The following is a 266,961-nucleotide window of genomic DNA, read 5'->3' as shown; positions in this document are numbered from 1 at the left end:
GCCATAGCTGAACTAGCCAACGATGCAACAATAACAATAAAACCAGCCGACAAAGGCGGGGCAATTGTTATACAAAACTCAGAAGACTATGAGATGGAATGCCTGAGATTACTGGCAGACCAAAGAAATTATGAGGTACTGAGGGCAGACCCAACAGAACGCCTAAGGATCGAGATAGCTGGGATGGTGGAAGAGTGTCTGGTCAACGACTGGCTAACTAGAAAGGAGGCAGATTTCCTGGAAAACAAACACCCTAGGGCCCCGTATTTTTATACTATCCCTAAAATCCACAAAAGGTTGGAAAAACCACCTGGGAGACCAATCGTCTCAGGCATAGGATCAATACTTGAGCCTCTGTCCAAGTTTGCGGACGCTTTCTTGAGACCATTGGTACAGAAGACAGAAACATACCTACAGGACACTAAATCAGTACTGTGCCTTCTAAAAGACCTACCTTTTGACCCCTCCACACAGATACTAATAGGTCTTGACGTAGAGAGCCTGTATACAAGCTTGCCTCACAGAGAGACCCTACAGATCCTAGAGGACATCCTATTCGAAAACCAATGGGATTACAAAACACCCAGGCATGTAGTGCTAGAATGTTGCCGCCTTGCCCTAACCGAGAACTTCTTTCTCTTCCAGGAAACTATATACAAACAGACCCATGGAACTAGCATGGGAAGCACATTCGCGCCGAGCGTGGCAGGACTGTATGTGCACTGGCTAGAGACAAAAAAGATCCTAAATACAGACAACCCCCATGCCACCAAAATCCAGATGTGGAGACGTTACATCGATGACGTCATCCTCATCTGGAATGGAAATGAGCAGGAGGCAGATGTGTTCCTAAACTGGCTGAATCTCCAGGACCCTTTCCTGAAGTTCACCTCCACAATGAGCCGTGAACATCTAGTCTTCCTAGACCTAAACATTAGGGCAGAAAAAGGGACACTAATAACTACGACACATTTTAAGCCAACGTCTAGGAATTGCCTACTTAGCTTTGAGAGCTTCCACCCACGCCAACTCCGTGAAAACCTGCCATTTGGGCAGTTTCTGAGACTAAGAAGGAACTGTTCAGAGAAATGTGACTATGAAATGCAGGCCAAGGAACTTTGCGACAAACTATATCAGAGACAGTACCCGAAAAAGATTGTTCAGAAAGCTAAGAAAAGGGCATCCAATAACCACAGGGATGCATTGTTGGAGTCCAAACCTAAGGAACCACCATCAAATCCATCCGAAAAAAGGCCCATCTGCATCACTACGTATACAGTAGCTTCACAGCAGGTGACAAAGATCGTGAAAAAACATTGGAGAACTCTGAATAGCGGGGGTCTTAACATCACCCAACCAATGTTCAGTCATCGGAAAGGGAAAAACCTGAAGGACTTGATGGTACATACACGCCCTAGATCTATGGAAGGCCCAGTCCGACGTCTGCACCCCTTACCAGCTGGACACCATCCATGTTCAAACTGCAGCGTGTGCCACCTGACTGAAACCACCAAACAGGTGATTTGTAATACAGGCCTTAAATGGGAGTTAAGACAGTTTTCAAACTGCAATACATCAGGAGTTGTCTACATGATCACATGTGTGTTCAATTTGCATTATATTGGAATGACAACCAGAAAGGTTAACACCAGAATGGTTGAACATCGCAGTAACTTTAGGTGCAAACACTCGAACACCAAAATGACAACACACTTTTTGGAAAAAGCACACACACCCAACGATATGCGCTGGGTAGTGCTGGAAACCCAACCAGCCCATGCTGACATGGAAAAGAAACTATTGGAAAAGGAGCAACGTTGGGTGTTCAGACTTCGCTCCCATATCGTGGGATTGAATGACGACATTCCCTGGGGACAGTTTACATGAAAGTACACATTTAAACATTATAAAATCAGACCCATTACGTGTGAAATTCACGAAATCTCATGAATATAGTTCCTAACATCTTTTGGCAATAACTGTACAATACGTGACGAAATATTATCCTGTGTGGCTGAATGTATCACTGGAAGTTTAAGATCCCTTGTTAAAATACTGTATTTTACCAGCTAAAAACTACCATGGGATACTGGTGACACCCCATACTCATCGGATGGGTAGCATTAGTGAGTCAGTTCCATCGGTACAATTTTGAACTAATTTCCACTTTTTCAAACACGGCGGGTAAAAACCCTGATAATATGGCAAGTACTCTGTATATCACCCTAAATTTATCTAGAGGTGTCGCAATGCAATAATAGTCACATTAGACACTTGATAAAGGCTATGAGCGAAGATCGACACTCCTAAGATGGCCGCCATGTAGGCGGGGCACGGGTAGAGAAGCACACGCTCTAGCGTGCGCAAAGGGCGTTTCCCACGCCAGCGCTGGGATACCGCGAATGGCATCAGCATTTAAACAACACGGAACCTCCAGTCCGATAACATCCGGACCGGAGGGAGAAAGAGTAGGTGCCTGAATACAGGAGGTAACCAGAGCACAAGTAAGTGGTATAGGGCGCGAAGGAATGCCGATTTTGAAACGGAGCAAATGCTTAGCAAACGAGCAGTACTGGGTGACTTAACAACTCCATTTCTTTCTCATCAGAGTTGCGAGGATACCGATACCCCTCCGACTCCATGGGGCCCAGTTAGGTCTCATAAAAAAGTATGTATGAGTGTGTATGACTGATGAATGTATGGGTGTGACACTGCGAAAGGTGTTTTGTTAAAAACCACGTTCGAAAATGCACGAAATCCATCACGTTTTTGTGCATGAAAACAAGCACGGCCAATGAGTCCGCGTCCGAATTCACAGAGTACATCACTTCTGTAAAAAACTGTGTGTGATAACTAATGGGGCCAACCACCCCTTGAATTTTAAAGTTGTTTTCTATCTTTCAGGAACCACGTGTTTTTGGAACAAAATACGTAGGTATAAATGCATGCACTTAACAGAGTTTGCTGCAGTTTAAACCCTTTTTTGTAAATATCTCAGTGACAGAGTAAGGAGTGGCGAACACAGGGCTGGTCCCTGTGTAGTCCCGAAGAAGTGCTTGGGGTATGCACGAAACATGTCGACTTAGGAGTTGATAGGTACATCTGGACACATTAAGTTTAGGACAGCCTATCTCCCTACCCCGTTTTTAATACTACCACCTAGAGGCCAGAATAAAGTTTATTAGTAACCTACTGGGCAGGTATTTTTTAACTCATCACATAGTCCACTCCCCACAAATACACATGCACCACACATAGTCCATTAAGTGCTCCTACGTAATTCCGCAAGTCGTAGCACGCCCCAGCCCGTAGAGGACTGGGATGGCCCCAATGATGAAGCATGTCACCGTGGGGCAACCCCGGTGAGTGAGGGGACACCTAAAAAAGGAAAATTTTTTCCTTTGTTATACACTAGACACTATCCCAACAGCCAACCCCATTGAGCAGTGGCTGTCCTTTCCTCTAGCAAGGCTCTCAGGTATCTGGAAACAGAAACCTTTTTTTTTTTACTTTAATGACTGGAGGGCGAGCCGAGCTAGTAACCCTCTAACTCCCCTAGTTTTTTCCTCAAACCTTCTAGATGCCTTCGGGAAAAGACCTTAGAGTCTTTTGGAAAATCATTGCTACCAGTAGCAGCTGTGGTATCACCACAGTAGAAGTATTTGTTTCAGTAGACTTATGGATTGAACATTTTAAAGCCTTAAAAAGTGTCAGGGATATTGCTGGTCTATGCCCCTACTCCCACAAGGAGGATAGGACAGCTCGTTTTTCGGCCGCTCCATGCCAACTCCATGCCTTTTTGCACTAACTAAAGATTACACAATAATATGTCACAAATTGTCTGTGTGCATTTCTGCATAACTGTATTTTTAGGTGTCAGCTAGATAAATCCAGACCAACTAGCTTTGCATGATTTTTGTCATCTTTCTCAGAAAAATAGCCACTTATTATATGCATCTCAAAAGTTATAGTAATCCATAACTCACATTCTTTCAATAAAATCATCTGTAAATCAAAAGAAAACGACTACCAGGTATTCAACAGTCAGGTGCTCGTATTCCACCAAGGTCAGAAGAGGTTCTTCATAAAGGTGGGCGTAGTAGTCTGCAAATATGTTCTAAGTCGCCTTAGGGTCATTCACTTTGTCTCATTAGGGTGTTTAAATAACTGGCACTAGTCGGAGATCCGTGTCCCTATTTGCTAGCCAGTATAACATCTTGCTCGCTTTATCCCCCATGTCGTATATTTTGTATTGGGTTCCCGTGTAGGAGAGAGTGTGGGAATCTACAAGCCCTACCAAGTACCACGCATCAGATGTTAGACTAACATTTAAATGCTGTGTCCGCATCACAGCATTAAAATGCTTTAGTCACGCATGGTAGAGCCCCAGGGACATAGTAGAGCCCCAGGGACCAACCTTAACAAAACAATCAACAAGGCCACCTCACCCCTGTTCGCAGTCCCGGGGGGGGGCTGCATGACAATGCTTAATTTGAGCCAATGGTTTCCAGTGCTGGCAACAGCACATAATTGTCAACTGCTGCGCTAAGATAAAAATAAATAAAAGTACAATAACAGCAAAATTAAAACCAGGGTTAGTAAAATAACAAAAAAGTGATAAAGGAAGTACACATTTGTTTTAGTTATTACACATATTTCAGTAGGGCTGCAATCATATCAGGTATGAAGCCATCAGATACTCCGGGGCAGCCACCATTTGCTAAATGTCCACCCTATGCTGCCCAATTACTGCCGTTAGCATCCATGCTTCAATCATACTCATAGACTTCTGCTAGGAGGGCTCGAAGGATTTTGCTCTATAAAAATGTTGAAAAAATTGAGTCAAATTTCACACAAATTGTCTCAAAAGTCAATGGCGCGCCAAGCCAATATAACCTGGAGTTGGCCCCATTTTTTCAAAATGTGCTGTGGTTTTACCCCTGTATATCAGTGGCTAGACACTATATGAACAGGGTGTGCCCCTTATGCCAAGAATTACATACAGTATGCCAGTGACAGGATTGTCATTTTCACTCACACACTCTCTCTCTCTAACACACAATCACAATACAGTTAACGGCTACATATAAGCACAGACCAGAAAAGATAATGACAAGATTTTGAAATGTTTACTTACAAAGACCCCCTATTTCAGCATTTCCTGTTCCATGAAACGGTTTTGTTCCTACTTGTTTTCAGTTAATTTAGCACATTGTATCCAGTGTCGTCACAAATGTCTCCACTGAAGTGAAGCTTCTGTGCACCCTGGGATTAAAAGGTGGTTTGCTCTGTCACTGAACAAGTTGTAACAGTTGCTGCTATCCATCTGTTTACACTCTCAGTGATCTAAGCCACAGTCTGCTCTTCTTTTTTTTATTTCAAAACTTTTCATTGGTTGTTTCCAGTTACATAAACATACAATAAGAACATAAGAGTCACTGATAGATACAATCGGAGTGGAGGGTGATTACAATAACATAAATGAAAAAATAACTGCGTGGGCGATGACAAGCAAAGGGGAACAGAGTGAAATAAGTAATGAGATAAACAGGGGAAAAAAAGAAAATAAACAGCATAATCTCAATCATATACATCACAAATGAAGTATCAACACAAGGACAGTGAACCACAGGCATTACAGTCGGCAGAGGTGCTGGACTAGCTGGATTGGTGTGAAGGGAGCAGTTATGAATGTGTCAGGTCAGGCCCAGTAAAAAGAGTGTGAGATCGTAGTATTGAACTGGAGCCGGGGGAGCATGTGGGAAGTTCAAGGACGTTTGTGTACGCTAAAGTAATTGTCAAGAGATACCCACATTTGTCTATGAGGAGGGCGCCACAGAGTGTTTTGGAGAGAGATGTTATCAGTACCCCTCAGGTTGGTGACCCAATGTACCCAACATTTGAAAGAGGCTTTACGAGTGTCTTTCCAATTATTTAGAACAATCTTTACAGTGGCAGTGAGGAGAAGGTCAACTAGGGCCCTATTGTTATCTGTGAGAGAATCAGCTCTTATAAAGCTGAGTACCAAGGTGGATAGCTCTCTGGCGGGGGAGAAAGAGAAAACGTTGGTGAGGTAGGCAAAGATTTTGTCCCAGAAGGGTGAAACACATACACATTGTAGTAATATGTGTTCTAGGTACCCATCTTTGTCGTTACAGTTCCAGCAAATTGCATTGTCTCTAATATTATGTGAGAAGAGACGCGCTGGTGTCCAGAAAGCTTTATGGAGAAGCCAAAATTTCATCTGGGAAAGTGTAGGGCTTATTTTGTGTCTCGTGGTCAATTCCCAAGTTTTGGACCAATCCAAATCTGAAATTGGTAAAGAGGAGTGGGATTCCCAGAACTGTATAAAATCTTTATTGAGCTTGGACTGTTGTGGCTGTAGAAGTTTGTAAAGCCTGGAAACCTGGTGACTCAGCTTGTTGAGATTAGCTAGATAGCTCGGAGGAGAGGGAGGCTTTGTGGATAATTTTGCTTTGGAGATCGCTGCCTTAATGCTCAAAAAGTTGTAAAACGCCATCAAGTCTAAGTCATATTTGAATTGGAGTTCCTTAAAGGAGAGGGGGTAAGAATCTCCGAACAGTTGATGCGGGAAAAATATACCCTTATGGATCCATAGCTCATTGTGTAGTGGCTTTCCTTTGTAGAGTATTGTATGATTGCACCATATTGATTCCCAGTCTGAACATCTTATACTACCATCCAAGAGTTTATCAATTTTCAACAGGGGGAGTCTCGTATTTTTGAAGATGGATTTTGAGCAAGTGGCGGTACTAGCATTAGCAGTTAAGATGGTCGCTGGGGCAAGATTTGTAACAAGGGCTTTCTCTACGGCTAGCCACACAGGAGTGTAGTCAACAGGGGGTGATAGCCAGTAACAGCCTTGTTTGGCAAGGAAGGCTGTCTGATACAGTTTAAAATCCGCTAGGTTGACCCCTCCCAGGGATTTTTTATACTAATCCTTGCCTTTTTCCCTTTCCATAGGCACTTAGAGAGTAGAGTGTCTAGTTTGTGGAGGAAGTCCTGGGACAAGGTAAGAGGGAGCATTGTAATGAGGTCATTCACTAGGGGGGAGATCATCATTTTGATGGTCTCGATCCTTCCCCACCAAGATATGAAGCGGGGAGACCAGCCATCTAATTGTGATTTAATTTTATCTAGCATGATGGATTTGTTGTGATGAAGAGTCTCGAGAAGGGTGCTGCCAAATTCAATACCCAGGTACTTAATAAAGCCGGTCTGCCATGAGAGACCAGAGCTTCCAAGCAGGTCTCTGGTGCCATGTATATTTAAAGGCTTGACCTCTGATTTGTCCCTATTCCATTTATAACCAGAGTGTGTAGAGTATCTCTCTATAATAGTCATGAGAGCCCCGATGGAGGTCTTTGGATTCTTCGTAGCCACTAGGATATCGTCTGCATATGCTGCTAATTTCACCTGTGTGTCCCCGAAGTTCACCCCGCAATGTCCTCATTTCGTTTTATATCTGATAAGAGTGGTTCGAGGGCCAGGAGAAACAGAGCTGGCGAGAGGGGGCAGCCCTGCCTGGTGCCTTGTTCTAATCGAAATGGGTCCGATAGGGTGCCATTTATGGCGATCCGAGCGGATGGAGAGGAGTAAAGGGCCATTACCATATCAATGTAAGACTTCCCCAGGTTAAAAGCTCTCATACAATGTTCTAAGAAAGACCAAGATACTCTATTGAATGTTTTTTCTGCGTCCAGGGTGATGGCCACAGAGGGGGTGGGTGTTGTTTTGTCTTTCTCTAGGATGTGGCACAATAGTCTTGTGTTATCGTTGGACATGCGGTATTTAAGAAAGCCCACTTGAGACTTACTGATTAATTTAGGGAGGACGGCATTGAATCTGCTGGCTAGGATCTTCGGATAGATTTTGCAATCCAGGTATATGAGCGAAATAGGTCGATAGTTTTTTGTTAAAAGGGGGTCTTTACCCTCCTTTGGGATAACGATTATAGTGACTTTGCCCGTTGTCGCAGAGACACTGCCTGAGGTAGAAATCGAGTTAAATAATTTTAATAACATGGGGGTGAGAGATTTATCAAACGCTTTGTAGAAGCCCGCCGAAAACCCGTCTGGGCCATGGGCTTTGTTGCTTTTGAGGGATTTAATAGAGGTAAAAATGTCCTTGTCTGTGATGGGGGATCCTAGTGTAGAGCTGGCTTTGTCAGAGAGCTTAGGGAGGTTCAGAGTGTCCAGATAATTAGCACATGCGTCCAGCTCGAATGACATCTTGTTCTTGTAGAGGTCCTCATAGAAGGCCTGGAAGGAGGCTAGAATTTTTTCTTGTTTGGTGTGGATATTATTAGCGGAGTCTTTAATCGATGATATGGTGAGTAGTTTTTGTCTGTGTTTGAGATAGGATGCAAGCAATTTCCCTGCTCTAATTCCCTCACATAGTTTCATGTCTTTGAATTTATTGATCCACACGCTGGCGCGTCTGCTCACAATAGTGTTATATTCGTATTTCTTTTTGATAAGTTGGTCGAGAACCAGTTTGCTATCTAGGTTAGCTTAGTGGGCGATTTCTAGGGCCTTGATATATTTTTCGAGTATGTTGAGATCCGTGTTTAGTTTTTTATTAGTCTGCGCTCTAATGCCAATAATCACTCCCCTTATTGTGTCTTTCAGAGCGTCCCAAACGATGGAGGCGTTCATGTCTGGGGAATCATTTAGTGCAATATGGTCCCTGATAGCGTTCTCTATTTGCCGTTTGTTCTCGGGATACAAATGTATTTCCTCATTGAAGCGCCAGCATTTTGGGGGTAGAATAGAGTGAGAGCCCGCGAGTTTAGTACTAATACAGGAATGGTCAGAGACTAGTTTAGGTGCTATGTCCGTTTCTTCTATGAGGTGGGTGAAGGGGCTAGATATTAGAATATAATCAATACTGGAATATGAATTGTGTGGAGCAGAATAGAATGTATAGTCCCTCCCATCAGGGTGTTGGAGGTGCCAGGAATCTCTTAGGTTAAATTTGGAGCACATGCGTTTTAGTGACTCGTGAGAGCGAGATGGTTGGTATGTGCATTTGGACTGTCTGTCTATTAGGGGGTCTATCGGGAGATTGAAGTTGCCGCCTACAATTAAGAGTTCGTCTTTTGGGATGTTCTCTATAGATGATGAGACAGATTCCCAGAAGTCTGTGTCATCAGAGTTAGGACCATATATATTTACCACGTGGATATGGTCTTCGTCTCTCATCAGGCGGATGATTAATAGCCTTCCATCTGTGTCATGAGTGTGTGAGGTAATGGAAAGGTTTGATTTCTTTGAGACTAGTGTGATCACTCCTCTTTTCTTGTGAACGGCCGAGGAGCATAGTGTGTGGGAGATCCAGTTGAGATTTATAAAACTTATATCCTCCTCTGAGAGCTTAGTCTCTTGAAGTAGGATGACGTCCCCTTTTGATTTTGATAAGTAATCAAAGGCCTTCTGTTGTTTCACTGGATGGTTAAGTCCCTTGACGTTCAGGGAGACTACAGTGAGATTTTCTAATAGGGATTTGGGTTTAGCCATCTAGAGAGTGTTGGTCGCTGGGAGAGTGGTTGACAACTTGGTGTTTGTAGTCGGAAGAATGCTGATCTGGAGTGCCGCCCTCTGCGTAACAATCGCAGCAAGGTATGAGACTAGCTAATTGTGTACTTTGTGGATTTTCCTTCTTACAAGGACACCTGCGGTGTCTAAATTGGGGACTGTAAGCAATGCACGTCTTGTGAGATACTACCGAAGAGGTATTCACAGCAAAATAAAAGGAACAGTAAAAAAAACAAAGGGAAACAACCAGTACATTATTGAACCCCAACCCCCATTCCCCCCTCCTCCCCTTCTCCCCCTTCATCCCTCCCCTCCCTCCCAGCCCACACCCTCCCTCCCGAAAGATTCTAACTTAGGACCTGCGACGGCTGTATCGTCTAAAGGCAGCACAGAGAAATTGGATGGAACATGGATGCTTCAGGAGAATCAAGGTTTAAGAACTACACCTCATTTTGGGCGTGAATGTTAATAATAAGCATAGGTGATCACAAGGTCATAGACAGACATACCTTTAGAATGAAATTGGGTGGGCTCGAACATGGCAAATGGTGCAGATATAGTGGAATTACACAACTATGAGAATTACAGGGCCTAAAGCAATGACTTAAAACTGACCCTAGAAACTCTAGAGAATTGTTATGAATTGCCCTGGAAGGGACTGATAGTGGCGCAAAGCTGACTTAATAATAGGCAACAGTTGTTAATTAAATTAATTAAATAGTTGTAAACAATTGTTAGTCTCTGTAGGCATTTTGTCAACAATAGCTAGCAGGAACTATTATAGGAAGTAGCCTAGGTAGGCAATTGGCTAAAGGAAGACAAGATATATGCTGTTGAAATAAAATCAGCAATACCGGTAAGCAATATTCAACAAAACCAGTGGTGAACAATGACCAGGTAATTCAGGCGATGGAAGAGTCCTGAATCTCCGTTTTCCTCTTGTTGGAAGAACAGCTTGACAGGTCCATGCTCTGTGTCGGGGAATATTCCAGGTGCAAGGTCTTGAGGATTTGAGAAGAGATTTGGTCTGCCATTTTCGATGATTTTAAACTTTGATGGACCTGCAAAGGAACATTGGATATTTTTCGCTTTCAGTTTATCCCTCAGAAGGAGGAATCCTTTCCTTACCAACAGTTTCTTTAGAGTAGTCTTGGGTGAATATTATACGGTGACCTTCCCAGGAGAAGTGATGATTTTTCCTGGCGAACTGCAGAATGGTCGAGGGCTATTCATCCCTTGGACATTGAGCGTTGGTATTCTGTGCGCTCTGTCAAGCTCTAAGCCATGTTGGAATGTAATCCCCGTTATCATTGGTATCCAGGCTTCGAGGAATGCCACCCATGATCCTGCATCCTTCTCTGAGTTCTCCGGAACTCCAAAGATAAGTATGTTACCTCTCCTGTTACGATCTTCCAATTCGGCGTTTTGTCTTCTGAGGTCGTCTGTGGCGCTCTGGAAATGCTTTATTATATTTGAGGATTGAGAGGTCCCGTCCTCCACATCACTTAGGCGTTGTTCCGCTTCATTGATACTGTTATTCATAATGCTCATGTCTGCCCTGTTTGCCGTAAGCTCAAGCTGCATGGTATCAGTGTTGCTTTTTGTTGATTTAGCTAAGTCATGGACTTCTGCAAGTTTTTTAGGATCATGTCCATAGTGGCTGTTAGGTCCGACCTGGCATTGATTGGGGATTCTGAAGGTGATGGTTACGGGCGCACCTTCTTATTGTTGTTCCAGCTTTCTCTATCCGCCATTGTCTGGCCGGGTTGAGGTGTTTGCAGAAGTGAGTTGATGTGCTTGTTGCCGTTGGTGAGGGAACTCGACGAAGTTCGCTCTATCGCTCTCGCTCTCACCCGTCATGCCACACTCTCAAGTTGTCAGCACAGGGTGTCTTGAATTATGCTCTGCTTCAGGAGTTGTGTCAGTCGTAATATTCAGAACGCAGGAAGTGAGAAGTGGAATAGATCGGAACTGATCAGTGGTCCACAGGCAGTCCACAGATGGGTGACACCGGGTATCAGGAGACAGTAGAGATAGCGAAACAGCAATCATCAAGAGCGGAGTATCGAGGAGGATTATTGGCAGCCGATCACAAACAGGCAGGTTTCAGGCAAGATCAACACAGAGGGTTTTGTGTCGCTCTGCTATGATGTCATGGGGTATTGGGTACCTCCCACGCATTCCTGTTGGGGCATTAGTGTAAAGCGAGAGGTCTGCGAGAGTATGATGCCGTTGTGGTGGACATGGGTCTTGTGACCTACAAAATTGTGGATTCACCATCAGAACAGACTACATAACTTGATATACAGCCGTTATTGTGGAAAGGAAGTCAGGCTGTAGGTGGAAGGGTGCATCACGGGCCAGAGCGCGCCATCATTTTGTGACTGAGACAAGAGAAGTCCACACTCCCTCTGGACCTAGGACTATTGTTTGTGTGGAAACAGGTAGGATATGATTGCTGCAGCATCTGCTTATGCTCGTCCGCTATTTGGAATCAGGCAATGTGGAGCAGGAGCGTAGGTACATATCTCCTGTGACTGTTGATGATTGGAGACCCCATTTTCTTAGCACTGGGTTCGAGAAAAGAAACGCTGTTGGTCAGGCTGTCACGGGGACAACATTGCTGGGACTATGCACCGGGCTGGGAAAGTCGCATCCCGCGGCACGCTGCCATTTTAAGATCGCTGGGTGCGATAACAAACACAGCGTTCCCTGGTCAGTTTAGAGCCCCCACCATCATTAGCTCTGGGGTCGAGAAAAGAAGTGTCGTTGGGCGGCTGTCAAGGGGACGACAGCGCTAGAGATGCGCACAAGGCTGGGAAAGACTCGTCCAGCATCACGCCCCCATTTTGAGATTGCTGGATGCGATATCAAGCACAGCTGTCCCTGGTCGGTTAAGATATGTGTAAAACACTACAGTAATGTTCTTTTGAGCGCAGGTTGTGATGCAAGCTGTAGAATAAGCATTGCGATGTCGCGCTGCTAATGCTTCTAATGCTGCTAAAGGGCATCCGCCATATTGAGGTCAGGCAATGCAGAACGAGGACGCAGATTACATGTCTCTTGTGTTTGTTGTTAGTTAGGGCACCCACCTTCTGTGGCGCGGAGGTGGAGAAAAGAAGCACTGCTTTTCAGATTGATGCTGGGTCAGCGTTTCCGGGAATAAGCGCCGGTCTGGGATAGACTCGTCTAGCGTCATGCCGCCATTTTAAGGCTACATCCCCCGAGACCGTTGGCCGCTGAGTGTCACAACGAATACAGCTTCCTCCGGGCGGTTAGGCTGAAATTTGTGGTGTCATGTTGAGCTACCTGGCAAGACGAGGGGAAGCCCGGTTTTCCGACTACAAATGCTGAGCTCAATCTCCTGGAAACAGCCTTAATCGCTCCTCTGTCTGCCGAGCGACACGTTCAGGCAGCCATTACCGCTGCCATCCAAGCCACGCCCCCCCAGTCTGCTCCTCTTTTAAAAGGAGAAGTACACAATGAAATAATTATTTTCCTTGTGCATTTTGGTCACTATTGTAGTGGTGGCTGATGAAGCATGAAAAGGTGAGGTGTAAATCCCTTCCTTCGATTGGGGCAGGTGAGCGTGCCTGGACTACTCATGGAAGGTTCGGGGGGGTTCTTTCACCCCTTCAGGAGATTTTCAAAACTATCTGGGCAAAAGAGTACATTTTACATTACAATTTTCACAGGTGTTTGGTAAAATGGCAGAGCTTCCTGAAGGGACAATTTTATGGTATGCCAAGCAGCCTTACCTTCACAAGGGTTCACAAAGCACACCCTACCCTAGAATATGTTTACAATATGGTTATAAAACATTGAAAGCTTAAATGTAACGCCCCTAAAAGTTGGTTAGATCTATATGAATTACAGACAGTACAGAAAATGTGGTTATGCAAGGCCAATTTTCCCATCTATTCTCAAAATACAAGTAGCACCTGTCTTCATTTTATTCTTCCATTCCCTTCTTTCAAGTAGATATTCACTTACATGTTATGGCTGAGAGCTAGGTGGAAAGGGCAGGATTTCAATTCACAAAATAGGCCAGAATGTAAAGGATAGTATAATTCTTACAGGTTTACACAGATGCGCTATTGCTCAGCTACAAAGGGATCACAAGTATATTTGGCTCCCTAACATAATTGCGTTAGTTTCACTATGCACTCACATACACTAGGCTCCGATTTTGCCTTTCATGTCCATTCATCATCAAATATCAGGTCTGGCCATCATATGGTGAATATAATCACCATCATTATGCAAGGGCTAGCTAGAACTGTGTCCGAATGGCATCAGTAATTCAAAGATGGGCCATGTCCAAGCCAGGAACAGCCTGAATTTTGTTTGGAGTGACTACAGTTTGACAGTGATGGACTGGTGTTAGGAAAGAATAAGATTGTTCCCAGAAATGCCCCCAAATGTCACTGCTGGGTCACTATGTCAGTGTTAGACACTGTCCCAAAGAAAGCACAAAGACACCCCTAAATGAGAAATGTGCCCAAATTTGAAGCAAGCCAAGCGGCGGTGGCCTTACACTAATGACTGCTATTGGCAGGAAGACTGGGCTGTCCTTTGTTCGCTGACTAGTGAAAATGTGTTTCTGGTGAAAGTGACCATACAGCGGTGCTTGAGCTGGCCAGAGACAGCTGTGGGCAGGTCCAGGTCACCTTCATAAACTGGAGCCAAGGGCCAAGTGACCTCATTCACTGCTGACCAACAGCTGCCTTCTGCCCACTGCTCCCTTGGTGCTCAACCCTGCCAGGCGACACTCCTGGGTAATTATTATGTTAGGGTTAGCCAGCATGTCCCAAGAAATGCCCACCGTGTGTCTATTATCACCCATCGTTATGTGAGGGAAAAATGCTCCTAATATAACACTAATTGGACATTATTTTTTTCAAGCCTCCAGCATGTCTCAAAGCATTTACAGAATAAGCCATTAATGGTGAAATACTGTGTTAGGTCTAACTAGCACGCACCCCACAATTCCCGTAATATGTCGGGTTCCCCAGGGTGATCCAAGTCACCGGTGATCAAACCCATATACACAAACACACATCATACAGTCACACCATACATCCACACGCAAACTTTCACTTGGGACTGGGTAGAATAATGCAAATCATTTAGGTAAAATTACAAAGTCAACGACCTGGGACCTACTACAGGGCTTGCTATTGCTCCTCTCAACGGTAAACTGTTATCGCAGAAAAGTTAAAATATTGACATTCGAACCTGTGAGCTGCACATAGTTTTTTCACACAAGCACTAATTTGTTAATCTAGATTATGCTAGCCCAGCCCAATGATTTAGAGGATTGCTTCCTGTTTTCTTTTCCTTTGGCTGCACACTCTCCAACTGTCACATGCTAAATTATCACCCACATATAATATTATTTATCAAACAGCTCTGCAAGAGTTAACCCTTTAATGCAGAATGAGTCCCTAATCCCAAAAATAGAGATGGAACATTTGGCCCTTGGATGAATATGTTAAAACAGGTAAATATAAATGAAAGACAATCTCCAGTCAAAAGTTATGTAAACTCATTTAAACTCTTGTCCTGCAAAGCATCCACATTATGAAGGGGTGTAAAGGCTTATGATTTTGAAAGGCCTAGGTGAACTGAAACCACTCGCTTATTTTCTTAACATTGAGAGCGTGGCCATCAACCGCTTAAAAGCAGCCACACAGCCTCATTTATGAGGCTGTGCGTCACTTTTACGCTGCCGGTGCGTCACTTTTTGTGACGCACCAGCAGCGTAAAAAATGTGCCTTGTTGCACCATATTTACAAAGAGACGCATCTAGGTAGATGCGTCACTTTGTAAACCCCTGCGCTACATTATACCTGTGCCAGGTATAATGTATGCAGGGGGCGTTCTGACGCAAGGAAGGGTCATATAAATATTGCAGTGAAATATTGATTTCACTGCGTCACTTCTAGGACGCAAATGCTTCAATTTCTCACGCCTGCCTCACAGCAGGCGTAAGACTGACGCAGGCCCTTTCACATGGGGCTTGCCCCATGTGGAAGGACACATTGCTGGAGTTGCGTCACTTTTGTGACACACTCCAGCAATGTGTCACTTTTGCGCAATACAGATACGTCAGAAATACTGATGTATCTGTAACTCCTTGCGCAATGATGCGTCATACTGTAAATATGACGCATCGTTGGTGTCGCAAGGAGGGTGCAATGAAAAGTGACGCATCGCTGTTTTCACGCAGCGATGCGTTACCTTTCATAAATGAGGCCCGATGTTTCTACTGTTCCCTGGTCACAGATGTCATCTTTGACCAGCGGGCACAGTAGAAACTATACATTTGCTGACAGTGGTTGTGATGCGTTTTAAAGCGCGCTGTATGTGGGCCTCTAAGACGTTGAAGAATGAAAAGGAGGCAGGGAGAGAGCGTTGATGCCTTCAGGCGGCTCATGAAGCATAAACAGGCGGGGTCAGCAACTCCATTTAGAGATGCTGTTGGCAGGGTGACCAACTGGCATGGGTGCAAATTCAGGACAGTAAGTGTAAAAATTCAGGAGCGAGGGTCAAAATTCAGGACAAAACTTCTGTACAAATGGTAAGTTTCACAGATACACATAAGAGGAAGTTGCGCGATAGTATAAAAGTAAGTAAATACGTACAAGTATAAGTACTTATTTTGACTTAAGTACAAGTCAAAATAAGTTTTATATTAGGTTGAGTCGATCATGCACTTCACGTTTTTTTCGGTATGCGTGCAGCTTTGAGCAACTGTACAGATTTTTTTATGTTATTTCATATGATAACAACCTATTTATATGGTTACTGCATTGGGTTGTCTAGTCTGATATTTTGTTTAGAACTCATGGTCCTGAGCAGGGGTGTTTGGTGAGAGAAGTGGTCAGGAAGACCTGCTCGGATAGACTTTGTTACTAGCATCTCATATCTGAGTGCTATTGTGGGATGTAAAGCGGCAAGTATAGGTGAACTAAAGGGAAGATTGCTGTGATGAACCCACTATAGGGAACGCATTATGGGTGTTTTAGCAAGTGGATCTTAAAATATGGAATCTGACTTTGCTTATGGGGGCTTTGCAGAGAGTTGCACAAGCTGACGGAAGTCACAAAGGTGCTTTTCCCTGCAGCTTTCTTAAAGAATGCATTGTTGATACACTTTAACATAGTTTATTTTTGACGCGTTGCCTATTGCTATAAACACAATATACATCTCAAGCACAGCTTGTGGCACTATGAGTCTCTCCCTAAAACCTTACACCTCAAACAAGACATGCAAACATTTACAATTACTTGTGTAACATTCAAGTAGCTGTTGGGTGTCACTCAAAACGTCAGATGCATGATGTATAGATCCCACACATAAGCACGCAGCAAATACAGAATAGTAACATATAGGCAAGGGAGTAGCCCAAAAAATTTAATACCTCCCACTTTGAACTAAAGCTCTTATGGCACCAAGAAAGCAAAGTAAATCATCACAACCCTCCCCTGAGGATCTAGCCATTCATCCTTCCATCAAACCCTTATTTCCACCATTTCAAATGTACATTCTGTCATCTATTAATTCTTTCATCCATCATTCAGTCTTTCACCATTTATTCTGTCCTTCCATCTGTGTGGCCATCCATATCCAAACCATTTGCATACCTATCTATCATTTATCCTTCTATCCATCATTTTACTCATCCATCCATCCACTCTTTCACCCATTCCATCCTTTCACTCATCCATCCACTCTTCCACCCATCCATCTAGTCACTCATCCATCCAACCATTTACCCTTTCATCCAAGCCATCCTTTCACTCATCCGTCCACTCTTCCACCCATCCATCCATTCACTCATCCATCCAACCATTTACCCTTTCACCCATCCAGCCATCCTTTCACTTACTCATCCATTCACCCAGTCACTCTTCCATCCACCCATTCACCCTCTCACTCATCCTTTCTTCCAGCTTTTCACTCTCCTTTCACACATGTATGCATTATTTTACTCATCCATCTTTACATTCTTCTTTTCACTCATCCATGCACCCATTCGCCTATCCATTCTGTCAATCATTCATCCATGCTTTCACTCATCCATACATCCATCTATACTCCCTTTCCCTCTCCTTTCCCGTTTCACTTAGCCACCCATCCTTCCTTCCACCCTTTACCCATCCACCCACCCATCCAGTTACAGAAAGAAGAGGACCATCAAGAACTTCACCTTCCCCAGAGTTCCTAAAGCAAGGGGTGGGTGGCGTGGTGTGGGGTGATGCAGGGTTCACTATGACCCTGCACATAGGCAATCTGAAAACTTGGAAGTCATGCATGATACACAGGTCCAGGACGTGAGGTGACTGTGACATGGTGTTGTTTCCAGGGCTTTAAGTGGGATGAAAAAACTGTGGGTCTCTCCAAGGGCCGTGTCTGATGTAATTAAAGGCATGGCTTAAAACACCTCTGCTAAAAATATGTGCTAAGCATAATGTGCTTGCATATTTTGCTGTTTCTATCATTGCATTCAGTAACATTTGACCTACAACAAGCCATGACTATTGGCTTTGTCAATGGCTGTTAGTTGCATAAAAAAAGCAGCAACTATGGCTTCGTTTTATATAATAATAAACATATTTCAGCTCTGAAATGATGAGACTGTGTAAGAACTATAACCTCTTCTTTTTAACTTTGTACCTTTGTTTTGTATGTTTCTTTCATCTAACCCTAACCGAATGTCCTGCCCTAGACCGCAGCAGGAGGAGGCCCAGCACGTGCTGCAACACTCCAAACTGGCCCATTGTCATTCTGTATGTGGCAATCAGACTGCATACAGAATAACAATGGGCGGGGTGGAGCTGCTCTTGTGCTCTGAGGATGAGTGTGAGGCGGCCCCATCAGGGAGCTGAGGTCTCCCTGCCAGGCCCAAAATTACAGGCAAAAGGCATCCGTAAAAGGGATCCTCATGGGCAAGAAATGTGATGTCCAAATTACGATGGTCCATGAAATTTACGGGCGGTTGGTCACCCTAGTTGTCGGACAAGGCTTTCGGGCGGAGAAGTTACTATTAGAAAAACAATAGTAGTGAATGGCAACTTACTACTTTGAGCCACAAAAGCCACTGCCAACCACTGACCAGGCTCCAGTCCTCTGTTCACCAATACCCAGCAGGCTGCATGTTCAGCACGCTGCTAGAAACGGCGCATGCTTCTATGCCTGTCCAACATCAGCACAGCGTCACAATCCCAAAAAGCTCTTCTGCTCTGATTGCAAAGTTCCCTTTGGTGGAAGGCTTTCACCATCACAGAAGCATCCAGCTCAGTATTCAGCACAGGCGTTGAGTTTTCGTGGAAAAAAACCATTGAAAACAGACTAACGTATAGCGTGAAGAGACGATCTTATATTTTAGAAAGTGTAAAAAGGGTAAAGTGACACCCCATTCATGATGTGGGTTAGCACACAGGGCTTAAATGTACAGCTCCAAACCAGACTTTATTTTTTCGTCTCCACTCACCATTATGGTGCCACTTCTGTTTTTGCGAAGCAAATGCTGAAAAGACGTATTCCCTACGTAATGACTTTACCCAGTCAGATACTCCATATGTAGCTGATGCACAGGATTTGCCTGTTAGGGTATTGGCATGGTCCACATGTAGGATGGAGGAGGCAAAGAAACAAATATGCCTCGGAGCCACACTTACTGAGTCAAAGGTTAAAGATCGGGATCATAGACTGAATGTGCTGGACTCATTGAGGCGGAAGAAAGGCTTGGAAAAGCACTGCATCCAGTATAGCTCCAGTGAAGGGGAGTCATTTCGAAGAAGTCAGGTGCAACTTCGGCACATTAGTGGAAAATCTTAAGATGTCAACCAGTCAGCCATTATTTGCAGGTGGTTTACGACTGTTTGAGGCAAGCCTGCCTTTAGCAACCAGTTGTCGAGGTATGGGAAGACTGGTATTTTCAACCTCTGCAGCTGAGCTGCGGCTACCACCATCACCTTTGTGAACACCCAAGGTGAATTAGTAAGGCCAAAATGGGGTACTGAAAACTCTCGACCTACCTGACACAACAGATAACGCATGGGGGATTGCAGGAAAGAATGTGGAGTTAGACATCCTGCAAGTCCAACACCACCTCCCAGTCTCCTGGACCTAGGGCAGACAGAACTTGGGCCAGTGGGATCATTTTGAACAGGTGCTTCTGAAGCAAGACGTTCTGAGGGTGAAGATTTAGGATGGGACGACCTTTATCGACACCAGAAAGTAACAGCCAGTCCCAATCACTGATCCCTGTACCATCTCCATGGTCTTATGGCCAGTAAAGCCTGAACTTCCACTTAAAGTATGGACATGGAGTAAGCATTTTCCACAATCTAGAAAACCCTTTGGTTGGATGTGATGCTCCCTCCTCCACCTGGGGAGGTGAAAGGTGATAGACCTCCCACCTGGCAATCATCTGCTGCTGAGGAGGGCGTAAAGCAGTTGTGCAGCACCTGCGGGAGGAAGGGCTGAGGTTTGGACAGTTCATTGATCCTGAGGCCAGGACGCCAAAGACCGGATTCCCCGCCTCTCCGTAAAAAGGTCTTAGAGGCCTGTTGTTGTTGAGGCACATTCTTGTGTTGCCTCCTCTGTTGATATCCCCTCCCAAAGCCTCGAAAAGGATGAAATTGTTGTGGGACTGTCGAATTGTAAATGTCAATAAATAGTATTTACAAAAAAAATAACGTGTGTCCTGCCACCATCTCCCATCTCCCTTACTATCTCACAGCCACATTGTTAACAAAATTTTGACACCAATATGGACGGCAATGCAAGGATATAAAATTAACAGTGGAAGGATGCCACTCTTTTTTATTGCTTTATTGTCTCTGCTCTTTAAATAATTGTAAAGCACTCGGATTCCCGGAAGGGTTATGTTCGCGCTACATAAAACTCTCACACAACAACTGCCACACAGGTGGAGTGGGTCATTGCTTATTGTCTTTAAAATTCTCAATGGTTGAATACACCTTGGATACAAAAAGATGGGTACCGTCCAAAGGCAATCCATCAGTGAATGCTGGACGTCACTGGAGGTTATCGTGGAACAAATCCAAGCGTGGCACCTAAACACCACGCTGGTGCTGACTGCTCAACCCAGGCTGTCAGTTGTTTCCATGCCCGATCGAATGGATAACTTTGCCGCATCTTCTCCACCTTGAATAAGGAACTGGAGGTTTGGCCATACACATTCTGGGACTGTAGGCAATATATCTGGCACCATGTCCCATGAAGTGTGAGTGTATCTCCCCAGGAGCAGCTGCTTTTGACAGACCTGAGGGCCAGGCTGGCAGAAAAGAACATCCTTTTGAAGACTTTCTGACAGGGTGGATGAAAATGCACTGGGTTTCGGCAGCCGGTGGAGACTGTATCATCAGACATTCTGGAAGGCAGGGCCCCCAAAGCTGCCTGTTGACTAGAGGGTCAGAGTTTAGGTTTGCACAGGTGCTCAACAGCTTGTCGTGTGGGCCTTGTTGAATGGAAATAGAAGCTCCTGGTTAGTTTGTCTGAAATGAAGCACTGCTATCAAAACATTCGTGTTTACATCACTGAGTGGGTAGTGTGAGACAGACTCTTCTGTGGTTTATTTTGGAGAAGGTGAGTGGAGGCCTGTGTCAGTGGAGGTATCCAGGCCACAGGCCTCCCTCTGGGTTCACATTGGAGTCCGAAATGACAATCAGCTCCCCTTCCGGCATCGGTGGTGTCGGTGCCAGGATCAACATCAGGGCAATTGGTACCATCGTGGTGGATCTGCCGGTGGTGGACCGACTGGGAGCCACCTAGGCTACTTGGAGCTCTAAGGAGCGCCAGCGAGGTTCACTTGGGTACCAACGATTGGGTCCATAGCCTCTTTAAATTTTCAAAGCTGTTGAAGTGTGACCTCTTGGCCTGGACAGTCGGGTCAGAGAGGCATAAGGGTTGGAATCAGTTCCAGGGTCAGGGACCGCGTTTGCAGCCTTGCAGTACCTGGAGCATCGTACGACTTCAAATGATGGGAGTAGAGGGTCGTGGGAGAGCCATGTTTGGACTTCTTGTGTTTTTGTACTTACCTGACGACCTTGATCTTAAGGATGACTGTTCGATAGATCTGCCCTAGGAGCCGAGAAGTGTCTGTGAACTCGACCGGGACTGGGACTTCTTTGACTTTCATCAATGCTCTGTGACATACAGCTTGGATTCACAGTTGGGGATGGCTTTGGGGTTCATCTTGGCAAATCTGTTACATGACGCCAAATTGTGTTTGGAAGTCAGACACCAGAGAAAGACCTTGTGTGCTTATGGAAGATGTCAGTAACAAGGAAAACTCTGTCAAGTTCGACAGCCTCGAGGAAGCGAGCTAAAGAACCACGTCGGCAGGCGCAGAGAGAAAGGAAATGACAGCGCATGGATGTGGCACACCTATAGAGGCCAATGTTACATCGGCGGCAGGACGGACCAAACGTGGAGCTGCACGATGCTACGTTCCCTCTAAGGCGCGCGCGCGCGCACCGCTCCTGACCTCACCGCGCACCTTCTCTACATCAGTCTGTTCCACACCACTCGCTTCTGCCCATGTTGAGCAGCAGCCATGCTGCCCTACAATATGACTAAAAGACATTGGCAAAATCAAAATCAATAGCTCTTGCAAAGACTAGACCTATTGACTTTGCCAGTCCGTGTTTCTGATCACCTTTCACTCTTCCTTCCTCCCATTCTTTATTTTTTCTTCCCATCTACCTATCTTTTGTCTCTTAAACTTGCTTTTTCTTTTTACCTTTCTCATACACACACTCTTTTTCTCGCACTTTTTGTTTTCATCTTTTCATTATATCTCTTTCTCTGTTTTACTTGCTGAGCATGTCAACTCACCTCCCAAACCCCTCTGTCATTGTATTCCGTGACAGTATTATTAGGTCTTGCATGCTAACAATGTGTGCGCCGTCGCTTCATGGAATGTTGTTTACTACATATGGGTAGGAACCTATCCGCTGCTTACCATTCGTTTACATCACTGTCACTCTTCTTGGCTACCTCCTAATATCCACACAAGCAAGTGGGGCAGAGGGCAGGAGGGCACCAAAAGCAAGTGGGACAGAGGGCAGGAGGGCACCAAAAGCGAGTGGGGCAGAGGGCAGAAAGGCACCAAAAGCGAGTGGGGCAGAGGGCAGGAGGGCACCAAAAGCGAGTGGGGCAGAGGGCAGGAGGGCACCAAAAGCGAGTGGGACAGAGGGCAGGAGGGCACCAAAAGCGAGTGGGGCAGAGGGCAGGAGGGCACCAAAAACGAGTGGCATTTGGCGCCGCAGACACGCGAGGTTCGGTTCCTGGCGCACATAGCCATGGTTGCAGCGCACAGAGACCCTCCACTGCCGCACACAGAGGAAAATAATTAGAGGGAACATTGGATGCCACCTACCGTTGCGAAAAGAAGTTGCTATGAAAATCTTCTGGATCCATTCTAGTGTCTGGTGAAATTCTCAAGGTGAGGAATCTTTGGTTAGAAGTCTCTATCAGAATTTTTTTTTCTCCATTATTAGTTTCATACTTGGTTTTGTGGAGGATAAGTATCTTGATGGCCAGATCTGCTGACGTTGGAAGTGCGCAACCAGGTTTGAGTCCCGACATTGACTCAACAATCAGTGATTCTGGGAAAACCACATAACCTTCCTGTGCCTTAAAAACAATAAATAAAAATAAAGCTGTGCATTGAAAGAAACTTCAACAACAGAGGACTGGGGAACTGAAGACTTCTACTGCAGAATCAAGCACGCCAACAAAGAGGTATTAAATAACCAGATCATATGAGAATGGCTCCTTAAGAGCAGAGGCTATGGAAAACAATCCTTTTATATGATTCCCTAGGTGAAAAAATTAATTTCCGTGGTTAGACCAAAATCAGATCTGTAACCTCTGCTTGCCAAGGAACCATGATGAAGGCACCTGTTAGTCATGCAATGCCTTTCATTGCAAATAGACTATTTTGCACTGAAGGGACAGAAGGTGGGTGCACTTTGCTGTCAAGCAAGGCCAAGACTCTATAGAGTCTCTTACCTCACTAGAGATATTCTCATTTCACCTTTTAGAGGGAGAGGTGCAAACACTCCTCTGCAATGAGGCGATAGAGCGAATGCCCCATCAAGGGCTAGGGCGTCTACTCTCTTTACTTCCTAATTTTCGAGAAGGACACCTCCCACAGACCAATCCTGGGCCTCAAAGCCTCTTAATTAATAAATCTTGTTGGAACATTTCTACATGACAGCCCTGCAGGAGGTAATTCCTCTGCTCTAACAAGGTGAACATGATGGCATTAGACCTCCAGGACACCTATTTTAAATACTTTCTTTCAGGATTACAACTGCTTCCACAGTGTTCACAAAGTGCCGATCTGTGGTAGCCGCTCACCTCAGAACGGGTGGCATCCATGCCTACCCCCATCTCGACGATTGACTGACTCAGAGCATAGCAGCAGGCAGGCAGCAGGTGCCAGGGGGTCTCTACCCTGTCCCCTTATACTTGTTATCCTCCTAAACGCAGGACAAGGGAACACAGTCCCCGATTCCTGTAATGGCAGCTGCAACATGTTCCTTCAGGTTGTGGCCATCCAATCAGATCCCTCGGGACTGACTGAAATGAGTAGCAGGAAAAATGGGCTCCAGACCACTTAGATTATTCTATTTTTTAAATGTATGGACACACAGGAATCCCACCAAATACCTGCAGAACCAACCGTCCAGATATACCTATTCTGTTTTAACTGCCACGAGCACTTCTTTAAAAACAAGTTTCTCAAAAACGGCTGAACAGATTTACATCAGATAACAACAATCTTACTTTGAGTAAAGTTCTAACGTTTTGCCAAATGTGAAACAATTCCATCAACCTGTTTTTTCTGTATCACTTCTCAAAATTTCCAATGGGAATTGACATAGGAAAACAACAACAATTTTGGCCCCCCTTTTTCTCAGCCTCTGCTTGACCGACCACGCCAAAGATTTCCAGAAAGGAACAGAGCTTTGTATTTGGTGTGCGAACTAGGATTTGCAATGCTTTTATGCAAGTTATAGATTGTGGAGCTAACCATACCTAACACATGTTAGTGTTGTAACCATAACTTCCCTTTCACTGAATTTCAGAAGCTTTGTTTACAATAAATGTTTACAATAAAGGTTAAGGTGTTATGCCCAATCTGAACCATCACTCCACTTTAGCTGTAGCTTTTATTCAGTTTTCTTGTTTTCTTTGATGATATGCAACATTCAACATCTATGAAAATATACCTTACCCTGCAACCTACTGCAGGTGGCCAACCCATGGTCTGTCAAGTCCAGTAGGAGATGGCCGTAGCCTTGTCCAAAGGCCAGCACCCTTCTTACCGAAGACAGCCAAATCCCTTTGCACATGCTTTGGCTGGCTCATTTATGATTGTTTCCATCATTTCAACATTTTTTTTTGCAGGGAGTGCAGAAGCGTATGCGGAGAGGGACTGGTTTTCACAGTCTCTTGGACCCGTGCTGGGTCCCCTTTCAGGTTAGCGGTTCCAAGAAGGAGTCAAACATGTCCAAGAGCCCTTCCTGGCTATTGTGGAGCTTGGATTCACATTGTGGTCAACAAACCTATGGCAACATTTATTTTTTTTCCTTTATTGAAGTAGGTGGGTCACTTTGGGACTCCCACCTAAGCCAGTAGTCAGAGAATGCTATCTCTGCAAACATAGGATTTTTTTTCCAGGACTGGGGAACTGTTTTACGCATCCTGTAAGGGTTGTAATCATTTTAGATCCTTTTTTGGTTAATTTCTAAGTACTTAACTATAACATTTCTTTAACTTTTGTTTTTTTCAGTGCAGTTCTTGGATTTTTAGATCATATTCAGTCAACACCCCAACTGTGCATGGCCTTCAGCCATTTGCAGTGGGGGGTTGGCCCAGGGTCCTCCCACTGGAGGCCAAATCACAAAAGCCTGCCCTCCTTGATTAGCGTATTGCCCCTGCCCCTACATCCTGCACTGCATTCTCCGTATGCATGCCCCTACCACCTCCATGGTCAGCTTGCTACCTCTGACCATGCTGGCCTGCTCTGAATAGTTAGTTTGCAGCCCATGCACCCCTCTCCCCTGCCATTCATTCTGCGTACCTCTGCCTCTTCCACCTTGCCACAAGGTCAGTTTGCTGCCCCTGTGAGTCTGCTCTCAGAGGTCAACTTCCTGCTACTGCCACATTCCTACTTGCTCTACATTCTGTGTGTGCCCTGTCCCTCTTGCTTTCTGTAGGACATTAAGCTGCCCCTTACAGTTTGGCTTCAATGGTCAGCTTACTGCCCTTGTCATTTCTCTTCTTCCCTAAGTGGTCAGTTTACGGTCAGTTTACTGACCTGTCCTCTTTCGTCAGCTTGCTGACCCTATCCCAAATCCCCCCGCCTGCCCTTCTCCATCTGTATGCCTCTGCCCACTCCCTCCTGATCTCCGTGATCAGTTTCCTGCCCCTGCTGATGGCAGCCTGCTCTCCATGGTCAGTTTGCTGCCCGTGCCCCTACCCCCTCCGTTTTCCATTTGCGTGCTCTTGCAACCCCCCTCCCTTCACCCCTCTGTGGTCAGCTTGCTAACCCTCCCTTCTCACCTGCCCTCTGTTCCCCATGTGCATGCCCCTGCCCTCCCTCCTGCCCTCCGTGGTTGCTTCTGCTGCCCCGGCAGGCTGGCCCTCCATGGTCAGCTGCCCCGCTTGCCTTCCCTCTGTTCACCATCTACTTGTCCTTACCCCCTTTCACCCTCTTGCCATTTGTGGCCAGCTAGCTGCCCCTGCTCATTTCAGAGCAATCAAAAGGAGATGATGGACGGAACGCTGAAACGTTTCAGACACTCAACCCCAGATCTGCGTTGAATCCATCATTATTCTTTAGCTCACTTTGCCACCTTAGTTCAGACCCAGCTATAGGCAAATCAGTCTTGATCCTGTGCCTCATGGGAATAGTCAAGCCCGAAATGCCAAGCCAGGTCTTCCCTGAACCCGAAACAAGCATCCTGGGACCGGTTTCTCGGTGACGCTTTTCATCAGCCAGACTAGCTTGAATTCAGTGGCAAAGTGAGCAGGGACCCACGTCTGGACCTACCCTGCCAACCTAGGGCAAACAAAGCAAACAAAAGGAGATGATGGACGGAGCGCTGAAACTTTTCAGACACTCACCCCCAGTCATAGATCTGGGTTGAATCCATCATCATTCTTTAGCTCACCTCAGTTCAGACCTAGCTATATGCAAATCAGTCTTGACCCTGTGCCTCATGGAAACAGTTATGGGACCCTTGCTCACTTTGCCACTGGACTCAAGCTAGCCTGGCTGATGAAGGCTGTTAGCTCGAAACCGGTCCCAGGATGCTTGTTTCCGGTTCAGGGAAGACATGGCTTGGCAGTTCGAGCTGTACTGTTCCCATGAGGCACAGGGTAAAGACTGATTTGCATATAGCTGGGTCTGAACTGAGGTGGCGAAGTGAGCTAAAGAACGATGATGGATTCAACCCAGATCTGTGACTGGGGGTGAGTGTCTGAAAAGTTTCAGCGCTCCGTCCATCATCTCTTTGTGTTCGCCCTGCTCATGTCAGCCTGCTGCCTTGGTCATTGTTGCTGCTACATAGCCCCTTTTACCTGTCATCCATTCTCCAATTGCATGCTCTTGCTCCCTCTCTCCTGCATTATGTGGTTAATTGTGCTGCTGCTGCATAGCCTGCCCTCCGTGGTCACCTTGCTGACCCTACCCCACCCCCTGTACTTAGTTTAGTAATATCTGTATGCCCTCTATCACTTGCTCTCCTTGGTCAGCTTGCTCCTCCCACCCCCCTCTCCCCCCAACCAGGCTGGTGGCATTGCCCTGTAGTCACACATTCATCAAAGTTCCAATGCTGATGTTGGAGGGTAATGGCACGGTTAGATTCGGCATCAGACCCCTGCCTACCCTGGGTTAGGAGAACCTAGTCTGACGATGGGAGATAATGCCATCAGACAAAACGGCAAGTTATTTTTTCGTTATTTTTCTAATGACACTGACATATCAATTTAGCGGAAAAAAGACATTATCCATTGAGTGGAGATAACAGAGATTTGTGAGTCCTGAAAAAGCCTGGTGACCCACCAGGGCGTTTCATTTCGGGCAAAATATGGTAACTCAGAGATGGTAGATTGATAAGTGCCCAGAGATCATTTTTATTTTGATGCATCATTTTTAATTCTGTCAAAGAGAGCCCACAAATCAAAGCGAACAGATTTGGGATCCCTTTAGGCAGTTTTATCTACTTTTGTAGTGTATCGATCCCTAAGCATTCATTTAGAACTCAATATCTCTTTGAGCTCCACCACTATATGTATGAAAGTGAAATTAGATGTTGACAGCGTGACCTATCATGAAGCATGCCACAAAAGTTGGTGATTTCATTGCACATATTAAGGAATATGCTACTTACCAGTATGCATCTGTTCTTGGCATGTAGGGCTGCTGACATTCATATCTGTGCATAGATCGCCGCCTAGTGTTGGGTCCGGATGATTGCACATTGTTGTCCTGGAAGAGTCTTCGAAGTATCATGAGATAGGTGGCTCCTCCCCTGGACTACAGTGCGCATGGGCATCCTCTCCATCCTCAGATTGTTTTTCGCCATTGTGGCAGAGATGGAGTGTAGTACAGTAAGTGATGACCATGCCTGAGAATAATTCTGAGTGCTACAGCTGCGACAGGCACCTGGGAGGAGGGCGGGCGATATGAATGTCAGCAGCCCTACATGCCAAGAACAGATGCATACTGGTAAGTAGCATATTCCGTTCGAGGCATGTGGGCTGCTGAATTCATATCTGTGCATAGAATAATAGCAGTTACTTCCTTAGCGGTGGTTGCCCGTGCCAGCTGCAGCAGTCTGAAAAAGGGTTTTGAGAACAGCCTGTCCTACAGCAGCTTGCTGTTTGGAGTGTACATCTACGCAGTAGTGTTTGGTAAATGTATATATGGTGGTCCATGTGGCTGCTCTACATATATCCTCTAGGGGAATGTTACCTAGGAAAGCCATGGATGCCCCTAACTTGCGTGTGGAATGCGCTCTTGGGGGAACTGTTAATGTGCGTTTAGCTTTTTGATAACAGATTTGTATGCACTTAACAATCCATCTGGCTATACCTGATTTGGAAATGGGGTTGCCTTTGTGTTGTGGAGAGAAGGCAACAAACAGTTGTTTCGTCTTTTTAAAATCTTTTGTCCTGTCGATGTAATACAGGAGAGCCCTTTTAACATCTAAGGTGTGCAGTGCTCGCTCTGCCACAGAATCTGGATTGGGGAAGAAAACTGGCAGTTCTATAGTTTGATTAATGTGGAACTGCGACACCACTTTAGGCATGAATTTAGGGTTGGTACGTAGCACTACCCTATTAGCATGAATCTGTATGAAAGGCTCTTGAATAGTTAGGGCTTGAAGCTCACTAACTCTTCTTAGTGATGTGATGGCTACCAGAAAAGCCACTTTCCATGTAAGAAACTGTATTTCACAAGAGTGAAGAGGTTCAAAGGGCGGTCCCATTAGTCTGGTGAGAACTACATTTAGATTCCAGACGGGTGAAGGAGAGTGCCTGGGAGGGATCACTCTTTTGAGTCCTTCCATAAAGGCTTTAATGGCAGGTACCCTGAAAAGTGAAAGATGCTGCCTGTTCTGAAGATATGCTGCAATGGCGGCCAGGTGTATCCTGATGGAACTATATGCCAGATTGCATCTGTATAGATGCAACAAATAACATGTGATGTTCTGCGTGGCCGCATCCAGCGGATTAATGTCAATATTGGAACAGTAAATGACAAACCGTTTCCATTTGGCCGCATAGCATGCCCTAGTGGTAGGGCGCCTTGCCTCCTTGATGATGTTCATACAGTCAGGGGGTAGGTTGAGGTAGCCAAACTCTATGACCTCAGGAGCCATATCGCAAGGCTCAACTGTTGTGGATCTGGGTGCTGAATGTCTCCATGGCTCTGCGTGAGGAGGCTGGGCGTGAGGCGCAGCCTTTCGTGGGGCACCACTGAAAGTTCTAGGAACGTGGTGTACCAGGCCTGCCGTGCCCACGTTGGAGCAACCAGGATGAGTGTCATGGAGTGTTGTCGCAGTTTGCGTGCCACTAGCGGTATGAGTGGTGCTGGAGGAAAAGCGTACGCAAATCTGCCTGACCAGTTCATCCATATTGCATTGCCCTGAGACTGCGGGTGTGGGAACCTGGCGGCGAAGGTTTGGCATTTTGCGTTTTCCTGTGTGGCGAATAGGTTGATTTCTGGATGACCCCACTGCTGGAAATATGGTTGGAGCACCGAGGGGTGTATTTCCCACTCACGCATCTGATGGTTGTGCCTGCTGAGCAGGTCCGCCATCTGGTTGTCCTTGCCTGGGAGATGTTCCGCCATGAGGAACATGTTTCTCTGAATGGCCCACTTCCACATGCTCTGGGCTAGATGAGACAATTGTGGAGAGTGTGTCCCTCCCTGCTTCTGGATGTAATACATGGCAGTCATGTTGTCCGTCCGGATCAGCACGACTTTGTTGCACAAGTGTAACCTGAATGCCTTCATTGCTATAAAGATTGCCATCATTTCCAGCAGGTTGATGTGCATCTTCTGCTGCTGTGTCGTCCATAGTTCCTGCACTGTATAATGGAGGACATGCGCTCCCCAGCCCTGGAGAGACGCGTTCGTCGTCAGCACTACTTGTGGTACAGGCTCTTTGAACGGACGTCCCCTGCAAAGGTTTTGTGTGTTCCACCAATGTAGAGAGTTGTAAGCACGACCGGTCACCAACACTAGGTCTTTTAGATGTCCACAAGCCTGGTTCCACTGTTGTGCTAAGCACTCCTGGAGGGGACGCATGTGCAGCCTTGCGTGTGGGACTATGAAGATGCAGGAGGCCATCATACCTATCAATTGCATGAACACCTGCGCCGGGAGCAAGTGTTGGGGTCTGAATTTCTGGATTAGCAATTGCATGCGGCTGACCCTGGCTGGGTTTGGCTGCGCTGTTGCTGGGATAGTGTTTATTGTTGCCCCTAGGTACTGTTGTACATGTGCGGGCTGAAGGTGTGATTTTGGGTAATTTAGTGAAAATCCTAGACTGTGTAGGAGGTGAATTGTGCGGGACATGTGGCTGGCACATTGCTGGGCTGACTTTGCTTGAACAAGCCAGTCGTCCAGGTAAGAATAGACATGGATGTGTTGTCTCCGAAGGTGCGCAGCCACTGTCGCCAAGCACTTGGTAAACACCCTGGGGGCTGTAGTGACCCCGAAAGGCAGGACCTTGAACTGGTAATGCTGGTTGTTGACAGTGAACCTGAGATACTTCCTGTGACCTGGGTGAATGGGAATGTGAAAATATGCATCCTTCAGGTCTAGTGTTGCCAGGAAGTCTCCCTGCCTGAGCAATGGTAGAACTTGCTGTAAAGTTAACATATGAAAATGTTCTGATAAGATGTACTGGTTCAGGAGTCTGAGGTCTAGAATGGGCCGCAGGGATCCGTCCTTTTTTGGGATCAAGAAGTACAGTGAGTACACCCCTGTACCTTGCTGTTCGAAAGGCACGAGTTCTATGGCTCCTTTTTGCAGCATGCTGACTACTTCTTGCTGCAATAAGTGCATGTGCTCTGCGGACATAGGACGGTGCCTTGGGGGTATGTTGGGAGGAGTGGAGGTTAGTTCTAGACAATAGCCGTATTGGATACGTTGTCTCACCCACCTGTCCGTGGTAATGCCTTCCCAGACTGGCAGGAACTGCTGGAGTCTTCCCCCGACCGGTGATATATGGTCGGGGGGCAGTTACAAGGCGTCACTGTTTATTGGTGGCGGAGGATCTGGCATTGTTATTTCCGCATCCTCTGGCTTTGGTGCTGTTCCCACGATATCCACCCCTGTTATTCTTGTTGTAGGTGGTCTGTGTGCTCCCCTTGTTGTATTGGGCTTGCTGCAATGCCTGACCTCTAGAAGCTCCTCTGTTACCGGAGCGACGAAAGGAACTGCCCCTGAACTGCTGTGACTGCAGAGCCCCCATGGATTTTGCTGTCTCAGTGTCTTTTTTGATTTTTTCAAGGGTCGTGTCTACATCAGGACCAAAAAGAAAGTCAGGGTTAACTGGCTGATTGAGGAAAGTTGTTTGGATCTCTGGTTTGAAACCAGAGATGCGGAGCCAGGCAAGACGTCTTAGCATTACACTAGTGTTGATGGCTCTAGCTGCTGTGTCTGCTGCATCTAGTGCACACTTGATGGATGCATTTGAAATTAACTTTCCTTTCTGTATTAGCATTTCTGCTCCCTCTTTATAAGCGTCAGGAAGGTGTTGCATCAGCTGTACTAACGTGTCGTAGCGAGCCCTATCATATCTGGCTAATAGGGCCTGTGTATTTGAGATCCTCCAAATATTAGCCGCTTGAGCTGCTATCCGTTTGCCAGAAGCTTCCAAGATTTTGGATTCTTTGTCCGGAGGAGGAGCATCACCACTTGTTTGAGAGTTTGCTCTCTTGCGAGCATTAGCCACTACTAGGGAGTCCAATGGGAGCTGGCCCTTGATGTACGTAGGGTCCAGAAGGCGCAGGCCTATACTTTCTTTTAATCCGTGGGTTTACAACCCTGGCCCTTGTGGTCTCCTTGAAAATGTCAGTAGCATGTTTGAGGACACCCTTTAGCATAGGCAATGTCTTTACAAATCTTTCTGAGGTGGAGAAAGTATCGAACAGAAAGTCCTCTTCCACTGGCATTTCAACGTCATGGTTAATGGCCGCCCTTTCAATTAGAGCGTTAAACGCAGCCGTGTCTTCAGTAGGCGAGGTCTTGACATTATAAGACTGAGTATCAGGCGTAGTGTGTGGATCATCAGGGTCAGTCCAGTGTTGAGGTTCCCCTTGATCTGCGTCAGCATGATAAATAAATCCCATATGACTGTAATCATCTCCCACATCCTCATCGCTGCGTGTGGGAGAATCGACATCGTGTTGTGGATATGACTCAACACGTTCAAAGAGAACAGGTGAGGCGGCTGAATCCTTCTTCCTTTTGAGAGGATGTTCTGGAGCGATTTTCCGTTTGTGAATGGGGAGTCTTCCAGAATCCGAGTCGATGAAGAGCTTCGACTGATTGTCATACGAGGGTGCCTGGACCATTACCTCATCCGTAATGGGCTGAGACTTGGAAGGCCCTGATACCTTCTTGGAGGTTTCGGCGCTCCTTTGTGGCTCGAACACTTTGGGTCGAGCGATCGGGGGCAGCCCATATTTAATTGGTGGAGGAATCACCGGAGACGAACCGACCTTCTTCAAGATCGACGTCATTTTGGATCCAGACGCGTTTCGGCTACTGCCTTTGTCACTGACAAAGGCAGTAGCCGAAACGCGTCTGGTGCTCAGAGGGTCAGTAATAAAAACCGATTGATCCTCCTCCCGCGAGTGCTTGTTTTCTTTGGGAAATACGGAGAAAAAGGAGCTGCAATACGAGCGAGGTTCGCCCCTCGCAACAAAGCACCCATGCTTGAGTGCGCGACCTGGCGAAAAGAGGGAATATATATATATATATATATATATATATATATATATATATATATATATATATATATATATATATATATATATATATATATGTGTGGCAGTCACCACTGTGTATTGTATTGTATTGTAATTGCATTTAAACAGAGCTTACTACCCCTGACAAGGCGTCAAATCGCTTTTTCGGTGAGTCGCACGCCACTCCGGGACCCATAAAGAATTAGTGTTGAATTAGTATAGTGAAATAGGAAAGTAATTAAAGTGGTAGATAAGTTAGTCAGTTATTTGGATTCAGAAGGATAGCGGAAGGATAGAAGAGGAAAAGAGGTTTGCATTTATATAGCTCTTGTTACTCATTATGGTGTGTGAAAAGAGGTTTGTATTTATATAGCGCTTGTTACTCATTATGGTGTGGTGAAGCGCTTTTTTGGGTGGTGGGGGGGAGGCAGTAGCACGCTACTCCAGACCCCCATAAAGGATTAGAGGTGAATTAGTATGGTGACATATGAAAGTAATTAGAGTGGTGGATATTAGTCAGTTATTTGCAGTGAGAAGAATAGCGGAGGAGAAAGGTTTGCATTCATATAGCGCTTGTTACCCCTCAAGGGGTGTTGAAGCGCTTTTCTGGCAAGTAGCATGCTACTCCGGAACCTATAAACGGATTAGTGTTGAAAATTAGTATAGTGAAATATGAAGTCATTTGAGTGGTGGATATGTTATTCAGTTATTTGGATAGAGAAGGGTAGCGGCAGGATAGAGGAGGGAAAGAGGTTTATATTTATATAGCGCTTGCTACCCCTGATGGGGGTTTAAAGTGCTTTTTTTTGGTGAGTAGCACGCTACTATGGAACCCATAAGGATCAATGTTGAATTAGTATAGTGAAATATCAAAGAAATGGGAGTGGTGTGTAGTTATAGTTCTGACCAAGTTACCATAGGAAATGCATTTTTTGTTTTGTTGAGAACTTTGGCATCTTTTGACGAATCTTCATGAAACCTTACAAAAAGCAAAGTCCATCCACCTCAGCACATTCCTGAAACGTTTCGGTATGATCTGTTAAGCAGGGCCTGAGAAAAAGGGGGTTTCCAAAACTAAATTTACCCATGCAATTTCCATAGGGAATTTTAGACACGCTACACCTAAAATGGCTGAACAGAATTCCACCAAATTTGGCAGAAAGCGTGCTGTTTGTGATTTGGTGTAAATCTGTTCAGTAGTTTGTTAGACATTAAGGCTCAAAATGTATACATACTTGGACAGTTAGGCTGAAATTAAAACATTCAAGCTTCCTGACTGGCTGGGGTTTTTTTTTTTCCAGAACAAGCACTCAGATTGGCCCGCAACATGAAAATAAATGTTGCAGCAGCCATTACAGGACTCGGGGACTTGATCCCCTGTCCTGAAAAGGTTTTGGAAAAAGGACATCAGGGGGAGGGCAGGGATACCAAAATTAAAAAAGGAAAAAAGAAATTGGTGGGGGGAGTGTGGGGGGGGGGGGGGGGGTGGGGGGGGGGGAATGGTGCCACAATCTGTTTGTGGGGAGTTGGCTGCCTGGTGGAAGATGGGTATGCAGGGCGAGGCCTTCGTGCACAAGGGCTTTGGCGGGCTACTGGGGGTGGGAATGGTAATAAGACCTTACTTTACATTAAAGAAACCCTAGAAATTCACTGAAAAAAACAACAGTTAAAATGATGTTATAGATAGTTGAAAATGTCAGTTAAAACGTAAGATTTTAAACTCAAGTTCACCGGTATAATTCACTGAGCTAACTAGAACTTGTGCCTCCACTACGCTCTGCCTATAACCTCACAGACTGCATGATTCAAGACATTTTCAATGACATCATTGATGACATCACTGATAACACCGCAACTTACATCATTGATTACAACACTGGGCATGATGTTGGTTAAAATCCTGTTCAGCTTAGTAAACTGTATCTGGTGAATTTCAGTGATTTTTTAAGTATAAAATGTTACGTTTTAACTGACATTTTTACCTAACTATATTGTTTACTGAAACAACACAAATATATGTTGTATAGCATATAAGATCAGGGATATTGTATATCATTTTTAGAAAAAAATCTAACCACTGAATTGAGCATGCGCCTACTCAACTCAAAATAACAAATATTGCTGAGATATACAGTACTATCCCTTTCCTTAACTTTCAATTGTGATTTGATTTACAGAGACACTAATGCAAACGCTGACTGGGTTCCCCAGATGTATTTTATGGGCACACATAAGAATTTCAAAGTTTAAAACAAAGTAACTACTGACTGGGACAGGAATCGAGAGACTCATTCCACATTAGGGAAAATCTCTGCCTCAAAAGGAGAACGCCCTCTTTCAAGCGTGATTACTACTTCAAAAATCTACAAAAATCAGATATTTGGCTGAATACACTTTTAACCACACTAAAATGTTAATATCAATCAATTTTATATATCACAAGATATTTTTCACTTACTCAAGGAAACACATTTTATTTAAAACTGTAATATTTGGTTGTGCCTTTTTCAAATTATATGTTAAAATCTCAACCAAATTAAAGAAAAAAAATGGAAATATTCATGCTGACTGCCACCTTGTGAACAGAACTGCATTAAAGAAATGTTTGTTTAAAAGTTAAATTTAAATAAGCTATTTTACATAGCAAGGGACAGTTTGTCTCCAGCTGTGTGGGCCTCATTGTCGGCCCTTGGCTAGAATCTATCTCTTACTAATAAAAGGTTTCCTCATCAGCACAATACATTTGAAGAAAAATGTGAGAATGATCAAAGCACAAGCGTGATAAAACTGCAATGCGTACTAGGTTGAAGTATTCTTTAAACAGTCTCCTAAGCAAAGGAGAGAGTGCTGCATTACAGATGCACCATGTCTTAGCCTGAGGCACTGCCAGGTGACTAGAATCCTTCAAATGACCTCTTGACCGTCTCCTCTGGTATTTATTCCATGACCTTGTTGAGAAGATAGCCATGTTGGTCTTCATTGATAGTTGTTCAGAGCTCACATGCATGGTGATCAATTTTGTTTTGGGGGGTTTACAAGGCAATGAAGCAGTCATTCTTTTAAAGCTCTTCTTGTGTTTTGTCGGTCCTCTTCATACCGCATATTCAGTGAATTTCAAAGAACAGATTTGAAATTAATGATGGTCTGTGATATCCCCCCCACCCAAGCTTCATTGTGCATTTCCTTCTAATGTTACTTACATATCAGGAGCCATTACATATTCTTAAATATCTTTATTTTATACAGCTTCGAGAATTTCCACTGCAGGATCATCCTCTCAATGTTCCCTGTTGCGAATGTATCGTCCTGAGGGTGCTCCTATCTCATTCATCCAAGCATGCTGAAGCTTTGAGAATTTGCACAGCAGGATCATCCTCTAAATGTTCCATGTTGGTAATTTATCTCCTGAAGGTGCTCCAAGCTCATTCCTCATTGGCCTCCGGGCCACCTCACTTCTTCTTTCCAGGCTTTGCAGCCTTGTCGAGACCTTGAATGAATTTTCGAGGTATGTGGTATTCATCTGCAAGAAAACCACCAAGAAACATTCTCTGTCAGCCATTTTATTTTTATTTGACTCTTTTCAAAATGCTATGTATAACGAATGAACATGCTGGGGAAACTATTAAATCCACCATCATATACTTGTGAAACTAAGATTAATCACAAATGCCATTCACTCCCTCAACCAATGAGAATTCAACATTGAATAATCTCTTTGACAGCATGCGAGTGTAGCTTTGTCAAAAAGTCAAGATGTGTAACAGTTGGTGGGAGTGACTCATCTGATTCCAGATTTTTACTTTTAATCTCAGTAGTCTGGCAAACCTTTGGCATATGCAATGGGATACTTCCAGATCTATGGCTTGGTAATATGCTAGGACAAACTGGAGGATGAATAACTAACAAATAAATGATCAATCAATAAAATACAAAAAGTGGTTATTATAATGTACAGATTTAGCACAGATATACAAGAAAATAATTATAATCGCATTCTATTTCCTTTTAATTGTCATACATATCTGGATTCCTAATGGCAAGCCAAACAAAAAACACACTGTGAATTTTAACCAATCCAGTTTCAACTATTGGAGATAGATACTGTTACTTCCCTGTAACCAACTGTTTGCACTTTCTTATGTTGCAGATTACATGCTGTGCACTATCCACCCATCTAGCACTGGACTGCTTGTCTGGGTCAAGGGTATATAATGCCTACTAATGCAAACAATCAACGACCTTGCTTTACATTCAAAAGGGAGGTGGGTTGTACATGGGATTCTAAAACTAAACAAGCTGCAAATAGTTAATTACAGGTAAGAAACAATTTCCATTTGCAGCATGTGATTTTGAGATCACATGCTGTTCCCAGACTATATAGTAGTACCTAAACTCTGTTAAGGCAGGGTGGACAGAAAGCAAAACAATGTTTAAAAAGTGGTTTAGCCAGCTCAGCCTCATACTTTGCCTGAATGTCAATGGAGTAAAGTATTGTGAATGTATGTGTTGTTGACCATTTGGCTACCTTGCAGATATGCATAAGCAAGATAGCCATGGTTGTGCAATCAGAGTAAGCTTGCGGAATGTCTGTGGGCACAGGGATAGCAAATCTGAAAGCATCACACAATCAAGCAAGGTATATCTACTTTAAAAACTGTCTGCCCAGTTGTGTCGGCTGAAAAGAAACAAACAGTTTGTGCAAAAGATAAGTTCAAACAAGTACATGGCTGCTAGTATGACACCTTGTGAATGCAGGGCTCGCTCAGTTGTGGTTTAGGGAGATGGAAAGAATATTGTAAGTTCAATGCTTTCATTAAGGTGAAAAGGCGATTCTAAAGAAATCATGGATGTGTGCAGTAAGACTAACTAGTGTTTGTGGATCTGAATGAAAGTTTCTTCAATGGTTAGCGCCTGGAGTTCACTCACTCTGTGTCAGGCACTGACTGCTATCAAAAACCCAACTTTCACACAATAATGCCTATTGTGGACATGATTCCAGTTGTTCAAAAAGGGAACCCAAAAGTCTTGTACAGAAATTGAAATCTCCAGTAGACACCTTGGGTGATATTGGTGGAATTACTCTTTTTAAACTCTTCCATAAAGACTTATGGGTATTTTGCCAAGCGGGTGGATTATTTGTTTCATAAATATATGGCTACAGTTCATAAATCAGCTCAGCTAGAACAATTCAGGACCCTCCGATCCAATATGGGATACCGCGTGCTATCCTTCTTTAGAATAAGAAAGAACATAAACATCCTAAACCTCTGATGTAATGCCACTTTGTCTATCACTCACTTGCTTTAGAGTTAACAAATCTCTTTCAGAAATAATAACAAGTCATCTGTTAATTTTGTGCCTTTGTGGAGCTGTCAGTGCGGGTATGTGTGAACCTGATGGGGTAGCTATGCTGTACCACTGACAATACACATTTGCCTGTTGTTAATGTGATTCCCTCCTGAGGGTAATCCTCTCCCCCCCCCCCCCCCCCCAACAGGTGTCTTGTGAAGGGGAAATGCAGAGACTGTCACTATTTGGAAGCAGTAGAAGCTACTTGTGAATATAAGCTTTTGCAGTAACCTTGGGTTCCACAAAACTCTTATTTCTGAAAGGACTGTTTCTGTGTGGTTTGTTGTTGCTGTCCTTGTTGCTGAAAGGACCGCGTACCTCAGTAAGTCTGTCTACAGGTGCAGTTCTTCAACATGTTTACAAGTGGCATTGGAATGAATGAGGTTGCAGAACAATGACCATAGACTAGTCATTATCAGTCCTCCTTAATCATTTGAATAGCCACATCATTACACCGGTCAAATAAATGAGATATATTGAAAGGTAAATCTAAAAGGTATTGCTGTACGTTTGGGCAGAAAAATAAAACAAAACAGTACGATGTTGCAGCTTAAAAAGGTTATGAGGTTACCCTAGGTGCTTTGCCTGCACCTAGGGTAACCTAGCAAACATGCAGATTTTTGAAAACTAGACACCTGGTGGGGGAATCCGGGGTGGGGTGACTTGCGTGGCTCTCACTAAGTAATTTTGCCTAGAAGCCATTGCAAACATCAAACTTTGGTAAAAACACACATTTTCCTTACATTTCTGTGATGGAAAGTTCTGGAATCTGCAGGAAGCCACATATTTCCTCCAACTCGGAGTTCCCACTTGTCCCCTAATAAGAACGGTACCCCACTTGTGTGGGAGGGCCACTAGACATGACACGAAAGGGATTTAAAGCGCTACATTGAGAGAGAATTAATCTGGGTAGCTGCAGTATTTGGGGCCATTCTGTGGTGTCACCCATGCAAACCTACGAACCACAGACATTTTTGAAAAGCTAGACAAGCAGGGGATTCCAGGGTGTGTGCCTTGCGTGGATACATTAAGGTTTACTTACCCACAATGCCCTACAATCCTCAAACTATGCCTGAAATCACACACATTTCTTACATTTCTGTGATGGAAACTTCCAAAATCTGAGGGAATCCACAAAAATCCTACCACCTAGCGTTACCGCACTTGTGGTGATATAAATGCTACGACACTCGTGTGGCTGGGACTAGTGCCCGCTACAGTAACTGGATCAAACCGAGGTCAATGGAAGCCCGTTGAGAAAAAATTTATAAATAGTTTGACACCAGAATGACAAAAATCCAACCAGTAAAAGCAAAGTTATGAATTTTTAAGGTTTTTAGTGAAAAGAAGTGCCTAAAAGATCTAAGCGCCAATCAGGTACACATAGTATAATTGAAGTCGAAAGTTATGGCCGACCACGATGGAATGCAGTTTGGATACACAGGGTGGATTGGGCCCTGTCTCCGCTTACCTTCGGACTTCAGACAAATAGGGTAGAAGAAGGTCCAAGAAGGTAAAGTTTAGTAGGGCAGGGCAATGCAGCCGGCATTATCTGAGGAAGAAGCATTGCCATCGGGGAGCCACTGGGCAAAGTTGAGTTGAAGATCCCTTCGTTCGGACATAGGCTTTTTTTGGGGAAATCCAAAATCTCAAGCGGGATGAGGTTGCAGGCTGTAGCTGCAGAAAAGAGCGTAACAGAAGCTACCGCAAGTCAGGCCAATCTGCAATTCCATTTGAGTGGATCAGTGAGCAGGTAGGTCCTGATCTCCTGCCGGTTCTCAGAGCTCTGCTCCTATGCTGTTTAGTTTGATTACTATATGGTACAAGTGTACGTGTACAGGCCACTGGTCATTAAGAGTTCCCTAGCTATATTAATGGCTTCACTGAAATGTATGGTGTTTGGTATCAAACACCTTACCTTAATAAATCTGTGCTGTTGCCAGTACAATATTTATTATGACATGCACATAGAGGGTACCATAGCGGTGCCCACTGAAAAACCCATCACTGTATAGTGTGCTGGCTGACAGGTATTGACCAGCCTGCCAGCACAGATGAGTTTCTTACCCTGCAGGTAAGAGTCCATGCTCACCGAGGCCAGAAACAATGTCTGCTCCAGAGGAAGGTGTTTATACCTCCTCAGCAGGATTGATAGTGATTTAGCATATCAATGTCAGGGGCTTTAAAGCCCCTGTCAGATTTGATATGCTACTTTGGCTTCGCCCAACCCTGGGAAATTTCACCCTCTGCCCTGAGGCCCATCTGGCACCAGAACAGGTGGGAATTTAGCTATGCTAGTAGGCATGTTGCACCACCCGGCTAGTCACACCCCTAAGGTGGGCTACCTGATGTGCTCCATGAAAGAAGGGTTGCATCATTTTGTTTTTGGTGGAATTAGGAACTGTAGGACAGGGTTATGACCACTCCCACAGGAAGTGGTCATATAGGGAGTGTAGTGACTCCAAGGGTAAATAGCCCAATGGCTACTACGCTTCACTCCCCTTATCGCCCTGAAATTCAGTATATAGGTGGCCCCCTGACACTTGGAATGCAGATTCACATAAATAAAGAACAAGAAGGACAAAAAGGAATAAAGAAGATGGACATAGAAGAGCCGAAGAACGCAAGAACTGAAGACATGCTGTGGACTTGGCGCCAAACCCCGACTGCTTGCTCCTGTCTCGACAATTGCAAAGACTCAACTCTTCCTGCAGTTCTGTATCCTCCAAAAGCCTTGGAGGGCTGACAGCAGTTTGCAAACCAGCCAGCATCACCCTTTAAGTAGAGGAACCACTTGTTTGCAGCCTGCAGGCCCCAACTGTAACGTCTGTTTCACCAATCTGCTGACCACTGGGTCCACCGAAGCAGCAGCTGCCCAGGAGGACGTCACTGTCATCCAAGAGGTCAGATCCATCTCCCCAACAAGTTTATATACCCCAGGAGCCACCATGCACCAAAACCCAGGGTACTGAACCCCTTGTAGCAGCCATGGCTTGAGTAGTGTCCAGTCCAGACACCAACACAGCGAAGACCAACCTACGGACGTGGGACTCGACCATCACCGAGGCCAGCACCAAGAATCCTGTCCTGTTTTGTCGCCATTGCCAGATCGACCTACCAAGTGAGAACCTCCAACGCAAGCGACCGGCCAGACAAAACATCTCTGCAACTGAGCCCAAAGGCCCAAGTACGAGCCTACTGACGGTGTTGCTCCAGAGACCCTCAAGAACAGAGGCCCCTTTGGGTTCCAATAGAACTATCCTCAAGTCCCCAGTTGCAGCATTGTTTTGTTACAGGTTTTCTCCATAGACTTCCGCAGTAGTATAAGAGGCTACCCTTATGAACAGCACCTCTGCACCCAGACACACCAGGGCATGCAAACCGAAACTGCTGGTTGTGCTACGGTCCTGGGTTCCCACATACCTTAAGTCCAGAAGAACAACCCTGTAACTGAATTGCAAGTACCCCTATGCAGTGTATGTTTCTCCCGTAAGATACCATTACTGCGTTCGAGGCTCATGCCGCAAATCTGACAGCTGTATTTTCTGTGTTCCTGAAAATCGCTAACGCGAAAAGTACTTACCTAATCTTGTAGTCTTTGTGTCTAAATGAATTTTTTAAAAATATTTTTTTGAATACATTTTCTTTTTCTAAATTGGTGTCTGATTTCCTTATTGGGTGTGTGCCTCATTTATTGACTCTGTGTGAGCAACAAATGCCTAATACTCCCCTCTGATAAGCGTAAGGCTGTTCGACCACACTACCACAAATAGAGCACCTTGAGATTACTAGAGAAAGCCCCTGTACACTAAGCAGGGATACCTGGACTCTGCACAGTGCATCTCATTTTGGTACACTATAGAAAGACAGCTTCCTACACTCAAGTTTTGGCTTTTGGCTGTTTGGCCCACTCTCAAGGTTCCAGGATCGGGTGGGAACCACTTGGAGGGTCGGACTCAATTTAGTTATGGTCCAGGTTTAAGGTGTGTGTTAAAGGTTGTGGAGTCACTCTGGTAGCACTGGGATCAAGCAGCAGGGCAGTCCTCCGAGGGTACAAGGCATACGCAAAGCAGCACAGCAGTTCTCTGGTGGCAGCAGGACAGTCCTCCGAAGTAAAGAGCAGACTTCAAACAGCAAGGCAGTCCTCTGAACTACAGTGCAGTCCTTCTGAGGGTCCTTCAAAGGTCCAGGAGTGAACTGTAGTGGATCTGAGGGTCCTATTATTAGGACTCGGCTAGCGTAAGACTGTGCACATGCGCAGTCACGCTGGCCAGACTTAATGACATAGAGTGAGTTTCACTAACGAGGTTAAGCCCTGCCCCTCTTTTCCATTGGTTGGCTTCACCGTTCATGCTAAACGGTGGCCAACCATTGGAGAAGAGGTCCCAGTGACGTTCTTCTTTCTCTTCAAGCCCTTTCCTTTTCAGACTGGGTTCCTTGACTTACGTGTGTGGTAAAAGATTTCTTATCTTCTTTATGGGTCCAGATGGCCCCATAAAGAAGATAAGGAACCTTTCATGCCAGCAGGAAGTCAGGCGCTTGTCGGGCGCTTGTTTTTTGGGCCGTTACTGCCACCTTATAGGATGTCCATTGTAGGGTAGTTTGTTGTCATATCACTGTGCTGAAGTGACAGCCACGGTGGGAGGGTCGGAGGTCTGGCTTGTGTTTTCTGAAGCTGGAGGAGGGACACAGTGAATATCAACGTGGCGGCGTTTATAATTGCTTAAACAAACACTTTCGTTAAAACATAATACCCGGGTTAAGCTGTAAGGTTGCTGTGGGGGGCTTCATTCAGCCCAGAACCTGTGAAAACGTTCGCATTTGCATGTGAAAATAAGCACTACAGAAATGCAAATGGCTGTAGCATGCCTTTATCGCCATTCTCAGAGGCCGCGCTGGGGACCCGTTCTATATGGAAGGCATCATGAGATGGGCCGAAGGCGCGCCTAAGGCAAGCATGTATGCGCCCGTCCACGCCCGGTCGTCGCCAGGAGCCAGGACCTGAACGTTTTAGGCCAGAGCCAGGTACTTGCCCTAAAGCTGTATACACCTACTCTAGCCAGGAACTCTTTGAGATTGGACAAAGCAGCTTACATAAATGCTTCCACCCTGTACCCCTTCGACACTAGAGGTACCCTTTGCATGCAGGTCCTGCAGATTTCAGAGCTTGCAACTGACACAGCACCCCACCTATGATATGTTATCTGATAACAGTTAGAAACAGTACAGCTTTCATACGATGAGAGATCCCTCTCCTCAGAATCATTTGGAAGACCAAGACTGGAATTGCCTTCTTAGTAAAGTGGGATCACTGCCTAAACACGGGACCTTTTGCCCATCAAACTCCTCGATATAGGATCCCTGACTGAAACTTGGCTAAAACCCAGCCCACCCCCTGCTATAGCACTGGCACATCCAGAGGGATATTGTATCCTAAGGCTAGATAGATTATCTAGAGTAGGGGGGTATAGCGATAATTTACAAAGAATCTATTAAAGTAACAATATTGGAGCAATTAAGTATGACAGAATTGAAGTACTAGTTTTTAGAACTGACCTGCACCCACAATACAGCTGGAAAGGTGCATTGGTCTACAGGCCTCCTGGTCCTCTTTCGAGACTTCTCACTCCAACCAATGGAATTAATTTCCCGCATGTCATTTCTACCCAAAAAAACCTTTCTTTTGGGTGATTTTAATGTCCATGGTGAAGTCACCTCAAATCAGGATCCCTCGTCGCTCCTAACAGATTTATTAACGCAAGATTTCCATAAGATCAACAATGGCCCCACTCATTTAATGGGACACATGTTAGATCTTATTTTTACCAACTCTTCCAATATGCTTTGCGGAGCCACCTGCCCTCTCACACGATCATTCGCTTATAGAGTTCCAAAACAGGGGCCCCAGGTTGCACAGCGCTTTTTCTTCTACTCGTTTGAGTTGGCGCAGACAGTGGCATAAAATCACTCCTGACCAGTTTCAGTATTTAATTCCTACATCTTGGAACCTTGACGCAGAGAATATAGAGGACAGTCTAGCCTGCTACAACTCTACTATAAAAACTGTCATTGATTTTGTGGCCCCATTAAAGCAACGCACCTGCTCAGCTAGGCATATTCAGACAGCATGTTTTTCTCCTAACCTTAACATGGAAAAGATTCTTTAAAAAAAATTGGAGCCGCGTTGGCGCCTATCCCATAACGTACTAGATAAAGCAAATTACAAAACTGCTGTGACCAAATATCATAAAAATATTTTTTTAAATGCCTGGATAGCCCATATTTCACTGTAATTAGAGCAGGCTGGGAATGCCCCCAAATCCCTTTATCAGATTCTTAAAACCTTCACCCATCCAAAGGCATGCAACAATGAGTAAGCTTCCTCCCAAGATTTATGCCACAAAATAGCCACTCACTTCACAAAGACAATCGCTTTAATCTATGATAAAATCACCTCTGATGGAAGTTCTCTGCAAGCACCCATAGCTGACCATCTTCCCGTCCTGCACAATGTGCAGAAGTTAGAAAACGTCCTCTTGCTCATGCCCGGTGAAGAGGAGTCTTTACTCAACACTGTAAAATCAGGTTCTCCTCTGGATATCATCCTGGCCAAGACCACCAAGCTGCTGTCCAAACAGCTTGCTTCCCCAATCTGCTCAATTCTTAATCTATCTCAGAGCAAAGGTCAACTCCATACTGAGTGGAAGGCGGCACAAGTACGTAAGAACTTTAAGGCCCCTATGGATAGTCTTTCCAACTATCACCCTATTTCACTGTTACCTCTCCTGAGCAAGATTTTAGAAAAACACATCAATAAACATTAGTCTGACCTTGTTGATGCCTCCAGCTGTCTTGACCTATCCCAGTCAGGTTTTAGACCTAGGTATAGTACAGAGACAGCACTGATTGCTGTCACTGACATCATCAGGCAGTCCTTTGATAATGGACAAGCAGTACTTCTTGTGCTGCTTGATCTGTCGGTAGCCTTTGACACTGTCTCACACCAAATTCTGCTCAGGAGACTCAGCGATATTGGGATACAAGGTACAGCTTTACAATGGATGTTGAGTTTCCTTTTGCATAGAACTCAGACTATTAACCTAGTCCCCTTCCGCTCTAAGACCGTGAAACTGACAAAGGGAGTCCCCCAGGGATCCTGCCTAATGCCCACTTTATTCAACATCTATGTGGCCCCTTTGGCAGGATTACTCAGGCACCTAGGCTTTATGTCTATCTCATACGCTCATTAAACTCCGCTTCTACTCCCTTTTGACAAAAATAATCCCAATGCCCAGTCCATCTTCTCAGAGGGCATGAAGGCCATTGCTAGCTGGATGAGGCATAATTTCCTCCAGCTCAATGCGGGAAAAAACAAAATTATGTTATTTTTTTATTTTATTTTAGTGTTTTATAGAGCGCGAACTTGACCCGTGGGGGTATCAGAGTGCTTTACATGGTATACAAGGTCTACAAACCAACATCACATGCAGAGAAATACTAACACATCTTACTCTTACTCCTACATATAAATGATTACAATCATAGTTAGAAACAGTAAAAACAGCGGCCCTCATATTCTTTGCGGAATAATTAGTGATCAGGGGAGGAGGCAATAGTCTTGGCTTCTTTCGGGAGTGATAGGCTTAGATTCGTCAGGCAAAATGTGGTGGGTGAGGGCAGGGATTAGACAAGGAATTTACAAATGAGGAAGGTTTTTGCCTCCTTCTTGAAGCGTTCGAGAGAAGGGATTTTTCTGATGTTGGGTGGGAAAAAGTTCAAAATTCTTGGTGCGTCCCCAGTGAACGCCATATTGTAGGTTCTTCTTTTCTGAAACAAAAAGGCAGGTTGGAGTAAGAGGTTTATGGCGGACCGGGAATTTCTGCTTCCTCCAGATACCGCTAGTTTCTGTCCCAGATAGGCAGGGAGTTTGTGTATAGGGCCTTGTGTGCTATGCATGCCAGTTTCAACTGAATTCTGGCTTCTAGCGGGACCCAATTCAACGCTTTCATGTGTGGAGAGATGTGGTTGAATTTTCTGGTGCCAGTGAGAGTTCTGGTGGCCGTGTTGAGGCAGGCTTTTAGAGGTGCTAAAGAGATCTTAGGTAGACCGGTAAGGGTGGAACACCCATATTCCAATCTAGAGATGACTAGAGCTTGAGCTGCCATTTTTAGGTCAGGAGCATCGATGAAAGGTTTCAGCTTCCATAGATAACTCAGGCGGAATCTGGCTGCTTTGGCCATCGAGTTGATGTGGTCTCGCATATTCAGGTTATAGTCAAGGATTATTCCCAGGTATTTGGCAGGGTCCACAATGGTTGGCGGGCAGTGTAGGGCGGTGATGGCCTTGATCCACTTCTGAATCTCCGGGTCGGCTTTTGAAGGGGAGATTAGAAGAAATTCAGTTGTCTTTGCATTGAGTTTGAGTTGGTTAGCGGCTAGACATTGGACAGTCAGTTTCAGGGTCTCATTCAGAGAGAGGATCTCCTCGAGCGAAGAGATATTGATGTATATTTGGGTATCATCCGTGTACATATGGTAAGAGATGTTGGCGGTGCGAAGAACTTCAGTAAGTGGCTCTAAGTAAACATTAAAGAGGGTGGGGGATAGAGTTGAGCCTCGGGGGACTCCAACCGTGACCGGGGTGAGAGCTGATAGGTTGCCGTTGATGAGGAATCTCTGAGAACGGTTATGGAGGAAGGACCTAAACCATTCTAGGACCACACCATCCAGGCCCATTCTGAGTTTAAGGCATTCGATTAGTTTGTCATGGTTGACCGTATCGAAGGCGGAGGATAGATCTAAGAGGATTAGAAGGCAGGTTTTGCCTTGGTCTAGGGCTTGGAGGGCATCGTCAACAATGTGGAGCATAGTGGTTTCAGTGCTGTGTCCTGGTCTGAATCCAGATTGGAAGTCATCGAGTAGGTGGAAGTTGTTGATGTGGTGGCTTAGTTGCTGTTGTACACATTTTTTCAATACTTTGGCTAATAGCGGGACATTGGAGATAGGTCTGAAATTGCCAGGAGAGGCTGGGTTCCGTGAAGGTTTATTAGGATAGGGAGGACTTGACCGGCTTTCAAGGGGTCCGGGATCGAACCCTGCTGGAGGGAGGCATTTATTAAAGCAGTCCAGTAAGAAACGATGGATTGGGAGGCAGCAGCGAGGCAGTTGGAAGGTAGCGGGACATTGAAATGGTTGTTAGGGTTTAAGGAGGAGAGGATTTTGGAGATGGAGTCTTCGTCATAGTATTCGAAGTCAGTCCAGCGGGCTTGGTTTTTAGTAGAGGCCATGGGGAGTGGTGTGGAAGAGGGGGACAGGTCCGAGAAGGGATTAAGAGTAAGTTGCAGCATTTAGTTCAATTCCTAATGTGATTTTTTCTGCGAAGAAAGAGGAGAATTCTTCTGACAATATTAGGGATTTGGGGGATTCTTTCTGTGTTTTGGCCAGTTTATTAGATTGGTGTTTGGCCAGGTCAAATAGCTTACGAGGTCTATTCTTGGCGTTCTCCAATTCCGATCGGAAATATACTTTTTTTGAGTTGAGGATGTGTTTGTTGTAGGAGTTTCTCGTCTGGCGGAGCAGTTTTAGATGTGTAGCAGAAGGGTGTTGCCTCCAGTTTCTTTCGGATTGCCGTAGAGCTCGCCTTTCTGTGTTGAGGGGACCAGTGAACCAGGGGTTTTGGTCTTTGATTTGAGTTCTTTTTAGTTTTAGAGGGGAAAGGTCGTCCAGGATGTTTGCTATAGATGACGAGTAATGATCATTGAGGTCGCTGACCGTGGTCAAATACAAAGGGGGGAGGAGGTCAGATTTGCAGCGAGCCTCCAGTTTTGTAAGGTCGAGGTTCTTAGTGTTTCTGGTCCAGCGTTTAGGAATCACCGGTTGCGGTGTCTTTGATTTGTGTGTCCCAGGTAAGATGAAGGATATGGAGTGGTGGTCGGAACAGTCGCAAGGGTCTATGGAGATGAGCTTGACTGAGGATTCCTTGGAGATGATCCAGTCAAGGATGGCCCCTTTTGAGTGGGAAGGTAGAGAGGAGGCTTGAGTCAGGGCTTGGTCGGTTAAGAGGTTTTTAATGGAGTTGACGTAGGTATCTTTAGTGTCATTCCAGTGCAGGATGAAATCACCTAGGAAGATCTCTTTGGCATTGGAGGAGATCTTAGTTGTGATGATTTCAAGGAGGTGATCAGTGAAAGAGTGGTTGGAGCCTGGAGGGTGGTAAAAAATGTGCAAGTTACAGAGATGCTGCAAATGGAGAGTGTGAGGTATTCGCAGGAGTCATTGGTATCCGCCAAGAGTTCCGTGACAAGAAGGGAGGAACGGTAGATGCAGGCAATGCCTCCTTTTTTCCTGTTGGAGTGTGTGTCAAGTCTGGTGATATTGTAATTGGGAGGGACTAATAAGTCCAGGCAAGGGGAGGAGTAGTCATTGAGCCACGATTCTGTAAGAATAGCTAGGTCTAAATTTTTGTTAAGGATGAGGTCAGCAATATCGGCTGCATGCTTGATTGCTGATCGGCAATTGATTAAGAGACCAGATAGGGAGGGTTCTGGGGGATTGTCGGGGGTCTGGACGGTCAGGACTACAGGTGCTAGGTTGCTTTTCATCACACTTCTGTGGTGGAGGGTAGGAGGCCTGTTGGGGTTGATGGTGACCGTACTGATGGGGTGTCCGGGGTTCGTGCCTAGTGGGCACGGGATGGCTTGAACAGGGTTGTGGTCTTGGAGGATGTCTAGGATTTCGTTTTCCGTGAGGTCTAGAGGGTTAGACGAGGTGGTAGTAGTGATGTAGGAGAGTACAAGAGCTCGGGATTCCTCCTCAGAGAGGTGGCAGTGTTGTTTGCGCGGGCCAAGATGTCTCAGGGGTAGCGGGAGTGGCTGTTTGGGTGGTTCAAGGAATGGAGGGGGGGGGGGGGGGGAGTAAGAGGTGACATGAGGTTGGCAAGAGAGAGCTCGGCAAAGTGAAGGAGGATCATAAGGTCCCGAATGGATCTATGAATGCTCTGAGTGAGCTTAGTCGCTCTGGAGTGCAGAATTTCTAGATCACTATAAGCAGGGGGTGCAAGAGGACAAGGAGGCAGAGGTTCGGGCAAAGGTTCGAGAGCAGTCCCAGGGGAAAGTAAGGGCGGGGGGGAAGGTAGGTTGGATTGAATAGACTCCAGGGTTTTTAGTGGCGTAACTAGCTTGCGATTTTGGTGGCTGACTGGTGTGGGGGGAGGTCAGAGGTCTGGAAGCGGCTCTGTGAGCCGGTGGGCGAGTTATAGCGGTTAGGGCGAACATTGTTGGGAGCCAAAGGAGGAATAGTTTGAGTTAAGTCCGGGGTCAGTGTGGGCGTATCAGTCTACCTGTTGGTGTGGGGCGCTGGGAGGGAGAGGATCAAGGGTAAAGGGGGGGTACGTATTCGGGGTCGGTAGGCATGCTGGGGGGATAGGAGGAACTGGAGTAGGAGCCCTTCGGGGGGTAACCGGGTGGTTGGGCATCATAGGTTTGTCGGACGGTGGGTCATTGTCGATAGGAGGAGCTGCAGTGGGCGCCCGTAGGGTGGGGGTAAGTGGGTGGCTGGGCATAGTAGGCTGGTTGGCCGATGGGTCAATGGTGCAGGTGTTAGTTATCCTATTAGTGTCTTGGACATGGTTTCTGAGGAGGATGAAAAGATCAGCAAATTTATTCAGATTATTGGTTGAGGCCTGGATCAGAACAATGTCATTTTTGGAGAGGGTGATGGTGAGGTCTGCTCGTAGGGTAGAGGAGGGAGCGATTGAGAGCTTGGTGCCGTAAGGAATGTTACTGGTTAAGCAAACGTTAAGGAGGTGCATCAAAGAATTGCGCCAGGCGGCGGTTCTTCTAGAATAGAAAATTAGGTCATTTATGAAGGTGCCACTGTCCGCGTTGAAGCGCAGGTCGGATATCAGTGTTTCATGGTGTCTTTTTAGGGTGGCGTGTTTGAAGGACTTATCAGCGGTTTTGGAGAGTTGGGGGGGGGGGTAGACAAGAGTGTAGAAGTTTTCCTCAGCCCATGTCAGGTCAGGATGTGGCATGATCGTTAGGGAAAGGCGCTGGTGTGAGAAGTAGGGTAAAGCCTGGTCTTTAAGGGAGGTCTTCTGGTGAGCGTGGATGAGTCCTGAGAAGCCTTAGTGCAGTAGGGATCTGATGAAGAAGTGATCTACACTTTTAGAGGTAGGTGAGACTTCAGGGAAACAAAAAAAAAAGTTTGAGGTAGCGCCATCTTAAGGTCAGGCACCATAAGGAGAAGTTAGGTTTACTGGAATCATCTCCAACTTAGAGTCAGGCAATGCTCGGCATGTAGTGTGCAGTTAAAAGTGAACAGGAATATCTCACAGGCTAGCACACATTTGATCGCAGAAAAGCATTTGGTTCATATTTTATATGTGGCGCTTGTCTTTCTGCACCATTGAAGGTATGGGTATCAGGAGCGTTGGGAAATTTGAAGTGCACTTTGTAGCACCTTCAGAGTTTGGCCCGGGACCATGCAGCGGGTGGAGGTGTCTCTAGACGACCACGACGTACCTTGCACGCAACATGCAGCACCCAAGGTGAGTCCTCTTCTGCACTCAGCGGCAACAAAGGCAGCCGTAGCAGCAGGCAAGCAGGTGCCAGGTCGGGTCGTGGCAGGGCAGGGCTGCGCTCCGTGGGAGAGGCAATGCTCAGCGCCCCCACCGCAGCGGCAATGGAACGCTAAATAATTCGGCGTCAGATAGATCGAGGAAGGAAGGAGGCGGCAGAATCATGCGGCAGTGGTAAAACACAGAGGATCGCCAGCACCGGCGCTAACAGCCGCAGGTGGGCTCTGGACCCGGAGCGAGGACAATCCCGAGATGCTCACGGGTCAGCCTCAGGCAGGCGGGCGAGCAATCCCATTGGAAAAATGTAAAAGGAGGACCCCTCACAGGTTTGTTGAGGACCAGGGGGAATGAGTAGGAAAAAACAAAAGCGTACAATTTTATTGTACATTTTTTACCATATTATGTTTTGTCATGAGCCTCAATAGCTAAAAATGTCAGTAGTGCTAAAACCTCATACGTATGCTCTATGTTATGTGCACTGATTCAATTTAAAGAAGTTTATGTTGTTGCCAGTACTACCCACCGACTTTTTGTAACTTTGCCTCTCCCGCTGCAAGACAGCCTGTCTGTGACACACACCACTATTTACACTACACATGTAGGATAGCCTTAGAGTATCCACCTAAGTAGGACGCTTTTGTTTTTTCCTGGGCGAGCAATCCCAACATGTGACCGTCGGAACTATGTCTGACCAAACCAACGGACCGTTGCCAATACGATGCCATACAATTCCTCTGACCAAGACAAGGGTACTGCGAGCACAAAGCTTCAGCCTGTCGGGGCGTCAGTCAGGTGGACGGGCCGCATCAATTATCAGGCGGGAATCAGACCCGGACCGAGGGCCATCCACAGCTGCACCAGTCAGGTCACAGGGTCTGGAAAGCTTGGCTGTGGTGAGGGCACCCTGCAAATGGCGTCACCACCCCTGGACAACTGCCCGGGTCCAAGGACACTGCAGGTGACGATCGCGGTCGGAGGGTCATCCCCCCGTCAGCAGCAGTGCAGCCGCAAATTAAGAGGCCACTCAAAGCTGGTTCCACTGCGCCGGCGGTGCCCTGAGCAACGACGGAGGGTCCCTTGCGGCAAAGGAGCAGAGGAGGAGCACGGCTCACAGGTAGGACGAAAAAAAATCCAACAGTTCATGCCGAAATTGAGGGAGCAGTGTTTCTGGTGGGGCGATGAGCCATCTGGTGGTGGGAAAGCCGGATTTCGAGCGACGGTTTAACTGGGATTAATACCAGATTGGTTATCCCCAAGCCAGCGGAGCTGGGCTCCGCACCAGCCCCTAAGACCGTGGTCAAAATCCTAGGCGTCCGCCTGGACCAGAAACTAATTCTGATGGTACATGCTTCAACCACCGTCAGCATTTGGTTTCTTGTGCTAAGCCTCCTCCGAAGGGTATTTCCTTTTCTTCCTCTTACCACTCAGAAAAGCCTTATCCAGGCTCTAGTGCTAAGTCAATAGGATTACTGCAATGCCCTTCTGATTTCAGCTAATGAAGCGTCATTGAACAGACTACAAGTGGTCCAAAATACTGAAGCTCGACTAGTCTCCAAAGCTCCTCCTCTTACTGCTTCTCTTCCTCTTCTGCAGCAAATGCATTGGCTCCCACTGCGTAAAAGGATCAGATTCAAGATCTGTTGCATTGTGCATAAGTCTTTGAACCTCAAAGGTCCCAATTATCTGGCAGAAATTCAATAAATATCTGCCACTTAGGGCGTTACACTCAGGGACCACATCTTTACTCGTGCTTCCAAGTTGTAAAATATCTCGGTGGGGTGGTAAAGCTTTTTTCTACCTGGCCCCTATTTATTGGAACCAATTACCTTTTCATCTGCGGGAGTGTTCTGACCACCTGCGGTTCCGCAAGCTTCTTAAGACTGCATTGTTTATCTCTGTTCCTCTTCTCTGGCCGACGAAAGCACTTCTGCAGTGCGGAGTACCCCTTGGGGGGTGATTCAGGTGCTTTATAAACCAATAAATATCAAATAAGGCAACCCAATGTTATCCTATAGAAGAGAGGCCTCATAATAGTAAACATGTAAAACTTAAAAGTACATGTACAATTTTTTAAACACAATGCACCCTGCCCCATGGGCCATATATGGCCTCATGAAGGGGTGACTTATATGTATTAAAAGCGGGGAGGCTAGGTCTAGCATGAGGCTCATTTTACCAGGTCAAATTGGCAGTTTATAACTGAACACAGGCTGCCATGGCATACCCAAGACATGTTTTAAAGGACTACTTAAGTGGGCAGCAGATTAAGGGCAGGAGGTGCACTAGTAGTATTTAATTTACAAGCCCTGGGTACAAGTTGCATCACTTTACTACAGACTTATAAGAAAATTAAATGTGCCAATTGGGTGTAAGCCAATTATACCATGCTTAGAGGTGCACACGCACTTTAGCACTCATTTGCAGGGTTAAAAAGCACAGAGTCCTATGGTCAACATAAAGAATTTCAGCAAACAGGAAGTGAGAACGCAAAATGTTTGGGGGAAAGGTGCCCTAAGGGCTATCAGATCTAACATTCAACATTAAAAATGTATTTTCAAGAAGGTTTCAGCGTTAACATGTGCTTCTTGGGCCCAACTGTATAGCACCAGAAAAGTCTTTCTTTAGCATATTGCTTCATCTCATTCACACTTACAAACTCTAGTTTTGTCTTGACTGGATTACTGTTCCTTGCTATCTAATGGGCTAAGGGGATTTAAAACAAACTCACCACAATCTACACTTCACTCCTCTGAGCACATTTTTTAATCTCCCTTGGATGGCTAATGTTCTTAATAGTTTGCCTGCTTACATTTGGGTTCCTATATTGTATCACTTTTACTTTTATTTCATAGCATTCTTTTCAAATGTTATTCTCAGGCTCTTTTATACCCATGATAATAGTTGATATTCATCAGCCATGAAGTCTATTATGTTCTACTTCAATAAAACATTTAATTGCTTCAAACACTACATGTGTTATATTATGCTACATATACTTTTTCCTTGATATTTAAGATCTGGTAGAAAGGAAAGTTTCCTACTGGAGATGGGACATCACCGGAAGTCTGCAACTATCTGAAGAAACTGCTGGTCTGCCTAAGCACCTAGAACCATGTCCACCTACTTAGGTAGAGAAGGAGCGTGCTTTGCCCTGCAGGAGGAGAGACAGTCTACGAGCAGAAGCCCAGCTTGTTCATAGGGTGTGGGGCAACAAAAAGTACCTGACTGCTGAAAGGAAGCAAAGCGGCCCATAACCTAAAGTCTGCAGGATCCCCTGGTCTCTACTTCAGGCTCCCACCGTGAGCAGTATAAAAAGTATTCACTAAGTTGTAACAGAGTGGTCTGGTGCTCATGCAATCAGCCTTTAGTGCTGTTGGTGCACCTGGAGGTGCCCGCTCAAAAGGAGCTGTTATGTCGGTCTCAAAAACTGCAATTGCCAAAGACGAGCGGTCACATGTATTGGACCAAAGGTCGCGACTACTGCCAAGTGAGTTGCTCAGCGCCCCGTGGTCTGAAGGGGGCTAGGCAGCTGTATGTGGTCTCCAGACCCTGTACTCAAGCTCTAGAGTGTGGAAACATTGATGGCACCATCCTGCACCCGTAATTCACCAAGGTCGCTTATCAGGCCAAATAGTTCTGTTGCTCCACAAACTGAGAGACGACACCTGAAAGTGAGTAAAGGGAAACTGTTGCTGCTAATGCTAACCTTTAACAGCATGGATTTCTTGGGCCAGAAGACAATTAAGTTGACACAGGCCAAACTTTCAGGTAACTACTACAGATCTGGATCTGTGCCCAGCCTATGCCACTACCGATATCTTTGATCAAGTCACACAAGAGGGAAGAGGAGAGGAAGCAGGCACCAGAAGGATGTCTGCATATCATTAGGTACTGTAGGGGGTCTGAAACCCCATTGCTGAACCACGTTTGCCATGTGTAATATTTAGTAATACTGTGTGATAAGTAGACTAGCAGAGGGCTGGACAATACTAATTGTGCCTGTTGGTTCTCTGTTGAGGTCTGAACTCTTGTACCTCAACACTGCCTTCCTAAGAAGGCTATGACAGCCAGCACTCACTACCCTTACAGTCAAGTGTGAAGAGGACTGTGCTTGGCATGGTGTGGATGGACAGCAGGAGACCAGTGGCAAATGGCCTCAACCATCTGGGTTGGGCCCAGTGGCCCCAGAATGGTGTCTGACATACTTAAACAGACAAGGCTGCTAAGGGCCACCATCAAAGCAGTTAGGGGAGCCACATAATCTTTAACAGTAGCCAAAGCTAGACCTTGCTGGGATAGTCGGTGCAAAATGCAGAACACCAGAAATGCATGACTGAAATGGGTCATGACCTTCTGACTTGCACCACTGAACAAATGACCCACAAGAAAAGATTGTTTCAACAATTTGCATTAATGGATTTTGTGGTGGATTTCCTGGTAACCAAGATGACATCCTCAAATTCAACCATAAGCAAAAGGTCTCTAGCTGCCATCACTCATCCTGTGTGCTCTTGCGGAGTTTGAGGCTTGGTACCTAATACTCCAACTGTGAGAACAGGTCCATCTGGTGGAGGAGAGGAAAAATGAGCTGAATGTCAAGTGTCAATAAATCTGTGTATCAAATTCTTCCTCCTCACCCAGTCTGGGGCAATCAGAATCAGCTGTATTTGATCTTACTGGACCTTCTACAGTATTTACAGACGTGAAATCTGTGGAAAAGCATATAGTAGGACCAGTGACTATCAGAAACAGAAGCCTCCTACCAGGGAAACATTGAGAGGGAAGCTATGGGCCGTAGCAAAGAGAACCACACATAGACACTCCAGTATGGCTAAAATCCTATCTGTCACTTTGGGATGAAGTTTTCATTTGTGCTTCCTCTTTGTGGTTTAAGATGAAGCATTTGATTTCACGTTGAGGAAGCCTGCAAAGTGTGCCACCACTGGGGAAATTCCCCATACCCGAGACAATTGTCACACACAAATTGCTTTCCCATACAGGATCCGGGATGGCAAACTACCAGTATGATGGTCTGGAGGGAAGAATATGTAGTCTGGTACCTAGGTTTGCAGAATAGCTGGATTACCCAGCATACGAGGTGATAGTCTTCCAATCGGTGAACAAATGAGACACGTTCCACCATTCTCCTCCAAACAGAGGATGGCGGCTTACAGAGGAGATGGGAAACAGACTTTTGAGAGCCAGTAGAAGATGGCAGGGACTAGATGTGCTGCTATTTTTAGCGATAGTGTCACATGGATCCAGCCCTGCACCAAAAAGGCGATATACGAGTTGGAGAATATGGTTCGGCTGGAAAGTTTGCCACTACTGGTACTGTGGTGCCCTGGCGTAGCTTTAAAATGGTCTGTATGGCTGGTGGAACTGCTTCACTGAGGAGGCTTCTCACTTTTGAAGCTCTACTCTTTTACGTTTGAAGACTTCCAGGGAGGATTTGGCCTTTTCACTGAAATGCTGATCCCTATCAAATGGCATGTTCATGAGTGTGACTTGCACAACTTCATTGATGTCAGTGGAACGCACACATGTACAATGGCGTATGGCAGGTGTTTTTTATTTATTTATTTTTATTTATTTGAAGAGTTATATACAGCGCTGGCTAGACCCGGAGTTCTCAGAGCGATTTACATGAGAACAGTTGAACAAAGTTACATCAGTTACCATAGCATAAAATAAAACAGATACGAGTTACTTGGAGCGGTGGGTGGGGGGATTGGGACATGGCTGTAGGAAAAAAACTGAAAAAAGTCAGACAGGGCTGGAAGCGGAAGGCAGCCACAAGATCACGGAGGGAGGAGGCGGGGGAGGGAAAGGAAAAACACAGCGGAGAGAGGAGGAAAAACTATGTCCAATGTCCGGCTGGGTAGGTGACGGCCAAGGGGGTGAAACCAAAGCCAATCTCCTCTATAGCTGCCTAAACAGCTCCAGCGGGCATCAGCCATGTTGCTCGTGCTCCGTGGACAGTACAACATATATGATTTCCGCCCAGGGGGCATTGTCATAGTTCGATCAGCCGCACCAGTCCCGTTGTTACTGGGAAGCGCCGCCCGCCTCAATCTCCATCTCTCTGGCACTGATCTCTCCTCAGCTGGTCATCAGTTGATCGCGATTTACCAGTAGCTACCAGACACCTTCAGAGTAGCTTGCAACCTTGAGTTTATTTTTAAATAAGTACAGTGTCACATTTTCCATTTAAAGTTAAGTTAAGGCTGTGTTTATTTTACATTATTTTCATCAGGCTGCAGATAGCAGAGTCCGATAATGAGCAGTGCTTGGACAGATTTATGACCCAGGCTGGGGCACAGAGGTGAACAACTGAAACACTGAGGTATTTAAACTTTTAAATAAAAGTTCTTGTCATCTCAATATTGGAGCTGTGAGTAAAATTATGTTTCTGAATGCTTTTAAATAAGATAAAAACAAAATGCAAAATTATCTTAATGACCAAGTTAACTCTTTTTTTTAATGTACTCACATTTCAAAGTGTTGCATTTACAAACAATAGGCCTCTTGCTCCCAGTAGGCCCTGATTTCTAAGTATAACTGAAATATTCAGCCATTTTTTTTAAATGAGAGACATTCAAAGTGCAAAAAACGTTCCATATTATGAACATTTTTGAATAACATTTTCTGCACTTTGAATGTCTCCCATAAAAAAAAAAAATGATTGTATGTTTGTGTTATACATGTAAAACACACAAGATGATGGACGGAATGTTGCACAATGGCAAAACATTCACCCCCAGTCGCAGATCTGGGTTTAATCCATCGTTATTTTGCTCACCAAGCCACCCCAGTTCAGACATGGCCATATGTAAATCAGTCTTGACCCTGTGCCTCATGGGAACAGTCCAGCCCGAACTGCCAAGCCATGTCTTCCCTGGACCGCAATCAAGCAAGGAAAAAAGGCAAATTAATTCCCAGTCGGACTGGAGATTCATGTACTTAGGGTCGGATGTCTTTTGAATGAGCATTTTTATAAGCAACTAGCAGCCCGTCCCGACCTTGTCCGGGAGCAACAGGCTTTCCCGACCCCCGCCCGCCCCAAAATTGTCCAGCAGCCCGGGCCCCCACCCGGCCCTTCCCCCGCCTGCCCTGACCCCCGCCTGCCCCGACATGGGTCCCCTCACCTCAGCCACCGCTCCTCCCGCCTGTCCACTGCTCGCACCGCCGCTGGCCTGTCCGCTGCTCCTCATGTCACCGCTCCTCCCCCGCGCCATGTCCGCCGCTCCCTTACCTCACCTGCCGCTCCTCCAGCCTGTCCGCTGCTCGCACCGCCGCTGGCCTTTCCGCTGCTCCTCACGTCACCGCTCCTCCCCGCGCCATGTCCGCCGCTCCTTGTCGCGCTCCTGGACGCCGCGCGGCCGGCGCTACTTCGGGGGGACTACTTTTTTCTTTACTGTAAATTTTTTAAATAACGTTTTTTTATTTTATTTATATAGCCTATAACCATCTACACACCCCGACGATTCCAACGATGTATCGGGTGTGTGGATTGGCGCTGTGGTTCCCGAGTTTACCCGCCTCAAAGGCTGAAAGTTCTTCCTTTATTATATTAGTATAGATTTGTACAGCACTGTATATATTTCACTCACTTCCAGCACTTTTATCACTTAATCACCCTTGCGCCGTTTTTCAAAATGCGCTAAGATTGCTTGTGACAGCCTTACTTTGTCATTTCTACACCACAAAAAATTTTAAAAACAAAAAAGGGATTAAGCTTCCAATACATAATGTTTTTGATGTATTCATAATTGGTGTGTTCTTCGCTTCTTAATTGAATTCTTCATTGAATAAGTGTTGGCGTAATTGAATTTCTCTCGCTAATGTTCATTATATATTAAGTGTTAAAGCCATTTTGAACCCGACAGAACCAACATTACATCACATAACATGGAAATCAGTGCACACATTCACTGGGCACTATTGTTTACAGCCAGATATTGACGGTGTAGTTACCTTTGTACAAGAGACGCTTAGGAATCTTTTCAAGTCCTTGTCTATACGACAGATTTCTAAAACGCGCTTTTCTTCTTATTGCCAAACAGTTGCATTTAATACTGTTAACTAGCTACTCTTTTCATGTGTTTGTGACAATTAATGGAGAATCTATGATACAGAAGAAAAGGTTACGTACCAGTAGTCCTGGTTGTGCATCACGTGAATATTCATGGAAGTCATGAAAGACCCACCGCCTCCCTGGCAGGTTATGTTTGGACAGTTGTTCTTATTCATATGCTCTCATTTGTAAAAAAAAAACAACCGGCCCTAGGAGGCAATAGCCCGGTCAATGCACTGTGGGGTCCTTAAGGGACACGCCTCGTTGTTTTTCTTGGTCCAAACGTAAGCCTATGAGGCTTCATTTTCTACCTTCAAGTACACAGTATTTAAAGGGTTTTTTGCATGACAGATGCCGCAATCCATGTTATTATGGACACACTATAGCAATATGATAGACTTAAATTGTCTATGTTTTTACATGAACCAATGGATAATTAAATTCTACAAAGTAATCTTGATGAAAGAACAAATATACAAAAAAGTTTTTCCGGGGTCCACGCAGGCAGCGGAGCAATATTCAAGCATTTATGACTTAATGAAGAGCCTATGATGCAGAACGATTTTTAAATGCCACCGGATATTCTTTAAAAGAATACTGCTGTGTACGCCTCTGGAGAGAAAACCGAGGCTTCCAATAAAACATCAAGATGGGAGGCAAAAACCAAGCAGTGTGTATGCAAATCTCAATTTCGACTTACCTAGCAGCATCTTGCCCAAGTGATGGACTTGGTTGCCTTGGATCTGCACCTGAACTCTGTCCTTTGACCCAGGAAGTGCATGGACAGTAGCACTTGCTTGCACCCTTTGTTGAAGTAGATTGGCCAAAGCGTGAGGGTCCAGACCGTAGAGCTCGAGGTTCTTAATCATGGTCACCTGCAGAAAAGAGGATACCTGAATCAGGTGAAGAATGCTTGGGATGTGTGCCGAAGTAAGCAAGGAGGAGGGCTGAGGAAATTAGGCTTCTGACTCCCTTATCTGCTGTTCAGATGACAGCCAGTAAAAGTTAGGAGGCTTCTTTGCTTAAACGTTGGAAAACAAATGTTGTTTTTTAAAAGATTGGTTCCTGAATTGTCTGACATGAACTGCTAGCAAAATAGCTCAATTAATTAAATGCTACGTGCTTAGATTTGTGTAAATCTTGCTGATCACAGCTGCAGACATCCCAGCAGAGCTCACTGGGCCTCTCGTGACTAGCAGACTAAGGGACATGCTAAAGTCAGTTATAATCTCTTGATAAATAATCAGTAACAATTAATGCCAAGCACTACAAATATCTATAATAAGGAGCAGGTCTGGTGTCTTCAGGTTTGCACAGCGCCTTTCCTGGTTCTCTTACCCCAAAAGTAGGTGCTCAGTATATTATATGCTGGCAGGTAACAAGAACGATGAGATCAAATAACATGATCAGTGTCACACTATTGAAAGAGGAAAGTGAGGATTAGAACTCCGGTGGTATGGTTTCATGGGTTGATATCTATCAACTACTCGCTCATAACTAGGGGTGACAATGCCTGAACACTAAGCTTTATTAACACCCCAGGCTCCATTGCTGTTAAACCCCCCCCCGCCCCCAAAAAGAAGAAAGTTGAGCCTTGATGCAAAACTCAACTAGCATAGCAGAGAGGCCAGAAATTTGATAAAATAAGATTTTTGCCCCCTCGAAAACGGGTGCTGTGACTAGGTTGAATCACACGCTGCTGTAAAACATGGGGCACAAATATGCTCCAGTGGTAGTCATGGTCCTGACGTCCAAGAATAGCAGAAGGCAAGGGTACACACGTGGACACAAACATCATTTACCTTTTTGTTTGAGGACCTTTGTGCGACTGTGATTTCGATGGGATCGAGGTTCCCTTTGCGTACGATGGGGGCCTGCCCAGGGAATGTCACTTGGTGGGACGCCTGCATCCTTTCAAGACACCTGCAGCAAGGAGGTAAGACTGTTACACACTCTTTGTCGAAGTCATAACATGCAATCCTTTTGTTTAAAGGCAATACTGTTAAAATGTATTAGCTTTTTTAAGGGTTATTTTATTGTATTACTTTAATTCCATTGGGCTTCTACTATTGTGTCTATACTGCCAACGAGTGATAAGATCAGAAGCTGCTTTCAATGTAGTTACATTCAGAGCTTTGCAATAAATGGACTGCGCACGGTGAGGACAAACAAGTTGTCTCAGTCATTCCCCTTTAAACAAGCATTGGCATAGCCAATAGGTCTCGCCTTTGGGACCTTATAAGTGTTTAGTTAGTGGCGATTAAGTGCTTTGGGATGGGTGAAGCGTGCAGGTGAAAGGGGAAGAATAGTGTGCAAATTGAGAGCTTAACAGGAAAAGGGTGGGGATGAGATATGTGGAGAGGTGTGGTTCAGCGGCCAGGGCAACTGACTTCAGAGCACAGGATTCACGGTTAGATCCCCGGCCCTGGTGTCAGCTCAGCTCAGCACCATGTGACTCTGGGCAATAGCTCACTTAGGGGCATATTATCAAGGGGGTTTATTTCAAGAAAGCGGAGATAAAATTATCTCCCTATTACCTAGCTGTCGCTAACACCAGTTAGCGACAGCTAGTAGGAGATAGCGACCATCTTGGGCCCCACTTTGCATGTCAGTGATATTTATCACTAATGACATGCAAAGTGGGCGTACTAAGATGTTAGCAACTGGAAACAGTCTCTAACATCGCTGTCTCCTATTAACAACTTTTGGAGATATCGTGCTAAGCGCGGATATCTCCAAAAGCTAACACCTGCCCTGAGCAGTTCTTAGCCATGTTATCCAATGGGAGGTGGATAACATGGCTAAGAGCATTAGCTCGGTAATGCATGAATATCGCTGACTTTTCAGCGATATTCATGCATTGCGGCCGATTTTTATCGCATTTGCGATAAACCTTGGTAATACCAAGGTTTATCTGCGATAAAAATCGCCACAGCTCAGCGGTAAATTTTTGTCTCTAACCAAGCAATAGCGATAATTATCGCTATTGCTTGGTAATATGCCCCTTAATTTCCACAACGGCCCCCAGCGCCTTGAGACCCGTATGGGTGAGTAGTGTGCGCTTTACAAATATGGATTTATATGGCTTAAGGGCTACAGCTGCCGCTTTTGGAACCGGGTTGGAGTTCAGATGTTGGTTTAACACCCTGTGATACTGGGCAAGTCACTTAATCTCCCCTTGCCTAAAGCAAAGTTAACGTGCCCTTGTATACATAAATGGCCCTTGCACCAACTGAATCTGGATACAGTGCCCTTGCAAAGACCTAGGTTACTGGAAGTCAAAGTCTTTTCAGTGCAGTGTTTGTGAATGATAAATCCATTTTCGAGGCGCCATGTTCTGTGCTCAGTTTACGTGGACTAGAGACAGGGATCTAATGTTCTATTCTAGTGTTATGCATTTTAAAGTTTAGTTATCTCAGTAGGATGCATATAGGTGAGAAAGTAAAACTATACATATGTTTTACCTTTCCTCTTTTAGAAGTTACTTTTATATATTGTGCGTTTTCTTATTCTTCTGTTTGTGCACTCTTCTAAGACAATATTTGTTCAACTATTTTATTTTTAATTATCTGGAGCTAGAGTCTATTAACAATTTACTTTTGGGTACGGGATCTGGAAGTGAACAAACTGCTTGCACTTAGGTGCTGCGACCACTGCACAGAATATATATATTACAGAGGAGCGTGCCATTGCACTTTGCCAAAATGTCAGCCCTGCTGGGCCTTAGCCTTGGTTCTTAGGAGTACCTCAGGGGTGGGTAACTTTGAACCCTGTCCTGAATTGGTGCACAAACTTCAGGGATTGGCAACTGTAAGCATGGCATGGACCGGCCCACTCTGCACACTGCATGGGCCTGGTGCCCTGGAAGTACTAAGGGCGCTGTGCTCGGACAACGCCGATCGGAGTATCGGAAACGATATGGAATTAGCAGCAGCTTGATAGCCAATTCCATTCTTGTACCCTAAACTATAAATATGTGATTTAAAAAAAGTCTAATATAGGTTTTTGGCTGTCCTCTCAACACACAGCAGCCTCTTTGTACATCTCTGTAACCCAGTCTGGCATAAGTCACACATTCAGTCCGACTCCTATTTGCACCGTCATTACCCTTATTTATGACTTTTCTTATCTTCAAGCAGCATGAACAAATAAATAAGGCCCCGAGTGCATGCTACCAGCATGGGGAACAGGAACACCTCCAGGAGACCGGCCAACAGCAGGCCCTGTGTGGCTGACCTAAGCCAAAATGGCCGAAAGGCAGTGTGGGGGTCACAGAAAGGACCCGCAGGCAGGAGGGCCTCACAAGGCCTGGACCACAGCGCCTCGATGCGCTAGACTAGCGAGGCTTCCTTTGTAGATTCACTGTTATTGCCCGAACCTCAAAGATGTTGCTGCAAGTTGATCTGGTAGTGTTCCGGGCCAAGTCATGAGCTCTAGGAGTAAACCAAGACTATTCCTGGAATTCAGTAGCTAGCCAGGAGTTCTACAGGAGTACGTCTTACTTACACATCTGCTGTACAGGTGAAAGAAATATACCACGTCTCGCCAAGCTGTAGCAGAGCATGCATGTTTTAGTCTGTACAACAAAGCATTGGCATTTTGAATGATGGCACTGGCTCCAAGGGGTGGGGGGCTCACTGGAGCTATGAGGTACTGACCCTCACCAGGACAACAATATCTTTTTAGGAACCACTTCCTTCAGAGTGTCAAGTGGGCTGTCTGTCCCTTAAACAACCTTATACAATGAGCAGCGCATTATTACTCAAGGTAAAGGTCTCCACCTCAGCAAAGTGCACTAAGGGCCTTTAAAAGGCAAAGGCCCTCTCCAGTGATTAAGGCCCAGAGAGCCCCAACCCGAGGTAAACAAGGACATGTCCGACCAGGCCCGAGGGGCAGAAGCTGGAAACACCATCTGCGAGGCTAGGAGGCACTCTTACTGATAGTGTATTGTAATGGAATTTTTATAGCGCCTTGCTATCTCCTGTGACGTCAAAAGCGCTTAAAAAGAATGACCCTTACTGATATGGAAAAGCCACCTTGGAAATGATGCATCCCTTCCCCTGAATGAGTCGCCTTTTGAGGCATATCAGTTTAAAGCGAAAAAACAAACTGCAAAGTAAAGACAATCGCGACAAATGGGAAAAGGTACAAAACACAAGGAAGGCATTACGTCTGTTGCAAAAAACAGCTAACAACTTACGTAAGCCACAGGGACACTCAAACACTGACGCAGCACGACGAATAGTTACAGCTGGCTGAACAGCGGTTCGTATCCTAGAGAATAGCTAATGAGGCCTATGAATGCTCAACATGGGCAAACAGGGAACAAACGGAGTGATTAAGCAAAGCCTTCACACAGAGAGACACTGGACACCCGAGGAAGGCAAGCACAGTAACCACAGCAACATGGGTCTTTTAGAAAATAAAACAAGCTCATCCCTAGAGGAAATAAGATTTTTCCTCAAGGCAGAGGCAAAGTCCACTCATTTATATTTTAAATAATTGGTAACAATAGGCTAAGCTATGAAGACAGCCCTAACAATGTCTCTGGCTCTGTAGTAGCACGGTGAAGTGTGTCACATGTTCGGGCATTAGAGTGATTCTGCCTCAACCTATTGGTTTGTTGGAGGAACTTGGCAGTTATTATCTATAGTTTCTCTTTAGGCTTGTCCCCAATCCATATATTATGCTGGAAATAATATTGCCCCCTCCGCCAATCGATCTCACCCCTTAACACCAAGATCGAACATGTGCACTCGTTTAACCACTATAATTTTGATAAATGTCCCAACTCACGTTATTGAGAGATAAACAACAAGGGAAGCAATCATAGCAAAAACAGGAAAGGGTGAAATATGGAAACAAGTTACTTTGCATCAGAAGAATCAGCGGGGAGGCAGCATGTAGAGAGTGAATGAGAGAGAAAGGCAGCAAGATGGACAGAGTGGCAGAGAGAGAACGAGAATGAAAGCTAAAGAAAGAGGAGGATGTGACGAGGAAAAGGGGGAGAAATATTGAGAGACAGTCAGAGAAAGAGGGGAATAGAGACAAATAGCAGTTAAAAGAGAGGAAAGAAGAGACTGAAAAGTGAGTTAGGAGAAAAACATACAATGCTTCGCGAGTATTAAGCGCTACAAGGCACAGCTGAACCTCTGGTTGCAATTATTTGACACATTTCTTAACCTAATAGTCCTCTATGCTAGAGACATGCAGGGATTTGTCATCATACAAAATTATACGAAGTGGACACTAGCCCAATCCAAAATATGGATTTTACCCACTTTCTGTAAGAAAGTAATGGCACACCATTCAAATGCCTCCACCAGCCAAAAATACTTGACAGGCAGACACCAGTGATAACATCGACTAATGTCTCATGATAAAAAGCAGACAACCATACGAAAAGTGCACCCTGATTAAGAAAAAAAAGTACTCCGGCACCAAACAAACGCTGAAAGCATCGCATAAAAACTGACCACAAAATAGTGTCCGCACCACAAGAAAAGCAAACAAGGAAGCCAGATGGCAAATACAGACAAGCGCAGAAGTTGTACTTTGGTTTGAGATCTTTACAGCCAAAGCAGGAGTACCGAGATTGAAAGCAAAGAGAGAGTGAGTGGGGGGGGGGGGGGGGGGGCAAAGGGACGGCTAAAGGCCCTCCTATGCAGACCTAAAAAAGGGGAGATGGCTGAGTGTGAGATGCAAGAGTGGACCAGGAGTTAAATGACTAAGTCCTAAGACTCTTTTATCCCCCAGGATGCAGATTACTCAGCAACATAATAAACAAAACAATGAGAGAGGTACAGGGCAGCCAGTGTCTTTAGTACACAGCCTCTTAAGAGCTCTTGTATAACTTGCACTTCACCTTCTCATGAAGCATCAGAAGAGCAGTGCTTGAAGAATTGTGTGGGCGGCTCATGTAGATGCCTATATATCTCTCCAACAGGAACATGATCGCACGTTGCCATTCACGTTGCTTTGATGGAACCATCTCACACATTTGAAGGATGGGATGTTTCACAGAGGATTGAGATAATCCACCTAAAAAGTTTGGTCTTGGACATGGGCTTGCTTGCATCTTCTTTATCACATTAGGTGATGAAAAACGTAAAACCTAAAAGTAAAGTACCTATTCTGTACTACCTACTCAATGAACTGCATGAGCCCTGAGGAAGTTGTTGTGACTTCTTGGTTTCCTTTGAAGCCTCCGTGGCTGGATTGGGTTTTCCCTCTGAATCACTTCCCCTTGAACTCAGGAAAAGGCACGAGCAAGAAACGTGGGGTGTATGTTGGCCCATACCTTACATGACTGAAAAGCCTTTACTGTCAGGAATGAGAACTGGGGTCCAGCTGTTAATATCTGCATGTAACTCATTATTGTGGCTGCAATTGCATCAGTTGTGTCTGCTGCAGATCTCCAGCCACTGGAAGATTAAAAAGGAAAAGGTTCTTCACATTAAAGACAAAGTCCATGACCTTACCTTGGGCTTTCTGCTTTGTGTCAGAAGACTTCAACCAGGCCTGAGGTGCTTGGACACTCCGATGTTTATAGCCCCAAGGGCGATATCTGGGAGTGCCATACACATCAGCAGCCATTACTTAGCACCCTCTTTGCCATGACGGACCATGTTACATTCCTGGATATCTCTGAGAAACAGGCAGGGGAAGCAATTAAATTGGGGCCAAAGTTGTAGACCGAATATCACCATCACCACAGTAGCATAACCCCGTCTAAAGCTAGACAGCAGTGTACTGGTATTTCTCCTTTCTGTAGTTCTCCATTTTAGGGTTTCCTGGTAATAAGTGAAGGTGAAGCTTTACCCTTAGACAGGCAGCCATCCTCACCACGAGAGACTGATCCAGAGGGCTTAAAGAGAAAGGTTGTATCTTCCGCAGTTGTATACTTGTCGTCAAGACAATGAAAACACAAGTTTGGATTGTGGCTTCAAACCTCTGTGCCCGTTGAAGACCTGTGGCTCAGTAGAAAGTGGAGGCTACAACAAAAACACCGAGGTGGAACAAGGGTACAGAGGCCCCCATTCTCCAGCAGACAAGATGGTGGCCAGCAGCTCAAGAGCTAGAAGGACAAAGTCTTCAATTCCTTATCTTACTGTTACTGACATCTAAACTTGGTTTCTCATGCGGAGGCGGCTCGAAGCTGCATCAGTCACTGAATCCCTAAGATTCGAGAAATATTCTGCAGCAGAGGGTTCAGCGTTAGGGTCAGTAATGAGATTGGGGATTAGGAACTGTAATTGCCTGCAGAGCAGGAACCACGTTTACTGATGTTGGGACCTGGACCAGTGCTGGAATGATCAGTGCAGAGCTGAAGCATGGTGAACAGGAGCAGTCCCTGGCCTAAAGCTTCGCGTTCTAGACGACAATATGGACTACTGCAAGCTGAAGAAGTCACTTTTCTAGAGTGCCCGAGTGTGCCTCATTCTTAGGATGACCATAAAAATCAAAACAACTGGAAGGTACTGCATAGGGGTAAACTTCCCAGACTGGAGACGTGTACCAAAGGGCCACTGTTGAGTGTCTGCCACGAGGTCCGGGGTAGAGAGGGGTCCATCAGCACGAGCGTCACCCCAGAATCTACTCAGAAAGCGAGAGGGCGTTGTCCCTGTAAGCAGGTGAGAGACAGGGGTCACAGACCAGCAGAACCGATCCATTAATGTCTGCCCTTCGCCTGCTCTGTTCTCTACAGCCTCAGCCTCTAAGAGGTAAGGGACCAGACCGCTGAAAGTTGTATTGATTAAAATATGCCCTCCCGGTGGGTGCTAGTATTTGGCTGGTAAGGATGACATCCACGTGGCAGAGAGAGAAACCTTGCAAATGGCGCCTCACTTTGTCATTAAGTGAAGGGGTTTAATATCACAACCAGTTCTCGAGTCTCAATATTTACTCCTTGTCAGTTCCTCTTTAACCTAAAATTCCTTATGTATTGTGGTACGACGTGCTTCCTCTATTTTTCATACACAGACTATTCTTCAGAGGGGTCCTCTAGTAAACAGAGAGGTATGTGTAGCATAGTTATTCCATGAGCGAGACGTGCAGAAAGTGCCGCTCAGCAGATGTTAACTCCTGGAGGTACTCTGAACTTGGCTTTAGGTTCAGCTGTTGCAGCAGCTCGCGACAAGGAAGACAAAAAGGGGAGAGCACGAAGAAAATCCAAGGGAAATTGGGGGCAGGCGTCTCACATTACAAGAAGGTGGTTCCGGTCCACACTAACTGGTCAAATAAAAGGGAACGGTCACTTCAATGCTTCAAATGGGTAAGTACTCACAGGTAGGGAGTACATGCACTTCTTAGCAGGGGCTCAATACTTTTATTGGGAGAGTACCGGAACTTCTCCGTAGCACACTGGTACTCTGGGACAGTAAGTATCTACACGTAATTGAATTTCAACCACTGGTCACATCTATGCACTGGAAGACGACCGGTCATTCGTGATCATGCGTGCTCAATACTGCTAAGGGAAGCTCTGAATGTAACTAAATGGAGAAGCATTTTGCAGTCTTGCCACTAGATGGCAGTGTATCCAAAGGTTTGAAAGAGAAGCTATACGACATAAAAAGCATTGACAAAGCCAATAGGTCTCGCCTTTGGGACACATTGACTTTGCCAATGTTTTTTTAGCGATGCTGTGCACCACTGATAAAAAAGAATATAAAAATAGCCTATGAAAGCCACCAGTGTCATTTTGTAGACACACACACTACACATTTGCATACCTGCAAAAAGACGCAATAAAGAAAACCATGCTCTCCCAAGGGGGAAGTGTGAACCTCTACTTCCTTGGAGAGAGTAATTTTGACCATCAAAAGATTGGTTCAATTTCTCAATAAGACAGTCTTATTTCAGTTTCTTTAACCCCTTCGCTGCGGCACAAATTCAGACGCGGGGGTGAGTGTGGCGCTTCCGTGCTCGTGACGGAACCGCGTCGTCATAAAACACAGGTCGCGTGTGCTCATGACGGCGTGGTTCCTTCATGACCACACCAACTCATCAATTCGCCCGCACAGGCTGGCAATGAGTGCCGCGTGGGCGCAGCGGCCGCAGCATGACGGGGCCACGCTGTCATGAGCACACGCCGCCAGTGTCTCATGGCGGCGTGGTTCCGCCACGAGCAGAGGAGGTTAACAATAGGAAAATATAATTGATATTTTGTACTTAAGTCAATCCGAGTACCTCAAAAGTATGCGCTGAATCAGTCGGTCACTTGATGGCAGAAGGCTCAAAGTGCTGTGTAGCCCTTCTTCATAATTTAAGTTTGTGTGGTGTGAAGCAACACATTTTTTCTGTTACATTTGTTTTACACTTCGTTTACATTGTCGTCTGCCCTAACTTGGTGAGAATGTACATAATGAATAGTGGTTCTGGAGCAATCCTGAGAGAGTCATGATGTATTTTTCTAATTATTTGATACACTGAAGCAGCCTACTTTTTCTGCTACATTTGTTTTACACTCCGCTCACATTGCCGTCGGCTACAATATAATATGAATAGACGTGCTAACGTTTTCACACCCATTCCTTAGAAATATCATGGCATGAATACTTCAGGGGGCGGAATGAAATAGTGCTTTTTATTAGATAGCATTTAGAATATTGGAATCATGTCCATCGAGCACACAATTTACAGTGATTGGCTTAGTTATGTCATAAAGGGTTACGGCGATACGATTAACATATTTGCAATGGTAAATCTCTCGTGTGGAGTATCAGAAACTGATTATTTCTTTACTTTTCAACGGCGAACACATTAGTGTGCGATAGTATTGTCGAGAATAACACGGGGTGTGTACTGGTAGGAATTATAACTCAGGGCTAAGAACAAAATGTATCTTCTATCCTCTTCAAGTTTAACAAACTCGTTAATCATTGTTTACTTTCCTTTTGTGTTAACATAAGCGGAAGCCAGCACTGTTTTGACCAAGTTTGAGCTCTGAGTGGCTCGTGGGATAGTGTTTCCGCTATACGGACGGATGTGCGTGCTCGCTGGCGGACCTGAGATGAAACTACACTTTGCTTAATTCGAGCACCGTGATTGGCTTAGAAATACACTGTGAATAAGGTTTGATATTCCTTATTAGTTGGCAGTCATATAGTGGGTATTATTCATGTTCCCTTGCACTTGATTGGAGGATGAGATGTACAGACCATTATGGACACCGTTGTTCGTGAAATTTGGCGGGAGTGAACAGAATCTCTGATTGGTCCTTGAGGTCTATTTAAAGAAAGATTGTGCTCCAGAACAATTCACGGCCCATCACTGAGCTGACCATGTAATACAACCTTAACTGTGACAAAGCGTCACACATCAATAAGACAACCTAAACAGCGACTAAAAAAATTCCACTGTCAGAAGGAATTTGACAGAAGAAAACAAGACGCAGACGCAGAACAATGCACAGTGGATGTACACGTACCCAGTGTCGCCGGCCTGGATCTCGTTCGAATTATCGTCACTTTTTGCCTAGGTAAGAGCGGGGGACTTGTTGAATGGTGAAGTTCTTTTATAGTTTTTAGCATTTGTATTAAATGATGGGTTATTTTGATTTTCAGATGGAGGCAAATGGTTGCTCTTCAACTGTTCGAGATTTATATTGGATGCTTTACTTTGGAGGTAAGCCTTGCAGTCTTCACTGAATGCTGGACTGGGGGCGATGATTTTGTAACTTATAAATATTTGGATATATGATTGGTGACTCATTTTTTTTAGATTTAAATGTGAATATCACACAAGTCACTTTATCCAGGCCTGAATAGATTAAGAAGTTGTTATTGTGAGGTGAGACTTGAGGCATTTGGTTACTATTATTTGCAGTTCCTATGTGTGATTGTTAAGTTTGGGTCACTTCGTATATTTGATCAATTATAATTTTGATGGAGTCAATATCATTATACTCTGATGTAACGACAATTCGAGTTCTGATATACAATGAGGCATGTGTGAGCTGAAATAGATGCAATGTGCTTGGGGTTTATACGTTGTTTTTGCGCTCTTGTTTAGGCTTTAGAAATTAAACTGCCAGAAGACTTATCAATTGAATTTTGTTGCGAATTATGGTGAGAATTTGATCTGCTGAATCTAAGTACTGATTAGAGGTCACCGCACCATTGATTGATTACAGTTATTGCGAGGTAGGCTACTGCAATGTTTTATTTATTCTTCTTGCTGACTGTAAGCTCTGTTATAGAATGAACCTTTTACCTTTTGACAAGGATATTTAGATGATTGTATTTCTTGTACCAAACTGATTAATGTTATTATTAGAATGGTGTATAGGCAGGTATAATGCTATTCTGGTGCTAGTTGTTAGATGTTACAGTTACGTTCTTATATTGTATGTTTATTTTTGTAAAAGAATGGTGCAATACCTAATATATATTTTTAATTTCTTTAAAAATGAATTTACAGCCCCGATGATGTCCATTCCGGACGAAACGCGTTGGCTGTTTTAAGTTATCTACACAACATTGATTTGGATGAGATTGGATTATTGAATCCATATTGAATTGGGCTATTTGTGTTGTTGGATTACATCTTCTTTTGCTGATATTGGATGAACTTTGCAAAAATAAAATTTTGGAAGACAGCATTTTGAACTGAAGACTTTTTTACTAATACGACGCTCCTTCCTTCAAATCTTTATTTTCAAATTGAATTAAGTTCAAAATATCAATGATTTTTTTCTATTGTTAAAGAATTAAATAAAGCTGTTTTACTGAGAATTGGAACCAATCTCTTGATGGTTAAAATTACTCTTCCCCCAGAAAGTAGAGGTTCACACTTCCCCTTTGAGGGACCACTGTTTTTCTTTATTACTTAATCACCCAGGTCTCAGGGTTACTGGGTTTCCGCCTTTTTTTTTTAATAAATGGTGCAGGCCCCCTATTTCCTTTCCTTTTTATTTACCAATCCACATTGGATCAGTAAATAAGTAGAAAAAAAGTGCAAAAAACAGGTGAGTGAAGCAACACAAAGGCATGGGTGGGAGATAACTATACTATAATACACTTGTATGCCGGTTTTCCCCCTCGCTGCCTGGATTGATCAAATGAAAATGTCCCCCTAACAAAGGGTTTTGCGTCGACGTGGCAGAGTCTCTCTTTTGGCTAAAATGGCGGGGGCTATAAACTAGAGTAATAAATCGCCCCACTGCCCACAGATGACCATGAGGCTGCATACCAACTCGGTCAGGGGTCACCTGCACTGAGATAAGGCTCTCTCCTCCTCACCAAGCAGCAACATGGATGCAGCAACATAGAAGCTGGACCAATTGGACCTGCCCATTAATAGAAAGGGAAACTGGACTTGCTAACCCAACAACAACAGACAAAGGACTTATACTCCTGCCTCCCTATTTTCTCTTTTTTGGCAGCCATCTTAGACTAGTCCACCACTTCGGTGGCCATCTTAGACTAGTCAGTCATCCTCATTAACTCACACCTATAACTATCCTTTATTTCTCTCCTCTATTCTCTCCATGCCTCCCGCCTTATAACCGCGGCCATCCTCCCACACATTCCACCCCCCCCCTCTTCTACCTCTTCTACCTACACCTCTTCCATCATGGAACGCATGGGCAAGCAGACATACAAGATTAACTATCCATCCGAGCTCACCAAAAAAACAGCCAAACGCTTCAAACACAACTTCCTGAAGGCGCACCCCGAAACCCCGTTTGTGGACACCTACTTCTCGCTAATTAATGGGGCCACGAGCACCGATATCATCTTCTACACCCTACGTAGAGCACAGTGGAGGAAAGTGCTCCTCGCCACCCTCACCATCTCCACCTCTAGAAAATCCGCTCATGGCCTAACACTCTTTATTACACCATCCCAACTTTTCCCGGGCAGAGCAACCATCTCCATCTATAACAATGGGATCATCCTATTCCAATCCACAGATAGGAACCTTGACCTACTCGACAATCTGTTCCCCACCTTCTTAAACCATATCTCCAACAGGCGGTCCGCCACGCCTAACACCACGGGCTACACAACACCCTCTAACTCCAAGCGTCAGTCCTTCTTGCCTAAACTATCACAGCAGAGGAGCATCTCACACCTCTCCCCTCCCCCCAGCGCGGTAATCAGTCACCCACCCGATCATACCTCCCAAAACCCCCAATGCACTGGCGAAGATCACCCCCCTTCGCACATTCCCCATGCCCCCACCCTCCTTACCCCCCACCTCACGACTCCTGCGAGCGTCGCAGAACCCACTGTAATCAGTCACCCATTCGATCTCACTTCCCCACACCCCTCATGCACTGGCGAATATCACTCCCCTTCACACATCCCCTATACCCCCACCCTCCTTACCCCCCACCCCACACGAGTCTCGCAGAACGCACCTCCACCGCCCTGAGCATATCTCCCACGCCCGCGACATGACCAACTCTCACCCTTTCCCCCCCCCCCCACTCTCACTCCTCACTACCCCAACTCTACGGCCAGACTCACGGAACACACCACCTCCCTCAACCTAACCCCCTATCCTCTATCCCCCCATTCTTAGCCCCCACCATGTCACTCCCTCCTTCTCCAGCCTACACTCATCCCTCAACTCTCCTGCGCCGCCTTCCACCATCACCCACGCTACCGACCTCCCCCTGTCCTCATCCACGCCCCTTGCTCACAAACTCTCTCATCCATCGAATGCCACCCCACCTACTACGGCCGAAGAGCCCTGCACCATCGCGTGCACATCCCGCCCCAATCGATCCAGTGCTCATCCCATTGCCCTACTCAATCACTCACCCACTGCTCTCACTCCCAATACCATCCCCAATCCAACTCTGGACATGATCATATCCACCCTCCTACAAGTCAAAGAAGATCTTCACATCATCAAAGAACTTCTTTCCGCACACCCCAGACACCCCCTACCCACCACTTCCGCGCCCAACAAGTACACCACTCGCCCCTCAAACCATTTCACTCATCACTCCCCGCGCTGGCCCTCTATCCCCGATCGCAAGGCCACCGACCGCCCCCGTCGCACCCTAAACCACCTCTCTGACAGAGACTTATACACTCTACTCCGATCATATGGCCCAGGTCCCACAAAACTCCCACCCACCACACACCTTCCCATACCCACGATTCTCACAAATCCCCTCAGGCCCCCCACACTGAGCAATAGAAGCTCCGTCCCCAGTAATCTCAGAAAAGTCCCCCTCTCCCTAGAACACTCACCCACTCTCCTCACCCCCAGACTAAAGTGTATCCTGCTCAACTGCAGATCGGCCCGAGACACTCCTCCGGCATCGCGGATCTCATCTTATCAATGGACCTCGATCTAGCCATTCTGACTGAAACGTGGCTAACTGAAGCCTTCACACCTATAATGGACATACTAGTCCCCCCCAACTATCACATTATTAGACTCGACAGAAATGGCAAGACAGGCGGGGGAATCGCATGCATCTATAGGAGCAACCTCATTGTCTCTAAAGGTCCCTCCCCCTCCCTCACCTCCTGCGAACTCATCTACCTCGATATTTCTAGCGAGGGCAAACCGGTATGCTCCCTTCATGTCATCTACCAACCACCCGGGGACAACCTCACCTTCTCCCAACAACTCATGGACACGATAACCACCAACGCCGGTCGACAGATCACTCAAATCTACTTGGGAGACTTCAACCTCCACTGGAACGACCAGAAAGACGCTGTGGTGAATAGCCTTAAGACTTTCCTCAACGCGCTTGACCTCACCCAAATCTGCAACCGTCCAACACATGAAAAAGGCTCTATCCTTGACCTTATCATCGCCAAAGAAGACTCTACCCAGCTGGAGGCAATCAAACCCTGTGACTGGTCAGACCACCATATCATCACCTTCTTCATCAACGAAAAGGTCAAACTTAACCCGGCTCAACCTGCCAAAACCAAGATCTGGAAGAGGGACATGAAGAATCTTAATCCAAACTCCTTGCCTGCCCACACAGGCAGTCTCCTTCTTCCCCCGACGGGCGTCTCTGATGTATATTCTCTGACCGACCTCTACCTAGACACTATGACTGCAATAATCAATGAAGCCGCACCCCTGCAAATGAAGAGAGTCGCCACCAAGAACTCGAACCATGGTATGATGGTAGACTCAATGAAGACAGACGTGCTATGCGCTATGCGGAGATCTGACCCCTCTGCACTGCACCTTAGAACGCTCAAGAGTAAGAGAAACGCCTACTTCAGAAAAATCAAACGCACAAAATCAGTCTTCTTTAGCCAACAGCTGGATCAAGCAAAAAACCGACCAAGAAAGCTGTTCGAGTTAGTCAAAACCCAAACCAAGACGCAACCTCTACAACCTAACAGCTCAACAAAGGATATTCCAAGTTGCGAAGACTTTTCTGCTTTCTTCAAGCAAAAGACCGACAATATAAGAAGTGATCTCCTCAAGGATGTAAGTCGATACTCCTGCTCCATATGCATAACTAACACTCAACCTAAAAACAACGCTTCATGGTCGTCCTTCGACACCTATACTGAAGAATCAATTCACAAGCTGCTTGGCACCTTGAAGCCCGCCAATCACCTCACAGACCCCCTACTTGCCAATGCTGTTAAAGCCCTCACCCCCCTGCTCCTCCAACTCTGGACTAAAATCATCAACTGTTCCCTTCAACAAGGACTCATCCCAGACTCCCTCAAGATAGGGCAAGTCACGCCTATACTCAAGAAACCCACAGCTGACCCGGTCGACCTAAACAATTACCGACCTATCACAAATATCCTCACTCTGGCCAAATTGCTAGAAAAATGCGTACAACTCCAACTGACAAAACGCATTGATCAGTTTGACCTCCTCAACCCTCACCAATCAGGATTCAGAGCAAAACATAGCACGGAAACGGCTATGACACACATAATTGACGACGCCCTCCAAATCCTTGATCACAACGAGTCCTGCCTCCTCATCCTTCTTGATCTCTCCTCAGCATTTGATACGGTCAAACACGAGAATCTACTGGAGCTGTTAAATACCAGAATGGGCATATCCGGGACTGTTCTCAAATGGTTCACGTCCTTTCTGCACAACCGGTCTCAGAAGTTCAAGATCAACAACGCATTGTCCTCACCTGTGCCCGTAACACTAGGCGTCCCTCAAGGTTCCTCCCTATCCCCCACATTGTTCAACCTCGTCATGGAACCACTCACTACCTTGCTTCAAGCATCAAATGTACACTTCCATATGTACGCCGATGACACTCAACTACCTCAAGCTACAATCCCCTGAAGACATCAAACTTTTGAATGCCACACTAAGAAACACCCAAGCATGGCTGGCCGATAATCACCTCAAACTAAATGCTCTGAAAACTGAGTTCCTTCTGATCTGACCTCCTGCGAAAAAGGCCATCACCCAAACCTGGCTCAATCATCTAACCGGACTCAATGTCCAGCCCACCATCATGGACTCTGCGAAATCCCTTGGCATCACACTTTACTCCAATCTCGACATGCAGCAGCATATTAGCAAAGCAACTAAGGGAGCCAACTTCCCAATCAACACGCTGAGAAAACTCAAACCCTTCCTACCACCCAAGGACTTCCAAACTGTTGTACAAGCCCTAGTCATTCCTCGCATAGACTACGGAATTGTGGCTCTCAGCGGGCTCCCCCTAACAACAACGGCACCCATAAGAGCCTCCCTGAACGCGGCCGCGAGACTCATCACTGGTTCAAGAAAACACTCGCATATATCCCCTGACTTAAAAGCCCTGAACTGGCTGCCTTTTGAAGCCAGAGTTCAGCTGAAAATTGCCTGTATGACACACTCGGCCGTACACCACAAGTCACCCAACTACCTCACTCACAAGCTGACTATATCAGGAGGCTCAAGATCCAACAGAAGCACAAAAAATCTCCTCCTGAAACCTCGTAGATTCCGGAAGGAAAAAACATACAAACGCTCCTTCTCAGGAATGGCACCCAGGATCTGGGATGCACTCCCGCCAGAAACTAGGCTTATCCCCTCCACTGTACTCTTCAAGAAAGAGGTAAAAGCCATCCTTATGGCTAAGTTCACCTGAACCCCATTGCTACTGGAACAATGACATTACACGGCTCCTATATTATCGGCTACCTGAATTTTTATCTATGTTAGTCTCTTTTTTGATTGCTACTGGATCAAAATCATTGCACGGATGCTATATTATTGGTTTCCAGATTGTTTATTATGGTTTACACTATGATTTGAGTGCTCTACTAACTTGCAATTGACTTATTACTGACTACTATACTGTTTTCAACAGTGTGTTTACCCACCCTCTGGGGTGCTATAATATTATTCGATTCGACATTGCACGGCTTCTATATTATTGTTTCCTGATTGTTATTAGTGTGCATACAATTGTGCGATTGCTACCCTACTTTACAACTCACTCACTACCGAATATTATATTGTTTTCAAGAGTTTGTCAACCCTACCTCCTGTTTCTGTAAAGTGCTCTGATATCTGCAAAGATCTTGTCCGCGCTATATAAAACTTTCAAAATAAAATAAATAAAATAAATAAGCAACATAGAGGCATGGGTGGGGGAACAAAGCGGAGGACACAAGTGGGGGAAGCAACATGGAGGGCACAGGTGGAGGTCAGAGACAGGCAAATGGTTAAGAGAGAGCAACACGGAATGCGGGGGGAGAGAAGTACACTAGGAGACAGTAGAAACACATGCACTCAGCCTCCAGCTCGCCCAAGCAAAAAACCGCCCAAGGAAACTGTTTGAGTTAATCAGAACACAATCCAAAGAACAACCCCAGACAATCAGCACCATGAGCATCACACCTTCCTGTGAAGACTTCTCTGCTTTCTTTAACCAAAAAAACGACAACATAAGAAGCGATCTCCTCAATGACGCAATCCTTTACTCCAACCCCCAACTCACAGCAGCGCCTGAACCAAAGAACAACGCTACATGGTCATCCTTTGGCACCTACTCCGAAGAAGAAATTGGCAGATTGCTCAGCACCCTGAAACCATCCAATCACCTCACTGACCCCCTTCCTGCAAACGCGGTAAAAGACTTTACCCCTTTGCTCCTCCCACTCTGGACTAAAATTATCAATAGCTCTCTTCAACAAGGATCCATCCCTGATGCCCTCAAAGTCGGACAAGTCACACCTCTACTAAAAAAAACAACAGCAGACCCCACTGATCTAAACAACTACCGCGCTATTACAAATATTCCCACCCTCGCTAAACTGTTGGAAAAATGCGTTCAACTACAACTGACTAAACACATAGACAAGTTTGATCTCCTCAATGCTCATCAGTCAGGCTTCCGTTCAGGGCACAGTACCGAAACAGCCATGACTCACATTGTGGACGACGCCCTCCAAATCCTAGACCAAAATGATACCTGCCTCCTTATCCTTCTGGATCTCTCCTCAGCATTCGACACAGTTAAACATGAGAACTTACTCGAACTGCTAAACACAAGAATGGGCATATCAGGGACTGTTCTCAAGTGGTTCACCTCCTTTCTACACAACCGCTCACAAAGATTCAAAAGCAACAACCTGATGTCCTCTCCGGTACCTGTATCGCTAGGCGTCCCCCAAGGATCCTCCCTCTCCCCAACACTGTTCAACCTAGTTATGGAACCTCTCAATACTTTGCTACAGACATCCAATGTTCACTTTCACATGTATGCCGACGACACCCAACTCTATCTCAAAATACAATCCCCCAAGGACATCATGCTTCTGAACACCACGATCAGAAACACCCAATCCTGGCTTGCAGAGAATCACCTCAAACTCAATGCACTGAAGACTGAGTTCCTCCTAATCTCACCTCCCGCAAAAATCTCTACGGCTCAAACAAGGCTTAAGCACTTAACAGCTTTAAATGTACAACCTACCGTCGTAGACTCAGCAAAATCCTTAGGCATAACACTTGACGCCAATCTCAACATGCAGCAGCACATCAGCAAGGCAACCAAAGGAGCAAACTTCCAAATCAATACCTTGAGAAAACTTAAAGCCTTCCTTCCAGCCAAAGACTTCCAAACTGCAGTACAATCTATAGTCATCCCGCACATAGAATACGGAAGCACCGCCCTCTGCGGGCTCCCCCTAACTACAACGGCACCCCTAAGAGCGTCCCTTAACGCTGCAGCGAGACTCATCACTGGCTCAAAAAAACTCGCATATTTCCCCTGACTTTAAATCCCTGAACTGGCTACCTTTTGAAGCCAGAATACATCTGAAAATCGCCTGCATGACTCACAAGGCTGTACACATGAACTCACCCGCCTACCTCACTCAAAAGCTGACAATCTCGGGTGGCTCTAGAACTACTAGAAGCACAAACAATCTTTTGCTGAAACCTCGAAGATTCAGGAAGGAAAAAACCTATAAACGGTCCTTTTCAGGAATGGCACCCAGGATCTGGAACTCACTCCCTCCGGAAACGAGGCTCATCTCCTCCAACAAACTGTTTAAGAAAGAAGTAAAAGCGATCCTCATGGCTAAATACACATGATCTATTATCCTGTAGCTCTCATGAATCCGCTCCGTAATACCTGCCTGACCCCTGGGTCTACCTGTACTACTTGTATCATGCCTTATTTGATTGTATATGTTCCCTCTTTGTATTTTGATGTATTGTTAATGCACCTGTCTGACTTTGCACACTGTACCTACACCACCTCAACCATCCCTATTTTTGTACTACTGATGCACCTCAACCATCCCTACTTTTGTACTACTGATGCACCTCTGTGACTATACATCCTGCACGCATTTACCTCAACTTTGCCCACCTTGATGTTTTCTCCAAAAACACTTGTAGCACACTTAAACAAGTAAATGTTTATTTTTGTACTTTTATATTATTGGCGCAACTGTTTGACTATGCACCCTGTACTACCTCACCTATTACCTACCTCCTGTTTTTTGACCTACCTATGTAACTATGCACCTTGTACCTAACTACCTCAACTATTACATTCTATTACTCCATACCCCCCGAGCCCTTGTAAAGCGCTCTGATATCTGCAAAGATCTTGTTCGCGCTATATAAAACTTTCTAAATAAATAAATAAAAATAAGTAGTGAGCTTAAGACAAAGGAAAATGTGGTTCCCTAAATAAAAGAAGTGGAAGGACACAAGTAAATTGTCAGCGCTCCAGAGAGGGACAGACACAGGATGAACAAGGCAAGTCATCGAATAAGAAGCAAACAAATGAGAGTGACAGTGAAGCTAACAAATAGTAATCAATGAGCAGGCTGTGTACTGCAAGCCTATGTACTTGGTACACCCACAATATGTCTTTTGCAAGCGTTAGGCTTGACCTCAAAAGGTAATATATTTTTCGTTTTCTTATGAAATCAGAATTGTTTTTTTATCCGCATGACGTGCATGACAAAATAACCGAGTGGATTAACATATCCACTGCAGAGATCAGGCAGTAATATTTAGGCTCAAATCCCAGCAGGCCTAATTCAATCTTCCACTGGTTTTCGACTGGCACTAATTTGTGTCAGATACCAACATGAAGTGAAATATAGCTGTAGGAACCTGCATTCCACCATATTAGGTACAGATATCATTTTAACACTCTTATTTTTAAGTGCTCCCACTGTTGGGAGATATGGGAACTGAGCAGTGTTAAATTGATTTTATCAGAATCACACATGAAGGTGAAGAGGAGTAGAAGGGTTTAGAACTCAAAACACAAATGTACATTTACCAAGTAAGATATTCGCTTTGACAATAATCTAAAATAAAAAAAATGAAAAAACTCAAATCTACCGCTCAACAGGAAACAGCCTTAACAAATAGGTAAATACATCACATGCCTTTGCCTCGCATTTTTTAGCACACATTTTTACCACAAATATGCATTTACAACGCATGCCAATACCACGTATTTAAGGTAAATTGGAAGGGTGGGGGTCTACCCCCACAAATACATTGTTTTTACATTGTGGTATTGGCATGCGATGTAAATGCATAATTGCGGTAAAAACGTGTGCTAAGAAATGCGAGTCAAATGCATGCAATGTATTTACCAGCGTTGTACCGTCGTGCAACCCGGCTCAACAACCTGCAACTTATTCACAAGGTCACATCACCTTCCAAAACCAGAGTTGGCTTACCTGGTAATAAGGTCATCCCATTTCAGCTTTGCCACTTCCTGGTACTCTGAGCGCTCCAGCAGGCAGTCGCAGAGGATGGGGTCCACTCTCACCAGGCTAGGAGGACAGATAATTAAGGTCAGAAAAATTAGTTCAGTAGTCTAAAGGAAGATACATACCAACAACTGCAACCGTATCGGTACTCATGACATGCAATTATATCTCTCCCAGCCTCTCAAAGCACCAGGCCATCAGTAAGAACTCTAGTGTCACTTGGACCAGTCCATATCTAAAGTGTCTAATCAAAAACTTTCAGTATCCAGATTTGGTTCATTGAGGTACTTTCTTTCTCATAAATGATGGGGCCACCTATGGCATAACAAAGTTTTGCAAAAAATAAACCCACTTCGAGTAGAGTGCCTTGAGAATCACAACTTCAACATCAGACGGTGATAACATGTGGAATCTCCTTACTAGAATGTGCAGTTCCACGAAAAGACTAACACAATTCTACAGGTAGTGTGTAGAATTCTACTGGAGGAAATGAAGAGAGGCAGTGATGTAAACAGTGCTGAATTCAATAACAAACAGGGCAGAATTCTCAACAATCAAACCATATTACTTAGGTATATGGAGATTATTTGTTAAGAGCAGTGCTTCCAAATCAAACCTTTCCTAGTGCACCGTCCCCTCTATACTCTTATGCTTTTCAAAAGGACTGTGGTTTCCAATGGCACTACTGGGTCAGTTCTCCCATACACTTTCTAACACTGAGTGAATATAAAAGGGTGCTCAACAGGACACTAGGTGAGTGGGCCTCTAGGAGATCAAGATTCAGTGGCAGTGTGTGGGTGCCCTTAGGATGTTCCTATAACAGTGTAATAAAGGCAAATTGTGGCATGGCCAATTTAAATCAGGCTAATTCCGACATCAGTCAATAATCTTCAATAAATCAATTGTTGTAAGCTTCTGGGGTTTATAATGTGGCCGTGAATGTGTTCCAAATTGTGTGTGTGACAGTTATGGAATGTATTTGTGATTGGGGAGGAAATCCAGTATTTTACAGTCACTCATGAGACAGCAAGGGGTCAATTTATACGTATGTGAAAGTTATGTTTATGTATTAAACAGGTTTTTCTTTTTAAAATTTTACTTTTAAACAAATAGGAAAAAATACATTTCCAATACTCTTATCCATGATTCTCCCTCATTCATAACAGGTTAGAAATAAAATGCCCCAGCAAGAACCCAAAAAACGATTCTAAAAGAACATTTTCACTATAAGAAGTGTAGCGCACTTGTGCACAAGCATACGTCAACATGTGTAAACTGTGCCCATAAATTGGTTAGTCACCTACCAGTATACTAAATGCCCACATGTCTCACCACAAAGGTAATTGTTCCTTACTTTCGCGTCTAACTGATTGGGAAAAATGACTAAAGAGTTTAAAAGGCTTAGAGAGGGGTAAGCATATGCTTGAAGAAAATGAGCAGGGTCGAACATTCTATCCAAAAGCTGCCTTTCTTTTCTTGAAAGTGACTCAGGTGAGCTATGCCTCTGGATTTGCTCACACTGATGCCCTCTGATAAGTTTGTGCCTTTGGAAGGCACCCAAAGCCACCTTCTGTGGTGTAATGAGCAGTAAACACAGACGAGCCTGAACTCCTATATGTATGCGGAATTTGAAAGGCAAGAGACTGTACAGATCGTGACAATGGCTTAGGTTGCTTTATTACCTTGAGTAAGACAATCTTAAAAGTAGATGCTCACAGTCCAAAGGGTTTCATCCTTTCCAGGTAAAACTTCAGAGTGCTCAAGAAATTTAGACTGGAAAATATGATGTGGTCTGGAGGACTGGGAGGAAAAGGTCTCTGGTCAAATTAAATTTTGCATAAAAGAAGGCAAGTAATGCTCTTCATCAGAAAAGCCTGAAGCTTGCCCATGAACCAGGTTTTCCAAGTTAGGATGAAATTAACACAAATGAAGTACGGAACAGTAAGCCCAAAATGGGATTTAAGAAGGAAAAAGAGAGACTGATGAAATGATGCACACTTCAGTGTATAAGGAAATGTTTCAGAAGAAATATTAAAATATGCTTTCATAGCCGATCAGTGATGTGCTCAGAAATCAAACTAAATCCCAGTTGAGGCCAAAATAGAAATACTGGTCAAATTATCCAAAGAACTTGCTCAAAGCTCAGAGACAACACTCTTGCAGATTTGGAATTGTATTTATTTATTTTGAAAGTTTTATATAGCGCGAACAAGATCTTTGCAGATATCAGAGCGCTTTACAAGGGCTCGGGGGGTATGGAGTAATAGCATAGTTGAGGTATTTAGGTACAAGGTGCATAGTTACATAGGTAGGTAAAAAACAGGAGGTAGATAATAGGTGAGGTAGTACAGGGTGCATAGTCAAACAGTTGCGCCAGTATTATAAAAGTACAAAAATAAGCATATACTTGTTTAAGCGTGCTATAAGTGTTTTTGGAGATAACATCAAGGTGGGCATAGTTGAGGTAGATGCGTGCAGGATGTATAGTCACACAGGTGCATCAGTAGTACAAAAGTAGGGATGGTTGAGGTGCATCAGTAGTACAAAAATGGGGATGGTTGAGGTGGTGTAGGTACAGTGTGCAAAGTCAGACAGGTGCATTAACAATACATCAAAATACAAAGAGGGAACATATACAATCAAATAAGTCATGATACAAGTAGTACAGGTAGACCAAGCGGTCAGGAAGGTATTACGGAGCAGATTCATGAGAGCTACAGGATAATAGATCATGTGTAAATCGATTCCCTCCTAGCCACTTGTACAATAGCAATGTTGTCTTCTGCTAAGCTAGTGCTTCAGCTAGCTGCACAGCAAAAACTGGAGGGTGAAAAATCAGCATGACTTGATGAATTTAAACATCCGGAATCTGGGCAAGCAACCAAAAGCTGCCCTTTGGAAGGAGAAGCACTTTTTCGAACCGTAAAATGTGAGGCCAGAATATCAGAATTCGCCAAAAGCTACATGATTTTTAACTTGATTTGAGTCAACAAACCAGCATCTCTTATGGATTTTTAATTCGAGATGAGTCAACAAACCAGCATCTCCTATAGTTTTTTAATTCGAGATGAGTCAACAAACCAGCATCTCCTGTGGATTTTTCACACCACAGATGGAATGCAAACGCCAGACAATGAGTGTTGACTTTTGTCTTGAATATATCCCTGCAAACAGCATCAGCTCTCGAAGACGAACATTGGAAGGCCTTGATTGATCTCCCACTAACGTGGAGCTGCAGTTTTCTGAAGAAGTCTGCTTTCACACCTCTTTCCTGTAAGGAAGAACGTAACCAGCAGAATGTTCAGCTCCAGGGCCAGTCCTAAATATGACCAGCTTTTACCAGCGCCACTGGAATTATGTGGCAGGGAACCACCAAATTATGCTGCAGGGTTGACTAAATTATGTGTCAAGAAAACGGAAATTATGCGGCACATTTTCTGATAGTATTACTTCAGTATTTTTGTGACTTTTATACATAGTGATTCTGTCTGGGCAAAGATTTCACATCATAAGTACCAGGTTAAGGAACAAATACAGAAATAAACAAAGATGATCAGTTAACCTTTGAAATGGGCCTTCCACTGTGCATGAACACATATCCCCAAATGTTTATAAACGTTTGATCCATTTGAGCTAGAAAACATTTTTTCGTTTGAATCTTCAAATTATGCAGCATATGATGGATTATATGGCAAATTCCAAATTATGCACAAAAAAAAGCTATGAACACAAAATTAAGTTCTTCGAGTGGCACTAGCAAAGATGCATGCAGCACAGGACTAAACCCAACACCCTGCTACCCACTGCTTGCATAATGAAACTACTGCACTGATATGATCTAGGGGGATTTGAAAGAAATATTTTCGGGGAGGGTCTTCAGGCCCAAAAGTGGTGCAGAGCTTCAAGGGTTTCATGTGCAGATCTGGGTGTGGGAGCTTCAAGAAGGGATGCGACTGATGACTTCCATATTAAGCTCATCAGACAGAATGCGAGGGTCTGGGATCAGAATGACAGTAGGAATCCGGGCATAAAATGGAACCTCCACCAGCAGGTCAGAATCTGGGCTCTACCAATGAAGACATTCAAATACAGAGCCTGGAACTGCACACTTTCTGCCCTGTATGTAGACTGAGTGTAGCTATCCGCAAAATGATGCTGCATAGTCCTGATGTGAAGACAAGCCAGTGGGAGGACGTGACTGTAGGATGTAATTTGATCTATCCGTCTCTGAAAGGAGATGCAGATGAACCTCAAGAAGACAGAGGTGGATTGGCATTACAGAACGAACCACTGCGAACACCTTCGGCTGGAGTTCACGGCAACATGCAGTTATCGATAATGATAATGTTGATCGCAAGGTCTACATTTCAGAAAACTGACAACACTTTATCTTGATGGAAAAATATAAACACGCCTTTTGGAGATCCAGAAATGACATTCACTCCGCACCCTGCGTTAGCTTCAACATCTGAGCCAGACTAATCGTGTGAAGACGCTTGTTCATGTCATAACAATCTAATATGATCCTGATCCCGTCTGGCATCTAATGAACAAAGTATCTGCAGTAAGGCTTTAATCCCTTTTCATTTTAGAATTTTTGAATAGAACATCTGCAGTATTGGCTGGAACCATGTATGAACAGTAGGTAGGTTTAAAGTAAGCTTTCCTTCATAATACTGAGACCCCCACTTGCATAATGCTGTCAACCTTCCACCGACTAGAAATGCATGCTACAAGAGGACCACAGCAGCTTTCTGCACCCCATACAGGAAGTCAGAATGATGTCTAGGAGAAATGTCTAACTGTGCCAGGGCAAGAAAGAGCAGAGAGAGCTTGTTTTGAAAAATACACTCAATGGGGACACAAGTTAGACCCACCTTTCACACACTGAAAGCTAAAACCACTTACTTTCTATTAACTTCATCGACAAGCTCATTGTTCTTGGCATAGCTGATGACAATGCTTCGGACGTCACTGGCTAAGAGATAGTCTCCTTTCCTTAAAGAAACAAGAACAATAGGTTTGCTAACAGCTCAGTTAAGCACTGCTCAACCTGAACGAAAGGTGATTTCAAAGCAACTTATGACAGGCTGTTGTATCTGAAAATCTGGTGCACTGTGGAGGGTATAAGACAAAAAGGGAGGGGTTTGGGGCGGGCGAAGGGGAGGGGGAGCTCTGCCAGCATGAGAATGAGAGTGCACTACTTCCTTTAGCCACAGGGCAAACGGCCTATGACAAAAGTTCCACATTTCACCCGAGACCTGCCCACCTCTACTTGATAGCAGACATTGACGCACTTATTGTGGATACTGCTAGCGTCAGGCAGTGATGTATGTGTGTTGCTTAGAAGAGTACTACATATGTTTTCCCTCCTCCAAAAATTAGGTATTCAACAAAAGCACAACTCTTGGGCAACAAAAGACTGTATTTTATCCCTGGGTATACAGCTCTGTTAACCATCTTGAAATTGCTCTTTGCATCTGAATCTTTAATCTATCCAGCCTGAAATATGTCCTTGGATGTGAAGCTCGAGTGTTGGACTCGTACTTAAATCCAGATGATGGTGCACATGTAGCATACATAGTTCTAAATACAAACTATTACAAGTTGACCTAAAGACAAGGCCTTCCTCCAGGGTGCTTCTATGCAACACTGAACCTTGCGTGTATTTGTCCCCGCTACCGAAAATGATCATTTTTGACCGACATGAGCCGTTTAGATTCCCAGATAGAGAGCTTTCCATGCAGTACCTGTGTCCAGACTCCTTGAAGAGTGGTGCCAACCTTGCTGATATGCCATACAGAGGTATAATTTCTGGAGGCTGAAATGTGGGGTCCCCGCTGCCTTCTTTGCTTTCCGAAGTTTCAATGGCCGCAGACTCCATATCTGGCACCACAAATGATCTGATACTTAAACAAGACATGAGGTTGACAGGTTAAAATGTTAATTTTGCATGTTGAAGTAATTTCTGGCATTTACGCTAAGACTGACGAGGTTCCTTGCAATGGCCACATGCCTTCTACTATCAAACATGTGCAAGGTGATTGAGTACAGAAAAAGCAGTACAAATATTAAAGTTGATGGAGTTGAACCTCAATGCTATCTGGAATAATGATTGTGATGGACACAAGTCTCTGCATTATGCAAAAGAGGCAAGAGGGAATTGAGGGAACCTTACCTTCGTGTGGTCCCAGTGATGGGAGGTGAGGGAGCATTTTACCATGCAGTCCTAAAGAAGTAGGTACTGGAGCCCTGGCTCCTTGTTATCCCCTAGTTGAAAAGAATTGTAGCCTAGCTCCATCCTCTCCCAAAAATGGGAATGGATGGTGCAGAGATGGGTGGCGATGGACCTCAGTTCCAAAACTATCCTAAGGCCAGTGTGATGACGCACAGGCCCACGACATTTCAAAGTTGAAAGTAAAGGTACTCTGATAAGCAACGTATGTCTTATGATAACTTACTCATAATGCTTCCAGTCGATGTCCACAATGCTCTCTACTCCTTTGGTCAGTTCCTTCACCTGCAGGACCTTTCTCTGTTGCATACAATGCAGGAACTTTGAGAGCTGCAGAAACCATGGCAAGGCAACACATTAGCACTTCATTTTGATCAAAGGTAGGGAGATTATAGAGGAGCATCAAACTGAACCAAAACCATTGCTGTAGTTCTTCCCACAACGCACACAATAAAATAATATAATTTAACAATAGCTTGTTTTCCTTGGCCTGAATACTGCAGTCTGGCTACTTGTAAGCACTGTAAATAACAAGTATCAATATATTTAAAGGTACACAAACTGTCAGCCTCATAAAAAGTGCGAGCTAAGGACATGCATAGAGTACTAGCATGTCACAACTGTCCACCTCAATTGTGGTGACCTACTGGACCTATGCGAGCACAGAAACATATATCTGCAACAATATAGCGAGTAACCTCCATCACAAGATACACAGCAGGGCCTTCCATTGGAAAGATATCTGAGCAATGCAATGAGACATCTGGACAAAGAAATGCGAAGACATCTCAGCAGCACAATGTCAAGATATTTGGTCAATGCAATGGCAAACGTAAAATATATTGACAACCCAATGACATGATGTCTGGACTAAGAAAATATAATGACATTTGAGCACAATAACGACGAGATATCAGGACAACGCAATAGTGAGATATCAGGACAACGCAACGGTGAGATATCAGGACAACGCAATGGTGAGATATCAGCACAACATTCTGGGGAAATACCTGCACAAGACAATGGTGAGAAATGTGCACAGTGCAGGGGCCAGATGTCTCAGCATTTCAACAATCAGATATTTGCAGTACACACCATTTAGCCCCAGGCAGAGGTTTAAAAATGTCTCACCTTCTTGTAGCTCGACTTCTTAATATCCACCTGCTGTCCTTGTGGGCTACCACAAACAAAAAAAGAAAATCATGAGTTAGCAAAACCAAAGCGATATGCAGCAGATGGTGATATTTACCAATGGACTTAAATGATAAAAAAAAAATAAACATTTAGTTGATATCACGTGGTAAATCTAGTCAAAATACCTGACTATACAACTACTGTGAATATTAACACATGCTTGGCTACTTTGAACAAAATCAGTTGTTTAAACACCTCAGCTTCTTCCTTATGGGGCACTTTGTGGTGAGGTGGGTGGTAAAGAGAGGCAAAAAGTAACATGTCAACAACTATGACAATAAATAGCCTAATTCAATGCACATGCTAATCAAAGACAGCTCTGTACTGACTGCATCTAATTGATGTGGAAGCACAAGAAGTAATACAAGAAAAAAAAGTTGATAGAAAGGGATCAGACATGAAGTTCTAAGTCTCGAAACACCATAATAAAGATGGTTTGCCGGGTCTTGCTCTACACGTAAATGTGGAGCTGTTGTGCATGTACAATAGAAGTCTTGTTGCGGCTAAGCTGCCTACTTTAGAACCTGGACAATTCAGCAAGTGACCAAATATCGTGTGATTCTGGGGGAAACACTTAAATATTCATGTACCTAAAAAATGTGAATTGTTATAAAACTGCATAATGAAAAGGTTTGGTACTGCATTTGATGGTCGCAATATTGAATTGTCTTACGCCTAGTTATGTACAGTGCACCCTTGCTCCCCAGCTAGGTTTACTAAATACAAATTTAATACTCTAAAAATAGAGGAGGGGTGATCCAGTCCTTTTCAAATACTGTTACTGCCTCTTGGGGGATCCTCCGCATAACGTCGAAGAACAAACCACAGTATTGCTATGCTGCCTCGAACCAGAAAGTTATACAGCAGTCTAATACAGTCAAAGTCAGAGCACTTTATAAAACTCAATTGAGTGAATTGTCTCTTGCCCCAGCTGCTGCTATCAGCCGAAGCTAGGATACAAACGTATAGATCTTAGCACGCTCTCTTTTGATTGGGTCAATTGCTCAAGGTTCACAGAACAGGTAGAGTTACGATGGACGAGTCCATGTTATGCCAAAAAACTGGCCGTGCGTTCTGTTCCGATTAACCACTTCAGGGCTACAAGCAAAACCATAATGCAAACATAAGTGTTTTATCATTTCAAAAAAGGTCAAATAAAAACAATATGTACAATTAAAATCCAAAAGCTGTATAGCTGTGTCTTGAATCTCGCTTGTAACCTTGTTCCCATCTGTCTGATCTATATGGCCATGAGTGTATCCACTCCCTATTTCGTATAGATCATGTCACAATTGTTTAGCCTCCAGTTTTTCAAACACATCAACTTATTTTTCAATAATTTCACATATCTTCAATATAATCAAGAAAGACATCATCGTTATCAGGATTTTATTCAGATTTTAGACATACTTCAACATGATTTCAATTCCATAAATATAATTAGTATAGAGAATCCTTTAGTACAGAATTCCAAACTCCATGTGTACACCTGAAGAGCACGGGAAATAGGATTCATCTCAATGAACTTTAGAACCAACAGCAGGTGAATTAGACTCCATGAAAGGGTTATATTTATCAGGAATTTGTCAGCGCAACAATGCGAAGAGACTGATGCGATCCACATTAATAACACAGGGACGTGTTTATATAAAAGTATCAATAAGATGCCTTTTTGGTGCGGCAGTTCCATACCTCAAGAGAGCGGATAATACTCGGTGTTAGCACATTTGGACTATGTATGATTGAAGTCATGAATCTTCCAGACGTGGGTCAGTATTTGACATTCTGGGCTAGCATCAATAGGCATTACAATATTCAGTAATAAACAATGACCCACTTTCTTTACCAGAAACCGTTGAGGAGTGGAATGCATGCCCACTTTTAACCAGGTATAAACAGTCAATGCTAGATCAGAGATTTACATCGGCCCCTCTGTTTAGGAAGGTCGAAGAGGGATCTGCAATTTCAAGATTGTGAGATATGTCATTCATAACAGTTGGAATATGACGAAGAGTGAACGAAGTTACAAGATGACCCAATAGAAGGATTATGTTACAAGCATCTGTTCTTGGCATGTTGTGCTGTAGACGAACATGCTTTGCAGAAGTCTGCCATCTAGTGTTGGGCTTGGATGATTACAAGTTGTTTTTGTTCCAAGAAGTTTTCTCCGAGTCTCAAGGCTGTGTGTGACTTCTCCTCTTGGTAATACTGCGCATGGTCATCAACGTCATCCTCAGATTGTTTTGCCGTTTATATCTGAGAATGTAAGAATGCTATATATATGTAAGAAATGAGATGGCCATGCATTAGATAGGAATATACAACGTATAAACCGCAACCTACACAAGATTTGTTATTGGGAAGGAGGGTTGGCGCATGTGAATTTACAGCAACATGATAAGAACAGATGCTTCCAGGGTAAGTAACATAATCCGTTCGAGGCATGTGTGCTGTAGATACACATGCTTTTCACAGACTGTAAAGCAGTCACTCTCTCAAGGTAGTGGTAACTTGTGGGGGTTGTAGTAGTTTGAAAAAGAGTTTTAAGTACCGCTTGCCCAACAAATGCTTGTTGGCGTGCAAATACGTCCACACAATAATGCTTTGTGAAAGTATATGGAGTAGACCATGTTGCTGCTTTACCAATCTCAGCAAAAGGTATGTTCCCTAAGAATACTATGGAGGCCCCAATTTTTCTGGTACAGTGAGCTTTTGGGGAACAAACAGAAGTCGTTTAGCGTTTATATAGCATGTTTGGATGCATTTAACTATCCATCTTGAAATGTTTGATTTTGGAATTTGCTTTCCCATAAAAGGAGGAGCAAAGGCATCAACATTTTGTTTTGTTTTTCTAAAGGCTTTAATCCTGTCAATGTAGTACATTAATGACTTTTAACATCTAATATGTGTAGTGCCCTTTCCGCAACTGTGTCTGGTTGCGGGAAAAAACAAGTAAATCAATGGACTGATAAATATGAAAATTAGAAACCACTTTTGGTAGGAATTTTGGGTTAGTTCTGAGCACACTCTACACAATTTAGTTGAAAGAAAGGCTCTTCAAGAGTTAGCGCCTACATTTCACTGACTCTTCTAAGGGAATTAATAACAATTAAAAAAGCAAGTTGCCATGCAAGGTACTGTAATTGAAAAGAGTGTAATGGTTCAGGACCCATTAATCGTTTTAGGACAATGTTTCCATTTCATGCTGGTGCAGGTGGAATTCTAGGAGGAAATACCTTTTTAAGCCCCTCCATAAAAGCTTTGACAACTGGAATTCTAAATAGTGACATGTGGTGTCTGTTTTGCAAATATGCTGCAATAGCTGCAAGATGTAATCTTTTAGAAGTGAATTCTAACCCTGCAAATTCGTGATTGAGAAACTATTATTCCCCCCTCCCGCTCCTGCTGCACCCTCTATAGCACTTTTTAGGTTTCGCCTATTATCATTCGCTTGCGAATGTAATAGGCGAAAATTCAAGGGCTCGATCGACTCGTCAAACCACTGCGGTTTTCTCACAGTGCATGTGAGTCACGTGACCACAAAAGCGGGTCACGTGACCACACAAGCACGCGCATCTCCCTAATCCGCCTGCCACCGCTTGCATTCCCGCCCCCCCCACCAGGCTCTCCCGCCCCCATCCGGCTTCCCTCCGGCCATTTGCCAGCATACACTCTCCAAGCGCATCGCGCACGGCCATCTGTTCCCCAGCTCCAGCACCTCCCCTCTCCCTCCCGGCACACAGCCTTACTTGAAGGGGCTTCGGTTACTCCCCTGCTTCGTACCATCCCCTCTGTCTCCAAATTCACCTCTTTCACCGACTCCTTTCTCTCCTCCTCTCTCCACCCGCCCCCCTTCCCCCATCCCACCCCTTCAAACCACCTCACCCTCCTCTAATTCCATTACCCGACTGGCCTCCCCCCTCCACCTCCCCCTTGCCTTCTCTCTCTTTGTTCTCTAATCACTCTCCCTTAACCACTCCCTTCTTTCATCCATCCTTCTTGCCTCTCGCCCCCTCCCCCCGCCAGCCTCCTTCCGCCGCCCTCCCCCCTCCTCGGGGACGCCTTGCTCTTGGAATCACAGTTTCAAATACACTTCCGTGAATTTTTGCTCCGAACCCGGTGGTGGAAAAACATAATCCAGGGTGGAGTCTGCATGCTGATACATACACCTAGTTTCAAATACGTAATAATAAATCATTCCCAAAACCAAAACTTACAACTTTTATAGCGAACAACTTGCAATATTTTAAAAATAACACTCGATGGGAGGACAGTGCACAGCACGTTGTGTAGTAACAGCGCGTGCTGTAAGCATACGGCACCATAAACCCTTTACCTCTCTGGTCCTCGTTACTGCTATGACCAATGAGACCAGCAGTAACAAAGACCGCGCCAGGGGTGCCAAAAGGACAAGCTGGGGAGCAGCCGCCATCGCTCATCCACAACCCTCAAGCATGCACAGCGTGTATGCGACTCGAGACAATCACGGTTCTGCTGTCTGTACTTTTTTTTATCAGGTTCCCACCTGCTTTGTCAATAAAACCAATGCCTTTGATTGATATCATAAATTATAGCAGCTGCAGTTCCCCTGCATTGACGACTCATGAAAACGGGCACCAGCAGTAATGTTACTTTGCAGCTGCAATTTCGATGTTATTTTTGAATGATTAATGTTCAGCCATTGCGGGTTGACTTCCCGCATTCTGCTGCCTATCGTCAGCGTCTACGTTGTCAGCGAGTCCTTTCTTGCACACAGAAAGAAACAATATACTTAAGTCATGCGACTTAAACGTGCATTTCTTTTTTTTTTTAACTAACACTATGTGCTAAAAATCAGACTGAAATTTGAACACAGGGGTTTACTCTATTTTGAAAAAACGTTCAATAGCAACAAATAAAACAAGCACTGGCGTTGCCAATAGGTTTCTTATTTGGAAAGTTGGAGCTATTGGTTTTGTAAATGATATTTTATAGTTATAAATTGTTATTGACAATGCCAATAACGATATATAAATATAAAATGTCATTTACCAAACCAATAGCTCCAACTTTCCAAATGCGAAACCTATTGGCAACGCCAGTGCTTGTTGTTTTTGTTTTCCCTCGTCGTCAGTTCCTCCTCATCATTGCCTGCTCTTGTGCCCTGCACTGCTTGCACTCACCCCCTTACCCCTCCCTCCATTGTCTGCCCCGTGAATACTCTGAAATCTCTGGAATCTCAGCAGAACTTGAAAACACACAGTAAGCATTAAGGTTAATTTTGAAAAGTTAGCTTTCACTTAATGTTTCTGACGCCTGAGGACATACACGGCAAAAGCAGACAAGAGAACTAATTGTGTTCATGTTAGTTACTGCCATGAATCATTCACGGGCCATCGCCTGACACACAGCTAGCTGTATGAATGGGAGCATTATCATGTGTCAGAAGTGTATGTTTGTTCATTATCTAAGCGAGCCATATCAGCTCTCTGGCCAGCATCTGATAGCTGTTTGTGGCACAGAGAGCATGGCATCAAAAAAACGTAACTCTTAATCCTATTTTAATATTTTTTATGCAGTTTAATATAGAGCAAACTTGACCTGAAGGTGAAGGTACTGGAGTGCTTCAGAGCGCTTTACATGAGCACCAGTCGTATTACACAGAGGCGCTTCAGAGCACTTTACAAGTGCACCAGTCACATTACACAGTGACAAGTCAGTCAGTCAGTCAGTCAAATATCTTTATTCGGTTTATGAGCAAACCATAAAAGCAAGAAAAACAGTATATATAAACAGTTGTAAGTACCTAATCCATTCAACACAATCACGACTCATAAATATTTATAAAATCAATCAATCAATAAAACCAGTAAAAACAATTTCATTTTAGACACAATGTTAAAAAGCAAATGTACATGATATAGTGTTTAAGTTAATTTTCTCAAGATTCTTACAGCTGCTGATAAAAAATTAGCAATGTTAAAAGTTTCCCAGACATCAGTCAACATTTGCAAATGGAGAAGGCCTGGTCTCACTTGCACAAAGCCCTTATTCCTTAGAATTGGGAGAATAAAACGTTTCCTAATGACAATAAGGTGTTCACAGAAAAAGAGGAAGTGTATAGTGTCTTGTTGCGAAAATTATCGCAAGTACAAGGGCCAAGGTCGTCTGGCCTCTTCCAACCTTTCAGTTCGCCAAGAAGAAAATGTAATTGGTTAAATCTGAATCTAGTCAATAAGAAACGATGGTTATTGTTTGTGACATAGCCTAGATACGGTTCCATGGATAGTGTTGTTTTACTTAGCTGGTGGGCCCTGACTGTCCCCTTTACCAGCTCTCTCTGTTCCCTATCCATAATGGCTACGCGCAAGTACATTTCCTTAGACCATTTTATATCTCCCTTCACTAAGGTTTCTGGGGAGTGATATAATTCTGGTCGACCCAGTTTACCATAAAGCTTCTGAATGTATTTGAGCCAGGGTATACTCAGTCCGCGGTCGAGTGACATACAGTCTTTCAGAATGGTGTGGTTAAGCACTAAGTCAGGATTTAACCAGGTGGCTATCCATTTCAAAAGAGGTGCCACAGCAATAGCATCTTCAACCAAGCCAATTCCAAGCTCCTGATGGACAATGTAATTAGCTGTTGTCTTAGGGACAGACAAAAGGTTCTTTAAAAACCTTTCTTCAACCGTCTGTATGTTCTTAGTATTTTTTATGCCCCACAGCTCGGCCCCTTACATAGCTAGTGAAATACACTTGGCTCTGTATATTTGGATAAGGGCCTTCATTGGTCTGGCACCTAACTTTCTGGCAAAACCCAGTACAGCCAGGGTAGCCCTTATCAATACGATTTTTTTCGCTGTGATTTGGGTTACCCAGGATCCTTGATCGTCAAATAGTACACCCAGATAAGGGAATGAGGTCACCCTGGTTAATATATGTCCCTCGCAATAAAAAGTTTTGACCTTTGGGGATTTCTGTCCGATAGCCATTATGTGCGATTTTGCAAAATTTACACTCAAATCTAATTATTTCATAAAGACAGAGAAATAATCTAACATTAACTGAAGTCCCACTGCCGTCCTTGCTAGGAGGGCAGCATCATCTGCATATAAAAGTGCGGGAATCAAGCGTTTCCCTGCACGAGGAATATCTTTACAGGAGGCAATTAGGGCCATATCTAGGTTATTAATATATAATGTAAAAAGCAGGGGCGCCAGTCACATTACACAGTGACAAGTAATTTTGTGTAGGCACAGATCGATTAGTGATTTGTCCAGAATCACAGGATGTTGAGCTGACGCCGAGACTCAAACCCGGTTCACCAGTTACAACGTAGGCAGCTCTGGTCAGAATGCCATGTCCTCTCTCCATTAACACTGTGTCCCTAACCAACATAACCAACCATGGGAAGGGGAGCAGCAGGTGATGGGGTGCAGGATTCATTTTTTTGCTAAGTGTCCAATAAATCACTAATTTTTGAGTTTATTACAATGAATCCTTTATAATCCGCACGCAAGCAACGATAACAGAGGATGTAACACTGAGGCCCTTTAATTGACTTTGGAACCTCTGACTGAGGTTTGCATGGCTGTTCTGAGCCTGCATGCAAAGAGAAATATGCTAATCTTCACAAGATGCTTATTGATGAATTTTGCATGGTTTTTAACAGTTGATATACTAAGCTTGTGTGACTAAGTTTAGTCTACTGGAATGAATTGTGAGGCCAATAAGAATGAGTGCCTACTTGTTTAAAAATTAAGTAAAACAATATGTTTAATTTGCATCCCCTGACGTCAAAATGTACTTCTCTAGCTACTAGAATTGTCTCCAATATTAAAATTACGTAACTTACACCTCAGCCTGGCACCCTTTCCCACAATTTAACAAGGTGCTCCGAATAGTCACTATCAGGTTGATTGGATCAACCTTTATTATATCGTTTTTGAAGCATATAATACTGTGTGTCATATATATATATATATATATATATATATATATATATATATATATATATATATATATATATATATATATATATATATATATATATATATGGAGCAAAATTCTGTTTCCAGCTTTGACCACAGAAGAGATGGACCACCACACGATTCAGCAGAGTGTCACAGCGAATTTTTATTATCCATTTTCAAATAGCAGCTCAGGTAGGCATGACGCGTTTCGGGAATATATATATATCCACAGCAGCGGTTACTTCCAAATGGCAAGTATGAGAGCACACACGGAAATTCAGATCAAAGTGCTTTTAATAAGAGATCTCTCAAATAAACATAATCTCATGCTCCTACATATGATCAGGTTCTGTTTAGAAAATACAATGTTTATATTTTCAGGGCAACTGTACAGGCAACAACGTGGACCACGATAGGTACGTGCTTCGCCCCAGTTACGCAAATCTTTTTGTGGGCTGGTGGGAGAAGCATGTGGCCTGGGGAGAAAAACATGAACACTGGATTGACAAAATGGCGTTGTGGGCTAGGTACATATATGATCTTTTTATTGGGTGGTGGGGTAGCCATTCCTCGGCTGAGGAATACATCACTTCTCTCAATACCAATAATCTGAATCTGTCATTTACAAGGCACATTAGCGACACCAAAGTAAGTTATCTGGACTTGGAAGTCTATGGACTGCTCACCAGGTTATACAGAAAACCGACAGCAGGCAATTCAGTCCTGTATGCAGGAAGTTACCATCCTAAAAGTCTGGTTAAAAACATTCCTTATGGAGAACTATTGCGCCTTAAGTGCGAGTGTACAATTCAGCCAGACTGCTTTGAGGCAAAGACCCCCTTCAAAAATCGATACAAGAAGGTCCAGTAAGGATGACTACCCACTTCAATGAAAAGTCTGGGGATATAGTCCAGATCTTCAAAAAGAACTGGCATATCCTCCAAACAGATAATGTTTTAAAACACAGTATCCCCACACAACCCCAGATAATCTACAGACTATGTCAATCACTGAGTGACCATTTGATCCACAGTCACTATGATGCCGCCCCTCCTAAAACAGACAAAATTACAGGCTTCTATCCGTGTATGCGCTGCAAGGCATGTAAATATAGCCATAAAGTTACCAACTATAAAAGCAGACAAAAGGACCCTAAACCTACTATGAGCATTAAACAACTTTTGAACTGCAATTCAGAATATAGAGTGTACTGCCTAGAGTGCCCTTGCCCTAAATGCTACACAGGAAGCACAAAACATCCAACGAAAAAATTAATTCTTGAACACGTTCAAGCTATCACTAAGAAGGATGTAACTTATCCGGTAGCTCGCCACTTTGAAATTTTCCATCAAAGTAATCGAGACCTCCTCAAATTCTACTGCTTAGATCAAGCTAAAATAAATGAGAGGGGGTGATAGAACTAAGAAATTGCATATACTATAATTGAGGTACATAATAGATCTTCAAACATAGGCCCCACTGGGACTAAACAACAATGAAGAAATGTGGCTACGTCTCGAATAGTAGAGGTTATTTGTGTGCCTTATGTGCTTTGGACCATCCTCTTATATTTTATTTTATGGACAACTTCTAATTTGGAAGAAAGACAAATCTTCACAACTCAGTCTCTAACATTAGATATTATCATGGGCTATGACTTGTCATCTGTAGGTCTTTTGAGTTTGGGACTGTATTGAAAGAAATAAAAACCTCCTTCCTGTTTTTCCGTGACACGATCGCCCATTCATGGCATAATAATGAAAGGACACGGGAGACCCGATGCTGAAATATACATTTCTAATAGGCAAATATCTTGAATAAGGAATATAATAGTATATAATGATGAATTTTCCGTATGGATTAATACCATTTCATGTATTTGTGCCTGAATAATGTTCCATGAATTGCCTTCAGTAATATCTGACTTTGTCAACCAATTTTGGTTTAAATCACATAAGTGTTTGGTTTATATTTTGCACTTGTTTATGTTCAAAAACCACGTTATAAGCTTGCCGCCATGGAATTTGGTAATCAATTGTGACTAAAAGACCATCTTCTCTTTTTATGATCCACACATTAATTAATTAATTAATTGTTGTGTCTTGTAAAGCGCACTGCTACCCGGAGGCCTCGTAGCGCTATAGACCGCTGGGGAACCCGTCCTGGCTTTCCCTGTGAGATAGTCCCTCCTGGGGGTCTCCAAGGTGAAACCAGGCATCCCCGGCGTTTGTGTGGGGCCGTTGTGGAGATGAGGCAAGCTAATGCCCAGAGTTGCCGAGTGTGATCCCTGGTCGGAGTAGGCACCGATGCGAGAATTATCAGTCCGATGATCCTGGTCCAAGACCCTGCCGCGTCGGGAATCGAACCCTGGTCCCGGGCCGTTCTCTGCACTCGGGTCTGCCGCCTCTAACCAGTGAGCCACACCTCTCCATGACACATTGTTTGATTAAAATGCCTCAGTGAAGCAACAGAAACTGATGTAGAGGAGGGCGTAAAGCCGAAACGTGTCTGTCAGTGCAGGGGGCCTGCACATTAAAAGCACTATGATCTGAATTTCCGTGTGTGCTCTCATACTTGGCGTTTGGAAGTAACAGCCGTTGTGGCTTCAGATATAGCGGCTTCAGACACAGCAGCTTTTTCTAATTTGATGTAAATCCGTTCAGTAGTTTTGGAGTTATTAAAGAAAAAAGATGTATGTATATCAAGGGACGTGGATACACGTGCCAACAGTAATGCCAAGATTGGCAGGCTGCAACCTGAGAGGAAAATTGCACCCGCCATTTTGTATATTGGGGTATGGTCCCGAGAGTAGGGGGGGCATGGAGGAAATAAAACTTAGAAGTGATAGAATGGGTTAGGGTAGTGGTACCCTGACCCCATGGGAGTGAGTGATGGAGGGGTCAGAAATTGGCGCAAAAAGTTTTTTTAACATGTGCGAGGGTTTGCGGATCCAGACCGCAATTAAATAACAAAATACACCCACTCACAGACCCACTTACACTCTCACACCCCACACTACCACTCACACACCCATACAGTCATTGATACATCAACTCAGAGACCCAGAGAACCACTCACCCACCCACTATCACACACACTCATTCACTCACCTATCACACACTCACAAACTCTTACGCCCCTACACAACTACTCACATGCCACTCAAAGACCCAGAAAAAACACACACCCATTCAGCCAATCACACACCCACTCAAAGACGCACAAAAGCACTGAAACAACCACTCACACAGCCATACAGTGACTGATACCGCCACTCCGGAGAGCCTGTGAACCACTCACACACCCACAAAGCCACTCGTGCACCCACTAATAAATCTGCCTGCCCATCACACACATACACTCTCTTACACCCCCACACACCCATTCACACAACTATAAAGACACTGGAACACCCACGCAACCACTCACACACCCACAAACCCATTCACATACCCACTCATAGTCCCACACAGACATTCACACAGCCACTCACAGACCCACAAAGCAACTCAAACACCCATTCACAAACCCAAATAGCCACTCACAGTCTCTCACACGCCCACACAACTACTGGCAAACCTACTAGCACACACACATTCACACTTACACACTCACAAAACCACTCACACACAGACAGCACTCACCCACCTATTCACAGACCCACACCACTTACACACCCACCCACAAACCCACTCACACAGCCACTCACAGACCAACACAACCACTCACAGATAAACACAGCCACTTACTGACTCACACACCCAAATAGCCACTCACACACCCATTCACAGACCCACACAGCACTTACACACCCTCCCACACACACATTCACTCAGGGGATCACGGTTCGATCCCCGGCACAGGCGGCAGTTAGCTCAGCACCATGTGACTCTGGGCAATAGCTTGCTTAATCTTCCCGACGGCCCCAGCGCCTAGAGACCCTAATGGGTGATTGTGCGCTTTACAAATGTGGATTATTATTATTATTACATACACAAAGACTCACAAAACCATTCACACCCACGCAGACCCACACAGACACTCACAGACCCACACACACTAACACACTCACGCACCCATACAACCACTCAGAGACCAACAGACACTTACCCACCCACTCAAACATCCATATAGCCACTCATACACCCACTCCCACACCCATATATCCACTCAGAGACCCACAAAACCACTTTTAGTCCCACAAAGCCACTCACACACATGCCCCCCTCCCCACAAAATATGCTGGGCCCCGGGTGATAGGTAACCCCGGGCAGAGCAGGCATAGTGCCACTACGCGGAGTTCCAAGGAGTTTGGAAAAAAACTCTGTGGAACTCCGCTCCGCTCTCCTCCTGCACCCCCCCCTAATAAAAATTATTAAAACACAAATTAAACAAGAAAAAAGGCACTTACCTGTACTGTGGCATATCCGGGCAGCTCTCCTCTTCCTCGCTGTGGTCTCTCTCCCGCAAACCCCACGTCCAATATACATCTTGTGAGAACTGCGCTTACGTCTGCCATTGGTGTTGTGGTCACCGGGATGACGTTGTGGTGACTACTTAGACACATCCCCTGCGCACTGACGTCAGTTCTGACACGACTTTCCACACCAGAAGGGCAGAGCCATGCAAGACACTGACCACCGGTGCACCACAACTATGGCCCTGTAAGGGGTTTCCTATCCCTAGAAATCAGTTCGCAGAGCGGGGAGGATGGGTGGCGCAGTAAGGAATCTACAAAACACGTCTTTTAGAGATACATTGTTACCAAAGGTAAGTAACTTGTTCATCTGAGAGAGACTGTTAGTTGTAGAATCCATACCTTAGAATAGACACCCCAGCAATATCATCCCGCGAAGAGGGTCTGCAAACCAAGTTCACATGAGAAAGACCTGGAGGACCGGACCGGCAAAATTGCTGTCCCTCCGGTCTTGACTGTCCAGGCAATAGTGTCTGGTAAACGTCTGCAGAGATATCCACGTTGCCGCCTGGCAGATATCAAGGAGTGGGAGGCCAAGTGCCAATGCAGTGGTTGCTCCTGTAACTCTAGTGGAGTGAGCACGCAACCCAACAGGAGGATCTCAATGCAAAGGACAACCCATCAAGAGATAGTACGCTTTTGAACAGCCTGTCCTATCTTGGCACTAACATAGCCAACAAAGAGTTGATCATCCACCTGGAAGTCTTTGGTGCAGTCAAGGTAGAATGACGATGCACGTTTAGGGTCGAGACGGTGGAGTCTATCCTCCTCCTTGGAAGAGTGCGGAGGTGGGAAAAAGGTGGGCAAGGTGATGGATTGTCCTACATGAAATGGTGTAACCACTTTAGGAAGGAACAAAGTAAATGTAAATGTATAGGCATTTATATAGCGCACTACTTACCCGGAGGGTTCCAAGGCGCTTCGACCACTGCGAAACCCTTCCTGGCTTCCCTGAGAGATGGCCCCTTAATGGGTATCTCCAGGGTGATACCAGGCATCCCCGGCGGTCTGGTGGGGCCGTTAGTGAAGATGAGGCAAGCTAATGTCCAGAGTTGCCGAGTGTGATCGCTGATCAGAGTGGGCACCGAGGCGAGAGAATTGTAGAGTCCGCTGACCCTGGTCCAGAAACCTGCCGCGCCGGGAATCGAACCCTGGTCCCGGGCCGTCCTCTGCTCTCGGGTCTGCCGCCTCTAACCAGTGAGCCACACTACTTCACTACAAAGGCCTCGTTCTAAGCACCACTTTGTCCAAATGCATAGAGAAGGGGGCTTTGAAGACAGAGCCTGAAGCTCACTCACCCTGCGAGCAGAGGTGATGGCAACAAGGAAGGCAGTCTTGAGAGTGAGGAGCATGAGAGGATAGTTTTGAAGAGGCTCGAAGGGAGCGCAAATAAGAAATGTGAGAACAAGATTCAAGTCCCACTGGGGCATTATGAAGGGAGATGAAGGAAATATGAATGAATGAATGAATGAAAAGAAATTTGTAACTCGCAACTTAGCCCGAAGGCATCAAGGCGCCAGACAAAGCAAAATTTAAAATCGCAGGTCTCTGAGTTGCCGGGTCCATGGCTTAGGAATAAACCTCTCGGAAAAGCCAAGTTTGTAGATCCTTGCGGAAAAGTACCAAAGAAGGTTGTGCAGCTAGATCGGGCGGAAGGGAGTTCCAGAGCTTGGGTGCCAGAGTGGAGAAGGCCTTCCCCCCCAAGAAGGGAACTAATTCCCTCTGACCCAGAGCCATGAATGGCGCCATGGGCCAGGCAGAGAAGCTTAAACGATATCCTTGCCTGAATGGGCAGCCAAATAGATGAGTAATTCCCTTAAAGAATCGGTTAACAATAGGGCACTTGAACAAGGATGGCTGATCCGACAGCTGAAGAAAAGCAGAGATAGCCGCAAGATAACCTTTGAGAGTGCCTAGAGCAAACCCCGGCTGACCCAAAGAAAGTATATATAAAAGAACCTCTGAGAGAGGGGTAGAAGGGGATCCACAGGCTTTGCTGTGCACCATGCCACAAACTTGTTCCATCTACAGGAGTATACCAATTTAGTGGAGGGACGCCTGGCTGCAAAGATGACATCACAGACTTCGGGCGGAATGTCGAATGCTGTCAACTGTCGTCGCTCAATCTGCACGCAAGGAGGTGGAGACTGGACAGGTTGGGGTGAAGTATCGTCCCCTGCTGCTGCGACAAAAGATCCTCCCGAAGGGGAAGTCTGATCGGTGAATCGATGGCCATGCTCAGATGCTTGGGGTACCAGACTCTTCGTGCCCAGGCCGGAGCCACAAGGATAACCTAGGCCCAATTGTGCTTTATCTTCTTGAGCATTCAGGACAGCAGTGGTAAAGGCATACAGAAGGCCACAGTCTCACTCGCAACAAAAAGCATCACCGAGCGAGTGCCACCTTGGAAACTCCAATGTGCAATACTGCTGACATTGCGCATTCTCTTCAGTGGCAAACAGATCTAACCAAGGCTCTCCCCACCGCTGAGAGAGACCTTTCACCTCCTCCAAATGAAGACGCTATTCGTGATAGACCAAGCACTGACGGCTAAGTTTATCCGCCCTGGCATTCAGAGAACCCGTCGTGTTGAACCACCAGGGTTATGCCCTGAGGTTCTCCTGACAAAGGGTCCACAACCCCAGCCCGCCCTGGTTGTTGCAGTACCACATGGCGGTGGTGTTGGTTGTGAACACCTGCACCACTTTCCCTTTGAGAGAGTGAAGGAATGCCTTCAGTGCCAGTCGGATCGCCCAGAGCTCCAGCAGGTTGATATGAAGCCTGGACTCCGCCGGAGATCAGACGCATCTGATCCCTGCCTCTCCCAGATGGCCGCCCCATCCCAGGAACGATGCTTTTTTCACCACAGTTAGATCTGGTTAGAGAAGGGAGAGGGATCTACCGCTGATCCAATCTTGGTTTGTTAGCTACCACTGCCGTTGGTGTGCAGTTCCCTCTAGGAGCTGAACGTAGTCAGAAAGATTCCCCTGATGCTGCGTCCACTGGAATTTCAGGTCCCACTGCAGAGCCTGCATATGCCACGTGGCATGATCCACCAACAAGATTCAGGAGGCCATGAGGCCCAGCAGCCTCAGAGCCATTCTCACCGAAATCAGGGATAGAGGCTGAAACATCAGTATCATAGCCCGAATATCCTGTACTCGCTGTTCGGGAGGATAGGCCCGAACCTGCACTGTGTCCAGAATGGCTCAGATGAAAGGAGGCATCTGAGAGGAAGTGAGGTGTGATTTCGGCACGTTTATAGTGAACCCTAGTGACTGCAAGAGGTCCGCCATAGTCTGGAGGTGGGAGACAACAGCCTGGGGCCAACCGGCCTTCAACAGCCAATCGTCGAGATAGGGGAAGACTGAAACTCCTGATCTGGTAAGGCCAAAGTGGAGCACTGAGAACGGAAAGTGCTTGTGGCCCACCGTAAACCATAGATAGCGTCTGAGGGCTGGCAAGTCAGGAATATGGAGATAAACATCCTTCAAATACAACAGCACCATCCAGTCTCCGAGTTTGAGGGCAGACAGGACTTGAGCTAACATGAGCATTTTGAACTTCTCCTTCCGGAGGAAGAGGTTGAGGCCCTTAGGTTTAGAATAGAACGCCTGCCTTTGTTGTTCCTGGGCACCTGAAAGTAGCAGGAATAGCAACCACAACCTACTTCTGTTGCAGGGACACTCTCTTTAGATCCCTTGGCCAAAAGAGAGGAGACTTCCTGGCGGAGAAGTGCCAATAATCTTCGGATATGCGATCGTAAGACAGTGGCAGGGAGGGAGGGGTAGTAGCCCCTTCGGACGATTTGCAGAACCCACCTGTCCGACATGATGGATTAGCAGTGGAGGAGGTGATGGTGAATCCTGCCTCCAACTGGCTAAAGATGGGCCTAGAACGTCAGACTAGAGAGGTTTGGAGGCAGTGGGGGGGGAACATATCAGAGAACTTTTTGTTCTCTGATATGCCGTCTCTCGACCGCTTTTAACAAATTGTACAGCCAGATAACTTGCTCTGGATGTGTATCACCTTGACTCTTTCTTCGAAAATTGTCAGAAACTATCATCCTGACATTTGAACAACAATGTGCGGGATCAAGAGCTGTGAAAAGAGCTGGTCTGCAAGATCGTATAATTGCTTGGTAAAAACCTGTTGCAGCTTCTTTCTTTGTTCCAACAGCATTGCTGGACAAACGTAAACAACATCAACTATGGTCTATTCCCCGTTGCCAAAAAGGCTACAAATAGCTGATTCAGTCATTCTTAACCAAGGGGGCATCAAGTCCGAAGATGGATGGACTCCTAGCTGTAGTCGCATAAACTTCAGCTTTGATTTGTACCCATAATCCTGATCAAAGTATGGCTGTGGTTTCACCAGTTTGAAGGTATTAATAACTTGCAGGCACGGACCCTCTTTGTTAGATTGGATTTAACTTCAAATAAAGAGAGAAGTTTAGTCACAGCCTTAAGTGGTTTTTCAAAAATGCTAGGGGATGATGACTGGGATTGCTGTAATGTTGTGCATGTGCATCGATCGGGTTTGAACTGTGATATTGTGCATCTTGCTCCACAACCCTTAATAAAGTTGGTTACATAAAAAACAAGCATTTGCAATGCAATAGGTCTGGCATTTTCGAAACTTTGACCTATTGTTATTGTAAATGACAATGCCTTTAGTTATTGCAGGTTTTTAAACACATAAATAGGAGACACTGTCATTTACAATGCCTATAGCTCAAAATCCTACAAATGCGAGACCTATCGCATGGCAAATGTTCGATTTAATGTGAACATTAAATGTAGTAAATAGATACTTTATTTGATTTTTTAAAAATCATAAAAGGGTGGACTAACCACCATGCAAGCGACATTTACATCATAAAAACAACGCAAAATCAACTTTAAATCAAGTTGAAAACTGATATCGTAAAATGTGCAAAATTAGCAAGGAAAGGTCTAAAAGGAAAAAGAATAAAAGGAATAGTGTGAGTTCGATCTGGATGCACGTTAATTTTGACTCACAATAAGAAGGAGAAAAGTAAAAGGTATGGGAGAATAATGGAAGTTCAAACAGGGTGCACGTTTTTTTTAACTCGTGATACAAAAAAGACGACCGTTTAGGGAGGTGGGTGGGAGAGAGAAGAAGAGTCCGTGGCCGGCCGGAGCCTGGCCTATTGTCCAGAGACCTCTTTGGTTGCTGCCCTTTTTTCCAGCTCTATGGCGGCAAGATTAAAAAATGTTATGGTTTTACATGAGAGTTCTATCAAAGATCCATGTAGGCATCTTATCACCGCCACCCTGCAAGTTCTCACCTGGGCTTCTCTTAGGAGTGGTAGAAGGAGCGTTTTTCTAAGGTTCTGAAGTGCCGGGCATATGCATGTAAGGTGCAGTAAACACTCTGCACAGTTGCCGCAGAGGCGACAGTCGGGAGTTGCCCACAACCGTAGCCATTTGGGAGTGAGATCTTTAGACAAGAAGCAGCCCAGCCATTAAATGTAGTAACCAGTAAAAACTACAGACTTGTGGGTTGATCTTGCACATATAAGTGAAGGACTTACTATCACGGTTACAATTAGGCATTATTCAGTACATTTAAATTTACTAATGTTGTAAAAAAACATTAACTGCAAAAAAGAGAAAGCAGGACACATGCTTGCTTTATAGAAGATACCTTTAATTACCAGCTCAGTGCTAGGCATTGAAGAGTAGTGTGGGTTTGCCTTTGGGATAAGGATCCTCGGCAGCACCTCCGCAAGATTCCCTTGATCAGCAACACTGTGAAGAATATCCACGTCCTCCTCGCCGCACCCAATGTGCAGGTCATTCCTTTCCGAGGCCATCCAGCGGTTGCTATCTGTATCCTGATGACTCTGGGAGTCGCATAACCATCTGTTCACCACTAGTGGCTTCTACACCAATACATCCACTGCAGCCCAGATGCCTATGGTGAGCACCAAGAGAATCACCATTGTTTTCTTCACAACTCTAGTCCAGCCGCGTCAACTGTATTGTCATTCAGATACAGGCGTGCAGCTGGTCAAAAATGTATTTTATAGCCAATTACAGAAGGAGACATCTTAGAACCAGTCTATGTTTCTGGCCTCTGTGTTGTTTAAACACACCGTACTAACACTGAGCAGATGAGGTGAAAGCATATGGTCCTTGACACACCAAGAAATTGCTTAGTCTCCTCTCTTACTGTTGGACATATTGTAATTTCATAACAGCCTTCTCAATTGAAATCGACTATTGTTTAATATGAATGGATGCAAAAGAGGGACCAGTGCTGAAAGTTTGGCCTGGTACATCTTCGAATGTTGAAGCCATCTTGGACGGAGTGAAATGCGGGTATCTGCTTGAATAGACGTAAAACAATGTGGGTAGGGGGAGATGTTGAAAAAACGGTGTGGGGTCGCCATTGGCTGCTTCTTCAGGGGAGAATAAAGTGCGCGGCCACTATAATAAAAGCGTGCCATGCTTGCAAAATAGATAAGTAAATAATACATTTTAAAAGGAGCAAGTTCAGACAGCGCCGGAAAGTAAGTAAATAAATAAGCGCAATCGCTATAGTTGAAGCGGACCGCGCTGTAAAGTAAAGCACTTTAATAATATAAAATCGGGCTGGTGCTGGGATGTCATGGGTGGAATATGGGAAGAGCATTAAAGAAGGGATGTCATGGGTGGAATAGGGAAAGAGCATTAAAGATAGTGCTCACCAACTTATAAAGCCGACTGTGTAACACCACCAGTAAAAGGTCCAGTTGTTATGAGAAGTAACAAATGCAGACAAGGCAGTACCAAGGATGGAGACTAAGAAGTCTATTTACGAATCAGAAGAATGAATTCACGAAGGACGAGTGGGCGGGGCTTCCAGTTCATACCTTAATACAGCATGCCTCGCATAGGGAGCAGCTCATGCGCGTCGCATCTAGGGTCAACCTTAAAAGAAATGCTGGGGAATGTGTGAAAACTTCACAAACTGGTGAATTGCTGACTGAACAGTGTCCTTGAACACAGCTCTAAATACAAACGTATAGTTCTGTTTATTGATTTCCTGCCAATTACTAAATGACAGTGTGTTTTCCACTGAAGATTTAAATCTGTAGCACATCTTGAGGAAAGTGAATTTTAGAGCACAGGATTATTTTAGCAGGCCAAACTCAAGGCGAGCTCTGTTGAGTAAACTCCCTTCGCAAGATTTGAAGAGATGGCAGCTACACCAATCGGGTAGTTGCTCATGTGCAGACCGAAGTCGGAGACCCTCGTATGCCACAGGAGGGCTGCCATGAATTGAGCAGTGAACTGAACCATATGCATAACTGCGCCAATTGGGCCAGACCCCGTGCATAGTGGGAGTAGCAATCCAGTGTGCAAGACTGGGCCGCCATGAGAAGACTGCCGTGCGGTAAGGGTCATAGCCGTTGTGGGGTAGTAGACCGCGACCTCGTATGCCAGGAGGGGCCACCGCCAAGGACTTCATTGTGCCATTTGGGCTGGAATCCATGTACTGTGGGGATACAGTGACTCTGAGGGAGTCACCGGGACCACAAAGTCATGTGGCCTGGTTGGAGTTGTCACAGAGAGGAGTAAGACCGATGTGGGCCATGCTCACCTGCCCGAGACGAAGGGCTTTAACCAGGAGGTAAGTATCAACCCTTTTCCCATTGCTGGAGGAACGAGAAATTTAACCTGTGCAGAGGAGCTGCTGAGAACCTCCAGTCGCAGCGTAGGCATAACCATGGGAGAACACTCTCAGACCGCTGAGTGCAACCCACTTGGGCTGTGTGCAGCAAACTTACCTGAATCAGCTGCTGCAGCTCCAGTGCCCATGGAAGAGGCTCATTCATGGAACTCCGGTCGCTACCGATCTTGCGAGGTGCAGGTAAGGTTGATTTCAGGCCAGTCGGCAGGCGATCTTGCTGCTAATTTGCGCTGCAACGCTGGAACAAGGCTGACTGTAAAAATAGAGTCTCAGTGTACTCTTGATACTGAGACCATTAGTGCAGCCTACCCTAGAAGTTGGGGGGATAACCACCATCACTAAAGCAATCAGGAAGTGGTACAGTCGCCCACCGAAGAAACACTAGAGCCCTGACCTCAGGGGAATTGTGAGTTGTTTGTGAATGTCATATTTTTCCAGTTTTGATAGAAAAGAAAATGCTTCTCTTTTTTAATAACAGAGAGTATTTTGCTGGACAATGATTTATTGCTGCTGCTGCTGCATGCATTTAGATTTTTGAGCCTGTAATCATTTTCCTGTATCCACACCTCCCTCCCCAAGAGGGAGACGTAGACTGATTGGACCAAGCTAACCCTCAGTATCAAGTGCTGAAGGAGTACTTGGCCCAGTTGCTCAGAATACATAGTAGGTTGAGCCCTGGAACATCAGAAGTTAAACACCTCAACCCCCATGGTTGGGCCCGGTAATCCCTGCTTGTCCTGTGGCCCTCTGAAGGGGTTCTGACAATATTCTCCACATTTATAATTTGCTGGGAGATGGCTGAAGCAGAACTACCTCCATGCAAAGGCCACACCAAATATGTGTTACTGTAGAGACTTTCAGTGGCTTGGAGGTGTTCATATACCACACCGGATGTAGACGAAGAAGCCACCTACCAAAACAAGTTGTTACTGATGTCAGCACTGGGGCAACATGGAAACATAGTCAAAGCATTGTTTTCAAACTCTGCACACCATAAGTAAGGTTGCAAGCTCCTCCCTCTTTCCCCACCATCTCTCCTCAGATGCCAGTAATATAAATGAGAATCAGCATGTGGGCATGGTTAGGGCAATAGCAGTAATCATTGCTACAATCACTGACCTTGGCGAAACCAACCTTCTGATCTGCAATGGAGGAACTGAGAGGGAAAAGCACTAGACTTGATTCAACTCCTGATTCAAGATGCTTGATAGTCTTCCCCTCCAGTAACTGCACGTCATTGGCACACATCATTTACAGCTCCAAGTTAGCACATTAATGACTTCCAATATTTACTTCACACACACAGTTTCTAGTTTGAAAACTGTACTGTTCCCTATTCCTATTGTATCCCCTTGCCAGCTTTCAGTTTAAAAGCACGGGACAGTTATTTGCAGGCACACAGTTTTCACTTCCCAGTCTGCACAACACATTCCATGTTCACAGGTATCAAACTACTGACCATATTCAGGCTTCACACATCTACCAGTTTCCATTGTGTACAGGCCAACAGGTCTACACACTCTTGCCAATCTCCAGATTGCAGAACCTTGGAAGGGTAAGGTTGCACATTCTTGCAAACTTAGCAACCCTTTCCAGTATGCACACATCCTTGCCAGGTCCCACAGCCTTTGGAATTAAAGAATAAAAAGTTTGAATGTCTCTGTGCAACCTTGCCATGTCCTATTTTGCACATCCCTGCCAGTTTACACACCCTTGATGTTTTCCATATCCTTGCTAGTTTGTACACTACCTATAGCTCGAATTTATGGATGTTGGTATATGTTTCCTTTTCCATAAAATTATGCATGAATTGACTATGTATCTTGTAAAACTGAAGATTAAAGTAATCCTTGTGTGTTACTCATCCTGATTCAAAGGGTTGTTTTCCTTCTCTGAAGTACTGAAGTACTAGTGGCTTTAGCAGATATATTAAACTTGACAAATGGATCGGAAATCTGCTTGTCTGAATTCAGACAAAGCCCACCCTACCACCACCACCTACCAGCAGGCAAACAGGTGATTCCGTAGAAAGGTGCTGGTGAGTAATGGGAGATCATCCTTTTTCACTTTGCATTTCAGAGCGTGGAAAAAGCATTGGTGAAGCAATTCATCCATTTGTTCTGTGTGAGTGAAACATCAAGGGAAAACATCACTTTATTTCAGTTGTTTAGATCATCAAGAGACATTTATCTACTTTTAATTTTTTTAAAGAAAATCAGAGCTGTATTTTACATAACAGGATCCTCATACACATAAGACACAAATCTCCTATAAGCAGTAAACGTCAGGTCGCAAAAGTTCTTAACCGGTCACTAGTTTGTCATTATTGGTATCTTTCCTAAATTCACATGTGTAACAATTATTTCCCATTGCCCTTCTGTAAATCCTTAGAAGACTTAACACACTAGCATAAAGGTATACATTTAGGCTATCAATATCACTGCTTGGTCCTTCTGGTCAATACAGTGGATAGGCTTAGTTATACCACAAGTGTGCTGCTCAATAAACTAACCCTCTGAAAAGAAAGGAGGCTCTAATGAGCATCCATGAAAGATACTAATGTTGGATCATGGTATCATGGTAGGCACGAGTAAGTAACTTCTACTCTGCATTGGATTTTTGACAGAAGAAAACGCTTCTGAATTAGACTAGCAAGCAATACACCAAAACATGGTAGAAGGGTGGGAGGGTCACCTTAGGTTCACATTACTGAAAAAAGATTAAGCAGCACCTGTGCAATTTTGCTTAAAAAACTAAAAACTTTCAAAGCTCTCATAGGTCCCATGTAGGCTACACAACCAACCCACAGTTCATCAACCACCATCAATAATTATAATGACCTCTTCCTCAACTCCCCATAAGCATTTTAAGGAACTGACAAAGGTATGAAGTAATATAAAAATATGCTACATTACAATAAAAACAGTTACTTCAACAACTCTATGTAAAAGATATAAGCATTCTTTTTGTGGTTCAGTTAACAATTTGCAGAATACCTTTCCAAGGATAAGTGTTAGGTTTTTCTGGAACTTGCAGAAAGGAAGTTGTTTTCTAACCAAATAATTAGTGCATCGGCAGATGGAGGAACTCTTGGCCAATAGGTTCGCACATGATCTCTCAGTGAAGCATTCAGCGTGACCCTATCCCTAGCTCAATACTGAAACAAAGATTCTGAGTTTTCCCTTCTATGGTAGCATCACTTGTTGGGTTGCTATCAGGCAAGCAACAAAAACGAAAGTTAAAACCAACAATGCAGATCTACAATGCAGCTATCATCAGCACTCTCACTAGCCCTACTACGAAAAATCATCTGAGAACACGTCCAGCAATATCAGTCAATGTGCAAATTCCAACAACAGCGATCCTCAAAGGCAGGGGAAGGAAACAGTCTTTGGTTACCTCAAGTGTCAATCCACACCCAAATGCAAATCCCAAACAATGGCTTAGAAGCACAACCATTCGCACTGCCCTCTCCAACAAACTGGAAAAGTAACAGTAGCAAACAATGGGGGCGTGGCTGACTGCCGATGGAGTTAGCAGCGTTGCTCGGACCTCTGCTTGGCTGATCCTCATCCTGTGCCATCCCACACCCGATTTGAGGACCCCAGTGAACCCCCCAGGGATAAGCCATCACTAATGCACCTGCTGGAACCGCCATCAGCCATTCCTGAGGCCACAAATTACGTGCAGATCGAAAACTGCGTACCTGAGCCAAGAGGCAAAATGGCGGCACTGAGACAGCAGAGGCCTGGCGAGAGAGTACATACTAGCTACTGCTGAACTGGGCTGACCCAGTAGAGGGAAGCTGGAGCGGAAGGCTCCTCCTCCCTGTGACCACTGACCGGAGTGCCGCGTGCTGGGCCGCTGTGGAGAGCCGAGACGTCACGGGGAAGAGCCCCATCATCGGAGAGATGGGTGTGCTGATCGGGTAACACTGAGGTAAGGAGTAGCGGAGGTGGTGCCCCGATCCTGAATTGAGACCTTCAGGAGACCCAGCGCCTACTGCCAGTGGAGGAAGCAGGGAGAGTGCGAGCCCTGGCCCCATCACGAGGCAGGGCTCTGCCTCTCGGGACGCTAGGAGCCAGAGATGGTGAGACCAGTCGTCTGGTAGTGGCGCAATCCAGCAGAGGGGTTGGGGAGCTTTCACCCTGAAGCTAATAGACGGTGAGTGGGGTTGTGGCTAGGACAGTTCGGCCTGTGTGTCAGCGGGAATCCTGGGGGCAGCGGACCCAGAACAAGAGAAGGGTGCCCCAGCAGCAGCGAGGTAGGTGGGTGTGAGCAGCATGCATGACCAGTGATACTGGCGCATAGAGGGCCCAGCCGGCTAGACACACAGAACTCCAAGGCTCCCCCGGCACAGATTGGAGAGCCAATTACAGAAGGGCTGTTGAGCAGTGGCTGAGCCAGGGTGCCCTCATGAGTGGTGTAACCAACCACGGATCCATTGCCAACCAGCTACTGGGAATACCTTTAAACGGGGAATGCGATCACCCTGCATGATTGTGGCCAGGGAGAAAAGAGTGACTGGAAGTTAGGGATGGCTGAAGAGCCGAACCTGCCGGACCCTCCTTGTGAAGTGACAGTGTTGAGGTGGCATGACATGATACTGGACCAGGGGGGCACTGGTTAGAACCAGCACTGCGGGGGCTCCTGCTGTGGGGGCCAGACTTAAAAACTCCGCCCATTGCCGCTAAGCGAGTATTGAGGCACAGCACGGAGATCTACTGCATGCTCTCAGTGGCCCTGAAGGGAGGGCTTACATGGGTGGCGGATCCACTGGGCAAATCTTCCCGCAGACGAGACCCAGACCTAAGAAAACTACAGGGGCGGCAACCGAGAATGAAGGAGCACCTCCCTCTCTGACACCAAGGAACAGCCCCTCATTATCCGGTATTTTACAGGCTATTACCGCATCCAGAACAGTGCTTGAAATGATGATCGACAGCCTGAATTCCTACTTGGGCCTCCTCCGTGATGGCCATAAGCGCTTGGTGGAGCGGGTCAACGCTATGGAACATGCACTGGCTGAAATATCGCCTACACATGCTACAATAGTGGAGCCCATGTCCACTAGGGAATCCAAAATCCATATCCTTGAACTCAGGGCAGAAGATGCTGAAAACCGCTTGTGCCATAACAACATACAAATGGTAGGACTGCCAGAGAAAGTGGAAGGATCCAGTGTGATCACATACCTGGAGCAGTGAATATGAACTGAAGTAGCACAAGATGGACTCTCTACGGTCTTTGCCCTTGAAAGGACACATGGGGTCCAGTGCACCCACCCATGAGGGGAGCCCCGCCGAGGCCGTTGGTGACACATCACCTACCCTAGAAAGACCGAGCTCCCATCTTAGCCAGGCTTGCCACAAAGGGGAACTCCGTGTGGACAACACCATTGTCCGGATATTTCCGGACTTCTACCTGGAGGTGCAGCGACTAAGGGCCTCATTCCAGGAGGCCAAAGGGCTGCGCCAACTCAGTCTCCCATATGAAATGATCTTCCCGGCTAGACTGTGGGTTGTAGCGCAAGATGGTGTTAAATTGTTACAGATGCCTCAGGATCTTTGGGACTGGCTGGAACAGTGCCCATAACCTTGGAGGGCAAGGTGGGTAGAGCGATCCACTCCCCCGCTTCTCCTTAGAGTTTTGGAAGACACTGCCGCTGTCAGTGGCGGGCCGAATGGCTCTTCTAAAAATGGTGGTGCTACCATACCTACTATACTTCTTTGGCACACTCGCATTATGGATCCCTCGAGCGATGTTCCGAGATCTGGACTCCCTGATCCCATTTACTTGGGGAAAGGGTCACAGGCAAGTGCTACTGATAAGTAGCACGGTCCAACGTTCCACGGCAACTGTGCTACTAGCGGTCCCAGACATCGAGGTGTATTATGTTGCGGCACAACTCAACTGTCCGAGGAGCCCAGACAATACCCCTAGCCCAATCACACTAGAGCTGTCTGACCTCGCAAAGGCACTGTTGCAAATAAGATGACCGACCGTTGTGGACACTGGAGAGCTTACAGTCATAACTTGAAGCTGGCTAGATAAGTGCAAAAAACATGCAGTAAGATCTTGTACTCCCCAGATCTGCGTCTCGCTATGTTGTAACCCCTGCCACACCATGGCTGCTGGGCGGGACTCGATGTTTGGACGGCAGCAGGGGTGACCACAGTGGGAGATTTATTTTGAGACTCTGAATTACTCCTGTTCGAAGATGTTTGTGCAGAATGAGACTGCCGGAGCTCTAACATCGTGGTGCGCGTGCTGGTAACTTTTTTTAAAACTCACTGCTGGCTTTTTAAATATATTTTAGCAAATCTTGCTCACCTTTTATTGTTTGTGGTCTCAGGCAGTAGCTACCCACCTATGCTCCCTGGTCAGTCACGGCAAGTGCCGATTGTACGGAGGGGGTGGAGGGCGCAGTCAGCACGCCCTCACTTCCGGCTGGGAGAATATTCCGGGGGTGAGCAGATTAGTTGTTGAAGCGCTGAGACTACAATAACCACTGTAAGGACGGACACGGGGTCTATTGACTGAGACTGCCGGAGCTCTAACATCGTGGTGCACGTGCTGGTAACTTTTTTTTAAAACTCACTGCTGACTTTTTAAATATATTTTAGCAAATCTTCCTCACCTTTTATTGTTTGTGGTCCGAGGCAGTAGCTACCCGCCTATGCTCTCTGGTCCGTCACGGCAAGTGCCGATTGTACGGAGGGGGCGGAGGGCGCGGTCAGCACGCCCTCCCTTCCAGCTGGGAGAATATTCCGGCGGTGAGCGGGCTAGTTGTTGAAATCCTGAGACCATTTAAAATCATGACGATACGGACGCGCAGCAGTTGGGCACAGCGGGCGCGCCAAAGGCAAGCCCGTCTGCGCCCGTCCGCGCATGGCCCGGCCTTAGGGCCATAACCTCTGCGCAAAATGGGAACAAATCTAACAGGAGGGTTTACAGCAGCATAGATTTGAAGGAACTACGGGCCAGGCCGGATTGTGAGATACTCAATCCATTGGAAGAAACCAAACACTGCCCCAGCTGCTCGCTGTCCCTTAATTACACGCTTTGCGGAAAAGTAGTGCGTCAATACCAGCAGCCTGGAGTGCGTTTAAGTAAACAGATAAAGGCAGCTCTGGTGAATGTAAGGTCCCTAGTAAAACATAATACTGAAGTAGCCATCCTGATTGATACATATGACCTAGATCTGTTGTTCAGAACGGAGACTTGGGCAGATAAAACCTCAGATATCGATCAGGCTTTAGCAGTCCCGGAGGGATACTCTATCCTTCGGGCAGATAGAAATGGGAAGCATGGGGAGGGCTTGCAATCATCAGTAAAGATGCATTTCAGGTGCAGGGCTGGAGGCCTGCAGGCCCGGAGCTCCCCTGAGTGTGAGACTCTACCTTTTAAAATCGGCATCACTAATAACTATACCTTTGATGGCCTTCTGTTGTACAGGCCTCCTAAAGCCAGTACCCCCTGTCACAACTGTTGGGCCCGGCTCTTGAGTCCAGTCTCTCTGGGGCAGACTACACTATCTTGGGTGATTTCAATATCCACCTTGAAAAAGTCTCAGACAAAAACACGATACTCATTTCAGAGACTATGGATAGCTGCGGCATGATCCAATTAGTCCAACAAGGAATTAGCTGGTCACACCTTGGATGGGATCTTCTCCTGTAATCCTAACATCAAAATAGGCGATGTTATTTCGGTCCCCTGGTCTGACCACAAAGTTGTCAATTTCGCCCTAACTAGTGACCATGCAAAAACGGCCAGGGTCCAGCAGGGGGCAAGTCTCCTACCAGGAATGGGATAAAATTGATATAGCCAAACTGCATGCACAACTTGGAGCCACTGTATCAGGTTTAGACCAGGACAGTCATCTATAGACACGGATCAAGTATATAACTGGATCAAATCAGGGTTCTTTCAGTCGCACCTATTAGAAAGAAAAACCACAAGTGGAAAAACACTTCAGCCTTGGTTCTCAGAGAAATTAAGATTGCAAAAACAGACATGTAGGCGGGCCGAAAGGAGATGGCGGGTTAACTATGAGGATAAGGAGGAAGAAGTTTACTGCAAATCACTAGCCACCTATAAAAAACTGATAGCTGAAGAAAAATCGGCCTTTTTCGTAAAGAAAATCAAGGAGGCCAAAAACTCTATCAAGGAACTCTTTGCCACTGTTAAAAAACTCACAGAGCCAGCTGCCAAACAGATAGAAGGCAGTTTAGAACTGTGTAACAAATTGGGGCTTTTTGTCACAGACAAAGTGAGACTAATCTACGAATCCTTCTCGACTCCATACTGCGACTCACATGCAATAGTAAATTCTCAGCCTAACCCCGGAAAGCTCTTAGAGTAAAGTTCACCAGAATTCCAGTTCTCAGCCCCGTCAGCAGAACAGATTTATCGTCTCATTATGTCAACCAAGTCAGGGGGTCCCATGGACCCTTATCCCCCTAAGGTCTTGCACAAGTTCCCTGAGATGCTTATCAATCAACTACAGCTGCTCTTTGCCAAAATAATACAGGCCAATTGTTTCCCGAAGGCTTGGAAAGCGGCCTCTTTCTTACCTCTCCTTAAAAAGCCTAACCTTGACCCTTCAAACTCAGCTAACTATAGGCCAATCTCGAGAATCCCATTCCCGGTGAAAATTTTGTAAAAACACCTGAACTCTCAACTTGCTTGGTTCGTTAGGGACTCCCATGTGCTAGATATATCACAATACGGGTTCCGGGAGGAACATGGGACTGAAACCGCACTGATTATGGCAGCGGAGGAAATTAGGAGTATACTGGATGCAGGTGGGAAGGCTGCCCTCGTATTGCTAGACCTTTCGGCAGCCTTCGACACTGTCAACCATGATATACTCCTAACCCGTCTGGAGGAAATAGGCCTGCATGCATACTGGCTTCTTTTCTGGGAGAAAGATACTTCACGGTCCAGCTGGGGGAATTCTCATCGTTGGGGGCTGAACCTCACATCTGGTCATGCAATGGGTGGCCCGACAGTCTTGGCAGATGTCCGACACCTGTGGACAACGTAAGGAACCTGGGGTTCATGTTTGACTCCAAACTTACTTTTAAGGCTCAAATCAATAAACTCGCCTCCTCTGTATGGTACACGCTGAAGCTGATTAGGAAACTGTTGCCATATATCCCTTCTGACACCTGCAAAACCCACTTAACTATGCTGGCACTATCCAAAATGGATTATGGGAATGCCCTGTATGCAGGGCTTCAAAAACAGTTATTACTAAAACTTCAGCGCCTCCAGAACGCAGCAGCCAGGCTGGTATTGGTTATTCCTAGGTTCGAACCAGTGGCCCTTAAAATGAGAAGTCTCCACTGGCTACCCGTGGAAAAAAGAATCCAATTCAAGTCAGCCTGCCTGGCATACAAAGCCTTGCATGGATCAGGCCCTCACTTTCTCAAAACTAATCTACTACATTACAACCCGCCTAGGACTCTTAGGTCCAGAAGTACCAGGCTTCTCAAGACTCCCAGATTTAAACAACTAAGTAGGGGGGGGGGGAGATGGGAGAGGTTTCCTACTGAACACAGCTAAAACCTGGAACAAGTTACCTGTGGAAATAAAAAAACAGCCCATCATTGTTGTCTTTTCGAAAGAACATGAAGAGCTGGCTTTTCTCAGCATAGCCCTGTTTCCTGTGTTCGCATGGCTCTTCCCACTTCTGCAGGCATAGTAATTTTTTGCACCAAGACGCCTTCGGGCATTCGTGCGCTCTACAAATCCAATAATCAAATCAAATCAAATTGAATGCCATTTTCTGCTAGACAGGGCCCTTACCTTGGCATTCAGGAAACAATGGGGCACCAAATCTTCGGAACCGCTGGCTCTGAGCTGCTACCGGGGTGTGGCCCTATCGGTGGGTACAGTTAAGATGGTCTCTTGCCTATATAAAGCGATATGCAGCGATCTATAATGCCCAATGCAGTGCCTGCGAGTGCAAGGGGAGGAAGATCTGGGACTCCAATTCATGCAATGGATTGGGACAGCATAGTTAGAAAGAATGCCAAAAGTCTTGAGAAATGTATGCTTTAAATGAATTAACTACTATATCCTAAATAGATCGTACCTTACACCCCTGTGAGAATTAGAAGTTACTTCCAAGTGGAGGAGGCAGCTGCACTCAATGTGGGGAAAGAGATGCCCATATCTTGCATATGTTCTGTGAGTGCCCCACCCTAAGCACCTACAGGGAGCAGATTGAATTGAATTTGAATTTATAGAGCGCCTCTGTCACTCCCAAGGGAGCATCCTGGAGCTAAGAGGTATAAAAAGTCAGAGGAAGTACTTGTGAGTAAAACAGAGTCTAAGAATCTGGGACAGTGAAGTGACCTTTCAGGGTTCTTCAGTTGAGAGAATGACAGATAGGGTCAGAGGCCATAAAAAGCCATGTCTTCAGCTGTTTCCGGAAAAGGGGTTTTGCGTCAGGTTGTCTCAGCTCCATGGTCAATTGAGGAGGTTTGAGGAGATTTGCGGCTGAAGATCTCAGAGGCTGAGAGGACGTGTAAAGGGTAAATCTGGCCATAAGATACTTAGGACCCACTGCTTTGTAGGCTCTAAAAGTAAGCATGATGATTTGAAATGGGACTCTTGTGAATTGGCAGCTAATAGAGGGCTTTCAAGGCTACTGTGGCAGAAGAACGACGTGATTGTTTTAGTACTAACCTAGTGGCTGCATGGTGGACAACTTGCAGTTTATGAAGTTTGTTTAGAGGTTCCTGCATGTAGACTATTGCAATAGTCTACTCTTGATGTAATCAATGTGACAGCTACTGTTTTTCTAGCAGAAAGAGGAAGGTAATCAAAATGTAGTTTTATTGATTTAATTACAATGAAGCACATTCCTGCAACTGCCACTACTTGAGGGTGGAAAGATAATGAAGAGTCAAATTTCACACCCACATTTTTCGCTACCTCAGTCTACAATGTTGGGCGGGGGTGGACGGATTGGGCCACCATGTCGTAGGATCAAATGTGTTCTGTTCGCCTAAAAGCATGCTATCCATTTTGTCGGTGTTGCACTTCAGGTGGTTACTTTGCATTCACAGAATAACCTCTGTTAGACATCTTTAGAAATTCATTTCAGACCTAATTGACGTTTTATCCAGAGAAAGGATACGCTGTGTATCGTCAGCATATTATGTAGTTTAAATGCCAAAAGAGGAGATCAATGTGATAAGGGCAATCATATATATGTCAAACAACACAGGGCTAAGCGATGAGCCCTGTGGAACTCCTGAGGTAAGTGTTTTTTCAGGAGAAAGATATGGTTCTAATACTACTATTTGTCAACGGTCAGTAAGAAAAGATTCCAGCGCTGCTAGCGACCAATGAGAGATGCCACATTTTATGATCCGCTGTAGAAGTATCTCATGGGAAATGGTATCAAATGCGTGGACAGGTCTAGAAGAATAAGCACAGCATTCTTCCCAACATCCAGGACTAACTTTAGCGTGTCTGCCACCTCAAGCAGGGGTGACTCTGTTGAGTATTTGGGACAGAAGCCGAACTGCCACGGGTGCAGGATATTGGACTCCTCCAGGAATGACATTAGATGGACTTTTACCATTTCTTCCATAATTTTACCCAAGGCAGAAAGAACTGAGATGGGTTGGAGAGATTTGATGAATCTGCTCGTTTTTTTCTGAAGAGGTTTAATAATAGCAAGTGTTCAGTCTGTAGGGACTTTCGCAGTGGACAATGAGGTGTTCATTGATCAATGGATTTACAATATCTATCATTGAATGAAGAATGTGAGGTAAGCAGGGATCAAAAGAAGAGCCTGATTTACAGGATAAGACAGCTTTTCGGGACTCTGCTAGGCTAAAACTCTGAAATGCTTGTGAGAGGCTCCTGTCGGGTAGGATTGTTCTTCTAGATCGGCGTTAGCCAATGAAGGGGAGCTAAATTCACATTGTATCTTGAGAATTATCTTCAAAAGATGTGGAAATTAGATTACAAAGGGTCTGTGAGGGTGGAATTTCTTCAACCATGGCTTTTGGATGGAGGATTAAGCAATAGCGAAAATAGCTTTTTGATGATGATGTGCTTTATTTAACTGCTGTATAAAGTATTCCTTTTATGCTAGCTTAATCTGGCCATGATAACTTTTTTGAACTTTTTCTATTGTGTTAAGTCATCAGCCTTGTATGCTCTCCTCCACTTACTCTCCAATTGTTTGTAGTGAAGATGATAGTCACCAAGGGACTGTGTATACCATGAGGCTGAGGGCTGGGTGTTCGGTTTCCTCTTTACAACTCTTTCTGGTGCTCGCTTATTACTGACCTGGACATTCCAGGTCTAGAATGCTTAGGGCATCCTGCATTACCTGTGCTGACAAGGTGGGATTCAAAGCTGATGCAAGCTAGCTAGCTTCGGATTAAGCGATAATGTTGCCCATTTACGGGCTTTAATAGATGTTGGGATCGATGGGATAAGAAACTGCTTGTGTAGTTGCTAATGTACACTAAAAGGGATCAACATATGATCGGACCAGGACTGTTGGATAAGGGGTTCCTCTATGAAATTTGGCAGGTTGGAACAGATTCCATCTAGGGTAAGGCCTCCAGAGTGAGTAGGAAGGATCACCAACTGATGGAGCCCAAGAGTATTTAATGTGTCTGTTAAGTTGAAAACATGAGGGTTGTTTTTACGTCCCAAATGGAGATTAAAATCTCCAAGTATAGGGAAGCTGGCACACTGTAGGACGAGAAGGCCTACAGTTTCCCCTAGGGAGGCTAAAAAGCTGTTTGACCGAGGGGCGGTAAATGAGCCCTCCTACTATTGATAGAGGGGGGCCAAGTTTGACACTGAATCCAAGGCTTCACATCCATAGTCGACACCATCATTGGCAAGGAGATTCCATTCACCACGGGTCATTGCCTATCGAGATGGCTTCCCCACACAGCCAAAACAAAAGTTACTGGAAAATTCTAGGATCTCACATATGCCCTGGTCAAACGAAAAATAGGTAGAAATTGGAAGTCACCTGGAGGGCCTAGATTAACTACATGAAGGAGGAAAATGGAGAAGTGATCGGGATGCGAAGGGAGGATACTCCTAAGGGAGGCTCGAAGCGGCATGGTGGATTAGACACAGCCAGGGCCTGGCAAGCGCTGACAGACAAACTGAATGCACTGGACTCAGAGACACCCCAGCAGCTTCGCCTGCAAGACCACAATCTCTAGAACAAGGGTGAGCCAAACAGGATTCTGGCTGCAACTCTGACAGCCACTCTCTGCTCACTCCCCCTGTCACCTATACCTCAGGCCACATATAAATTAGCATGCAGCTGCTTCTAGAGTACACGGATATACCGCACACACTGACAATTCTGAAATGTGACACCAATTCAAGGGGAGAGGGTGGGGGAGGGGTGATGGGAGCGTTTGCTATGATGAGGGGTTGTGGGAATGGTATCAGAGCCATCAATGGCTCAATTTACTGTACTGAATGTACCACTGTGATGCGTTGTATATGTACAAAACCCCATTAAAATCGGTAATAAAAAAGTAACATTGGTAAAACATAACAGAAGCAACCTATTTTGCAGGGGCAATGAATGTTGAAAGCTGCAGTAGCGTCCTGATGAGGGCCCTGCCAGCTTATTATTTTTAATTAATTATCATCAACAGAATACAATCGAGGCAGTCCCTCCCCCTCCTATGAGGGGTGAGGCGGAACATAGAACGACGGTAGGTGATTGCTGACTGGCATGGAGCGGCAAGAAGGATGCTCACGTCCTCAGAACCTGTTTTTATGGGAAGAAGGTGGTGTACAGCGGGTTGACAAAGAGCTTGAAGCTTACTTACACAATGCGCCAATGTTATGGTGCAGAGGAACACCGTCATGAGAGCGAGAAGCCGCAAGGGACATGGGTGAAGCAACTAAAAGGGAGCACGGCTCAAAGGGAGTATATATCAAATATGTGAGGACCAAGTTAACGTCCCACTGTGACATGATGCATGGAAAGGGAGGAAACAGATGTTGTAGGCCTTTCAAAAAATGTATCTCAACAGGAAACAAATAATGAGGGCTGATCCGACAACCGCAAACAGACTGAAAGATTCCCTTTAACTGTGCCCAGAGCAAAGCCTTGCTGGGTGAGGGACTAAACAAACATCAGATAACTTTGCCTGGAGAGGGTCTATTTGTTGTGTGATGCATCAAGCCACAAATGTATCCGTACGACAAAAGCATGCAGTTTTTGTCGAGGGACGCCCGGATGCCAAGATGACATCAACCACCTCCGGAAAAAGGTCAGAGGTGTTCAGCTATTGCTGCTCAACTCCAAGTATAAGGGTGGAAATTGGGAAGGCCTGGGTGCAAAACCCTGCCCCACTGATAAGACAGCAGATCTTAATGAAGGGGTAGCCTGATCGAAGGACAGATGCTCCTGCCCTGGACCTCTGGATATCATCATCTCTGTGCTCAATTTTGGGGCATTAGAATGACTTGGGGTGATCAGTCCTGGTCTTCTTCAGAAATCGGGGTAGAAGAGGTATAAGCGGAAAGGCACACAGGAATCCTGAGGTCCACTCTAGGTGGAACACTTCTGCGAGTGAGAGACGCCTCAGAAAATCCAATGCGCAGAACTGTTGACATTACCCTTCTCTGGGGTGGTGAATAGATCAAGCCAAGGTTCTCCCCATTTGTGAAAAATAAATTGCACTACCTCCGAGTGAAACTGCTAACCAAGATCCGCTTGGTGGTGACTGCTTTATTCGTCCACCCCAAGACTCAAGGAACCTGCCAGGTGGTTCGCCATCAGTAAAATGCTTTGATAGTCTAGCCATTCCCAGAGGCCTAGGGCCTCCTAACACAGGGTCTGTGACCCCACCTTGTATATTTCAAAACGTCTGTGGTGGTGATTATAGGAAGCTGGCTATTTTTATATATTGGACCAATAAGAGGTACAATGTGTAAAGAGTCCAGGATATTACAAGTCAAGCTAGCCGGGCTGATGAGAGGTGTTACCTCGAAACCGGTCCGGTCCTCGGATGCTTGATTCCGTTCTGGGAAGGACATGGCTTTTGTAGTTCGGACTGGACTGTTCCCATGGGGCACAGGGTCAGAGCTGATTTGCATATCGCCATTGTCTAACCCAGGGTGGTGTGGAGTGCAAAAAAACGATGGATTAGGACCCAGATCTTTTGACTGGGTTGAATGTGTGACATTGATCCTCATTCGGTCCATCACCTGTTGTTTTTGCAAACTCGCTATAAGTGTACTGGGGATGCCCAGACGTGGGTCCCAGGCACTCCACACCACTGGAGTCAAGCTAGCCGGGCTGATGAGAGGTGTTACCTCGAAACCGGTCCGGTCCTCGGATGCTTGATTCCGTTCTGGGAAGGACATGGCTTTTGTAGTTCGGACTGGACTGTTCCCATGGGGCACAGGGTCAGAGCTGATTTGCATATCGCCATTGTCTAACCCAGGGTGGTGTGGAGTGCAAAAAAACGATGGATTAGGACCCAGATCTTTTGACTGGGTTGAATGTGTGACATTGATCCTCATTCGGTCCATCACCTGTTGTTTTTGCAAACTCGCTATAAGTGTACTGGGGATGCCCAGACGTGGGTCCCAGGCACTCCACACCACTGGAGTCAAGCTAGCCGGGCTGATGAGAGGTGTTACCTCGAAACCGGTCCGGTCCTCGGATGCTTGATTCCGTTCTGGGAAGGACATGGCTTTTGTAGTTCGGACTGGACTGTTCCCATGGGGCACAGGGTCAGAGCTGATTTGCATATCGCCATTGTCTAACCCAGGGTGGTGTGGAGTGCAAAAAAACGATGGATTAGGACCCAGATCTTTTGACTGGGTTGAATGTGTGACATTGATCCTCATTCGGTCCATCACCTGTTGTTTTTGCAAACTCGCTATAAGTGTACTGGGGATGCCCAGACGTGGGTCCCAGGCACTCCACACCACTGGAGTCAAGCTAGCCGGGCTGATGAGAGGTGTTACCTCGAAACCGGTCCGGTCCTCGGATGCTTGATTCCGTTCTGGGAAGGACATGGCTTTTGTAGTTCGGACTGGACTGTTCCCATGGGGCACAGGGTCAGAGCTGATTTGCATATCGCCATTGTCTAACCCAGGGTGGTGTGGAGTGCAAAAAACGATGGATTAGGACCCAGATCTTTTGACTGGGTTGAATGTGTGACATTGATCCTCATTCGGTCCATCACCTGTTGTTTTTGCAAACAGGATATTACAGAGGCACAAATGAGACCCCAAATGCTCTCTTTTGTGGAAGTGTGGGCGAGCAGTTAGGTGTATCAGAGGGTAGTGCTAAGCATTTATTGCATACACAAAGGCAGAAAATGAGACAAACTCAGTAAAGAAATCCAACACCTATTTATAAAAAAGAACACATACTTTTATATGAATTTAGATGCCAAGATCATTGGAATCAGATAAGTACTTTTCGAGTTATGAATTTTTACAGTTTTCAATATTTGACACTGCAATTTTTGGGAGCGACAATGTTATCCTATGGGGGAAAACATGTAATGTACTGCATTTGGGCACTGAACAGCGACTTAACGGACTGTTCTTCATGACTTAAGGTGAGTATGGGGCAAGGTCCAACGCCACACCAACAGGTCACCTCGGGAGGATCTCGGAAGTCAGGGTGCAGAGGTGTGTCACGGCGTTGGGTTTCCCATTCACTTTAATGCAGAACAGTCTAGTTGCAAAGAGGCTTTAAGCATGGACTGGGGGACCAGTCTGGGGGATCCCACAGAGGGGGCTCAACCCTTGAGATGCTTGGGCACGTGGGGACACCATTGGTCCACTTCTCCTCAGGCTGTGGAGCTCCAGTGCAGAGGTAACTTTTGGCATCGGATATGGTGCTGGAGTCTCTCATGGTTGGATGCGACCTGCAGAAAGAGGCTACAGGCGGCAACTTGAAGCCCAGTCTGAGCAAGCTCAAGGATGGGCTTAGCTCTTGTGGGTCTGGGGACACCATTGGCACCATCACCTCCCTTAGACTCGGGTTCTGGAGTGTGGGTGCATAGGTGCTTTGAGCTGTCATGTGGTGGCTGCCGCAGACTCACTCTTTGTCATTGGTTCTGCTGCAAAGGGGTACATAGGACAGCGGGCTACTCTCGATGTGGGTCTCACGGTCCCTGAAGTCCCTCAACTCGCAGGTTGGTTTTCCTCAGTGTTGATGTCCAGACTGAACACAGCATGCCTTGACTGCAGCAAGGGGTCTGGTACCCCAGGGATTGGTGCCGTGCGGCTCTGGCCGGTCCTGGCGTCCCCACACTTGCAAGGCGGATGGACATGACCTGCAGGAGCACTGCTACCTTTTCCTGGGCAGCTGCTGTGTTAGTAGTCCCCATAGGCGGCAGATTGGTGTACCGGGTCTTGCTTCTTTTTTTTGCTTAGAAAAGGTACCCCCCCAGCTGCAGGGGGGTAGCTTTTCTACCCCAAGGGAGTTTATTTGGTAATTGGCGAAGCACTGGCAGCCCACTGGGTTTCCTGAGGTCCACACAGCAGTAGGACAAGTCAGTTGCTCCATGAAGGAAGGGTGCAGCTAACTGGCAGGGTTGGCAGTCGTGCTCCACAGTTCTCGGCCAGCAGTCTTTTTTATCCACTTCTTCTTTTGGGCCGTAGGAATCTGAAGTCCTGGCATCAGGTGGTCCCCCAAATACTCAATTTAGGGGTGTTGAGGGGAGTGAAGGGTAGTTGTCAATGGGCTGCTTACCCCTGGGGTCACAACACTCCCTAGATCAGAGTGCTTCAATCTGTGGCGGGAGCCCCCGGTCGGGCGGGTCACCATCTCAGGCGGGGCACGCACTCCACTCTAAATTCTTACCTTTGTTCGTCTTCCACTGCCCCGCGTCGCAAGTCTTCACCCATTTCAAATGGGGATTTTTTTATTGGAGAGCTCCGGTAACAGAGGGTTGGAGGGGAAATCGATGGGGCACGACGTGCCCATGCTCTTGTCATGTTAAGAGCTAATGAGTTAACCGTCCCAGAAGGGGGTCAATACAGAGGTGAAATGCTTCAGCTGCAGTGCGAGGCAGGAAGTCTCCTCTGCTAAAACCAAAAGCAAACGAACAGACAGTCCTGTACTTTCGTGTTCGATTTCATAGCAGAGGAGACTCCTTACCTCCCACTGCAGCTGAAATGACTGTCTGTTCCTTGCTTTCAGTCTTAGCAGAGGAGTCATCCTGCCTCCCACTGCAACTGAAGCATTTCAGCTCTATGAATTTAACCCCATCCTGGGAGGGTTAGCTCTTCCCAGAAAGGAGACAAAGTTTCTTTTAAAATTACACAGGCAGGCGCGGAAAGACCACAGGGCTAAAAGGGGTTCAAGTTGCCAAAAGAAAAATGCCAGTCAGCCATGTGTTGTGAAAACAGCCTGCAAATTGCTTGTCTCGATACTAAATATGGTTATAAATAAAGAAGACATCCTGTGATTCTGGGCAAATCACGTAATCTCCCCGTGCCTAACAAATAATGAATGTGTACTCAAGTAATGCAACTGGGGCTATGTAAAGGACTCTGATAACCGATGCGGGTCAAGTTTGCGCTATATAAAACTCTGTAAAATAAAATAAATAAAAATAAGTATGTATTCATTTGTAATGTGACTTTTCTGTCTTTGTTCCCCTTTATTATTAGGCATGGATCATTCAGGCAGCCCTAGAACACAATTAATAGAGCTTTCTATTTATATTTGCTGTTCAAAGTATTACAGACAAGCGCTGACAATACAGCTTTAGGTGATGGTGTATTTTTGTACCGGCTGGGACATCAAAATAATGAGCTGGCAACCCTAATCATACAACTGGAAGTTTATTGCAAGATCAGCACATTTATTTTCTCCACCCTGATCCCTGGTTATTGCCATAATAGCAATAGTTTAACATATCTGAAACCCTACGCTGTCGTCAATAACATGCTGAGTTACTTCAAGTGTCTGGGAATGCACCTTGCATTCAGACAACTCGCTCCTCATTCTTGCCCTTCACTTTAACGCTCACACAGCAATCACAATGCCCTCACACTGAATCTGATGCAGTCACACCATTCACCCGCTTACCCTGCACTCACAGTGATCAATCTGCACTCACAATGCACTTGCTCTGTTCACCCTGTACCTCACCCTGCAGTCACATGAGCACACTTCTCAACCTGCACTCATGTGACACTTCACTCACCTGTCCCCCTCACTGCTCAATCTGCAATTTCACTCAAATAAGCCCATCACTAACCATACATTCATTAGTCCCACTCTGCACTTACATCCACATCCAAATTCATATTGTCACCTCACTCACCCTGCAGTCACTTCTCTTACCCTACTCTCACAATGTCGATTGGCTCACCGTGCACTCACATGGACACTCCTGCCACCCACACAACATAAAGGTTTAATAGATCCAAGAACTGAATGCGAGTAAACAATGAGTAGTGCTATAAAAAAGTTAAATGTTTGGCAGAAAGGTGCTATAGAGAGATGAGGTGCCTTGTTGGTGAGTGCTACTGAGAAAATTTATGGAGAAGGTGGAAATGGGGTGGGGTTGCCAAAAAAGACTGTTGCACTGTGTGCGACAAGTGCTAGTGCCAGCCCTGGCTGGGATTGTTAGCCCCCACACAGTTCGGGTCTAGTTGCGCCCATGTAAACAAGTATGGGCATGTCGAGCCCCATCAAGGTTTCGTCCTAAATTACAAAAGGACACATTATCATGCACTGCAATCCAGCCTTTCAGGGGCACCCTTGATAGGGACAGCACTGTTTTTGCCCTGATGGCCTGGAATAATTCCTAAACAGATTCTTTTAAATACCGTTTTGTTTAATTTCTTTTTAATGTGATTGATGTGAGAGAGTCTATTACTATTTGCAGAGAAATGTGTTTATTTCATGCAACAATCATAAAAAAGTTTATTTTAGATCAAAACCAGTCCTCGCATATGAGAAATCGGAGGGTATCACAGATATTATTAGCTGTATAATTAATGGGCTGCTGCTTTGTTACAACAATGAAAACACACATCACAATCTCTGAATATTAGATGTAAACACTTTTAGAATTTCGACCATAGTGCCTGTGCACTGTTAGGAGCCTGGCTAAAGAGGGTATGGCAGAGCTGAAAGTGAATCATTTAAACTCAAAGCTGTTCTGAACAGGGGCTCCCAAATAGTTTTGGCCCAGGGCACCCAAATTCCTTAACATGTCCCTGCCACCACAAAGTCTGTCAAACAACATTGCTCTGAAGTAAAATAAGCAACATAATTAATTTATTATCAGTTCTATTTTTGTTTTAAACATAAGCCTGACGCCTTCTTAACCCACACTGTTTCAGGCAAGCAACTTATTGTACCACTAAGAAATTCTCAATTAGGTGTTCGTTCAGCACTTTCTCTGTGGACTTTCAACTTTGTCTTCGGATCCATAACTGGTTGGTGGGTAATTTCCCATTATAATGCTGCCTAGAACACGTTTGTTAATAATTTCTAGAGAGGAATTGTTTCTTATGTACCAGCTCTGAGCTAGCGAGTGGATGGAAAATCAGACAACACTGTCTCCCTTACAGTCACTGTTTTGGCTGAAGATATCTGCAGAATATTCAGCTTTGAGAGAAACTGCTATCAAAACTCTCTTGCCTTTCAGCTCGTCCTATTTATGTGAGATTGGGTTCTCAGCAATTACGGTATTAAAGACTAAGTACCGTCCAAGACTGGATGTGGAGCACAACCTGAGCATGGGAGTAGCAAAAACCCATCCACAGATTGACCCTTTCTCATAGTCGATTTGCCAAATGAATGGATTGAAGATCGTTCAGCACACTAGAAATGGGGGAAAGTGGTAACAGCACTTTTTATGCAGTTTGAAATGGACACAGAAAAATGGACATGACGGTTTAAAATGTGACACAATGCCATGATGCCCCTGATGATGGAAAATGTTCACGAAATGCATTGGGTTGGTGAAAATAAAACATGGCATGTGGAACCCATTGTTCACTCCTGCGCTTTTTTGAATGTTGAACAGAGATTGAGTAAAATGAATCGAAAAACCAGACAAGAATAATGGATGAAACGGCAAAAAAGGAAAAAAGGAGTAAAGCATATACATAAATTTGATTTATTTGATTCAAATGATGTTTGGCTGTGCAGCTTGATGGGACCAAGGTTGGTTCCTTTCGTGGACTTGTAATGTTGCAGCGCAATGAGACGAGGCGCGGAGCAGGTTTTGCACGCCGCTAAACAAATGAAAGGAGGAACTTAATGTTTACTATTGAATAAGAAGAAAGGTGTGCATCTCATTTCATTACCTCATAAGCAACTTATTGTACCACTAAGAAATTCTCAATTAGGTGTTCGTTCAGCACTTTCTCTGTGGACTTTTAACTTTGTCTTCAGATCCATAACGGGTTGGTGGGTAATTATCCCATTATAATGCTGCCTAGAACGTTTGTTAATAATTTCTAGAGAGGAATTGTTTCTCATGTACCAGCTCTGAGCTAGCAAGTGCACGGAAAATCAGACAACACTGTCTCCCTTACAGTCACTGCTTTGGCTGAAAATATCTGCAGAATATTCAGCTTTGAGAGAAACTGCTATCAAAACTCTCTTGCCTTTCAGCTCGTCCTATTTATGTGAGATTGGGTTCTCAGCAATTGCGGTATTAAAGACTAAGTACCGTTCAAGACTGGATGTGGAGCACAACCTGAGGATGGGAGTAGCAAAAATCCATCCACAGATTGACCGATTCAATGGCCAAAAACAGGCACACCGTCACATTTATGTTGCTGGTGTTATTATCAATCTATGTCATGTGTAAAACAAAGCATCCCAGTAAAAACAATTTGTGCACATTTTATCTTGGAAAATTCTGTTTTGAGCTGTGTAATAAGCCTCTGTCATTTCATCACACCCACTCACAAACCTGCAGTTTACTAAACACTTTCATTGTGTTGAATATTATTTCCCAGCAATGGCCCGGGATATGCGCTTAGCGGTTGATTATGTAGTGTACCAGATTCAGGACATTTCAGTCAGGTGGTGGGGGGCCCAACATCTAAAACAATTCAGCTGGTGGGGCTCAAACAACAAACGTTTGAAGACATCTGCCCTAGATGACCACTTCCTTTGGGGAGTGGGCATCACCCTATCCTAGAGTTCCTACTTCCACCACACACAAGTTGGTGAAATTTCTAAATTTGTGTTCATGTCAGGCTTGGTCACCCTAGAGGTGTGTCCAGCCTGGCAGTGCAATACACCTCCTGTATAGCTAGTTTTGCTGCATGTCCTAGGGACAGATTGGCCCAGGACAGGGGGTGGCATCTTCCCTGTCTGAAGACGCCTTGGTCGCATATCAAAGGCAGCAGAGGTCTTTTAAGTCTCCAGCCTTGATATGCTGATTTACCAGCCTTGCTGGGGAAGGAGCTGATAACACCTCTCCCAAGAGCAGGTATTGTTTCTGTCCTCTAAGAGCAGGGCTCTCACCTCCTAGGTGGTCAGAAATGTGTCTGTGGTGGCGGGCTTGACTGGACCAGTAAGCCAGCACACTACAGGGCAGGTAGGTTTTAGAGGGTACCTCTGAGGTACACTGTGGGTGCATGTATTAATAAATCCACCACTGAAATCAGTGTGGTTTTATTAATACGAGATGTTTAATACCAAACACCATAGGTTTCAGTGAAGCCATTGTGTAGCTGGGGAACTCGTTTGACCAGTGCCCAGTACATACCTTAAGATGGCTTCCTTGCTCATTTGCAATATCTAGTTATAGAACTAGATGTCACAGGGGCATATTTGCTCATAGCAGATATGTCTTCACATAAAATATAATGGACCCTGCCTACTACAATCGAAGTGTAGTCCTCCAGAGAGGATATAAGAGATTGTTCCTAGGACCTGCGAGCATACCGCGCTGCAGCCCTACTATTTATATGCCTTCATCTCGTTTCCAGGACATTTGTATCCTTATGCTTACCAATCAGCTATTTCAATTCTGGTGAAGAGCTTTTCTCAGCCATAAACCCTTACTGAAAACGGCGGATTTGGTCCCCCGTTTTTCCTACACGTGCTCCCCCCAGTCCTGATGAAGACCCCACTTCAAGGACCACTATTTATCCTAAACTAAGGGGTCGAAACGTCGACTACATTCTAAATACAAACTCTAGCGACACCACATAAGATAAACTCTGGGTCCTGCTGAGTTATGTATTGTAATGGGAACATTCTTATCATGTATGGAAACGTATACAACAAATTATGCTGATGTATATATGTCACCGCTACCTTTCCTTGTCCCCTACCCACACTTAAACACCTTATCCCCATCTCCCTTTCTTCCTATGTCACCAAGAGCACTGTATATAACAAAAAATATTTGCACTCTTGTCCTATTGAGCAAATGTAAGGCTCATATCTGTAGATGCTTTGAATTGAACTGCATCAGATACTCTTGAATAATACAAAGACACGAAAGTGGATCTAATGACCACATTTCAATTTGTGTTGTGTTTTTGTGCTATTGTAAATGTATGAATAGTTGCTCAAACTGCTGCAACCACATTGTTTGATACGGGGGGCAAAGGCATGCTGTTGGGATGCCTTAAATATATTAGATGTAGTTACTTTGGCATGACACACTGTAATGTGCCATGTCATGTTTTTACTCATGGTTTGCAGCATGTCACGCAGCCTGCAATGGCAGTCTGTGTGGAATTTGTGTGTGGTCCCTCAGGGTGGCATAACATATGTTGGAGCCCTTTAGGACCCTGGTTAGCACTCATGCCCTAGGTACCTGGGGTAACATTTATTAGGGCCTTACAAGAGTGTTAAAATCATTAGCCAATTGTAGCATAATTAGACAACTCCTTGTTTTGGAGAAGCAACACTGGCACTGAGGTCTGGTTAGCAGGCATTAGTGCACTGCCAGAGTCAAAAAACAGCTTGACGTAGCTAAAAAGGGGGCAAAAAGTGGAGGGATACCTGTAACAAAAGTGGAGTTTCCTACAGTGGTGTTATTGCTAAGCACATGTACCAACCTCCCCTTGATAGAACGAATGAAGGTTTTCAACACTAAGTGAAGCATAGGGCTGGAAGATTAGGATCGGAGGCTGAATGTCAGGGACTCTCCCTTCCAGGGGGAAAGGCATGAAACTAAACCATGCCCAGAATGGAGGAGTCAGGTGTGACTGTGCCAGGAGGTTCGCCATAGTCTTGAGGTGGTTGACGCCTGCCTGGGTTGAGCTACCTTCTACAGCCAGTCATAGAGGTAGGTGAAGACTAGAACCCCTGATCTCCGAAGTTGTGCTGCTACCACCACGACTTTCCTGAACACCCACGGAGTGTTGGTGAGACCAAAGGAGAGCCCCAGAAACTGAAAATGCTCATGTCCCAGAAACTGAAAATGCTCATGTCAAGAGCACTTGGTAGGGCCAATAGGTCTGCAGGAAGGGAATATGGAAATAGGTGTTCTGCAGATCCAATGCCACCATCCAGTATCTAGGGCCAAGGACAGACAAGACCTGGGCCAGGGTGAGCATTCTGAATGTGTCCTTCTGGAAGAAGGTGTTGAGAGGGCACAGTTTAAAATAGATCGAATGCCTCTGTCCTTCTTTGGAACCAGAAAGGAGCAGGAAGAAATACCACAACCCACTTCTGATGCAGGCTCCTTTGACCAAAGGTCTTGCACTTTCTGCTGTAGGACGGATAGATGTCTTGATCCTGCTCCCCCTAGGAACCGCCCAGCCCGAACTGCCAAGCCAGGTCCTTCCTGGACCAGAAACCAGCTTAATGAGACCAGTTTCATGGTATCACCCTTCCTCAGCCAGGCTAGCTTGAATTTGGTGGCATAGCGAGCATGGGACCCACGTCTGGGCATTCCCTTCCCACTTAGGGCGACAAATGCAAAAAGAGCAAATGATGGAGGGAATGCTGAACAAATCTAACATTCACCCCCAATACCAGATCTACGTTAAATCCATCTTTTTTTTGCTTGCCATGGCCTTCTAGTTTGGATCTAGCCATATGCAAATCAGTCTTGACCCTGCTCCTCATGTGAAGAGGCCAGCCTGAACTGCCAAGCAAGATCCTCCTTGGACCAGAATCAAGCACTCTGGGACCGGTTTCGGGGTACCACCCTTCATCAGTCAGGCTAGTTTGAGTCTGGTGGCACAGAGAGCACAGGATCCACGTCTGGCATACCATGCCCACTTAGGGAGACAAATGCAAAAAGAACACATGATGGCATGGCAAGCAAAAAACAATGGATTTAGCGGATTTGAATTGTTTATGCAATCCATCCTTAGTAACAGGCCCCTGAATTGTGGGCCATGTGCCACAAAAACATCTTAGTCTTTCATATGGCCTTTATCACCTGAGCATAGTAAATTATAGCCCTCTGACACTTAACGTGTGGGGCATTCAAGCAAAGTAATTCAAAGAAGGAAAGTAGTTCGATATATTGGTTTATGTACCAACTCAATAAAACATCTGGAATACATTTTGGGTTAGTTCACATTGCAATATAACCTTATGAATATGGAAGTGTGGCTCCACAACAGTAGTTGCTTGCACTTCACTTATTCTGGTTAGTGATGCAACAGCTACTGAAGTACGAGTTACTTACCTTCGGTAACGATGTATCTGGTAGAGACGATTCTAGCCGCAGATTCCTTAACGTAGAATTATCCCCAGGCATGAGACTGGATCCGGAGAAATTTTTGCCCAGCATCAATGCGCGCAAGGGGGACGGCTTCACGCGACTTCGTTCTGACGTTGTCCGCGTACATGACGTCAGCGAGGTCACATAAGTCCCACCCCGGCGCAGACCCCCTAGCACTGAAAAAGGGAAGGGGGTGGGGGGTTGAAGGTAGCCCCAAACTAGAGCAACCAGAGCATAAGGGCACCGAAGCACCTATAAACCTATCCTGCCGTGACCAAAAGGGAGGAATCGGACAAATAACAGGACAACATTCTGCCAAAAAAAAGGGCGAAAGAATGCACTCACCGAAGACATACCCACCCAAAGGGAGGCGAGCGCAGAAGACCAAGCCAAAGGTCCTCGCAGAACGGAGAGGAAGAGTGGGTCGTGAAGGAATCTGCGGCAGGAATCTGCGGCTAGAATCTTCTCTACCAGATACATCGTTACAGAAGGTAAGTAACTCGTACATCTGATAAAGACTACTAGCCGCAGATTCCTTAACGTAGAATAGGTACCCTAGCCATACCCAAGGGAAAGGAGGGTCTGCGAGAGGACCCCACCAGCCTGGACAGAATAGAGAGTTCCACAGGGGACGAGGCCAACAGACATGGAAAGAACCCTGTCTCACAGGTAAGGGGAACCCCTGCATCCAGAAGACCCCCTACCCTAGAGGGAATGCGGGAAGACAAGAAGGAGGCAGCCTGCCATCAAGCAGTAGGAGAAACAAGGGCAAGGCTAAAGGAGGCCAGAGCGCCCCACACCCATTCAAGGTATCAAGAATCTCCACCAGGAGGCCCAAGGCCCCGGAAATGAAGGGGAGCACCTCGGAAGAAGAGCAACCTAGAGACTCCAAGGAAAAGAGTTAGAGTGAAGGCAATCAACAAAACAGAACGGCGCCTTTGGCAATAAGGCAGGTGTAGCAGACGGGTAGCCAGAGGTCGCCCAGGGGAAACCGCTCAACACCCCGCAGGGACAGACAGCGCCCGAGGAGGCACAAGAAACTCAGAAAGCGCCAGAACTACCGCCACCACAGGAGGAGAGGGAGGACTGAAGACAGGGCCCATAGGAAGATAGGCGGCACGACCCAAGCAACGGACAAGGCAAGGACGACCGTACCGCCAAAGTGCCATAAGGCATAGAGATACAAAAGAATAGCAGGACGGCACCACCGGCACAGCCCGCTGTGGACAATACGCCGAATGGAGCACCCAGGATGAGCCAGATGCCAGCCGAAGACAGTGGCCAGGAAGAGTAAGAAGGCCCCGGACCCACCCCAAGGGAGAAGTCCGCACACATGGCCCAAACAACAAAGGAAGGGGAAGCAGGCAGAGCTATGACACAAGACCACAGACAACAGGCCAGACCAGGCCAGCAATGCAATGACCCCGGAGGAGGACAGCCACGGGCGCAGCTTGAGCCATTCCAAAACCCTCAGCAAGAGGAACGCACCTGCAACATACCGTGATGCCACGGATAGCAGAGGCCCGAAGGCGACCGCACCTCCACATGACAGAGCTATATAATAGCTAGCAGAACCCCACATACGGCATGTTACGTCCCAAGACCATGGGAACCCTCTTAGGAAAAAACTTCCTGCAGCAGAGGAAAAAGCAGAAAAGACCTGCAGAGAACCCACAGACAGACTGCCAATCAGCCAATAAGAACAACAGAAGGCCTAAGCTCGTGGCCAACACTGCTCAGTAAAGTAAAAACAAACAAATCACAATCCAAAAAAGGGCCGGCCAGCAGCCAACAGCACCATAGTCCTAACCAAGGGACTTGAATGCACAGTAACACGCAGGAGATGTAATAGACTCCAAGACTCTTTGTCATTAGGCTTCCTCTAGTTTTGATCCTCTTTAGAGGCTGAGCAGATCGCTGATACTTCCTCAGGGGCATAGCTATAAGTGGTGCAGTGGCCCAGGGAGTAGAAAGGGCCCATCTAGCCTTGTATCAGTCCCAGTTAGTTTACTGCCTCCTCAAAACATGTTTGAGAGCACCTGTTTGGGACACACATTGTGTTACTCCTGAGTGGGGTAAGTTGCTGAAATCCAATGTCCTGAAACAGGTCCAGACCTGACATACTTGCTTACATGGTCAAGGGTAATCTATGTGCAAGTCACCAGTTGCCTGTGCGAATCGTTCCTGAATCTGGTCCCAGGCCAATACTCAAGGACTAGCTATGCAACTCACGCCCCATGACCAGTGAATGAGAAGCCAAGTGGCTGGCTACAGCTAACAATTTCTTTCTGGTGTGTGTGCCTCCTAGCGGTCCCTGATAATTAGGAGATATCTCTGAAGCAGGTCACCCGTTGCACTCTTTGTGATCCTGTGCAATATGTGAAGCCCTTGGATTTAATTTGTTTGTGCAGAACTATACTGCTATTAAAAACGAATGCTTCCAGAAAACCTATGTTGAATAGCCATTTAATTTTACTAACGAGAAACACATTTCCAGCAACTCTTTCATCTGTTTCTCACAAAAAACTATTTTATATGATTTTAAATAAAGCATGCATTGCAAACTGTATTAAAAGGTAGGCAGTTACGCTATGTGAGACATGTCAATTTGACCAGGATCGCAAATTTAAGTGAAATGGGTATGTAGGGATTCAAAAGCAAGGCTCAGTTTCTAAACTTGATTATTAAAAGTCATGATGATGAAAAAACTGCCTGGATTGTAGATTCTAGAGGAATATGGCTGCTATCTTAGCATCCTATTAGAGACTTTAAAAAAACTGATTTTGCCAGTGGTCTGTTCATAGGCACTCTCTGCCACCAAGGATCACTCTGTGCTCCTTTGCATTCCTGCAGCATAACGCTGACTCAGTGGCTATCTAAGAAGACGTGAACCTGAATGCTTCACAGAGAGTGTGGACCAGTGCGTGTGTGAGGCTATGCAAAGCTTAAAATAGGCCTCATTCATCTCATAGTCAGTAGTTGCTATTTTTGCTTTTTTTGTACGCTTTGTTGTGGTAAAAGTGAGATCATATTGAGTGAATCCTACGGGATTGAGAATGCTAATTTTCATAAAAAATTATATTAACAACAGAACAGTTAGTTTGCACAATAAAGACATTACATTTTAAAAGTAGAACTGAGAGTTGACTCCTGAGGCGGAAAGCCGGGAGTAAGGCAGCTTCTTTTAAAAATTTTGTGTCACAGATTACTTGTATTTTAAGAAATTCTTGTCACAGATTGATTGTGTTTTAATTTCACTCACCTGACAGAACAGTCGTGCACGCAGCGGAGCCAGCGCTGACGCTACACGCATTCTCCCCCTCGCCACGAGCGGAGGCCACGCCCCTTTCAGGCCACGCCCCCAGACACCCGCGTATAAAAGGCGCCGTGTCAGGGCACCTAGCAAAAACTGAGAGTTGACCCCTGAGGCGGAATGCCGGGAGTAAGGCAGCTTCTTTTAAAAATTTTGTGTCACAGATTACTTGTATTTTTAGAAATTATTGTCACAGATTGATTGTGTTTTAATTTCACTCACCTGACGGAACAGTCGTGCACGCAGCGGAGCCAGCGCCGACGCTACACGCATTCTCCCCCTCGCGCCCTCCCGCCACGAGCGGAGGCCACGCCCCTTTCAGGCCACGCCCCCAGACACCCGCGTATAAAAGGCGCCGTGTCAGTGCACCTAGCAAAAACTGAGAGTTGACTCCTGAGGCGGAAAGCCGGGAGTAAGGCAGCTTCTTTTAAAAATTTTGTGTCACAGATTACTTGTATTTTAAGAAATTATTGTCACAGATTGATTGTGTTTTAATTTCACTCACCTGACAGAACAGTCGTGCACGCAGCGGAGCCAGCGCTGACGCTACACGCATTCTCCCCCTCGCGCCCTCCCGCCACGAGCGGAGGCCACGCCCCTTTCAGGCCACGCCCCCAGACACCCGCGTATAAAAGGCGCCGTGTCAGGGCACCTAGCAAAAACTGAGAGTTGACTCCTGAGGCGGAAAGCCGGGAGTAAGGCAGCTTCTTTTAAAAATTTTGTGTCACAGATTACTTGTATTTTAAGAAATTATTGTCACAGATTGATTGTGTTTTAATTTCACTCACCTGACAGAACAGTCGTGCATGCAGCGGAGCCAGCGCTGACGCTACACGCATCTCCCCCTCGCGCCCTCCCGCCACGAGCGGAGGCCACGCCCCTTTCAGGCCACGCCCCCAGACACCCGCGTATAAAAGGCGCCATGTCAGGGCACCTAGCAAAAACTGAGAGTTGACTCCTGAGGCGGAAAGCCGGGAGTAAGGCAGCTTCTTTTAAAAATTTTGTGTCACAGTTTACTTGTATTTTAAGAAATTATTGTCACAGATTGATTGTGTTTTAATTTCACTCACCTGACAGAACAGTCGTGCACGCAGCGGAGCCAGCGCTGACGCTACACGCATTCTCCCCCTCGCGCCCTCCCGCCACGAGCGGAGGCCACGCCTCTTTCAGACCACGCCCCCTCGTTCCACAACCCCTGAGCAACATAAATTATGTGTAATCCTCGGTCGCGCAGCGGGCGCGACGTTTGCGCGCCGAAGGCGCGCCTAAGGCAAGCCCGTCTGCGCCCGTCCGCGACCGACCGGGACTAGGGGCTATACCCCCTACAAGCTCCAACTCATCCATGTCTATACCCATCTGTTATACACGCAGCAAACTACTAGCCCTCAACAAAGCTACTACGGGTGTTAGACCTCACCTATGTATACAAACTGGCCCCGGCCTATCCTATGGACCTATCACCTGTCTCGCCTGTCGCTGGTCAAGTATGGGCCAATCTCCAACTGACCACCACACAATCTCCGCTAAAAATCAGCTGGAATTGAAATGCCTATACCTTAATGCCAGATCCCTACCTAAACATGCCCTGGATATCTGGGACATGTTGACATCCAGGACCCCTGACCTGGTTTTTATCACCGAAACCTGGCTATCTGACACTAGCGCTCCAGATCTCGCTAATGCTCTTCCCCCTGAATACAAAAAAATTACACAAAATAGACAAGGCAAAAAAAAAGGAGGTGGAGTCGCTGTGATCTTCAGAGATCACCTAACATGCCTCGCGGAAACGACAACTGTTTACCCCGAACATGAGATATTACCATTCAAAATCCTCCTCGAGGGCCTCATCATACTAGCCGGTGCAGTTGTCTACAACCCCCCAGGACAACAAGCCAGCGTAGGCGCCAAACTACTGAACCAACTGCTACCATTCTGCTTGAAACATAAAAGCTACATGGTCGTCGGCGACTTCAACGTCCATTACGAAAAAACAGACGCCCCCGGATCTTCCCAGTTGTAATATGACATGGAAATTCTACAACTCAAACAGTGGGTTGAGGGCCCCACGCACTCAGCAGGGCATACCCTGGATCTTCTTTTCACTAATTTTGAATCAACCACCATAAAGGAAATCCTCTCCCTGTCCTGGTCCGACCACTCCATGTTATCCTTCTCATTTAAACTCCTTGGTAAACCCTTGAAGCCCAGATCCACCCCCCTTATCACCAACAGAGCTTGGAGACTAATCAATGACGCTAATTTTCAAAACCACTTTCTTGAGACAGACGTCACTTTGCTGGACGACTCTTCCATCTGCAGCAATGTCACTCTTTTAGACAACGGAATCCGCCAAACGCTAGACAAACTAGCCCCTAGGCGGGAATCAAGGAAAAAAACAACCACTACGGAAAAATGGTATACCCCTCTCCTCAAGAGCCTCAAAAAGGAATGCCAAAAAAACGAACATCGATGGAGACAAACAAAAGACCCGGAAACTAGAGCAAACTATGTCACCAAACGAAAACAGTATATCCTAGCCATCCGAGATGCAAAAACAGCATACTTCACTCAACGAATTCAGGAAAACCACAATTCCGCTAAAGAATTGTTCAAAATAGTGAAGGATCTCAGTAACCCATCCAGCACCTCACAAACCCTCACCCTCTCAACCGAGGCCTGTGAACGCATCAGCACCTTCTTTGCTGATAAAATCAACAAAATTTACTCTACCTTCGCCCCCTCAAACACCCCTACCCTGCCCGACAATTCGGACAAGCATTCTCCAACACCAGACAAATGCAATGACCAACCAGACGCAGGCAACCCACCGCGTCTAACTAGTTTTCAACCATTCTCTGAAAACGAGGTAATAGCGGTATTGAAGACAATTAAATCCGGCTCTCCCGCGGACCCTTGTCCCCACTTTGTGTTTTCCAAAATTGCACCAACGCTCTGCCCTTTTATCACCAAACTTTTTAATCAATCACTCACCACCGCGTCCTTTCCGGAAGCCTGGAAACACGCATCCGTGACCCCCCTTCTGAAGAAAGCTGGATCCGATATCTCCAATCCGGAGAACTACAGGCCAATTTCTCAGCTCCCTTACCTCTCCAAAGCCTTGGAGAAACTGGTCAACACACAATTGTCCCGGTATCTGGAAAACAACTCACTCCTGGACCCCTCCCAGACCGGCTTCAGGGCCAACAATAGCACCGAGGCAACGTTGCTGGCAGTGTCGGACAGTGTCAGATGCATCACAGATCAAGGGGGATCTGTGGCTCTGATACTGCTTGACCTGTCAGCAGCGTTTGACACGGTATCACACGATTGCCTACTAAACACTCTCCTGAGTAAAGGAGTGCAATCTACAGCTTTAAACTGGATTAGATCATTCCTTAGCAATCGTACCCAGGCCGTGCACATGGGCCAGTTCTACTCAAAACCCTATCCCATCGGCTGTGGGGTCCCACAGGGGGCCTCGCTGAGCCCCACTCTCTTCAATGTCTATGTTTCATCTCTGGCTGACATTGGAAGAAAGTGGGGCATCGGCATATGTTCCTATGCCGACGACACACAGCTGATGGTGACAATGGATGAAGGGTCGGAGACAACAAAGAAAAAGCTACACAGCTGTCTCTCTGAAATGGCCCATTGGATGCGCAACCACTGCTTAAAACTAAACGCCGGTAAATCGGAAATACTACTGTTTGGAGGAGCTAAACTTACATGGGACGCCACATGGTGGCCACCCTCACTGGGGTCAGCCCCCACCCCAAAACAGTACGCCAGAAATCTAGGCATCATCATGGACGACGCCCTGTCCATGAAGGACCACATACGATCTCTCTGGGGCAAAGGCTTCGCAATACTCAAACTCCTGGCAAAAATCTTCCCCTGGATACCCCTGGACTGTCGACGTACAGTCACTCAAGCACTACTGGTCAGCCGCCTAGACTATGGCAACGCCCTATTCGAAGGGATGAACGAACAACTGTTCTCCCGCCTACAGGTCCTACAAAATCAGGCAGCTAAACTGGTCTGTAATAAAGGCAAGCGAGACTCAGCATCCGATTGCCTCATGAAACTTCACTGGCTTCCGATGCGCCAGAGGGCTACTTTCAAAATACTCTGCCACGCGCATAGAGCTCTTCATAAAACTGGCCCCACGATCCTCCAAGGGAAAAGGGAATTCTACGTCCCCAACAGGAACCTAAGATCGAATCACTCAGCTCTTGCCAAATCCAAGCGCATCCACAAGGCAAGGACAGGCGGACGCGCCTTCTCATACCTGGCAGCCAAAAGGTGGAATGAGTTACCAGTAGACCTCAGACTCACCATAAACTACCTTCAGTTCCGCCAAAAACTAAAAACTCACCTTTTCCCCAAAAACTAATCCCCCAGCACAGTCCTCAGCAGTCTCCTTTGTTTTACAGCGCCGTGATATCCCATGGGATGAGTGTCGCGCTTTATAAATACCAGAAATAAATAAAAACCCTGGATAGAAACTTGTAAATGATAATGTGTGTTATGTGGTATTTGATACCTTCACAGCACTTCCCTTGTATTTGGCATTGTCAGCGTACCCATTTCTACCCTAATCTAGAGTCATAGTCCACAACAGCAGAGCTAGTGTCTTGAACTTAAGCCACTAAGGCAAACATTCAGCCTTACATTTGACACTGTTAGGTGCCTTCTACAACCAGGAGAATCAGAAGAAAAAATGACAGTGATTTAAAGAAGTTGCACATGCAGTTTAGCAGGGTTGCTCTTTCTGGCCTGTACCTTTGATTTAACAAAGCTTGCTCTGCCTGATCTGCCTTCTATATGCCATTCAAAGAGACTATGTAGTTTAGGGAAGCTTCCTTAATTGTTCTGCATCAGTGGTTTAGGTATATTTGTCAACTCTGTCCTCAACTTGGTACAGGGAAGCATGCTTTACTAATCCTGGACCTATGGTTTAGGGACGATTGCTATACCGCCCATGTATCTAAGGCTTGCTTAAGGAATCTTCCTCTACATCAAATCTATGGCTATGGCATGCTTGTTCTGCACCTATGCTTAGGGAAGCATATTTTACCTGTGCTGCACCAAAATGTTTAGGGTCTCCGGTTTCAGGGCGCTGGTTCTGCTTACCCTGCATCCGCAGCTCAGGGAAGCTTGTTGGTCTGCCTTGCATGAAGGGAAGAGTGCACCTCATATTCCGCACTAGCTATTGAGGCCATTACACTCTGTCTATTCTGTGGATAAGAGAAAGCCTGTGGTCCCTCACTCAAGCACTGCTCTATGACAGCTGACAGACAGTACAGTATGTATTAGCATGGCTAGTTGGTAGCATGCCATAAGGGGCTGTAATCTGTCTGTCAACATATTTACTATTACTGTAATGGATGCGCATGCTTCGTGTCTCGTGCTCACTGTGCCACAGGATTCATGCAGAATCTCGCGGATGAAGCCCAAGTAAACCAAACCCAGTCTGGAGCTACCTGTGTTCCCATTTAGCAGAGACCTGCTTTGGGAGTTAGTGATGGACTATTTGTATTGCAGCAGGGTTAAAGACCATTAACATATAGATGGTTTTTGTCTGGGGTGGCACAGTGGGTGAAACACGCGGTACCATCCAATTGCCTGCAGCTGGAACATTTGCTAACATTTCACTCATCACCTTTGTTTTTTTACTCAGTGCAACAACATAAGTGTGATGGGTAAGCACATTCTTGGGTGTAGTCCATGCCGAGCGTCCTTAGCTTACTTTGCTACAGGACTCAAGCTATACTACACTGAAGGGGCTCAAATAGGCCAAAACCCATATGAGGTTGCTTATGTTCCTGTTCAGATGGGACATGGGCTGGCAGGTAAGGCTGGACTTTTCCTACTAGAGCAAGACCAAAAGCGCTGATAGATAGCCTATATGACACCAGCCCCCTTCGCTACACACCTCCAGTACATGTGAAAACATGTGCATCAAATTTGATTCCATTTTCTTGTCTGCTATAGAAATGATATCAATATGTTCACTGGCACAGTAGAAGAATGGACATAATTTCTCCTGGCATAACATAACACATAATCAATCATTTCTGGTGTTGTATATATTTGTCTGCTGTAAACCAGTGGTTCTTTAAGGCACTGAATTTGAGGTGCTCCTAAATATATTTCTAGCTATAGAGGAATAAAAGTTGCTAGAAGAATATCTTACATTTTTGATCTACCTCCAGAACTGTGTCTACGATCTTTGGCATTTTAGCCAATGTATCTGGGATAACTTAAAAAACTTTAAAAAGCTTTAAAGCACATTTTTCTCAAAGATGTACTTGGTGAATGAAGTCTCTTTGGGAAAAGTTGGCTCTATTATATAGTTTGCTTACATGTCATTTCCTGTTGCACGATAAATATAGGGCATAATATATACTTTAGACATTCTAATATTAATGGATCAGAGGAAAGATTTTTAAATATGCAGCCAAAAATTTAGACCATGGGCTAACTCTCCCGCATGTTACTTCTACAATAAGGTATGCTGTCCAGACTGGACACCAACTAGTTTCCTGAACATATCATTCTTCACAGGTGGACAGACTCTTGTATTAACACAAATTAGGACATTTCAGAATGACCTGGTGAGGCACTGACCAAAGAGTAAAATACAGGCCTTTGCACACATAGGGTAGTACCTTGTGGCGTCCGGTGGTCCTCTGTTTCTAATGTTCCTTCTGTGTCTTCTCCATCAACCTCCACATCCTCAGAAAATGCAGTGTTAACCATATCATTATATTGTGATGGTGCTGAAGCAGTCTCCTCCTCTCCAAGATTTAGGTTTTCAAGGCTGGGACCAAGGCAGGAGTCTGGGGACATGTTGCTGGCATGATCCTCTTGGCCATCGTCCTCACTGCCATCTCCCTCCTCAGGATTTCCCTCTAAGGGTGCGATGGTGGGAGGAGAAGACTTGTCCCCAAACATCCTTAGAAGAGAAACCCAAATCCTATTAGAATGTAACATGCAGCAGATTTCATAACATTGATAAACTACCACTAATATAGCCCACTGAGTTTCTGGTCCTGCTACAGGAAAAAGAGAGTAACTTACTGGTCAAAGGTCCAAATAACACCAGGATTTGCTGAGACTTCCATTCTTTTGATAGAAATGAGTGCCACAACATTGGGTATTAACAACGCCTGTTATTTACATGGCTACGTAACTGTATTTGTTTCTTATAATACTTTTAATGGGCTAAACATCAGTTGGTAATATTTTAGCTGTTACACAGGAAAATGATTTTTGTTTGTTCACCTATTTCACTTTAAGTTTGCTACATCTTTGTTCTAAAAGCTAAACAAGAAACTATAGAAAAATAATGCATACAGAAAAACAATCAGCCCAGTAGCAATTCTATACTGGCTAGTAGGGTATCAAATAACAATTGATATTATCAACCATTCACCACACATGCACTTAATCGATAATAGCCACTTGTGCTTACCAGCCACAAAACCTCTACTACTCACTGACATACTCACCATGCTGCCTGCACGCTTCAACAAAACAAGACCAGACTTCTGTTGGCGAAGAAAATGTTTGGAAAGTCATTACCCAGACTACCAAAAAGTACTTCAAACACACAAAAGGTGATGGGAAGAATGTTTACAATAAATCTAACCACTGACAATCACTCAGGGTAGCATTCCAATCCATCGTTCTTTAGACTAATATGGGATCACAGTTTGGAAGCAGCCATATGCAAATCAATCTTGATCCTGATCCAATAGAAACCGTTCAGCCCAAACTCCCTAAACAAGAACACAAGTAACCCAAGACATGCTTCACCCTGATTGGGGCTCTATAGTCAGGTTAGCTTGGTTCTAGTTGTGCAGTGAACAAGGGACCCATATCTGGGCACACTCTTGTCCACTTAGGTTGTTACATTAAATACAGGTGATGGCAGGAATCCTTGCCATAAGTCTAACTGCTGGCAATCACCCAGGGTAACATTCCAATCCATCGAGAGGACTGGCTTGGACGTTCGGCATGGACTATTCCAATTGGAACATGGTCAGCACTGATTTGTATATAACTGGGTCTAACCTGAGGTGGCATGGTGGCAAAAAGACTAGGTATTAGAAATGCTATCCTAAGTGGTTTTGTGTGTTCACCCAAAAATGTTGCAATGCCATAGTAATGGGAGAATATGCGCTATTCCTGCGCTACTTGGTAATAGCAATAATTGTACCAGCAAGTTTAAACTTAACACTAACCCCTAAATCGGAACATTATTTAAATTTCTACACTGTCTCTGGCTTTAACCTGATATGTAAAAAGAAAGTTGGAATGTGAAATGAATGCAGCTACTTCTCACTAAAAAGTGCATAATGCTGAAAGGTCATCTATATCCACATCTGAATGAAACACTGACAGTTGAACCAGCTTTCAACCTCCCTTGGTAAAAGATCTTTGTTCACACTAATCACATTAAAGTCAAAATACTATTTAACATTAACATCTTACAACTGCTTAATGTTACAATAGCTTTCTGACGGTTTGCACTAAAAATCTACAGTACGTACAGGAACAAAACAAAAATGCCCCCTTTTTCCCCAGCACGCACTCAAATAGGTGCCTTGGAGGGAAACTTTTCCTATTTTTAACTCCACTCCTAGAATATCTGGGAAACGTTCCTCATCTCATGTGTCCCATTGCTCATTAAGTTACTTTTCAATGAGATATTCTTGGTAGGTTGCTAAAAAGTACCAGACCCTGTGTCTGTTGCAGCACTGGGACTCCCCATAAAGTACACAGAAGGTTGTAGACTCTGCCACTTAGGTAGTGGGAGAATCCCATGAATCCCCCTCAGAAAACAAAGTCGCTTCTACAGATACTTTCTTAGGTCATTAAAAACAAACACTGAAAAGGTCTTAAAAACTAAAAAATATGTGCCACTTTAATACTTCATTAAGTATTAAATTTTATTTTATGAGGAGTTCTTGTCTCAGCAACAAAGTAGTGAACACTTTCAGAAAAATGCTAATGGAGGCACATTTTAGTTTACATAAACATATTATGGACTGTACTATGCATAGGGAGTGACATTTGTATTAGTTGGTTGTAAGGGTATAATCTTAAAGGACAATAAATCATGGCACCTGCTAGACGTGTCCAGGTGGCAGGTTATTATAGTTTTAGCTCCAATCTAACCTCACAGATTGATGAGTGAGACACATTGCCTCCAGCATCTTTACATAAAAACAGAAAATGCCATAAAACAAAGCCCAACGTAAAACACTTGGATGGGAGTGTGTTTATACGTATATTAGCATGAAATAGAATATCTTGCTGATGTCAGGCATTAATATATAGTTATAGTCTCAATAATATTAATCGTAAATGATCCCTTATCAAAATTTTGTTTTGCTTAATATGATTCAATTGAGATTTAAGCTGTACAAGATCTGGATGATCATTGCAGCAGATCCTTAACCCACTAGCTTTCAGATTAGTACACAAAGAACACAGCATGAGTTGAATGGCCACTAAGTGCCTGGATTTTAATAGCCATGAAAGGTGACAGATCAAGTTTGGTTGAGGCTTAAATCGTCCATGGCAGTGCAAGTTATTGATACTGTTCTTCAATAGATTAAAGACACATTACCTTGTCAGTTCACATGCCCAAATCTCATCAAACCAATGCACAGTCTACCCATTTGCCTCTCACTCATCTCATCAAAAGGTCTCTCCATATTCCCCAAACTCTTCATATTATTGCTTTGCATGTGTCCAAGGCTCATCATACTGTCAGGCCATGAACCTTGAGCTACCCATATTAGGCCCAGGAGCCTCATGCTTTTTCAACTGCCACTCTATTTGATCATGGCTTCTGACACTGCTAGGCCATGTATCCCACCAAACCTCTACACACCCTCATCTAGCCAAATGACATGCACACTTCATCTGCCACCTGCTCCAGGCTGATCACACAATCTGTTGCTTTATTATACACTTGTTCACATTGTTCGACCATGTATTGCATCGCATCACGTCCACGTGCCATTACACTTGCACTGTATGGCCACGTAACCCAAGCTCCCCACCGTCTGTAAAGTCAATCCAAATTCTTAACAATCCTCGAATGGAGAAATACTCACATAAACAGTCTATAGCCCACACTGCTCACACACACTATCCACATGACCAAAGCTCCTTACACTCTGTCCATGTGTCCTAACACTCTCGCACTGCTCAGAGACACTACGCTATTCACACCTGTAGTCAGCATACACTAAAATGTAAGAGCGCCGTCAGAGAACATTAGCATAGGGAATGATGTGATGGCTCCAACCCACTCTAACCCAGAGAGTAGCAGAGGCTATCCTGCTCTTACCTGCCAAGGTGAAGTCAACATACCATCTGAACTTCCATACAGTACAATCACCTTAGCTACTGATGTAAATCTGAAAAGAGTAGGAGTCGCAATAGTTGGAAACATGCACCGGTGCAGTAAGTACTTACCACAGCTGATCAGAGTAGGTGTGTAGAATAGTCACACCTTTTCCTCTCATGCCTGCACCCAGCATCTCCGCCGTAGACATCGTCGCAAAACCAACAGCTACTGGAGCCCTGTGGGATAAAATTAACCGCATGTCAGGAAAACAATGTGTATTCCCACAAGTCAGCTAGTAAGTGAACTGGAGGCAGTCAGCTTAAATGGGTCACTGTAACAAGAACAGGTTGTTAGCTGCGAAATACACTAACCTCTATGAAAAAGCCTTAAAATTCTAAATTAGAGAGAGTAAAACATTTTATTTAAAATTCTGCTGCGACACACAATGTAAATACTTTATCCAAGCAAGATATCAAATAGAAAAAGTATTACCTAAAATGGGTTTCCTATTTGTTAAACTATGTTTTAAATAACAAGAAAAGTGATCAATACTATGATTATGCCTTAAGTAGGTAAATGCAAGACAGAGCACTCATTAACAGACGTAGGCACACTATCTCAATCGACAACTGCAGACATTTGCAACATTGGTGGCTGATATGAGCCTCCCTATAGGACAATTCCTTTTGCATCGGCAACTGCTTGAAGACTGTCGCAGAATGTGGCACTTGATTGATTCAGAATCCCCCCACACACCCGATAATTCACGTACTGTTACAGATGGGCCCGGGACGACACCTGATCACCTGGATATACAAAGCGATATGGGCCCTTAACTCACCCACCCTTGTGCTCCTCCAGGAGAAATGGGAAACTGAACTCCAAAGACCTCTCCATGACAAAGAATGGGCTTGTGCCCTTGAGTTCCCTAACAAAGTGTCCCGCAACTACCGCTTCAAAAGCATACAATTGCATATTCAACACCGCGCATACCTTACCCCCGAGAAGCTTCAGCAAGATTACCCAGATGGGTCCTTTACATGCCCCAGATGCCCAGAACCCAGCACCTCTTTTACACACATGTTTTGGGACTGCCCAGCACTCCGCATCTATTGGGCCACAATCCATGACACCCTCCTTGCAGTCAGGGGGTTTCGGGACATATACACATGGGAGACCTGCGCACTGGGCACTAGCAAATGCCCCAAGAATATGAAAGTTGAGATACGCTTCGAGACCATGGCGCTCCTTCTGGCCAAGCGGTGCATAGCAATGCATTGGAAGGCGCCGGGGGGTCCTCCGCTAGCGACATGGGTGGGGGCAATCAAAAAGTGGTGCGCAGCGGAGGAAGAGGTACTTCGATCAGAAGAGGTCATGGGAACCCGCAAGCCTTCCTATATCTATGCCATGGGCTATGCTACTCCACTCCTTCATGCAGGAAACATCAGATGCACAGGAGCCCCAGGCTACCCGCACCCCAGTAGCACAGGCGTGCCCCGCGGCAACTCAAGATAGTCCTCAGATGGAATAGACGCTCGATGAGCCAAGGCTAAAGGCGAGAATGGACAATACGCGTGTTACCCTTCACGCGGCATTCCAGGGCCCCCCCCACCCTGCGCATGCACAACCTGAGACCTAGACAAAATGTAGTAATTAGACGGCCCCCACCAAGTGGCGTAATATGAGACACAGTGTATTCCAGTTAGGATTCTCCAGTTTGTTCCAGTTTACATCATTAGCTGGCACATACCACTGACTTTAGCGTAGGGCTGACAATGAGAGCGAAGCCCAACTCCCAGTACAGCTCAAAGATTACCTTGCATGGACACAAAACTTGCCTCACCGATCTATCCCCTTCATCATTGCCAATTCCAGAACTAATAAGGGGGGCAAAAAATTCGATGTAACTCTATTCCATGACAAGATGCAAAATGGATGAAAAATATATTCTAATCGATATTGATGCTATTGTACTGTACTTGTTCAAAAATGGCAATAAAAATGATTTTTAATAAAAAGTGGGTAAAAGCAAATCTGTTTTGCTGTCCACATTTTTCAAAGCTTCGCTTTCTGTATTTATTTAGGAAAGCAGAAAAGCAGATAGGGAATCGATTTCCCACCTATGCAAGGTTCAATAAGTGCTCGTTAGTGTTGTTGTAACTATTTGAATAGGGCATGTTAATTAGCAAAATAATCGTTTAGTTTAACACGATTACTAGCAAATTAATTGGCTTAACAGGATTACGAGAAAAATAGCTGTATGATTTTGAATGATTACTGGAAACATAACTAAGAGGAATTACTAGTGCCAAAATACCAGCCTGAAGGGACACCATTGCTGGTATGGCAATTATGTATTGAGCAACAAATGGTTACTTGATTTTGGGAACAATTAGAGCTCCAGGAGCCCTTGCATCCCCGATTCTTTTGTCTCATGTGGAACTTCATAATTTAGATGAACACCAATGGTTGATACAGACGCTTAGAAGTGGATGCTGGGGAGGCATGGGGGGACTGCAATGTAGTTTGTTTTCTGTTGTGTGAAATGAAGAGGGGATTTAGTACAGTGGTGATGGCCCAGGAATTCAAATCTGGAATCTAAGGAGTACAACAGTAGATTCAGACTAGCATAGAAATCTAATTTTATACATACGTTTGACACACAACCACAACATGCCCTACAACTCTTACACCAATTTTGCAGCACTACTGCTCACTTGTGCTTTTTTCTACATCAGCAGTGCTAAGCGGTTCCTTACGCTAAATGTCATTTTTGTAAAAAAAAAAATCTTTCTAGTCCTAAATCAGCAATCCTGTATCCATTGTGAATAACTATTTTGGACCATCCTTCCATTTATAGTGTGGCCCCTCATATAGAGCTATTCTACTGCCAATAAATAGAGCCATCCATGCAGTAAGAAATTTCAGGAAGAATTTGAACCTTTCCATAATATCCCCTATATCTCTAATTCAGCGACGGTGAATGTTTAGATTCTTGAGCTTCTCCTTCTAAACCTTGAGGTTTAAGTATGCACCACTTTGATTGTTTGTGTCTGACTTTTCCAACCACCCCAGAGGTTTCAATTTCTGGAGATATGACCACAAAAACAGGACGTAGTACTCCTAAAACACTTTTCAGAACCAGACTAAATGCTCCAGATGTGGTCCGATGTTTTAGTCTTTAGAACAAATGTCCATGCTCCATATGAGACATCCAGAATTGGACGCTATATTCCATGTATGATTTCAAATATTGGACACAATATTGCATCATCCAGAACTGGAGACAATACAGAGGTGGACTCCTTAATGTGATAACACTTCCAGTTTAGCCTTCAAAACTAGATAGAATGCACCCGAGGTCCTCACCAGAACTGGACAACACACTTAGGTTGTGACCTCCTTAAATGGATTCAATTCTCCAAACAAGACCTCACTACTGATGTGTGTGACAAAGATAAACACAAATCAAACGGACCTTTCTGCAGCAGAGTTTGTTAACCAAGAGAAATAAAAGTGCACAGAGAAAAGAACAGTGCTCAATGTCTGTACCTGTTTCCGACCAAGGTAACAGCACAAAGATGTTCCGGCAGTACCTGAGGGAGACCGGATGGTGGTACCACGACCCCTGGCAACATCAAATCTGCAATGCAAAGAAAAAAATAATAGAAAAACCAACAACTGGCAAGGGTTTCAGAAAACATTTCTAAGCAGGCTTGTCAGAAACAACTGGACTGGAATCTTTTGATTAGCCAGAATGATGCAAAGTCTGCCCCAAAGAGAAAGTGATCAAAAGTGAGGAATCTACTCAAAAAGGAGCAACCCATGTACTGATGGAGCAAGTCATATTTAGATTAAGCAATTGAAATAAGATATTCCTAAAGTGGGGGTGACTTGGAGAAGGGGAACAACACATCAGAGAGAGGGAGTCAGCAGCAGTGACAAAAAGCTTTTAGCGGTGTAAGGGAGACACAAGTAGTGAGAGGGAGCCACTAGCAGTAAATGAGAGGGAAGCTCCAGCGTGAGGCAGCCACCTGCAGTTAAGGGCACCCACTACAAGTACTGAACCACCACCAGAAAGAGGGAGCTAAATAAAAAAAAGAGCCACTACCACAAAGGAGTGACAAGAGGACCACAGGGTGAGGGAGCAGACACTTGGAGAGAGTAAGACCAACTCTCCTGGGAGAAACAGAGTGCGACTAACTCAGAGTAAGAAGGACTTTCCCAGAAAATAGATACAACCCATATACAAATTTCACCACAGTGAGAATAACACAGATAGAGAAAGACAGTGGTGCCCACATGAGGAGGGGCAACCTATGGAACAGGAAGGTGCTCAAAGTCAGAAGCCAACGTATTGTAAGAGTGGACCACGAAAAAACACAAGACCTTTGAAGAAACTGCATCTCTCACTCTCACTGAGAGCACATGTGAACCATGATTCTGCTCCCCATTCCATACAATTTCACCACCCACTCACTTTACTACTCACTTGGAGGTTCCAAGGGCCACCATGGAGGATACCAGCCCACTCTCAAACTCTCTGACTAAACTTACACCAAAGCGGGGTAGCAGATTCCTTTACTCAACCCCAAACCCCTGCACCAAGGCAAGCAAAAAGAAGCAGTGCTCAGAGATTTGGAAATGAACCATAGAGACAGGGTGCAGCCAATAAGGAAAGGAAGCATCCAACAGACAGACAGCATAATAAAACAGAGAGGGAGACATAGAGAGAATAAAGATACAGTGAGTGAATGACCTACAGAGTGACAGGCTGCCTCTTAAAGAGAGGAAGAGAGACACTCTCAGATCGAGCAAGGGCAAACTCTGACGAAAGAGTAAAAAGCCACACCAGGAGGGACTGACCCTAAAACAGCAAGATCGAACTTCAGAGAAAGGGATCCATCCCACGGACAGGGCTATGAGCCCCCCGGAGGGAAAACAACCTGCAGATAGAGGGAGCTACTGCCAGAGCAAGAGAGGTATAACCTTCAATATGAGGGCACAAGGAGGTGGTAAATTCAAAAAGAAGAAGCAACCCCAAGAGTAAGGCATTGGGCTCATAAGTACAATGTTTCTCATTAACTTAGGGGATTGCACTGGTGTCATGTTAAGCAGATAGGGGATTCTGTTATGTTATCTTATGTTATTTTATGCAGAGTTGTAGAGCACCCTATCACCCAAGAGGGGTATCTTGGCGCTGAGGAGGTGAGAGTCTTGCCACACCTACAGCCTAGTGCGACCACTCGAAAGGTCAGGTCTTCAGCTTCTTGTAGAATTCAAGAGGTGAGGAAGAGGCAGGTCATTCCACGCTATTGGGGCAAAGTAGGAGAAGGTTCGACTGCCAGGTCTGGTTTTCTATATGCAGGGGATGTGTGCAAGTAGGAGTCCATATGAATGGTACATACGGTTTTTGAAAGCAGATGCGCTTGTTGAGGAATGCTGGAACCTTGAAAGTGCTTTGAAAGTGTGGGTGAGGAGTTTGAATTGTGCCTGTTTGTGAATGGAAAGCCAGTGGAGTTCCTTCAAGTGTGGTGTGATTTTAAGGCGGCATGGGAGGCCAAGAGTGATTCCGCCTGCCGAGTTCTGAATAGTCTGCAGCATTCTGGTGATTTTTTTTGCTGATCCCGTCATAGAGGGTGTTCTTGTAGATCAGCTAGCTTGTGACAGGGCATGAATGGCCATTTTCTTGGTCGGACTAAAGCCATTTGAAAATCTTTCTCAGCTTCTTCAGAGTACTGAAGCATGAAGCGGTGATTGACTCAGGTGGTCATGTCAAGTTTGCTGTTGATGGTGATCCCGAAGTTCTTGCCATGGGTGCTGGGGGTGGGTGTTTGGTCCTAGCGCTGTTGGCCACCAGGTGGATCCCATGGTAATGTGTTCTTACCAAAAATCGCGATTTTGGTCTGGTCGGTATTTAGCTGTAGACAGTAGGTCTTCATCCAGTGGGCGATTTCAGTCGTGCAGGCATTGAATTTGATTCAGGTACTGGGCATCTTGTCCATGAGGGAGAGAATGAGTTGCAAGTTGTGGGCACAGGAGAGGACACTGATGTCGTGAGAGCAGATGTTGATGACTAGAGGGATCATGTACCCATTTGAAGAAGGCCGGTCTCACGGCGAATTCTAGCGGAATTCTGCAAATGATGTCAAAGGTATACTGTGCCAGGTTGACTGACTAGATGCTTCCACTCAGCAAGGAGCAGATCCATCTAAGTGAATGCCCTTGGATTTCAATGTTGTGTGGTTGCTGAATGAAGATGGGGTGAAAGACTGTGTCTAATGCTACAAAGAGGTCTAGGAGAATGAGGGGCACAGTGTCTCCTGTCCAGAATCATGCAGATATCATCCACTGTAGTGATGAGGACAGTTTCCGTGCTGTGATTGGGACACTGTGCACAGCACTCCAAATTGTATATGGTTCAGGTACACTGAAAATGGAAAGGGCATTCCATACCATTTCCTGTTAATCTTTTTCAAAATCTCTGCTAGTCATCGATGGAGTGGGGGCAGGTGCTTCAGAGTGCTTGCCCCATCCAAGTGAAACATTCTACTATTGGACTTCTCTGAGAAACAGAGAGTAAAAGGGGGGTAGCGAGAAAGAGAACTCTGCTGCGAGCAGGCCAACTTCACTGACAGATGGAGTAACATTCAGAAGGATCTCAGTGAAATTTGGACAATGACTACCCCAGAAAGGAAATAACTTATACAGAGACAAACCAAAATAAAGAGCCCCTTAGAGAGATGGTGATGACCAATAAGCAATGGAGGCAAATAGTGGGAAAGAAGTTACCATTACTGAAGGCCAACCCCAGCGAAAGTTAAAGAACCCCTGAGAGGGGAAGCAACAAGAAACATTAGTTTAGTAGAGAGGGAGAATATAGGTTCCAAAAGTGCAAACCACTACCACGTATGATTGTCACTCAATCACAAGACCAATTACACTTGCAACGCATTCTTGTCCAGACTATTACATTTTCCATTACAACGCAAACAACCATACATTAAAGTTCATATTTATTTCTATAGTTATATGTCTGCACAAATAAAATTAAAAAGGCCACTCACTGGTAACAGTGCATCTCATGCATCTGTTTATTTCAGCACCGTATTAGCCGATCTCAAGTAATGTGATCCATTTCCCCCAAAAACTAAATATTTCTAGTTTATGAACAATGACAACACATATACATTGTGACTACTCCTGAATTACTACATTCAATCACAAATACATAATAATTATGTGAATTGTATGTCATGTTCAATATATGTTAGCAGACAATGGGAACACTACTAAGCCTATTTTTATTGCACTACAAATATCATTTTCATCCTACTGGACTCTTGATATTCATTTCTATTATATCATTTAAACCCAGAAAAGCGATGAATGAAAATAAATAAAAGCAGTAGAAAGCATGAGCACTCTAAGAGCAGAGAGGGAAAAGATATTATAATTGTCCCTTACAATGTATCTATATGGCACCCTCGGGATCTGACAACTATACTTATTCAAGCCCAATGGGTAAAAATAAGAAAATATAATTAAGGTTTGTTATAATGACGGATGCAGGTGTACATACATATACTCCTACTGGTAATGAAGACTGTTTATACAGTGAGGACATAAAATATGGGGTCCTAATACACTGGAAGCCCTGAAAAGATTGGTAACATTCTACCACAGGGGGCATTGTCATGCTTGGGATAATGCTATGAAATCATGAAGATATATAACAAAGGCGTTCATATAATTCTCATATGTGCAAATAAACAAACAAATAAAATCCAGATTACATCTCCAAATCCACGAGATGTTTGTAATTCAAATAGTTCAACACCTCCTTATCTACATTGAGCCCTGTGGGATAAATGGTGTTAAATTTCAAGAAATATCTCAACTTCGGTTGTAGCACTCTCTCCCTGTCTCCTCCCCTCTTCAGCAGTACCAGCCAATCAACAGGAAAGTAACATGTTTGCTCAGCTTCACTAATGTGTACCTTATCAAAATACCTAGGTATGGGATAAGCATTGTCAACATACTTTGTTGCTCTGAGGTGCTTGATTAACTTTTTCTGACAGGGAAAATTATGCTGCCAACATACATCAGAAAACAAGAACATTTGGGAGCATGTAGACAGTAGGCAGAATCAAATGATGAACGTTTCTTGATGACCCATGATTTGCCGTTGACCAAACTGAGACTCTGGGTGTTTTTGCTAAAATGACAGGTTTTACACCTTCCACATTTGGACAGCCAGGTAAGAACAGCTTGTCTTTCATAATAGCTATGGACGAGTAAGATTTTAAATTACTACATTAAAAAGCGTAGAACTTCACTGAAAAAAACTAAGAGTAAAGTGAAACTATACGTAGGTTTACTAAATAAAAACAAGGACATTCGCCGGTTATATGCAACTGACATACGTATAACTTGCACCACTATGATGCACTGCTTATGACTGCACATATTACATCACTGATGAGGTCTGAAATCTACGCCAATGCAAGTTAATCTTAGGTCAGTGAATTTCAGTGGTTTTCTGGTTCTAAAAAGTAATTTCTTTATCATTAGAAGACCTATGTATAACTGTACTTCAACTTTTATTTGCAAAGAAGATATATATATATATATATATATATATATACATATAAGACCTTTTTAAACATAGGTCATGTGAATATATACCGGTGTGGGTGGTATATGATAGTCTGTTGGCATTATTAAAGAAATCAGCAATATTTTGCTTTGTGAGGAAATGGATCACGTTACTAGAGAAACGCTCATGAAATACAACTCTGCTGAAATAAAACAGATATATATCAAGGACACGGGACATTTTCTATCTAAAATCAATGATATTGTTTGGGACAGTGAGTCAATTTTGATAGCGCTAGATATAGATTCCCTTTATACTAGCATAGCACATCAGGATGGAATGAATGCTGTCAAATACTTTCTGAGTAAACGTGATATTGCCTTTAGTCAACATAGCAACATGCTTCTAAAAATGTTGGATCTTTGTTTAAACAACAATTATTTCCTATATAATAAGGAAGTTTACCAACAGTTAAGAGGAGTGGCCATGGGGGCATGTTTTTCCCCCACCTACGCATGTCTTCATGTGGGGTGGTGGGAGGAGCATGTCCTCATGGGGTCACTCGCAACCAAGTTTCCCAACAGAATAGCCCACTTCTGGCGATTTATAGATGATATCTGTATGGTGTGGAGGGGGTCTGTGGAATCAGCCACTGAGTTTGTGAGAGTTATCAATGATTATCTTCTTAATCTTAAATTCACGTCACAGATCAGTAAAGTAATGATCCAGTTCTTGGACGTTGAGATCTATGTCCAGAATGGGAAACTCCAGACTAGACTTCATAGAAAGCCCATAGCGGGCAATTCTATATTGCACGCCGGAAGTGCGCACCCTGGTCACCTCGTGAAAAGCATCCCCTATGGGGAATTCCTGCATATCCGTAAGATATGCAGTTCGGAGGCTGACTTGGAGAAATGTCAAACTGAGGCATTTAAGAGATTCATTGCTAGAGGCTATCAAACCACTGCTCTCAGAGAGGCTTTGAAGAAAGCAAATGAGCTGAACCGAGATGAATATTTAAACTCCACTACAGCCATCAGGACAAGACGAGAATCTCCTTCTGAGGTTCCTGAGAAAATAAATATGATCACTACTTACAACAGTGAGGAGAGGAAATTGAGAGGCATTTTGAAAAAACACTGGCCCCTGTTAAAAACAGATATTAGTGTAGCCCCCTTACTTCCGGAGGAACCCACAATAACTTTCAGAAGGGCACCCTCTATGCGGGATGCCCTGGTTAGATCTAGCCCAGAGGTTGTTCCTAAAAAGGAGGGGTTATTTGAGAAGTCAGGTTTTTTCAAGTGCATCTCGTGTAGAGCTTGTAAATTTGGTGTTTCCACCAAGGAGTACAAGTCTGCATTTGATCCATCTCCTATTGCGATAAAGGGGCATTACACTTGCCGGTCAGACTTTGTGGTTTATGTGCTCCAATGTACTTGTGGGCTCAAGTACGTTGGTAGCACTAAGCTACAAGCCTTTAATCGCATACTCCAGCACCGCAGAGCTATTGTCAACTCCGATGAAAAATATCCGGTCGCTCGGCATTTTGGCTTGGTCCATCAGAGAAATGTAAACCATTTAAGCTATTTCATTGTTGACGGAGTCCCTAAAAGTATCAGAGGGGGCAATAGAGAAAAATGTCTCAGACAGTTAGAGAGCAAGTACATCCTGCTTTTAGATAAGAGGATCCCTAATGGATTAAATACGGGGGAGGACCTTCATTGTTTTTTATAACATCTAGTCAAATTATCTGGCCATAATACTGCATGGGCCAGCCTTCCAGCTGTAAGATGTATATAGCCTCCCAGAATCAAGCCATTAGCCTGGTTTGACTCTTGAAAAATATTCCAGAATTCATGAGTTTCAATCCAATTGGTTGTATTTCCTTGTATCTATCCTGTGTGTTATAATTATAGTACACTTTGATTGTCTGTGATTCATTTCCCCCATTATGAGATCACCTGTAGTGTCATGTAGATTGATATACAAATCTATTATTATAAGAGGGTGTGACTGATCTGCTCTGGACTAATACATCCAGTTGATATGCAGTATCCCTGTGGGGTTATTGTTAAGGCACTATGTCCTAATATGGGTTTCCCCTATTATACTCAAATGTGTAACATAAATTTGGGATACTTGTTTTCCTTCCAGTATAGTCACGTTGTCTAGATAGGGTTCCTGGGTAGTCTTCAATATGAGTCCATAAACATGTAAACCTCCTAATATGGTGCAACATGGATGGGCCTGAGTTTTCCCTCATAATTTCCCGATTCACCCTTTTTGTTTTTGTAATATTTCGGCCAGCCACATATGAGGCATCAGGGGTCAGGGATCTGACTCTTAATTTGGCTGAATTTGCACCTTGGCACTTTATGTAATTTTTGCACTAGGGTTTTTGCACTTTTGGGATTATAGCTATTAACACTAGCACTTTAGCGGGCAACTTTAATGGTAAAAACTATTTATTGCACTATCATCCTGTGAACCGGGGATTCTAATATCGAATCTATATTGTATATATAATGTATTTAAACGGATATGAGTTCAACAGATCTGCATTTTGTAAATATTGTACAAAAAGGTATATAAAACATTGAGAAATTGTATATAATTCAGGCAATGTATTACATGTACACTTAGACTATTTTCTAATTGTATATACTGACTTTTTAACCGTTGTAAATATGGATCTGTTTTTCACTGTGGATGAACTTTATTTCAGTGTTTTTTCAGTTTCCATTATTGTGTATGCCCTGCTTTTGTGTTAATTGGTCACCCTTTATAAGCATTTTCATTGGTTTTGTTCGGCATGTGATCAAGGTCACCGTGTAGTGACCGAAACGCGTCATGCTGGCGATTGCGTGTGAATAAACCACTTTGATTTCACTCTTTGCGCTCTGGAGTGGTCTATACCTGTGGGTTTCGTTGATGCGGATTGGATTTCTGTCCATGTGCTGATGCAGCGGAGCAGGATTTGAATCGTATATATATATATATATCCAACAAAGTTTGCCCTGAAGCATGAAGACGCTACTCCACAAAAGAAAGTTCATCAGAACTATTTATTTTTCAAACCGGCTTGCACATCCAGATTATTTCAATCCCTTTCAGTCCCTTACGCGTTTCAGAGCTCCTGCTCTTTCATCAGAGGGGGGAAGCCACAGTCTCCGGTCTCTGCATGCTGCACTTGTACTCACTTGCATATTCCTTAATTGGCCCACCTGGGAGCCTCATGAGTGTGCCTCCTGGGTTTTGTAGTTCGTGCTGCAGAGCCTCTCCCATCGACTGCCTGCTGGCTATTATGAATGTTTTGAGCCCTCCAGTGGGCCTCCGAGTGTGAGCCCAGTTCGTGCTTTTAATTCCTTTGTACTGCTGATAGGAGTTCTAGTAGTTAGAAGCCTGCAGACCTTTGGTTCTTAGGCGGTGCATCTTCCACGGCCAGGCTGCCGTGTAAAAATCCAACAAAGTTTGCCCTGAAGCATGAAGACGCTACTCCACAAAAGAAAGTTCATCAGAGCTATTTATTTTTCAAACCGGCTTGCACATCCAGATTATTTCAATCCCTTTCAGTCCCTTACGCGTTTCAGAGCTCCTGCTCTTTCATCCGAGGGGGGAAGCCACAGTCTCCGGTCTCTGCATGCTGCACTTGTACTCACTTGCATATTCCTTAATTGGCCCACCTGGGAGCCTCATGAGTGTGCCTCCTGGGTTTTGTAGTTCGTGCTGCAGAGCCTCTCCCATCGACTGCCTGCTGGCTATTATGAATGTTTTGAGCCCTCCAGTGGGCCTCCGAGTGTGAGCCCAGTTCGTGCTTTTAATTCCTTTGTACTGCTGATAGGAGTTCTAGTAGTTAGAAGCCTGCAGACCTTTGGTTCTTAGGCGGTGCATCTTCCACGGCCAGGCTGCCGTGTAAAAATCCAACAAAGTTTGCCCTGAAGCATGAAGACGCTACTCCACAAAAGAAAGTTCATCAGAACTATTTATTTTTCAAACCGGCTTGCACATCCAGATTATTTCAATCCCTTTCAGTCCCTTACACGTTTCAGAGCTCCTGCTCTTTCATCAGAGGGGGGAAGCCACAGTCTCCGATCTCTGCATGCTGCACTTGTACTCACTTGGACATTCCTTAATTGGCCCACCTGGGAGCCTCATGAGTGCGCCTCCTGGGTTTTGTAGTTCGTGCTGCAGAGCCTCTCCCATCGACTGCCTGCTGGCTATTATGAATGTTTTGAGCCCTCCAGTGGGCCTCCGAGTGTGAGCCCAGTTCGTGCTTTTAATTCCTTTGTGCTGCTGATAGGAATTCTAGTAGTTAGAAGCCTGCAGACCTTTGTTTCTTAGGCGATGCATCTTCCACGGCCAGGCTGCCGTGTAAAAATCCAACAAAGTTTGCCCTGAAGCATGAAGACGCTACTCCACAAAAGAAAGTTCATCAGAGCTATTTATTTTTCAAACCGGCTTGCACATCCAGATTATTTCAATCCCTTTCAGTCCCTTACGCGTTTCAGAGCTCCTGCTCTTTCATCAGAGGGAGGAAGCCACAGTCTCCGGTCTCTGCATGCTGCACTTGTACTCACTTGCATATTCCTTAATTGGCCCACCTGGGAGCCTCATGAGTGTGCCTCCTGGGTTTTGTAGTTCGTGCTGCAGAGCCTCTCCCATAGACTGCCTGCTGGCTATTATGAATGTTTTGAGCCCTCCAGTGGGCCTCCGAGTGTGAGCCCAGTTCGTGCTTTTAATTCCTTTGTGCTGCTGATAGGAATTCTAGTAGTTAGAAGCCTGCAGACCTTTGGTTCTTAGGCGGTGCATCTTCCACGGCCAGGCTGCCGTGTAAAAATCCAACAAAGTTTGCCCTGAAGCATGAAGACGCTACTCCACAAAAGAAAGTTCATCAGAACTATTTATTTTTCAAACCGGCTTGCACATCCAGATTATTTCAATCCCTTTCAGTCCCTTACGCGTTTCAGAGCTCCCGCTCTTTCATCAGAGGGGGGAAGCCACAGTCTCCGGTCTCTGCATGCTGCACTTGTACTCTCTTGCATATTCCTTAATTGGCCCACCTGGGAGCCTCATGAGTGTGCCTCCTGGGTTTTGTCTTCATGCTTCAGGGCAAACTTTGTTGGATATATATATATATATATATATATATATATATATATATATGAGAAAAGCAGTCCCTGTTCCGTCAGTAATCGGCGGAATACAGCAGGTTTAGACCTCCAATGGCCCCACAGAATGCAACGAAAATCGGGCTGAAAAACCAATCAACTCTCAAGTGAGTTGCAGAGTGGCGATTTATTCACTAAGAGATGACGCGTTTCACTCCACTAGGGAGCTTGTTCACATATCGCGCTCAGAGCCATTACAGACATATATATGGTAAAAATAAAGGTGGGACAATACAAAAAAGTGTACACACCCTCTTTACATTTTAAAGTAGAAATGGTGAAAAGACTGAATATATTGCAAGTGCAAGAAAATAGAGAAAGACAGACTGCTATTCACAAAATGAAAAATTAATACATTTGTGCAAAATAATAAATATAAACACTAGATGTGTAATTCATTAAACAATGATGTAGTTAAATACATTGGATTTTTCATTTATAAGGTAAACCGAATCCCGAAATTTCCTGTCAACACAATACCGGCATAGTGCCTGTTTAAATAGAAAAAATCAGAAGGTATTTACCAAAATTCATTGAAAAACAGCAGAGCTATTATTGCAACAAAGTGTATTTCATATTAAAGCAATGATTACATTATAAGGTATAAACTGGAATAAACTGTCTCTCTAATCAAAATAATCTAACATGAAGATGTGGTGAAAATAAACAAATTAAAAAAGTATAATGAAAAAACAGTATTGTGATATATTAAACCAAAAAAATGATAGAATCTTGATTCAAAGAAAGCACATAGCGGGAAACTATGATAAATTAGAAGACAATCTTGAAGACAGCTAACATAAGCTACTATAGCAATAGTGTAATAGAATAATCTGTTACCAAATACATAATATTTCTATTTACAAAAAATATACAAATAGGATAGTCACCAGCCGGCGACTGATCCAAAGTAAGCACACCCTAGAGGCCAACAATAGTGTAGAAACTAGATGGTAATAATGAAAAGGGGGGAGGGGGGAGCGCCTTAAGGGTGTGAAAAGACAGGAGCAAAGCTAACACAGAAGCCTATTTATAAAAAGTTACTCAGATTTTCCCTCAGATAAAGGCCATTTGGGCCTTAGTATCTAAGGATAGTATAAAATGTGATTCTTTCTGTCTGAGTAGCTTAATCCGGTCACCCCCCCCGAATAGGCTGGGGTACCGAACATAAAACAGTGTACTCAAAGTCTTTGAGTTTTTTTGTCATGTACTGCACGGAAATGCCTAGCTACAGGATAATTACTGTCGCTGTTGATGATAGCACGAATGTGCTGAAGAATACGTTGGTGTACTGGGAGCTTGGTGCTCCCGATGTATTCAAGATTGCAAGAGCATCTTAGTTTGTACACAACGAATTCAGACCTGCAGGTGAGGTATTCACGGATGGCTATAGGTGTTGTACTAAAAGCAGTAACATAGTGTGTACTGTTTTTGGCGAATGTGCAGGCACGACATGAGGTGCACTTGAAGAAGCCTGTTTTGTGTATGAGACTCTTTTTAAGTGGACCCTCTGGCATAGGCCTGTCTAATGCATCACGCATAGAGGGCGCCCTCCTGAATGTTATAGTTGGTGTTTTAGAAAGTAATGGCCCAAGAATGACATCAGTCAAAATTATGGGCCATTCAGTACAGATAATACGTCTAATCTTGCGTTCCTGTGTACTGAAATTAGTTATCAATCTCACATTGCATTCAGATGCAAGAACATTAGGGGCCTTAGGTGCAAGAAGCGTATCACGTCCAATTAAACATGCTTTCTGAAGAGCTTGTTCTAGAATTCTAGCAGAATAGCCTCTATTAAGAAAACGTTTTATGGACTCCCTGAGACAGACATCAAGTGACTCTTTGTCGCTACAAATCCTGCAGATGCGAATAAACTCCCCATAGGGGATGCTTCTGATAGTATGAGCAGGATGGGCGCTCTGAGCATGCAAGATCGCATTGCCTGCTGTAGGCTTGCGATGAAGACAGGTTTCAATTTTGTTATTTTGAATGAACACTCGAACATCAAGAAACTCTGCTGTATCGGTTGTGATGGTAGATGTAAATTTAAGATTCAATTCATTTGTATTTATATCCATCACAAATGCATTAGCTTCCACCACAGTACCTTTCCAAATTATGCAAACATCGTCAATAAAACGCCAGTAGTTGACAATATTGGGTAACCATTGTTGGTGCGTGGTCTTGAGCTCGTGTTCCTCCCACCAGCCCACATGCAGACATGAGTAACTGGGGGAGAAACACGAGCCCATCGCCACACCACGCAACTGCTGGTATATCTGGCCCTGAAAATGGAAAACGTTAGTGGTGAGACAGATTTTTATCATTTCGAGTAACATTCTGTTGTGCTCACGAAAACAAATGTCTCTACTGCTCAGATATTGTTCACAGGCATTGATTCCTTGCTGATGGTGGATTGAGGTATAGAGTGACTCGATATCCATAACCAGGAACAGGTAATTATCACACCAATCAACATTTTTAAGTTTATTTAAAAAGTCTGTGGTGTCCTTCAGATATGATGGGAGACTAGACATGTGAGGTTGCAGAAAGTAATCCACGTATTTGGAGAGGTTTTCGTTCATGCTGCCGATAGCGGCAATGATGGGGCGACCTGGAGTGGGTGTCAATTGTTTATGTACTTTAGGGAGGAAATAAAGTACTGGCGTGACTGGATGTTCGTTGTTCAAGAAATTACATTCATCTTTTGTTAATAGTCCCAATCTTTTCCAAGCCTGAATTTTTTTGCGAGTTGTTGCATGGCTCTGTGTCATCGCAAATTGGGTTGACATGAGGTAACATGAAGAGTCAAGTAGATGCCTCTCAGCCTCGATAATGTAATCTTTAGTTTGCCACAACACTGTATTTCCCCCTTTATCCGCATTTTTAATTATGACATCCTTGTTCTTCTGTAGTTTACTCACAAGTTTGTGGTATTGGTGGTCATTATAATTTTCTTGTCTCCTCTGGTTAGCAGTAAGTCTGTTCAGTATTTTTAATTCTGTAACCACCCTATCGCTGAATACATCAACTGCATTGCGTGGCATGATTGGTAAAAAAGTAGATCTAGGGCGGAAAGGTGTAACAACAGAGCAATGAACATCAGTACTTTGGCTCACAGTGGGAGTTGTCTGAGAGTCATTTTCATAAGCTAAGTCTAACAAATTCTGTAGATCCGCAGTGTCATGTACCTGAAGCGATGATCTTGGTATTACAGAGGTATCCGCAAGTGGGGTTTTATTTCGTTTAGATTCTAATTTGAAATATTTAATTAATTTGATTTTGCGGATGAACTTGTAGACATCAATGCGTGTCTGATTGTATGAGAATCTGTTAGGCGGACAATAAGCTAACCCAAAGGAAAGTAACTGTTGTTCTGATTTTGTCAAAGTGATGTTAGTCAAGTTAGTATATATATATATATCCCGTGAACAATGAATAGGTGGCGCCTCACAAATCAGTGGGGCACAAAGATGATTTCACTCAGCGAACTCATTTCAATCAAGATGTATTCCAGGCAAATGTATGGAATAAATCTTTTAGAAATGAGTAAGCTGAGTGCACTCATTTTTGTGTCCCACTGATTTGTAAGGCATATATATATATATATCCAACAACAAACAGCCCCAAGGAGAGCGCACTTTGTATAGTGGGTGCTGGTGCCGAGAAGAGGCTTATCCTCGCATTAATTCGCAAATGATCACCACTGACCACCACCTGGTGGTGGTCAATGGTGATCAATTGCATGGAATAAATCCTTAAATATCAACCCTGTTGGAGTGCGGTGTTTTCCTTTTCACGAAGGAGCCTATATGAATATATATATATATATATATAATATATATATATATATATATATATCCTCCAATTTGGCTCCGTTTTACAATCCTCTGGCGCTCTCCTCACCGGTGCTAATACTCCAAAGCAGAGCCCTGCTTTAATTTATTCGAACAAATCCCTTTCCCGCGGGAAGGGGAATGAGTCAGCACTCACAGGTTTCAAGTTTCCCAAATTTATTTATTCCGTTGTCAATCTCTCCAAACAGTAACATATATATATATACACACACACACACACACACATCTGGTGTGTTTTAGCCACAGTGTGTTTTGTTTTGTATTGCTGAAACACATCGGATGGATTTGTTGGGGTTCACTACCCCAGCGGGGCTTACCGTGACAAAGGGCTTGGGTTAAGCAGCTCTATTGTGATGGTGATATTATACACGCACACACATACATGCATGCACATATACACAAATGTTAAATTAACCCATACTACCCCTATACACTAGACATTCCTGAAGCCTAAAATGTTTACACCACTCAACGATACCCTTCCCTGAACTCTGAAACCCCCTTATTACCACGTAGAACTATACCTGAACCCTAAAGAAATCCTTACTACCACTCATCACAATCCGTCCCTGAAACCTCAAAACTCCTTATGTCTGGTCCTTGAACTCTAAAAACTCCTTACTACTCCTCAACTATACTCTTCCTTGAACCTTAAAAACCCTTTACTACACTTTAGCACGACCTTTCCCTGAACCCTAAATACCCCCACTACCCGTGAACACTTACCTGAACTCAAAAATGTCCTCACTACCCCTAAACACTACCCATCCCTAAACTCTGAAAATTCCTTACTGAACCTTAGCACAACCCATCCCTAAGCCCTAAAAACTCCTTACTACCCCTAAACACCACAAATTCCTGTACTCTAAAATCTCTTTATTATCCCACAACACTACCCTGAATCCTAACCCCCCTGTACTCACTGACGACTACCTATCCTTGAGTACTAAAGACTCCTTACTACCCCTTAACACTACCTGTCCATGAACCCTAAAATCTCATTAATATAAACCCTATATATAAGGTATTGTACATGTAACACACTGTAACTCACCACATGGCAGATGTAGATACAATGAAAAAAATGCTCTACCGTTGTCATTCATAGTAATGGATGAGTGTCAAAGGAGGATTATCAAGTAAGAGCCACCCCCATCTATGAGAAGCAATCACTGAACAAAGGGAGCAAGATGGACAGAAGTAAAGACCACGACAGAGAGAGGCCTATCCATAGCCGAGGTGATTGTGGCTAGTCACAAAGAAAGATTACCTGCCCCTCCTATGAGCTTCTGCAGAACTGGAGGCCATGTAATAAAGGCTGGCAACAGGTCTGGATACGACCAAAGAGTGTACACTGCAGAGAGAATGACAATTAAAATAAGTGTGTACATTGCACAACATCAATAAGCTCAGTCAAAGTCTAGGTAAATGTTTTTACAGATTTCATGTACTAATCTAAGCTATGCCAGTTCAGTCAGAATAGCCAATGACCCCATGAACACAATAAGGCATTGGAGAAGAAAGTCCTACGATTAGTGCCCATGAATATGTCCAAGAGCTAGCAGTCACAAACGTGCACCAAACTCTACCCCAGCACTACTAGGGGCTCATAGGCGCCAGCTTTCCTACACACCTCATTATTCGCTCTAGTCCACACCACTCTGACTGGGTTGGGGTTAAACTCAATTACCAGATATGAAGGATCCATTTGGCATGTGCATGCTCAAAAGGATCTATCAGCATGAGAATTCATGTGCTCTGATAGGTTAAAGTCTATCCAAGAGTAAATATTGTCACTGGGTTGATGGCACGGAAAAGCCTGCTGTTAGTTTAATGTATCCATATGACTGTCAATTTTTTTTATAGGAGCAAATACTTTATGAGAAAAACAAAATTTGGAAAGCTCAGGAAGGCCACCGTCGAAAGAATTGTAGGTACTTCATATCACACGTTAATTCAGCACATTTCACTGTGATCTTTTTTGAGCCTTTTCAGGGAGAATCAGGCTTATTATCTGACTTTTCAATTAATTAAAGGGGCATTTTCAGTGCCACGAGAGGTTAAGCTAAAAAGGGGCACTCGTTGGAGTAAACCATATTTTGTCTGTCTAGAATATCTTCCTCTGTGGATAATATTTGGCTCCATTGCGCATGGATTCAATTGGTGCCAACAAAGGCTATACATTCCAGCATATGTTACATTATTAAATAAAGGCTAGATACGAGTACAAAGTGTGGTCCTATGCAATAGCACCCTGTGGTAACCCTAGCCTCTAGTTAGAGGCTTTACATAAGTTCATATGCATTACACTGGAGATACCTGTTGGGTAGAGGTGACCGTCCACTTCAAAAAAGACTGGGTTCCGTTGGCGGACATAGATTGTGACTGCTTCCCCCTTGTGTGCATACACCTTCACTACATTCAGCTCCTCTTTATTTGACACAAGCTCGGAAACCGCCTCAGGGTCCAGCCTTGGGAAGGCTGCAGCGACATCTGCCCTCAGCTTTCTCCTGCATGAACAAAGCACATGGCGTTACCAGATGGAGAGCGGTGCTAGGTGTAGTTTGCAGAAAAACTAATTATAGTTACATATGAAGGTCAGCTGCCCAATCCAATTTACCCTTTTCATTGAAATACAGCTGCACGTCTCCTGGCAATGAGCACTAGTATTTGACACTCGCTTGCAGCTATGCTTAAGAAGTACCTACTAAATTAAGACTGACGCATCAAATGCTCAACCACGTTGCAGTAACCACATGTACTAATGGAATCAAATATTTAATGAAACACATAATATCTAGAGTTACATATGACAGGTCAAGACTGATCTATATATGCCTATTGTCGGTTTAGAGAGGCATAGTGGGAAAACAAGGTTGGTTTGGAATGTGGCTGGACCGATCGCAGGTGGCCTAGATTAATTCGACCATTCCTTCAATCATTTTGTTGTTTGCTGGTGCTTATGTCACCATCGCAGAAGGCTGAGTGGGAAGGTCAATGAACATGCAGCAAGACTCAACATATAGCATGCAGAACGTAAACCTTACGACACAAGATGCAAGACTCAACACATCTTTCACTTTAGAAAAATAGAAACCATAGCAGGTGCATAAAACTGCCAGGGAAATTAAAACATGACAAAAAATAAAGCTGTGACAAACTGGCCTCTTATTCCACAAACAATCCCTACAGTTAAGCAAGCTTCAGCGACGGTAAACTTTACTCTTCTTTGTTCGCTAACCCAAAGAGACAAAGCAAGTATCCATGAAAATGCTTTTATTGAGTGCAGATAACAAACCACCATTTATTTATTTATTTATGGGTTTCTATAGCGCTGGAATCGACTCCGACCGGAGTATCTCTGCGCTGTGATACCAGATAGAGTCCAACACTATGCAGATGAGAGAAAGGGTTTAGATTTTATCGGTGAATAGCAGAGTCTTGAGTTGCTTCCTGAATTTTAAATGATCTGTGCAGAGCCTAAGGGTCAGGGGCAGTTTATTCCACAGTGTAGGCCCCGCAACGGATAGGGCTTTCCCTCCATGTCTAGTCTTTTTTACACGGGGTACAGTCAGCAGAAAATTCTCACTGGATCTCAGCGATCTGGAGGGAGTATAGAGGGTAAATTTCTGCTCCAGATATGTAGGGCCATTTCCATTCAGGCATTTGTGAATGATACAACATATCTTGAACTTGGCTCTTTGTCTAATGCTCAACCAGTGTAGTTTCTGCAGCAGAGGTTTTGATGCTGTTCTAGGGGGAGCATTTAGAACAAGGCGTGCTGCCGTGTTCTGGACCACCTGAAGCCTGTCTAGAACTCCTTCATTGGCAGAAAGAAGTAGCCCGTTACAATAGTCAATACGACTCAAAATAAGGGCTTGCACCAATGTTCTTCTGGAGGAGTCCGGTAGCAGTGGAAAAATTCTACGCATCATGCTTATGATGTGGAAGCATGCGCCACACAACAACAAACAACAACAAAGATGTATTACTTAAAACTCTAACAATGCTCATGGCAACTGTTTAATCTGATTAAAAACAAATATAAATACATATATACATACACATATATATACACACATATATACACACACACATATATATATATATATACATATATATATATATACACACACACACACACACACACTCACTCACTCACACACACACATATATATATCTTTTGTATATCGAGCTTTAGTATTTCCGCTTTCTGGTATAATTTCATTAACTTTAATTGTTACCTCATCCAATGTGTGGCTAGTCTGTCTATCATGTCTAGCCACTTACCTGTGTGTCATATTACATGTGACTGTCTAGGGCCTGCTCGTAAGTCACTCTGTTGTGAAAAGAATGTTAAAAAAATGGAAAAAAATGAAAATAAACGTAAAGTAACTTAACTGGCTATGTAAGAGGCTACTTGCACGTAGCGTGTTATGTGATCAAGGCCGCAGGTTGGCGGTCGAAACTCGTTATGTACTTGTGATATAAATCTACATCAATTGGAGTCTGTGCAGTTTATCTTCTTCGGTATCACTTGGGATTATATATATATATATATATATATATATATATATATATATATAAAGAAAAGCCATAAAATTTCAAAGAGATAGAAAGGACTATGTGACTGGTAGAATATACACTTTTGCAAGAAAATATGACCAAGTACGACGTCAACCGTTACCAAAAGTCATGGCCAACACGGGAGCGCCAGGAGAGCAAAGTGAACCAGATCTGAGTACTGATTACGAATCGGAAAATGAGATGAACAACTCTCTAGGTGCAACTGGACCAGTACCAACACCAGCACAGGAGTTGGCTTTTTTACGGTTACAGCGCCTCACCACCTTGAGACCGAGGATACCGTACCAACAATGGAACAAATCAACCTCAAAACAGGATTCTCAACAAAAACAAAAAGCCGCCGCCGAAAAGACAGACGGTGGGGAAAAAGAAAAAGAAACGGCAAAATCAACAGCAACAACGAAAAAACAATACAGAAAGAAAAGTCGACGCTAATGACAGACAACACAAAGAGTACTGACAACACAGTGATTAACCTTTCCAACATGGAATTATCACAAGAAGAATTGGAGATTTTATCTTTAGGTCTAACTTTCTGCGCATATACGAACTTTGACTATGCCCAAACAACAATTGATTTCTTCCAATACATGCGGAAATTGAAACTTCAAAAATATTTTGTGAATACAACTAGCCAAACTGATGCAACACAACTAAGTGTCCAAGACAGCCAAGGCCTCAGTGTGGCCAACATGAATGCATTGAGAGATATGATTGACATAGAGCATGACAACATTAATGATTTGGTATCATCTGGTACAGCGGCAGAAATGGCAGACATAGATATCTACAAAACTGAAAAAACTAATTTTAAACCAAAGTCAGTATTCATGCCAGTCATGCCAAAAGATGGTCTTGATTTATTCACAGATTGTGTGATAAAGGATTTGAAAGATCTGTCCCTACAGACCTCGGGTGAGTTTTTCAGAAAGTATCAGAACAGGAACGTATTATATGAAAAACTAATGGAAAAAATCAAAGCTAGATCGGATATTGTAATCAGGTGGTCAGATAAAGGGGGAAACATTGTACTATGGCCGTTGGAAATGTATAACAACGAAGCAATGTCGCAATTACAAGACCAGGAATGCTATACCAGGATAACCCCCTCGCATATTGTGGGAATACAAGAAAAATACACGAATGAATTATACAAATGGAAGAGCACAGGACTTCTCAGCAAAGATGAGTTTGAATACTTGAAAACTGACTACCCAGTATGCCCACAATTATATCTTATTCCTAAGATACACAAGAACGAAAAAATGCCCCCTGGAAGACCAATAATTGCTGCCATAGGCAGCCTTTTTGAAAAAACTAGCATATTTATCGACCATTTCCTGCAACCATTTGTCAAGAAACTCCCGGCATATATAAAAGACACTAGTGATTTTCTACGTAAAATATATGATGTGAAATGGGAAGATGATTTTGTATTCATGACTCTTGATGTAAAGTCATTATACACTAGCATTAGACACCATGATGGGATACGAGCGGTAAATCACTTTCTAGGACAGAGACCGATCACACTGTACAATCACACGAGAATGTTGTTAGAGATGACAGAGTGGTGTCTAACTAATAATAACTTCATCTTCAATAGACTCCACTATAGACAAATACAAGGATCAGCTATGGGTACCTGTTTCTCCCCCAGCTATGCGAACTTACACATGGGCTGGTGGGAGGAACAGGTACTAACAGTCAAATACCAAACCACATTGACCAAAAATGTAGTCATGTACAAGCGTTACATTGACGACATTTTTTTACTATGGAAAGGCCCCAGAGAAGAAGCAGAATCGTTTGCATTAGAACTAAACGATAATGCGCTTAATTTAAAATTTACCTGCACCACTAACACCACCTCGATACAATTCCTGGATGTAGAACTCTACATTGAACAGGGTAAAATCCAGACACGAACATACCGTAAGCCCACTGCTGGAAACTCAGTGCTTCATGCACAAAGCTTCCATCCGCAAAACCTCAAGGAATCGATCCCCTATGCGGAGTTCCTACGTATGACGAGAAATTGTAGCACTAGAACTGGGCTCGATGAGGCGAAAGAAAGCCTGTTCGCCAGACTGAAACAGAGAGGGTACAGCCAAAAACCTGCAGCAAAGCAGACTTAAAATGCAGCAAAACCAATAGGAAGGATCTCCTGTTCGCTCAGAAACAAGAGCAAACAGGGCAAACACTAAAAAGGGAACCCCCTAGACTCATAACAGGATTCAATGCCTATCACAACCAGGTTAGAAAAATATTGACCAAACATTGGCCACTAGTGAGGAAAGACCCTATTATTGGAGAACTTTGTGGGAGCAGGCCAGCCATAGCATTCAGGAAAGCAAAATCCATGAGGAATCATTTAGTCTGTAATGCACCCTCAATTAAAAAGTCTGGAGATTGGCTTTCCAAATTTAAGGGGTTCAGCAAATGTACCAAATGTAAAGCGTGTAGACACGGTATTAATACTACCAAAGTAGAGGTGCCCTTTAGACAGAAACCGTATAAGATCCGAGACAAATACAACTGCAAAACGGATTACGCAGTATATGTACTAACCTGTATTTGTGGGAAACGGTATGTGGGAAGCACCATTCACCCTGTCCATGTGAGAGTCCTCCAGCACCTTCGCGCAGTCACCAATGATGACCCAGCCTATCCAGTGGCCAGGCACATCAATACGGCCCATGCAGGTGACATAGGAGTACTTTCATACTTTGTCATTGACAATGTCCCCAAAAACATCAGAGGGGGGAATCGTCTACAGAGTTTGAGGAGATTGGAATCCAGGTATATTATTCTACTCAATTCCAAAATACCTAATGGCCTCAACTCTGATGAGGCTCTAAGTGTACACCTGTAGACATCACATCAGGGCCCAGAGGGAATATGTCATGTCCTACCTCTTACGCATTAGAATTCTCTCTCCCTTCCTGTAAAACATCTTTTGTTCAATTTTAATTGTAGTATCACTGTATATAGGAGCACAATCACTACCCCCAGAGCAGTTTCAGCTTGAGTGGCAGGTTTTTTCAGCTATGAGCAACTGTTACACACACACAAAGAAAATGTTTAGGAATATAAATCATAATGTTTATGTAAGCCATTTGTAATTTTGCGTGTTCGATTACTGTGATTAAGGATGTCATCTGTGATAACATTTACAATACTGTATGATGTTATATACACGCATGTACTGTGGGATAAGCAATGCAGAGCGTAGCAACAAAAAATACGCAAAGAACGCCTGTCCACTTGGAGACGACAAGGGTAGCGAAAAGGCGATATGGTGTTGATAATAATGTATATTGGTATAGAAATCGTACGATGAATTTCGATTATCAGACCTAGGCGCATGACATAGCGCTAACATATGTGTACACCACTAATGGAGTCATAAGGAAATAACAGAATGTTTCCCCAGGTTCCCCCAGCAGTCACGTTAACAACTATGCCCAAACCGATACTAGGCGATCAGGCAGTAATGCCGCCTGTGTGCATTTATCACAGTTTACCTCCCTGACACAGCGCGAAGCAGACAGACTACGAATTAACGCAGCGAGCGCTCACTAGCATTTTAGTAGTGTTGCCCACACACCGCCACCGAAAGCACCCTGTCCATACAACAGTGCAAAACAAACTTACCGATAATATGTCAGACGCGCACGCACCGGCATCTAGGGGTTTGTGAAGATAGGAACGCGCGGTAGGCTGACATCAGCACGGGGGCAACACGCGGAGCGGAAGGGAGGAAAATCACTGGGTTGAGGTTGCCGGAAGGTTTCTATAGAAACATGAAAACGTGAAAGGGAGGGTGACGTAACCCAGGAATGTGAAAGTAAAAGTATCTTTTCTATGTCAATCTGAACAATACGTCACCTGATGTAACCATGGGGACCATCCTTAAAAATGTAAAACAAGCTTAAATGTCCCACGAAACAAAAGTGAAACACGCATGAAGTAATGCAATGACAGAGGGGTATAAATGCAACCACAGTCTGTAAAGATGTTGTGAACAAGGCGGGTGCTTACCGCCGAAACGCGTCAAGCAGCCTAATGAGTGAATAAAACTTATTTGGGATCATCAATTTCACGGAGTCAGTGCCTTACTTGCATGCTGAAGTTTGGAGTGATATATATATATATATATATATATCCAATTCCCAAATCACTCCTATCGAGACTACAGACCCGTGTAGGGTGCTCCACTCATGAGCACCAACTGGGAACGATGTCACCTATTCATCTGGGCACAAAAAAGCAACGAAAACCGGCGCAGTTTGAAACATGCAACATGATGGAAAATATGTGTTTAGCAAAGTCAAGTAACCGCTGCAATTATCGGGGTTACTATCGAACCCAAAAAGTACATGAACCTCAATTCCTGATAAGACACGCCCTGTTGGGCGGTACTTTCAACCTTTTAAAACGATATGCTAGGCAGCTGTTCTTTTCCTTGCAGCCAGCCATTGAAAAAGGAAGATTGCCTCCAGAAATGCGTTTGGCAGTTGGCAGAAGAGATTTTGCTGTGGCAAGTGTGCTGTGTCTCACTGCTGCACAGTGAATAAATAAGGTGAAATCTTGACGTCGTGTGTGGCGCTTCAATTGTAGGAGCAACCTTGTTTGGAGATATATATATATATATATATATATCAAAGCTCCTTGGGGAAAGTCCAACGGCGGGAAGCACTCACAAACAGACGAGCTTCTCCCCATCAGCTTTATTAGGTAAATAAATGGATTGTGTGATTCCCGAAGGCTATGTGTATGAATAACGAACTGTCCATCTGAGAAACGATAATGCCAAACCCAGGGAACCACAAATCCCATCAAGCACCTTATTGACTGTTAAGCCCATGAGGAAGTGATTAAACGAAACGCGTTGGCGAAAAGTCAAATGCTGTTAATTATCTCTGCATTTGATATATATAGATATATATATATATATATATATATATCTCCAATTCCCAAGTCACTCCTATCGAGACTACAGACCCGTGGAGGGTGGTGCACGCACCGGGTGAGCACCCGGTCAACCAAATCCTAAACCTGTTTTCACTTTGCGATAACAATGCACCCTCAGGTTCCAATGAAGTAAGTAAATCAGGAAGTTTATTGTGCTTCCAAACAACGCATTTTGGCAATAAAGCCTTGTTCACACAATGGAAGGAAAAAACCAAGTCACCATTAAGTACACATACACCTCAACGTAATACATTGCCATAGACAAAGGACTTTGCACAATAGGGCCTCTCCCAGACTCAGGATAATTGGTGACCATTTTGGAACTGGTTTCCATGTATTCATACATTACTACCTCATGTGTTGCCCGCCTCATGGTAAAGTTAGCACACTCCTGTAAATAACATTAATGCGTAAATGTGGTTATATTACAAAAAAGTGACATATTCATGAATAACTAGACACATATTAGCCAATGCATTCGGGTCGGTAAAAGTAGTAGTGACATCAGTACCGGCTGCCTCATGGATTGCATGTATGGCTTACATTTGTACTGTTGTCCTGTGATGTAATGTCTGTGCCTAGTCTACGCAAGTGCACTGAGTTTATCTATGTGATGTAATAGGTGATGTGACGTGTAAAATCATACAGTGAATAGAAAAGTGATACATGATCTTAATACCTCCAAGTTCAAGTCCAAGAGTGGAATATCCTATGCAAATACAGAGAAGTATTCCTAAAGGACAAATTTTACATTTACCGTCAATATTTCATGATTTCAAGTCTTTAGTAACAAATACATCTTGTTTTTAAACTAGGTAGTACATGTTGATATGAGCCTAGTTTTTGAGGCTGTTCCTGTGATCTATTAAATCTCGCAGGTACTATATTTGTGGTGTGGAATGATCTGATGTCAGACTAATAATCGTGGAAGAGATAGTTAGCATTGATGTGATCTTGAAGATGAAAATAGACTACTTTTTCAATGTTATTAGCAACGAATGGCAGGTGAATGATGGGCTGGTAGTGGGCAAGGTCATCAGGGTCAAGTGTAGGTTTCTTTAGGAATGGGAGGATCTGGCCTCTCTAGAAAGCTTGCATAAGGAAAGAAGCCTTTCCATAACCAAAACCTCAGAAACGTGCACTGCCTAAAGAACAGCCACCACAGCACACCACCAACTGATCAACTCCACAAAGAAGAAATCCGTCCAAGACAGAATCCTCACCAACGCTCATTAACTCTAAAGAACTCTTCTCTATCATCAAGGAATTTGCCAAACCCTGCAGCTTAACAACAGACGTCCCAGTCTCCCAAGATCTCAGCAAAAGACTCAGCACCTTTTTTCACCTCAAGATTAAGATGATCTATGACAACTTCAATAACAAAGACTTCCGCACCGCTTCAGCTCCCCTGCCCCCAGTGACCCCACACAACCGATCCTGCTCACTTGGACCCCACTCACGACAGAAGACACCTTTAAAACCATGAAGAGCATCCACTCCAGAGTACTCTCAGACCCTGCCCACCGAACATCTTCCACAGAGCTGCCACGGCCATTGCTCCCGAACTACGCCAGATGATCAACTGCTCCCCGGAAACCGCCACATTCCCAGACGACTGGGAACACACCGAAGTCAACCCCCTCCTGAAGAAACCTTCCGCAGACATGACGGACCTCAAAAACGTCAAGCCCATCTCCCTGCTTCCATTCGCAGCCAAGGTCATCAATATGGCCATCAACACCTAGCTAGCAAACGTCATCGAATCTAACAACCTCCTGAACATCTCCCAATCTGAATTCCGCAGCAACCACAGCACCGGGACCGCCCTACTCGCTGCCAACGACATCCGCTCCCTCCTCGAACAGGGTCAAACGACAGCTCTCATCCTCAGGGCTCGACAAATCTAAAAAATCTTACTTGACCTGCAGGTCGAGTGAGTACACTTTTCTACTCGACCTAACAGCAATGCACTCGACCCACAAACTGATCGCATATGATTTTTTTTCAAAACATTTGCAGCGCCAACAACCAAAAAAAACGTTGTCCAACCAAATTAACAGCAAATTTTAATAATTTAGCACCCAGTTACCTTCCTATGTGTGTATCAAAGTGCTGTGGTGAACGTTTCTGCCAACATACATGGCAAAAAAAACCCATAAACTTTAACATGTCATCTGCTACTCATAAGTTGCTTTGTGCAAGCTCACTGCTCTCAGTTAAGTCACGGTTATAGAAATTTCCCAGCCCTCACAACAAAACTCACTCAGACTGCCCTCAGAATTTACTTGCACAAATAATACTGCATTTGCTCCTCAGGTGCACTTGTGCCATTTTAACAGTTTGCTCTCTCATATGGGACGACTTTCATTTTGGCACTGGACTAAGGACAAACCAGTTGTTCCTAATTCCAAAGACAGGATCAAGGTGGACTTACATCACAGCAATGCACCAACAAGACTAACAAAAGAAAAGGAAGCAAGGACCAAGGTCAACTTACCCACCACAAACACATGGGATCACCAGCGGGCCAGCTGCAACACTGCTAAGCGAGGCAGGCACGAACATAACAGTTAAAAAGTCTCCGGTCAGGCACAGCGTCACATAATGGAAAATCCTGCTCCCTAATAACCAGCACGCAGCAAAAATGAAAGCTACCAGATCTCTCTGATCTGGACACAACCTTAATCATTCCCAAAACGTACTCCTGGCATTCAGAAACAGGCACTGACAAACCAATATACTCTAGTTTTAATGTGACGTTGATAGAGGAATAAGCAGCGCAGGGAAGGCAGGCGCTGAAAAACCATTTAAACAGGCATGCGAGAAGAGCTAATAAGGCCAACATTAAGTGTGTGCGTGGTACACTGTGCATGATCAGCTCTGCAAGACCACGCACAAGCTGATGCCTAATCACAGTAAAATTCTACGCAAATGAGGACAGCCTAATACTTTACACTGCATTTTAACACATCAAAAAGAGAATTTAAAAAACGTATTATGGGTACAAATTAAAAGAGCAATAACAGCGAATCCTGGAGCGAACGGATATCATGCCTGTGTCACCCAACCCAGCACCGTCGAAAACACCATAGCCAACTATACGTGCAGGCACTTTCTTAGTCAAAGTGTGGAAGGAGGCAGTGTTCATCTGTCAAGAAGCTATGACGCCACAAAACTAATCAAAGAGCTTTGCATTTTTGAAGATCACAGGATATTGTAAGTTATAAATTATGTCATATTTCAGAAGCTTAAAGAAAATAAAACGTCGAAAATAGCATGCAAATTGCTGCACTCTAGATGAAGTTCACATGGAACCCTTAAGGTTGTAGGCTGGCAGTGGACATGAAGAAAGAGAAGCCAAGATAAACACAATCGGACTAGGCAACAGGCACAGAAAGCACTGTTATGCACTTTCCTAGAGGAGGCCTCTAGGTGGAGGAACGGACCTCACAATAAACCGACAATCTGTGCCGTGTTGAATAATACCTGGATGGGTAGAACAGCATTAGTACTCGAGAGTAAGGTGTTGACTGAGCCCTGAACTTGAGTTATGTGAGAGGCTAGCAGCAATAAATGAACATAATAACCCACTGAGAGCAACCGGCATCTGGGTTGTCCAATATTATACTGAAACAATAAGGCAGGTCCGAGTATAAAGTTACAGAAACTAAACAAGGCAAGGGAAAATACAGTGAAGTGGGACAGTCAGCTATTCAGATATCCAGGTTTAAAAATGTTAGCATTTATTTGATGTGCGTACTATTAAATAATTTCTCATTTTGCAGTGTCGGGTCAGTTCTGTGCGGCTTGTGTGACTCAGGGCAACAAGACAGTCCTCATAACAAGTATCGCTGACGCCCACCTCCGATACACTGGAACTAGGTGTGCAGTAAGGCTACCTTCACCATAGGCATTCACTTTCAGGGATAGTATGATGACACCGAGCAGTCATGATTTAAGATAAGGCCTGCAACAAAACAATATATAAAAACCGACTCACCTCCAAATCGCCCTGCACTCTGTCCCGACTCCCGAGTCCACCGAAGAGCGCGCGCGTGGTGGCGTGCTGCGTCACGGCTGCACTTTAAGCAGCACAGCGCGCGGGGCAGGCCAGGGTCGTCATTGGTAGCGCTTTCGCACGCTACAAGATTGACGGCCCTGGGACCCAGAGAACCAATAGGCAGCGCACCACACCTCCACCACTAAGTTAGGTGGAGCCTGCATGCTGCCCCCTAGAGCCTTCACCGCGCACCGCGTGCACTGGATACTTGAATGCCGTCGTTGCTGCAATTGTAATGCTGCCCCCTAGAGCCTTCACCTGCTACTGCAGTGCCAGATAAGCACTTGCCAGGCCGGTCAAGTAGACCTTGAAACTGACTCGCCCTTCAGGAAATTCACTCGCATTTGCGAGCGGGCGAGTACATTTGTCGACCCCTGATCCTCCTGGACCTCTTGGGTGCCTTCGACACAGTCTCCCACCCCACATTAGCCACCAGACTCCAGGGTGCCAGCATTCGCGGAAAGGCCCTCGACTGGATAGGCTAATTTCTCACCGGCCGAACTCAGCGAGTCAGGCTCCCGCCCTACCCCTCGAAACCAACAGAAACCAACCGGGGAGTGCCCCAGGGATACTCCCTCAGCCCCACCCTCTTCAACATATACATGGCCCCCCTCGTCAGAAACCACAGGCTCAACATCATCTCCTATGCCAACGACACCCAGATTATCCTCTCCCTCATTAACGAACCCAACATCACCAGACACAACTTCCAAGAAGGGATGAAAGCAGTTGCCACTTGGATGAAGAGGAGCTGCCTGAAACTCCACTTTGAGGAAACAGAAGTCCTCATCCTTGGCTCTACCCCCTCCGCATGGGACGACTCATGGTGGCCCCTTGCCCTCAGAAAGACAGACAACGCACAAAACCTTGCATCATACTAGACTCATTGCTCACAATGAACCGTCAGATCAACGCTGTATCCTAGGCCTGCTTCAACACCCTCTGCAAACTACGAAAAACGTTCAGATGGATTCCATCCGAATCCAGAAAAACTGTCACACACGCTCTCATCAGTAGAAGACTGGACTACGGCAATGCTCTCTACGCCGAAATCAACAAGAAACTACTTTGCAAACTTAGACCGTCCAGAATACTGCAGCCAGACTAATCCTAGACACCCCCTGTCGCTGCCACAGCACCCAACACCTCTGCGATCTCCACTAGCTCCCTATCAAAAGTAGAATAAGCTTCAAACTCCTCACTCACGCATGCAAGGCCCTCCACAATGAAGCAACATACCTGAACAACTGCCTTTCCTTCCACGCAGCCAAAAGACACCTCCGATCAGCTGACCCCTCACTGGCCACCGTTCCACGCATCTACAAGACCAGAACGGTAGGAAAGTACTTCTACTACCCCGCAGCCAAGGCCTGGAATGACCTCCCCCTCCAGCCCAACAATGCTCCAGTTCACAAAGGACCTCAAGACCTGGCTCTGGATGATCCCAGCACTCAACGGAGCCACCCACCAGTGCCTTGAGACCTTCGCGGGCGAGTAGTTGCACTTTACCAACCCTGATTGATTGACTGATGCCTTGCGTTAATGAGGGCCCCATTTGCAGTGGGAACTAGGGGTAGGAGAACGTCCCCAGAGAAAGCTTTGAAGGACAATTGTAAGGCATCCTCGTTATAAGTAGTGGCTTTGAGGGAATTGAGTATGTTTGTGAGGTCTGGTAAACATAGTGTTTTGCGAGCTAATCATTACGGAATTCTACAGGAAGGGTTATGGGTAACATATGAAGCAGGCTTCATGTCAGGAATGTGCTGTTGGCTGTTCTGTATTTTTTCACTAAAGAAGAGGTTGATGGCATTACACTTTTCTGGTGAGTGAGAAATAGGTGAGTTTGGCAGGGGGCTGATGCTGTGATTGATTGTTTTCAACAGCATTCTGATGCTTTTGGTGGCTTCTTTAATGGTGTTGGTATAGTAATTTGCTTTCGCTGATGTAACAACCTGTCTCAGTGTTGCATGGAGTGACTTCACTATCAAGTGGTCCTCTGGAGTCTGTTTTTCCTGAGGAGCATGTTAGCAAAGGGTTGCTGATTTGTTCTTCCAGAGTTCGATAAATAGAAGGGATCGGGGTGGGAATGTAGCTGCTGTTGTCCTGTTGTGTGAAGGAAGCTTCTATGAATGGTCTACCCTGTTGCCTGTCCCTGATTACTGCATCAGGGAGTCGGATAACTGCCAGGTGCAAAGATTTCACACTCCATTATGTTCTTGTTTTGGAACTCTCTTCTTGGAGCCAGTACCATTGCTACTTGCTGTTAGAGTTATCACATTGGCAATAAGGCTATGTCGGCGTAACATCCAGAAAACGGCTTTTGGAAGAGAACCAACCCAAACCAGTTCTGAGGCCTTGTATAGTGGATCCACATCCCATGTCGGGAAAATAAGTGTAAAACGTATCATGCAAACCACCCCACTTTGTTTCAGTTCCATGTTCTTCACAAACAAGGAAGGGTATGCTCCACCAAGTGCTCAGAGGACTGTTGTATGTCTATGGCGTGTGTCTGCATGACAGCTGGTTTTCCAGACGTGCGAGGAAATCACCTCAAGTACTCAAGGTGATGGAGAGGCAGAGGGTCTAAAGTATGTAGAAGCCTCCGTTCCTGCTGAGAAAGGTAACAAGAATTCCTGGCCATGCAGGGGAATACTGTCCAGGAGCAGAAGCCGAGAGTGTTGCCAGCATGTGGAACACCCAAAGATAGCTGCATTTAACAATGAGTGAATCCGGTCCTGACCCAAGTGTGTGGGGTCTTCTCCGTCTCCCAGCACAGTTCCTGTTCTGAACTGCATAAGAAGTTGTGTATCAATCCGTCATCTTCTGGCATTCCTGCCACCAGCCCCGCCTGGTGTTGCTTTTGTCACCCAAAAAGCTGCTTTATTGGCCTGAAGGCTGTAACTGCAGAGACCCAATCCACTTGTATTTTCCTGGAAGTCACAACTGCTGAAGAGGAGCACCCACCTGCACCGGTCCCAGTGACTGCACGTACAGAAGATGAGTTCCCACATGCATCGGCCGTAGGGTCTGCATCTGCTGAATATGAACACCCGCTCACATTGGTCTGGAGTTTGCAACTTCTGATAAGCCAGCGAAGTTCATTGTTCAAACCCAGTGGTCTAGAGAGACACCTGACAGCTCTCCACACTCCCCCATTGCTGGTGCTAAAGCCTGAAGGTGCACTGTTGTTGATGGCACCGGCCCCCACAGCTAAGTCACCACGCTGTTTGACCAGGTAATTTAGGGCTGGTCCATACGATCTGAGAGACTGGGCCTAATATTAAAAGTATGTGTTTGCAGGTACAACACTAATCTTTGCCAATACAAATGATTTAGGCCTAAAAGACTATTGAACTGACCTGCAAAATAACAGTTTGTGGTAACTAATGGTGATCTGCATCCGTGCCTAGTCTACACCTTTGTTGTACCCTTGCTTGCGGGCTACCTTTGGAGTGTGTAAAATTTTATTTTGCTGTAAGAATAAAGGACTTTACTTTAACAAAAAGATAGTCTCTGAGCTGTACAATATATTATTGTATCTGTTGTTTGATTAATGAGTTCTGTGTTCTTGTTCTATCTCCACACTACCTCCCTCAGAAGTCTTTGACTTCTTGCCCTCGGCACCTTGAGAGTCAAGTGCGGAAAGAATGTATTTGGCCCAATGTGCAGCGCCACTGTAGGAAGGGCCCCAGGATGCCAAAGACAAGCATCATCAACCCACCCTCTTGGGTGTGGCCAAGTATGCCCTGGGGCTCCCCAAACAATATCTACCAGAAAAAATAATGTAATGAATGAAGTACTTTTGAGATTTTTTTTAACCTTTATTTTTGGGGTTTGAATGAAATGCAATCAAATGAGCTACTGTTAAACAGGGTTTCACAGCTAACAACATTTCATGATAATTCATTATCATCACCTTCGTCAGAGGCATAAGTTATTCAAGTACGAGAGTTCCCCCAGCCGAGCTCGCAGTAGGATGGGCAGCATAGTTGTGGCAACCAGATTTTTTCAAACTTCAATATCTTATCATAGATTACAGCAGTCAGGCGTTCTGTGGCGTAAATGTGCCACACTTTTGTCCGCCATAGTGTAAGACTCGAAGAGTGGCGGTTCTTCCAAGTAAGGGCTGTTAACCTTGTCAGGAGATGGGATGTGAGCAGTCTTCTCCAAGGAGTAGTGTATGGGCAGATAGTACTCCCCTGCCTCACCCAAAAGGAGTACCGATTGGTCAAGTGGCAGGGCCGCTGAGCATATATGATGAATTTGCTTTAGCACAGCTACCCAAAACTGCTTTACCTGCACACACTGCCACCACATGTGTATCTACCATAGGTCCCACACCTCCTCAAACAGAAATCAGACATTCCAGATGTAGCATGGAGGCGCACTGGGGTGATGTACCATCCGGTAAGGATTTTATATGAATGAGCTTCATGCTGCAGGCAAATAGAATCCCTGGCTACTCTCAACCAGAGCCACTGCCACATGACATCTGTCAAAGTGGTGCCTAAGTCATGTTTCCATTTCTACTGGTAGGGGTGCCTGTGTGGCTGCGATAGAGTACACAGGGCTGAACAGAGTCAGGTCCTACCGTTCTTCGCATATCCCTGGGTGAAGAGGTGTTCTAAGGGGGGAGTATTGGGTCTGCTGACATTGTCCTTTGCTATTGGTGCGTCCTCCCAGTACAGGAGTGGGCTAAGGTAGGACTCATCTGCCCCAGTTAATTGAAAAGGTTGTCTGCATGCGGCCTTGTCTATAGTGGTCTCATGCCTATAAAGATCCCGTAGCCGTAGAGGAGCTCCCCTTCTCCAACCCTCAAAGCTTGAATCCATTTTGCTTTTGATATGTTTTGACATATCCTTGATGAATTACAGTCCAAGCACCCTACAGGAGATGGAATGATGCACAAAATGGCCAATAGCATGTTAGTGAGAGAGAAATAACTCTCCTCTCACCATAGCCAAATCACACTCCATGTATATGTAAGTATGTGGAATAGGTTTGCAGACAACTGTATCAGCTGTCCACAGGTGACAAATGGCACCCTTAAATTGTATATAGTGTACTTGGTACTCTGCCTCGTTACATATTCAGGTTGGTCTCTCTTGGAGCAATTTTTATCTTCATCATTATTTTTGACCCAGGTAACCGCCCCCTAGGGACACACAACCACCCGAAGGCTAAAATGGTCAATTTTGCTGTATTGGTTTTTTATTTATATAGCGCTTACTACGGAGGCATAAAAGCGCTTTTTTGGTGAGTAGCACACTACTCCGGAACCCATAAAGGATTAGTGGTGAATTAGTATAGTGAAATATGAAAGTTACTTGAATGGTGGATATGTTAGTCAGTTATTTGGATTGAGAAGGATAGTGGAAGTATAGAAAAGGGGAAATGGTTTGCATTTATATAGCACTTGCTACCCCTGATGGGTTGTTGAAGTGCTTTTTCAGCGAGTAGCATGCTACTCTGGAACCCATACAGTGTTAGTGGGGAATTAATACAGTAAAATGTGAAAGTAATTTGAGTGGTGGCTATGTTAGGGTTATGTTACGCAAGGGTCGAAGGCCATGGCTCCAAAATGGTGGAAGAGAGTCCAGAATACAGTATAGGCACTCCGTCCATCACCACCCCCTTTTGTACCACTACAGTATAGGCAGGGCCACCTCCAATTTATTTGCTAGCATTGTCTGTGGCTAAAACGCAGGTCTTTACATTGACTGCAACCATATTTTTGCTTGTTCCTGCAAACCGCTCCACCTACACCGCATTCTGGACTCTTCGCCATTTTGGAGCCACGTCCTTCACGGTTTGACCACAATCAGTATATACAGGTTCTTGACCCTAACAGGGATCGGTCTCAAGCATTACTTATCTTGCCCTGAAGAGGATCCTAGAACTGCATTAAAGGGATCGAAACGTTGTACACTTCTCGTACTCTGACACAAACGTATACCACTTATTATGCTGTGCCTGAGTATTCTAATGTAATTTATGTTGGTCTAACTGATGTATTGTTTGGCCACTCTTCATCAATTTCCTGAGTTATTTTTCTTTTAAATGTTGTATATGACCCCACTTGTATGTTGTTCTTTTAATTCCTTACATTAAATGATTATGTCCAGCTACATATAGATATCATTGTATCTCTATATAAAATGTCTTCTACCAATCACTTCTTTGATAGGGACCATTGTTTTTGTTTTTTTTCAAATCATTTTTATTGAATTATAGGAAACACAAATACAAAGGAGATATACATAATATAATAATAAAGGAAGATAAGGAAAGAATCATAAAGAAATGAATAATAAACTAAAGAAAATAACAATAGATCCAAATCAATCAGTACATACATATTAAGGTGCTCAAGTGCCTACCAAGTGCAGCCAAAGTCCACACGTAGATCACGGAATGTAAAAACAGCAGTGAACATATATTTACACCACGGGGAACCACATAAGTAAACAGTGTGATGTCATACACAAGCTTAGCCAATATTGACAACTTAATCAATAATAGGAATTGAGATACATTCAGATATTACCACGGCAGGCGGAATTCACAGGGGGTCAAATGAGAATGATGAAGCGTCCAGAGATTTACAGAGTTTCCGGTGAGTCTTACACCATGGAGAAGTGTGGAGTGCAGGATTGGCCGCTCCTCTGAGAAAGGACAGCCATTCCTGCCACACTCTAAAGGATACATCTTTGGTACTTTTCCATTTGCATAATACAACTTTACAGGCTAAAGTGAGCATAAGGTCCATCAAGTATTGGTCGTTTACATTTTCTAGTGTCGGGTCTAGGACGCCTAATATAATACATGAGAATTCCCTGGGAGGATTGTTGCTGAAAATGTGACCTATACATTTGTAAACTTTATCCCAGTATAGTTGTAAAGTAGGGCAGTAAAGAGCATATGGGAGAGGTTTCCTACTGCAGAGTTACAGTTCCAGCATGTCGGGCTTTCGCTTAGTTTTTTTTTAAAAATCCGGAGTCCAGTACGACCTATTTAGTAGCATATATTTAGTCTGTGATAATATTGGGGATATTTTATTCGAAAAAGATGTGCTGTATATTTTGTCCCAGTCATGTGGGATGTTAGCGGAGTTGGGTTCAGATTCTCATTTGACCTCGCATTTTTTATGCATCTTACAGGGGTTGGGTAATAGGAGTTTATATATTCTAGAGACGGTGTGTCCCGATTTCAATATTAGTGATATCTGAGATACTAATGTTGGTTCATAGGGTTTAATAGAACGAGCTGAGAGGAGAGATTTCAATTTTAGGAAGTCATAAAAATCCATTGAGGTTAAATTGTGTCAGTCCTGAAGGGTAGAGAAAGGTAACGGGAGGGCCCCTGTAAAGATGTCTTTTACTAGGTTTATTCCTTTTTGAGACCAGTGTTCCCAGTGGAGCATTCCACCATCAATCCTCAAAGAGGGGTTTCGCCATAGAGAGGTCACGTTTTTTTTTTTAAACTCTTTATTCGTGACTGCATCAAATATCACATTTTACAGTTATACATATTACCATCCAAACAGTCTTTTCTCGTTTTCCCCCTTTAACTTTCGGCTAATTGACATGTAACCTTTCACAATTTTACATTAAGTCCAAGTTGACTAACGTTTAGTACATCAATAATCGTGTTGCATTTGCATTACATTGTCGCCTCGTAACTAATCCCTGTCCCACCCAACTCCCTCCCCACCATTCTCGTCTCCTGGCTTCTCCATTGATTAGGCACTGTGTTCCTCAGCATAGTGACCCTATTTTGTCCAGAAAGCTGTATTCGCGCGGTGCTGGCTAACCTGTACTTTTGGCGGACATATCCCTACTCTGTATTTCCCTTGCTCTCCACCCTGTAGGTCTGGTTATGGAGTACTCGCCTGTGAGAGCTCTAGGTCCACGTCCTCTATCTCCACCAACATCCGCTCCCATTCCTGCGCTATTGGGTGTTTCCGGAGCCCCTTCTCCTCTTCTCTACGCAGGATTACACTCTCCGCCCTGCCCCATTTCAGCAAATCAGATCGCCATACCTCTACGCTCGGGGGCCTGGCTGATTTCCACCTCATAGTTATGACTCTAATTGCCAACAAGAGTGCCAGATCTAAGAACTTCAGCTGGGCTTTTTGGGTCTTAGGTCTTTTCCTGTGCCCTATCAGACAAGGCGGTACAAAAGGGGGGTGGTGATGGACGTAGCATCTGAATCAATCAAACACTCACACCCAGTCAAAAGATCTGGGTTTAATCCATCACCGTTCTTTAGCCTACTCTGCCACCCCAGTTCAGACATGGCTATATGCAAATCAGTCTGACCCTGTGCCTCATGGGAACAGTCCAGCCCGAACTGCCAAGCCATGTCTTCCCTGGAAGGGAAACAAGCTTCCGAGGACTGGTTTCTGGCATTCCAGCGGTCTTCAGCCCGGCTTGCTTGAATCCAGTGGCAAAGTGAGCAAGGGACTCACGTCTGAGCATACCCTGCCACACTTATGGCGGCCAAAAGCTGTACAGACAAGGCAGCGCCCCCTCCGGTATCTGTAGAGTTGTGATAGTGTTTAGTGTATGACGGACTGTCCCCCAATAGCTGCGTATTCGTAGACATGTCCACAGCATGTGAAGGAGATCGGCCTCATCCCCTTGACATCGGGGACAACTATGGGAGGAGGCAGGCAACATCCTATGGAGCCTTTGGGGGGTGAGATATGCTCTATGCAGCACCATAGCCTGTATGAATTTGAATTTGACATTTCTGGACACCCTCCTGTGGTGTGCTAGGACAATCTCCAGGCCCCATCTGCCATAGCCTCTCCTGTGTCTAGAGTCCAGGTGTCCCTGAGTGTGGTAAGAGGTAGAGCAGTGTTTTCCCTATTGCCCGTGTAGAGCCATCGCACTAAGTGTCCCCACAGACCCCATATAATGAAGGAGATGTACTAGTTCATGTTGTTCTGGTTTGCTGCGCTGTGGGGCCCATGTGCGTCGCACATAGTATGTCACTGTAGCATGTAGGAAGTACAATCGCAGTGGGGCTCCTGTTGACTGCGCGAAGGAGGCGTGATCCACTAGTGTGTCATCCCCAAACAGGTCGCCCACTCTGTCCATTCCCACCTTTGTCCAAGGTTGTAACCTGCGTTGCGTCAGACGTCCCTGCGGTGTTGGGAGCCCTAACAGGGGGATGTTATCTGCATAAGGTGTGGTCCCCGCCGTGTACGCCAACGCCTTTCGCCAGCACAGTAGAGCAGTATGTAGAAGGGGGTGGCATTCTCGAGGGAACTTGGCTCCGGGCAACAGAAGGGACTGCAGCTCTCCACGTGCTAACCGGTCCTGTGTGATTTCAATTTCGTGTAGGTTCTTACCCGCCACCCACCGTGATAACCATTGCAACTGGCTTGCGTAGTAGTAACCCCTTAGGTCCGGTACACCAAGGCCCCCCTGTCTGGTGCTCAGTTGTAGTTTTTTGAGGCTTATTCGTCGTCGCCCAGGGCCCCATATGAGAGTAATCAGGGTCGTGTTTAGTGTAGCAAATATGTGGTGTGGGAGGAGAACCGGCAGGTTTACGAAATAATATAGTATACGGGGGAGCATGACCATCTTCGAAACTGCTATCCTACCCATGACAGATAATGGCAAGGACGTCCAAAAGTTCACGCTACTCCGGAGGCTATTAATGGCCTTCGCACATTACCTTCAATCTGGTCTTCCGGTCTTCTATAAACATTAATGCCCAGGTATTTAAATGTAGTCGGCGCTATTTGAATCTGGTAATCTCCAAATTGTATGTGGGAGGGTCGTTGCCCTTCGCGGAAATAGAAGCCTAGGGATTTCGTCGGGTTAATGGCCAGGCCAGATACGGTCTCAAAACGGTCGAAGATGGTTGCTAGGCTTGAGTGGTTCCCGTCCAAATCTCGAATATACACTAAGATATCATCGGCGTAGATTGATATCAGATTATGCGTTCCCCCAATGGAAATGCCTACCTCGCCCGCTCGGGTCCGGAGTGCAATCGCCAGAGGCTCGAGTGTCAGTACAAACAGCAGGGGCGATAACAGGCAGCCTTGCCGGGTGCCTCTAAAGATATCATAGCTATCTGAGATGTACCTGCCTGTGCGTGCTCTAGCTGTCGGGTTCGTATACAGTAGACAAAACCATTTGATTAGGGAGTCGGGGAAGCCGGAACGCTGTATGACCTCGAACATAAACTCCCATGTCAGGGAGTCGAATGCCTGCCGGAGGTCCAAGGCGATACAACCGGCCTGAGGAAGGTCCATTGGCGTGGCTGACATGAGGGTGTGGAGCTTCCTCGTGTTCTGGGAAGTGCTCCTCCCTGGGAGGAAGCCGCATTGGTCCGGGTGTATTAGGGTAGGGAGATGGGCCTGTATTTGCATGGCGATAGCTTTGCTAAGTATTTTATACTCTGTGGGGAGCATTGAGAGGGGTCTGTAGTTAGTCAAGTCAAGGGTATCCCTACCAGGTTTTGGTATGGATATAACTGAGGCTTGCATTGTCGTGGCAGGCAGGTGACCGACCTCGTAAGCTGTCTTATAAATATTCTCTAAAATGGGTACTAGCGTTGCGGAATAAGTCTGGTAAAATTCTACAGGCAATCCGTCCATGCCGGGAGTTTTACTTCGATTAAGGGAGTGAATGGCTATTTTGATTTCCTGCTGTGTAATGGGTCCGTCCATGTCGGTCTGTTCGTCCCGGGTCAGGGTTGGGAACGGTAGGTCTCTTAGAAATTCTAACATTTCGTCTCCACCACCCTCAGGGGGAGGGGCATATAGCCTCTCCAAATGGGCTCTAAATGCAGAATTAATATCCGACTGTGTGGACATCTCCCTTCCCGCTCCATCTCTAATTTTCGTAATCCCTGGGACTTCGGGCTGTCTCTTACCAGGCGAGCAGGCAGGGCCCCAGACCTGTCTGCTTCTGCCTGTTGGCGTCTCAAATAATCCTTGTGATCAATGACTCTTAGTGTTTCCAGGAGTTTTGCATGCTCTATGTTGCATAACTGTAAATCCCCCTTACGCCCAGAGTCTACTCCCGCCGCCGTCTCTAAATTCCTCAGGCGGTCTTCAACCTCACAGAGTTTCCTGTGAATTTCCTGTCTGGCTCCCACCAGCTGGCCGATAGCATCCCCCCTTATCACAGCCTTCATGGCGTCCCACACTAGCAGGTTCGAGGACGCAGAGTCCCAGTTCTCCCGGAAGTGGTTATCTAGTGTATCCGATAGGTGTTTGCGGAATGGGCCATCCTCTAACAGTAATGGGTTAAGTCTCCAGGTGGGTACCGGTGACGGCACCCTCCCCCAATGTAGATCAAGTGTCAGTGGTCTGTGGTCCGAAAAGGTTTTAGCTAGGTAGTCTGAGGACACACATTTGGACAGCAGAGAGTTGGTACACAAGAATCTGTCTAGGCGAGTATGTAGGTCATGCACTGGGGAATGGTAAGAGTATTCCTTGTGTGTTGGATGCAGGGTGCGCCATATGTCTGTCAGTCCCCATTACTGGAGCCAGGTTCTAAAGGAGTCGGCCATCTTGTCACCTGTCATCTGGAGGGGGGGATGCGATCTATCCAGATCAACATCCAGAATCAAGCTCCAATCCCCACCCAAAATCCAGGGGATATCCATCCAGTCAGCTAAAGCCCGGCCTACGTTTGCAAGGAATCTATCTTGCTCGAAGTTAAGGGGGAAAGATGCTGCCCAGGACCAGCAGTGTACCGTCCAGTGTGCCCTTCACCAATATATATCGTCCTTGGTTGTTTACCTTCCTCTCAATTTCCACAATGGGAGTACCGTGTCTCACCCATATGGTAGCCCCCCTGGAAAAGGCCGAGTACGTTGTAGAAAATATAGTCCCCCTCCATTTCTTTCGTAACGTGTGTGCCTCGGACAGTGTTAAGTGGGATTCCTGTAGGAACACTATTTGAGCCTGTTGGCGAAGTAAAAAAGCATGTATTCTATGTCGTTTTTGTATTGCTCCAAGCCCCCGTACATTCCAGGTAGCCAGCCTATATTTTCCCTTCGCATCAGCCATACTTGGATGCAGGTGCCACAATAGACAGTGCCTCGTGCTTTAATGCTTGTATTGTCATAGAGAGGTCACGTTAGACTTATTAACTTTTAGTTTATATAGGTGATCTAACCGCAGGAGGGCTCTCTTAGTATTAAGGAGGACGTATTGTGAGTGAGGTAGGCGGGAGAGGTCCATGATGAGGAGGACAGATAAGGGCACATTATCGATGAGCGACTTTTCGACATCAAGACAGACTGGAGTATAGTCCGGATGTACAGTCAACCAGTTAGCTCCTTGCTTGCAGAGAAACGCGGTTTGATAGTTCCTAAAGTTTGGGAGACCCAGACTACCTTTTTCTTTAGATAATTTGAGCTCATGCATTGATATTCTGGGCTTCGTACCCTGCCAGAGGAACGTGTTGAAGAGCTTATAGATTCTGGTCAGGAAATCATCGGAGAAAGTCATTGGCAACATTCTAGCTAAATAATTAATAAAAGCAGTCACCATCATTTTCAATGACTCGGCCCTACCCCACCATGAAAGATATTTAGGGGACCACCCCTCCAGTAATGTGGATATTTTTTTATAAAGTGAGGTTTTATTAGTGTGAAGGGTAGTGATCAGGTCTTTGTCGAAGTCTAGGCCCAGATATTTCAAACATTTAGGTTGCCATGAGAGATCGGAGTTTCCCATAATCTCTTTGCCACCGTGGTTGTTTAGGAGTTTTACTTCAGTCTTATTTTTATTTAGCTTGTATCCGGACACTATGGAGAAGCTTTCTATTGAGTACATGAGAGCAGGGATAGCCTTTTCAGCTTTTTCAAAGACCACTAAAACGCTGTGAGCGTATGCGGTAATTTTGACTGCTGTGATCTGGTCATTGTTCCTAATGTGAAATAAGAAGGGTTCAATGGCAAGTAAAAATAGCGAGGGGGAAAGGGGGCAGCCCTGTCTTGTTCCCTGTTCTAATTTGAAGGAGGGCGAGATCTAGCCTCCTGCTCGTACTCTAGCTGAGGGACTGAAATAGAGAGACATTACCATACGCGTAAGATTTTCCCCCAGATTGAATTTATTCAGTGTTGCCTCTAGGTACGTCCAGTCAACTTTGTCGAGTGCCTTTTCGGCATCCAGCGTGATAGCCACTGTAGGTGAGCTGGTGAGTTTAGCCTTCTCCAATACGTGGGCCAAGATCCTAGTATTATCACTCGAAAACCTATTCTTTAAAAAACCAACTTGAGGGGGTGAATAAGTTTAGGCAAGAATTTTTGGAGACGGTTGGCAAGAATCATTGCGTAAAGCTTACAGTCTAAGTTGATGAGGGGTATCGGTCTGTAATTTTTGGGAAGTGCCGGGTCCTTCCCTACTTTTGGTAACACTGCTATGATGGCTTCAGCAAGTGTTCCAGTGACTTTGCCTGCATAACTGAATTCGTGGAACAGGTGTAAGAGTGGAGGAACTAGAAGACAGGGAAAACACTTATAAAATTTGGCACTAAACCCATCGGGTCCTGGGGCACCCACATTTGAGCGATTTATTCGATTTCTCAATTTCTGAGGCGGTAATTGGGCTATTAAGTTCTAACTGTTCTGGTTCTGTAAGCGCTGGGAGTTCACATTCATTTAGATAATCTTGGACTTTAGTGTTGTCTAGGTCTTTGTTTTTAGTATATAAAGTACTATAGAATTCTTTGAAAGTGTCAGCAATTTTCTCTGGGTCAGAGTGAATTGAGCCTTTATGGTCTGTTATGTTATTTATTGTGTTCTTCTGCACTTTAAACTTTAAGGAACGCATCTAGACTTTTACCCGCCATATTCAATTCACAGAACCTAGATTTCCTTTGCCTGTTAATCTATATCCCAGCTCTGCAGCTGAGTATCTTATTATATTCATATTTCTTAATCACCAATTCATTCATGATTGTCGCATCTCTAGATGCTATGTGTTTGCTCTCTAGAATAGAAATCTCTCTCTCTAAGTCGTTAAGGGTCTTGCTGTGATCCCTATTCATGACTAATCTGATTTTAATAATCTCACCCCTAATAGTACTCTTCAGAGTCTCCCATCGAGGGAGATCCAACGTGTCATCTCTTTTATTGATCAGAAGGTAGTTCTGTATTGCGTTTTCAATGGTTTTCCTGTGATGCTCTTTTTCTAAGACTTCGTCATTAAGTCTCCAGAGGGACTGTTGTTTGGTCGGTTTTATGCTCGATATAGATAGGGAGATACACGAGTGATCTGATACGACTCTGTGTTCTATTGACGTCTCCACAATTCTGGCAGTGGCATTACTGGTGATAAACAGGTAATCGATGCGTGAGTAGAAGTTGTGTGGCGATGAGTAAAATGTATATTCCCTGCCTGTGGGGTTTTGTAATCTCCAGGAATACAGTAGGTTGAAACGGGAACTGAGGTTAATAAAGGCTTTGTGGGAGTTGTTACTACGAAAAGCACACCGAAAGTCCCTGTCTAAAGCTGGGTCCAAGGGCAGATTAAAATCTCCCGCTGGAATATCCAGAGCCGAGTCTGGAATAGTTTCGATCTGTTTAGATAGGTCATTCCAGATGTCTAAGTCGTCTATGTTAGGTGTGTAAACATTGGTAATGAAAATTCTGTGTTGTCTTTAATCAATTTAGTCATGACCTATCTCCCTTTAGTGTCGGCTGTGTTTGCTCCTATTTCAATGTTTCATTTTTTTTTCGCTATTAGTCAGGACACCGTTTTTCTTACCTATCGCTTCAGAACCAACAACTTCATTGTAGAACATATTTTAAGTGTGTTAAATTGCTTGGCATCAATCTTTGTCTCTTTTAACAAGACAATGTCCCCTTCTTGTTTCTGGAGGTAGTCAAGAATATTTCTCCATTTAACCGGATGGTTAAGACTTTTAACGTTAAGCGAAAGTATTTTGAGGTTATTAAGCATGGAAATCCCTGAAGGGGCCTTGGGGGTCGTTTGCGACATCATAAGTAGAGAGGTGTGGCTCACTGGTTAGAGGCGGCAGACCCGGAGGCTGAGAACGGCCCGGGACCAGGGTTCGATTCCCGACGCGGCAGGGTCGCGGACCAGGGTCAGCGGACTGATAATTCTCGCCTCGGTGCCCACTTTGGGCAGTGATCACACTCGGTAACTCTGGGCATTAAGCTTGCCTCATCTCTACAACGGCCCCCCACAGACGCCGGGGATGCCTGGCTTCACCTTGGAGATACCCAGCAAGGGACCATCTCACAGGGAAGGCCAGGACGGGTTCCCCAGCGGTCATTCGCGCCAGGATACTCCGGTAGTAATTGAGCGCGCTACAAAACACCTTACATTTACATTTACATTTATAAGTATATTGTCACTATGATCCGTATGAACCTAATACCACTACTGTTTTTGTAGCCTCAAAACCTTTGCCCCTTGTGTGTTGACAGTGTGTGCGAGGTATATGGACAAAAGGAGATACAAATCAGTGGGGTTCCAACCTTACAATTAAGGGGGTCATTAACTGAGGCTCCACAACAATCTTCGAACCAAATAAGGCATACGAGGTGCATCTGATTTATATTGGCAGTTGTCTCGCACCAGGGGTATACGGATTTAGCATTGTAAGGCAATAAAAATAAGCAGAAGAACTTCTCATCATTCTTGCAGCATGCCATATAACCTGAAAATGACATATACGAAATAATCCCACACATTTGCACCAGACAAGTAAAATATGTATCACAGTGGGTCACATTGCGAAATGATTGCGTGCTGGTGCATCCTTCCGATTTATCATACAAAGCTACAATTAAAAATTGGGAACTGGCACTTGAGCATAAAAAACAATAACATACAGAAAAAAGCAAGCAAAATACACTAAAAGTAAAGAAAAATCTAAAAATTAGTGTCAAACCCACTTCCCTACCCACCCTCCCCAGTCCCTTCCACCCCACCCTGAAAGTACCTAGTAGTCATGGAGACAAGGGGAAAATAGCTCCCCTCCCATGGCAGTTAACAAAGTCATGCTAGACATATGAGACCATTTCCTCTTCCAAGAACAGCGAACACTAACTACATAACAGCAGCTAAATTAAGTGCATGACAGGGATTGAGTTGTTCCAGGAGCGGTACAGGAGGCCCTTATTGTGTAATTACTATCACGCTGACTTCTAAGGCTATCACCTTTGAGTACTAATATGAACAATAACAGGGTTCAAGGCAAGTGAACGTTACTAAGGTTTTAGCTTAAAACCAGGAAGTTAGAAATTAACTAGAGACTAGAAATGAACTAGAGACTAGCTAATATCGGGCCGTTAGTCACTAAAGAGTCACTAAAGAGTAGAAAGTCAGTAGTCACTATTGGCCCTTTAGCAATTTGAACAAGTGTACTGAGAGCTAGATAAAACACTGAATACAAATAAGCTGAATCAGAACATTTGCGGATAAAGATCCTAGTCGAACCTCTACAAAGTTGCTTCATGCAATTGTGATACTGGTGCAACTGAACAGTATTGTGAACACATTACAAAGCAGTAGACCATCAAACATGTAGTGAATTAATTTAGAGATACTCAGGTGCCTGCATTGGAGGATCCCAGCATTGTCGTGTCCATTGAGAGTTATACTGGGCCATCGAGAAATCTTTTCAGTTGTAGGGGGTCCATAAAAACTTGGGGAACCCCTTGGATGACCACACGGAATCTCGCTGGGCCTGCAAAACTGAACTGATAGTTCAAGGAGTGTAGCCTGGGTCGAAGAGCAAGAAAACCTTTTCTAATGTCCACCGTCTCTTTACTGTAGTCTTGGGAGAGAAAGATTTTCTTGGTTTTCCATAGAATATGATTGTGCTTACGCATGAAGGATTTGTTCAACATGTTGGTAGCGGAGAGGCTTGCTTACAATTAGTCTTGGGCCTTATTGGTTTGGTGTAACTCTAGATGGGACCCTGTGGGCCAGATCAAATTCAAGTGGATTGTTGAAGGACTGGTTAGTTGCTTGTGTGAACCAGGATTCCAGGAAGGAGATGCATGAACCAGAGGGATCCTTTGATCCCTACGGTATTCCGAAAATACCCAAGTTCCCTCTTCGATTTCTATCTTCAAGCTCAGACAATCTCCTTGTCAGAGAGTCCGTCGTGGTTGACAGGTTTTTGGGGTATTTGCCGACTTTTGTCTCTGTGTCTTCCAGATGGCTTATTCTGTTCTCTGTTTCAGATAGCCTGGCATTGGTATCTCTGATGTCCTGTCTGATCGCAGAAATTTCTTCTTTCGATGATTTTGCCAAATCGTGGACCTCTGCTAGTTTGTTCAGTATTGTGTCCATTGTTACGTTAATGTCCCTTTAACCTTTAGTGGGTGAGTCAGGGTTCGGTGGATCGGCCTTAAGTCTTTTGAGGTTTTTGGCTTCTTTTTCACCCATGCTGTACAGGCTGTAGGCAACAAGCTGTGTTTGCAAGCAGTAGGTCTTAGGAAGAATCTGTTTGTCGCTGGGGCCTGAAGATAGTGGCGTACAGGGAAGATATTGTGCAGCTAGACCTTAGCTAGACCTTAGCACTAGTTTGCTGACAGAGTGATGGTAAGCGGTGGATCCGGAAGGTAGTGGCGTTGGGGCCTGAGGGTAGTGACCATTGTTCCTGTAAAATACTCTGTACCCAAGGTCCCTTACCAAAAATTGAGTTCCCTTGTTCTTGTAAAACATATATTGAGTTTTATAGCACTGAACCACCTACTCCTGTCAGAGAATGCTATGCAATGTACTGTGCATCTGACGCAGACGCCAGATAATTAATATTAAAAGAATTGGTTAAAAAAAAGTATATTACAGTGTTATGACTTGTTTATGTAAAAAAGGCAATATATTGTGCTGTTACTAGTGGTATATTGCGGGTAAGTAATAGCAACATTTTGAAAAATGAAATTAAAGAGGGAAATAATAGAATTAATAGCTGTCACATCAATATTATGTGTTTAGAGGAGTTCTGACAACTTTTGGGCCCGGTGCCACTGCACCTGCTGCACCATTCAAATCATGACCTTGTTGGCTGCATGGTAAATGCACTTGTAACTGACTATTTAGTAGTAAAATATAGCAATACTAGGTGTTTAGTAAGGTGCCTAGGGTTGTTGGTCCTGGTGCCACTGCACCTGCTGCACCACTCAAATCATGAACCTATTGCCTACTAGTTAACTGCACTTCTGACTGTCTTGTTCAATAGTACCATTTACCAATAAGCTGATTTTAGTTGGGTCCTTAGAGCTTTTGGACCCAGTGCCACTGCACCTGCTGCAAGGTAACTGCAATTGTGACTGCCTGTTTTCTAGTCAAATATAGCAATATTAGGTGTTAACAGGAGTTCTGATAACTTTTGGGCCTGGTGCTACTGCCCCTGCTGCACCATTCACATCATGACGCCCGTTGTCAGCAAGGTAACTGCCCTTGTGGCGGCCTGTTTAGTATTAAAATATAGCATAGCTCTTGTATATACACTTTATTTTTAATGTGCAATGTTTATTACAACATTTAGAATTTGATCATAAGGTACTGAGGTATGAATAGGAAATGTCACAAACGGTCTAAGACGGAGGCATCTACTTTACACAACGAAGTTTTAAAAAGCAAGCATTTGAGCGTACTGTTAGAAGCGGTCTGCATTTTCTGTGGGAAGAGAACTTATCTATCCACTGAATGGGGCTTAAACAATGCAACCAGCTTTAGTAGAAGCATTGTAAATATGTGCAGCCAGAAGAAGTTAATAAAAAAAAAAGTTCCACACAAAAGCAAATAAACACAGTAATTAGTAGATGGGAACTGGTAGGAGACCCTTTTTAAGATATATTAAATACAAGAGATTTCAGAAGCATAGTGCAAGCGCTGTGCAGGTGAAACCTAAAAAGGCCACTCCAACATGCATTTACACCATCATTAGCAGGTACTGGTAAAGCTGGAATGTGCCCTATGTTTGTCATGGACAGCTTGTAGAAAGCAACCTGCTATCTCACCAGACTCTAAACACAAAGGCAACACTAAAGAAATGAAGTGAAAATATATACTGCCACTGAAGAGAACTATGTTGTGTGCAGATACAAAGGCAACAATAAAGTAATAAAGTGAAGATATACACTGCCACTGTAGAGAACTACATTGTGTTTAGATGTGTTCCTTAAGAAAGAGCAAATTGGGGTCACTTATAGTTACGTTTTTCAGTGGCTGTCATGGGCTGAGCCCCTGCCCCATGTTGTATGCTGTAGTGGATGGAAGCAAGATGTGAATGACACACCAGCATAATGATACTACTGGATAAAAACACATGGCTTAAAGCCCCTTTAAATAACTATACTATATATATATATATATATATTTTTTTTTTTTTAAACAAAATTAAAAAGATCTTGGCTAACGCCAGACCTTACAAATACTATGACAAAACACCATTTTCCATTCCACAGGCAGAAAAGAAGACAGGCCTCCATGAGTAGACAGACAACTGCACAACAGCTCCCGGAAAACAAAAGTACTTTAAACTTCTCAAATACGCCCAACATATTGGAAACTGATGCAATTTCAAAAATCAGATATACACATTTTGATAGTAAGCATACGTCACCGAATATCTTTGACATCAACTATCAGAACGTGAATTTTCTGGTGCACAGAGCTCCAATATTTCTGACAAGACGTGTAGACTAGGAAATCACTAAATCAATCCCTAGAGCGAACTCCGGAACTCACCGGTCTGAGCCTTTAATGGCGGTGTTGGATTTAACCCTAAAGGCTTTGGCGAACATATCGTGTCTGTCCTGGGTTTGTTTGTGTGACTGAGATGGCGAGAAATGTCGGAAAGAGACACAAATTGATCAATGGCTCTTGGTCTTGCTCCACTGCATGGCCGCTGCCATCTTAGATTCTCATGCCGGAAAACAAGCCATCGTCCTGTAAAAAAAAAGACCGAAACAACCCTATTCCTACATAAAGATGTAAACGGGTAGAACAGCACAGACATCTTAAAATTCGACAATTTAAACTCCTATTTCTGAAAAGGAACCTACCCTATGTATGATGAAACCAAAATTAATTACGAACAATTCTCCTCTTTTAACGTCGAGCTTGACAGTGCACATGTCGCCAAACCTTATGTATTCAACAGAAGACATATTCCAGAAGTACTGCTAAAAGCTGGAGCGCTAGCTCTAGACCACGTTGGTTGAAATAGGGGACTGGACCGTGAAGCCGACGCCAGGATGCGTGTCTGCCTGATTAAGTGCTGAATGGATATCATCAACACGGTTATTAACCACCAACGTTAAATAATATAATAATAATATCCAGTAAAATTAAGTTTCTCGGTTTTTAACAGATCTAAATATCTAGCCCAAGATGAGGAACTGATAAAGTGACCCTCTGCAACAAGAATGCTTGTGACTCGTCAGTTTTCTTTTACCAATAAAACAAATGCTAATACAGAAACAGGGCAATTTAACTGCAACAAATGAGCCAAAGCATCACCACATCTTCTAATGCCACTCTTTGTTATAATAGGGATTACAATCCATTCATCTGTCTAAACGATATTTCACCACCCCAAAGGTTTAAGTTGCTCTATATTTATTTATTTATTTATTTAGCGATTTCTAAAGCGCCTGGTGACCCAAGGGCATCCCCGCGCTATGTGACTTGAAATCCTGTTGAGGGGAAGAAAGGGAGGGGAGAGCAACAGAAGGGTATTATTTAGGGAACAGGTGAGTCTTTAGTTTTTTGCGGAAAATCAGGTAGTTGGGTTCTAGTCTGAGGGAGCGAGGGAGTGCGTTCCAGCCCTTAGCCGCTTGAACGGAGAATTGTCGCCCTCCTGTACGGGTTCTTTTGAATCTGGGGGTGCAGACAAGGTTCTCATTCTGAGATCGCAGGGATCTGGTTGCTGTGTATGGAGTGATCATTTTACTAAGAATCGCTGGACCAGATCCGTTGTAAAGCTTGTGTGTTGTACACATTGCTTTGAATTGCACCCTTTGGTGCACTGGGAGCCAGTGCAGGGCTTTGAGGGCTGGCTTGGCGGACGTTCTGGAAGGGGTGTTGGTAAGCATGCGTGCCGCCGCGTTCTGTGTCCGCTGGAGTTTCGTGATGGTGGACTCTGGGGCTCCTAGATAGACCAGGTTGCTGTAGTCCAGGCGGGATAGCACCAGTCCCTGGATGAGAAGCTTCCTGGAGGTAGGTGGCAAAAGGGGCAAGATTTTACGGGTCGTGCGCATGAGCCCGAAGCAGGTGCCTGAGGTTTTAGTTGCTTGAGTTTTCATCGTGAGCTGTGGTTCGAGCCACACCCCGAGTGTCTTGATTTCAGGTTTTGGGGGGGGGATTTCTCCGAACACATCGGGCCATAGTGTTGGAGGGATGGCCGTCCATTGCTTTCCAAGTAGCATCACTTCTGTTTTTGTCCCATTCAGTTTTAGAGATGAGTTATTCATCCAGTTGTGGATTCCTGTGAGGCAGTTGGTCAGATTTTCTGGGTGGTCAATCAACTGGGACAAGGAGACGACTAGTTGGGTGTCGTCAGCGTAACTCACCATTTTTATGTTAAATGGTGTTATCACGTCCTCGAGGGGGGCCATATAAACATTAAAAAGCGTCGGGCTCAAGGAGGAGCCCTGGGGGACGCCGCGGGTGAGTGGGAGGGTGGATGAATGATGATTATCGTCCCACACTTGGAAAGTGCGCCCTGTAAGAAAGGATTCAATCCATTTTATTGCTGTCCCGGTAAGTCCTGCATCCGCCAGTCTATGCAGAAGGACACGGTGGTTGACCGTGTCAAAGGCAGCGCTTAGATCCAGGAGGATCACTGCCACTGATCCTCCTGAATCCAGTATGCCCCTTGCCTCCTCGATGACTGCGAGGAGTGCAGTGTCTGTTCCCTGGCCCGGGCGAAATCCGGTTTGGGATTGTCGAAGTAGGTTGTTGGTTTCGAGGAACTGGGATAGTTGAGTGTTTACCAGTTTCTCAGTGACTTTGCTGATCCCCGGGAGTAGAGATATTGGTCTGTAGTTAGACAGGTCCGATGGATCTAGCTGAGGTTTTTTCAAGAGAGCTTTGACCACAGCATTCTTCCAGCTGTCGGGGACAGTTCCGTGGGCGAAAGAGCAGTTGATGAGATCCGTGACAGTGGGTACGATTACTGAGGCAACGGTCTTGAGGAACCTGATTGGTGCTGGGTCCAAGGGTGACCCACTTTTCATTTTTGTTAGGGTTCGCTCAACCTCTAGGGGGGTGACTGGTCGGAATGTAGTAAGAGTGGGGCGTCGGTTACTTTCAGTCTGGTCGAGGAGTGTACGGCTTTCCGTGAGGCTGGGAGGATTGGGGGGTGGGAGGGAGACCAGGATGCGGGTGATTTTGTCGTTGAAGAAGTTCGCTAGCTCATTGCTTCTATCGACTTTCGGGGTGTTGGAGGGGGAGGTGGTGGGGACCTTGATCAGCTCCTTAACGATTAAAAAGGATTCTCGGGCTGAGTTGGATGCTTCTTGTATCCGCGTATCATAATATGAGGCTTTGGCTGATTTAATGGCCTCTTTATAGAGTTTGACCGTAGACTGGTAGGCTTCTTTATTGGCGTGTTGCCAGTTTTTTCTCCAGAGCCGTTCGGCTTTTTTGCAATTTTTGCGATGTATTCTGAGGTCCGCGGTATACCATGCAGCTGAGCCAGGTTTCCCGTTCTTGTCTTCCCTGTTTCTAAGTGGGAGTATTAGGTCTAGGGAAGAGGTGATCCAGTCCCTGAATCTTCTGTCTGCCGTGGTCGGGTCATCTGCGTGAGCAGGGATGTGTTTTTCAAGGGTCTTAGCCCATTCTTCCGTGGGGAGTCTGGACCAGGTCCTGTCCTTGCTATAGGTGGGGGGCATTCGGTTTTTCCTGGAGATTCCAGGTAGTTGGAAGGGGACTAGGAAGTGGTCTGTCCAAGGGAGGGGAAGGGCCTCCTTCGCTAGCATCGAGGGAGAGCTGGTAAACACCGGGTCCAATAGATGGCCCTTGATGTGGGTGGTTCCTGAGTTTATTAGGCGGATGTCGAGGGCCGCTAGGTCTTGGATCAGATCATTGGCTACCGAGTCGGCCGGGTCTTCTAGGTGGATATTCAGGTCCCCGACTATCATAAAGTTTGATAGGGAGTGGGCCTGGGTTGTAACTAAGTCTAGAAGAGAGCAGACAAAGGGACCTGGGAGGCCGGGGGGGCGGTAAACAAGAAGTCCTGTAAGTGACGTGGTTGGGTTAAGTTTAACGGTGAAATGCAGGCTTTCTGCGTCGGTGATCTGCGCGTCGTGGGTATTGCAGTGGAAATGTTCTCGGTGGATGATGGCTACACCGCCACCTCTACCTAGAGGGCGGGGTAGGGACTGAATACAGTAGCCCCGTGGTGTTGCTAGTACCATGTCGGATTGAGAGTGTGGACCGAGCCACGTTTCCGTGAGGAAGAGTATATCTATCTCCTGATCTTCCAGGATATGGGCAATCTGTGTCGCATGTTTCGGAAGTGAGCGACAGTTCAGAGAGGCAAGTTTGAGGGTGGTGGGTTTGATAGGTTTTGTAGGGAGCGTAAGCTGGGCTGGCTTGCATAGGGCGCAGCGAGTGAAAGGTCCATTAGAGTCATGGATGTAATCACAGGAGGGGGGGGGGGTCTAAGGCTTAATAGTTCTCTACGTGAGTAGCTTATATTTGGGTAAGGTGTTTCGGGCAGGGGTTCTGGCCCTGGGCCCGGTCGTGCGCGGACGGGCGCAGACGGGCTTGCCTTAGGCGCGCCTTCGGCGCGCAAACGGCGCTCCCGCTGCGCTCGTCCGCTGCGCTGGGGAAGTCGGCACATTTGTGCTGGTTGTAGAGGGCGTGGCCTCGCAGTGGGCGTGGCTACACCTTTGCCGCGCTGGCGGTGAGGGCGTTGCTCGTGTCTGAGGGTCTGGCTGGCGCTAGGAGGCAGCGCTTTAGCACAGGTGAGCCTGGATAAGTTTTGTGAGTTAAAATCAGCTAAAGTGAAAGTTTTTTCTAAAAGCAGTGCGTAGCAGTTACAAAAACCTCCGGCTTTCCGCCTCAGAGGGAGTTCAGGACAATGAGGATTCGTTGCGCTTTCAAACGTTTTTGTACTCGTTCCGATTGGTGGGCGTGGCCTCGCAGTGGGCGTGGTTACACCTTTGCCGCGCTGGCGGTGAGGGCGTTGCTCGTGTCTGAGGGTCTGGCTGGCGCTAGGAGGCAGCGCTTTAGCACAGGTGAGCCTGGATAAGTTTTGTGAGTTAAAATCAACTAAAGTGAAAGTTTTTTTAAAAGCAGTGCTTAGCAGTTACAAAAACCTCCGGCTTTCCGCCTCAGAGGGAGTTCAGGACAATGAGGATTCGTTGCGCTTTCAAGCGTTTTTGTACTCGTTCCGATTGGTGGGCGTGGCCTCGCAGTGGGCGTGGCTACACCTTTGCCGCGCTGGCGGTGAGGGCGTTGCTCGTGTCTGAGGGTCTGGCTGGCGCTAGGAGGCAGCGCTTTAGCACAGGTGAGCCTGGATAAGTTTTGTGAGTTAAAATCAGCTAAAGTGAAAGTTTTTTCTAAAAGCAGTGCGTAGCAGTTACAAAAACCTCCGGCTTTCCGCCTCAGAGGGAGTTCAGGACAATGAGGATTCGTTGCGCTTTCAAGCGTTTTTGTACTCGTTCCGATTGGTGGGCGTGGCCTCGCAGTGGGCGTGGCTACACCTTTGCCGCGCTGGCGGTGAGGGCGTTGCTCGTGTCTGAGGGTCTGGCTGGCGCTAGGAGGCAGTGCTTTAGCACAGGTGAGCCTGGATAAGTTTTGTGAGTTAAAATCAGCTAAAGTGAAAGTTTTTTTAAAAGCAGTGCGTAGCAGTTACAAAAACCTCCGGCTTTCCGCCTCAGAGGGAGTTCAGGACAAAGATGGTTAGTAGAACCAGTAGAGTAGTCTATATGACTTCCGGCCCTAAACTTTACCCTAGTGGCCATGAAGTCACATAATTCGTACTCAATAAGGTTATACACTGGGTCAGGACTAAGCACAAATGCCTATCAGTAATAAGATCTGACAGTGTATACGCTAAATGTTGTTTGTTGGGCTGTACACAATTTGGTTATGTATCTGTGATACTGAATGATAAAACATTGATTATAGGCTCATCCGTTTAGAACGACATACTAGTTCCGCAGATGGGCCCTCATTTACTGCCGTTAGACTCAGGTTACACCCTCTTCCATCTTCAAAGTATCTAACTACCAGGGGTTCCATTACAACTCTCTGAACATTCAATAAAACACAGGAGCGGTGGGGTTGGGTGTTAACATAAATGATTGACTGCGATGTCAGGCTGGTAGATCATCACTGAGTAGCATAGAATCAGATATAATTGATAGCTTGTGTCTACAGGTAATACGACAAAGCGCTGTCCCTGTGATGGCATTAGGGGTGAGTGAACTGAGCATAGAAAACTCTTGTGGGTCAGAAGCAGTGAATCATTTAGGAAATACCCAGGTGAGGCGTTTGGCAGGGGAGGGGATGCAGTCAACAGAGAGAGTGGAATACCAAAAGTGGATTTTACTGTGATATCTTGGAATTTAGCTGGTATAAATTCTAAACTTTGTGATACTGAATGGAGCACCTATATACGTGAATTTGATTTATATGCATTCCAAGAAACATGGACTGTGGATATAATGCATTTCAATGGTTTCACTTCGTATAATGTAGATGTAGAGGAGCATGTTCTGTTCTGCTCGGCGTACCGAGCCACTCAACGAAAGTGAATTAGACCAGTTTGTCTTAATTTAGGGACTAGGAGTTATTTGGTAATCCAAGTATTTAAACATTTCACTTCAAACTATACAGGATTTGCTGTAAGTCAATTTTTGCTAAGTATCTGGTTTAAGAGGAGCAAGATTTTAGCCTAGTCTTCGGTCATCTATTATGGGCTGCACAACCGTTCCCTAATTGCTTACACACTGTTGCTCAACCTACATATTTCTGTAACATGTCTAGCACTATGTTGGGCTTGAATTCTATACAGATAGCTTGACGGACCCCCTTACATTTTAGTTTGAGGTTCTTGGTACCTGATATTTCTTTCTTCCCCTCCTTTTCTGTGATCGTACAATTGAGTTATGTGCATAACAGTATTTTTGTTTAGCTAATGCATACTGCCAAGGGAAAGCGCTCTAAGGCACCCAGATCATTAGTATTAAACTTCTGCATCGAAATATGGCAGTGCACATCTCTAATGCCTGACACTTTCGGTGGGCTTATCTTGACTCGTGAGATGGAGAAGCTGTCTAATCCCCTTGCCTTGCCATATGAATGCAGAGATTCTTCCCAGTATTTTGACAAGAAGTCTCTTATTGAACTCCAACGGTATATTGTCAAACAGATAGGCAAACTTAGACAGGACACACATCTTAACTAGGTTAATCCGCCCATACTGCGTGAGAGGGAGGTTCTGCCACTTCTTTAGCTACTTGTTGACTTCCTTGGAGACTTTCATTGAATTCACTTTAGGGAGCTCTTTTAACTTTTGCAATTTTATTACACCTAAGTATCTTATTTCTTTCGACAGCCTAACATCATGATCAGCTAGGTTCAAAGCCATAACATCTTTCTTGCTGTTATTAATCTCATATCCAGACATCTTCCCAAATGCCTGCACTTCAGCGAATAGTTTCGGGAGGGCTTGATTAACATCGGAGGCAAACAGAATCAGATAATCAGCATAGAGAGCCAGCTTCTAAGAGAAACCGCCCACAGTAAAGGGGGTTATTTTTTTATTCTGCCTTAAACTTTGGGCCAAAGGCTCAATATATAGATCAAAGAGGATAGGAGAGAGGGGGCACCCATGTCTCGTGCCTCTCCCTATCTGCACGGGAACCATAAGATTGCCATTTACCAGTATTTGAGCTCAGGGTGCTCTATAGATGTTTTTGAGGATCTCCCTTAATATCTCACCAAAGCCGAAAACCTTCAAAGTCCCTCTCAGATATTTCCACTTGACCCGGTCGAAGGCCTTTGCTGTGTCTATGGTAATTATTGATAGCGGAGCTCCCTGTATTATGGCAAGGTCTGTTGAGCCTATCAGGGTGTGTACAAGTTCTTTCATCTGCCTCCCTGGAAGGAAGTCCCTATGATCCTCATGAATTAAGGGCCCAACAATTTTACTTACACGAGCTGTTAATATCTCTGTGAAGATTTTTTAGTCTAAATAAAGATATTGGGCGGTAAGACGGACATTGTGTGGGGTCCTTGCCTGGATTTAGAATTAAGGTAACAACAGCCTCATTTCAGAAGTCCGGTAGTGAAGAGGTACCCCTCACCCCTTCATTAAATAACTCAAGCCAGCCGGAATGATTTCTTCTCCCAATAATACAGGGATTTCTTTTGGGATTTCTTAATTGTTTTAAGAGCAGTCAGTATTTCACTCCCTGATATATCTTGGTTAAGGTATGATTGACTTTCAATACTCAGCTTTGGAAGTTGTTTTTAAGAGAGCCAGTGATCTAACGCAACCTCATCTACCACCAGGACTTTAAGATATAATTCCTGAAAGAATTTAGTAAAGGCCAACTCAGTACCTTCCCTGTCCTCCACAACCTGATCCCCACTTTCCAGTATGAACTTCATGATATAATTATCTGACCTATCCATACTACTCTTTATTGCTAACAATTGTCTACAGTTCTCCCCTTACTAACACAATCCTCTCATCTTACTAACTTCCCATTTCTGAAAAAGATTCCCCTCCATCATACATCTGAATTTAAGTTGCAAGTCCTCAACTTTACCAGCTACACTCTCCTTTTCCGCCCCCTGGAAATGCCCCTACTTCAGATTGGTTTCTACTATCGCTAGCTGATCTTCAAGTGAAGCAATCTTCCTTTTTTCTGCTCTAACCCAACCCAACCCTGAGGTTTTTTCACCACCATAGCTCTGGTGAATCCACCCAGTGCACCTATCCATTAAGTGTGTACCTTTGTTTTGTCTTTCCCGGTACGTAAACCCAACCCTATATATGTTTTTTCTTACAGGTTTTTTCCTGATCCAGGATAAAAGCACACTTTTACACAAGACCATAATTTGTGGTCTCTACTTTGAACGAGGGCTGGACGCGCCTTAGCGTGTGCGGACCACCCCGCTCAAAAAACACGGTCCTGACGAAAACCAGTAGAATTTTTTTGAAAATGGTTGAAACATGTAGACCTAAATTTTAACTAACACACATAGCACACTACGCTATTTTTAGATTTATTACACGTCTTGAGACACCACAGCCTTCCTAAATAGGCACTGGTGCCACACTATATGTTTTTAATAGGGACAAAGCACTCAAGAATAAAGTCTTGTTGTGAGTAGTCTTGTCCCTTTTTAATACACTTTTCACTGTTATTTTTTTCACATATAAAAAAAAAAGAACCCGCTCCACTGTAACCAGGTGTCGCAGCACACCCTATGGGCACTCGGCCTATGGGGTGGGACCCCAATGATGAAGCATGTCACCAACCAGGTTGGTGAGTGAGGGGTCTTCTCAAAAGGACAACTATTGTCCGGTTAAGGGTTGGGGCACTTATTGCTAACCTGAGCCTTATGCTCTAGATACAGAGGAAATTCCTGCACTGTATATTTTGCATCTAGGGGGTACTCCTCCATTGTTGTTAAAAACTTTTCCCGGGGACCAGGAGTTCCCACTACACATAGCCTGTGTAATCTCCCTTACTCTCTCCTTTGATTTACACATATTAGGCAGCGCACAGCTGCGAGAGCTACACATATCTAGCAATTTTTTTCTTCTTCTTACAACCATGGCCGATAATCAAGGTCTCTCCTATACCTCTGAGGAGGTTGAGGAGGTCATGAGCGATCTATCTATTTTTGCGGACCCCAGCATTGCCCAGAGCATCTCTGCAACTAAAGACTGGGAAAATTTAACTGAGCTAAAAAGGAACAGAATCAGAACGATCCTTCATGGGACCATTTTGAAGCAGTACCTAGACAAAAATATGGCACCAAAAGGACTATTAGTTTCCAACGCCCCACGTATCTTTTTAGAAGACGAAATCTTCCGAAAAGACTGGGCTGCCATAGCATGGCATTGTACCCATTACTGGATAGTATTGATTTTAAAAACAGCTCTAAGACTGTCCGAAAAAATCCAAGTGGAGATTCAAGTAGCTGAAGGCAACATGAAATCAACAATCACTGGCTTAAAAAAAAGCTTGATGAACTGAATAAGGAAATGACAGATTACAAAGACAACCTAACTCAACAAAAAGTGCAAAAATTTCAAAAAGACTTGAAACGATTCACTATGGTGAAGGCGTACCCCTACTCAGATCCGGAATATGTACCACCATCCAAAGGGGATGACAATTCGGATGCGTCAAGTAATGCCTCTAGCAATGCATCTAGTAACGCTTCCAACTCCAGTGGAAACTCCAGTAATGGAAGTACCAAAACAAGAGGCAGAGGACGAGGTAGAGGGAGGAGTAATTGGCAGACATTTAATCCGATGCCAATGCCGCCTTACCAGGAGATGTACAATCATCCACCCAACTACCCCATGTATGGATGGCAGCCACCTTTCCAGCAACCTTTTTTTCCCCCCAATCCTTATATGCCCCCTTTTTTAAACCGGGGCGGAAGAGGACGGGGAAGGAGAAGGAGAAAAAACACCAATCAGGGCAACCAAGTCCATTGGGCAACGGACGACTCGAACACCAATCAGAACAAGAACAAAGCACAACAGGCAGGACCGAGCAATCGGAGAACCTAATAACAAATCTCTCAACTAGACCCCTCAGCAAAGAGGAAGAGACAGTGCTTAACAAAGGGTTAGGCTTTGTACCAACTGCAAATTTGGACAAATTTAAGCTCCACTGTGAGCTATCGGCTTTTTTTAGAAAATTGAGACTGAAAGCCTTTTTTGAAAAGAAAACTACCACAGATGAGAGCACAGACATCAACGAAACTGGACTAAGGAATAAATCAATATTTATGCCACCACCGCATACAGTTCCAGTTGAAATATCCACATTTGAACAAGCGGTATTCAACGAGGTTGAGAAAGCGCCCCCCAAAAAACCTTTCACTAACCTTACCAAACAGGAGAGAATTGCACTTGACAACTTAAAAAACTCAGACACCATCGTCATCAAACCGGCCGATAAAAGGGAGGGATAGTTATCCTTGACAAATTAGCGTACCAAACCGAGTGTCTTAGACTACTCGGGGATGAAAGGAACTACCGCAGACTACCAATGGATTCCACAAACGACCTTCGAAGCGAGATCGTTTCACTAGTGGAACATGGAGAAGCAGAAGGATACCTCTCAAAACAAGTGGCTGATTTTTTATGCAAAAGTGACGGTAGGATTCCGTACTTTTACACGCTCCCAAAGATGCATAAGAACATAATACCACCGCCTGGCAGACCTATCGTCTCTGGGATTGGCTCACTCCTTGAACCTTTATCTTGTTTCTGCGATTTCTTCTTTAAAACCATGGTACAGAAAACAAGCACCTATTTGCAGGATACCAAGAGTGTACTGCGACTCCTGGATCAACTTACCATAGATGATGACACCATCCTGGTAAGTTTTGACATTGAGAGCCTTTATACGAGCATCCCCCAGGAAGCCACTCTGGAGGTGCTCAAAGAGGCTCTTGATAGAGAAGAATGGACACACAGAACCCCAAAGGAGTTCATCCTGGAGTGTGCAAGACTGGCTTTGACGAGAAATTATTTCCAATACGAAGACAAAATCTTTCTCCAGACGGGCGGCACTTCTATGGGCAGTACTTTTGCTCCTAGTGTAGCAGGCCTGTATGTATACAGCTTCGAAGAAAAATTCATTTTCAACCAGCACAACCCCTACAGCTCTAATATCTTACTCTGGAGAAGATATATAGGTGACGTGCTGACGATTTGGAAAGGGAGTGAGGATACTCTAGTATCATTTTTCAATTGGATCAACACATTAGATGATCACCTGAAATTCACCTATGTGAAGGATCATGACTCCTTGGTCTTCCTTGATCTCACCATAACGAAAGCTAAAGGAAAGTTGTCAACGGTCACGCATCACAAACCTACTGCAAAAAACACCCTACTCCGATTTGAGAGCTTCCATCCAAGACCTTTGCGGGAAAACTTACCGTATGGACAATACCTACGGCTGCGCAGAAACTGCAGCGAGCTGGATAATTACAAACAACAAGCTCAAGACCTCACAATCAAATTGAAAAACCGAGGATACCCCGAGAGAATCTTGAATAAAAGTCAAAAAAGAGCTCGCAATCAACAGCGTGCTATTCTCCTGGAGGATCCAATTAGAAGAGAGGAAGAAACCCCTCTAACATGTGTTACCACATACAACACCATATCCAATGATGTAACAAAAATAATAGGAAAACACTGGGGTATTTTGAACACCGGGAACCTGAGATGGGAAAAACCCCTGTTTTCATATAAAAGAGCAAGAAGCATCAGAGATGCAGTGGTTAACACAAGACCAAGAGAAATTACGATGGAAAATGAGTCAGTCCTCAACGCTTGGGGGCTACCAAAAGTAACTTGCCACTATAAGTGTGGCAATTGCAGTGTTTGGCCTTTCACGAAAAATACCAAGACCTTACAACTGGAGCCAAACAAAATCTGGACGATCAGAGGGCACACAAACTGCAATAGTGAAAATGTGGTGTATTTACTAACTTGCCCCTGCAACCTACGCTATGTAGGGATGACTAGCAGAAAAATAAAAACACGTCTTGGTGAGCACAGGAGCACCATTAGGTGCAAAAAGGCCAATACCAGACTAACCGAACACTATCTGTCGGTGGGGCACAGTCCTGATGAGATCCAATGGACAATAATTGAGCAAGTTACATCAGGAGTAAACTTAAGCCAACGCCTTTTCGAAAAGGAGCAGCGATGGGTTTACAGACTGGCAACACATATGACCGGTCTGAACGATAACATCCCATGGCACACTGTAATGAGTTAATTTCCAGTTTTCCTATATGGTCTTATGGAAACAGAGACACACTAAAAAAGTCCAGAAAGAATATGGACTCTTGCACAGTCTACTACATCTATAAAGTTACCCAGATTTCTGCCACCTAATCTGGATACTGAGATTTTCAAGTCCCACTTGCCTAGCTCTTTATTCAATCTATGCCTGGATTGAATAGTCTCTCCACTTGTTTAAGATCACCCCCGGTCCATTTCTAAAAAGAAAGCACTGTCTCCAAAAGGTTTTTCCCTTCCACCTGCAAAGATACGGTCTTTTTCCCAGTCCCATTCAGCTAGCGGTCGCCTTGACAACCGCTACAGCAAAAACGTCAGACGAATGCGCCATCGGACACCCGCCCCCAAACCGCGTTCCGATTGGCCCACGGGTAGCACCTGACTATAGCCACGCCCTACCAGGAAGTAGCGAACCGCTTACTTCTCTACGGCGTCTTCACTCCGGATTACTCCACGGGGCAGTACAGAGTGGAAACCAAGTAGGTTTTAAGGATAGACGAGCAGAAGCCGCAAGTAAGTGAGATAGGAACAGAAGTACGATGCTTGTCGTGCATTCCTGATCCATACGCTTCAAACAAGAGGCGTAATCTTAATTGCGTTTGTGCTTTTTGCTTACCGCATTGTTTCACGTGACGGATACTTGCCGTCTTGGAACACTCGCTGCCCATGAAGCACAAATTTACCGCTTCACGTGTAAGCAATGCTACCACTTTATATATTGTATTCTTTACAAAACCGTTAAGCTTTTTCAGGCACAATCTAATATTGAACGGTCACCCTCAGTTATGCCTTGGCGTGTTGTGTGTTTGCCGCGTGAATGGTGGCGATCGCTCTTCCTTACCTCCTCTCCCTCACAGCTCTTTACCACTAGCATACGAACTAGTTCGTCTACCACATCAACAATTGGTGAACAAGTCAGTCTAGTCCAGCACATCCACGCTGCGGTAAATACCGCCTGAGCACTACTGTCTTCTAATATAGACAGACCACTGGTACGACCTGACCCTGAGGTTTTTTCACCACCATAGCTCTGGTGAATCCACCCAGTGCACCTATCCATTAAGTGTGTACCTTTGTTTTGTCTTTCCCGGTACGTAAACCCAACCCTATATATGTTTTTTCTTACAGGTTTTTTCCTGATCCAGGATAAAAGCACACTTTTACACAAGACCATAATTTGTGGTCTCTACTTTGAACGAGGGCTGGACGCGCCTTAGCGTTTGCGGACCACCCCGCTCAAAAAACACGGTCCTGAAGAAAACCAGTAGAATTTTTTTGAAAATGGTTGAAACATGTAGACCTAAATTTTAACTAACACACATAGCACACTACGCTATTTTTAGATTTATTACACGTCTTGAGACACCACAGCCTTCCTAAATAGGCACTGGTGCCACACTATATGTTTTTAATAGGGACAAAGCACTCAAGAATAAAGTCTTGTTGTGAGTAGTCTTGTCCCTTTTTAATTCACTTTTCACTGTTATTTTCTTCACATATAAAAAAAAACAAAAGAACCCGCTCCACTGTAACCAGGTGTCGCAGCACACCCTATGGGCACTCGGCCTATGGGGTGGGACCCCAATGATGAAGCATGTCACCAACCAGGTTGGTGAGTGAGGGGTCTTCTCAAAAGGACAACTATTGTCCGGTTAAGGGTTGGGGCACTTATTGCTAACCTGAGCCTTATGCTCTAGATACAGAGGAAATTCCTGCACTGTATATTTTGCATCTAGGGGGTACTCCTCCATTGTTGTTAAAAACTTTTCCCGGGGACCAGGAGTTCCCACTACACATAGCCTGTGTAATCTCCCTTACTCTCTCCTTTGATTTACACATATTAGGCAGCGCACAGCTGCGAGAGCTACACATATCTAGCAATTTTTTTCTTCTTCTTACAACCATGGCCGATAATCAAGGTCTCTCCTATACCTCTGAGGAGGTTGAGGAGGTCATGAGCGATCTATCTATTTTTGCGGACCCCGGCATTGCCCAGAGCATCTCTGCAACTAAAGACTGGGAAAATTTAACTGAGCTAAAAAGGAACAGAATCAGAACGATCCTTCATGGGACCATTTTGAAGCAGTACCTAGACAAAAATATGGCGCCAAAAGGACTATTAGTTTCCAACGCCCCACGTATCTTTTTAGAAGACGAAATCTTCCGAAAAGACTGGGCTGCCATAGCATGGCATTGTACCCATGACTGGATAGTATTGATTTTAAAAACAGCTCTAAGACTGTCCGAAAAAATCCAAGTGGAGATTCAAGTAGCTGAAGGCAACATGAAATCAACAATCACTGGCTTCAAAAAAAAGCTTGATGAACTGAATAAGGAAATGACAGATTACAAAGACAACCTAACTCAACAAAAAGTGCAAAAATTTCAAAAAGACTTGAAACGATTCACTATGGTGAAGGCGTACCCCTACTCAGATCCGGAATATGTACCACCATCCAAAGGGGATGACAATTCGGATGCGTCAAGTAATGCCTCTAGCAATGCATCTAGTAACGCTTCCAACTCCAGTGGAAACTCCAGTAATGGAAGTACCAAAACAAGAGGCAGAGGACGAGGTAGAGGGAGGAGTAATTGGCAGACATTTAATCCGATGCCAATGCCGCCTTACCAGGAGATGTACAATCATCCACCCAACTACCCCATGTATGGATGGCAGCCACCTTTCCAGCAACCTTTTTTTCCCCCCAATCCTTATATGCCCCCTTTTTTAAACCGGGGCGGAAGAGGACGGGGAAGGAGAAAAAACACCAATCAGGGCAACCAAGTCCATTGGGCAACGGACGACTCGAACACCAATCAGAACAAGAACAAAGCACAACAGGCAGGACCGAGCAATCGGAGAACCTAATAACAAATCTCTCAACTAGACCCCTCAGCAAAGAGGAAGAGACAGTGCTTAACAAAGGGTTAGGCTTTGTACCAACTGCAAATTTGGACAAATTTAAGCTCCACTGTGAGCTAGCGGCTTTTTTTAGAAAATTGAGACTGAAAGCCTTTTTTGAAAAGAAAACTACCACAGATGAGAGCACAGACATCAACGAAACTGGACTAAGGAATAAATCAACATTTATGCCACCACCGCATACAGTTCCAGTTGAAATATCCACATTTGAACAAGCGGTATTCAACGAGGTTGAGAAAGCGTCCCCAAAAAAACCTTTCACTAACCTTACCAAACAGGAGAGAATTGCACTTGACAACTTAAAAAACTCAGACACCATCGTCATCAAACCGGCCGATAAAGGCGGAGGGATAGTTATCCTTGACAAATTAGCGTACCAGACCGAGTGTCTTAGACTACTCGGGGATGAAAGGAACTACCGCAGACTACCAATGGATCCCACAAACGACCTTCGAAGCGAGATCGTTTCACTAGTGGAACATGGAGAAGCAGAAGGATACCTCTCAAAACAAGAGGCTGATTTTTTATGCAAAAGTGACGGTAGGATTCCGTACTTTTACACGCTCCCAAAGATGCATAAGAACATAATACCACCGCCTGGCAGACCTATCGTCTCTGGGATTGGCTCACTCCTTGAACCTTTATCTTGTTTCTGCGATTTCTTCTTTAAAACCATGGTACAGAAAACAAGCACCTATTTGCAGGATACCAAGAGTGTACTGCGACTCCTGGATCAACTTACCATAGGTGATGACACCATCCTGGTAAGTTTTGACATTGAGAGCCTTTATACGAGCATCCCCCAGGAAGCCACTCTGGAGGTGCTCAAAGAGGCTCTTGATAGAGAAGAATGGACACACAGAACCCCAAAGGAGTTCATCCTGGAGTGTGCAAGACTGGCCTTGACGAGAAATTATTTCCAATACGAAGACAAAATCTTTCTCCAGACGGGCGGCACTTCTATGGGCAGTACTTTTGCTCCTAGTGTAGCAGGCCTGTATGTATACAGCTTCGAAGAAAAATTCATTCTCAACCAGCACAACCCCTACAGCTCTAATATCTTACTCTGGAGAAGATATATAGACGACGTGCTGACGATTTGGAAAGGGAGTGAGGATACTCTAGTATAATTTTTCAATTGGATCAACACATTAGATGATCACCTGAAATTCACCTATGTGAAGGATCATGACTCCTTGGTCTTCCTTGATCTCACCATAACGAAAGCTAACGGAAAGTTGTCAACGGTCACGCATCACAAACCTACTGCAAAAAACACCCTACTCCGATTTGAGAGCTTCCATCCAAGACCTTTGCGGGAAAACTTACCGTATGGACAATACCTACGGCTGCGCAGAAACTGCAGCGAGCTGGATAATTACAAACAACAAGCTGAGGTAATATGAATTTTATGGTCAATTGTGTCCCCTATCGTAGACCCCAACGGCTCCATGTACGTGCTTCTAGTACATGTAAGTTCCCTCCACTTCCAGCTATGAAGACGCAAATACATTTGCGTCCAACGTTAACATGTCCTCTTTCAGTCCCACTATGAATGGGTCAGATATTCCGTTCCTAAGTGTGCCTTGCCAACGTCTTTACATGGTGCACCTCCACGTTCTTCTAGCTCTGGCGAGTTAGGCCCTGATCTCTGCCATCGAGCTTTTTTCTGCCTTCTGTCTCTGAAAGCTGCAGTCTGCTGCTTCCTGACCCTTGACTTACTCCCTGCGTGGCGAACGGTGCCTGGCTCGGCCTGCCTTGCCTGCCAAAACTGTATTCAACCTTCAAGTTATCTGCTCCGCTCCTCGAAAATACATTCCTGTCTAGTAGTATACGAAAACATCCTTCCCAGCTGCAGAGCAAAGGGCCCGGCCTCACTGTCTCCATGCAAGTAATTCATAGCTTCCGTTACCATGGTAGGCCCATGACCCTTCACATCTCATGTAGACACGTAGTCGCATATGCACGCACTAGCAGTCAGTATAGAATAGCCTCTGCCCAAGAGACCTTTCTTTCTAGATAATACAGTTCCTAAAACACAAGATACCAGATATAATTTGGGATTAGGTTGTTCTGACACTCCAGACTTCTGTCTCCACATGTAGGGCTAAATGTCAAGTCCCCTTCACCCTCCAGTTTCACGTCATTCACACGTCATACTGCTGCGCGCGCATCTCTGCCACATGTTTTTGCTGACTCTGCAGGATTCTCCTAGGGATCCACCCACATGTGACACCTCTATGTGACGTTTCTAGCACACACCTCCGTGTACGCCCTCATGCACGCCTTCTGTTACGTACATATGTCCTTATCTCTTTTCTCTCAGCTGTTACGCCTTCTGAACCCATCACCACTGTAATGCATTGACTATATATATGATGTACTGGTAATAAAGCATTGTAATTCCCTTCCTGAACCTTCATGGTGATGGAATATGAATGAACCTGGTTCGAACCAATTCCTTTTTAAGGAATAAAACCCCTTTTAAAACTCAGATGCCACGGACTCTGCCTTTTCATTTTGACTGAGTTATTTTTATTGAACTTTACCGCATAAATTAAGTATAGGTAATTTAAATTTACCACATAATTGGCGCCCGAATAGGGACCCCTCCCCCACCCCACGCGCCGGCGGTGCGTTGCAGGCCCGGTCCCCTGCCACAGCGCTGACGGACAACTACGCGTACCCGCAGGATTTCCTGTATCTCCCTCAGGCCAACGGAGGTGACTGAGGCTGCGATCGACACCCAGACGAGGCGGTGAGGAGTGCGGAGGATCCCGACCAGAGCCTAGCTGAGAGAGCAAAGTCCGAGGTATTCCGAGGCCCACCAGTTCCGAAGTTCCGAAGTACCTACGTCGCGAGTCCAGTCGAGTCCAGTCCGGTCCTGTCCAGTGTCGAGTTTCCGAGGCCTTCTGTTTCAGTGCTTCCCGGTGAGTACCGTTGCTGGGGACGCATCTAGACGTGCGCATTAATTTGTGCCGGTCAAGACGGGTTTGGGTACACAGACCCGGTCTGCACTGTTTAGCGGTGTATCTGTACTGTTTAGCAGTATATCGAGTATGCAGGTAGTTAGTTTTATTATTATTATTGTTCGTTTTTAAAATGTTTTAAATGTGTTTTAATGTCGTGGTATGAGTGACTGTTCGATTTACATTAGTGTGTTTATTGTGTTAGTTGTGCCCAAGTTCGAGTAAGTATCAAGTACCAAGTAGTATAGCTGAAACATGCAGCTGTTCTCCAAACTAAGACAGATAGGAACTAGAAAAGGGATTCTAGAGGAAGCTGTTCCCATTCCACCCAGGGACACTCCAGGGTACTTTATGTACCACAAACATGGCCTAGATGCCGTATTATATCTCGATTTGTGGGTGGATTACACCAAAGATTTAGCAGAAAATCAGAGATGGCCCGTTGCAGGGACATGGGATGCCGATTGCATCATGAGAGTAGAAGAAGCATTATGGAAAAAGAAAGCCAGGCAGTCACAGAAAGATGCCATTGAACTATGGCGGAAAGAATCACACAGACGGACAGAGAAAGCACTCAGAAAAGCAGAGAAAAGTAGAGAGGATTCAGACAAAGCCCGTGAAAACGTATTAGTTGAGGAGGGGATACGAGTAAAAGCAGAACAAGTAGACAGACAACGAAACACTCTTATGAATGGTATGTATCCTCTTCTGGCCGAGGGTTTACCTAAGGCCACTCCGGAAATGCCAAAAGATCTGCCCCCTCCATTGGTCCCGATTAAAGTACGTCACAAGACCACAAAGGACGTTTTTCTCTCCTCCTATTTAGACGATGTAGCCCTCGAATATGTTAATGCTCCGCCGCCACGCACACCACCGGCTGACGGCACTCCACCTCGAGATAATCTACCGCCACCTCCGCAACAACATACTCCTCCTCCCGTTCCACATCTTCCGCCTGTTCCTCCACTCCTTCCCACGCCTATTCTCCCTGCCACTCACCCAACAAATCCTTTTGGACCTGGCACCTCAGGAGGTGCCACAGGAGGTTTTCAGACCCCGCCACAAGCACATCGATTGACCTATAGGGATTTAGCACAGCAACGTACACCTCAATCAGCGAATTACGACATACTTAAAGAGCCTCTTACAGATTGTAGATATGATCCAGTACCCGGTAAAGACGACAGAATGATGCTATCATCAGTACGTCTACGACGAGTTACAAACTATTTAATGTTACTACCCGGAATGATTGATCATCTAGACAGAATATATTGTTTTGTCCAAACGGGGGAAGGCCCTGAAAGTATTGGCGAGGCCATGGCATACCAGAAAGTTGACACCCAGAAAATGATACTACGTTTTTTTATAAACTGCTTGATAAGAGACCAAGATAGGCCTGGTGTAGACCAGGAAGAAATGAAAGCACTTAACAAATGGGGTCAGAATATAGCAGACGGAAAACATGATAAACAGAGTAGTATAGAAAATATGTACCGAAGGATCCGAAAAGCAGTAGAACAAATACATGAAAGGAGACAGCCTGAAAGAGAAATAGATGCAGACAAGAGTGAATGCTCGGAGGAGGAGGAGGAACAACTAGAAGCGACTACAGGACAATTACAATTACCAGCTAGAGAAATGATAGCATATGTAGGTAAGGGAAGACCCTTTAATAATTCAATGCGTCCGGTACGTCCAGAAAGTAAGAGACTTTTTCAAGCTGCCATGTCAAACCCGAAGACGCCTGAACACCTATTTCAGGCTACCGATAAAATACTTCAAGAACGAATAGGGTACCATGTACTCAATTCTATGGATGAACAAGAATTAGCCAGGTCAGCAGTACAATGGGCTGACAGTTCTGATAAATATAATGATGACGCATTAGCACAGACCTTTTTAAATCTTTCCCCTGACGAACAGAAATTAGCCGGAATATACATGATTCAGCATCTCCTTATATTGTATAAAAGCCAACATTCTGATCCAGGTCCCCTACCTGATATTTTAATAGAGCTACTCATGAATAGATGGAGAGGTCTAGGTACTGACCTAATTAAAACAATTTTAGAGCATCGGCATAGATACACTACTTTCCTGAATACACAGTTTGTTCCAGCTCCACCTCCAGGAAGAAAAATGTATTACATAGACAGACAGAATCCCTTGCGAGAAGTACATCCAGTCAAGAATGATGATAATACCTTTAGACGTGTGTTTGTGTACACACCTATAACTAAAATGGAACTGTTAGAAATGAAGAAATTAGTGCCCAGTCATGACAAAGATCCAGCAGGTTTCCACCGTGAAATAAAAGATATGTTACTCATGGGTGATTATACCTATCCCGACATCATGAAAATATTGAAAGTATTATTGCCTGCCGGTATTTACGAGAAACTCAAGGAAAAAGAATGGGAGGTGGGAGAGGCAAAGATTGAGTGGGCTGTATTAGAGAACGAAGAAAATACCAGAACCCCAGGTTTAGGGCTCGGGGAGAAAACTAAAGCATTGCCAGGATTGTTAGTACAAGTATTGCCACGTCTGTTAGCAACGAAAAAAGAAGACTGGGATGCAATCTCAGCCTGCAAACAGAAACCCGATGAAGACACTAGTGATTTTTATTCCCGATTTGAGAAATGTTTTGTTATTAATAGTGGCCTGAAACCAAGTAGCGAATCATATCCACATCTTTTTGTATCTAAATTGGTCGAAAATTCTCTGCCCCAGGTTAAGAATCATGTTCTGAAAGTCGAGAGCACATGGCAAGCAAATACGCCTTCACAAATGTTACAAATGTTACAGTACCACCAGAACAGAATTAGAGAAGAACATGATCACGAACAAAGACGTATGAAAGATACGAAAATGAAAATGTTAGTTGCGCAGTCAGTGCCAGCTGACGGTCAGAAAAAGGGTATGACACAGTCCAATAATCCAGCAGCTCCTGTTAAAGGGACATGCAATTATTGTAAACAGCCAGGTCACTATATAAACGATTGTGCAGTTTTGAAACATAATATACTTACTGGTACAACTAAAGAGAGACCGCGTCCTCCTAGACAGGACCAGGCCCAACAACAAGTACCACAGAATATCCAGCCTATGCAAGCTTCACAACAGGCAGTACAGACTGTAGCCGTACCACAACCACAGCCCATTGCCGCCACACAACATGCAACACAACAGATGTATCAGTATGCGCAAACAGATTATCCCGATTACCAGCGATACACATGAATCAGCCTAGAGAGGGAAGTTGGCTTGCCTCTTATTGAGGTTCCTGTAGATCAAGAAGGTCCTTATGTACACAGTCAAGTATTAGGGAAAGACCGAAAGTTTCTGATTGATACAGGGGCAAGCAGGACAACTATAAGTCACGACGAGGTTCCAGGGGCACCCCTCTCAGGCTCACAGAATGTTTCCCTTGGATTTTCAGGAAAGCCTATTATAAATGAAGTATCACAACCACTTCCCCTTGCAGTTGGTCCATTGACTAAGCATGGGCGGAAAATCCGTTACGCTCGCGGATTTTGCGGATTTTCGGGAAATCCGCAATCCGCGAGATTTGCGGATTTCCCGCAAAATCCGCAAATTCGCACGCAGCGGATTTTTTTGGCGGCGCGCGGCGTTGGTGATACAATTTTTGCGGCGCGCGGCGTTTATCATCGTTTGCCGAGTTGTTTTTTTCGATAGTTTGCGAGTGCTGCGCCATTTTGGATCTTGCTGTGTGATCCCGCGGGAATTGGCGAGCGCGATTACGTCATCGCGGCTTGCCAGCGATAGTTTGTCAACGCGAGTACGGCGAGATCACGTCTCGCGGTACTTCGCAATTGCGAGATTTGAGATGCGGCGAGCGAAAATATAAATTTGCAATTCTGCACAAGAAATCCACCAGCAAGCAGCATAAACCTTCTAGAAATGATGATTTTTATGTGAATAACTCCTTAGTTTGACATTTGCCTGCACTTTTTTAGCGAGGAGTCCATTTTGGGGAGGGGGGCAGGGGGGTGGGAGGAAGGAAGTGCCCCATAGTCTTCAACTTCCTGTTCCTGTTCAGCAGGCTCCTCCCAGTGCTTTGTCCATCTCCTGGTCACTTTTCATTTGGATGTGGAGCTGGAAGGATTACTTTTTGTGGATGCTGCTGGATCTTTGGATTTGAGGCCTTTTTGACTTTCTTTGGATCACTGTTGGATTAGAAATTTTACAAGTAAGTTTGTTTGGGGCATTACAGTTGCTGCAACTACAATTTTGGAATTTTCGATTTTTGGGCTGTTTTGGGGCCTTTTGCCCAGGGGTACTCAGTGGTGGGTGGACTGATTCTTTCTGTGGGTTGTCTTGAACTTAAACATCATGGAGGCCATAGATGAATTGGGATTGTGCTGATTTTTCTGTGTTTTTCGATTTTTGACCTGTTGTTGGGGCCTTGACCAGGGGTAGTGAGTGGTGCATGGGCCTAGTCTTTCTGTGGGCTGTCTTGAATTTAAACATCATGGAGGGCATGGATGGAATGGGATTGTGCAGATTTTTCAGTGATTTTCGTTTTTTGGGCCTGTACTTGTGGCCTTTTCACCAGGGGTATTTGAGTCTAGCATGGGCCTAGTCTTTCTGTGGGCTGTCTTGAATTTAAACATCATGGAGGGCATGGATGGAATGGGATTGTGCTGATTTTGCAGTGTTTTTCGATTTTTGGGGGTGTTCATGGGGAGGGACATGCCATGTGGCTGGTGGCCATTTTGAGTGCAGCTACAGGCACTGGCCATGTGCTGGCAGGTAAGTGGCCATTTTGAATGCAGGCTTTGTTGTTAGGCCTCCAACCATTTTGCCTACTTTTCAACCTTTATTTATGCCCAGGGGTAGTGAGTCTTGCATGGGCCTAGTCTTTCTGTGGGTTGTCTTGAATTTAAACATCATGGAGGCCATGGATGGAATGGGATTGTGCAGATTTTTCAGTGATTTTCGTTTTTTGGGCCTGTACTTGTGGCCTTTTCACCAGGGGTATTTGAGTCTAGCATGGGCCTAGTCTTTCTGTGGGCTGTCTTGAATTTAAACATCATGGAGGCCATGGATGGAATGGGATTGTGCTGATTTTGCAGTGTTTTTCGATTTTTGGGGGTGTTCATGGGGAGGGACATGCCATGTGGCTGGTGGCCATTTTGAGTGCAGCTACAGGCACTGGCCATGTGCTGGCAGGCAAGTGGCCATTTTGAATGCAGGCTTTGTTGTTAGGCCTCCAACCATTTTGCCTACTTTTCAACCTTTATTTATGCCCAGGGGTAGTGAGTCTTGCATGGGCCTAGTCTTTCTGTGGGTTGTCTTGAATTTAAACATCATGGAGGCCATGGATGGAATGGGATTGTGCAGATTTTTCAGTGATTTTCGTTTTTTGGGCCTGTACTTGTGGCCTTTTCACCAGGGGTATTTGAGTCTAGCATGGGCCTAGTCTTTCTGTGGGCTGTCTTGAATTTAAACATCATGGAGGCCATGGATGGAATGGGATTGTGCTGATTTTGCAGTGTTTTTCGATTTTTGGGGGTGTTCATGGGGAGGGACATGCCATGTGGCTGGTGGCCATTTTGAGTGCAGCTACAGGCACTGGCCATGTGCTGGCAGGCAAGTGGCCATTTTGAATGCAGGCTTTGTTGTTAGGCCTCCAACCATTTTGCCTACTTTTCAACCTTTATTTATGCCCAGGGGTAGTGAGTCTTGCATGGGCCTAGTATTTCTGTGGGTTGTCTTGAATTTAAACATCATGGAGGCCATGGATTGAATGGGATTGTGCTGATTTTGCAGTGTTTTTCGATTTTTGGGGGTGTTCATGGGGAGGGACATGCCATGTGGCTGGTGGCCATTTTGAGTGCAGCTACAGGCACTGGCCATGTGCTGGCAGGCAAGTGGCCATTTTAAATGCAGGCTTTGTTGTTAGGCCTCCAACCATTTTGCCTACTTTTCAACCTTTATTTATGCCCAGGGGTAGTGAGTCTTGCATGGGCCTAGTCTTTCTGTGGGTTGTCTTGAATTTAAACATCATGGAGGCCATGGATGGAATGGGATTGTGCAGATTTTTCAGTGATTTTCGTTTTTTGGGCCTGTACTTGTGGCCTTTTCACCAGGGGTATTTGAGTCTAGCATGGGCCTAGTCTTTCTGTGGGCTGTCTTGAATTTAAACATCATGGAGGCCATGGATGGAATGGGATTGTGCTGATTTTGCAGTGTTTTTCGATTTTTGGGGGTGTTCATGGGGAGGGACATGCCATGTGGCTGGTGGCCATTTTGAGTGCAGCTACAGGCACTGGCCATGTGCTGGCAGGCAAGTGGCCATTTTGAATGCAGGCTTTGTTGTTAGGCCTCCAACCATTTTGCCTACTTTTCAACCTTTATTTATGCCCAGGGGTAGTGAGTCTTGCATGGGCCTAGTATTTCTGTGGGTTGTCTTGAATTTAAACATCATGGAGGCCATGGATTGAATGGGATTGTGCTGATTTTGCAGTGTTTTTCGATTTTTGGGGGTGTTCATGGGGAGGGACATGCCATGTGGCTGGTGGCCATTTTGAGTGCAGCTACAGGCACTGGCCATGTGCTGGCAGGCAAGTGGCCATTTTAAATGCAGGCTTTGTTGTTAGGCCTCCAACCATTTTGCCTACTTTTCAACCTTTATTTATGCCCAGGGGTAGTGAGTCTTGCATGGGCCTAGTCTTTCTGTGGGTTGTCTTGAATTTAAACATTATGGAGGGCATGGATGGATTGGGATTGTGCTGATTTTGCAGTGTTTTTCGATTTTTTTGTGCTCTATAACTGAACTGATGTTCCTCTGTCTTCCATTTTTTTTAGGTGCACAAGACTCAAGAGAACCACCAGTGCATGGAAGAAGTCCTGCAGCGGTGTGTGTGTGCAGCATAACGTCACGCGACGTCACGTCTGGCCTCAGACAACTCTACAATTCGTGCAACTGCGGCCTGCTGTCTGACCTGCTCTGAAGAAGATGGCCCCGCCCCCAAAGAAAGTTCTCCGTAGCTCCTCTAGCAAGAAAGTTGCTAGTAAGGAGCAGAAGAAGCAAGTTACCAAGGAGGCTGGTGTGCCACCCGCCACTTTTTTTGGGAGCAAAAAAAAAAGTACGCCTGCAGCAGCAGGATCTGCTGGGGACCAAGCTGGGAGCAGCACCCCTGCTCCATTGGGTTCAGTGCCTCCACCACCACACCAACTTAAGTCAAAGCCCTTGAGTGCTTCAGAGGCAGTCAGTGTACTTCTCCAATCACCATCGACCAGTGATGTTGGCTCATCGCAAGAAAGTAGCAGCAATGTCCCTGAATCAACACAGGTTGTTGTAACTCATCTGACAAGTGTTGAACAACCACAGCCGCAACAACAACACCATGTGCAAGTACACGCCCAAGTACATGTGGAAGGAGAGGCAGCAAAAGGAGATGCGCAAGCAAAGGTGCATGGAGGTTCACAAGTGCCCACAATAGTTGTTACTCCCGAAGTAGGGGCACATCAGGAAATCGACAATGAAGCCGAGGTATCATTGGAAGCCACTCCTCCTGATGATCATTCATTGTCTTCCACATCCCTAGCAAGGAAAAGATCAAGGGGGGTGTCTACATCTTCTTCAAGCCCACCTCCTTCTGATGCAAGTGATCCGTCTTGGGAACCACAACTGCGGTCTGACAGTGAGGCACACCATGATCTGACACCGGTACCTAAGCGTAAAAGGAAGGTCGTCCAAAAACTCAAACCTATGGAGTGTGATGAGGCTCAACAAGAAGTGACAGATACTGCTGGTGATGAAGCCTCTCACGATGACGACGAGCCAGTCATCACAAAGGTCACTGCAGCCCCACAGGGCATGCAGCAAAGAGACATTTTGACCCTATCCCGAGAAGCTGCTGAGCGTGATGATGATGTCGGCGAGGAGGCAATGGAAATGGAATCATTAGATTTGGAGTTAAGTAGTACACCAAAACCTACCGCTTCCATATTTCTTCGCAAGAAGGTACCCACCTCGTCCTCGACCTCAATTCGTGGTGGTGAAAGTGCAAAACGTACTGAAGTTCGGCAATCCACATCCTCCACTTCATCTGGCATTAGCAGCAGGACCACCACCACCAGTATCGCCGCCTCCTCCGGCCCCCAAAGACATTTCAAGTCTCCAGTTTGGGACTTCTTTAGTGTTTGCCCAAAAAAGGAAAACGTAGCCATTTATAGCCTTTGTAAGCTTCGAGTTAGTCGTGGTAAGCTTGGTTCTAACTATGGTACCGGAGGCCAGAGAGGTCATCTTGAGAGAAGGCACGCTGTCCAATGGTTTCCGCACCTAGAGGCGGTCAAGAAAGCCGGAATTGCACGTAATGAAAACGTTGATTTTTCATCTGCTGATGACGAGGAGGTAGAAGAAGACGATTCAAACACTTCACTTACACCCAGTTCCCATGTCAGCAGCACACCCCATGGGAGCCACACTAAGAGTGTGGGAGAGAGTGAGACATCAATGCGGAAAAGTTCATCAGCGAGCGTAACTGGGTCGAAGAGATCATCATCATCCCGTAAATCATTGGTCCAGGGCAACATTAAAAAGATGTTGTTTACAGAAGCGCAATATGAACGCAACCACCCAATGACCCGTCTATATAACACTAAGCTGGCTAAAATGCTAGCTCTGGACCTTCTCCCTTTTTCTTTTGTAGAAGGGGTTGGTTTTCTAGAATTAGTGACAGCGCTCTGCCCTAAATGGAAGGTTCCTAGCCGGTTCTATTTTGCCCGAGTTGCGGTTCCAGCACTACATGAAGATGTTCTGAAGGTGATTGGGGCAGCTTTGCAGAAGAGTGCTGTTCACACTATACATCTGACAACAGACATGTGGACCAGTGGCGCAGGCGCTGATTACATGTGCATCACTGGACACTGGGTCTCTTTTTCAGGGGCTAAAGCAAAGCTAAACTCAGGTGTTGACACTAACATTGTTTTTAAAGGTGCTCGGAAACATGCAACACTAGCCATGTTTGGTTTGGAGAAACGTCACACAGCAGAAAACATTTTGGATGTCTTTAACACAAAGGTCCTTAACTGTCTGTCCCCACTAAAAAGCAAGGTTGGTTATGTTTCCACGGACAATGGCTCCAATATAGTTAAGGCCATGAGGGACGGTTACTATTTCAGAGTGCCGTGTTTGGCGCACTGTATAAACCTGGTTGTCCAAAAATTCTTGGGTAATAAAGGCAGTGCAGCGTACGGTGTATTGGACACCTGCCGAAAAATGTGCAAGCATTTCAGCCATTCTTTTAAGGCCCGGAAGCAGCTGAGGAGCCTGCTATATCAACATCAAATGCCAGTGAAAGCACTCATCCAGGAGGTGGTAACACGTTGGAACTCAACCTTCTACATGCTTGAGTGTCTGTATGAGCAGTATACGGAACTCGATCAATATTTCCTTAAAGAGGGTGCAGAGGAGCTGAGGATGGGTGGGCCGCAATGGAACATAGTTGAAAGCCTGACACGCATGCTTCGTCCTTTTGAGTTCTTCACGCGTGCAGTCAGCAAGGAGGACTCTAATTTGGGAAAAGCTATCCCATTGTTGTACATGCTGGAGGACCAACTGAAGGAGGTGTGTTCTGTGTTTAGAAAAGATAAAAACCAAGACTCTTTGCTTCTGGCCGAGCAATTATTAGAGCTCCTACAAGGTGATGAACGTCTTAAAAAGATCCACTCAGAACAGCATTACATTTGTGCTACTATTCTGGATCCACGCTACAAAAAGGCGCTGGCAGGCCAAGCATTCTTTCCTTTTGATGATGAACATATTATAAAGTACAAACGTTGGCTAGCCTTGTCAGCCAAGAAGTTTGAAACAGAACGGCTGGAAATTGAAGGAAATGGCAGTACATCAGCAGGCCATCCCCAGTCAAAACAATCCACTTCTGCACCTGTGGCTGTGGCACAAGAGACCTCTCAGCCGTTAAAGACACCGGCAACCGGATCATCTGCACGAAAGACAACAGAAACATTGGAGGCTGAAGAGGATTGGCTAGCTCTGCGTGGGTTTGGTTCTCAAAAGGTCAGAGGCACAGCAAGAGCTAAGCAAAGTGGAGGAACCTTGGATGAGGACCTTGAGTCGATGGTGAAGGACTATCTGAATGACTCAACAGAGGTCTATGTTAATTCTGACCCATTGGCGTATTGGCATGGGAAAAAAGAATTGTGGCCACAGCTCACCAACCTGGCTTTAAACTACTTGTCTTGCCCACTCGCAAGCGTGTCTTCTGAACGGGTTTTCAGTGCGGCTGGTGGGATTGTAACTCCCAAACGGAGCCGCCTCTCGCCCAAAAATGTGGAGAGGTTAACAATGATCAAGATGAATCAGCACCTCATACCACCAGATTTCAGAGTACGAGAGAGCGTGCCGGATGAAGAGGAGGTGGCCAGCAACATAGATGAGGGAATTTCTACTCTGTCAGGTGACACTGAGCTCTCCCTGTCTGAATTCGCAGAGTATGATGACGAAGCCTTATTCTTATTCCTGGACCGTGATACCGACTTCGAGCCCTGAAAATGAGACAACGAATCAGTAACTTTCTTTTTCATCCTTATTCACTTTTATTCCTGTGTGTCTGTCTTTCTTTGTTGTGCACAGTTAATATAATTCAAACTTTAATCAGATAATCACAAAAACAAGCCCATCAGCAGAACTGTCTTCACTTGTTTGCTAATTTATTTGAAGGTGCCGCAGTCTGCATTCCTCAGGTTCACAAGTTCAGAAGAACATGCTCCTCTATCCTCCTCCTCCAGACTCCTATTTCCATCAAAGCAGAGGGCTGGTTTACGCCCAATGAAGAAAGACTCAGCACTTGTGGGGGTGTTGTTCTACCTCTTTGCAGGTGAGTTGACGGGTCTGGGGCCATTGCTGGGAAGCACTAAAAGTGGTTTGGACCAAATCCGAGGCGGAAACTTTTTTGTGTTTTTGATGACTTGCTTGCCTTTGAGGTGCTCTTAGGGGGGGTTCCGTCTGTTTGTGGGTGAGTTTCGTGGTCTGGGAGCATTGCTGGGACACTCTAATCTTGATTGCATTTGCTTTTCAGGAAATCCGTCGTGCCAACCCCGACTTATGGCCTAGCTACGCAGCGCGTTTGGACCGAAGGCCCAGAAATATTGCAAGTATGAGATTTTGCTTTTGGCCTGTTTGGGGGTGTTATGCTTCTTGGCGGGTGGGTTGACGGGTCTTGGGGCATTCCTGGGAAGGTCTAATACCGGGTAGAAGTGGTTGGGACAAAATCCAGGCCGATTTTTTTTTTGGCTATTTCTGACATTTTGCTCTATGTAGCGTTTTCGGGGGCCTGTTTGGGGGGCTTCCTGGTGTATGTGGGTGAGTTTCGTGGTCTGGGAGCACTGCTGGGACACTCTAATCTTGATTGCATTTGCTTTTCAGGAAATCCGTCGTGCCAACCCCGACTTATGGCCTAGCTACGCAGCGCGTTTGGACCGAAGGCCCAGAAATATTGCAAGTATGAGATTTTGCTTTTGGCCTGTTTGGGGGTGTTATGCTTCTTGGCGGGTGGGTTGACGGGTCTTGGGGCATTCCTGGGAAGGTCTAATACCGGGTAGAAGTGGTTGGGACAAAATCCAGGCCGATTTTTTTTTGGGCTATTTCTGACATTTTGCTCTATGTAGCGTTTTCGGGGGCCTGTTTGGGGGGCTTCCTGGTGTTTGTGGGTGAGTTTCGTGGTCTGGGAGCACTGCTGGCTATATATACTTTACTTTGCAAGAGGTTTGAAGCAAATCCATGGTGGCAGAGGGGACTTAGGGCCTAGCTGCAGAGCGCGCGCGGAGTGATTTGGGAAATTTGTGAAAAATTGACTAAGTCCCCATTTTTGTACTTTTGCTCTTTGGCTGTTTGGGGGTCTTCTACTCGTTTTCTCCTGGGTTGACGGCTCTGGGGCCATTGCTGGGAAACTCTAATACCGGATAAAAGTGTTTTGGACCAAATCCCAGGCGGAATTTTTTGTGTGTTTTTGATGACTTGCTTGCCTTTGAGGTGCTCTTAGGGGGGGTTCCGTCTGTTTGTGGGTGAGTTTCGTGGTCTGGGAGCATTGCTGGGACACTCTAATCTTGATTGCATTTGCTTTTCAGGAAATCCGTCGTGCCAACCCCGACTTATGGCCTAGCTACGCAGCGCGTTTGGACCGAAGGCCCAGACATATTGCAAGTATGAGATTTTGCTTTTGGCCTGTTTGGGGGTGTTATGCTTCTTGGCGGGTGGGTTGACAGGTCTTGGGGCATTCCTGGGAAGGTCTAATACCGGCTAGAAGTGGTTGGGACAAAATCCAGGCCGATTTTTTTTTGGGCTATTTCTGACATTTTGCTCTATGTAGCGTTTTCGGGGGCCTGTTTGGGGGGCTTCCTGGTGTTTGTGGGTGAGTTTCGTGGTCTGGGAGCACTGCTGGGACACTCTAATCTTGATTGCATTTGCTTTTCAGGAAATCCGTCGTGCCAACCCCGACTTATGGCCTAGCTACGCAGCGCGTTTGGACCGAAGGCCCAGAAATATTGCAAGTATGAGATTTTGCTTTTGGCCTGTTTGGGGGTGTTACGCTTCTTGGCGGGTGGGTTGCCGGGTCTTGGGGCATTCCTGGGAAGGTCTAATACCGGGTAGAAGTGGTTGGGACAAAATCCGCGCGGAAAAGCCTTTAGTTTTGGCACTTTTTGTAACTTAGGGTTCGTTAGGGTTAGCCCTAGCAGCAGGATTGCATGTGTTTCGGGGTGTTCTAGATTTTTCCAACTGAGTTCTGGGGTCTTAGAGCACTCGTGAGAATGTGTAATTTTGGTTGCAAGTCATTTGAAGAAAATCCATGGTGGGAAAGGGGGGATTTGGCATAGTTAAAGAAAGCCTTTGCCACTATTCTTAACTTAGGGTTCGTTAGGGTTAGCAGTATTTCTATTGCATGTGTTTGAGTGGGGGGGATTTCGAGTCTTGGAGCGATGCTGGCTATGGCTACTTTTGCTTGGTTGCTTGCAAGTGGTTTGAATGCAATCCACGGTGGGTAATGGGTAATTAGGAAGGGGGTACTTCGGCCTACTTTTACTTTCAAAGTAAGTTTTGTCACCAGTTTTCTGCTAGGCCTCGTTTTTTGAGATTTGATTGGGGGTCTTCTACATTTTTGCGACTGGCTTTAGTAAGGGTCTGGGTGGGAGCACTGCTAGGAAGATCTAATTTTGTTCTAAAACACAGTTTACAGTACACCTAGCTTGAGGGGCAAGATCCGCTACATTAATTTGCCCATACTTATTTATCCTTCAAAAGGTGACTCAGAGTACGCACTTTCAAAAATATTGTACTGTCTACTAGGAAAATCAAATTGTGACTTTTTGCACTCCACAGCCTACATACCTTATATTTATTTATCAGTGGTGTTGTAATATTATATCACTTCCTGTTTTTCGTTGAATAATTACAGGCCGGGTTTCAGTCTCTGCAATGGGGAAAAAAGGATGGAGTCAGGCTTCACAGTAGCGAGCCACAATTCAGCATCAGGCAGGCAGTGGACAGGGTGTCTTCTGGTGACCAACATCGATGGACGAAGCGTCGGCTGCAATGGAGGAGTGCCGCTAATAGGAGGATTTTTTTTCTGCAGGCAACTTACTTACCACTTCCAACAGGACCACTACAACCACATAGATACAGTATCCCTTGCCTTTTTCTCTGACTGTGACTGCATTTCTTGGCTCTCTCTCGGCTTCTACATTGATCCCTTAACACATCACTTAGTCCACTCCACTATCACATCTGCACCACACATAGTCATTTGTAAGTGCTCCTACGTAATTCGCAAGTCGCAGCACGCCCCAGGCCGTAGAGGACTGGGATGGCCCCAATGATGAAGCATGTCACCAAGGGGCAACCCTGGTGAGTGAGGGGACACCTAGAAAAAAAGCAATTTCTCCTTTTCTATCTACTATACCTTCCAGACCAACCCCACTGAGTGTTGTTGTGAATGGATTTATAGTGACCAGCAAGGCTCTCGGGTATCTGGCTACAGAGACCTTATGTTGAATATCGTTATCAATAATTTACACATAGGCCCTTTACTGTTGCATTCTTTCTTCCACAGTTGTCGAATGTACTACTTACTTTTCACTGACATGCATGCAGTAGTGCATGCACTTTCAAAGATTGATGGATAGGTTTGTACCCAAAGAATTGTTTATGTTCAATTGTTTGTCTATGCTGTGCTTTTTTTTACAGGGTGTCTTCTGGTGACCAACATCGATGGACGAAGCGTCGGCTGCAATGGAGGAGTGCCGCTAATAGGAGGATTTTTTTTCTGCAGGCAACTTACTTACCACTTCCAACAGGACCACTACAACCACATAGATACAGTATCCCTTGCCTTTTTCTCTGACTGTGACTGCATTTCTTGGCTCTCTCTAGGCTTCTAAATTGATCCCTTAACACATCACTTAGTCCACTCCACTATCACATCTGCACCACACATAGTCATTTGTAAGTGCTCCTACGTAATTCGCAAGTCGCAGCACGCCCCAGGCCGTAGAGGACTGGGATGGCCCCAATGATGAAGCATGTCACCAAGGGGCAACCCTGGTGAGTGAGGGGACACCTAGAAAAAAAGCAATTTCTCCTTTTCTATCTACTATACCTTCTGTCAGGTTACGCAGCCCCTAAGCGCCTACCGTACTATGAAACTACATTTCCCATGAGTAGGCGGGAGACTTGCAGGAAGTTTATCTGGGGAACAGACGCGCTTCCTGTTGCGCGTTATTCTGGTTTCTGTTCTGCACCGGCATGAGAGCGGACGCTCTGCATGCTTTTCTATCGTGTCTCCTGTGGACTATCACCTTCCCCCCCCCCCCTGAGGCTCAGTGGGGAGCGCTTCCGTGTTCTGTCCTTGGCGGTAGACGGACTTCACGCGTCTTCAGGTAAAGCCGCTCTAAACTCTTCGGCCGCCCGTGCGGTCAGCTGATCACTGCCTGAACGGATTGTTAAGGGAGGTTCTGTGACTGTTTTCTAACAGAATTCTACCTTTGATGAATTCCTGTTTGGTTGAATTGTGTGTGGCGGAGCACAGTGGCGGTCTATACCACGTGTTAGCGTTCACATCGGGGATCGTTTTTGTACTATTAAAACGGAGCGCGGTAGTAAGGACAACTACGCGTCTCCGTTGTATAACTGTGTATTTCAAAGGACCTCCATAACTGGGCATGTAGTGAGGTAACTACAGGCTACCCCAGTTCTCTTTGTGTAGTGCACCGTGGGGTGTGTTGTTGGCAGAATTCAGTGGTGGTCGCAACTACGTTTTTCTGCTTGACCTTCACCAAAGATTCTCTACTGGGTCATTACTTAGAGAGCGCAGTGTTGTAGTTCTTGCTTCCTACACACTACCGTTTCCCTCTTCCTTTTTGTTGGACCATACATCTTTGCTTTGACTATTTGGAACCCCCTTTGTACATTGAGTCCTCTACCAAGTTTGTGGTATGTTGTGAGTAGTGGGTTTGATGTCTTAGTATAACGCGAGTGTGTTTGGTGCGACAGGAGTGTGTTCGTTAACTATATGTTTATGTGTTTCTTAGGCCTTCCTCACAGATTGTGGCAGAAGGGCTATAGTATTTCCTACCCAAGGTCATGTTTTCTTGGTGCTCAGGTACTTGTCTACTTCCTTGGTTATTTAGTGAGACTATATGAGAGTACCCTTGTATGTTAGGACAGCACTTCACTGATGCCTGTCTTGTCTTCTGTTACAGGTATCCTTTCCCTGCTGACCCTACCTTTACCCATCCCACATTTTTTATTTTAGTTTGTTATTTTTCTCCCCCGCCTAATGGCTCGAACACCCTGTGTTTACACTTCTGGGTGTTGGTGACATTTGGAGGTGGAACCATATTTGCATCGACTGGATCACGGGGAGTAAACCTGACACCTTCCAGACCAACCCCATTGAGTGTTGTTGTGAATGGATTTATAGTGACCAGCAAGGCTCTCGGGTATCTGGCTACAGAGACCTTATGTTGAATATCGTTATCAATAATTCCACACAGGCCCTGTACTGTCGCATTCTTTCTTTCCACAGTTGTCGAATGTACTACTTACTTTTCACTGACATGCATGCAGTAGTGCATGCACTTTCAAAGATTGATGGATAGGTTTGTACCCAAAGATTTGTTTATGTTCACAATAGTTTGTCTATGCTGTGCTATTTTTTCTTGTCTCCCAAAACCTTTCCCAAAAACCCCCGTACCCATCCATTTTTTCAAACCCTAACCCTCTTCCCCCGGGCTGTGTGGTTTTGATTGATGTGTGACTAAATTATTATTACAGCAATAAATCCACACACTTGCTGGGTGGGGAGGATAAGGTGATAGCAACAGGCTGGTGAAGAAATCCGAGGATATATTCTTACTCTGCTTGACAAAGAACCATTGCTAATGTGAAAGAACTTCAACCGAATTAGTAGTTATACTTTACCATTTGTTAGGCTACAATGTGGCACTGCTCTACTGTACTTCTGTCACCTGCTATATTCTCAGTTGTACCGTTGAATTGCTCAGGAGGACAAACCAGATTTCATTTTCTTTTTTTTCATAGGCATGCAACTGCCACTGTGTCACACCACTAGTACCACCGCTATGAGGAAATTTTATCCGACCAAGATTGCCAACGTTATTCGGTGTTTCCCGTGGAGCCAGCCCTGGGTCTAGCCCTACTTTCAAACACAAATTACAGGTAAGATAAGCCTTTGGTGGTTTGGGGGTATAATGGAGTATTAGTACGAGAGACGAGAGACTGAAGGTAGTACTACTAAAGTCCTAGGACTCTTGGATTCACTTCACTTAGTCTGTGAGAGGCACTTAGTGTTGAAAACATTTGGGCATTTACACTTAAAGGAAGAAAATGGAACTAAACTTTCAGGAAAACAGTCAACGTTAAACCCCCACCCACCAGGCAAGCAGTAAAAAACAGGTATGCTCAGATAAAGTTTGAAAAAGTATATTTATATCCCTAACAAAATAATCTCCCGCAAGACCCTCCCTAACCCCAACGATTGTCCTTCAAAAGTCCCCAAAAACCCAACTCCCAATTCCCACCCCCCAAAAGTCTCTAAAAAAGGGGCAAGGGACACTATGGGTGGATGCTGTTAACTTTTTGGGCCAGGGCATCATGCTCCTCGCGGAGCAAGGCGAGCTCCTGCTGAAGGCGGGACACCATCAGGGTAGTGCGGCGCAGGCGTGCCTTCACTGCCTTGCAGGTGCAATGCCTGTGAGAGGCAGCTGTTGGCCTTGCTGCTCGGCGGTGGCGTTTGCCTTTGGCAGCCCGGCTCAGTCTGGGTGGACCACTGTGCTGGGTGGCAGCCCGTGGGGCCACGGAGGCCGATGCAGACGACGTTGTTGTAGTTGTCGACTGCACACTTTCCACGTCCTCCAGGGCCACCAGCCGCCGATATTCCGCAACAGTGGCCTCGATCCTCCGTTGCCGGGCCGCTCTAGCCAGCTCCTTCCTCCTTGTTCGTTTGGAAGGAGAACCTATATGAAGAAAGAAAGACATAGTCTGTAACCAATGCTCTTTAAGATTAACTCAATCATTCAGCAGAAATTTGTGTTGCAGTACAACTAGCAACTTGCAAGCGCATTACATAACTATTGAGGCCAGTATCTATCTAACCTCACACTTCTTCATCCTTGCTCTAACATTAGTGGGAGTTTAAGGAACAAATTCTACGAGCACTGTGGACTTCCATTGGAGTCGACTATGAAAGTACACCAGTCTTATTCTTCTTCTTATCTCTTGTTTTGGAAAATTGGTACGTTATTTTCTGCAAGCCGGCATAATGCCAGCGCAGTAAACTTGCACCCGAGAAAAAGAGACGCACGCCATGAGGAGTGACCTAGACTTGCGTTGCCGTTGCGTTACTGTACCCGTCCAGTACATGCAGGTGGTGAAGCTCTTACTTTTCTATTACGGGTGGCACTGAGAATACTCTGTTACAACTCAAGGGCTACTGCTTAATTAATTTAACTTTCACCCTACAGTGGAAATGAGTACTAGAAATGGAAAATTGAAGAAGATAAATAATCTGATTATCTATCACTTCACATGGGATTTTTTTGCTTATATATGGGATGACTTTAGGTGCTTTGCTTTTTATTGAGTGACCAGTGATACATCCACACATGAATGACTGAGTACTACTAAACTTATTAAGAGAGGTAGGGAGTGGCCACCATAATAACCGGATCTATGCAGTGCTTGCAATACAAACTACTGCTACTATTTATGGTAGTATTTGGACAAAATTAAAAGTTCTTTTCCTTGCCTTTCCTACACTGGAACGGACGTGCGGGTGCAGTGTTACATGCTCTTCAAAGTTACACTTAGTTCATCCACTGACCGTCTACTCTCTCTAGATCATGGGTACTCACAAACTTTCTCTCAGGGGCTACATTTACAGTGTAGTTTGGGGCCGAGGGCCGCACTGGTGGGGGCGGAGTCAGAGGGGGCGGGGCTAAAGCAAAACGATAACTTGTGACCATGAGGTTGCACACAGGTCCCTGCAGCAGATGCCCTCATCCACTGAGCCACCAGACCCAGCATTTACATACATCTCTCTCCCTCCTGCTCTCCCTCCTGCCCTCCCTCCATCTCTCTCTCCCTCCTGCCCTCCCTCTCCCTCCCCCTCTGTCATCTCACTGTGTGTGTGTCTATCTGTGTCAGCCTTCAGCCCGGGTTGAGACCGCTTCCTCAACGCGCACACACAGACAACAACACCAAAGTACTTAACAGGTCTTTAAAAGACCATTAACATATTATTGAGGCTTTGTTTGTTTTAGCGCCCCTGCTTCTCCACCCTGACAATCACTGCTTGCCCGGCCCCACAGAGCAGAGGCTTTGTTCTATTTCACCTCTTTGTGGCCTTGCATCTCCACTCTGCTCTGTGGGGGCCGGGGGAGCAGTGATTGTCAGAGTGGAGATGCAGGGGCGCTAACAGGTGAAATACAAAAAAGCCTCTGCTCTGTGGGGGCCGGGGGAGCAGTGATTGTCTGCAAGGTCTGCGCACCGCCAAGGAAAGCTTGCCGGGCCACCACCGGCCCGCGGGCCGTACTAGGAGTACCCCTGCTCTAGATACACATATGCTATCTAAGAGTCAGATAGTAGCATGATCCAGGTATATGGACACATACAGTTTCTGTGTCACCCACCCAGGCTGTTGTCCTTCCACCCATCATTGCTTCATCATTCACCCAGCCATGCATCTCATATTCTTGCCTTCCCAGCTAGTCTTCAATCTCAATAAGTAAGGAATATATAAGAGCTTACCTCTGGCCGCCACCACCACCGTCTCAACTCTCACAGCCGCCGCCGCCGCCTCCTCCCCTGAAGAATCGCCCTCCGCCTCCGTGTCGAGCACCACCACCTCCACACTGGCCCCGCCACCAGATGTTCCACCTACAAAGTACATTTAAGAATGTTAGAATAAAGCACTCACTAGTCACTAGTATTTGGTCTAGGAATGAAGACATGTGAAAACAATGTAATTTGTGACTGTCTACGTTAAAGTTAAAAAAAATGTCCCTTTTTCCAGGGAAGGTTGTCTTGCTGCACTTTTTGGCACAACTGATGAAGGCTGTTTTTTTAACACGCACCATTTTTCTCCACACAGACAGAAGATGGACTTCTAACAACAAGATCAAGTTGAAACCAGGTGAGAGCTCGGCTCGACCACAAGAAATGTCTTCAATTAATCGTCAGCACTAACCACTTTTCCATTATCAGTTAAACGTTTAGTTTTATTATGACTTCATTTTAATAAATGTGTTTACTTTTAATAAAGCTTTTAAACTTAAATACAATCTGTGTTTTTTGGTCCAGACTAGAGTGACTGAGCGAAAGGTTTTGCAATTTTTGCAAGCATGAGTCCAGATAGAACACTTCAAAAGACATTATGGACAATCCCAGAGGACTGCACTAAGTTGATAGAGCTATTGCTGACTAGAATCATGGGAGTTTCGCCAACCGTGCAATCTTAGTTAGCTACACAGACAGACTAATAAGAATAATCTAGTAATACCACAGGGAGTCATAGTAGAGGCAGGATAAGAATTTAGATACAGTCTACAAGAAGAGCAAAGACAATTTTGAAAAAAGTCAAATGAGGAACGCTAGGAAAAATAGGTACTAGTCTAAAATGAAAACTTACTGGGGCCAGCAGAGGAGCCCTCGCCTGCCCGATCCTGGCCCTGTTGAACAGCATCCGCCGCCTGCTGCTCCTGTGTCCTCCTCTCGCCCCTGGGGGGAGCTGACGTACAACATGAAAGAAAGAACAGAAAACATGGATGATTGTTGCTTGTCAATGTCAACCAAATCAAACATTTCAAAAGAACAATAACAAAATATTTCCGCGAAATTATATTGATTATGGTTACTTTTCATTTATTTGCGGACCTGTGACTTCGAAAGTCACGTAACTCACTAAACAAAGTACTGAAACGTTCACCTAGGACTGGCAGGCAGCAGTCCGCAGGCAAGACGCAAAGTGACAGACAAACTCCATTGTGATTTCAGTCAGATCAGTGACAACACTAACAGTTGCCTGCTACATTACCAGTCATTTAAATAGTCAAACTATCAATCCACCGCCACTATTTTTCTTATTGTCAGGGTTACAAAGGAAGGGGCAGATTTAAGCCCTTGCGGCTCTTTTGCGCCGTTCTTGCGTGACTTTTGTGACGCAGCAGCTAAACAAAAAAGGGCGCCATGGTGCGGCGTATAATATTATAACAACGTGACGCATTTGGGAGATGCATCCCGTTATAAAGCCCTGCGCCATCAGGGGGCGTTCCGGCGCAAGGGAGGGCATTCCTGCGCTGGAACACATCCTAATAGTGGCTGAGGGAAATCTACAAAATATCAATCAGTCACCTTTAGGACAATGATGCGTCACACAAACCCTGCACCTGCTTGAAGCAGACGTACGGCTTGACCCAGCATTGGGGAGATAGGGTACCCCAGAGCATTGATGGAGCTGCGCCATCGTTGCGACGCAACTCCAGCAGTAAAGCTTCGGTGACGTTTTGGGCCCATGGTGTGCCGCATTGCAAATACGGCGCACCATGTTTGGTGGTGGTAGCGGGCCGCACAATTAATGGCGCATCCCTGCTACTTTGCAGGGACGCGACGGTAATTGCAATTCTGCCCCTTAGGGGCATACTTACTTACGCGTTCTGGCGCATCTCCAGAGATGCGCCAGATCAAATGCGTCACGCAAAACTACCCTTGCGACACGGCAGATGTGCCTCATTTACAATGCGGCGCGCCCTGGCGCAAGGGTAGGCACTTGCGTGACGCATCTCGTCACGTAAGAGCGGCGCATCGCTGGAGTCACGTCGCCAACGCAATGCAACTCCAGTAATGCTCAGGGCCATCCAATACTTAACATGCTGTGTCAGTCCTTTCGCCTGCTTCGAGCAGACATAAGGAATTGAATTGACGTAGCAGCGTCGCAGAAGTGCCTGCGTTAAATCTTGTACATTTCACGCAGGCAATTTTGCGAGGCGCACAGCCGCTGGACCGCCCACCCTGCATACTAGGAACGCACCCATTGTGGTGCAGGCCCATGGCTTTATAACGTGACGCATCTCCCTAGATGCGTCATGCTGTAAATGACTCGCAGGGATGCGGCACGTTTACGCCGCTGTTGCGTCACGCAAGGCAACGTAAACGTGGCGCAAGGGGCTTGTAAATGTAATCTGCCCCCTAGTGTCTAGCATTACGCAGTTCTGTAAAGTACACTCATACATAATAGTTACTCAGGCCAATGAGACCACGAAATAGAAAACAAATAAGCATAGTAGCAACGCCACTGAGAAGGAGAGCAGTGCACCTGAAATGCACAGAAGATTTTGAAATATAATTTAACTACAATGTAATCGTCATCAGCGGCATTATTGGCTTGCTCCATGTAAAAAACAAATATTTGCAATACAACAACACAGAGCAGGAGAAAACATCATAGTAGTGAGTGATTAAATGGCTACTACTACTCACCAAGCCCGGGGATCTCCAAGCCGAGCTGGTCCAGCAGGTCGCGCTCGCGGTCCAGGAGGTCCGTCCAGCGATGGGTGACCTGGCTGTAGGTGCGCTGGACCCCGTAGAGGTGGGATATGGCCCAGCACACCTTCTCCCACCGCTTCCGGCGCTCCCGCATGTTGTAGCCGCCGGCCGCGATCCTGCCGCCTCCCGCGATGGTCCTGGGCAGGCGGCGCTGGACGAAGTAGACCAGCGCGCCCACTTCCTCCGGGCTGAATATCTCCCGTCGCGTCACCTGCTCCCCCCTCAATCTCCCGCATGCTGTCCTGCCACTGGGTCCAGCACTACTCCCCGCCGCCGCTGCGGCCCTCAAGTGCCTGGGCAGCTTCACGGCGCCTGGCTTGACCATGGTCTGGGCAGGTAAGGTAGGAAGAAGTAGAAAATTAAGAAAGAATAGGATAGGGAAGAAGAAAAGAAAAGAGTTTAAAAAAGTAGTTTAAAAGTAAAGAAAAATAGCAGAAAAGACAAAAATATACAGCTAGGAAAAGAGAGGGATAGATAAGAAGCAAAATCGTAAAAAAAAAACTGAAAACAAGCAAAGGATGGCAAAGATACCAAGAGGATTAAACACCATGCCCAGACACAGGAAATGAATGAAAAACAAGATGGCCGGCGCCCGTTCACGAGCGCGAAAGAAAGTTCGCGCGAGATTTTCCTCGCGATCTCGTGCGAACCTGTAGATTTCCCGCGCGATCTCGTGCGAACCTCTACTCGCAATGCGCTTACTGCGCGAGATTATACATAGCGGGCGGAAACGGAAATACGTCACGGAAACAAAATGGCCGCGCCCGTACTCGACCTTGGGGTAAATTCGCGTGTTGCGCTGCAAGCGGCTCGCGAATACTGCAAAAAAACTCGCGAAACAACAAGCCGCAAAAAAATAAAATGCTCATTCGCACGAATTGGCGGCTTCCGCGGTCGGTTTCGCACGACGCCGCGCCCCGCGAATAGCGCGAAAAAAACCGAAAAACGATTTCAGCAAAAGCAAAAGCAATGAGCAGGTGCAAAAGGTCAACCTCATGATTTGTAACGATTCTTTGTAGTGCTTCCTGAGGGGGCCCTCCAGAATTCGGTTGCCTGCTTGCAACTATTTTGTGTGACCCTGCTCTGACCTTAACTGTATGCCACAAAGGTCCTGATTTACAGCTAAAGGAACAGACAAGCAGGTGCCAGGCTGGAACTTTAAATTCTTTCAGTGACACATTAATTAGCCCCTAATTCATTATTGTCAGTTGGGGCAGGGCAGGTGTTGTTAATAAACTAACCCCAAATTAATTCATGTCAGTTCAAGCAGGGCAGGTGGGCTTGCTTTTCCCCCCCATCTTCTACAGTGATGATGAACCAGAGGGTGGCATTGATGTAACAGAGGGTGGCATGGGTCAAAGAGAGGGTGCCAGTGGTAAAACAGAGGGTGCTGGGAGGCTGTGATGATGAACCAGACGTAGAAACAACATAGTCGCGACCGTTGCGAGCCGACAAGTAAGTTCGCAATTGCGAACTAGTACCAAATCCTCGCGAACTGGCAGAAACAATTGCGAACACACAAAAAAAAAAATCCGCAAATTCGCGGGAATTCGCGGATTTTGCGGATTTTGCGGATTGCGAGTTCGCAAATCCGCAAAATTCGCGAACGCGAGATCCGCAAAATTCGCCCATGCTTACCATTGACACGTACTACAGATTTATTACTAACGAAATCATGTCCAGAAAACTTGTTAGGTATAAAGACATTGAAAGCTCTAGGAGCTGTCATTTGCTGTTCTCCGGAAGGAGTAAGACTGTTTTTACGTGACTTTAAAGGTCACTATGTGTTGAGAGATATTGATCCCAGATTACAGAATGTTCCTGCACATTTGTGGGCACAAGGCCCCACTGATGTAGGTTGTATGCACATTACACCATATCGAGTCACACTCAGACCAGGAGTAGTTTTACCTCGAATCCGACAATACAAGTTACCCCCAGATGCTGTAGCGGCTTTACTGAAAATCATTGACGAGCTCATTGCACAAGGAGTGGTTGTAGAAACCGACTCTAATTTATGTAATTCCCCCATCATTCCAATTCTTAAACGTACTGATCCAAATGCACCTCCTGTTTATCGATTAGTTATCAATTTGCGCGAATTGAATAAATGCATTGTGCCACAATATCCCGTGGTTCCAGATATCTCGTCTCTATTGACTGCCATTGATTCCGAGGCAACGTTCTTTACTGTAATTGACCTGAAGAACGCCTTCTTTAGTGTCCCCATTGACCCGGAAAGCCAATACCTTTTCGGATTCTGTTTAAATGGACGAAGCTTCAAATTTGCACGCGCACCTCAAGGATTCACAGAAAGCCCCAGCATTATTATTATTTTATTTTATTTTAGGATTTTATAGAGCGCACGGCTACCCCCGAGGGGGTGTCCCGGCGCTAACAACTAAAGAGCCCAGAGACAAGAAAAAGAACAGAAAATCAAGAGGAGAACAACCAAGTCTTTAATTTGCGGCGAAAGATGGGTTCAGTAGAGGCAAATCTTAGCTCCAAGGGGAGATTGTTCCACAATCTGGCTGCTGCTACTCCAAATGCTCTACCGCCTACTCTAGATAGGCGGAAGCGTGGGACAACCAGAAGACGTAGACTATTAGAACATAAGGATCTCACAGAATGTGAGAGAACAAGCCTTTTTTTCAGATAGCCTGGGCCGAGGTTGTTCAAGGCTCGAAAAGCAAGTATCAGTATCTTAAAGTGGATACGTTTTGTGATAGGGAGCCAGTGCAGTTGTTTACGATAGGATGCTACGGATTGACGATAAGGAATATTACCAATCAATCTAGCCGCGGCGTTCTGCACGATTTGTAGCCGTTCAATCTGGTATAAAGGGGCACCTGCGTAGAGACTGTTGGCATAGTCTAAGTGAGACGTAATTAATGACTGAACCACCGTTCTACGAGCATTCACAGGGAGGTATGGCAGAATCTTTTTAATCATACCCAGTTTCGCAAAACAAGCAGATGTAGTTTTGTTAATGTGGGGAGCACAGGAAAGGGTATTGTCAAACTGGAAGCCCAGATTGCGAACTGTAATAGCTGGAATCGGGGGGGGTCAAGGACCATTGGCCACCACAGGCTGGAGGGGATGGTCGTTTTCTGATTAAAAAACATTACCTCCGTTTTATCAGTATTAAGCCTGAGGTTGTTAGTGGTCATCCAGTTGCAGATGTTATTAAGACACTGACGGAAGTTGGCAAAAGAGGTGTCAGAGTGATCCCTAAAAGAAAACACCAGCTGGGTATCATCAGCGTAGGAGATCACTCTGACTCCCCAGGATTCCACCACCTTGGCCAGAGGGGCAAGATACACATTAAATAACAAAGGGCTCAAGGCCGAGCCCTGGGGGACACCACAAAGAAGGGGTTTCCCAGCCGATGTAAAAGGCCTCAAAAAGACCCTCTGAGAACGATCCTTCAAGAAAGAACTAATCCATGTCAACACAGTACCTCCTATGCCCACCTGGCTCAGGCGATCCAATAAGATCGTATGGGAAACCGTATCAAAGGCGGCGGATAGGTCGAGGAGGACCAACATGGCCTCCTCGCCCCTATCCACACACTCTCTGACAGTTTCGGAGACTTCGAGCAGAGCCGTCTCCGTGCTGAAGCCTGCTCTAAAACCCGACTGAGAATCATGGAGGAGCATATTAGTCTCCAGAAATTCAGCCAGTTGCAGTTGAACTGCTTTCTCCAGGATCTTAGCTGACTGAGGGAGGAGGGAAATGGGCCGATAGTTTGAGAAAAGGCCGGGATCTGCATCTACAGCCAAGCACTGAAAAGACAACTTGACAGTATACACATGCCTGACAAAACTGCCCTGTTACAGTACGTCGATGATCTGTTGATCACCGCCCGAAGTGAACATGAATGTGAACTAGCGTCACTGACGGTTTTGCATTTCCTGGCTGACAAGGGGCACAAGGTGTCCCCTTCGAAGCTGCAATTCTGTGTTCAGCAAGTGGTGTACCTTGGGCACTTGCTGTCCAAATGGGGGAGACAGCTAACACCCGACCGCATCCAGTTAATTGCAAACATGTCTCAACCCAAGACACAAAAGGAGGTACGAGCTTTTATAGGCCTCACTTCTTACTGCAGACAATGGATCCCTCAGTATGCATTTCTAGCAAAGCAACTCATACAGTTGACAACACAGGAGGCAGCGTCTTCGACTGTCCTTCCTTGGACTCAGGAACATACACAAGCTTTGACGACTTAAAGAAAGCCCTATGTCAAGCACCAGTTTTAGCGACACCATGTTACAGCAAGCCTTTTACACTTTTTGTCACAGAACGTGAAGGTACTGCATTGTCAGTGCTGACCCAAGAACAAGCAGGTTCACACAAACCGTGTGCCTATTTTTCTAGTACATTGGATCCAGTAGCCCAGGCTTTGCCTGCATGCTTGAAATCAGTAGCAGCAACAGCTCTAGCAATCAGACAAATTGATTCCATAGTGTTAGGACACCAATTGACAGTACAAGTTCCACACTCCGTGGAAGTTCTTTTAAATCGAACACAGACTCAACACTTGACTATAGCACGACTGACAGGTTATGAATTGACATTGTTTCAGCCACACATAGAAATTAGACGTTGCAACACATTAAACCCTGCTACACTTTTGCCATTAAATGAGACAGACCCATTGGCACATGATTGTATTGAAGTTATTACTATTACGACGAAACCCAGACAAGACTTGACAGACACCGCATTACCAGATCCAGACCTGACACTTTATGTGGATGGTTCATGCATGAGGACAAGTACAGGAGAATTAGTGGCCGCTTATGCAGTCACGACAGAAACTGAAGTCATAGAAACGAATTGTATTGACACCCTGTCAGCTCAAGCAGCAGAGCTCATCGCTCTGACTCAAGCCTGTATTCAAGCTAAGAACAAGAGAATTAACATATACACAGATTCACGTTATGCATTCGGAGTCGTACACGACTTCGGTGTCCTGTGCCGAGAGAGAGGTTTCTTGACCTCTCACGGAGCCAAAATTCAACACGGTCCCCTCATTCAAACTCTGTTAGATGCAATACATCTGCCTACAGCGATATCCATCATGAAGTGCAAGGCACATACGAAAGTTACGGATTCAATTTCTCAGGGTAACGACCTGGCAGACCGAACCGCAAAGCATACAGCTCAGAATCAGACTCACACCACTGATCTGACAAAGACCATAGTCGCGACACCGACACATTGCATGACAGTTAAGGATCCCGCCCTAGATGTAATTGACATACAGACACATGCTACACCAGACGAAATAAAGAAATGGGCTGAACTAGGAGGGGTCCAGACAGAACAGGGATGGATGACGAAGGGAAAATCTACATGGTTTCTCCCCGACTCTATGGTTCAAGTTATCATTAACACAGTACACAGTCCAGCACATTTAGGAGAAAAAGCCATGTTAGACAGTATTCAACACCTCTGGTTCAATAAGCATTTACGAGCAGCAGCCAAACAAAAAGTGCGTACTTGCATGATATGTTGTCAGTTCAATCCAGGTAAAAGCATTCCCGTAGAGCAAGGTGGATTTCATCCTCCCGATCACCCTTTTGAAGTCCTCCAGATGGATTATATCCAGATGGAACGTTGTCGAGGATTCAAATATGTCCTCGTAGTTGTATGTGCACTCTCCCGTTGGACAGAAGCATATCCAGTCCCAGATTACACTGCTCCGACCACTGCCAAACAGCTGGTTCGTGAATTTTTCCCCAGATATGGTTTGCCCCGCGTCGTATACTCCGATAACGGTCAGCCATTTTCGTCCGAGTTAATGAAGCAAGTATCTCTCCTGCTCGGCTACCAATGGAAGTTCCACTGTGTCCGGCATCCCGAGGCAGCAGGCCTCGTGGAGCGTCATAATCAGACTCTGAAAATTCGCCTTGCCAAGATCTGTAGAGAGAAAGGAGTCGACTGGATAGTAGCTTTGCCAGTCGCACTCTTTTACATTAGAATGGTCGCACACTCCAGAACAGGGCTATCCCCGTATGAGGTGGTCTTTGGTAGGCCACCGAATATGTGGGGGACGCCTCTGCCTAGAAAAATAACTGTTGTTGACTGTATTATGCTGACCGATTACCTTGCCTCCTTGATGTCTGCACTACAATCTTGTCGTTCACAGGTAGCTGCAGCCTTTCCCGACAACACCGAGGTGAAGCCCCATGAAGTGGTTCCCGGCGATTACGTGTTCATCAGGAACTTCGACCGAAGAAGTCCGCTGGAGCCCCGTTGGCAGACGCCAAAATTAGTACTTTTAACCACAAGGACTGCAGTGAAGGTCGAGGGCCGCAAGGGCTAGCTTCACTCGAGTCACATTAAGAAATTTCATGGACTGCCTCCAGATCCGAACTCTCAGCCGCCCGGCCCTCCTCCACAGACTGACTCGAAACTCCCCCTGGTCGAGAAAACTTCTTCTGAGATATACAAACTGAAATTGAGGTCTAGCAAGTCAGACAGTTTAATTGTTTAAGTCCTCCCCTAGGTGAATCGGTTAGACGTGTTTTCTGACATGTATCCCCTAGACCCCAACAGAGAGAGAGATAGACAGAAACAGCTCAAGAAACGTGAATATTGTAAATCTCTTCGCAGCCACTGCATTGTGACACTATTGATTATGTTTTTTCTAAGTCTTCTGATTATTGCTGCAAGTGTGCTTTTACATTTGTACTACCCTATTTTCAAGCGTGCACAGTCTCCCTTCAATGTTACTGCCGAGCACTCTTTCAGTGAACTGCCCCCGCACGAGTTATCCTACCGACTTGCGCTGCGCAACAACACATTCATTAGTATGTTACATCATTCCCATCAGACCAGCAACGCTACCAATTGTTGGATATGTGGCCGACTCCCTCCCTATCAGAAATACAAGGGAGTCCTGCCCCTCTTCCCGTACCCGTTCACACACAATGGTTCCTGTGGGGCATGGTTTAGTTTAATTAATTCCTTAGATTCTGATTCTGTAGTTTACCAGGGCAACTGGGTGTGGGGAAATCTGAACACAGTTTTGCATAAAGTATGTTTCCCTGACAAGGAGGGTCTTCCTAAAAGGATAGGAACTGATCTAGAAAACGAAGTATATGGATTAGGTAACTTTACACTTAACCTCATGATTTTGAATGTTGAATCAGAAACCGAACCAGTCTTGCCCGCTATGTCCGTACTACCAGTCAAAGGTGAATTATGTGTCAGGAAGAATGGTTCAGTACACCTGGGTCATAGCAAATGCCTTACTGTGATTGAATTCAGTGACAAAGGCAAGTCTACATTTAAAGCTTCACGTCATTCCTACTTTGTTTGTGGTCATACCGCATATATACGCTTACCTCTAGATTGGGATGGCACCTGTTACATTGCATTCCTTCTGCCACCTGTTTTCCTAGCCCCTCCTGATTATCATAGGGACACCCATCTAGTACACAATAGACCACAGAGAGATCTCCCGATTGTCGACTATACTGAAACGGCATGGGAGCAATACACAGACTTCAATAAAGGTTTCTTTCCCTACTTAGGTACTGTCTCCAATAGTAAACTGATACGAAAATTAACCAGAACCCTCGAAGCAGTAGTGAATGAAGCTACTTCCGCCCTAAATAACTTAACAGAGGAGCAGTCTGCTATACGGATTGTTGTTCTTCAAAATCGTCTCCTCCTTGACGTCATTCTGGCCGATAGGGGCGGAGCCTGTAAGGTCATCGGGTCGAGCTGCTGTGTTTTCATTCCAGAAAACGCGCCATCAGTATATAGAGCCATTACCCGTCTTCACAAGATTGCAAGTTTGATACACCAGGATCCAGGCACCTGGACTTGGTCCGGTTGGTTCTGGACCACGTTGTCAGCCTGGGGATGGAAAATCCTATCCTTCCCAGGTATTGGCCTTCTCATAGTATTCAGTTGCTGCCTATGTCTACAATGTGGGCCAGCGATTTGCGGCCTGTGCGCCACATCATGTATTCCTCATTCAAGTCCTCATTCAAAACACCGTAAGAAGAAAGAAGAGCAAATGATGTTACATGAACAGATTGATAGATTAATGAGGATTGATATATCATGAAGGGTCCGTAGGGGACAAGGAGGGAATGAGGTAATACGAATTTTATGGTCAATTGTGTCCCCTATCGTAGACCCCAACGGCTCCATGTACGTGCTTCTAGTACATGTAAGTTCCCTCCACTTCCAGCTATGAAGACGCAAATACATTTGCGTCCAACGTTAACATGTCCTCTTTCAGACCCACTATGAATGGGTCAGATATTCCGTTCCTAAGTGTGCCTTGCCAACGTCTTTACATGGTGCACCTCCACGTTCTTCTAGCTCTGGCGAGTTAGGCCCTGATCTCTGCCATCGAGCTTTTTTCTGCCTTCTGTCTCTGAAAGCTGCAGTCTGCTGCTTCCTGACCCTTGACTTACTCCCTGCGCGGCGAACGGTGCCTGGCTCGGCCTGCCTTGCCTGCCAAAACTGTATTCAACCTTCAAGTTATCTGCTCCGCTCCTCGAAAATACATTCCTGTCTAGTAGTATACGAAAACATCCTTCCCAGCTGCAGAGCAAAGGGCCCGGCCTCACTGTCTCCATGCAAGTAATTCATAGCTTCCGTTACCATGGTAGGCCCATGACCCCTCACATCTCATGTAGACACGTAGTCGCATATGCACACACTAGCAGTCAGTATAGAATAGCCTCTGCCCGAGAGACCTTTCTTTCTAGATAATACAGTTCCTAAAACACAAGATACCAGATATGATTTGGGATTAGGTTGTTCTGACACTCCAGACTTCTGTCTCCACATGTAGGGCTAAATGTCAAGTCCCCTTCACCCTCCAGTTTCACGTCATTCACACGTCATACTGCTGCGCGCGCATCTCTGCCACATGTTTTTGCTGACTCTGCAGGATTCTCCTAGGGATCCACCCACATGTGACACCTCTATGTGACGTTTCTAGCACACACCTCCGTGTACGCCCTCATGCACGCCTTCTGTTACGTACATACGTCCTTATCTCTTTTCTCTCAGCTGTTACGCCTTCTGAACCCATCACCACTGTAATGCATTGACTATATATATGATGTACTGGTAATAAAGCATTGTAATTCCCTTCCTGAACCTTCGTGGTGATGGAATATGAATGAACCTGGTTCGAACCAATTCCTTTTTAAGGAATAAAACCCCTTTTAAAACTCAGATGCCACGGACTCTGCCTTTTCATTTTGACTGAGTTATTTTTATTGAACTTTACCGCAGAAATTAAGTATAGGTAATTTAAATTTACCACAGGGAGTGAGGATACTCTAGTATCATTTTTCAATTGGATCAACACATTAGATGATCACCTGAAATTCACCTATGTGAAGGATCATGACTCCTTGGTCTTCCTTGATCTCACCATAACGAAAGCTAACGGAAAGTTGTCAACGGTCACGCATCACAAACCTACTGCAAAAAACACCCTACTCCGATTTGAGAGCTTCCATCCAAGACCTTTGCGGGAAAACTTACCGTATGGACAATACCTACGGCTGCGCAGAAACTGCAGCGAGCTGGATAATTACAAACAACAAGCTCAAGACCTCACAATCAAATTGAAAAACCGAGGATACCCCGAGAGAATCTTGAATAAAAGTCAAAAAAGAGCTCGCAATCAACAGCGTGCTATTCTCCTGGAGGATCCAATTAGAAGAGAGGAAGAAACCCCTCTAACATGTGTTACCACATACAACACCATATCCAATGATGTAACAAAAATAATAGGAAAACACTGGGGTATTTTGAACACCGGGAACCTGAGATGGGAAAAACCCCTGTTTTCATATAAAAGAGCAAGAAGCATCAGAGATGCAGTGGTTAACACAAGACCAAGAGAAATTACGATGGAAAATGAGTCAGTCCTCAACGCTTGGGGGCTACCGAATGTAACTGGCCACTATAAATGTGGCAATTGTAGTGTTTGCCCTTTCACGAAAAATACCAAGACCTTACAACTGGAGCCAAACAAAATCTGGACGATCAGAGGGCACACAAACTGCAATAGTGAAAATGTGGTGTATTTACTAACTTGCCCCTGCAACCTACGCTATGTAGGGATGACTAGCAGAAAAATAAAAACACGTCTTGGTGAGCACAGGAGCACCATTAGGTGCAAAAAGGCCAATACCAGACTAACCAAACACTATCTGTTGGTGGGGCACAGTCCTGATGAGATCCAATGGACAATAATTGAGCAAGTTACATCAGGAGTAAACTTAAGCCAACGCCTTTTCGAAAAGGAGCAGCGATGGGTTTACAGACTGGCAACACATATGACCGGTCTGAACGATAACATCCCATGGCACACTGTAATGAGTTAATTTCCAGTTTTCCTATATGGTCTTATGGAAACAGAGACACGCTAAAAAAGTCCAGAAAGAATATGGACTCTTGCACAGTCTACTACTTCTATAAAGTTACCCAGATTTCTGCCACCTAATCTGGATACTGAGATTTTCAAGTCCCACTTGCCTAGCTCTTTATTCAATCTATGCCTGGATTGAATAGTCTCTCCACTTGTTTAAGATCACCCCCGGTCCATTTCTAAAAAGAAAGCACTGTCTCCAAAAGGTTTTTCCCTTCCACCTGCAAAGACACGGTCTTTTTCCCAGTCCCATTCAGCTAGCGGTCGCCTTGACAACTGCTACAGCAAAAACGTCAGACGAATGCGTCATCGGACACCCGCCCCCAAACCGCGTTCCGATTGGCCCACGGGTAGCACCTGACTATAGCCACGCCCTACCAGGAAGTAGCGAACCGCTTACTTCTCTACGGCGTCTTCACTCCTGATTACTCCACGGGGCAGTACAGAGTGGAAACCAAGTAGGTTTTAAGGATAGACGAGCAGAAGCCGCAAGTAAGTGAGATAGGAACAGAAGTACGATGCTTGTCGTGCATTCCTGATCCATACGCTTCAAACAAGAGGCGTAATCTTAATTGCGTTTGTGCTTTTAGCTTACCGCATTGTTTCAGGTGACGGATACTTGCCGTCTTGGAACACTCGCTGCCCATGAAGCACACATTTACTGCTTCACGTGTAAGCAATGCTACCACTTTATATATTGTATTCTTTACAAAACCGTTCCGCTTTTTCAGGCACAATCTAATATTGAACGGTCACCCTCAGTTATGCCTTGGCGTGTTGTGTGTTTGCCGCGTGAATGGTGGCGATCGCTCTTCCTTACCTCCTCTCCCTCACAGCTCTTTACCACTAGCATACGAACTAGTTCGTCTACCACATCAACAATTGGTGAACAAGTCAGTCTAGTCCAGCACATCCACGCTGCGGTAAATACCGCCTGAGCACTACTGTCTTCTAATATAGACAGACCACCGGTACGACCTGACCCTGAGGTTTTTTCACCACCATAGCTCTGGTGAATCCACCCAGTGCACCTATCCATTAAGTGTGTACCTTTGTTTTGTCTTTCCCGGTACGTAAACCCAACCCTATATATGTTTTTTCTTACAGGTTTTTTCCTGATCCAGGATAAAAGCACACTTTTACACAAGACCATAATTTGTGGTCTCTACTTTGAACGAGGGCTGGACGCGCCTTAGCGTGTGCGGACCACCCCGCTCAAAAAACACGGTCCTGACGAAAACCAGTAGAATTTTTTTGAAAATGGTTGAAACATGTAGACCTAAATTTTAACTAACACACATAGCACACTACGCTATTTTTAGATTTATTACACGTCTTGAGACACCACAGCCTTCCTAAATAGGCATTGGTGCCACACTATATGTTTTTAATAGGGACAAAGCACTCAAGAATAAAGTCTTGTTGTGAGTAGTCTTGTCCCTTTTTAATACACTTTTCACTGTTATTTTTTTCACATATAAAAAAAACAAAAGAACCCGCTCCACTGTAACCAGGTGTCGCAGCACACCCTATGGGCACTCGGCCTATGGGGTGGGACCCCAATGATGAAGCATGTCACCAACCAGGTTGGTGAGTGAGGGGTCTTCTCAAAAGGACAACTATTGTCCGGTTAAGGGTTGGGGCACTTATTGCTAACCTGAGCCTTATGCTCTAGATACAGAGGAAATTCCTGCACTGTATATTTTGCATCTAGGGGGTACTCCTCCATTGTTGTTAAAAACTTTTCCCGGGGACCAGGAGTTCCCACTACACATAGCCTGTGTAATCTCCCTTACTCTCTCCTTTGATTTACACCCTTCAAGGACCCCCTTAGCCAGACCTTAAAAGCATCCCACACCACACGTGTGCAGGGGCAGACGCTGTGTTCCATTAAAAAAATTCTACTGTGTCCCTTTTTATCTTGCTCATAATATCTGATTGCAAGAGTAACCTTCTATTCAGGGTCCACCTTCTAGAAATCAGATTCAAGGGGTGCTCGATTATCTAGCATAGAAAGGAGATAGGCTTTAAGTCGTGGCAAAGTGAGTTGGGTGCGTGGGGAAGATCTATCCAAATTATTATTTTAAAGAACATTGAATTCTCCACCAATTATGAGTGGGGCTTCAAAGTCTAGCCAATTAGAGCAAAGATTATTCAGGGGTGAGATATCTTCTTCATTCGGGCCGTAGTAGCTAGCCAAGGTGTATAAAGAGCGGCAAATGTTAACTTTCGCTACTTCCCAGCGCCCGCCTTCGTCAGCCTGCGATCTTCATAGCTCTTTCCCTGAACTTGCTTCAATTATTATTGCCATGCCCTTAGAGCAGTATTGCTGGTCTGTAGCTATAACCTTGTCTACCCATCTTTGCCTAGTAAACAATGCTAAACATTCAGGCCGTAAAAGGTGCGTTTCTTGGAGCAAAAGAACCCTAGGAGGACTTTCTTTCAAGTATTGAAGGACAACACATGGTCTCCTTTTAACCCTTAAGCCATTCACATTCCAACTCATACCATCCAAGATTTCACCTTCCAGTAATCTCTCCTTAACCCCCATCATCTTGTGTCACGGTTGCACAACATCTCTTAATCCCCATTATTCTGAGTGAGGACACATTTAAAAATATTTTTTCACCTATGCTCCCCACCACACATGCTCCCCCCAAAAAAAAACCTTCCTCCCCTGATATCTATTGGCATTTGCCAATTTGAGCTGCTAACCACAAATACGATATTTACAGCTAAACTTAACTGTCACCACCAACCGCCTTCTATCATGGGTGCCTTATCTATTTACCAGAATTACTGATGGCACTAAAACTGTCCATTTCTTCTGGAAATTTAAAATTATGCATTTTGTTGGCCCACATCACTTTAAGGATTGCTGGAAACCTTAGCTGCACTTGTGCACCCATTTCCCTTAGAGGTTCTATTCACTTGCCCAGCGACCACCATCTATCTTCTGTTGCACGAGAGATATCAAACCTAGGTTAGATCTTGGACCTGCATGGCTTTTTGCTTGAGGGCAGCCCCCAGAATTTTTTCCTTAAGTGCGTGAGACTGTAGGTTCACCAGAATTTTTCAGGGTTTCTTCCGCCCAGGGTTTAATTTGAATGGGTAACTATGTACCCATTTGATTTCAGATTCCAGAATTTTGGCAGATACGAAATTCGGGAAGGCTTTGGTCAGAAGATCTATTACAAATGACTTAACATTGTCTCCTTCCACCCCTTCCTTGACAACCAGGATCCTGATGTTATTCCTCCTAGAGTTATTCTCTAGTTTTTCTAACCTTTCTGATAGGCCTTTCTACCTTTGTTTTAGCCTAACCACTTCCCGGGTATTGTCCTTCGTGTCCGGCCCTAGATCCTGAACTTTGCTTTCCAGTGCCTCTGTGTGATTAGTTAACACCAGTATGTTTTCTTCAAGGCTGCTACATGTATCCTGAATCCTCCTCTGGTTAGTGTCTGAAGTTGAAAAACGTTCCTAAATTTCAGTAGATAGTTGACTCAACATCCCCTGAACCATGGTCTAACCTGGTGCATTGTGGTGAACCTTACTGACCTCATCGTCTTGTTGACTTGATGTTGGATTTTGTTTCCGGGTTTTACATAAATCAATTAGGGGTTCTTTCCCTTCATTGCTGCCTGGTGGCGGGACAGAGTCATCCAGTAATGAGAATCTATTCTCAGTGGGAATCGCTGAGTGGGAGAGAAGAGCTCCCCCTTCTCTAAGCGTATTCTCTAGCGAGGCAGCTGCCCCCTGTGTAACCTCCATGTTGAGCTTAGAATTCAGTTTAAAGTACGATCTAAGAGAGGGTGTCACTTTGGGGCCCCTTAAGGCTGGTCTCCTCTTTTGCTCTTTTAGGGACGGGTCCTTTGATTGCGAAAGTTTAGTAGAAAGGCCTTTAATTTGACCAGGAGGGGATTCTGGAGGCTGTGTGCGCTGCCTAAGAAAGGTGTTAGTTCTAATCTTATATCTTTTGCCAAGGGATGAGTCATTGTAAGAAACTTAATATAAACGCAGGAATTAATTCTGCGTTTATATTAAGTTTCTTACAATGATTATGTGGTTATTTTAAAAAAATGCGATTATTTATGTGATAATTTCTTAATGTTTTGTATATGACAATGTCCATGGTAAACAAAAAAAGTATATATTTGAGTAAAAGTATAATAAGTTTAAAAAAAACGTAAAAAAACAGGAACTGATAATACTCTAAAAATAAAACCAAATAAATAACATCAACTAGAAATATATGAGTGAAGAATGATTTATTGAAAAACACATGTCTAAATTACTCACAGATTAACTATACACTAAACCCGGTGTGCACTGTCCCTTTCTAAAAAACTAATTTACCTTGCCAGGGTTCATCCGATTAGGCAGGGGCCCCATTTTTTCCAAAATAGTACATGGAAGTGCACAACATGCCTTCCTGGAATTGTGGCGGGCGGTGCTGAGTGCACCGCCAGCCACAATGTTAGGAATGCAGGATGCACCCGCCACTGTAGGCGGGCGGACAAAGTCCGCCCGCCATCCTAATGTGCCCAATAGTTTTTTTATATATAGCATATTTTTTTTAAATAAATAAAATAATAAAATTAACTTTACAAAATGTACGTAGGTGTTATGTACATTAAAAATATAACAAATTTAATTTAAATAACTTTAAACATGCATATATAAAAATTAATATATATGTATATTTACTTTAAATCAATTAATAAACTAATAACTTTAATTTAAAAAGATTATAAATATATCAAAATTAACTATTAAAAATATATATATATATACATACATATACCTTTAGCACAAAATCTAATAATAAAAACTTTACATTATTAATTAAATTGTTAAAATATTCATACATTTTTAAACTTACATTTTGCACTCCATTGAGTGCAACAGTAGGAAAATTGTTGGATAGTGTAGGGGTAAAAACTTACTATTCCCACTCCAGTAAGTACAACAGTAGGGAAAGAGTTGGATAGCGGAGGAGAAAAAATGACTATTCCCACTTCAGTGAGTGCAACACAAGGGAAAGTGTTGGATAGCGTTGGGATAACAATTACTATTCCCACTCCAGTGAGTGCAACAGTAGGGAAAGTGTTGGATAGCGGAGGGGAAAAAAATACTATTCCCACCAAATAAAAAAATATATAAAAATATTAAAACTTAACAAAAGATAGAAACATATTATGTTAAAAATAAATTAACGACAAATAATATTTTATGAAAAATTTAAAAAACATTTTACAAACAAATAACTATATTTAATATAAATTAGTTATAATCAAAAACATTCATTATTACACAAAACAATACTTTTTATGTCCGACCCTATACCCTACACCTTTCATAACACACATCTACATTTCTGTAAAAGTGTACCTCCATAATTAATATCAATAATTATCAAATAAACAGTTTTTATTAATAAAAAATAAATTATTCACTTTTAATTGAAATTAATTTACCTCCCACCCTTTACTACTATAAACCCCACAACTTACATCTCTAATTAATTACACAATTTCCATATATCATTTTTAATTAATTAATTACAATTAATCAACAATTAATTATTAATTAATTTAAAATAAATCACTTCACACCCTAGTCCCCTATAAATCCACAGACGACTCCTACATAATTGACACAATTGACATAATTACCAATTAATTAATAATAATTATCAACCAATTAATAATTATTTATTAATAATAAATGAACTACCACAAACACTATCAAATAACAATTAAATAAATATTAACAAAATACATTTTTTAATTACTTCATTAAAATTAAATTACATCCCACCCTCTTCCCCTATAAGCACACAACCTGCTCCTAAAATATTAACACAATTAACATAATTGTCAATTAGTTAATAATAAAAATTAATAACCAATTAATAATTAATTCATAAAACATTATAAATACTAATAAATAAAAATTATTAATTACCGTATTATAATTAAATTACTTCCCACCCTATTCCCCTATAAACCCACAACCCACTCCAAAAAAAATAACACACTGAACTTAATTATCAAATAATTAATTAATTAAAATTAATAACCAATTAATAATAATTAATTCAAATAAAAAATATAAATACTAATACATCAAGATTATTAATTACCTTTTTATAATAAAATTACTTCTCACCCTATTCCCCTATAAGCCCACAACCTGCTACAGAACTAAAAAACACTAAATGTAATTAACATAAAATTATTCACTTCTAAAAATGTTACACATATATTTAAAAAAGCAATACTTATACAAAAAAATTGGATCACATACTTTTAAAATACATACTAAAAGTACATCACACTAATATAAAAATCGATATTATAAACAATGACATTTTTACAAACGATATTACTGACTTCAATATTTTATAAAACTATATTTCTTACCTTACTGTCGATATTCTGAACCACGATATTCTTGCAGTCGATATTCTTGTATCACAATATTTGCGACTCGATAATATGGTAGTTCAATAATCACAACTCGATATTCTGTCTGTGCACCCTTTAATTCACCACCCTAACTCCTGAGTTGTTCCCTTCTAAGCACATTCCAGAGTATGTTTCCTTTAATCTTCGTCATTCCCTTGATAAATCCTCTAGAAATAAATTTAAAATCAGAATGTCCTCGGCCTTCCCTTCTCAATAACATTGCTGCTACCCCCATGTGATAGATCCAAACATGTTGTTGTTTGTCAAGAAATTCACTATGGATCAGAAAAAGGAGGTAGACAGGACCTGGTCCAAGGGCCAGGACAAAATCCTGGACCTGGGTTGGCCCCCTCACCAGGATGCTTGATTTGCTAGAGGAAGCAAAAATTGGGGGTACACATATTGAACTGGATACCCTGTCAAACTTTGCTCAGTGGGCTATATGTTTTTTAGGCACCATTAATGCTCACATTTCACAAGAGAGGTGCAAAAGTTTGCTACAAAAAATAGACCCCAAAATTAGCAGCCTTTCCTCTAAAGAAGAGGGTCAGCAAGCTAAATGCCTCCTTTCTGGTGACTCCTTCAAGGAAATGGGCAAATATGTCTCCACTTTTGCCACAATGGATAAAGCCCAATTCTCTCTAAAGAAGATTTTTTTCTTCTCAGGTTTTTAGCAGGGCCGACAAAGGCAGGAGTTGCTTTGCCGGACGTTACCCCGAAAGGAAAAATTCCTTTAACAGAGGCTCCTTCAATTGAGGGCCTCACCAGGACTTCTACTGAACTATAAACCCCATTTCTATCCCCACGTTTCCTTTTTTTTAAAAATATAATGATAGTCAATTTCATATCCAAGTGCATAATACAAAACATGAAACCATCATTTTTTATCCCAATATAAAAACCCCTACCACACCCACCTGGCCACACATTAAATAACATCAATTTACCAATGGTACAACTCATATTTCATTAATTTTCTTATAAGGTGTGATTAAGAAAAAGAAAAAAATGGATGAGGCCTTTAGGGGCTATGATACATAAATTCTATCTAACATCTAATTAGAGTGCTTGGTGCAGACCATCCTTAACACTTCTATCCAGTCCAGTAGCGGTCCCCATCTCCTAAGCCCCTTCCTCTCACTATAGATCCTGTTCCTTGCAGAAATTGCTTGATCTAAACTACATGTTGCCAATGCCCTAGTTAGCCATTGTTGAAACACGGGCGGATTATTATCTAGCCATGCTGAGTCTATACATAGACGAAAAATTGTCATGGCAAAGAAAACCAGCACCCTCCCTCTTGACAGCCTATTGATTTCTGATACCCCCAAAAGAATTATGGCAGGAGTCAAAGACACCTGAATATTTTATTCACTACAAAGAAATTCTGCAATCTGAGTTTTAATCAATGTTAGCGATTGACAGGTAGCGAAGATGTGCATAATATCAGCCCCCCCCTAAGCTGACATTTGGGGCATCGCGCGCCTTTACCATCCCCTCATTTGATGACCCTACTAGGACTGTCATATAAGTTATAACAGGTATTATAGTACTGTACATGTAGTTTCGAGGATAAAAACGTCATCTGGGCCATAATAAAGGATTCCCGGAAGCAAGATTCAGGGATGGCCAGTAATTCTTGCCATCTCAAAGAATGCTTGTCCATGTCATCCTTCATCCGTTTATTGAGGAGGGCATAGATAACACCAATTGGAGGTGTGAGCCCCACCTGTCAGAGCGCCAGCCAGATCGCACCTTTGTAATCCAATTGGGCCACCTCCCTTACAATTTAGAAAATCCCTGACCTGTAAGTACTTGGAAAAATCTATATGGCTGATATCGAATTCACTCTTAATCTCTTGAAATGATTTTATACCCATGGGGGAGAAGAAGAGGCCCACCTTATTTAGACCACTTGTGACCCAGCGTAATATGTGCTGGTCCCCGAGAATTTTGTGCAATTATTTATTATCGTTCAGGGGGGTGTAAAAGTTTAGCCTGCCCAGACCCGTAAATTAGGAACCATTGACCAAGCCTCCATAAGTTCCCTCACATCCCTTTACCTGCCAGTTGGTCAAACGGAGAGGGGAGGTACTCAACTTCTATTTGCAGGGTCGGTTTCTCCAGTAGAATGGGGCCCCATATTCAGTAAGCTAGAACTCCAGTAATACAGTTTTAAATTAGGAAGCCCCCACCCACCTCTGTCTTTGGGGAGGTTTAAATATTTTAGCGCCCTTCTCGATTTGGCGTATGACCAGACAAACCGGGAAATCATTTAATCTAGTCTTTTAAACCAAAGGTTTCCAATTTCTAAGGGGATAGCACGAAAAAGATAAAGGATTTTAGGGAAAAAAATCATTTTAATAACATTACAGCGGCCGGCCATGGATAGGTGTAAGTTATTTAACCTATATAGATTTTTCACTCAAAGGTTCAAGATTGTATTTAATAATAAGATCCGGCTTGGGTACTATGGGGACTCCTCGATAGACTGCGCTGGTAGAAACTAAGTATGGGCGAATTTTGCGGATTTGCGGTCAGCGAAATCTCGCGAAATGGCAAAAAAATCAGCGAGTTCGCGGGAAAATCCGCGAACTTGCAGATTTGCACAAATATATACTAGAGTTCTGTTTCTACTGGCTAATCAGTAAGTGCTAGCTCGTTGGGTAAATGTATAGTGCCTTTCCTACACTGCAGCTGCGTAAAGGGCCAGAAGAGTTGTCTCCAGTGACCACGTGTGTCTGTAACCTTGCCACCGCACCGAAAGGCACCAAGGTCCCTCAAGTGAGTTGTCCATCATAGTGAGGAAACGGCGCAAAGACGTTGCATACCATAGTGTGTGTGGGGTGGGGCCAAACTGGGAGGGCTTCTATGCGAGTTCACATGCCTCTTGTTTATAAAGGGTCAGAGACCAATCAGAGCAGCAGATGAGAAGGAAGCAGCCTCCTGATCACAGGAAGTACACGGTGATTGGGCTCGAGAAACTCTTGGATGCAAAGACCTCCATCAAAGATTACATCTAATTGAAAATGGTAGATATAGGGAGGAAGCACACCTACCTAGCCTCGACCGTGCTCACTAGTTGTTTGGGCTGATTATAATGCGTTACTGAATTTGAGCTTCAACTCGGGCACCTGCTTTATTTATATCTGTAAGTGCTTCCTGTTGAGGTTTAATTTTTGTGACAGAAGCATCGTGCCAGAATGAATCCTGCATGCATATTTATCCACGAAGATGCCACCGTGTTGCGCCATACCTCTATTCAACTAGAGTACTTTCTACTGGCTAATCAGTAAGTGCTACCTCGTTGGGTAAATGTATAGTGCTTTTGCTACACTACAACTGTGTAAAGGGCCAGAAGATTTGTCTCCAGTGACCACGTGTGTCTGTAACTTTGCCACTGCGCCAAAAGGCGCCGAGGTCCCTCGAGTGAGCTGTCCATCATAGTTAGGAAAGGGCGCGAAGATGTTGCATACCCTAGTGTGTGTGGGGCGGGACCAAACGGGCGGGGCTTCTATGCGAGTTCACATGCCTCTTGTTTATAAAGGGTCAGAGACCGATCAGAGCAGCAGATGAGAAGGAAGCAGCCTCCTGGTCACAGGAAGTACACGGTGATTGGGCTCGAGAAACTCTTGGATGCAAAGACCTCCATCAAGGATTACATCTAATTGTAGACAGTAGATATAGAGAGGAAGCACACCTGCCTAGCCTCGACCATGCTCACTAGTTGTTGGGGCTGATTATAATGCGTTACTGAATTTGAGCTTCAATACAAGACATATGTAAAAAAAAAAAATTCTGTGGCGGATTTGCAGATTTTTTGGCAATTATGCGAGATTTGTGGATCGCGAAATTGCCGAAAATCCGCAAATTCTGCGAGCCGAACGGATTGTGCACCCATACTTAGTAGAAACCCGTGGGTCCTGTAGGGAAATCTGAATATTGAGCAGTATTACCATTGTTTCCCTATTCTGTGAATAGCCCGAGATGCGTCCAAACTCTCCCTCCTCGTTCTCTATCTCGGTAAGAGCTGTAGAGGGCTCAGGCGTAACTAGGGCAATATCATCAGCATAGGCAAGTGTTTTTGTGTCCCACCATTGAAAACCAATGGGGTGATCCTAGTATTGAATTCAAGTCTATGTATAAATGGGTCTATGTAAAGGGCATATAATAGTAGGGAGCATGGGCACCCTGCATGGCCCCTCTTGAGATCTAAAAAGAGTCCGATAGTATCCCTGTGACAAATACCCTGGCCTCTGGTTTAACATATAGAGCCTTAAGGGCCTGCCGGAACTCGGGTCCTATATTCACCCTTTCTAACACTTTCTACAGGTAATGCCAGGAGACCCTATCAAAAGCCTTCTCTGCATCCAGCAGAATCAAGGCCATAGGACCTCCCGTCACCTGAACTGCTTCGAACAGGGTAATTGTCAGGTTTTACGGAGCAGCGCAAGCCTCGCATATAGAAAACTACATCCCCCATGATCCTGGAGGGGAGGAAGTACTTCAGGCGAGGGAGCGCACTCTCTGATGCCCATAATTCTGACTGTTTCCTGTTTCCTGGTATCCTTCGGAGGGGAAGCGCTGCCCACTGTGAGGAGTCCTTCGTTTTCCTTTGGTGTTCCGGTATCGGGGTCATCTTCCTGACCGGATTGGTGACGGTAGCAGTTTGAGGATTGCGGATCACGGAGCGCCATGGTAGGCTACCATGCGCTGCCTTGGTTTCTTTATTTGTGCAAAGACTTTAAGATTAGAAGTGGAGCACAGGGGTAGGCTACCACGCGCTGCCATATTCTACTTTCTTCTGTTCACTGACTTCCTTCGTGGAAGCGGAGCACAGTGGGAACGTGTTTCCACGCGCTGCCGTATTCTATTTCCTTCTTTGGTTTTCGCCTCCTTAGAAAAAAGTGGAGCGCAGTGGTGGACACAACCATGCGTTACCGTATTCTTTCTTTACGTTCAGCACGGACCTTTTCTTTAGGAAGCGGAGCGCTGTGGTGAAGCAAACCACACGTTTCCGTGTTCCTGGGAGCCCTCATTAGGATTTCGCACATGGGTGGTTGGACCCCCGCTTAAGCCTCTTCTCTTATTTTTCATTGCTCTTACAAGGACAACCTGACAGAGCGGAGTGCAGTGGTTTAGACCCCACGCATTACCGTGTCTGTGGATTATTCTGGTGATACTGTTCATTAAGGGTGTTTTTCCCTTTTGCCAAAAAGAAGAGATTCTTACCAGTAACTTTAATTTCTCCATTAATTACAAGGGAAAGGTTTCCTTTATTGAACCATGCAAAGAGTAATAGAACACCGATTTTCTGATATGGCCTGCATGAGAGATGGTATGCCTGTGGTGATATTCAGTTATATTACATGGAAAGTGAGGGTTATGATACTTATGCATGTATCCTCTGTTTTCCAGGTTATCTATGCGGCCAAAGAAAGATCTTGGGAATATACCAAGTTGATGTTGTACATGAGATTTAAACAGGTATACTGGAGTTTTAGGGAGACCATATGAGTGTAGTCTTGTATTACCTGCACTGTTTATATCCTTGTCTATTGTTGTTTCAGGCTCCCTTCCCTGCTGACCCTTCCCTTTCCTTCCCCTCGCCTAATGGCTCGAATACTCTGTGTATTAAATTCAGGGTGTTGGTGACGTTGAGAGGTGGACCCTTACTTGCGGCAACTGGATCCTGCGGAGCACATCCTGACAGAATTACGCACCCACGAATTCTGCTCTGCCTCATCCAGTTGTCTGGGGTAATGGCATCCATGGAGGACGTCCTCCAGGCCTTAGTCTTTGTACAGCAGGAGTTGGCATCCTCCAGAGCGGAAACTGCCGCTTTAAGGGAGACGGTTGATAAATTAGCTAGAAACCCATTTGATGCTTCCCATAAAAACCCACAGAATCAGGTCATAGTTCCGCCTCCCATCCCTCTGGCTAGTCCTGAAAGATATTCAAGGGATCCATCAAAAAACAGGTGTTTTTGACACAGATTATGCTACATTTTTCCTGTAAACCCGCTTCCTTCCCCAACAATCATTCTCGTTAGCATTTGCCATATCCTATTTGATAGGGGATGCAGCAAATTGGGAAGTCCCTTTAGTGAGAAACAATGACGCGGTACTATCAGACTGGTCAGAATTCCGGACAGAGTTTGAGAGGGTATTTGACCGAAGGGCAACTACTTTGAGTGAAGACAGGGAGTTATTAGATCTCAGACAGGGGAGAAGCGACTTATTTACATATTTGACTACCTTCAATAGGTTAGTGGCTGAGACCGCTTGGCCAGAAGAGAAAAGAATATCATTATTTTTCCAAGGTTTAAGAGAAGGGTTAAAGGAAATCATAGCACAGATCGATCCGCAACCCACCACATGTGCTGATATGATTAATCTGACCTTGATATTGAATGGCAGACTAGCAGAAAGAAGATGAGAGAGAAGAAAGTGGAATAGAGGGTTTTATCGGTCAGACACAACACCTCGTAGAACCATGGTCCCTTCTGAGTCAGGTATTGAGCCCATGGAAATAAGAGCGGTCAGAACCCCTTAATCAAAAGATGAAAGAGAGAGTCTTAGAGTACACGGCTTATGGAGGTACTACGGTAAGAAAGGACACTATGTACGGGAATGCCCCACCAAACCAAAGACTACAGGGGTTCTGTCCCGGAGTAAAAAGGTGGCAGTATCATCTATGAGTAATGCTGCAGTCAAGACAGAGGAACCCCGAGGGGAGTTGGGGAAGGTACAGACCTGGAAAATTCCTTCCTTAACTGTTATGTAAATGTTAATATTAATGTTAATATTCATTTATTAAGCGCTCGTACGCCCAAGGGCTTCATGGCGCTATAGGAGGGAACACAGCACAACAGTTAAAAATAGAGATAATGCAGCTCAGCAGTAAGCCTGGTAGAATAACCAGGTTTTGAGGGAGTGTCTGAAGCTCAGAATATTACCGCTCAATTTCAATTGTAGAGGAAGGGAATTCCAGAAGGTGGCTGCAAGATGATCAAAGCAGCAACCGCCTAGACGCTTCCTTTTGGAAGAAGGGACACTCAAAAGGGATTTGTGAGCAGACCGAAGATTGCGGGAGGGATCGTATCTGATGAACAGATCTCTTATGAACTTTGGGCCAGAATCATGTAAGGACTTAAATAATATACACCCTGTTTTGAAAGCAACTCGCTGCGCAACAGGCAGCCAATGTAGATGTTTCAACCCTGGTCTAATGGACTGCCTTTTAGGGAGGTTCAGAATAAGTCTGGCAGCCTGGTTTTGGACTAGCTGGAGGCGTTTTAACTCTCCAATTTGGAGCCCAAAATAGAGACTGTTGGAGAAGTCTAGTCGCGACAGGACCAAGGCAATTACAATCTGGGTAAGGGCAGCCTGTGAAAAGAAACAGGCAATTTTCCTAATTTTCTTTAATTGAAAGAAGCTGGATGACACCACCGCGCCTACTTGTCTTTTCAGGGACAGATCCTCACTAATAAGTACTCCCAGACTTTTAACTGAAGATGACCTGGAGGGTGGAGTCCCCATGCCTGATGGCCAGAAGCATGGGTTCCAGCTTAATACGCTCTGCCCAGGCAAGACCAATTCAGTCTTGCCTGGGTTGAGTTTCAAATGATTGCAACTCATCCAACCTTGGATGTGTGACATGGTGTTTTGAAATACCTCCACTGAGTCCTTGGTGTTCAAAGGGAAGATGAGTTGCAAATCATCTGCGTAATTAAAGATGGTAACTTTCGCTTTTCTTCAGGAGTACAATAGGGGGCGTAGGTACAAATTAAAAAGTAAAGGTGACAATGATGAGCCCTGAGGTACTCCACATGTGGTGGAAATAGTGGGAGCTGTAAAAGGGCCCAATCTTACAGATTGAGTGCGGCCGGAGATGAAAGAACAGATCCAACTCAACGCAGGTCCCCTAAGACCAGCTTGTTCGACACGGTTGACCAAGATGGTATAGTCAACCGTGTCGAACGCTGCTGAGAGGTCCAGTAATACCAGGGCCTGGTGGATCCCGTTGTCTGCGTTCCGCCTCAGGGTGTTTTGAACCGCCAGGATGACTGCCTCAGTCGAATGACATGGGCGAAAACTAGCTTGATTAGGTTCAAGGTATTCTGTTTCTTCGACAAATTTGGACATGTTGTCGCAAACGTAAGCCTCCAAGAGTTTAGCACAGTACGGCAACAGTGATATAGGCCTGTAGTTAAGCGGGTCGAGCGGGTTTGCTCCGACCTTCTTTATCAGAGGGATGAGTAGGGCCTTTTTGAGGTTGTTGGGAACTTTACCCTGTAGAAGAGATCCATTCAACAGAGAAAGCATGCCCTCGGGAATAGCTGTTCCCACCTCTCTCAAGATGTGCGGAGGGCAGATATCATCGGGTGAGCCTGATTTGACCCTGGCGAACAGCTTAGATAGGGTGTCACCATCAATGAGGGGAAATGATTCCAACGTCGAAGAGTTATAATACGCATCATCCAGGGAGGGGGGGGGTGAGGACAGAGTAGTGGAGATGCTTTGTTTTATAGCTTAGATTTTTTCGAAGAAAAAAGAGTTAAGTGAATTGCAGAGGTCCTGAGTAGGAGCCACAGATTGAGTAATTCTATCACTGCCACTAAGACCTTCTACAATATTAAACAGTTCTTTTGATTTGTTGCGGGAATTGAGACTTATTTCCGAAAAATAATCAGTTTTATGTTTTTGGACAAGTTTCTGATAGTCCTTTCGAGCCTTGCAGTAGTTGGCTTTATCTTGTGCCGAATAATCAGTTCGCCACTTCCGCTCTTTTTGACGAACTTCAAGTTTTAAAGCCTTCAGGTGAGGTGTAAACCACCTATGGGCGTCATCAGGGCGGGAGCGTGGAATATTAGAACAGGGGGCATGAGCGTCAGCTGCTTGACGTAGCCAGTTGGTATAGGCTTTTTCAATGCCATCAATGTCCTGATCCAGGGGGGGGAGGGACGATGTCAAAGTGTCGATGAAAGGTGGGATGTCAGTGTTCTTCCATATTCTAACTTTCCCACCTTTCTGGAAAGGCTGCTTTCTACTCTTCGCAATAGCGATAGTGAAATGTATCAGAAAATGGTCCGTCCAAATACAAGGAGTAATAGAACAAATAGCCAAGGGGATATTCTGAGACCATATTTGATCAAGGCTGTGCCCTTTTTCATGGGTGGGTGAGTGGATCTGTTGGACTAAGTTCAAATCTAATAAAGCCTCTTTCAACGCGGCTGCCTGGGTGTCCAACATAGTGGTGTCCAACCAAAGGTTAAAGTCGCCCAGCAGCACAATTTTTTTATGGTTGATAATTAGGGGGGCTAGGTGTTCTGCCAAAGATGCAGCAAATGTAGGCATGGTTTGAGGGGGACAGTAGATAAGGATCATTAATAGTGATCCACTATTATGACATTACAAGACACAGAGTCACATATAGTGCTTCCCATGAGTCTCAAGAGCAATCTGCATTTCCACTAGGTTATAGTTATGATAGATTCTGGGGCCACAGGCAATTTCATTGATAGTGGGTTAGTGTCAAATCTGGCGTTGAATAGGGTGGCTAGGAAACTCCTGAGGAAGTGTTGGCAGTTGATAGGAAACCCTTGAAATCTTATTACAGAACAAACAGAGATTGTGGTGTTGACGGTCCCGGTCAGCGATGGTAGACATAGGGAGGAATTGTCCTTGAACAATATAGAAGCCCCACAGTACGAAGTCATCTTAGGGATGCTGTGGTTAAGTCATAATAACCCTTCAATAAATTGGAAAACTAAGACAGTCCAGTTCCTGTCTGATGAATGTCAGAATCATTTGGTTCTTTGCAAACTCACACAGGCGGCCACCTTATAGTTTCCTCTTGTAGTAGCCACAGCAGTTGAAAAAGAGGTACTATGACCCATCGAGTATCTTACTTACAGAGAAGTCTTTAGTGAAGCCAAAGCAGAACAGTTACCGCCCCACAGAGAGTATGACTGCTGAATCAATTTGGTGGATGGAGCTACCATTCCTTCCTGTCGTGTGTATGCACTATCGGTGCCAGAGACAAAATATTTGAAAGAATATTTGGATCATTATCTGGAGAAAGGTTTCATCAGGCCTTCTCGATCCCCTGCTGCTTCTCCTTTGTTTTTTATAGCTAAAGCTAATGGTGATTTGAAGGCGTGTGTGGACTATCGTATGCTAAATAAACACACAGTACGCAACAGGTATCCTTTGCCCCTCATATCAGTGTTGCTGGATCAGGTGAGAGATGCCAAGATCTACACCAGGCTGGATCTGAGGGGGGCGTACCATTTGGTACGTGTTCATGAGGGGGATGAGTGGAAGACGGCCTTCAAGACATGTGACGGGTTATACGAATATACTGTGGTGCCATTCGGCCTCTGCAGCGCCCCAGCGGCATTCCAGTATTTCCTGAACGATGTCTTGAAGGAGTTTGTGGACCTGTGTGTCGTGGTGTACATCGATAACATTCTTTTATTTATTCTGAGGAACAAGAGGTACACACAGAGCACGTCATCAAGGTGTTACAGAAATTGAGGGATCACAAGCTTTTTTGCAAGCTGAGCAAATGAGAATTTAAAAGTGTCTGAGGTGGAATTTGTGGGTGTCATGCTTTGCCCAGAAGGTCTACATAAGTCAG

General features: G+C 44.8%; 1 protein-coding gene across 1 annotated transcript; it reads right to left on the bottom strand.

Annotated features, from left to right (window-relative positions):
- Positions 1-36,319: 36,319 nt before the first annotated feature.
- Positions 36,320-199,329, bottom strand: EIF2D (eukaryotic translation initiation factor 2D). Its single transcript, XM_086923411.1, has 15 exons — positions 199,145-199,329; positions 168,129-168,319; positions 167,080-167,163; positions 151,735-151,825; positions 148,311-148,418; positions 144,485-144,771; positions 110,830-110,947; positions 88,633-88,678; positions 87,728-87,831; positions 87,017-87,175; positions 86,175-86,264; positions 81,234-81,329; positions 60,906-61,026; positions 59,804-59,978; positions 36,320-36,621 (listed from the first exon to the last, which is right to left on the bottom strand). The coding sequence occupies exons 1-15, from the start codon at positions 199,198-199,200 to the stop codon at positions 36,551-36,553; spliced, it is 1,797 nt and encodes a 598-aa protein (XP_086779537.1). The 5' UTR covers positions 199,201-199,329; the 3' UTR covers positions 36,320-36,550.
- Positions 199,330-266,961: the final 67,632 nt, after the last annotated feature.

The sequence above is a fragment of the Lissotriton vulgaris genome, chromosome 5 (assembly GCF_964263255.1).
Source record: "Lissotriton vulgaris chromosome 5, aLisVul1.2, whole genome shotgun sequence".
NCBI classification, from domain to species: Eukaryota; Metazoa; Chordata; class Amphibia; order Caudata; family Salamandridae; genus Lissotriton; species Lissotriton vulgaris.
This window is presented reverse-complemented; position numbering and strand designations above follow the sequence as displayed.

Bases quoted from the DNA above. Each gene is read 5' to 3' on its own strand.
- EIF2D (XM_086923411.1), bottom strand. From the start codon at position 199,200: ATGTTCGCCAAAGCCTTTAGGGTTAAATCCAACACCGCCATTAAAGGC. The intron at 148,419-151,734 runs GTACAGACATTG...TTTATCCCACAG, and splicing joins GTTACCTTGGTCGGAAACAG to GGCTCCAGTAGCTGTTGGTT. The intron at 81,330-86,174 runs GTAAGTGGTTTT...CTGTCCTCCTAG, and splicing joins GTCGATGAAGTTAATAGAAA to CCTGGTGAGAGTGGACCCCA.